This window comes from Capra hircus, chromosome 5 (genome assembly GCF_001704415.2).
Source record: "Capra hircus breed San Clemente chromosome 5, ASM170441v1, whole genome shotgun sequence".
NCBI lineage: Eukaryota > Metazoa > Chordata > Mammalia > Artiodactyla > Bovidae > Capra > Capra hircus.
In genome coordinates this window covers 108,756,825-109,036,271 of record NC_030812.1, presented here as the reverse complement: position 1 = coordinate 109,036,271, position 279,447 = coordinate 108,756,825, and the positions used below count along the sequence as shown (strand labels likewise).

Genomic DNA, 279,447 nt, shown 5'->3' with positions numbered 1-279,447 from the left:
AGGCCCTCTCTGGGCACCCCGCCCCCTCCCCACCCAGCTGGCTGGTCGCTCGAGGCCCTTAGAGCCAGCTGTTTGGCCCCTGGATAGTGTTGGGTTTGGGTGCAGAAGTGGGACCCCAAGGAGCAGGATAAGGGCCGTCCCTCCCTGTGGTCCCTCTGGGCCCATAGGCCCAGCCCAGATTGACAATGGAGTTTGTATCTATATATTTTTAATAAAGTATATGGTCCACTAGGGGTGGGCTGGTTGAAGATGGAGGGTTGGGAAGAAGAGCCAGAGAGAAAGAGGGACAGAGAGAGACCAGCATGATGTGTGTCTGTGTGGTATGTCTGTGCGTATGGGGTGCTTGCATGTGTGTGTCATGTGTCTTTGTGTGTGAAGTGCATGTAAGTGTGTGCTGTATGTGTTATGTGTGCGTGTATGTATGTGTGCATGGTGCGTGTATATTTGTGGTATGTATGATGTGTGTGTATGTGTGTGTGGTGTGTATGTGTATGCTGTATATGTGTGGTATGTATGTGTGTGGTGTGTATGTGTGTGTTGTATGTATGTGTGTATTGTGTATGTGTGATATGTATTTGTGTATGGTGTGTATGTATCTGTGTATTGTATGTGTGTGGCATGTGTGTGTGTTGTGTATGTGTGTGTGTTGCGTATGTGTGAGATGTATTTGTGTATGGTATGTATGTATCTGTGTATTATATGTGTGTATGGTGTGTATGTATGTGTGTGTTGTATCCGTGTGTGTGTGTGTGTGTGTGTGGTGTGTATGTATGTGTGTGGGGTATGTATGTGTGTATTGTATGGTTGTATATGTGTGTGCCCTTTTCTGAGAGACTGACCCTTGGAGAGAACTTTATCACCTGCTGGTCTCCTTTCTGGGAGCCAGTGGAAAGGATCCTAAATGGGCATAGAAGGTCTGAGTGGGTTTGAGTCGGACCTTTGCTATTAACAAGCTGTGTGGCTGTCAGCAAGTTGCCCAGCAACTCCTGGCCTCAGTTTCACTCTCCGCAGAATGGAATGAACCATACTTCCTTTCAAGGGACGAGGGACATCCTGTGTGGATGTCAGCCAGCCCTTTGTAACTCAGGGAAAATTGGCAAGGGCCCACTTGGTTTACATCCTCGCAAATACACACACACACGGGGCTGGGCTGATGAGCTTGACTTCAGGACACTGCGGTGGGAAGGGCTCTCAGGGAGACGCGGTCATAGTTGGACTTGGTCTCTCCTCACTGTGGGGCCTTGGATGGGTCTCTTCCCTTCTTCAGGCTTCGGTTAGCTTGTCTGTGTAACAGGCCGCCCTAGACGTAGACAACACTGGTTTACTCTTTCTGAGGTGTGTGGGTGGGCTGGCGGGAGCTCCGCGCCCGTTTCTGTGGGCCACTCCAGCAGCCTTGCTTAGCGCGGAGGTCAGCCAGGCCATAAGGTCCTCACTCACTCGCATGTTGGGCAGTAGGTCTCGCTGCCGGCCTGGGGGCCTCGTTTCTCCTCCATTGGCCTCTCCTCCTCCAACAGGCTACACCAGATCACTCCACGGAGTCTTGGGGCAGCAGTCGAACAGGGTGAAGGCAGCAGCTGCAAGGTCTCTTGAGTCTAACCTTGAACTTGTATAACGTCACTTCCATGGCATTTTATTCGCTAATCCAGGTCGCGATTCAAAGGGCAGGAAGTTGACTCCGTCCTCTGGGAACGTGGTTAAGTCCCTTGGCAAAAGGCATACACACCAGGTGGCCCTGTGGCCGTCCTTGCTAGTCTGTCCCAGAACCTTGGAGTTGGGGGTTCTTTCCAGCTCTAAGTCTATAGTATGTGCCAACTGTGTACCCAGCATTCGGGGTACAAGGAAGCGGAGGGCACCCTCCTTGGATCCGCTACACAGATGGGAACCTGGAGGCGGCTCAGCTGCTGCCCAGTGCCGTTGGCTGCTTCGTGAAGCCCCGCACTCCATGTTGGCCATTTGGGTAAATCATGCTGCATTCCGTGTGCTTTCCCAGTTTAAGAGAATAACCTGAGGCCTCTTTCCTATCAAAGGGGGCCAAGCGCCCAAGAACTCATCACAATGTCTTTTTTTATTTGCATAAGACCTTTCAAGGCAGGTGGGACAAGGATTTGGTCTCAGAGAGGAAATGGAGGCCCAGAGAACTAAGGGGCTGGTCTGAACCAAGGTGGGAACTGTCAGAGCCCCAGGGGCCAGCTTCCCCTTCACTCCCATTCTTCCTGAGGTCGGGGCTAAGAGAGGGTGGAAGGGGCTTCCTCTCTTCCTCCTCTGTCCCTATCCAGATTTCCCAGAGTGCACCCGTGACCTTTGGGGGCCTTGAAGGGGCCACTCAGCCAGACACAAGTGCGGCTGCTCGCCTGCCCATGTTCTCAGAAGGGTCCTAGGTGGCCGCACCCCAGGGTCTTGCTCTCCAACCCCAGTGACATCCCTCCCTCCAGCCCTGCAGGCCCGTGGGAGGACTCACTGACCTCATCCCCTCCTGCCTGCTTCATTTCAGTGATGCTCTGGCACTGAGGGCAGCCGGCAGTAGCTAAAGAGGACCTCAGACTCAGGTACCTTCCACCTGGAACACAGGTAGAGGTTGTCTTGCCCTCCACCCATAAGGACAGGGGGACAGAGTGTGCAGTCCACACTAAGTGGGCCTCCCATCCAGAGCGATACAGGGGCCCTTCAAGATCCCTCCTAAACACCTTCCTTGTCACTGGTTGGCCACTTCGCTCAGACACTCGTGACAGCGGCTCCTTAAGAAAGGCCCCTGTCACTGTGAGATGTGCATGTGATACAGGGTAGGCAAGTTTTGACAAGCGCCAGCAGCAAGGACTCTCTGGGGTATCAAAGTGGAGGACACTGGGGCGGGGAGCCCAGGGACTCGGGGGGCAGAGCGCGCAGCACAGCCAGCCCAGAGCGCAGAGGCGAGCCCACCACTGCAGGGAGGCTCCAAGGCTGCAAGCCTGCTGCTCCATCAGTGCTGACTCACCTTGGCTCTCCCACCTGCTCCCTTCACAGCCCTCCCACCTGCTTTCCCTTCCCCTGCTCCCCGGCAGGCAGCTCCTCTGATCTCTCGCTTCGCTCCTTCACTCCCGGCTCCTGGCGGCTCTGAAATGGGGGTGGGGGGAGATCACTGAATCTGGGGGTGTAAGAACATTAGCTATCACGAGCTTGTAGTCACAGAAGGGGCCTTGGAGGCGCCGTCAAGCCCTTCCTCAGCTCCTGCCCCTCTCTCTCTCCTGCGGGGCCAGGGAGTGGGGACCCTGCCTCTCCCCTGTCTAGCCTCCTTCAGTCACAGCCCTGGCGGGACATCGAGTGGGAGAAAGGGGGACCAAGGTGGGGGCCAAGGCGTAAGAGGGTGCCACTCACGCAGCTGCCAGCCGCCTGCATCCCAAATAAAAGCCCCACCACTGGGGCCTAATTCTTGTAGGTTCATCTTTGCTTCCTTCCTTCCTGCCAGCTTCCAAAAAAAAAAAAAAAAACCAACTCATTTTCCTTATGAACTCACACTGCTTAAAGAGAAATAAAAAAGAATCTAGAAGGCATTCAACTCAGCTGTTTCACCCCGTCACATCTTCCCCCTTATCTGTGTCAGGCTTTAGTTAGCTCCCGTGGCTGTGACCCTGGCCCCTTCTTCATGGATCTGGCTTTTCTCACTGTAGCTTTTTCTGGTTTTTATTGGTATTGAAGGATTCTACACATTTTCCTTCTTCTTCTTCTTTTTTTTTTTTTTAAATACAGAGTCCCTGTGGCCCAGCCCTGCTGAGAAAACCCCTAGCAGGGGTGAGGAGGTAGCTGGTGATACTGATGGTTTTATTTCTTTATCTATTTATTTATTATTTTGACTGAGATGCACAGTCTACAGGATCTTGGTTCCCTGACCAGGGATTGAACATTGTGTCTCAGCAGCAAAAGTGCAGAATCCTAACCACAGGTTATTGTTGTTGTTCAGTAGCTCAGTCATGTCTGACTCTTGGTGACCCCATGGACTGTAGCACGCCAGGCCTCCCTGTCCATCACCAGTTCCTGGAGCTTGCTCAAACTCATGTCCATCGATCGGTGATGCCATCCAACCATCTCATCCTCTGTCATCCCCGCCTTCTGTCTTCAATCTTTCCCAGCATCAGGGTCTTTTCCAATGAGTCAGTTCTTCGCATCAGGTGGCCAAAGTGTTGGAGTTTCAGCTTCAGCATCAGTCCTTCCAATGTATATACAGGGTTGATTTCCTTTAAGATTGACTGGTGTGATCTCCTTGCTGTCCAAGGGACCCTCAAGAATCTTCTCCAACACTGCAGTTCAAAAGCATCAATTCTTTGGTGCTCAGCCTTCTTTATGGTCCAACCCTCACATTCATACCTGACTACCGGAAAAACCAGCTTTAACTATATGGACCTTTGTTGGCAAAGTGATGTCTCTGCTTTTTAATACTCTGTCTAGGTTTGTCACAGCTTTTCTTCCAAGGCTCCCTTTCCCTCCTGTACGTGGATGAATTCCAGTATTTCTCCAAGATACACAATGCTGTGATCAACATCTTTGTGCCTTTTTTTGTTTGTTTTTTAACTTTTTTTTCCTTCTGTGGCTGTCTGGTCTGTGTTTGCCAGACTTTCTAAAAATGCAAACCCCCAGCACATGAATCTTTTCACAAGGACAGTGTAGGGCTGGGGCTCCCAGGATTGGAAAGGGGAGAAGTTTCAAAACCAAGCCCCACCTCCGCAAGCTCCTCAAGGGGCTCCCTGTGGACAGGGTGAGAGTAGGTGCGGGAGACTGGCAATGCACACAGTGCCGGCATGGGGGCATGGAGCCGAGAGCAACGGCATTTATGTCAATATTTGTGAAGACTGTGCGTATGAGACCTAGGGGGTCCTAGCTTTGAATTCTGTCTCTCCCAGTTACCAGCTGTGTGACTTTGGGCAAGTCGATTTATGGCTCTGAACCTGTTCCCTCATCTGTTAAAAAGGGCCACTCGTATCTATGTCACATGCTTTGCTATTTGGATTAAATGAGATCTCATATGTGACCAGGCCCGGCGTGGTCTTGGGCATATTTTTGGATCCAGATCATGTGAACTACTTTCCAGACAGGATTTTGATGGGCTGACCACACGAGACACAGTTTGCAAAACTGACCTCTGAGCTTCCTGGCAGCCGTGACGAAAGGGAAGCCTGATAGCTCACTTAGCTCTCAGTACATGAGGACTGGGAGGCTAGAGAAGGAGTTTGGGTTCGGACTTACCATGTGATCCTGGCTAATCTCTTCCATTTTCTGAAACTCACTCCTCTCATCTTCACAGTTAAGACGCTGGACTTAATGACCTCCAGGGCCCTGACACGTCTGACAACCTAGGGCTCTGTTCCAACATCCTTCAGGACAACTGAAGGTCTTGGGAACATGGTGGGGAAGGACAGAACCGACACCTGGCAGAACTGGGAGGATGCCCAAGTCTAGTTTGGCTCCCTCCTCCAATTATGGGTAACCTCCAATGCCCCCCGTGCCCCCTACTCCACTCACTGTCTCAAATCTGTTATAAGATCCCTACAGAGGCCCTTTGGGATCCCAACCAGAGGCGCTTGCCCAGGTCCTGGCCTCAGCCCCACCCTCTGCAGATGTCAGAGGGCTTCTGTGTCATCCGTCTGTTTCTTCCTGGAACAAATATTTGTTGAGCGCCTGAGCGAGCAAGGAAGAGCCGGCCCTAGGAGAAAGGATTTAGCACTGAACCAAACAGGAACGATGGAGCTGGGGCCCGGGCCCGCTGCCATTCAGCCTTGGGCTGTGGCGCCGGAAGAGAGCTCCAGGCTGGGAGTCCTGAGGCCTCTGGCCTTGGCCCTGCCACCAATGCCAAATGGGACCGTGGGCAATTCCTGACACTCCATGCTCAAGCTTGGGACACCGGCCAGGGATCCTTGGTTACAGTCGCCGTAGCTGTCCATTGCGCTGCAAGTACCATAGCAACAGGGCAGGTAGGCCAGAGCCCCTGCTGGCTGAGGGCTGGCTTCAGCTCTAACAGTGTCTGCAGAGGGAAGGAAGCCAAGAGGGACCCCTGGTCCCCATGGACGGGGGAAGACAGGCCCAGGGAGGGGGGTTGAGATGTCATACAGAGAGGCAGGTGCAGAGCCCCAAATTCAGAATCAGACCCCTGACCCCCCACCTGTCACTAGGATTACCTCTTCCTGGGATGCGGCCTCCCTGGAATGAGGGTCCGGAGGCCAGCACCTGTGCCTCGTGCTTCCGGGACCTTCCTTGCCTGGAAGAGCAGAGATTCAGCTGGCTGTCTCCCCTCCTCAACTCTTTCCAGGCTGTCTAAGCCTCTCCTTCCTCTCCTCCTCCTGGACCTCCCTGCCAACACCTGGGCCAAGGGACTAAAGGAGGGATCAGGAACGTGGGAGAGGGTTCAGGGAGTGCGGACAGTTTGGAAGGCATATTATACAGCGATGCAGGAGCGGCCGTGACAGCAGTGGGGGAGGTGGAGAGACACAGACAGTCAGTGACGGAATCAGAGACGGAGAAACACGGGGATGGTGGGTGAGGGAGGTGGCCTGCGGGAGAACGGAGGTTCTAAGCAAGCCAGAGGGAGGCAGGGGGCAACTCAGACAGCCAAGCGGAGAGCTGCCCAGAGCAAAGGAGGCAGGGAGGCACCAGCTAGGCAGGGAGACCCTCACTCAGCCAGAGTGGAGGGCAGGGATGTGTTGGGGGTGCAGATGGTGGCCTCCCCGACACCTGAGGCCTGGTGGGTCTACGGGGAAGGAGCTGGATGCTCTGGGGCCCCAAAATGGACAAACCCCAGGCCTGCATCCAGCGAGGCAGAGAGGCCAGCGGAGACCCCCTCCCCAAGGGGCATTCTCAAGAAGAAGCCTCGGAGGGGCAGCTCCGTGGAAAAGGCCGAGGCAGCCTGACCCAACAGAGCAGCTGATGAAGAGCCCTGTGCACCAGTGAGGGGGCAGTTTGGGGTCCCCTGTATGGCTGGACTCCCTGCTGAAGCCCTACAGGGGCTGGACTATGAGGCCACTAAAACTCAAGCTGGTAACGAGAAGAAGGCCAGAGGGGACAAAGAAACCCACTCCCAGCTTCTGTGCTGGGGACAGTCCTGGTGCCAACCCTCACTTAGCAGCTGTGAGGCCCCAGCCCCTTCCCTGACCATCAAGACAGGGAACACGGATGCTGGTCCCTGAAGCCTGTGGGTGGGATCGTGGCAACTCTGTTCCAGCCCCCGCCATGAATCTGCCCCTCACGCCCAGTGCACACATCCCCTTTACAACTTGAAATTAATCTCAACAACCCCTCACAATGAAATGCCTGTGCTTTACAGGTTACAGAGCCTTTTAACCTCTGATTTCTCATTTGACCGACAGCCCCCCATCAGCCCTGGAAGGGCAATGCTGTTATTATGAGGAGGCTCAGGGACGCCCCGTGTCTTACCCACGGTCACGCAGCAGCTTGGGGCTCCACCTCAGGCTTTCTGGCCTCGGGATTGATGGTGTTTCAGGCCCTGAGCCACACACAGTGGACACCAGCCGAGAGGAGAGCGAGGTGGGGCGGGGGCATGGTGCGGGGGGGAGTCAGCTACTTCGAGCAGGGGGGGTGGCTGCGCCAGGAGAGGAGGAGAGTTTGCCAGATGAAGGGGTCTCTCCCTGCAGGTTGTGGGGAGACCTGGGTGGTCTAGCAGAAGAGGAGTGAGAGACGGGAGAGGCCTTTGGAGGCTGAACGTGGCCGCCAGTCGGCCCGGGTGGGAAGTGGGCAGGGAGAGGGCACCGCAGACCTGGGCGGGCAGGGCGGCAGCCCTGAGGGGGCCCGGCCTTGGTGCAGCCTGTGAGCTGCTGCTTGGGCCTCCAAAGGAAGCTGGCCGGGGCAATAGGACCCGATGGGGCAGCTTTCTGGGCTCAGCAACGAGATGGGCAGGAACTCCGGGCGGTGCTGGAGGAGCCTCAGCAAGGGATGGGGGTGGGGGTGGCAGGACAGGTGACTGACGGGGAAATGGGAGACATGGCGTGCGTGGCCTCTCATCTGTCGGGGAGAGGACATGCACAGCTGAGCACGGCAAGTGGCCCAGGTGGGAACCCGTGGTGAGGATGGACAGGGCTATTTCTGGCCGGGTCTCTGCAGGGGAGATGGGGGTGAGGAGGGGCCTGCAATGGCCTTGCTGCCACCTGCCTCCCTGGCAACCAAGAACCCTGGCTGGGGGCAGGTGGGGGCACAGCCTTTGGCTCAGGAAGGCCCTGGCTCTCAGTGGCATCAGGAAAGAGCAGCAGAGAGGGCAGGGATGGGAGCCGGCAGGGTTGGGGAGGGGCCAGCGGCGCCCCTTCCTCTCTGGGTTGTCCTGGACCATCTGCTTGCCCTCCCTGGGCTTCATCTGTAAAAGTGAACTGATAATAACCATTCCGCGCATTCACCTGAAGTGCCGGAAATGGGTTTACAGAAAGTGGCAGAGGCTAGCAGAGGCTAGGCTTGGAAAAGCCCCTCCAGCCCCCCGCCCTGCTCCCTGTCAGCCTCCCTGGGAGACACAGTCCTTGAGCCGTCTCTTCAAATGAACAGCTGGGGAGACAGGCCAGGAGAGAAGGGACTTGCCCGTGTTGTGTTGCGTTGCGCATTCAGGGCCCAGCTGTGGCCGGGGCAGCCCAGGCCTGACCCTGCTCCTCAGGTCTACCTGTGAAATGGGGGGTCACAGGGGCTTCTGTCCCAGGGGGTAGCTCAGGGGGTCACCGAGCTAGCGTGGGAGAGGGGTTGACTTGCAGTCGGTGCTCAGGACACGGCTTCGCCTTCTGCGTGTTGAGGTCATGCTCGGGTACACCACTGAGGTTAGCACACAGCCTCAGGCATCATCCGGGCCCCTGGCACTGCCGCTGAGCGGCCTGGCACAAGATACTTGGCTTCTCTGAACCTCAGTCTGTTCTTCAGAGAAATGGGGAGCACCCCAGCTCCCTCTCCCAGGGCAACTGGGAGGACAGAGAGAGAAAATGAATGCCTCAGGCCCTGGAACAGCACTGTCTTCCTCTCTTCTCAGCCTGAGCCCCCCACCACCACCACCTCACACCCTACTGTCAAGGCCCACACCTCACCACTCCTGCTGGGCAGAGAGCCTGGCCTCGGAGAGACTGCGGCAACCTCTCCCGTCTGGCAGGGAAGTGATTCCAGCTCGCCTCGGGCCCCCAAAATAGAGTCCTATTTTAGCTTCCAGCTCCTCCGTGGAGAGGCCCAGAGCGCCATGCAAGGGTGTTTGGCTGCCGAGGGCATGCACCAACCTCCCTCCCCGCCCCCCATCCTGCCAAGCACGGCCAAGCTGTGCCCTTGGGCCCCTCCTGCCTCCTGCTAACTTCTTCCACTGTGGCTGGGATGCCTGCTCCTCCTGGCTCAGCTCCAATTATTCCAGTTCTAATGGAGGGTCTCGGTGCCGCCTGGATGCCATTTCTTCCAGAGGTACATCATGAGAATCAGGGCCTCCCCGTTCTTCATTGTGTTTTTCAAATGAGGCCTCCCGGGGCCTTCAGGCCGGTCCTTGTGTCCACAGTCCTATCTTAGGGGGAGCAGAAGCTCTCACAGGGGCACATGAGGGAGACAGACGCTGGGTGAGCAGTGCAGACACAGCTTACTCACTCAGCCCCGCAGACCCTGTGGGCCTCTGCAGCTGCCTGTTTCAGGGCCTCTGCATCTGTGGTTCCCCTGACCAGAGAGCCCTTCTCCTTCATCACCAGGTGCGACTGGGTGACAGATGGCCCATGCTCAGAGGCCACACGTTTAGCCCCACTATGGTCACGCTGGAAGGAGATCTAAGCAGAGGGATGGCAGGAGCAAAGCATGGTCTCATGAAAGAGGGGACTGTGGTCAATGGGCAGGGTATTTAGGATTTCTGGAGGTATGAGGGAATTTCACTGTTTCCCTTGTTTTGCAGACAACAGGCACAAAGAAGTTAAATAATTTGCTCAAGATCACTTTTGAGTGAGGAAGCTGGAATCTGAGCCTGGGGTGGAGGAGTGTGTCTGTGGGTCTGTCTCCAGTGCCACACTCTGAACCCTCTTAACTACCCTCTGGGCAGAGGCTCAAGAGGTTTGCTAGATGGGAAGAGAATGAAAGCCTTGATGGGATTCCAGCCATTGGGCCCACTCACTGCTCACCAGCTACGCATCTTCGCATATCTTGCTCAGCACACCTGCCTTGCCTGTCAGTGTGGCGCTGGGAACTTTCCCTGTGGAGGTAGGGGGATGGGGGACCCACACCTCAGATCCCAGGTCTGGTGAGTTGGTGGTGGGGAGGCGGTGGAGATAGGTGGGAGGTGGGGGCAGGGCGGGGCGGGCAGAAGGCTGCAGATGGTTCAGCTGCATCCCAGTACACAAGCCCACAGGTCAGTCGGCTCCTCTGGGTTGAAGTAACATCAGAGGCTCAAGCAACCTTTCCAGAAGCCCAGGCTCACAACTGCCCAGCAGGCAAAGCAGAGTCCCTCTTCCAATACTTCCAGCCCTCCCAGAATCCAGCCTCAGTGGCCAGGCTTGAGACACACGCCCACCTCTGAGCCCACCACTGCGGCCAGGGGCATGGACCCCTCTGACTGGTGGACATGAGTTGTGGGCACAGAGAGGCTCCTTGTTTTAGTCACCAGACTGGCACCCTGGGGCGGGGGAGGGGGAAGGCTAGGCCAGAGAGGCTGAGAAGGGAGGAAGGAAGCCAGGAACCAGAGATGAAGGACAACAGCTGGGCAGGAAGAGGTCCCCCCTCTCCAGCCTCAGCTAATGTCTGGTCAGATGTGGGCACAGAACCCGGGAGTCAAGAGACAGGCCCTGCTGGCTGTGTAACCCCAGACAAGCCACACCACGACTCTGAGACTCAGCTTTCTCATCTGTAACATGGGTGCTATAGTAGTACCGACCTCATGGGCTATCATGAGAAAGGAGAGGAGATTAAGCACTTAGCTCGTTGCAGTTCTTTTTAAGCTCAGCCTTTGAAGTTCACCTTTTAATCCCTGTGCAGGTGTTGACCCTGGATCCCTACCAGATAGATGGCAAAGCCCCTTTCTAGCCATCACCTGCAGTGGCCCTGCTTCTCCGCCGGGAGGTACCAGCATCACACCTGTACTGTCTTACAGGTGTTAAAACAGCCCTGGCAGCTTAAACAGCCTGCGATTCAAGGTTCCTGGACGGGTCAGAGCCGGGACGTCACCAATACTCTCAAGCCGGAGTTCTTTCCATCACAGCAGCGGCTGGTTGACTTTCAAAAGGTGAGGGAAGGAACTGGTCCTCGCCTCAGTTTCCCCTCCTGCTGCAGAGGGAACCAGAACGATCCCATCCTGCCCTCCCCGGGGAAGTGATTACTAATACCTAGTTCTCGCCTCCTCTTCGCTGGCCCCATGCCAGCCCCAGGGGTCCCTGTGCCATCCCAGGGTCCCTGTCCCACAGCGCCGCCCCGTGGTGGCCTCAGGGACTGCAGTCTGAGTGCACCCGGCGAACTTGAACCCTCACTCCAGTCCCCACGGTGGGGGAGTCCCCGCCCATCGCTCCCCGGGTCTCTCCCTGGAGTCCTGCTCCGCCCTCTCTCCATCTCCAAACCTGTCCACATCCTTGACGCCTCCTTTTCACCAACACTGAGAGGGCGCCGCACACCGGCTCATTACACCCTCCTCCACCATCGCGAGGAAGGACTATTTGCCCATTCTAGGCTCAGAGGTTTACGCCCTGGAGGTGAAGCTTCCACTGTCAAGGTCAAGCAGCGAGGAAGGGGCGAAAGCCTGGAGGCGGGATCTGAGCTCAGGTGTCTTTGTGCGCATACTTTGGGGCACAAGAATCTGCTAAGTGCTCTTCGCAGTTGTTATCCAGTCCAGCGTCGCTCCCCCTGTGGCCCCGGGCATCCAGCCTAGGTCACGACTGCGCTGTCCCATGTAGTCGCCACGACCCACAGTGTCCTTGACACTTCTCAACTCAGTTGGACAGGACTGAGCAACGGATACTTTCACTTATTTCCACAGGACAGCACTTGACGAAACGTGCCCATTCCAGTGTCCACATTAGAGCCCCGACACCCTGTCTTGGATGGGACCCGGGGACCTGCATGTTAACAAAGTCTCTTCAGGGGTTCTGCAGACCACCAAAGCTTTAGTTTAAGCTCCAGGCTTAGCTTCTGGCTTGTTCGTAGTTATATTTCTCAGAATCTGGCATAGGGCATGACACAGAGTTCAATTCAGTTCAGTCACTCAGTCGTGTCCCACTCTTTGCGACCCCATGGACTGCAGCACACCAGGCCTCCCTGTCCATCACCAACTCCCAGAACTTATTCAAACTCATGTCCTTTGAGTCGGTGATGCCATCCAACCATCTCATCCTCTGTCGTCTCCTTCTCCTCCTGCCTTCAATCTTTCCCAACATCAGGGTCTTTTCCAATGAGCCAGTTATTTGGATCAGGTGGCCAAAAGTATTGAAGTTTCAGCTTCAGCATCAGTCCTTCCAATGAATATTCAGGACTGACTCCCTTTAGGATGGACTGGTTGGATCTCCTTGCAGTCCAAGGGACTCTCAAGAGTCTTCTCCAACACCACAGTTCTAAAGCATCAGTTCTTCAGCGCTCAGCCTTCTTCACAGTCCAACTCTCACACTGACACATGACTACTGGAAAAACCATAGCTTTGATTAGATGGACCTTTGTTGGCAAGTAACCTCTCTCATTTTAACATGCTGTCTAGGTTGGTCATAGCTTTTCTTCCAAGGAGCAAGTGTCTTTTAATTTCACGGCTGTAGTCACCATTTGCAGTGATTTTGGAGCCCGAAAATAAAGTTTGTCACTGTTTCCATTGTTTTCCCATCTATTTGCCATGAACTGACGGGACCAGATGCCATGATCTTAGTTTTCTGAATGTTGAGCCAACTTTTTCACTCTCCTCTTTCACTTTCATCAAGAGGCTCTTCACTTCTTCACTTTCTTCCATAAGGGTGGTGTCATCTGCATATCTAAGGTTATTGATATTTCTCCTGGCAATCTTGATTCCAGCTTCTGCTTCATCCAGCCCGGTATTTCTCGTGATGTGCTCTGCATGTAAGTTAAATAAGTATGGTGACAATATACAGCCTTGATGTACTCCTTTCCCGATTTGGAACCAGTCTGTTGTTCCACGTTCACTTCTCACTGTTGCTTCCTGACCTGCATACAGGTTTCTCAGGAGGCAGGTCAGGAGGTCTGGTGTTCCCATGCAGTAGGTGCTCATAAAATGTCTGTCCTGTGCATTATCTCATCCAGTACATACAGTAGGTAAGTAGAGGAGATAAGACATTTTCAAAAAACAGTAACTATGGAGTTTTGAACATCAGTTAAAAACCCAAAATTGACTTACATGTTCTGAGAAAAAATATGTCCAATATATATTGCTAAAGAACATTACCTATATAACCCCATCAAACAAAATATTTTTATATAAAGGATAAGTGGCCTGATTTCTTCAACAAACAAGTTGCAAGAAAAATAAAAGACAGTGGGAACCTATAAATTGAATGAGAGTTAGGAGACATTGACCAATGACAGGCTTTCACAGTCCTTATTTGGGTCTTGACTCAAACAAACTAAAAAATTATATTTGATGATGTTAGGAAATCATTGTTACAGGATGATAATGGGACTTGGGTTTTTTTAAGTCCTTTTAAAGATATATATACAAATATTTAAGCATTAATTTATATGACATATGAGACTTGCCTTAAAATAATATGGGATGGCAGAGCTGGTGGGGATAAATATTTATGTTGATTTGGTACATGTCTAAACTGATTGATGGTTACATGACAGATCATTTTATAAATTCTGTACTTTGGTATATGTCAAAAATTTTCCATAATACGAGTATTTTCAAAATAAGAAGTCAAATCACCTCTCACTAAGAAGAGAGAGGTAGTTTGGAAGTGATCTGGCCCAGATAAGAAGAAAAAGGGAAGTGAATAGTCCTTCTTTACCTGTAAAAAGACCAAAATCAAAAGATTTATTATTATTTAGACAGTTAAGATGAAAGCATTATTAGAAACAAGGAATATTTAACTCCAGGAAGATGTAACAATTCTACATTCTTATGTACCTGATAACACAACCTCAAAACGTATAAAACAAGGCAAAGAGAATTAAACAAATCCATTATCAAAATTAGACATTTTTATCACAACTCTTTCAATGGCTGATATATCAAGAAGATAAAAGAGACACTAAGGATATGGAAGACATCTAAGAAGGTATTAAATATCATTAGCAAACAGGGGCATTAAATTAAAGCCAATAACAAGTTGGAATTTTACTCCCACTAGCTTGGCAAAAGTTACAAAGTTGAACAGTTCCACATTTGGCAAGGATATGGCTCAGTGGGGACTCTCTTTCCCTTTGGGTGGGAGTAAAAATTGGTTTAGTCTCCTCAGAAAATAGTTGAGCCTTGCCTGATAAAGTTGAACGTGTTACACACACAATAGTTGAACAGTTATAATTTTGTTATGTAAGAGCACATGTATATGTGACCAACCTGTAAGGAAAGTCAGAAGAGGAAGGCGTGTGCACCTTCCAAGGGGCACAAAGGTGCGTTTCTAAGGTGCCGGCAATGTTTATGGGTGGTGAGTACACAGGTGTCTGGGCTTCCCTCATAGCTCAGTTGGTAAAGAATCCGCCTGCAATACAAAAGACCCCGGTTCAATTCCTGGGTTGAGAAGATCCACTGGAGAAGGGATAGGCTACCCACTCCAGTATTCTTGGGCTTCCCTTGTGGCTCAGCTGGTAAATAATCCGCCTGCAATGTGGGAGACCTGGGTTGGATCCCTGGGTTGGGAAGATTCCCTGGAGAAGGGAAAGGCTACCCACTGCAGTATTCTGGCCTGGAGTATTCCATGGACTATACAGTCCATGGGATCTCAAAGAGACGGACACGACTGAGCGACTTTCACTTTCACATGGGTGCCTGCATTGTTTTTCTTTAATTGTTTATCTTTCGCAAGTATATGTTACAATAAAAATGCTATCCCTATATATTTGCCTATATCACATCTGTATGTAAACACACGAAAGTTGGAAGGGGATTCCAGATCGTTCACAGCAGCTCAGTGTCGTGCTGAGGTGGGGGTGGGGGCGGATTCATATTTTATTCAAATATTTCTTGGTTGTTTGCATGGTTTTACAGTGTGTATGACCCAGCTGATATCAAAGACCCAATGAAAAGCAACAGAAACAAGACAATACCCAAATACAATTAACACGCATGCTTAGTCGCTCAGTTGTGTCCGCCTCTTTGCAACCCCATGGATTGTAGCCCCCCAGGCTCCTTTTTCCATGGGGTTTCTCCAGGCTAGACTACTGGAGTGGGTTGCCATGCCATGAGAAGAGTGAGTACACCACAAGGGCATTTCAGGAGGCAGGTCCGTGGAATGGGAGGAGCGGTCGCTTTCTTGTGAGTCATTCGATTTCCCTAAGGCTCAGTTTCCTCATCTGTAAGACGGGCCTCAAGGGGTCTGGTCTCACAGGATCTCAGGAGGACTGGGTGGGGATGAGACGGGTGAAGGGCCTGACCCAGGCCTGGGCCCACCATGAATGGTCGGTACGCAGAAACGCACGTAAGAGAGGGAACGAGTATTCTGGATTTCAGAGGAGGGAGATAGTGGGGGACTGGAAACAGACTCAGCTGGGGATGGAAGGCTTCTGGGGAGTGTGTGTGCACCAGGCCTTGGGGGACGGGGAGAATGTGGGGATGGGGCAAAAGAATGACATATTTGACTGGTGAACAGGGGATGAGGAGGACGGTGCCTGCCCAGGCTGGCCAGGTCTGAGGATGGGAGCAGCGAAGGGGGAACGAGGTGGGGAGGGAAGAGGCTTCCCTCAGAGTGAGGGCTGACTCGGGTTTCATTTGGAACCAGAGACGTCATGCAAATATACGCAAAAGACCATGCAAGCTAGCCCGGCTGGTGGCCAGTGGAAGAGGGCCGGGCTGGTGATTTTGTTCCCGTAGTGTGGCCCAGGGCCACCTGTAACAGAATCACCTGGGGAACTTATCCGAGTCCCCCGCCACCTAGACCCACAGCTTGCATCCTTTGGAGTTGCAGCCCAAGCATCTAACGTGTCTAAGGGGCTCCCCTGGTGACTATTTACTTCTGAACTTGGGTATTCAACATGTGCGTAGTACATTATAATCATAACACATTGTAATATACACACATTATAAGAGCGAAGATAAGCATTCAAACAGAAAAGTAAACCTCCTTCTCTCCTCACGCTCCACCCCCATACCCAGAGGTAAGCACCAGTAGCAGTTCCTCTGTGTCCTTCTGGAAGCTAGTCCACACAGTCTCAGGTGATTCCCTCTGACCTTTCAGATCCACAGCATCTTGGGAGTCATATGGTGATGTCTCTGGGTCATTCACAGACCAAACTGTCACTCAGTCGCGTCTCTGTTCACTCACTCAAACTCCACTAAGAGCCTGCAGGGCCCATGCCAGGCACCGCCCGGCCCCTAGGAGCTCAAACAAGATGGGGAGCCATTTGCCAAGGCAGCATTGCCAAATGGTTAGCTCCCACCTCAGTAGTCAAGATGCCTGTTTCAACAAGACCCTCCCTCCCTGAGCCTCCACATCCCCAACTGTATCAGACAGTAACAGTACCTGGTGCTCAGGGCAGTGATGCTGTGTGTCAAGAGTAATGAGGGGAGGGACTTGGTGGTCCAGTCGTTAAGACCCCATGCTTCCAATGCAGGGGGTGCGGGTTTGATCCCTGGTTGGGGAAATAGGATTCCATGTGCCATGTGGGGTGGACCAAAAGATTAAAAAAAAGGGGGGGGGAACAGTAATGATGGGGACAGAGCAGCCTCTTTAATAAATGCTCGTTTCCTTCCAGAAGACAAGTCCTTGCCAGGAGCAGACACAACGGGAACAGGGAGACTTTTCCAGCATAGACAGGCTGGGCGCCGGGCCAATAGGAAGGAATTGAGGGTGGGAAGGGGGCTTTGTTATCTCTCTTCTGTCTCAGGCAGAGATCTCTCCAGGCTGGGGTTCGGGGGCCTCTGGGGCCTGAGAGAGCAGCTGTAAGTACAGCATCTTTTGGTCCAGTGCTCAGGGACCCTGGTGGTAGGGGAGTCAAACGGCTCACTCTGGATCTCTCTGAATCTGTCCTTACCTTCAAGGCAAGCCTCCTCCAGGCTGTTCCAATCAGAAGGGGAAAGGGAGCGGTGCTCATTTCCTGCCAGGCTTACAAGCCAGCTGCCGCTTGCTCTGGCACCGTCACACCTCTTAAAATCTAAGTCTTCCCAACCCTTCTAAAGGAAGCTATTTCACATCATTTCACAGGTGAGCAGCTGAGACGGGCTTCCCAGGTGGCGCTAGTGGTAAAGAAGTGAAAGTTGCTCAGTCGTGTCCGACTCTTTGCAACCCCACAGACTATACAGTCCATGGAATTCTGCAGGCCAGAATACTGGAGTGGGTAGCCTTTCCCTTCTCCAGGGGATCTTCCCAACCCAGGGATCGAACGCAGGTCTCCCACATTACAGGCGGATTCTTTACCAGCTGAGCCACAAGGGAAGCCCAAGAATACTGGAGTGGGTAGCCTATCCCTTCTCCAGTGGATCTTCTTGACCAAGAAATCAAACCAGGATCTCCTGCATTGCAGGCGGATTCTTTACCAACTGAGCTATGAGGGAAGCCCTACCCATCTGCAAAAGCAGGAGAAGTATGAGACACAGGCTTGATCCCTGTTTGGGGAAGATTCCCTGGAGGAGGGCATGGCAACTCACTCCAGTATTCTTACCTGGAGAGTCCCACGGACAGAGAAGCCCGGCAGGCCACAGTCCACAGGGTTGCACAGAGTCGGGCACAACTGAGTGACTGGGTACACACAGAGCTGGGACTTGGGGAGGTGAAGAGATGTACTCAAGGCTACACAGGGAATCAGCGGCCGACTATGTGTCTCCACAGGGGCTCTGAGCCTCCCCTGTCCTCTCCTTGGGACTCTTCCCCAAGATCCTGGATCTCCCGAAGGTAAAGATCCAGGGCCATGGCGGGGCTGGGATAGCTGAGTTCCTGTAGCTCAGACACTCAGCACCCAGCAATCCTGGCTGATCTGACCTCTCTCCTCCTCGCTCTAGGCCTCAATGATCTCATCTGTCAAATGGGTAGATTACCTTACCTGTCACAGGAAGGACGTCTGTGATTACAGTCCATCCTGGGCTCCTCCCCCTGGCTTCCCCAACTCCTCCAGCTCAGAAGCCCCCAACAGCTCAGTACCCCCATCTGGCCTTCTCTCAGGCACCCAGTCCCACAACCCCCATCTCCTGGACCAAAGTCCTGAGCTGCCCCTGGACGTTGCCCCTTCCTTGCCCTCGAACACAGTCACGAAGTTCCGTAGCTTCTCCCAGCAAAGAGCTCAGGTGGCTTCCTCTCTCACAAAGTTGCAAGCTCTTCAAGAGTGCGCCCCAGCCAGAGCCACTGTGAGCCAGTGTGAGCCACTGAGTCCTGGGAACCCTCTCTGGTTGCAAAGCCTCATGATTTTCAGGCCAGCACACCAATCAGGCAGATTCCTGATGGACCCCTCCAAGGCAGAGAGATGGGTCACCGGCCCTCAGGGCCACTGGTTCAAATGACATCGCCTCCCAGAAGCATCCCTAGTTTCCCAGTTGTACGTGAACGTGTTCAGGGCCCTTCTCGGGGTCGCAGTCTCAGTCCCGGGAGTTTCGGGGCGGTCAGGGCCTATTTTCTCTCTGCCCGTGGCCCTCGCGTCGCCCTATGCTTGGCCCCAACGAGCACCCGCTCTCCGCCTGACCCAGACCGAGCAGCACCACCGCGACCCGCCTGCAGCGCCCAAGGCGGCCACTTGGGGGCAGCAGGTGAGCGCCCTCTGTGCCGCGCTCCTGCCCGCCGCCCGAGTTCTAGCGCGGGGAGGCAGCCTGAGATGAGGCTAGAGGGAAAGCTTCCGGGGGTGGGCGAGGGGAAAGGCGGGTCGTGGGGTGGAGGGGGCTTGGACTTGGGTCTGGCCTGGCCCTGACTCCCCCCGCGGATCCAGGCGATCTACGGAGCCTCACTTTTCCCATCAAGCAAATGGACTATGCCATCTGCAAGGGCCTTTAAAAAAAAAAAAGACTCTATATTGTCTATTTATTTACTTATTTGACTACCCTGGGTCTTAGTTGTGGCATGAAGGCTGCTTATTTGCTTCTCATTCAGGATCTAGTTCCCCGACCAGGGACCGGACCCAGACCCCCTGTTTTGGGAGCCGAGTCTTACCCATTGTGCCACAAGGAAACCCCTGCAAGGGCGTTTTTGACCCTGGTAATCCCTGAGCTCGGGGCTTCCCTGGTGGCTTAGAGGTTAAAGTATCTGCCCACAATGCGGGGGACCTGGGTTTGATCCTTGGGTCAGGAAGATCCCCTGGAGAAGGAAATGGCAACCCACTCCAGTATTCTTGCCTGGAGAATCCCATGGATGGAGGAGCCTGGTGGGCTACAGTCCACGAGGTTGCAAAGAGTCAGACAGGACTGAGCGACTTCACTTTCACTTTCACTTTCATCCCTGAGCTCAGGGCTTCCCTGGTAGCTCAGCTGGTAAAGAATCTGCCCGTGATGAGGTCGACTTGTGTTGGATCAACGTGGTAGACATGGGTTGGATCCCTGGGTTGGGAAGATCCCCTGGAGAAGGGAAAGGCTACCCACTCCAGTATTCTGGCCTGCAGAATTCCATGGACTGCATAGTCCACGGGGTCGCAGAGTCAGACTGGATTGAGCAACTTTCAGTTTCAATCCCTGAGCGAGATTCAGTGACAAATGGAGAGCTCCTTTTATGCCTGGCATCCCTGCTCAGAGCAGAGTCTTGTCTTCGTCTGAACGAAACCTGTCAGGCCCAGGTGGGGAAAAGGAGCCAGGAGAGGGAGGCGAGGGCCCCAAGGTCACTCCTGCCTCCAAGCGCAGCGCCCCGCCTTTGGAGATCCCTGTGTGCAGCCGGTCCCCAGAGAGAAGGGGATCTGTCTGCTGTGTTGCCAGGACAGGGCAGCTGAGCCTCCCTCTCTGCCCAGCGCTCTCTGCACTGACCCCCTGGAGGTTTAAGAACCTAGCGGCCCCACTCCTACCCCTCACCTTGACTTGAAAAAAATTAAACAGAACAAGAATTGGCAGCTCACTGTGTGTACAGCCAGAGAAAGGGGAGGCTGCACAGGTACCGCGGAAGTTCCTGGACTCAGCGAACAGCCCCCATTCACTGCCTTCTGAGGGTCTGCACCAGGAGCCTGACCCGGCTGCCAGGACTTGTTTCCACTTGACCCTCTTCGAAATGTCACTTCGGGGCCAACCTAACCCAGGGCCTTCCATCTCCCTCAAGAGGGAGGAGGAAGCCAGGGGTGGCCTCCGCAGCCCCTGAGCATGGCCCTTCTCAAGAGCACAGATAGCAGCCCGGGCAGGCTGAAGAAGATACTGATGTTCAGAGTGGGTCAGAGGTGCGGCCAGGACTTGAACCTCCCTCTCTCCAGGCTGGCTATACCTCTGAGCTGCCCCCTACCCGCCTCAGAACAGGAGAGGAGGGCAGAGGGGATATCTGCTGAGACTCTGCCTGGAGCCTGGCCCAGATCTCGCCTCACTGGATGTTTCAGCTGCTCTGAGAAGCGGTGCCATACCAGGTAGACATGAGCCCTGAGCCCTGGCCACCAGGAGGGAGCACAGACTGGGGTTTGAAGCCAGGTCAGCTTGGCTCCCACCCCTTGCAAGGAAGCTAGGGTCTGACCTGTCTCCTACAGGGACCCTGCAAGCTGCTTCCCCATGTGACCCCAGAAATCAGCAAGGGGAACAGCTTTGTTTTTTTCTTTCAATTTTCATTTTGAAAAAAAAATGTGTAACTGAATTCAGGGAATCCTAGCATTTTATGGACCTCCCACCTCAGCTATCACACACAGCTATGCCCTCTGAGAAGACCCTCAGGTCGGTCTTCTAAAAACCTCCTGGGACCCCCACAGTCTGCAAGATACTATCCAGAAGCTTTGGTCTGGCACTCAAGGCTTCCGGCCCCAGGAGACCTCTGCCATCACTCCTCTGGGGGTTGCACCAGACCCTGTACCCAGCGCCCACCTCCCGGAGTGGCCCCATAGGAGCCTCTGGTTCTGGAAGTCCTGCTCCGGCCCTCATCCCATGCCCTCGCACTCCTCCCCCTGGAGCACCCTCCCCTGTCCTCCAGGGGTGACCTGGCTTCCTCTTCTGAGTGCCTCCTGTCTGGCTCACTGGGGAACCTTCCCTGGAGACCCACAGGGCAGGGCTGAGTCTCCACCAACTCCAGGCCCTTCCTGGTGCCAGTGCACAGAAGGGGCTCGGGTGGAATGTGCTGAGGGATTGGTTTAAAGCAGCTCTCCTGTCCACCCTATTAACTCAGTGGGAGCAAGTGACTGGTAGAGAGTTAAGTGTCAGGAGCCCTGAGTTTCTGCCCTGAGATTTGCTTTGTGACCTCCAGGCAAGTGTCTCTCCTCTATGGACTCTGGTTACAGCCTTCTAGGAAATGTGGCCTCCTGGGAAGTCAGTTCCATGGAACTTGCTCCATCTCAGAGCCTTAAGGGCGGGGCAGGCAGAATCATCAAGGGCCATGACCTTATTGACAGGGCCAAGGCCATCATCCCCATGGTGGAGTTTTCTAGGTGCTCACACACTGCCCCCTCCCCCACACCCCAAGCTATGCCCAGCAGTTAGCTGAACCCGCCCTGGGCTGTTAGAATGCCAGGGAGGGGCCAGAGCTCCACCCCTGCCGCCATCATGCTCTTCATCACTACCATCATCTTCATTACCACCATCATCCCCGTCATCACCAAGAAGTTGAAAGAATTTCCTTCTCTGGAGGGCCCATCTCTGGCTGGAGACAAGCTTGCTTTCTGTACACACAGTGGGCTGGACAAGAAGACCTTTTTAGACCCCTGGGAGGGGGTGGAGGGAAGCCCCTGTGAGTCTTTGTCCCCGACCTCCTCAGGGGTGCGAGGGACGGAGGGGACCCCACTTTACTGAGGATCCGGTGTGTGCTCGGCACAGGGCTCTAGCCCCTTAAGCTTCAGGGCAGAATTCTTTCCCCATCTGAAGCGGCGGCTCAGAGAGGTCAAGGCTGCACAGGTGTGAGTGCACAGGGGTGGGGGTGCTCAAGCTCTAGTCTTCTCACCTACAGTTTGCTCATCCCCCAGTGAGCCCACGTGCTGCGAGGCCATGCAGTGTTAGGAACCAGGCTCAGGCGCCTTCCTGCCTGGGTTCAAAGCCAGCTCTGGCTCTTTCCAACCATGTGCCCTTGAGCAAATCATGGCCCTCAACATGAGTCCTCCAGTCATTAACTGGGGATGCTAATAGCACCCGCTCCTAGGTTGGCATGAGGGCCGGGGCAGCCTATGGAAAGCACGTAGATCAGAGCCCGAGCCGGGCACATGGCCAGGCACCGATAAGCCTTGGCCAGCAGGATTAACATTTCCCTGCCAGGCAAACTCCTCTCCCTCTTCCTCGCCGACTACCCACCCAGGCCAAGCTGCCCTCTCCCTCCTTGGGAGCTTTTCTCATCCTCCAGGGTGAGGGACACTTATCCCCCTGCACCTCGTCATGGCAGCCCGTGCCCCTCCTGAGACTGGCAGGTGGCAGTGTCCTGCCAGGCCCCTGCCCGCCTCCCAGGCCCAGCCCAGGGCTAGCCCTGGCAGGCCTACTGATGATAGAACGGGTGAGTCCACATCCATTTCTTCCTCCCACGACTGCCAGTCACCGCCTCACCTCCCAGGACTTTGTGGAATCTTCCCTGACCTTCTACTGCCTCATCTCACAGCTCAAGCCTTGGTCTCCGCAGACCTCCCCAGCCCTCCTCCCTCTACCCTTCAAACTGTCTCTACAGTCTCTCCTCTGCCCTGCACACCTCCTGACCTCAGCCCTGCCCTCCAGGAGCCTGGAGTCCTGACATCCCCTACCCGCTGGCTGTGTGATTTTAGGCAAGGCCCTGCCCCTCTCTGAGCCCCAGGATGTCAGGTCTAAAGGGAGAAGAACCCACATCTCAATGCATTCCTCTGAGGTTGAAAAGAGGGGGTGGGGAGCTCTTTGTAAACTGGAGAGGGTGGCGCACTTTAGAGATCTGTGTTAGTGGACATTAGATGCTGGCTGGAATGAGGTTGGAGCAGTGAGCGGCTTTCGGATATAACCCCATCGTAGGTTGGGTTAGAAAGCCCCCCCTCTTCTCTCAGAAGACCTAAGTCAGAGGGAGACTTGTGTCCTGTGGCCTTAGAGTCAGAACACCTGGGGTCCCTTCTGTTGAATCATCTATTCCTGATTGGCCTGAGGCACCAAGACTGGTGCCAAGTACTGGGACCAGGTGAATCCACAGACTCTGTCCCCAAAGAGCTGAGAGCCTGATGGACTAACAGTTCTGGAAACCCTTCCCATCACCAGTGTGAACCAGGGAGCCAAACAAGGAGGCGTGACTGCTGTCAAATGGGAGGGGGATGTCGGGGGGGGGGGAGTCCCAGAGGGGGTCCCAGAGTAAGCAGCGCTGCCCAGAGTGAACCTGCAGTGGTCAGAGTCTCCATCTCCCCCAGAACTCCCTGGTAAGGTCTCAAAAAGCCTCAGAGAGGAAGCAAATCAAGTCTTGAAAGAAACTGCCATAATTCAATCAGAAAAAGAATCCCATTAATTGAGTCAGAGAACCACTTAATTGAATTTCTTTCCAAATGCAGGCCTATTCAAAAAGTCAGTGAATCCAAATGCTGCTAAATTTAAAGTAAACTCTCAAATAATTTAATAAACAGGCCAGTCCAGTCAAATCCCTGATAAATCTAGCCCAGAGTCATTCCAGTCCTATGACTGCTCATGCAAACAGCTTATCCTTTTCTTTCCTTCTTTCTTTTTTTTAAATAAAGTGTAATTCAGGCGAACAATAGGCCACTTTGGTCAAACAACCAGAAAGTTCGGGATGAAGATGGCCGGCACCAGTTAAATGAGAAATTCGTCACGCCTACTGGCCAGCTGGGGTGACATGGTGTTGGGACGGTCAGTGGAAGGGCAGGAGCCATAGATATGAGCAGGATGTTGGCTGCCCCATGCACCCCAGCCTTGTGCCCTCAGGGAGTCTTTCTCCAGCTCTAAGCCTCAGTATTCACATCTGAAAAATGGGGAGGTAGCTGTGAAGATTAAAACAGGAAACCAAGGCGAGAGCACCCTTTTCCCCTTATTCCCTTCTTCACCGGGGACATTGTAGGAGAGGAACATGCAAACTCTGTTGACCCATGGAGTTTCCCTTTCTGTAAAATGGATTCTTAAATTTTTAATTTAATGTAGTTTTTGGAATGGAAAATATTTTCACATGAATCAAAATTCCAAAGTTGCCAAGGAGGATATAGACAAAGCCTCCCTCCCATGCCTTTTCCCACAGCCACCATTTCTTCTCCTGGAGAAGCCCCCAACAGCATCAGCCTCAAATATTGCCGGCCAGAGATACTCATATAATATACATAAAGGGACTTCCCTGACGGTCCAGTGGTTAAGACCCTGTGCTCCCACTGCAAGGGGGCATGGGTTCGATTCCTGGTCAAGGAACTAAGACCCCACACATCTCAAATCATGGCTAAAAAAAGATGATGGATAGATAGATAGAAAAAGACAAATGCGCATTCTTTCTCCTTGCTGTCTTTTTACACAATAACAAACTACATACTCTTCTCGGAAATTTGTTTTGTTTTTTTCCTACTGAACAATACTTCATGTATTAATAGATCTTTCCCCATTTATGCATAAAAATACTTCCTCATTCATTTATATGACCTCATTATGGTCCATTGGATGAATGTTCTATGATCTATTTTGTTGTTAGAGTTGCTAAGTCATGACCGACTCTGTTGTGACCCCATGGACTGCAGCCTGCCAGGCTCAGCTCCTTATTGATGGACATAAATTTCCAACACACACACACATTCACAGATATAAACAACCCCCTCTTTTTTTTTTTTCACATAGACCATTTTTAAAGTCTTTATTGAATTTTTTGGAAGGACTGATGCAAAGTTGAAGCTCCAATACTTTGGCCACTTGATGCAAAGAACCGACTCATTGGAAAAGATCCTGTTGCTGGGAAAGATTGAAGGCAAAAGCAGAAGGAGGTGGCAGAGGATCAGATGGTTGGATAGCATCACTGACTCAAGGGACATGAATCTGAGTACACTCTGGGAGATAGTGAAGGACAGGGGAGCCTGTGTACCGCAGTTTAAGGGGTCACAAAGAGCGAGGTTCGACTTAGCAACTGAACAACAATAACTGAATTTGTTACAATATTGCTTCTGTTTTCCGTTTTGATTTTTTTGGCCTCCAAGCATGTAGGATCTTAGCTCTCCAATCAGGGATGGAACCCACACCTCCTGCGCTGGAAGATGAAGTTTTAACCATTGGACCATCAGGAAAGTCCTCTAACACACCGTTTCATAAGCTAATTCCCTCCTGCGTGACAATAGTAAGGTAAATACCTGGATTTGGAATTCTGAGGGCACAGGAAATGTGCAGTCATCATTTTGATGAGAGTCATCATTGCTCTCCTCCAGGACTGTACTTGTTTACTCTCCTAGGGATGAAGCGGTCTGTTTCCCCAGAGCCTTGTCATTAGTGTGTTAACAAAATTCTGTATCTTTCCCAACCTGATGGGAATCTCTGTGTAGCTTTAATTTCCATTTTCTTAGTTTGAATGAGGCTGCCATCTTTTCTAAGTTTCTGAAATCTTTGCATTTTCTTTTCTGTGAACAGTCTTTCTGTATTCTTAGTCATTTTTATGTTATATTGTTTGGGTTTTTTTTCTTACCGATTTCTAGGTGTTCTTCGTATATTAAAGAAAGGGTGATCCGTAAACATTTTTCTTCTGGAAACTTCCAGAGATAGTCTACGCACATAGAAGCAAAGACATATATATTACAATGAACACTTTGACCTAGAATTTGCTGGAGGTTCTTTTCACTCAGTGGCCCAGGGGTCTGAGCTGGGGGCGGGGGGCGGGGGGGCGTTGGTGGGATCCCTCCAGTCAGAACCTTGGAGCTGGAGCTGAGGCTGAGGTTAGACTTTCTCCTTTCTGGGATAGAAGCTAATGACCCCCAGGTCAAGTTTCAGCAGGCTTCCTTAGGCCTTTGAGGGCAGGGGACACTACCTGGGAACAGCAGTCAGGCTTCATGGTCCACTGAACACTCATCATCAGACTCCTGGTCCAGGGCTCTTGGCACTGCTCACCGTGTAATAACGTCTGCATACTCTCAGTACATGACGGGCCAAGCCACACCCTCCCTCTATTCCCTCTTGCCCAGGGCAGACATTTGTGATCATACGTCCACAGTGAGGAATGGAGTCATAGGCCACAGCCCAAATCACACCTCAGGCCTTATTCACAGTGGTGGGCTCATTCCTCGGCCTTTACTCTCCACAACAAACTCCTACACATGCTTGAAGGCCCAGCTTAGTGATGCTTCCTCTGGGGAGACTCCATGACTCTATGGTTCTTTTTGTTTTGTTCTGCTGCGACTGCACAGCTTGTGGGATCTCAGGTCCCTGAACCAGAATCGAACCTTGGCCTGCAGCAGTGAAAGCATCCAGTCTTAACCAGTGGACCGCCAGAGAAGTCCCATCTTTTGTTCTCTTTTTTCTTTCTTTAAAATTGAAAAAAAATTTTTTTCTCTATAGTTCTGATCACTTTGTCTATGCCTATATTTACCAGAGCAAGAAAAAACAGTGCTTAAAAAAAACAAACACACGTATATATTTATTTATGTTGAAATTTTTTGAGGGGGAGCATGTGCCATATGGCATATGGGATCTTAGTTCCCAGAGCAGAGATCAAACCCATGTTCCCTGAAGTGGAAGCACGGAGTCCTAACCACTGGACCATCAGGGAAGTCCAACACTGTTTTTTTCCCACTTCTCTGTCTTTTAGTATCTCCTGAGATGAAGTACCGAATTTTACCAAGGGCACAGTTTTGGGCCTTAGTTTCCTGATTTGAAAAGGAAGATCAGAATATAAAGCCAACAAAGGATTGCTGAGAGGATTAAATGGGTCAGTTCATGTAAAATGCTCAGCACAGTGCCAGGCATACGGTAAGGGTCCAATATGTGCGAGCTATTGGTTGTCACTAGCCCTGTGATCTGGGCATAACACTTCTCCCAGCCTAGTTTCTTTGTCTCTAAACTGTAGCATGAACTAGCAGACTGAATTCATGGTCATCAACGGATGCTAAAATCACTGGGTAAAAGTTTGATGGAGAACTCTAAAACAGAAGGATGAGATTAATGACTCCTAAAGCCACTGATCAACCTTAGCGTTGCTAAATGGTGGGACACCCCAGCCTGTGGCTCCTTCTCTGATGCACTGGGAGGGATACAACATAATCCATGAAACATTCTTGAGAAGATCATTGAATCCAAATCAAATCAAGCCTCCAGGGACTTCCTAGGGCTTCCCTGGTGGCTCAGAGGTTAAAGCGTCTGCCTCCAATGCGGGAGACTGGGATTTGATCCCTGGGTAGGGAAGATCCCCTGGAGAAGGAAATGGCAACCCACTGCAGTATTCTTGCCTGGAGAATCCCACGGACTGAGGAGCCTGGTGGGCTTCAGTCCACAGGGTCACAAAGAGTCGGACACGACTGAGTGACTTTACTTGCTAGGGACTTCCTTGGTGGTTCAGTGGTTAAGACTCTGCCTTTGATGCAGGGGGCCTGGGTTCAGTCCCTGGTTGGGGAATTAAGATCCCACATGCTACATGGCCAAAAACAAATAAATAAATAAAAATTAATTAATGAAAAGAAATAAGCCTTCAGTTTTTAGAATCTACATCTAATTACCAGTTTATGAGAAACATAGAGGATAGTGGAGCATGTTGAAAGACACCACAGGGATGCAGTCAACCAATTCTAGATGGTGGAAAACTTGGTCTGGACTATTATTTCGCCATGAAAAGGATTGATACATGTGGCCACATGGTGGAAACTTGAAAGCATGATGCCAAGTGAAGCCAGACACAAAAGGTCGCATATCATGTGATCCCATTTATGTAAAATAACCAAAGTAGGCAAAAGACAAAAGTGGCTGAGTGGTCACCAGGGGCTGGAGGAGCACAGAAATGGGGAGTGACCACTGGTGGGTATGGGGTTTCTTTTTCTAGGATGATAAAAGTTTTAGGGGCTTAGACAGGGATAAAGTAGTAGTTGCCAAGCCCTGTGAACCTACGGAAAGCCATCAAATTGTACACCTTCTAAATGGTGAATTTTATGATATGTGAATTACATCTCAATGAAAGAAAGAGATTTAAAAGATTTATCCATCATATATAATATGTGGGTCTTGTGTGGATCCTGATTCAAGCAAACCAACTATAAAAAGATACTTTGAAGATTAGGGAAATTTGGACATGGACTGCATGTTAAATGATCTAACAAAATAAATGGTATTATTTTCGACAGATGTTATAATAGTTGTGTGTGGGCCTATGTTCTGTCTTTTAACAAAGTCCTTATCTGTTAGAGAGAATTATCAAAGTATTTATAGGTGAAATATGATCTCTGTATTTTTCTTTTAAAAAATGCGTGTGCGGTTGGGATTGACACATACGTATTACTATATATAAAATAAGTAACTAATCAGTCCCTACTGTATAGTACAGGGAACTCTACTCAGTACTCTGTAATGGCATGTATGGGAAAATAATTTTTTAAAAGAGTGGATATGTCTATATACACATAACTGATTCACTTTGCTGTACACCTAAAACTAACACAACATTGTAAATCAACTCTATGCCAATAATTTTTTTAATGTGGGGGGGTAGATAAAACAAGAATAAAAAATGTTGGCATTTGTTGAAAATTAGTATTGGGTATACAGATTGATGATACTATATCCCCTCTACTTTTTAGTATTATTTAAAATTTCCATAATAAATGATAAGGCGGTGAAAGGATTGACTTTTCTTCTCTACATTTTGCTTACTCTCAATTTTCTATAAAACATAGATGTTGCTTTTATAATCAGAAGAATACATTAATGCTATAAAATTAACTGAGGAGGCTGAAATATCTGAGCTGTCAACCTCAGAGCTTGGTCTCCCAGAAGCTGTGTCTGTGCCCCCACCTCTCACCCCACCCCCAGGGTCCTACCAGTGTCTCCCTAGCCTCGGGGCTTCCTGGTGGGAGGGAGAGGCTACTAATTGCTTCTTCAGGACTCTTGCAAGGATTGCTTGAAAGGGGCTCATTCTCAATTATAGGAAGTGCTCAATTAATGGGAACTATTTAAGAGATAGAGGGACTTTATAAAAGTGAAATGATTCTATTAGCTGGAAATACAGGAAACAAGGATAAAAAAACAAGCTTCGTAGTGCTCCTACCCAGAAATAACCACAGGGAACTTTTTCTTTAAAGGTTCTTTCCCATGCAGGAAATTGTGCTTGGCTTTAAAGTACAACTAAGCCTGCTGTCACCACTCACTTACAGCCTGCTTTTATTCTCTTACTATTTTAACATATTTCCTTGTCTGCTTAGCTGTTTGTAAACATAACTCTTTGATGGTTGCATAATATTTGATTGTGTGTTTGTGCTCTTCACCTGACCCGGGTGTTGGACACCTGGGCTGGTTCCAAGTTCACCACAATAAAGAACACCACAGGGGAGATGTATGCCCGAATGACTTCCTCAAGATAGATTTTCAGAATGAAATCGCGGAGCCCAAGGGCCAGCACATTTTCAAAAGGCTTGGAGAAGTGAACCCGGTGGTGCTCTTGATTTTTGCCACCGTTTTGCTAGAATTTTCAACCCTGAACTTTGCCAAATATAAACAGGCTCTGATACGAAGAAGATGGAAAAAGTTCCTGACTATGGATGTCAGATGGCAGGTAATTTCCCAATACCCAAGGGCTGGAATCACCGTTCTTGGCCGTTCACGCACACCCTTAGCAGGAGGTGGGGTCAGAGGGTAGTATAGAGAGGGGGGTAAGAAATGAAGAAAATACTCGGGGGGGGGGGGGAGAATCACAGGCTACCCCCGTCCCTCTGATCATTGCTTACTCCAGGTGATGTGAACCTGAAATCTGAGCACTCAGCAGCTCTGTGTAAGCAGGGATATGGGGGTGGTGGTGGGACCTCCCCTCTCAGTCAGCCCACCCCCGAGGGTCGCACTTTGGAGGCACCGCTGATAGATGGCTGGGGGCCCAGTCCGAATGAGGTGTGCGTGTCGGGGGAAGTGTCCCCAGCACCTCACCCCGCAAACACGAGAATCACGAATCCCCGCGGGCCTGGAAGCGGGGGAGTGGCCGGGAAGTCGGGGGCGGGACCGATATGGTGACGTCACGGCCCCGCCCCTGGCCGGCTCCCTCCTTCCTGCGCGCGGCGCCCTCGCGGAGTCCTCACCTGGAGGGACAGGTGTGCGCATCTCGCATCGGAGGCCAGCCCGCGAGTGTCAGGTGAGCGTCCGCAGGAGCTCCAACCGGAGGGGTGCTGAGAGGAGGGTCTGGGGTGGGAGTCCTCACTGGACGCAGAAAAGAGCCTGGTCCGGCGTATGAGGAGGTACTGGTTTCTCCCCAAACTGCTACCTATCTCTTGTTTATAGTCACGTTGTATTGAAAACGTAGACTTTGGAGGGATTTGAAGGAGGGGAAGCTGACGGGGAAACAGCAGATTTCCAAATATTTCAACCACAAATTATTATTTTTTACACGATATCTTTTCTTTGTTGTAAAAGTAACAGACGCTGATTGACTGGCAACTGGATAAAAGTAGGAAAGAGATCACCCATGGTACTAACACACAAGCAAAACAACTGTGGCTGTTTTGATGCATTTCCTTTCCATCCTTTTTCTAGAGGCAATCATTGTAATGTAACTTTATCATAGTGTATTTACAGTTTTTGTGTCTTCTCCTCTCAACATTGTGCCATATGCATTTTCTTGTGTTGTTATTAGTCATTCCAGTATGTATAATCATTATTTTTAATGGCTGCATAATGTTACATTTGAAGGATGGGCCGTAGTTGGGTACCATTCTGAACACTTGGAGGAAGGATTTGAAGGGGGGGACACAGATAGAAAGAACATGGGCTCTAGGTCAAGTAGGCCTTCAACAAGGGAATCTTGGGAAAGATCTTTGCTCTCTCTAAGCATCAGTTTCCACATCCGGGAAATGGCTACGTAAATCTGTTTCCCCAGGGTATTGTGAGGATTAAGTGAGCTAATGTATGTAGACAATCCCCATCTCCCACCCAGCTCCCATGGTTGTGACAGAAAAAGGGTCCACTTGTTTGTGAGTTTGGAGGAGGGATTTGGACGAGTGAAAACAGCTTAACGAGTGGAGTAGAGGAAAAGTTGGGGAGGGAGGATGGGTTCTTGGAAAAAACCCCAGAATGGAGAGGCCTCTGGGTCTGGGAAAGATGAGCATGGCCATCCACTGTGTTTGGGACAGGCACAGACAGGGCCCCTAAGGCCCTGCTGTCAACCTCCAGCCTCACAATGGATTCATAGGTTCAACTCCTTGGGTTCAACTTCTCAGCTTCTGGAAAGAGTTCAGAGTGAGCAGATTGGAAGAAAAGTAGAGTGGGCAGAGGTGGAGCTTAGTCATCAGCCCCTTGTACAGATAAGGAAACTGAGGCTCGAGCACCGGTGATTTGTTCAGGATCCACACAGGCAGCAGTAACAGAGTAGGTGTGGAGTCCCAGGCTCCTAATACCCTCAGGGGCCTCCACACCGGAGACTACTCAGTGTAGGAAGAGGAAGAGGTCAGGGCTGAGTCACCAGCTGCACTTATACCAGGCTAAGTTGTGCTTAGAAAAAACAGATGTCTCTGTTCTGCGAGCCTCCATTTTCTCATCTGTCAACTGGGGAGAATGACCCCTCACCTACCTACTCAGTACCCACTGCCAGGCCTGCCTATCCACAGCTAGCCAGGGCCTCCTTCTGCTTTCAGGGACATAGTCTATCTCTGGTCATACACCCTCACTCTGAGGCCCTCATCTTCTTGACCCCTAGCCATCTTCAGGGGGCTGGGGGCTGGGAACTTGTCAGCTGCACTAGGCTGTGGCCACACTTCAGTTAGAGTGGGAAATCAATCCATATTCTGCAAATCATGTTTCCTGACCTGGGATGTTCTGTTCTGTGTTTCTAATTTGGCCCTCCTGTAATGTGCCCTGACAGCCTGCTCCCACTGGAGGAGAAGGACTCTGAACCCTGGCAGGAACTCCTGAGGACTAAGAAAATCTTGTATGGAGGGTCTACAATCCTCTGAGGCTCTCTCTTTTCTTTATTCTGTTTTGGCCAAGCTGCGGAGCTTTCGAGATCTTAGTTCCCTGATCAGGAATCAAATCCCCCAGGGCCTGGCAGTAGAGACGCAGAGTCCTAGCCACTGGACCATTAGGGGAATTCCCTTGAGGCTGTCTGTTTCTGCCAGGCCTGTCACTCCAGGACAGTAACGAGGGTGTCAGGGATCTCTGATGTTCTGAAGCAGAATCAGGGAAGTCACCTTCCAATTCACAGATAAGAACTGATACTTGTTGAGAGCCTCTTTTGCCAGCCTCTTGTTCTAAGTGCTTTTGAGCCATACTATGAAATTGTCACCTTATTGTTCCCATTTTACAGATGGTGAAACTGAGGCACAAAAAGTTAAATAAATTACCCACATGGAGAATCCTGGCCATGCTAACTCAAGTGCTTGTTCCCGTTCCTGCTGCCTCTTTAGCCTACAATGGTGTCTGATTGATGCACACCTGTTGTCATCTTTTGCCTGGACCATCAGGGCTTTCTGGGATGTTGATATCCTGCTGATGTGCTGTTGATGTCCTTAACCCTGCTCACACTGATTTCTAATGACTCATTCTGGGCTCTGAGTCTCCTGCAACTGACACACTCCATCAGAGCAGGGCCCATCCCAAGGCCCAGACCAAGCCTGGCTCTGCTTCCTGTAACTGAGTTGGTAATAACTGCACATATCAATATGTGTCAGGCTCTGGCTACAGACTTTTGGTCCATCACCTCTTTTAATCCACTTGAGTGCTATTACCACACCAATCCCTGAGATGATGAAATGAAGCTTAGGAAGGTTCTACAAACTCACCCTGCCACATAGCCCAGAAGTAGCTGATGGAGGACTTGAATCCAACTAGTTGAAGCAGGGTCTCTACCATCACTGCCTATCAAGTGAGAACTCATTGCAGGGGTCCTAAACACGAATGCAGACTTTGGCTGCATACCCAGTCTGTACAGATAATTTTGAGCATGACTTTTGTATTTAAATGTATGTCTGATTGTTACAACTTAAGTGTGTGTGTATATATATATATTCTCTGTGTTAATGTGTGTGTGTGTGTGCTGTGCACACTGTTTCTTCAGTCGTGTCTGACTCTTTGTGACCCCATGGACTGTCGCCCACCAGGCTCCTTTGTCCATGGGATTCTCCAGGCAAGAATACTGGAGTGGGTTGCCCTCCTCCAGGGGATCTTCCTGACCCAGGGATCGAGCCCGTGTCTCCTGAAGCTCCTGATTTACAAGCAGATTCTTTACTGCTAAGCCACTGGGGAAGCCCCAATGTATGCATTATTAAAAAAACATTAAATTAGAATACTTAGGGGATTCCCTGGTGATCCAGTGGTTAAGACTCCACACTTTCATTGTCAAGGGCTTAGGTTCAATCGCTGGGTCAGAGAACTAAGATCCCACAAGCCACCCAGCATGGCCAAAAATAAATAAATAAAAATAAAATAGAATGTTTAGAAGGCTAAGGTGAATAAGAATACAAATTCCATTTTTTCTCTTCCCACACCCCAGTGGATCACTGCATGAACAAGTATCTACTTCGGACATAACCACCTTAGTGGGCCCCAGAATCCCCTGGATGCTTCCAGAGTGGGTGAGCAGACTCATTCAGTGGGAGCCTGAGATACATGGGCAGGTCCAAGTTGGCCCGAGGGAGACAAAGGCAGACTGGGGCCCAGTCCCCGAGGATAGGGTGAGGCTCCAGAGTGGACCTGAGAAGGTAAACTGAGCCTTTCATAGCCTTTATGAACATTAGGTCAGATTCTCCTGGACTCTCTCAGAGTTTTGAGCTGTGAAACAGGTGGGGCCATCTCCAGCTCCCAGGATTGTAGACTTCAACAAGGTTCAATCATGAGTGCCTAGGGCAGCCCCTGGCACGTTGTAAATCCAATAAATGTCAGTTTGCTAGTTCAACTCCTCCGTCTTCTTTTCACCCATGTGTAAAACTGGAAGCTGCTCTGAGCTAACAGTGGATAAATCCCCTATTTAGCTGTTTTGGTTTGGAGACCCTGCCTCCCCCCACCTTCCTTTCCAACCTTCTCCCCAGAGGGAGATTTGACGGGGTGCCATTTGACTGGTTGGCTCCCCAACCCCAAAATATCTGAGGTTCCTTCCATAGGGCATTCACCTGGGCTGTTCTTTTTTAGCTTCTGTCTCCTCGCCACCCTCAAATCCTACCCACTTTTAAGTCCCACCTCCCCCGACCCTCCCCAGTGGCAACTCTTGAGTCACTGAAAGGGCTGGGGCTCAGTGTGCTAAGCAGGGGACTCAGGGACTTGTCTGGATGCCGTATGTGTGCAGCACCTCACTTGAAGTTAAGAAAACCCAGGTTGTACATCTCATAGTACATCTCATAGAACGCCCCAGCGGAGGGCGAGGGGACGGCTGGCCGTCGTTTGGTACCTCTGCCGACCGCAGGCCACGTGGCTCTGTCTGCATTGTTAGTCTATCTTTTTCCTTTGATGTACCTAGACTCCCCCCAGCGGATTTTCAACCCCTGGCGAACAGGGTCCGGTGAGCATCTCTCAGGCCCAGAGAGAAGTTGGCATCAGGAAATGTTTCTGGACAGACATGTGACACGGTGAAGACATGATGAGTCGCAGCAACTATGCTGAGTTGAGAAGTGCTGTGGGAATTGGGATTATTAGCCATGGCAATCATCGTAATTCCCGTGGCCTGGCTAATGAGTGGTTGTGTATCCTGGGGACGGGATTCCTTGGATTCCCAGAGGATGGAAGGTGTGAGTTCTGGAGAGAGTCAACAGCAGTGTGAACAAGGGAGGTTATGCCTTGTTCAGAGGGGCGGCCAGGGGACAGGCTGAGTTGTTGGAAGGAAGTGGATGGGGGTGGGGGGTGGGGCTAGAGGCAGGGGGATGTGGTCCTTTGGTGATGCTGGGGTATTTTTAGTGCTCACTCTGCCTTTGGGACACGTGGGCAGACATTCCTAACTCCTCTGGGAGTTGATTTCCCTTAAGAAGACAGCAGCATAGGAAATGCTGAGAGAGGGTGTGCCCCTGCCGAAGGGCGGGCAAGAGCCCACCACAAGAAGGCAGGGAGAGGGTGAGGAGAGACCACAGGCCTGTCCCTGAGGGGAGGCTGTCAGGCCACATCTGGCCCAGGGATGGAAAGTGCCCGGCCCCGCCTCCACCCCCACGACCACACACCCGGGCAGAGTTCGCTCATTGCACAAGTATTTATGGACACCCAATACCAACTGAGGGCCCACGGGAGCAGCTACAGGAGGGGTCCTTTCTCTAGGAGATTATGTTCACGAGCATTAAAAATAAACAAGCTTGTGTGTTCGGCCTCCAGCAAGTTCCATAAAGACAATAAAGTCAGGGTGATCCAGCAAAGAGAGCTGGAGGACAAGGCAGCCTGCTTTAGATTGTGTGATCAAGGAAGGCCTCCATGAGGAGGTGACTTTTGAGTTGAGTGTTGAATCACGAGTAGGAGGCAGTCATCGAAGACCTGGGTGGGCGAGATCATTGTAGGCAGAAGGAGCGGAGGGTAAGGGGCCCTGAGGTGTGACAAAAAGGAAAGACAAGGAGGAGAGAGTTTCAGGGTGAGACCTGAAAGGCAAACTGGGGCCAGATCGTGGCAGACCTGGGAGAGAACATGGATTTCTGTGATATTTTTCAGTAGCAGAGGGACACAACTTCAGCATTAACAGCCCAGTGTAGGGTCCAAGTAATTCAAGCCAGGTTCAGAACACAGTTGGGAGGCAGAGCTGACAGGAAGTGCACGTGTTTTGAATATGGGGGTGGTGATGGGAAGAGAACCCTTTCCCACTAGGCCCAGATGTGTGTGACCTCAGGTATTTCTTAACAGAGTGGCTGGATGTGGAGTGTGTAGGCCATTCCCCATCCGGTCCAGCCTTGAGTTTACGGACAGGAGGACTGAAGAAAGAGCCTTACAGGTCTCCTTGTCCAGCCCTCTGGAGGGGGGCTGTGAATTCTCCAAGGTCCCACTGAAGTTCAGGCCTCCTGGCCCTGGTCCAGGCTTCTTGCTGCCCTGCCCTGCTGCCTCTTGGCTGAAGCTGGCAGAGGAGGGAGGAATCACTGCCGGAATGACCTGACTAGTCATGACGATGTGGTGAGGTCACCCAGAAGCAGCGTGGAAAAGCAGTGGAACCTGGAGAGGGCAGGCCAGGGCAGGGCAGCACTGTAGCAGCAGCCGGGGGGTGAGAGGAACATCTTGGAAGGGTCTGGGGCAAAGGGCCAGGGTGAATGGAATAAGGCAGCATTTTCAGGCTAGCATGCCTGAAGACAACCTCTGAGAGCAGAGCCTACATGGGCCACTGACCCTCGGGGATCTCAGGAAAGACACAAATAGGAAGACCCCAGATGAACTTCTCCTGGAACCAAGAACACAGGTGTAGACAGAGTGGGCAGGGCCAGTGGCTCACCTGGGCCCAGGTAGGCCTGCATCCTTCCAGCCCACTCACCCCAAAGGGACTGGTGGCGGCCCCTCTAGGGGGAGGTAAGGTAAGGAAAGAAGGAATCCAGGACAGGCCTGTTTGCTCCCTAACTGCTCCTCAGAGCAATCAGTAGCATCAGCATCTTCCTCTTATTTGGGACTTTTTCTGCACTAAGTTGTTTCTGTGCATGCCCATCTGTATTATCCCCACTTTACAAATGAGGCTCAGAGAGTGAAAGGAATCTTCCTAGGGTCACACAGTTCAAAAGTACCAAAGTCAGCTTTTTAACCACTGTGGGCTACTGTCTCAGACTCCCTCTGTGACCTTCAGCCAGATTCCCCGAGCCTCAGGCTCTCTGCCTGTGAAATGATGGAGGTGGAGTAAGTGAGCCCCATGAGGCCCCCTATCTCTCCACTGGGTCCCAGAATTGATTCTCCGGTAGAGGGGCTTAGTGGTCTGATGGAGGGGGCCCGGGTCCTGTCCCGGAGCTGTGTTCTTCACCAGCCTGGGCAAGGTGGTTAAGAGCATAGGCTCTGCCAGGCCACTGTTTCTGCGGAGGATACACGTGAAGATTGAATGCAGCTAACAGGGCTCAGGGAGGGCCTGGCACACAGTAGGTGCCCAGTAAGTGATAGCTCTCAGTGTATTCTCAGAGCTAGTGAAGGGCACCCTTCACAATCCAGCCATTCACTCCTTCAGCATGTATTTGTTAAATTCCTCCTGTGTGCCAGAAGGACATTAGTCTTGATCCTGGTGACCTAGTGATGCCCCCAGAGAGCTTTAACTCTCTGCCTTCTGATATTCCAGTGGGGGAGGCAGACCAAAAAAAAAAAAACCACATCAAATAAATACCATATAGAATAAGGTAGATAGTGATAAGGGCCAGGACTCGCTGGGAAAGACCCTGATCCTGGGAAAGATTGAGGGCAGGAGGAGAAGGGGGCGACAGAGGATGAGATGGCTAGATGGCATCAGCAACTCAATGGACATGAGTTTGAGCGAGCTCTGGGAGATGATGAAGGACAGGGAAGCCTGGTGTACTGCAGTCCATGGGATCGCAAAGAGTCAGATACAACTTAGTGACTGGACAACAAAGTGCCAGGAAACAAAACGAAGCAGAAAAGGAAACGGAGAGGGAGGCAGTGTCTGGAGGAGGGGTGGGGTTGAGGGGTGGATCTTACATCAGGACCGGAAGGCCTCCCTGTGCAAGAGACTTGAAGGTCCTGACCTGAGCAAGGGAGGCTGATCCCTGCAGGAAACATGTCCTTGGCAGCTGGAGAGCCAGGCCTGAGATCCTGAGGCTTTGGGACAGCCTTGTGGGACAGATTGTGTAGGGTCATTTTTTTTAATGGTTCTTTTTTTTTTTTTAATTCATTTTTTAAAAACAGTTTTATTTGTTTATTTGCTGTTGGATGTGCTGGGTCTTCCTTGCTGTGTGGGCCTTCCTCTAGTTGCAGAGAGGGAGGGTTAGTCTCTAGTTGCGGGGTGCGGGCTTCTCATTGCAGTGACTTCTCTGGTAGAGCGCGGGGACGCTGGGCTTCAGTAGCTGCGGCTTCCCGGCTCTAGAGCGCAGGCTCAGAAGTTGTGGTGCACAGGCTTGGTTGCTCTGCAGCATGTGGGATCTTCCCAGATCGGGGATCAAACTGTGTCTCCTTCATTGGCAGGTGTATTCTTTACCACTGAGCCACCAGGGAAGCCCCCATAATTCACTTTTTCAATATTTTCTCGGCCACACAGCACAGCATGTGGGGTTTCAGTTCCCTAACCAGGGATCAAACCCTCATCCCTTGCATTGCAAGCTCTTAAGTCTTAACCACTGGACCACCAGGAAGTCCTAGGTAGGGTCATTTTAAGGATCCTCCCTGCTGCGTGGTAAGTCTACCGTGACCTCCCCCTGCCCCAAGATTCAGGTTGCAGGTGCCTCGGGGGTCGTACTGAAATCTTTCTTCTCATCACTGGGCGCCACAGTCTTCCCAGCCCAGTGCTCTGGGTTACCAGAAAAATCAGCTCAAACTCTCAGGAATGGCTGCCCCTGACCCAGTAAAGAGGAGCTGAAACCCAGAGCTGGACTCAGTGATTAGCTCTTCACTGACACCTATTGTCCCAGGCCTGATTGCATCTTCTGGGTGGGTGGGTTGGTGAGGGGAAGGGAGGGAGGGGGGCTAGGGGAACTCCAGCCTGACACACCCTTGGGCTTTAAAGTTGGGAGTTAAATCCTGGGAAGAATCATTGAGAATCCAGTCTGGAACCCAGCCTCAGGCCCAAAGGCTGCTAGACAGAACTTCCTTCCCTTTGAATCACCTCCCCACCTTGGCTGGGTTTTTCATCCCCTCAGTTTTCCCCTGAGAGCTGAGAGGCAAAGTTCTTTAAAAGGACTCATGGGTGGTGTCAGAAGGGAGAAGGAGGGAGGAGAAGTTGAGCCCACTGAACAGCTAATTGGAAGGGGTTGTGGGGAGCATTCTTCCAAGGGAGAGACTCGGTGGGGAAGGAGGGAGAGGCTGGGGGCAGGCCTCGAGGCAAGGAGTGGGTCTGAAGACTGGTTACCAGGATAGGCAGTGGTGTGTGTGTGTGTGTGTGGAGGGAGGTCAGTTACAAGTTTTGGAATGGGAGGGGACATGTGACAAGACTGGGAGGGGAAGCTGGGACATCTGACTGTTAATGTGTGTGTGTGTGAGTTGTTCAGTCATGCCCAACTCTTGGCGACCCCGTGGACTGTAGCCCACCAGGCTCCTCTGTCCATGGGATTCTCAGGCAAGAATACTGGAATGGGTTGCCATTTACTTCTCCCGAGGATCTTCCTGACCCAGGGATCAAACCTGTGTCTCCTGCATTACAGGCGGATGCTTTACCATCTGAGCTACTAGGGAAACCCCTAGTTAATGTGTACCTGGAGGCAAAGGTGAGGAGCCTCAGATTTCTCTCTGAACCAGGGAAAAGACAGAGGAGGATTCCATCTCCTCTATTGAGGATTGAGAGGGTTAAATAAGATAGTATGTGCTGGTGGGGGTGGGGGATTATCAGTCCCTTCTTGGAGAAAGAGGGCTGGGAAACAGGGCCATGTAGGAAGCATGGGATGCTTGGCGGGGATGGAGAGGACAGTGGCGTAGCTACCCTGCTTAGTAGTGCCAGGGGAGGCCCTCTGCCTGGGGACCCAGGCCTGGCACCTTGTCTTACTCAGGAGAACCTGTAGTCACAGGCAGGGTTGGCCTCCCTGGGCTCTGGAAGCAGGATTCAGGGTTGATGAGAGTGGGTTGGAAAGAGATGACAACGGAAGGGCCTTAGTAGCCAAGCCTGGTGGCTGGCTGCTAGGACAGGTCACACTTGGGGGCCTCCAGGAGATGAGGGAGTCATCAAAATGGGCAAAACAAAGCTGACATTAGGAAACCAGGGCCCTTGAGCGGTGACCAAAGTGGGTGGCTGCCACCCAGGCCAGCTAAGTGTGGCCAGGGCCCAGGGTGAGTTTGGGCCCAGAGTGGCAGTTCTCCCGGTACTTCAACAGAAGTAGGGAATACAGACCTGTCATCTAAAATCTTTCCCTTTTTAAAAAATGTATTCACTTATTTAGCTGTGCCAGGTCTTGGTTGCCGTGTGTGGGAGCTTTCATTGCAGCATGTGGGATCTACCCAACCAGGGTAGATCCCCAACCAGGGATTGAACCTGTGCCCCCTGCATTGGGAGCATGGAGTCTTAACCACTGGACCACCAGGGAAGTCCCAAATCTTTCCATTTTAAAACTCTGAGAATCAGTTAACAAAGCAAGAGAAACAATAACAAAAAGCACCACACAGGCCAGGCAAAGCCTACCACTTTTGGCTGGTGACCCTCTCCTCTGGCAAAAGTGGCACTGAGGGCAGTCCCCAGTTGAATGCCCCAGACCTCTCCTGGAAGACTTGTCCTCACTCTCCTGCTCTTGGAAGCAAGATTGTGATAGACTCAGTTTCCCAGGGCCCTGTGGGAGAACAGAGACATCTTGGGCTGCGTGGCCCGGGGCCAACCCCTTCCCCTCTCTGGACTGCGGTTTCCTGGGCTCTGAAAGAACCCAGTCTGTGGGGCTCCGGCCAGTTTGGAGACTGTGTGACTAAGTCTTCAGGCTTGAAGGAAGATGCGCTTATTATTGACGTGACTCTTCCCACCAGCCATGCTTCTGGGACTGGATGCAGCGCACTCCAGCACTTTGTGTGTCCACAGCTAGAGTTGTGTGCATGAATGGTTGTGTGTCATAATTTGGAGCTTTGCATGGTATAGTGTAAATATCATTGTGATAATAACTCTGCCCTGGAACCTTTCATCCCTTGCTCTGGAAGCCAGTAGGAAGCCTTAATTAATTCTTGGTGGCCTTGGGAGGGGTGCAGGTGAGGAAACCTGAGCCCAGAGCTGGGAGGCAACTTGGCTAAATGTGCATCACTTGGGGGACCCTGACTCAAGTGTTGGTTCCAGGGCAGGGAAGGCAGGAACCAACCCGTGCCAGGCCGTTCCTGTGTGGGGTCCAGTCATTAAACGTGTGAAGACAGGATTGGGTTTGAGGTCAGCTCTGTGCTCACGGGTTTGAGCTGCTGGAAGAGGAAGAAAGCAGAAGAGAAAGGTTGTTTTTGATTTTTTTCTATGGAGGGGAGAAAGCAGCACAGCCTTGGCTGCCTCTCTGGGCCTTTTGTCAATGTCCCTCCATCTCTTGCTATCTTGTCAAATAGTTGGCCCCTGAGTCAACCTGGCATGCGTGCTCAGCAGCGAGCCCCAAGGCGGAGTAAGCCCTCAACTCTCTAAACAATCTCCTTTTGCAGTAACTCACATAAACACCGGCCTTCGGAGGGGCCCACTGCTAGGATATGAGAGGAGACAGAACCCGACAGAGGGCAGAGGACGGTCTGGGGCTAGAAGACCCCAGCTTTTCCTCCCCACCACCACCCAGGTTTTTCCACCTGTGCCCCCCACTGGATCAGTGGTGTGCGCTTCCTGGCCCCACACGGAAGACCCCGTTCCTGGAAGGCGCTCCTCGAGAGGCTGGTTGAGGGGACCGTGTTTCCCGGCTGCGGGCCCCCAGCGTCCCCGGGAGCAAGGGGGGCGCGGGCCCTTTAAATCCTCCGGGGCGGCGGCGGCGGGTCGGGGATGACATCAGCGGGCGGGCCCGGGGCTCAATGGGAGCCGGCGGGTGCGCGCCGGGCGGGAGCGCGCAAGCCGGCGGCGGGGGCGGTCGGGCAGGAGGGCCCGGAGGAGGGAGGCGGCGGCTGCGGCGGCGGCGGCGCTGAGAGCCAGATCCTGAACCCGGCCGGGGCGAGCGGAGCGGATCGCGGCGGCGCGGCGGCGGCGGCGGCGGCGGCGGCGGCGGCTGGGCCGGGAGAGGCTGGCGCGGCGGGCGGCTCTGCAAATCCTCCGGCATCCGCCCCGGCGGGGCGCCCCCGCCTGCGGCAGCCCCCCGAGCAGCGGCCCGGCACCGGTGCCTTCCCGGCGGGGTAAATATTGGGGGGCCGCGGGCTGGCGAAGGGGCGCAAACCTGGGGGGAAACGGGGCTCCCTCCGCCTCTTTGTTTTTGCGCGAGCGGGAGGGGGGAGAGGGCGGACACACACGCGTTCGCACTCGGGTATGGGGGTGCTGCCCGGGCGCCGCCCGCTCGGCCCGGCGAGGACAAAGGCGCGGCTGGGGACGAGGAGGAGAGGAGGGTGACTATTTTGCAGGCTTGCCCAGGGGAGCCCCCCCACCCCCAGTCCGGCTCGCCTCTCTCTCCCCAGCTGGACCCTTCAAGGCCCCGGCCGGCCGAGGCGGCCACCCCCGGCTGCGATTTGAGGACGCTGACGGAGGAGGAGGGGTCCGGGACTGGGGTGCCGGGGACACCCGATTCTGTTGATTCAGGATTCTCGGCCAAACCCTGGGCTTCGGTAGGCTTCACCAGCCCATCAGCAGCGCCCCCCACCCCTCCGCTCCGGGCTCGAGTGCTCCAGACCTGGGGGTCAGCAGGGCTGCTCCCGCGTGTTGGATGGGGGCGCTTGGGGGGCCCTGGGGTGATGGGGTGTGTGGTCACCCAGCCACCGACTCTTGTTTTCCTTTGTGGAGAGAAAGAAAGGGGTGGGGGTTATTTATCAGATCGGATTCTCCCATTTCTGCGTGTGAGAAATCCATGTTTTGCAAGTCCCCGTGGAAGAGAAAACTATGTTTGTGCCTGGGTGTCTTTAGAGAGTGGATTCCCAAGCTCTTCACACCCAAACTCAAAGTGGGGTGAGCCCCCTCCCCAACTTTTTCTCTTAGTTTTCTTGCATATATTCTTGGCTCAGCGTTCCTTGGGGAGAAGGATTTGGGGACACAGCCAGGGGATCCCCAGTGTCTTCAGTTGCACCCGTTCAATAAATGCCTGTGTCTTGGGGCTCCTTTGGCTGGCTGGTTGGGATGTCCCTCCAATTTTTATTTTAATGATCCAGGGAGGGAGGTGGGCAGGGAGTAAGAAAACTGCCCATGTGCCATTCAGCTTGGTAGTTTGCCTCATTTTTCTTAACCAGTTGAAACTCTGGAATCTTCACGTCTGCCTTTTTTATCCCTTTCATTTATTCCAGCGCCACCCCCCCTTCCTCCCCCCAAAAAGAAGCAGCAAAGAACTGGAAGGCCTCTCCCATTCCCGCCTCAAGTCTTTCTGCTCTCTGGGAGGCTTTTTGGGGACAGTGCTGGGACACTCTAGGCTCTCCTTGAGGCCCTGGCCCCTGGGGTGTAGGAGCAACACTGGCAGGTCTGGGTGGTGGCACAGAGCTGGGTGGGGGGTGGGGGTGGGTTGCCTGCAGGGCTACTGGTTTGCACCCTCTCTTCTCCCCTTCTCTGCCGACAGCCGGGTGAGTGGGGAGGGGCTGGGGGGGTCATGTGCAGTGTATTTATGTAAGACACCCAGACGGGAGGGCACGGGTATTTATATAACCCGGCGTGGGTATTTATGTAATATAGGATGCGGGTGTTTTTATGTTCCTTTCCGAACCTGCGGCTTTCCCGGCTGCCATGTGTGGTCTCTGAATTGGCGTTGGCGGAAAACGGAGTGGGGGGGTGGCGGTGTTTGTGTGTGTACACACCCGCGTTCCCCCCACCCCACCCCCCGCCCGGTGCCCTCCCCACAGCGGGGCTCCCGGTACATGTCTGCGTTTCTTTCTTCCTTTGAAGTGTCCACACAGGACAGTGTGTGTGAGGTGTGTGGCGAGTGAGTTTCCCGCAAATGTGGAGTGGGTTCTCCTGGCCGCCCTGGCACCTCCGCTGAGACTGGCCGGGGCGTGTGGGCAGAGGCCCTTGGTGGAGAGCCTGGAGTTTGGCCGGCGCGGGGTGGAGGCTCCTTCCTTGTGACCACTGCTGAAGGGCTAGCAGCGGCTCCCTGGGAACTGGCACTGGGGTGGACGTCTCTCTTGGGCAGGAGCTGTCAGCTCTTCGCCTCCACCCCGGGGGGCAGAGAGTGACCACGACCTCGTGGAAGAAAGCTCTCCTCCCACCTCCCCTCCCAGGTGGGTCTGGCTTTCTGGATAGTCCTTGATGTGGGGAAGGGGCCGAGACTCTGTGCCGTTTTTCCCCCTTCCTGTGCAGCCTCCTGGCCCTGGCATGAGCAGGTGGGTGGGAGGTCGCCAGGTAGGGCAGCAGGAGCCCTGTCTGGGCCTTAGGGGAGGAGACTTGCTGCCGGAGGGGAGGTGGGCAGGCTGCGTGACCTCCCTGCGCCTGGGTTCCCTGTCTGTAGAGAGCGGCCCGTCTTCCTAGCTGTCTACACTGGCTGTCTTGTAGACACTCTGTGATTTTAGGGGACCCCCACACAACCCTCTCCTTATTTCATAGGCACCCCCCCACCCCCCGCAAAGCAAGACCTCACCTCCCAGCCTTGGAGTTTCCTTCTCTGCTGGCCAGAACCTTGAGAGTGCCCAGACCTTTGCCCCAGGCCAGAGCAGAGGGGTCCCTCCCAGGGTGGTCCCTGCTGTTCAGAGAGCTTGGACACCCAGCGGGGGGCACAACAGGGAGGGAAGTGCTCAGATCGGCACTTTCCCCCCAGACCTCCTCCCACCCCACAGAAGCTGATGGGCTGCTCAAAACTTGGCTTTGGTCCCCTTGGTTGCTCTGCAGGGCTCTCTTAGGAGACCCTCCTCATCTTGGAGAAAGCCAGCCCCAAACTCTCTATCCATAGAAGGCCGTGCAGAGTCCTGTTGCGGTTCTTGGTGTTGCGAGGTTGAGAGAGGGAGAAGACCAGAAGCTGGATGTTCAGGGGGCCCCTTTCCGACCTTCCTCCTGAATTGGGGAGACCTCTCTTTGTGGGGCCCAGTGCAAACTTGCAGAGTCTACTTCTGGGAAGACCTGTCCAGGCTGTGGAGACCTGGCCTTCAGTTCTTGGTGCTGGAAACCTGGGGTGGGAATGGGGTCACCAGGACCCCATCATTTCCACATCCTAAGGGATCTGAGGAACTCCTTTGGGGACCCTCCATTCACTCTGTCCTCCTTTCCCTGGAGGTTGGAATTAGCTGGTGGTTGCCATGGCAGCAGCCCCAAGGTGATCAGCTTCTGCATCTGCCCTCCCCATCACCCGCTCTGTCCTTGATTTTCCTTTCAGGGTCTTTGCCCATTGTGACTAGCCTGCCCTGAGAGACTCCTATTGGAGGGTCCCCAAATGCATGTCCCCCAAGGAACTTGCTCTTTCTTCCTGCAACCTGTCTCCAACTCCCTTCTTCTGCCTAGCTACACTGACACCTGTTCTGATAGCCTCACCACCTGTGGAGGCTGTTGGGCTAGCTGACACGTGGTTGCCCTCAGGCAAAGTGAGGCCAAATCCCTCCCAGGCCAGCCTGGATGGAGATCGCAGTGTCCCGAGTTTTTTCTTGTGGCTTTGCCAGACCTTTTTGGTGGGGGAGGGGTGGGGTCTGGGGGCTCATCCCCTTCCCAGCTCCCCTCCTCTCTGACCCTGTGTTTCTCCTTCCCTCTGCAGGAGTGAACCATGGAGCTGCGTGTGGGGAATAAGTACCGTCTGGGCCGGAAGATTGGGAGCGGGTCCTTTGGAGACATCTACCTAGGTGAGTGTTTCTGGCTCCAGCTCAGTGGGTCTGGAGCCCCTGGGACAGCCCTGGGGACTCGGAGGAAAGATGCCAAGATTTTACGCTCTGAAGCTAGAACCTGACTCTGGTACCGTGTTTTGGTCGTTTTGTCCCAGAACCATCCCAGGTGGGGAGGGAAGCTGCAGCCTGCGGGTGAGGCAGGCCAAGGAAGGGACTCCTCCTCAGTCAGGGCAGGAGGGTGGGCGTCCGGGATGTCAGTGCTGCCATCCGGGCTGTGGGAGGTATTTTTAACTCCCGGTTTCTAGCTGCAGATCACCTGGGTTTCCAGCTGGGCGTGGGAAAGCCCAGGCTGGGTTAGCACCCCTGTCTTGTCTCCTGGGAAAAAGGATGCTGGTGGACAGAAGTGGCCTGGGCCACTGTTGCTTCCCCCGCTTGGCCCGCCTCGCCCTGTGGTCTGGCCGCCTGGAATTCAGCCCAGGAAGACTTTGGAATGATGCAGGCTCCCCAGTAACTGCGGGGGCGAGGGTGAGGCGGTGGTGGTCTTAACCTTTTAGAATCTCTCTCCCCGGATGTGCTTCCTGTTGAAAGGCTGAGCATGGTCTCGTGTTCTTGATTGAGTAAATCACTGACATCTCATTCCTGCCCTTGACCCCGGAGAATGCCACTTTCTCAGCGGCCCTGGATCGGGGCAGGGGGCGAAGTCAGGAGGCACGACCCTTCCTTGGCAGTTGTTGGTCCAGAGAGAGAGACTGTGTTGGTTGATCGGGAGTGGGAGTTGTTAGAGCGAGGTGGCAGCCCCTGGGGTTTCTCCCGGCTGCTGTCCCTGTGCTCTTGGCAGCATCTGTGCTTCAGTTTCCCTCCTGGAAAAAGAGTCGTCGGTCAGTTCTGTCCCGAGCGGAGGAAGCTGACAGGTCAGTGTGCCTGGCTTGTTGCTTCAGACCTCAGAGGGTTTCTCTTACCCAGTGGTCTGGGTCCCTGCCCTCTTGGGATATGAGATCTGCTTCTCAGTGAGCCACTGCTCCCCCATCAAGGTCAGGGGAGACATGTATGCCCACGTTCTTCCGGCAGTACTTGTGCTGGGAGCCCTGTGCGAACGTGGTCTCTGCTTACAGCGGCCTCTGGGGACAATGCCGAGCTGTTCCCGCTTTACAGATCGAGGCAGGGTGGAACGGTCAGGTTGGCCACCAAGACTTCTCTCCAAAACTAGAAAAGACAAGGCACTCTCCAGTGGTCCAGGGGTTAGGACTCCATGCTTCACTGTCACGGGTGCAGTTTTGGTCCCTGCTCAGGGCACTGAGGTCCCGTGGGCCAAGTGGTGTGGCCAGAAAAGAAAAGAAGAAACAACTAGAAAAGGCAGACTTTCTACCCACAGCTCTCCAAGGAGTGAGAGTGTAGAGGACAGAACGAGAGAGGGAGCCGCCAGAGCTGGCCTGGTGTGGTCGCGGAGGTTTGTGCGATGCTGCAGGTTTGTGTGATGCTGCCGCCTGGCTGTCCAGGGACTCCAGGAGGCACATGAGGAGAGCATCTTGTAGGCTGGCAAGTGCCAGCCGGATGTGCACGGCATGGTCAGGCACCTAGCAGACCACCCTCCTGTAAACACCACAGAGCCCAGGGCAGAGGGGGAAGGGACAGTGCAAGCGGGAGCTGATGGAAAGGTTTGGTCTGCCACTCCGAGCTCCTGTGGCGGTGGGGGAGGGGCACTGGCTCACGTCCATGCTTTTGCCCCAGGGCTCAGCACGTGGGGGTTCAGTGAAAGCCTCTGAAATGAAGGAATGAGGAAATGATGCTGTGACACGCAGAGGCCTGTGGAGTGGCCTCACTTGTGGCAGGGGAGAAGAAGGTTGGGATGTGGGGGGCAAGTTCAGGTCCCCGGTCTATTTCTCATGGGCTTTGTCACCTGGGATAAGTCATTTTCTCTCTCTGAGCCTCAGCATTCTCATCTGGGAAAGAGGGAGGTACCCCATCTCCTTCCTGTTTGTGAAATTGGGGTGGATATAGAGGATCCTCTTATCGTGGCAGCTTCGGGCTCAGGACTGAAGCCTGGAGCCGTTGGTTTAAGGCGACTTTTGGCAGATTCACACCTGCTTCTAGACAACGCTGGGTCCCAGGCCTTCTCTTTGCAGAAGGGAAACTGAGGCCCCGAGACGGAGGGCAACCCAAGGGCATTCAGAAAGCCAGTGTTCCTGGTCCTCCCTGGGACAGGACTTCTGTTTATCCAGTAATCATCTGTGTGACTCGCTTGGTTGTGTCTGACTCTCTGCGACCCCATAGACTGTAGCCCTCCAGGCCCCTCTGTCCATGGGATTTTCAGGCAAGAATACTAGAGTGGGTTGCCCTTTCCTTCTCTAGAGGATCTCCCCAACCCAGGGACCAAACCTGCGTCCCCCGCATTGGAGGCAGATTCCTCACCATGTGAGCCACCAAGGGAAGCCTTAATTCCCAGTATTCATCTAGCTCATTTTAAAGTTTAGGTCCGAGTTTACTCCTCCAGTTTACTTTGGAGTAAATTCTCCCGGGCTCTGGGCACTGGCCTTTCTTTTCCTCGCTGGGTGCCCTTGGACAAGATGGGGTCGTGGGGCCTCCAGGGGGGCAAGAAGCAGTGAGATCACGGCACACAGACCCTCTGCACGCACTCAGCCCAGCAGTGGTGCTTTCCTGTGGCGTCCCTCAGCCCTCAGTCTTGGTTAGAATTTGCTACCATCAGAGGAGCTGGGTCCTCTTGGGCCTGAGCGGGGGGGTAGGGGCAGGAGCCGGTTCTCCGCTGGCTGTCCAGCCTTCGCCGGTGCACAGGCCGCAGGGACCCTGGCCTGATGCAATGTCCTGCCAGCTCCTTCCTGGGCCCCTCTCGCTGGCGTGGGGGTGACAGGGATTGTAGGGTCTGCCCAGCTGGCCTCGCTGGCTCCCTTTGTTCAGAGCTCTGGCCACATTCTCATCGCTGGTGCTGGCGCCTGGGCCTGACTCCAGATGGCCTCTGCAGGTGGGGCTGGGCGCGGCCTCCGGGCCCTGCTTTCCAGGATTGACCGAGGGCAAGCACATTTGTGGATGTGGCTTCCCCGCCTGTAGTGGTCCTCTTCAGGTCCCTCCTCCCTCGCCCTTGGCATTGAAGGGGGCTGGCCAGCAGGGGTGGCCCGCTTTGCTAGGGCCTCACCTTGGCTGCATGGGGTCCGGAGGTGGCCAAGCTTGTGCCACCAACTCTACCAGCCGCTGACCGACTGCCCTCAGGAACTCTCTAGACCTCTTAGTCTCTGGGCCTCAGTTCTAAATGGGGAGGGGATGGCGTGCTGCAGTGGGTGATTGTGGGGGGTGCTTCATCCCCAACCTTCTGTCCAGCCAGGTCCCTGATTGTGCCAGTGTCTGAGGGAGCCCCCACGTGAGATTGGTCATCCTCTTCCCCACCTAGAACTTGCCAAGGTCCCAGACCCTCAAGGGCTAGCCAGGGCCAAGCCCTTCTCTGTGTCCAAATTTGTTTTCCCGAGTGTTTCATCCCTGCCCCACCTCCCTGCAGAACTGCTGTATCCAACCAAGGGGCCCCCTCTGCTGCCCCCGCCTGGCACTTTGTGCCTAGTCAAAGTTATCCATTGTCATTGCCACAGAAGGTGAGCTGAGCTCCAAGGCGGGGCCGGCTCAGGGCTCAGTGTGTGTCTGTTGAGTGATGAATGAGATGCTAGGGAATTGAAACCAAGAAAAAAGCAGCAGCTCCAGAGATGAAGTTTCAAATCCTGGCTCTGCCCCAGCCGGTTCTGTGTGACCTCAGGCCAGTTACTTAACCTATCTGAACCTCAGGTCCACAGCTGTGAGAAGGAAGGGAGGTCAGAGAGAGGACTTGAGACTTCCTGGTAAGAGTTTAGGGGCAGTGCGGGGATCTGGTGGGGGTGGTGGGATCCGGAGGCAGCTTGGCAGCAGTGGGAGTCAGACGCCTGTGCCTAACAGCTTAGGTCCCTGCTCAGGGATGCTGTGCAGCATTTGCTCATTGATTGACCTTTGGTGTCTCAGTTTCCACATGTGTCAAATAGAGATAAAAGCAGTAGTACTTGCAGGATGGTGTGTAAGAGCCCACAGGGCCCAAAGGCCCCTCCCCTTCACTCCACCCCCATCTCGGGGAGGGGCGTTCCCCCTGCACCTCTGCTCTCGGCACAATCTGCTGAATCATAAGTGCTGAAGGCCCTGCATCGCCCAGTCCCTGCCCCCTGCCTCAGCGGGGCCACCATCGTCTGGACAGTTGCAGCAGCCTCCGTGCAGATACCCCCCAGCTTCAAGTCCTCTCCTGTCCTTCCTGATACACCAGTGGTCCCAACAAGGGGTGGGACTGCCAGATTTTGTCACACAGGAGACGTTTGGCAAGGCCTGGAAGCAGTTTTGGTTGTTTTGGCTCAGGGTGGGGGGACTGCTGGCAGCTGGTGGGTAGAGTCAGGAATGCCGGAGAGCACTCTGCAGTGCGCAGGATGGCCCCACCACAGAATCACAGGACCCCGTAATAAGGCAGCCAGGCTTGGTCCCCAGAGGCTCAGGCTGATGCCTAGGATTGTGGCCCTTGAGACCCTTCCTATCTCCTCCCCGCTCACCTCTTCCACTGTCTGCTTCAGCCCCCTCGAGCACCAGCTAGCTGCACCAGAACCCCCCAGAGCTCACTGCACCCCACTCCCGTTGGGCCTTTGCACGTGCTGTGACCGCTCTGGCCCGGTCCTCACGCCGCAGGAGCCTTTGCAGCCTTTCCTGCCACTGCTAGGCCGGTAGACTGCAGTGAGCCCCAGCCCCTACTGCCGCATCCTTACTGTGCCCCAGAAACATGCGAGGCTTTCCCCAGAGATGAGTGTTGATGTTTCAGAAGCACCTTAGAGTTTGCAAAGTGCTTTGTCTCTTCCCATTGCGCACTGAATTTGGGGATTTGCTTTATTTTTTAAATTTTAACTTTGTATGATTCAGAAATGAAAATACACACAACCGAAGTCCAAAATACAAAATCATGCTAAGTGAAAGAAGCCAGTTACGAAAGATCACATATTGTATGATTCCATTTGTATGAAGTGGCAGGAGTAGGAATATCCATAGAGACGGAAAGTGCCTCCGTGGGTGCCTAGATTGGGGGAGTTGCTGGGGGAGGTGGGGAGTAACTACTAAGAGATACGGGTGTTTTGAGGATGGTGAAAGTATTCTAAAATTGATTGTGGCCTCGGTTGCATAACCTTGTGAATGTACCAAAAAAACCCCACTGAATTGTACACTTTATGTGAATTTTAACAAAGGTTTTGGAAAAAAAAAACAGGGCAACATATAACTTAGTATCAGAGAAATGTCCTTTCCCTCTCCTGCCCTGCTCCAGCCTTGTGGATTTCTCATGTTTCTTTTCAGTGTTTCTTTATGCAGATACAACCAAACACAGATACATATTGTGTCCTCGAGCATAGAACACATACTGTTCTATACTTCGCCTTTTCACTTCCTATATCTTTGAGATCTTTCCACTTCTGCACCCAGAGAGCTTCCTCATTCTTTCTCCATTGTGTTCCGCTTTATGGATGGGCCTTTCTTTATTTAACCAGGCCCCGCGCTGGACATTTGGGTTGTTTCCAAGCTTTCACTGTTGCAAACAGCCTACAGCCCACAGCCCCATCCAGGCCTGTTTTGCCCTGTGTATGCGTGTGTCGACTAATCTCCCCTAAGTGGAAGCTGGAGGGAGCCAGGCAGCCCTGCAGCCTGGCTTCCCCAGTTCATATGGGGCCTGCCTGCTGGGGAGGGGAGCCCCCTGCCCCTGCAGTGCAGGCCAGCTTACATGGACTTGGTCTTTCAGGATATTAACTTAGATTTTCTCTTACAGGAGGTTGGCTGTCTTCATGAGTAAGCCATTTTTATGCTAATAATTTCTTTTACTGTGAAGTGTGCGTTTGACTCCTTCAGCCTATTTTCTGTGAGTTGTTGGTCTCTTTCCTGCTGATTTGTAGGCGCTCAGTATAAGTGTGATGTTAGTTCTTTGCCATTGATAAAAGTTACGAGTATGTACTGTAAGTCTTTGGACTTTGTTTCTGGGGTTTTTGCCATGGGGAAGGGATTGCTCTTTTCGAGGGGAGGGAGACTTTTTTTTTTAATGGCTTCTGGATTTTAAGTCAGGGATAAAAAACCTTTCAGTTCAGTTCAGTTGCTCAGTTGTATCCCACTCTTTGCGACCCCATGGACTGCAGCACACCAGCCTTCCCTATCCATCACCAACCCCCAGAACGTACTCAAACTCATGTCCATCTAGTTGGTGATGTCATCCAACCATCTCATCCTTTTTCATCCCCTTCTCCTCCTGCCTTCAGTCTTTCCCAGCATCAGGGTCTTGTCAAAACCTTCAGTTCTTCACATCAGATGGCCGAAGTATTGGAGTTTCAGCTTCAGCATCAGTCCTTCCAGTGAATATTCAGGACTGATCTCCTTTAGGATGGACTGGTTGGATCTCCTTGCAGTCCAAGAGACTCTCCAGAGTCTTCTTCAACACCACAGGTCAAAAGTATCAATTCTTCGGCACTCAGCTTTATGGTCCAACTCTCACATCCATACATGACTACTGGAAAAACCATAGCTTTGACTAGACAGACCTTTGTTGGCAAAATAATCTCTCTGCTTTTTAATATGTTGTCAGGTTGGTCATAGCTTTTCTTCCAGGGAGCAACTGTCTTAATTTTCTGGCTCTAGCCACCATCCGCAGTGATTTTGGAGCCCAACCAATGTTTCCCCATCTATTTGCCATGAAGTGATGGGACCAGATGCCATGATCTTAGTTTTCTGAATGTTGAGTTTTAACCCAACTTTTCACTCTCCTCTTTCACTTTCATCAAGAGGCTCTTTAATTCTTCACTTTCTGCCATAAGGGTCATGTTATCTGCATATCTGAAGTTATTGATATTTCTCCCGGCAATCTTGATTCCTTCTTGTGCTTCTTCCAGCCCAGCGCTTCTCATGATGTACTCTGCATATAAGTTAAATAAGCAGGGTGACAGTATACAGCCTTCATGTACTCCTTTCCCGATTTGGAACCAGTCTGTTGTTCCATGTACACTTTTAACTGTTGCTTCTTGACCTGCATACAGATTTCTCAGGAGACAGGTCAGGTGGTCTGGAAATTCCCATCTCTGGAAGAATTTCCCACAGTTTGTTGAGATCCACACAGTCAAAGGCTTTGGCGTAGTCAATAACGCAGAAGTAGATGTTTTTCTGGAATTGTCTTGCTTTTTTGATGATCCAGCAGATGTTGGCTATTTGATCTCTGGTTTCTCTGCCTTTTCTAAATCCAGTTTGAACATCTGGAAGTTCTTGGTTCACATGCTGTTGAAGCCTGGCTTGGAGAATATTGAGCATTACTTTGCTAGTGTGTGAGATGAGTGCAGTTGTGCAGTAGTTTGAACATTCTTTGGCATTGCCTTTCTTTGGGAAACCTTGCCTATCCCTAAATTAAAAGCAATGCTCCCTTCCTGTAACATCTCATTGTTTTATTTTTTAAATTAAATGTATAAAACATGGGCATGGTTTAAGGCACTCTTCTCACCACTAAATGGAGGAAGACAGCTCTGTCACCCTGAAGACCCCTAGTACCCCACCCCATCGTGCCCTCTGCTTCCCCCCACACAGAGGTAACCACACCCCATCCTGCCCTTTGCTTCCACACAGAGGTAAGGACCATCTGAATCTTACATTTTAAGTTATTCCCTTTTGTTGAAGAGTTTAATTACGTTTATATCCCTAAACTATATATATTTCAGTGTGGAATGTTTTGAAATTGAAACAGTCAAGATTGTGCTTGCATCATTCTGTCTCTTCCTTCCTCTTTTTTTTTTTCCCCTGAAATTGAGGTGAAATTCAGATGATATACAATTAACCATTTTAAAAGTATACCATTTAGTGGCACCTAGTACAGTCTCAGGGGCTTCCCTGGTGGCTCAGATGGTAAAGCGTCTGCCTGCAGTGCAGGAGACCTGGGTTTGATCCCTGGGTCGGGAAGATCCCCTGGAGAAGGAAATGGCATCCCACTGTAGTACTCTTGCCTGGAAAATTCCGTGAATGGCGGCGCTTGGTAGGGTACAGTCCATGGGATCGCAGAGTCGGACACGACTGAGCAACTCCACTGACTCTAGTACAATCCCAGTGTGTGTGACCACCATCCCTGTCTAGTTCCAAAACATTTTCATCACCCAGAAGAAAACCCTGCACCTGTTAAGCAGGGTAGGGTGCCCTGTGGCCTGTCCTGCTTCCCCCTGTCCCCAGTCCCTGGCAGCCACCAGTCTAACCTTTGTCTCCGTGCGTTCCCCTGTTCTGGGCATTTCATATACTGGAGTCAGACAGTGTTTGCCTCTGGAGTGTGGCTGACCCACCGTGCACCGTGTTTACGAGGTTCGTCGGCGCCGCAGCCTGTGTCAGTGCCCTGCTCGTTTTTAGGGACAGGCAGAGTGGCGGTCCACGCCTGTGCTCACGGGCTCTCGGCTGCCTCCACCTTCTGGCCTTGTCAGCAGTACTGCTCCTTGCCCTCTGCTCAGGGAAGGTTCGGATGCAGAGAGCCACCCCCGCAGCCGTCGTGCTGGCTCCCCCTGTCTGTGGCGTCCCTGGGCGCCTGCCCCACCTCGTGGCTGATTTCTGGCGCTGGACGTTGTGGTCCTTTGCTGCTGTGCAAAGGTCCTTGCTTGGCCTCCCGGCGGTCGCGTTCCTGAAGGGTGTACCCTTGGGAGTGGCCTGGTTTGGCCGAGGGTCTGTGTGTGTTCAGCTTTACCAGACAGAGACCAACCTGGCCTCCAAAGTGGCTGAGCCAACTTGCAACTCCGATCTTTCTTCCCCCCTGTGTGATCTTCTGCTCTATCGGGACTTGTGGTGCGTGGCGTGAGCTGTGTTGTCTTTCCTCAGATTGCCAGCTGTTCCAGGCATGTTTGTTGTGGAGCCCCATCTCGGGCATCCCCAGTTTGAGGTCCTGGCTTTATCCTGCCCTCCCTTCTCCCAGTGGCTGTCTCCTCCTCCGGACGTTCTGTGTTGTCTCTGTGCTGAGACTGCACCGTTTAGTGATGGCAGCTCTAGTTCCCCTTGGCTCCCAGCAGGAGCCGGCCTCTCAGCTTAGCCCCCAGCCCTCCAGCCCAGCTTGCCCGTGCCTGCAGGTGGGGAAACTGAGGCCCGTTGCAGCTTGGGTTGGGATCTTTCTCGAGATGGCCCTGCGTCTCTGCCTGCTCTCCTCCTCGGCTCCATGCCCCACTGACGGCGCCTGTCTCCAGCTCAGGAGTCCTCAGTGGCTCCACTCTGCAGGACACAGCTCGCCTGACTGGTCTGGGAACGTTTGTTGGCCCCGCCCTGACCCCCTCACATCTGGTTGCCTGCTGCCCCAGCCTCCAGTTCTCTGCATGGTCCACAGCCCTTCCCTCCTTCCAGCAGCACATGCTGCAGTTCTGGTTCTCCCTTCGTGCCCAGGCTGGGTCAGGGAGCTGCTCTGTGCCCCTCGGTCCCTCTGCTTCCCCTGGATACAGCCTGGGGCCTCCGCCACCTTTCCAGCCTCTTCCTCTTCTCGGGATACTGAGCTGCTCAGGGGCAGACACGGAGTGGTCCTGGCCTGGGGCTGCCTGGCCAGCTGAGTGTGACCCGGGTCCCTCTGCCCCTGCAGGTGCCAATATCGCCTCTGGTGAAGAGGTCGCCATCAAGCTGGAGTGTGTGAAGACGAAGCACCCCCAGCTGCACATCGAGAGCAAATTCTACAAGATGATGCAGGGGGGAGGTGAGGGCCGGAGGGGCAGTGGGCATCGGGGTGGGAGCTCTGCGTCTGTGCCTTGCGCACTTGCATGGGGAGGGGCCCAAGTACTGGTGGGCTGGGGAGTGACGGCGCCTGACTGCCCCACCTCTGCACAGTGGGGATCCCATCCATCAAGTGGTGCGGGGCCGAGGGGGACTACAACGTGATGGTCATGGAGCTGCTGGGGCCCAGCCTCGAGGACCTCTTCAACTTCTGCTCCCGCAAGTTCAGCCTCAAGACCGTGCTGCTCCTGGCCGACCAGATGGTGAGTCCCCCAACTCCCCCCTCAGGCCGGGGGGCACTGGGTACCCAGCTGGAGGATGCTGGAGCAGAAAGCAGTGACAGCGATGTGGGACCGGGACCAGGGGACCTTGACCATCAGCCATGGCTGGGGGGTGGGTATTAAAACATAGACTGCCAGTTTCCACTCCAGACCTGCTCAGCTGGGCCTCCACGGAAGGCCTGGAACTCTTCCCTCGGGTGACTGTAAAGCCTGCGGTCACCCAAACCTCGGGCCTGTTCCCATGCAGTGGCCATAGGTGAGCTGCTGGGCCTTGTCTCCTCAGGAGGGGCTCCCATTTGTGGGGTCACCTGGGACACCCCCTGGCCCCAGTGCCCATGGACGAACATTTCTTGCGTCCTTAATCCTTATATAAATTCAAGGGAGAAAAATTAAAAAAAAAAAAAAAAAAGGTAAAGCACAGGATCCTGGCCCGGGGGACTTTCCTGGTGGTCTAGTGGTTAAGACTCTGCTTTCAATGCAGGAGGCACAGGTTCAATCCCGGGTCCGAGAACAAAGATCCCACAATACTGCGTGGCACAGCAAGAAAAAAAAGCCCCCAAATCCTGGCCCTGGACTGGAACACGGAGATCTTGTTCCCCAGGATCTGTGTCTGTGTCTGCCCTGCAGAAAGTCCGCAGACACCCTCCAATTTTAGGTTAAATGTGTGTGTGCAGAGAAGGTTGTCAGATTCTCCCAGGACGTGAGACTCAAAAAAGTCTAGGTTTTTTGAGTTTAGGAAATATTCAGAAGCTTGAGGCCCAGGGAGGGGGCCAACCTGCCGGAAGACAGATTGTGTATGTGTTTATTAACATGTGTTTCTAACACATTGTTGAAAGGAAAGGAAGGCCCTCTGTGTCTCCCTGACTTTGGTATCCTCCAGAAGCCAGGGGTTAAATCCTGCCTGTGTGCTCCATCTCTGTCACCCCTACCTACCAAGTTTAGGGTTCCATGTGCTCCTGTTCCCCCCAGTCTGGTTGGCAGAGCAACCTCTGAAATACCTCTCTGGTTCCTTGAGGGCCTCTTCCGTACCCTGAGGGTGTAGAGCCAGGCAGACGAGGCCTGAATGCCTTTCTGGGCTCCCTTCTAGATCTTGCCATTCGCTTTCCCGCCTTGCTTTCTTTCCTGTGTCACATCTAACCCAGGGAACCCCTCCATCAGAGTTTCTCTCTACTGTCACTTCCTCCAGGAAGCCTTCCCTGACCTGCGCCTTTGAAATCGTCGTACATGGTGGTTGCAGACTGACCTTGCTCCCCTGCCCGTGGCAGGGGTCCCCATCCATTGGCAGGGACCACGGCTGTGTTTTCCATTTGTAGGGCCCCAGCCCCCAGTCTAGGCCTGGCTCCGAGCATCTGGCGAGGCCTGCTCCCCCTGCCTCAGCACTTGCTGAGTGACTCGCTCTCCCCTCCCCCAGATCAGCCGCATTGAGTACATCCACTCCAAGAACTTCATCCACCGGGACGTCAAGCCTGACAACTTCCTCATGGGGCTGGGGAAGAAGGGCAACTTGGTGTACATCATTGACTTTGGCCTGGCCAAGAAGTACCGGGACGCCCGCACCCACCAGCACATCCCCTACCGGGAAAACAAGAACTTGACTGGCACTGCCCGCTACGCCTCCATCAATACCCACCTGGGCATCGGTGAGTACGCGAGGCCTGGGGGCAGAGGGTACCTATGGGCTGCCCCCCAGGACCTTGGCTTCCTTCTGCAGCCTGGGTTTATTCCTTGGCTGGTCACACAGGCAGGTCTTCTCCTTCGCAAGAAGCACTCTTTATCTCGTGCCTTAGTCATCCCCACAGCAGCCTTGGTGGGCGAGGACATGTCCCCATTTTTCCAGGTGGGAATTGCAGGCTCACCGTGTGACACAGGCACTTAGGGTCGTGCTGCTTAGCAAGCGTTAGAGTCAGGTCTGGCCCAGCCCTGTCTGATGCCAGTGCTTGTGCCTTATCCACAGGGTGGGCTGGGCAGGGAGGCCCCGCGGTGCCTACTGCATAGTGGCTAAATGAATGAGAGCCTGAGCTGGGGACACTAGGCCCAGGTTGAGTAAGCAGAGCCCAGCCTCAAGCCCCTGCTCTGTAGGAGGGGTAATAGTGTAGCAAGCCAGCCTGTGGTGGGGTGGGGTGGGCTCGTGCTGAGTGCACAGGGTGGGTTGTTCGCCCCAATCAAAGAGCAGGTCCTGGAGAAAGGGGTCCTGGCCCCATCAGCCAGGAGCCCAGGTGGACCCTGCCCCTCACCTTGTCCTTGACTCCGCAGAGCAAAGCCGTCGAGACGACCTGGAGAGTCTGGGCTACGTTCTCATGTACTTCAACCTGGGCTCCCTGCCCTGGCAGGGCCTCAAAGCGGCCACCAAGCGCCAGAAGTACGAGCGGATCAGCGAGAAGAAGATGTCGACGCCCATCGAGGTCCTCTGCAAAGGCTACCCCTGTGAGTAGCCCGCTGGGGCAACGTGCTTAGCCCGCGGTCCCCAAGGCCCCTTCTGAGGGCCCAGCGAGGCTGCGCAGAGCCTGTCCTGGGCCACCACTGCCCGGCGCCACAGCATCCGTCACTTGTGGCTCTCTTGTCGTTCAGGCTCAGCTCGTGTCCCCAGCCCACACTCCTGCCTCTCCTTGCAAGGGCTGAGTGTCGGGACCAACGCTGGACACTAGCTGGGTGTCCTCCGTTTTAACTCACTTCCGACACTACCTCCCTGGAGGAAGCGTCAGACCCTGCAGTTAAGGGCTCGATCCTATGAGGCTGTTCCTGTCACACTTCAGATGCCAGTCGTGAGTCCAGGTTGCTGCCTGTGCTCCTGATCAGCTGGCTATAAATCTGAGTTTTCCCTCTTTGGAGTCGGTTAGCTGGGCTCACCAAAGTCGAGGAAATACGTTTTAACCGGTTTGTGAAAGGGTGTGATAAAGGATGCCGATGAGCAGCCAGCTGAAGAGAGACGTGTAGAGTGAGGTCTGGGAGGGCCCCGAATGCAGGAGCTTCTTTCCTGAGTGGAGCTGGGGATGTGGTCACCAACCAGGAGGTCCTCCAGACCCCACGCTGTTGCAGTATTTATGGAGGCTTCATCCCATCGTCATGGCGACCATTAACTCTGTTCCCAACCCCGCTCCCTTCTCTAGGGAAGTGGGTAGGGGTGGGCCCCGGGCATTCCAAGCTTCTAATCATGGCTTGGTCTTTCTGCTGACCCGCTGCCATCCGGGAGCCACCTGGAGTCTCCTCCGTTGAGGTCTGGACAGGATGCTCCTCACGCTCTCACCACTTAGGAAATTACACGGGCCTTAGGAGCCCCGGGAGAGGAACGTGTGTGTGTGTGTGTGTGTGTGTGTGTGTGTGTGTGTGTGTGTGTGTGTGTGTGTGTGTGTGTGTGTGTGTGTGTGTGGTGTGTGTGTGTGTGTGTGTGTGTGTGTGTGTGTGTGTGTGTGTGTGTGTGTGTGTGTGTGTGTGTGTGTGTGTGTGTGTGTGTGTGTGTGTGTGTGTGTGTGTGTGTGTGTGTGTGTGTGTGGAACCTCTGTGTGTGTGTGTGTGTGCGTGCGTGCGTGCGTGCGCTCTATCGTCTCACAAGGGCCCTCCTCTCGCCTCTGATTTTCAGGGGAGGAAAGCCAGGCTTTCCTCTTGTGGCTTAGAATTTCCAGCGAGTTCTTGACTGTCTTTGGGGCTCACGGACCGTGGTAGGGAGGATGTCATCTTGACCCCTCTTGGGTCCAGAGCGTTTGTAGGGGCGGGGGCTGGGTAGGGCAGCGCCGTCTGGGGGCCCCCGGGAGCGCAGGCCTCACGACGGCACCTTCTGTCCCCCCGCCCCCCGCACCAGCCGAGTTCTCCACATACCTCAACTTCTGCCGTTCGCTGCGGTTCGACGACAAGCCCGACTACTCCTACCTGCGCCAGCTCTTCCGCAACCTCTTCCACCGGCAGGGCTTCTCCTACGACTACGTCTTCGACTGGAACATGCTCAAATTCGTGAGTCTCCTGCAGGCCGAGGCGGGCGTGGCGGCCTGGGCCGGGAGGGCCAGCGTGACCCTGTGGTGGGCGGGGCTCCCGGAAGCGGGGAGCTGCGAGCCGGACGGCGCACGTGACCCCCACTCCAGCCTCATCTGTGCAGACAGCCTGTGCCGCCGCGGTCAGCGGGGCCCAGGTGGGGCGCCGCCTCCCAGTGGACCCAGGAGGGCCCGCCTGGGCGTCCTGGACGCCTGGGTGAGCAGGGCCCGGATGGCATTGGTGGGCCCCCCCACTGTCTTGATCCTGGCCTGCAGCGTCTTGCTCTTGGTGCCCTGCGCATGCCAGCTGGCGGCCTTCGCTGAGTCCCCCTTGGCCAGCCTGGACCCCTTTGTTGTGGCTTCCTTCCCCCTGGTTGTGGCACACTGGGTCTTGCTAGGCACCTCTCTTCTCTCTCTCTCTTAAGAGTCGTGGGGGTGGGGTGGGGAGAAGTGTTCGTCCGCTGGGCCTGGGACTCCGGAATCTGTGACATCCTGTGTCTTGTTTCACGTCTCTTCTGGAGAAGGGGGCTTCCTCGAGCCAGGCTCAGCCCCGCGACAGCGAAGCTGTTGCACTGCCCAGCCCCCACCCCTGTCCCTGTGCCGGGCCGGCGAACCCACCCGTGTACTGGTAAGCGCCTCCAGGATCTGACTTCTCTGAGACTTACCGCTTGGCGGGGTGGGGGAGCCCAAGAGGCTGAGCCTCCGCTGTGCTCTCTCTGTCCCTTCCAGGTGCCCGGCGCCCCTGGGCACCCAGGGCCCTCCACATAGGCCCATGGAGGAGGTGGAGGAGCTGCCCCCCCAAAACTACTGGCCTGTGGTCTGGACTGCAGGGCCCCAGTTCTGACATCACCGGGTGTGCCCAAGCCCATCGGGGCCAGGCCCGAGGAGACATCCCTTGACGTGGTGGGGGTAGAGTGGAGAGGGCATGCGGAGGAGCCCCTGCTGTGAGATTCTTGGGGACGAATCAGCTGCCTGATGAACAGAGCTTGAAAGAGACACGATGTTCCTTGCCCTGGAGGGCCTGGTGGCAGTGGACCCCAGGAACAGCCTTGGCCAGACCCCGCCGGCAGCCTCTGTATTGAACCTGAACTCATTAAACGCCCCTACCTGGAGTGCGTGTCCTCCTGACTGCCTCTTTTCTTGGCGGGCACCCTTCTGCCGGATGCTCAGGACAAGGCCTTGTTCTCCAGGACCCTGGGATCGGCGGTTGGTCTCTGGTTGGCGCTCTCTCTGACTCTCAGACAGTGGCCTAAGGAGCAGGGCGGAGATTGGGCGGAGGATGAAAATGTCCCACAGGCTGGAGGGCCCCAGGGGTGGGAGATGGGCAGTGGCAGCCATCACTGCAGACCTTCTGGCTAGGAGCGCAGCTCTCACCCCAGAGCGCTGCTTAGGGCACTGTGCACACCCTCTCATCCTTGTACAGAGGTGTTCGTGAGTCTGGTTCGGGGTCAAGTTTGGCCCTTCCTCTTAGTACATCTCCGAGAATGGATTTTGCAAAGTCGGCCTGTGCCCCCCAATGTGGTAGCCACTGGCTACATGTGGTTAATTTTTCATTAAAGTTAATTAAAGCTGAAAACATACTTCCTCAGTTGCGTTTACTATATTTAAAGTTCTCAGGAGCCACAGGTGGCCAGCTCGTGGCTGCCACACCTGTCAAGGTGGCTGTGAACACATCTGTCATCGCAGAAAGTCCAGGGGCGCCGGCAGCTCCAGATGGCTCCTCAAAGAGCCTCTCATGAGCCCATCCAGCCTATAAGACCTCGCCTCAAGCCAGGCCAGGAGCACTCTCTGCACCCTTTGCTGGCACCCTGACCCTTTCCTGGAGTTCCCATCGAGGCAGGCTCTGGAGCCAAAAGCTGAGCAGAGATGCCAACCTCCCGCACCAATCTCTGACTTGAGGGCCATCAGACTGGATGACTGGGCACCTCTGACCCCGTCCCCACTATGGTGAGCTTGACCACCTCCAGCTGCCCTTGGCGGAAGGATCTGTGGACATGCCCTGGGGACCTTCCATGTTTTCACCTCAAGGCCAAGCTCCTTCCACATCACCCCTCCTGCCCTGCCTGCAATAAGCCTTCACCAGCACCTACCAGCAGACTGGACACCATGCTGGGCACCGAGGGCTGCAAACTCTTCCATGGGAAGGATCCTGTCCTTGACTGAGAACTTCCCTCCTTGGAGGGGCAACACCGTATTGTTCAGCGTCAGGGCCCTGGAGTCCCCGGATACCTGGAGCCTGGAAGCTGCACAGAACCACTGTATTCTGAAGTCTAATCAGCCGGCCAGGTGGAAACTTTGACACTGCCAAGGACAGGGGTCTGCACGACACAGGGGAAGGCTCGTGTGACTTGGACGTTGACTTTTTGTGTCTTCTCATGGGCAAATAAAAGCCAAGAGACCTCCCTGGCGTGCATTTCTTGAGGCGTCACTTGGGTTGGATGGAAAACGGGATGAGTGACTCAGCTCCTCCTGCTGCTGGGCCACTGTGGGCCTGAGCCTGTGGAGGGCGAGGGCTCCAGCCCTCTGCTCAGCCACAGCCCCTGGGCTGGGCACCTCTGGGGAGTCACTTGACTTCACTGAGCCTCAGTGTCCCCCCACCAGAGAGTGAGTTCGGACCTGCCTTGCAGGGTGGATGCGCCCGAGGGATGTTTAATGATTGGGCGTGGCAGCTCGTGTCACAGGTTTGGCCCTGCTGCTGGCTCAGTTGTTCTCTCTCCCCATCTGTTCACCGAGTGGGTGGGAGCCCGGGGTGAGGACCGGGGTCAGGCGGTGGCGCCCTGGTGCTTCCTGGCCTGCCTGGACAGGCTTGAGGGTGGGAGGACGGAGAACGTACATCTCTAGAATGTTCTGCCCGAGTCCTCTGGGAGCATGGGGAGCAGAACAAGACTGGGACATAACCCAGCTCTGCCCTGAGCTGTGCGGCCCCAGGCCTCCTGAGGCCTCTCTGGACCCTGGTTCTTCTGTAGGATCCAAGGATCCTCTCATCCCCCAGCCGCTAGCTCCTGGAGTTGCTCTGAAGTCCAGAGCCAGCCCCCACCCGATTTCTGAAGGACAGTCAGGCCTTCTTGGCCGGTTCTCTGGGAGAGACAGGGTTGTAGGAGCCTGTGGCCCATAAGCAGGCCGCCCCCGCCCCCCCAACTCAGCCTGCAGCTCTCTCCTCCACAGATGCGGCCCCCCTCATGCCAGCCCCCTGCCCTTCCCTGTGGACGACCCCAGGACCAACTAGGTAACGCGGCCGCTGCCGCCCCCATGCCGCGCTCCTCTCTCTGGGCCTTTCTCCTTTCCTCCTGCATTGGGGGTGGCAGTGGCCAGAGGGCAGAGCCCCCAACAGCGGCTCATGTACCTCTTCTGCCCCCGTCTGCCTGCTGGGCCTCTTTCTTCCACGGGGCATCTAGTCCATGCCTTCTCCAGCTCCCATCCCAAGCAAGGCAGCATCTGTGTGGGTCCCTTGGGCCTCTTAGTTGTGAAACCATTGCCAGGTCCAGGGGAGGAGCAGCCCTTTGAAAAGATCCCCCTAACGGCCCTGAGAGGCCTGGTTTGAGTCCTGGCCCTGCCTTCAGCTCGCCTTGTAACTCTTTCCTTGGCCTCTGAGCACCTGCCCTGCTGTGTTTGGAAGCAGCAGGGAGCCTTCTGTACATGGGGGCGGGGGGGAGCCTAGGTCGGTTGGCCATCCTGGGGCATCAGTCCTCCCAGCTGTGATTCCAGGCCCCACGAGACCAGGACAGAGCGACCTCCCTCTGCCCCCCAGGTCGAGCTTTCTCCTGGGCAGTTGTGTGGCTTTGTGTTTTCTCTGTGCAGTGTGATCAGGGGGCATCTCCGGGTCTCTCAGGCTGCCTGCTTTGTGGGGAGGCGGTGGGACCAGAGGGTTTCTAAGACATACACCCGCCCCAGCCTGCCTCCCCTGCTCTGACCCTGATGGAGTGCCGGATCCTGGAGCACCCCGATCCTGCAGGGTTGACCAGGGCTCTCGTATCATGCCCACAGGGTGCAGCCCGAAACCCCGAGGACGTGGACCGGGAGCGGCGAGAACACGAGCGAGAGGAGAGGATGGGGCAGCTCCGGGGGTCGGCGACCCGGGCCCTGCCCCCTGGCCCGCCCACGGGGGCTGCCGCCAACCGGCTCCGCAGTGCAGCCGAGCCTGTGGCTTCCACCCCTGCCTCCCGTATCCAGCAAGCTGGTGAGCGAGCACCTTGGGCAACAGGCGGGGGGGCTCCAGGGCGGGGGGTGCAGGGCAGCCAGGGGCCTGGTGCTGAGGGCAGCTTCCCTCTCCCTCCTCCCCCTTCCCCTCCCCCCCACCTTGCCTTCCAGGCAATACTTCTCCCAGAGCGATCTCACGGGTCGACAGAGAGAGGAAGGTGAGCATGAGGCTACACAGAGGTGCGCCCGCCAACGTCTCGTCCTCCGACCTCACTGGGCGGCAAGAGGTCTCCCGGATTTCAGCCTCACAGGTGAGCTGCCCTTGCCCCCAGCCCCTTCTGGGCCTCACCACTGCCTCAGCAAGGCAGTGGGAGTCAAGACCCAGCCCTCTGCCAGGGGCCCCAGCCTGGGTGGGTAGCAGGGAGCTCACAGCAGAGGGGCTCGTGGTCCCTGCTATCAGCACGCCCCTGCCATCCCCAGTCAGCACAGGATGGAGGGGTGGTCAGACCCCATCGGGTGGCCCCCACATAGGGGCTATGTGTGGACTAGGAAAGTGGGGAAGGGAGGATCCCCGGGGAAGGGGTCTGGCAGAGGTGGGCAGGAGAGCCGCTCTAGGCCTCCGGAGGTGGTGGTGGCACCCCAGCAGGACAGGTCGAGAGCTGGGAAGCCCACGGCCTTGAGCGGCTGCTAGGCCTCCCAGAGCAGCGTGCTTGTCTACAAGATGTGAACATCCGGGGTGCTTGAGATCACACACTCACTCTTTTTGCGTGAGGGGCCTGGCGGGGTAGAACTCCGCAGTGGGGAGAGACTTGCCGGTTATCCTGCCAGCAGCTCAGCCCCTCCCACCCTTCTGCCTCCCTTCCCCCCAGACAAGCGTGCCATTTGACCACCTCGGGAAATGAGGAGGAGCCCCCATCGGACCAGTATTTGCTTAGGTGAGTCGACGTCTGCTGCAGTCACAGCCCAGCCAGGTCTAGACCCCCACGGTCCCTGGAGGAACCCCTGGTTGTGCTCTGAGCAGGCCCGGGCCACACCAGCTAATTTCTGCCGGAAAGCCCTTTCTTTGTGTGGGGCCAGCCTTCCATCCCCATGCTGCCCTAACTGTTCTGGGGAGTTGGTAGTAGGGATGGAACACGAGGGCCCACCCTGTGACCTTCCCCAGGGCTTCAGCCCCGGTCTCAGCCTCTGGGCCATTACGCTTCATTCATGCAAACCACTCAGAGAGAGCCTTGGAGTCAGGAGTTTACCTCCTCTCCGAGAAGGCCCTTGGTGACCTCCGCAGCTCCGGGGCCAGGGGCCGGGGGCGCCCTCTGCTCAGTATGAGCCTTGATGGGACCTGCAGTTGCACGAGGCTTTGAGGCGGGGTGTTATAGCTCAGCTCACTGGGGCCCCATCTGGAAGGCAGATGGGGCAGGGACTAACTTGGGGGGGTGTGTGTGTGTCGGGGAGGGGTAGTCTGAGCTCCCTGGGGAGTGTACACGTGGCTGGCAGCAGCTCACATCTCACGGGCTTGACCTCACACCAGCTGCGTATGGCTTGCTTTGTGGACCTGCTTTGGACTCCGCAGGTCACTCTGGGCCAGCATTCGGGCTTTACCTTTGTCAGCCTCACGCCCAGGAACCAGCCCTGTTCATGGCAGGGTGGGGTGCTTGTATAGCTGGAGGGTGGCTGTTCACCAAAAGAGAGGAGAGAAAGTGATTCTGTGTCTTTTCTGTGAAAATGGAGCACCTACTGTGACTCAGACGGTAAAGAATCCGCCTGCAGTGCGGGAGACCTGGGGTTCAGTCCCTGGGTTGGGTAGACCCTCGAGGAGGGCATGGCCACCCACTCCAGTGTTCTTGCCCAGAGAATCCCCATGGATGGAGGAGCCTGGCGGGCTACAGTCCATGGCGTCACAAACAGTCGGACATGACTGAGCCACTGAGCACACTGTGCTATAGAGAGGGACTGACTCAGAGCCTTGGGGCCAGGGAGACCTGAGTGGAAGGTGGCTGGCGGGTGGGTGACCGGGGCAGATGCCCACCTGATCTGTCTTCTCTCTCCCCCTTTTTAGTGTCTTCACTGTATTTTCTTTAAAAAAAAAAAACAACAAAAAAACAAAAAGATGGGGAAAAGAAACCACTCAAAAGAACAAAAAGAAAAAAACCCAGCACAAAACCAACGATGGATTCTGTTTCGAATTTTTTTTTCTTTTTTTTAATTTGCCAATGGCAAGAAGATGGGATACCCTCAGCACAGAGAATCCTGTCCCTCACGTTCCCCGCTGCCCACAACCTCCAGGCTGCCAGAGGCTCCCAGATAGCAGACTACACTCAGCGGACGCCACGGCCCCACCTAGCCGCCGCCTGACTTGGCCGGGAGGGACATTACTGCACTGGAGCTGCAGCAGGTCCTCACAGGCTCTCAGGAGGTGGCCCGAGGCACTGGGAGGAATGGATCGGCTGGTCAGAGGCAGGTCCCGCTGGGTGTTCATGAGCCTGGGGACCTCAGGAGATCAGTGCAGTCCCCACCCCCCACCCCCGAGATGCAGGTCACCCACTTTCTGTGTTGGGCTTTCGCCAGTGAGGGTCCCTTCTCTGCCTCTCCGCAGAGACCTTGAGGAGTGGGGTGGTGAGGCGGTGGGGCTGAGAGTCCTCGTGGGTATGTTTGTATGTATCTGACCTCGGTCTCCCAGGACAGCAGGTGTCCCGCCCGCCTGCCAGGCCAACTTTTCTGTTCTTATGCCCCTGACAAGGACGTGTGAGTGGGCAGTGACCTCCATGTCCCTCAAGAAGGGCACAGATGGTCTTTGCCACCACCGATCCCTGAGACTGTCCTCGGCCTGTGGTCCCCCCTTTCTGGTGTTGGGACAGAATCCGTGGAGACTACTTCCAGAAAGCATCTGGCTCCTGGGTTATGAATTAATTCCCTGGTTCTGACACTCACCTGGGTTCCCCCTTGCCCAGTGTCCGTCTCTGTCAGGAGGATCCTGGGGTTCAGCGCTGGGCACTGGATTTATCCATCCCACCTAGTTAACCCTTTTTTACTTTATTTTTGTTTGTTTTTTTTCCGTGTGTGTATTTCCTAATTTATTTACCTCTGTTTCCCCTTTTATTCTTTCTTCTTTTTTTTAATTAAAGAGCAAAGCTTTTTATTACTTTGTAATTTAAAAAAACTGAAAAAAAATACTGAAGAACTTTGGGGGGAATTTTGTACTTTTTTCCTGTGTAAATATTGGACTTTTTTGAGCTTTATTGTGGTTGTTAATTTGAAGTAATAAAGTAGAAAAGGATAAAGTGACCTGGGAAGCCCTTGGTCCACCTCTTTGCTCTGGGAGCTTCTCCCCAGCAGACCTGGCAAACCGGGTATGGCTGGGGACACTCGAGCAGCACTTGGTACCTCCCTGGGGCTGTTTTCAACCCTTTGCTTCAAAAACTACACACAGGGACGTTCCTGGTGGTGCAGTGGTTAAGAATCTGCCTTGCATGGGCGTCCGTGGTGGCTCAGTGGTTGAGAATCAGCGTGTCAATGCAGGAAGCACAGGTTTGATCCCTGGTTCCAGGAAGATCTCACATACCGAGGAGCGACTGAAACCCGTGAGCCACAACTGTTGAGCCTGTGCCCTAGAGTCCAGGGGTCAACTTTGAAGCCTGAACACCTATAGAGCCCGTGCTCTGCAGCAAGAGAAGCGACTGCAGTGGGAAGCCTACACACCACAACTAGAGCAAAGCCCGAGCAGCGGTGCAAACCCAGCGCAGCCAGGAAGCAAATAGATAAAACCTGCCTTGCAGCGCAGGGGACCCGGGATCAATCCCCGGTTAGGGAGCTAAGATCCCCCATGCCACGGAGCCGAAAATACTGAAGCCCATGCGCTCTGGATCCTGTGTGCCACAGCTTGGGAGTCCATGCACTGCATGAAAGATCCTGCCTACTGCAACTAAGCCCCAACACAGCCGGTCAAGTCAGTTCAGTCAGTCGTATCCAACTCTTTGCGACCCCATGGACTGCAGCACACCAGCCTTCCCCGTCCATCACCAACTCCCGGAGCCTGCTCAAACTCATGTCATCATCGAGTCAGTGATGCCATCCAGCCATCTCATCCTTTATTGTCCCCTTCTCCTCGTGCCTTCAGTCTTTCCCAACATCAGGGTCTTTTCCAGAAAGTCAGTTCTTCACATCAGGTGGCCAAAGTATTGGAGCCTCAGCTTCAGCATCAGTCCTTCCAGTGAATATTCAGGACTGATCTCCTTTAGAATGGACTGGTTGGATCTCCTTGCAGTCGAAGGGACTCTCAAGGGTCTTCTCCAACACCACAGTTCAAAAACATCAATTCTTCAGCACAGCTTTCTTTATACTCCAACTCTCACATCCATACATGACCGCTGGAAAAACCATAGCTTTGACTACATGGACCTTTGTTGGCAAAGTAATGTCTCTGCTTTTTAATATGCTGTCTAGGTTGGTCATAGTTTTTCTTCCAAGGAGCAAGCATCGTTTGATATCATGGCTACAGTCACCATCTGCAGTGATTTTGGAGCCTCCCCAAAATAAAATCTGTCACCGTTTCCATTGTTTCCCCATCTATTTGACATGAAGTGATGGGACAGAATGCCATGATGTTAGTTTTCTGAATGTTCAGTTTTAAGCCAACTTTTTCACTCTCCTCTTTCATCAAGAGGCTCTTTAGTTCCTCTTCACTTTCTGCCATAAGGGTGGTGTCATCGGCATATCTGAGGTTATTGATATTTCTCCCAGCGATCTTGATTCCATCTTGTGCTTTATCCAGCCTGGCATTTCTCATGATGTACTCTGCATATAAGTTAAACAGGCAGGGTGACAATATACAGCCTTGATGTACTCCTTTCCCGATTTGGAACCAGTCTGTTCCATGTTCGGTTCTAACTGTTGCTTCTTGACCTGCATACAGATTTCTCAGGAGGCACATACGGTGGTCTGGTAATCCCATCTCTTGAAGAATTTTCCACAGTTTGTTGTGATCCACACAGTCAAAGGCTTTGGTATAGTCAATAAAGCAGAAGTAGATGTTTTTCTGAAACTCTTGCTTTTTTGATGATGCAGCGGATGTTGGCAATTTGATCTCTGGTTCCTCTGAGTTTTCTAAATCCAGCTTGAACATCTGGAAGTTCTTGGTTCGTGTACCATTAAAGCCTAGCTTGGAGAATTTTGAGCATTACTTTGCTAGCTTGTGAGATGAGTGCAATTGTGCAGTAGTTTGAACATTCTTTGGCATTCCCTTTCTTTGGGATTGGAATGAAAATTGTCCTTTTCCAACCCTGAGGCCACTGCTGAGTTTTCCAAATTTGCTGGCATATTGTGTGGCATCATCTGACACAGATGAATATTAAAAAAGAAAAAAACTACACACAAACCACCTGGGGAACTTGTTACAATGCAGCTTCTGACTCAGGAGGGCTGGAATGGGCCTGAGAGTCCACATCCTAACACGTTCCAGGTGATGCTGAGTAGGGAGAGTTCAAAGCACTCTTCACAGCATTATCTTATCCACAATTCTGAGTTATCCATTAATCCTGAGTTAGGTATTAACCTCTCTGCCTTCAGATGAAGGAACACCGTGAAGACAGTTGTGCCATAGATGACTCTGGGCAGTCTATTTAGCCAAGCCCAAGCTCTGATAAAGAAACAGCCCTCAGCCTTAGTGGCCTTTGTCTGACCAGCTTATCCAAGAATTGGCCTAGCAGTCCATATTTACCCAGCAGACATTACTGTCCCACTTATTCATTAACCCAAGAGCCTCTGTTACCATGATCTCTGCCCATAGGCAAGAACTCAACCTGGGGAGGGGATGGAGGGCTCTGAGAGGCCCCTTGTAAGTCTTGGGCATCGCTCAAAATCCTCATAATTAAGGTTTCTTCCAGTGCTGGCATTCCACAGTCTGGCTCAGCCCTAGTGAAGGGTCTCCTGCTGGACCTTCCTGTGAGACTGAGGGACAGGTGGGTCCTTAGTGCCTGTGTGTGTGTATTACTCAGTCATGTATTGACTCTCTGTGACCCCATAGACTGTAGCCTGCCAGGCTCCTCTGTCCATGGGATTTCCAGGCAAGAATACCAAGGAAATGGGTTGCTATTTCCTTCTCCAGGGGATTTTCTCAACACAGGGATCGAACCTGGGTCTCCTGCATTGCAGGCAGATTCCTTACCATCTGAGACACCAGGGAAGGCTTAATTCCTCAGTGGCCAGTTCAGTCGCTTAGTTTTGTTGGACTCTGCGACCCCAAGGACTGAGGCACACCAGGCTACCTTATCCATCACCAACTCCCAGAGCTTGCTCAAACTCATATCATCATTGAGTTGGTGATGCCATCCAACCATCTCATCCTCTGTCGTCTCCTCCTACTGCCTTCAATCTTTCCCAGCATCAAGGTCTTTTCTAATGAGTCAGTTCTTTGCATCAGGTGGCCAAAGTGTTAGAGCTTCAGCTTCAACATCAGTCCTTTCAATGAATATTCAGGACTAATTTCCTTTAGGATTGACTGGTTTGATTTCCTTTCAGTCCAAGGAACTCTCAAGAGTCTTCTCCAACACCAGAGTCCAAAAGCATCAATTCTTCAGTGCTCAGCTTTCTTTATAGTCCAACTCTCACATCCATGGTCTTCCCTTGTGGCTCAACTGGTAAGGAATCTGCCTGCAATGTGGGAGACCTGGGTTCCATCCCTGGGTTGGGATCCTCTGGAGAAGAGAAAGGCTACCCACTCCAGTATTCTGGCCTGGAGGATTCCATGGGCTATATACTCCATGGGGTCACAAAGAGCCTGATGTGACTGAGACACTTTCACTTTCTCACATCCATACGTGACTACTGGAAAAACCATAGCTTTGACCATACAAACCCACTAGGAAACGCCAGAGGGTCCTGCTTTGCAGGCAGTGAACCACATGGAGACCTGCCTTGGAGTAGGGTCACTCTCAGCCCCTCCCATATGACTTCAAACAGTAGGTGTGAAGTTAGCAACTGTGGTCCCTGTGGGGAAATACAAGGAGCTAATCTTTTTTTAAAAAAAAGAACTTTTAATTTATATATTTTTTTGCAGTGAAAGTTTCAGTTCCTGCTAATACTAATGTGCTTATTTGCTGTACCCAACAATATATGTAAGTTTTGGTTTCCCTGGTGGCTCAGGTGGTAAGGAATCTGCCAGCAATGTGGGAGACACGGGTTTGATCCCTGGGTTGGGACGATCCCCTGGAGAAGGAAATGGCAACCCTCTCCTTGCCATTTGTGTTACCAATATTCTTGCCTGGCAAATCCCGTGGACAGAGGAGCCTGGTGGGCTACAGTCTATGGGGTCGCGAAGAGTCAGACACAACTGAGCGAGTGACACATGCACACACTAAAAGTATACGGTGTGTTAGTTGTTAAGTCTGATTCTGTGACCCTGTGGACTGTAGCCCACCAGGCTCCTCTGTCCATGGGATACTCCAGGCAAGAATACTGGAGTGCCTTGCCATTTCTTTCTCCAGGGGCTCTTCCCCACCCAGAGATCGAACCTGAGTCTCCTGCATTAGCAGGCAGATTCTTTCCCTTTGAGCCACTCGTTCAGTTGCTCAGTCGTGTCCAACTCTTTGCAACCTCATGGACTGCAGCACACCAGGCCTCCCTGTCCATCACCAACTCCCAGAGCTTACTCAAACTCACCTCCATTGCATCAGTGATGTCATCCAACCATCTCATCCTCTGCCGTCCCCTTCTCCCGCCTTCAAGCTTTCCCAGCATCAGGGTCTTTTCCAGTGAGTCAATTCTTCACATCAGTTGGCCAAAGTATTGGTGTTTCAGCTTCAGCATCAGTCCTTCCATTGAATATTCAGGGCTGATTTGGGAAGCCCAATACCTATGGGGTAAAGAGTTTTTAACAGACTTTTTTTCTCCCTTAGAGTATATTCTGAGGAAGTGTGGTCAGAGCACAGTGCCTGGATGTAACTTGAAGTCATTCTTTTCTCTGTGTTATGTGTGGTAATTAATTTCAATAATGAGTTAGTGTCCCCCCTTTTGGTTTAATTTTTTTTTTTGAGCTATTACATATATGAACATCAAGCTGTATAAGTCAAGTTGCGGGACTTCCCCGTAGTCCAGTGGTTAAAACTCCACCTTCCAATGCAGAGGGTGTAGGTTCAATCTCTGGCCTGGGGGCTAAGGTCCCACATGCCATAGGGTGCAGCCAAAAATCAAAAATAAAGTCGAATTATAGAGTCATTACCATCCCTGCCCCCTCCACTGTGTTCCTACCCACGATCATCACTGGTGTCTGGTTTCTCTTTCCTGTGTTTCTTATTCAGGGAGCTAATGTATATGAGAGGGGGTGGTGGCTGACAGCCTCTGAGGAAGTGATATTTAAGCTGAGGCCAGGGAGTGACCAGGATGCGTCAAGCAGGCAAACAGTTTATTTTTATAAAGTACGCCAAACAATTGCTCGGAAATTTTGCCCAGATTGGAGGGGGCAACATGCCACTTGGTGAATCATTTTTGTTCATGCAACAAACACTGGGGCTTGTGGGTGCCGGTGCTGGGCTGAGGGGGAGTGGAGTGCAGGGGTGAGGGGTGGAGAGCACAGAGTGGAACCCAGAGGGCTGGCTTGGTCCCTCTGTGACCTGGGGTTTCCTCTCCTGTAAAGTGGAGGTGCTATTACCTGCTTCAGAAGTTGTAAGATTAAATAAAACCACAGATGCTCATAAGGGCTGAGGAGGCTCTTGGTGCCAGGCCCTGTTCCCACCCTGTCTGCTCACAAGCATCCTAGGAGGCTGGTGTACTCTGATGCTCGCTGAATGCATGAGGACACAGAGACACAGTGCCCCATGCTTCTAACCTTCACTCTAGCCCGGTGCTGCGTAAGTGCTCAGTAATGGTTACTGCACACTGCAAAGACGAGGTGTGACTTTGGCTTCCAAGGGCCCAAGTCAGAGGAAAGACTCAAGTTAACCAATGGCTTATCCCAATCCAAAATCCAGTGTGAGATACGCAGTGTGAACTAGGGACAAAGGAGGGAGGGGGTGTGTCAGGAAGGTGTTCAAAGATACCTGATCTGAGCCTTGAAATGTGAGTAATTTACTGGGTGGTGGTGGCCTGGGGGGTGGGGAGGAGGGATGAGGTGGGGACAGTCATTCCTACCAGAGGAAACAGCATGTACAAAGGCCCAGAGGTGTGAACGAGGTCGATATACACTCAGAGATCCAAGCACAAAGGGGGAGGGAGGAGATACACAGCCAACAAGGATGGAGGAGGCAGAGGCTAGAACCCACTGGCCTGAGACTTCCATCCACCAGCGTCTGCACCGTGGGGAACCAACGATTAGAGAAGAGCCACGACGGCTGTGAACTTGAGGGATATGAATTTGGCAACAGTGGGCAGGGAGATTGGAGGATGGAGAAAGGAGGCAGGGAGAGGAGTTAGGGAGCTATGGTTACAATCCAGGCAGCAGACATCCAGAAGGCAAGGATGACTGAACCCTTTTCAGAACCGGTCTATTCTTAGTCGACTGAAAGAGAGGGAGGAGTCGGAGGCTCTGAGGTGATCTACTTGGGAGCCTGGGAGCATCACAGGACCACTGACAGAAAGCAAGAACGCAGGCAGGGCAGACCTTCGGGGCTTGGAAACCTTGGCAGCTTGGAAACCAAGGAGGCGGGGCCAGGGAGAGAGGAGCCCGGCTGGGGCGGGGCTTCAGGGAAGAGGGTGGGCTCAGCGAGCTGAAAGCGAGCAGGGCAGAGGAAAGGGGGCTGGCAAAACGCAAGCTCCCCACTGACCGTTTCCCCCTAGATCTTCTTTTTCTTTTCTAAGAATTGAAGTATAACGTATGCACAGAAAAACGCACACATCTTAAGTGTACAGGGATCCATAGCTTTTTACCTGTTTCTATGTACCTGTGTAATCACTACCTGAAACAGATGTGGGCAACGTCGACCCGCCAACAAGTTCCCTCATGCCCCTTCCCAGCCCTGCAACTGCGCCCCTCATGCACACACAGGTAACCGCTCCAACAAAAGTCAACAGGTGACGGTTTATCTGAGGGGGTGTGGGGAAGAGTGGAGGGGAGGCGACTGGGGTTGAGGTGTGGAAGGAGATGGTTTTGAGGATCCAGGAGGCCTGCTCTTGTTTGGAGGCCAAAGATCGCTGGAGGAAGGGGACTGAAGACCGGATGGCAGAAGGTCTGGAGGAGGAAGGAGGGGAGGAGACCGAGGAGACCCCCGCAGAAAATGATCTGGTACAGAAGGAAGGATTTGGCTTCCTCTGAACTTGGTTCAGTCACTCCCTGCCGTAAAACACAAGCCGCTGGCGCCACGGGGCTGCCCCGTGGCAGCCTCTCTCCTTCTCCCCTTTCCCACCTACCTTCTGATGCCCCCCACACCCCCTGACACCCACCTCTGCCAAAAGCCAGGGCCTCCCATGGGGGAGTGGATCGGGCAGACCCCTGCCATCAGCTCCAGTAGGAGTCACTCCAGCCTGACTTTAGCCAAGGAGATAGCCTTCCCTTCCTGTATTCTCTCTCATTCCCTTGCCTCCCCCTCCCCCATCCCTGCTCTATTTCGGAAACGGAGATGGGAATAGTTACAGCTAAGAAGGCTGAGGCCTCCACGTCACATCCTTGTTCCCAAAGCCTGCAACACAGGCGCCCACAGGAACCCGTCTAATCGTTCAGAAGAGTAAACACATTCCAAGCTCCAGCCTCCAGCTGCCCAATCACTAGACATCTCCTCTCTCGCTCAAGCCACACTTGTCTGGGGCCAGCTTTCTGGGCTGTGCATGGCTGGGTGATGGAGAAGGGGTCTGATGAGCTGGGGACGTGTTGCCATGGTGACTGAGAGCCACCTTCCCCTCCTCCTCTTCCTCTGGCCTGCTCCCTTCATTCTTCCCTCCACCCTAGCCCTGAGACACCAACAGCATCTTCCTGTCTGTCCTCCCAACTGTTCCATGTGAGGCTGTGTCCTGTTGCCTATTGAGGTGCAGGAAGCTGCAGAGCTGGAACCTGGCTTCGCAGAGGCTGCACTGCCCGTGCAGGGGATGCTGATAGGATGGAAGAGCCGTCTAGCCAGCAGCTGCAGTGAAGGGAACAGAGAGCCCAGCCCTGGGGTGCTGCCCCTTTAAGAAGGCCCCACTGGGGACCCCCACAACATATCTCTGCAGATGGTGACTTGGGCTCCTGCAGGCCCCTGAGAGAATGGCATCTCCTGTAATTATGCCTCCCAAGGCCTTTCATCCCTGCATCTTCAAAGCACCTATGATTAAGGTGCCGCCCCTCTGAAGTCATCCCATTCAGGTTTACTGAGTCACAGCAGATCTGAGACTGGGCCACCAGGCCTACTCTGGACGCTTCCCTCTTATTAAAGTCTTTCCTGGGAAACCCTGAACCCAGCCTCCCCAGCTCCTGCATGTCCCTGACCTGTGGCAGAACCTCCCTTTCCCGATCGCAGTGCTCGGGATAGTTGGCAGCAACCTGGGATTTTGTAGAGAACCTGAAACAAGTTCCTAGTGATTCCAAGGAAACTGGCAGTAAATCCTTCTCTTTGTTTTCATTTGCTTGTTGGTTTTGGCTAGGTAAGCTTGAAGTGGGACTCATCTCACCTTTGTTGGAGGCCCAGATGTGTGAGTCTGTGTGTACACGTGTGACAGACAGGCAGAAAGAGGAAGCTCTTCTCTGTGTCTCCAACTCAGGCTCTTTTCACAGCAACCCATAAATCCATCACCAGCTGCATCTCTGATTCACACACACACACGCACACGTGCATGCACACACACACACAACTTGGATGGCAGGAATGGCCTTGTTCCGCTTGCTGATGGTCACTATCCCAACAGGAAAGTCTTGGTGAAGTCAGAAGCATTTTGTCTTGCCAGTTGATTTTTCCTAGTTCCCTGTGGGACTGGTGTGGGTCCCGGGTTCATTTAATAAACCTGGGACCACTAGATCTCCCTGTGTGCTGGGCGGCTCAGGTGTGACTTTGGCCAGGTAATGATGCGTCTCTATGCCTCAGTTTCCTCATTGGCCAAATGGCAGTCACCACTGCTGCTTATTGAGATAATGAAGAGCTTAGTACATTGCCTGCCACATAGCAACTGCTTAGCGCGTAGCAGTGGTGATGAATATGATGGCCTGGTGTGTCGGGTTCTAAGCAGATGACTAACACCCAGTCCTTGTTTGCCCTCTGTTCATGGGAGGGGCCATTCTTCTGCATTCCAGGAAATTACTATGCATTTTATTTATTTTTATTCATTTTATTTTTTTTTTAGCTACACTGCACAGCTTGACGGATCTTAGTTCCCCAGCCAGGGATTGAACCCACACCCTCTGCAGTGAAAGCTCCAGAGTCCCTAACCACTGGACCGCCAGGGCATTCCCTATTTTTTTTATGTACTTTTTAGAAAGCATTTATTTTTGGCTGTGCTGGGTCTTTGTGGTGTGTGTGGCATCTCTGTAGTTGTGGTGAGCGGGGGTTACTCTTCACTTGCAGTTGGCGGGCTTCTCACTGTGATGGCTTGTCTTGTTGGGGAGCTCGGTGTGTTGGCTTCAGTAGCTGCCATGTGCAGGCTCTCAGCTGGGCTGTAGAGCACAGCTTCAGTAACTACTATGCATTTTAAACCTCACACAAATAGATGTGCACACATACATTTGCATAAATGATATAGTTAGTGCTGTTCTGTATGATATTTTTTCTCTACTTAATGACATATCCAGGGGAACTGACGTTTTATCAGGGACCTGACGGAGGGGCAGAAATTAACTAGGGAAGGAAAAGGGTGTGAGAAGAAGTGTGGCCCAGGTGATGGGAACAATAAAAAGGCCCTGACGCCAGACACAAAGTGGTTGCTGTGGACAGAATCACTGATGCCAGAGTTTGAAGCAGGATCATCAAAATGGACCCAGTTGGGCCTGTTTATGTTTTCCGTTGCAAACAGGAATTTCAGGAAAGGACTTCTTGCTGGTTATATTTATAGATATTAAAAATAGCACTTTCGGGCTTCCTTTGTGGCTCAGCTGGTAAAGAATCTGCCTGCAATGCAGGAGACCTGGGTTCGAATCCTGGGTTGGGAAGATCCCCTGGAGAAGGGAAAGGCTATCCACTCCAGTATTCTGACCTAGAGAATTCCATGGACTATATAGTCCATGGGGTCGCAAAGAGTCAAATGTGACTTAAAACAAAACAAAACAAAAAAACACAGCACTTTCTTGAGGACTTCTCTGGCAGTCCAGAGGTTAAGACTCCTCATGGTCAATGCAGGGGCTAGGGTTCAATCCCTGGTCAGGGAACTAAGATCTCACTTGTCGGCTTAAGTGAAAAGTGAAAGTCGCTCAGTTGTGTCTGACTCTTTTCAACTCCATGGACTATATATAGTCCATGGAATTCTCCAGGCCAGAATACAGGAGTGGGGAGCCTTTTCCTTCTCCAGGGGATCTTCCCAACCCAGGGATCAAACCCAGGTCTCCCGCATTGCAGGCAGATTCTTTACCAGCTAGGCCACAAGCTTGGCATGCCCTAAAAATAGATAAGTAAATAAATACAATACTTCGTGAGTCCTTACAGCATGTCAGGCCTAGTGCTAATAGCCTTCCTTGTGTTATTTCATCTTCACATCAGCCCTGAAATGACGGTATGGTTGTTGTTGCTCAGTTGACAAATCATACCTGACTCTTTCACAATCCCATGGACTGCAACACACCAGGCTTCCCTGTCCTTCATCCTCTCCCAGAGTTTGCTCAAACTCGTGTCCATTGAGTTGGTGATGCCATTCAACCATCTTATCCTCTGTTGCTCCCTTCTCCTCTTGCCCTCAATCTTCCTTAACATCAGAGTATTTTCCAGTGAGTCAGCTATTCGCATCAGGTAGCCAAAGTGCTGGAGCTTCAGCTTCAGCATCAGTGCTTCCAATGAATATGCAGGGTTGATTTCCTTTAAGAATGACTGGCTTGATCTCCTTGCTTTCCAAGGGGCTCTCAAGAGTCTTCTCCAGCATCACAGTTCAAAAGCATCAATTCTTTGGCACTCAGCCTTCTTTATGATCCAACTCTCACATCTGTACATGACTACTGGAAGGACCATAGCCTTAACTATAGGGACTTTTGTCAGCAAAGTGATGTCTTTGCTTCTTAGCACACCGTCTAGGTTTGCCATAGCTTTCCTGCCAAGAAGTGATCGCCTTCTAATCTCATGGCTGCAGTCACCATCTGCAGTGACTTTAGAGCCTAAAAAGAGTAAATCTGTCCCTGCTTCCTCCTTGTCCCCATCTATTTGCCATGAAGTGATGGGACCAGATGCCATGATCTTAGTGTTCTTAATATTGAGTTTTAAGCCAACTTTTATACTCTCTTCCTTCACCCTTAACAAAAGGCTCTTTAGTTCCTCCTAGCTTTCTGCCATTAGAATGATATCATCTGCATATCTGAGGTTGTTGATATCTCACCTGGCAATCTTGATTCCAGCTTGGAACTCATCCAGCCCGGCATTTCATATGATGTGCTCTGCATAGAAGTTAAATAAACAGGGTGACAACAAACAGCCTTGTCGTATTCCTTTCTCAATTCTGAATCAGTCAGTTGTTCCACACAGGGTTTAAACTGTTGCTTAATCAATGAAAGAGTCCAAAATGCAGTACTTGGGTGCAACCTTAAAAATGACAGAATGATCTCAATTCGTTTCCAAGGCAAATTATTCAGTATCACAGTAATCCAAGTCTATGCACCAACCACTTATGTCAAAGAGGCTAAAGTTGATCATTTCCATGAAGACCTAGAAGACCTCCTAGAACTAACACCAAAAAATGATGTCCTGTTCATCATAGGGGTTTGGAATGCAAAAGTAGGAGTAACATGCAAGTTTGGCTTTGAAGTACAAAATAAAGCAGGGCAAAGGCTAACAGAATTCTGCCAAGAGAATGCATTGGTCATAGCAAATACCCTTTTTCAGTAACACAAGAGATGACTTTACACTTGGACATCACCAAACGGCCATTGACCTAGGATTGGCCAATTGGAGCGCTGCAGTTCCTGGCTCCAGTGACTGGCTCAGAGATGGGAAAGTGATCCAAGATGGGCCAATCAGAGGCAATTATGGAACAGAATTTTTGGAATTCTTGGGAAAGGTATTATGGTTTTTCCAGTAGTCATGTATGGACCTGAGAGCTGGACCATAAAGAAGGCTGAGGGCTGAAGAGGATGCTGTGGTGCTGGAAGAAGCCCCTTGAGACCCCCTGGACAGCACGCAGAACAAACCAGTCAGTCCTAGAGGAAATCAGCCCTGAATATTCATCGGAAGGATTGTTGCTGAAGCTGAAACTCCAATACTTTGGCCACCTGATGGGAAGAGCCGACTCATTAGAAAATACTCTGATGCTGGGAAAGATTGAGGGCAGGAGAAGAAGGGGACAACAGAGAATGAGATGGTTGGAAGGCATCACTGACTCAATGGACATGAGTTTGAGCAAGCTCTGGAAGATAGTAAAGGGCAGGGAAGCCTGGTATGCTGCAGTCCATGGGGTCACAAAGAGTCAGAAATGACTGAACGACTGAACAGCCACAAAAGGAAAGGTAGTCTGTTGGTTGTAGAGAGAAAAGACTACCTGGGAACAAGCCCCTCACACACACCACCCCCCCCCCCGAAAAGAATGAGAGAAATAGTGAGCTAATGAAGGTGTGTGAAGCCTCACATCCAGCTGTGCCTCACACTTTCTAATTAAGTGAGAACTTAAATTCTCTTTCTTTTTTTTTTTTTCTAAAGTTAGTTTGAATTGGCTTTTAATCCGCTGCAACCAAATGGATCCAATTCGGGTAATAAGTTACTTGGGGCTTCAGCAGCCCCATGCCATAGACTGTAGCATTCTTGTCAGCCATGTGCAAAATTCTGTGTCAACACTTTTGTATGATGGGGAAACTGAGCCTCAGAGAGGCAAGGCCACCTGCCTAAGACCATACCACTAGGAAGTAAGTGGAGCTGGCCCTGTGCTCTGCCTGCCACACCACACTGCCTCTCCAGGGCACTTGGCCAGAGCTCCCGCAGCATCCTTGGGGGCAAGCGGGAGATGCAGAGACTGCAGGTAAGTGTATCTGAAGTGCTCTGGGCTCTAGGCCACTCATCAGCTAGCACCACTGAGGCCCTGGCTCTTTCCTCTGTACTCTCCAGCAGATGCTAGGAGTGGATTTGGGATCAGAGGTAATCCAACCTGGTCCCCATTACCCATGAGAGGCCCTTAGTCTGGGGGTGGGGTGGGGTGGGGAGCCAGATGCATTCAGCTGAAATGATGCAAATAGAAGGGAGGGAACAACAAATCATTTCTTTAAACAACCTGTTGTCTTACTTTGAAAACATTGCACGCTTTTTGCAAACACGTTTTGGAAAATGCAAACAAAAATTAAACAAGTAAAAGAGAGAGAAGGAAGAGGGGAGAGAAGATAGTTAATATTCATAATCCTGCTACTTAGGAGAACCCACTACTAACGTTTTGTTTTATTTCCTTCAAATCTTTCTTCTAAGACTTATTATTTTTTTTTAACTACAGAGTTCAGATCAGGCTGCCATGCCAATTTATTACTTTTTATTACAAATTTATTACAAATTTATTAGGAAGATGAGTGGTCTTCCTAATCATTGTCCGCTTGTTATTTGTAATGTGTAGAGGCTGTTCTGATATCTACACAATATATATCATTGTGTGTGTACCTGCGTGCTAAGTTGCTTCAGCTGTCTCTGACTCCTTGTGACCCCATGGAATGTAGCCTACCAGGTCCCTCTGCCCTTCTGCTCATGGGATTCTCCAGGCAAGAATACTGGAGTGGGTTGCCATGTCCTTCTCCAGGGGATCTTCCCGACCCAGGGATCAAACTCCAGTCTTCTACATCTCCACTGGCAGGCGGGTTGTTGACCACTAGGGCCATGGATCTACCATAGTTACCTAACTATTCTGTGATGCGTTTCAAATCATTTGTGATTTTTTTTCTTGTTGGGGAGAAGCTAATTAAAACAGAATGGGGGAAGGGAGGGTGGGGGAGGTGGGGATCTAGAAAGAACCAAAAGATGACATCTGAATTGGCCTTTGAAGGAAGAGTAGCTGGTTGCTGGAGGTGGAAAAAGACTCCTCCTGTAGCCAGTGAGCAGGGATAAAGGTGTCTGGTGAGCTGGGGAACTGTTATTATTGTCCAGAACTAAGGGGGTCCCCTGGAGAAGGAAATGGCAACCTACCCAGTATTCTTGCCTGGAGAACTCCATGGACAGAGGAGCCTGGCAGACTACAGTCCATGGCGTCACAAAGAGTCAGACATGGTGAGCGACTAACACACACCAAGGGGACCTGAACTAGGACAGTGGCCCTGGGCGTGAAAGGGCGAGGGGACTGAGTGAGCGAAATCTTTGAGCCAGGGTGAATGAAAATTTGCAAGGAGTGAGGAGGTGACAGAGCAGGGAAGCATTTATCTTCTAAATTAGACAGCCTGGGGAGAGGATGAGGAAAGACAAGGAGAAAACAGTGAGGGCTCCCAGTGCCACCTGCTGCCAACCTGCCATGTCAGTCAGGCCAGGTGACTTTCTGTGTGTGAGCCCCTTTCTGAACAACCCAGACCTAAAAATACCCACCACGTGCCTCTGCTCCTGCCAGCCTGGGGCCTCTGTAAATTGAAACTCAAAGATTGCCCTTGGTGAACAGGGACTAAGAACTTGAATAAGGGTGTGGCTTGGTCTGACGCCAGATGTGTCTGTTTTCTGGGTTTCTGTGCTAAGCGTAAGATATGGTGATAACTGAGACAAGGACTTTGCCCTGGAGGGCTTCATGTGCAGGGAGAGAGAATCAGGAAGTCATGAGCAAGTGAAGATGATGCAACTGATGATAAATGTTGTTTGTGTGCTGGGAAAGCCCTGAGCAACTTCCTACCTGGGGGCTGGGAAGGAATTTGCCTAGAAGACTTTCTCTAGATGATCTCTGTTCCTGCTACAAATATTCTTAAATTATGTTGTCTATACCAGCCCTAGTACTAAGTACTGGGATTATATCAGGAAACAACAAGGACAAAATCTTTGTTCTTCTAGAATTTATGTTTTATGGGTTGAAGACAAACAGTAAAACAGGCAAACTATGTTATGATAGAAATTAAGTGATGTGGGGAAAACTAGAGCATGAAAAGGGGGAATCAGGACTTGCAGGTAAGGAGTTTGCCAATTTTACTAGGGTGGTCAAGGCAGGCTTCCTGAGTGGGGAATGTGTCAGTAAACCCTAGAAGGAAGTGAAGGAGGGGGCATTCAGGTATCTGTGTGTGTGTTCAGTCACTAAGTCGTGTACGACTCTTTTGCAACCCCATGGAATATATAGCCTGCCAGGCTCCTCTGTCCATGGGATTCTCCAGGCAAGAACACTGGAGTGGATTGCCGTTTCCTTCTCCAGGGCATCTTTCTGACCCAGGAATCGAACCTGGCACATCTTCTGCACTGCAGGCAGATTCTTTACTGTTGAGCCACTGGGGAACAGCAATAGGTATCTGAGGGAACAGCAGTCCCAGCAGTGGGGAAGAGCCCAGGGCAAAGGATTTGAGGCCAAGGGTTCATTTGTTCTAGAAACAGCAAGGGGTCAGCATAGAGGGAAAGAAACAGAGGAGATGAGGTCGGACATGACTGGGTGGGTGGAATGTTAGACAAAGCAAGGCAAAACTCAGCAGGGATCTGTAATGTCTTTGGGTTTTACTCAGAGTGAACTGGGCAGCCAGGGGAAGGCTTTGAGCAAACAAGTGCTATGTTCTGAGTTAGATTTTAAAAGAATCCCTCTGGGGACTTCCCTGGTGGTCCAGGGGTTAGGACTTCGCCTTCTAATGCAGGGAGGTAGGCTTGATCCCTGGTTGGGGAGCTTGTCTCCAACATGCCTCATGGCCATACAACAGAAACAATATTGTAACAAATTCAATAAAGACTTTAAAAAGGTCCACATAAAAAATAAAACAAAAAAACACAACAACCAAACCTTAAAGAATAAATCAAAGAATCCTTCTGGCTCCTGCACTGGGGCACCAGGAAAGCCTGGAAAAATGGAAACAGGTTAGGAAAATATCATAATCACCCTGGCCAGCTTCGGTTCAGTTCAGCTGCTCAGTCGTGTCTGACTCTTTGTGATCCCATGGACTGCAGCACGCCAGGCTTCCCTGTCCATTACCAACTCTCTGAGCTTGGTCAAACTCATGTCCATCAAGTGGGTGATGCCATCCAACCATCTCATCCTCTGTCGTTCCCTTTTCCTCCTGCCTTCAATCTTTCCCAGCATCAGGGTCTTTTCCAATCAGTCAGTTCTTCACATTAGGTGGCCAAAGTATTGGAGTTTCAGCTTCAGCATCAGTCCTTCCAATGAGTATTGAGGACTGATTTTCTTTAGGATGGACTGGTTGGATCTCCTAGCAGTCCAAGGGACTCTCAAGAGTCTTCTCAACACCACAGTTCAAAAGCATCAATTCTTCGGCACTCAGCTTTCTTTATGGTCCAACTCTCATATCCGTGTGCTTTCCTTGTGGCTCAACTGGTAAAGACTACTGGAAAAACCATACCTTTGACTAGATGGACATTTGTTGGCAAAGTAATGTCTCTGCTTTTTAATATGCTGTCTAGGTTGGTCATAGCTTTTCTTCTAAGGAACAAGTGTCTTTTAATTTCATGGCTGCAGTCACCATCTGCAGTGATTTTGGAGCCCCCCAAAATGAAGTCTGTCACTGTTTCCATTGTTTCCCCACCTATTTTCCATGAAGTGATTGGACTGGATGTCATGATCTTAGTATTCTGAATGTTGAGTTTTAAGCCAACTTTTTTACCTCTTTCACTTCCATCAAGAGGCTCTTTGGCTCTTTAGTTCCTCTTCATTTTCTGCCATAAGGGTGGTGTCATCTGTGTATCTGAGGTTATTGATATTTCTCCCAGCAAACTTGATTCCAGCTTGTGCTTCTTCCAGCTCAGCGTTTCACATGATATACTCTGCACAGAAGTTAAATAAGCAGGGTGACAATATGCAGCCTTGATGTACTCCTTTCCCGATTTGGGAACAAGTCCGTTGTTCCAAGTCCAGTTCTAACTGTTGCTTCTTAACCTGCAAACAGATTTCTCAGGAGGCAGGTCAGGTGGTCTGGTGTTCCCATCTCTTTAAGAATTTTCCACAGTTTGTTGTGATCCACACAGTCAAAGGCTTTGGCTCTGCATACAAATGGGTATATCTTTCCTTTTCTCCTTTGCTTTAAGCTTCTCTTCTTTTCTCAGCTATTTGTAAGGCCTCCTCAGACAACTGTTTTGCCTTTTTGCTTTTCATTTCTTAGGGATGGTCTTGATCACTGCATCCTGTACAACGTCACGAACCATAGTCATGTTCATAGCTCTTTAGGCACTCTGTCTATCAGATCTAATCCCTTAAATCTATTTGTCACTTCCATTGTATAATTGTAAGGGATTCGATTTAGGTCGTACCTGAATGGTCTAGTGGTTTTCCCTACTTTCTTCAATTTAAGTCTGAATTTGGCAATAAGTAGTTCATGATCTGAGCCACAGTCAGCTCCTGGTCTTATTTTTGCTTACTGTAGAGAGCTTCTCCATTCTTTGGCTGCAAAGAATATAATCAATCCGATTTCAGTGTTGACCATCTGGTGATGTCCATGTGTAGAGTCTTCTCTTGTGTTGTTGGAAGAGAGTGTTTGCTATGACTAGTGTGTTCTCTTGGCAAAACTCTGTTAGCCTTTGCCCTACTTCATTCTGTACTCCAAGGCCAAATTTGCCTTTTACTCCAGGTATCTCTTGACTTCCTACTTTTGCATTCCAGTCCCCTATAATGAAAAGGACATCTATTTTGGATGTTAGTTCTAGAAGGTCTTGTAGGTCTTCACAGAACCGTTCAACTGGTCAGCTTGGGCTGCTATAACAGATTATTGTAAACTGAGCGGCTTATCAACAAGAGACACTTACTCCTCATAGTTCTGGAGGCTAGAAATTCAAGATCAGGCTGCCTGCCAGCATGATAGGTTCTGCTGAGGGCCCTCTTTTGGGTTATAGTCTGCTAACTTCTTTCTGTATTCTCAGGAGGCAGAAAGCAGGCTACAGAGTTCTCTGGGGTCTCTTTCTAAAATCCTATATAAGTTTGCTCCAAAAGTTGCTCTGCTCCACCCAGATGAGCTAATCACCTTCCATCCCCAACTCCTAACACCATCACATTTGGGGGTTAGGATTTCAGCATGTGAATCTGGGGGGATACAAACATTTATTCCCTAACAAGAATATTGCAATAATTATGGACAGAAAATAAGCAAAGTGGTTGGTAGCAGTGGAGATGAAGTGGAAGAGGTCAGAGTCTAGGTGGTGCCAGTGGTAAAGAACTCGCCTGCCAATGCAGGAGACGTAAGCGACGCAGGTTCAGTACCTGAGTGGGGAAGATCCTCTAGAGGAGGGCATGGCAACCCATTCCAGTATTCTTGCCTGGAGATTCTCACGTACAGAGGAACCTGGTGGGCTAGAGTCCATGGGGTTGCAAATAGTCGACACGACTGAAGCCACTTAGCACGCAGCCAGCATAATTTCCTGGTCTAGTGGGTAAGCATTTGAGAAGAAGGATCCAAGGGTAACTCCAGGAGCTCTGGGCTGGTGTTGGAAGTGGGGAGCTGCTAACTGCTGTTGTGGGTAGGCTATGAGAGTGCAGGTCTCTGCAGTTTGAGAGGAGGTGGTTCTGTTGTGGGTCTGTTGACTTTGAGCTCCTATTGGACCTCAAGGATGAGGTGTTGAGTACAGAGTTCAGGGGAGGAGTCTGGGCTGAGGACAGAAATAAATGTGGGGATCTTGAACACACCAAAGCCAAACTTGATTGGATTTTCTGTTTTTCAGTTAAACTGCTGTTTGGTGTGGACCTGGCACTTAGAAATGAGGTGAGCGGTTTGAATGATATCTGAAGAATTTGCTAGTTACGCTACCTAGAGAGGTGGGGCAAGACAGAAGCGCTGCTAAGTGGAGTGGGAAGAAAAACCTCTTTCTCTCTTTTGCAATTTCATTTCGATTATTGCACACAGCACTTCAGTAGACATTCTTTCCACAAACGCCTGCATCCTTCACTCAATTAAAAAGCAGTTACTGTTTCATTTTCAAACAGGCCCAAATGGAGGGAATTAAGGTTAAAAGAAGTGAAGTTCCATACAGCCTGAGAGTGCCAGGACAGAGCTTGGAGCCCACGACTCTGTCCCTGCACCCCTAGAAGCTCAGTGATGGGCGGGGTTGGGGGGCTTCGGATGGAGGCGGGGGAGGCGACTCGACTGGTTTGCCGGCAGCTGGAGAGCCGAGATCGCTCCCACCACCAGGGGTTTGGGGGCGCGGTCCCTTTAAGGCCGGGCGAGTGATCTCAGCCTCGCGTTCGCCGCCCCGCCCTCCCCGGCGGCGCGCTCAGTGCGCAGGCGCGCCGCGGCGGCACTCGGCTGGGCCCGGGACGCGCCGGCCAGCGGCGAGACTTCGGGGCCGCGGTGCTGTCCGCCTGCCTCGCTCTCCCAGTCCAGCTGCCGCGCGTCGCCCGCACACGCCGCCGCCATGGGCTCCTGAGGTACTCTGCCCACCAGCGCTGCGCTGGAGGCCCCGAGGCAGGGGGAGGTAGCCGAGGGCTCTCGGGAGCGGAGGAGCTGCTCCGGTCTGGAGGGGCCCGCTCGGGGGGTCTTCCCCGCGGGTCGCCTTGGCCGCAAGTCCTCAGGCGGGAAAGGGGACGGAGGCGGCTGTCTTGGCAGCGGAGGGAGGGGGCGTCTGCGGCCCCGCCGGCCTAGCCCTGCGCCTTCTCCCCGCCCTGCGAGGTCGCGGGGCCGCCCGTGGGTGTGCCCTGGCCCCCTCCTCGCCAACGTGGCGGGGCCCGCGCCTGGAGTGTAATAGGACCTGCCCGTGGGGCTGGCTGGGGGAAGAGGGGAGGCGGGCTGGACAGGCCCTTTACAAGTGGGATTGTGTGCGCCTGGTGGGTGTGCTGGCGCCTGGCACGACGGAGTGAGTGGGGGAGCTCCTGTGCCGGGGTTGGGGAGGTTCGCGGGGGGGCGAGCTGTGATCTGGGATGGTGGCTGGCCTGGCAAGGCCTCCCGGGGATGCGTGCATGAAGGTGTACACGGCTTGCATAGAGGTCTGCAGTCTGGAGGGGCACCAGCAGGGACCTGGGGCTCCAAGGATGTTTTCGTGGGAAAGGACCCCCGAGACTGGTTTAGGGCGTGTGCATGCCTGCCCTAGGTTTCCTCCCTGGACTACCCTGCTGGGGTCTAGTGCTGATGGACTCCAGGCCAAGGCTGGAGGATAGGGTTGAGAGGTGGGCATGAATATCAGTTCTCAACTCATATATGCCCCCTGGAGTTGTGTAAGGCCAGGCATTACACACACACACACCCAGGGCACTTTGGGACTAAGCAGGTGTTTGCACGTCTGATACCTACGAGTGAGGCAAAGGCCATGTATTATTTATCTGACTGCCTGGTGCTTTATGTAAGGAAAGAAGCAGCAATCAGTGCCCTGGAGGCCCTTGTGCCGTGGAGGCAAACAAGCTCACACACCTGCCGAAGAGGCACAGGTCTCAGAGGTGTGACTCCTTCACAGGTTACATCTGCAGCATTCCTTCCTATCTCCCTTCCTTTTCAGTGTGGTGTGTGTGTGTGTGTGTGCCGTGTGTGTGTGTGTGTGTGTGTGTGTGTGTGTGTCAGAGCTTGGACTGTGGGTGGGAGGGGCCCTGCATTCAGGCCTTTGTGCCCATTTTATCAGGCTTTGAACGCGGAACACATGGTGCCTCTGGGATTCAGGACCTCTCCAGTCGGTGGGGGAATCCAACTTAAAACCAGGTAGTCACAATGATGTGAAAGATATAAAACAATAGAGGCAATGCAGAGTAGGTTCAGTGCTGGGGGAGGGGGCACATGGCCAGCAGAAAAGGCTCCAACATGAGGTGGGAAGGTACAGAGAGAGCTGAGCTGAAATGGAAGGGTAACTAGCATTCCTCTGATGCTATGGTGCTTTCCATGTGTGTTTCCCCAGTTAGTTCTCTCTGTGGCTGTGAGAATGCAGAACTGTTTGTTATCCCTCTTTACAAATGTGGAAAGTGAGACCCAGAGGGAGCACGTGACTCCTTGTCCATGTTTGTGGGAGGCCCGGATGGAGTGGTCCATGAACCAGCACCACTCTCTTGCTGCCAGGTTTTGCTGCCTTGTAACTTAACCTAGCGGGACTTCCTAGGTGGCTCAGGGGTAAAGAATCCGCTTGCTAATACAGGAGATGTGGGTTTGATCTCTGAGTCGGGAAGATCCCCTGGAATATGGAATGGCAACCCACTCCAGTATTCTTGCCTGGGAAAATCCCATGGATGGAGGAGCCTGGCGGGCTACAGTCCATAGGGTCACAAAGAGTCGGACAGGACTTAGCAACTGAGCACACACAGCTTACTGAGCATCTACTGCGTGCCAGGCACTATGCTAGGGGCACAGGGGTTTAAAGATGAATGGGACCTGGTGCCTGGCCTCTGAGGGCTTCTGGTCTGCTGGGAGATGGACGTAGATAGTGACCTCAGTCCAGACACGAGGCCCTGATAGCTAGTGTGCGTGGAGAAGGCACTGTTAGCTCCCTCCAGGAACCCCACGCGACCTGGTTCCTTTGTGCAGCCTAGGGGGGATGTGTTGTCGGTTGCTCCCACGTGGTAGTAGTGGGTTATACCAGGAACCCCATCTAAAGGTGGACAAGAGGGTGGGAAGAAGAGCTTCAAGGCAGAATGGGTGCAAGTGATCTTGTCCTAGTTCGCTGGGGTTGGCCGAGTTCTGCAGAGCTCGGGCTTCTGTCTGGAGGCTGTTTTCTCCTCTGCCTTTGAGGTTTTGCTCCTGGTTCCTGGCGGGCTGGCCGTGCTCTCTTCCCCGAGAGGGGCTCCGTGCTATTTCCAGTCCCTGCTGTGCTCATTTCTCCCTGTGAATTCCCTGGAGTGGAAGCAGCCTGGGAAGGCAGAGGACAGCCCTTCATTGTTTTGAAACCAAGTAACTGTGAATGCCCTTCTCACTCAGCTGGGCCTGGAGACTGGGGATTTGGTGAATTGTGGAAGCAGCTGGGCCCTGGAAAAGCTCTGGGGGGGCGGGGGTCTGCCGTTGGACCCTCATAGGTGGTGAGCACTTGCTGAAGACCTACTGTGTGCCCAGCACTGTGCTGAGTTGTGGGTTGTGTCTCTTGCGAGGCAGTGGTTGGCTGAGGCTGTCCACCGGGTAACAGATACATGCCAGACAGTGCTCTGCTTGTGGTGAAAACAGAGGGCCCTAGCGGAGCCAGAGGACAATGGGAACAACAGCTTGTTTATTAAGCACTTACTGTGTGCCAGGCACAGTTCAAAGCGCTTTCGTGAATTACTGTGTTTCATCCCCCACCTCCCAGTTAGGTGGGGACAGTTTTCTCCACGTTTTTCAGAGGAGGCAGCCTAGGAGGGTAAAGCTGCACTGTTCGGGGAGCTGACCCTGGAGCCCACGCTCTTCCCCTCTAACCCTGGGGTGTGCCAGGCCTGGAAGGACAGGGATACTCTGCCCAAGGAGAGGGAGAGGACCTTGCAGGCAGAGGGAGCCCCTGGGCAGAGGTGCAAAGGCCTGAAATACATCGCCTCCCAGACATGGCTGCAAGGGCCCGGGGCCTGAAAACCTTTGAAGGCCCTGCTAAAGAGTTCAGACTTGACCCCAGAGTAGCCAGCAGGGAGTCCTGAAGGTTTCAAAAAGGAAGCAACATCCTCAACTGCATATTCCAGGGCAGTATGTTGGTGCGTCTCCCCCTTCCTTCCTTCCTGCAGGTAACTCCAAGGACACTGGGCTTTTCTTCCTTTTGCTTTCCCTCAGGTCAGTGGCATCCTTTTAGTCTCTGTGGCCTTTCCCTTCTGTTCTTCCAGCAGCTTCTGGTCTTGACAGCCTGTGTGACGCAGGACGGGCCTCTGGAGCCCACTGCTGTCAGGGCGGTTCTGACCTGGCCGCTGTGGCTAGTGGTGGGGGTGGCTCTCTGAGCTGGAACTTCGGTCCTTCCTGGCTGTTCTGGGCCTGGCAGGTCCTCCCTGACTTCTCACCCTGAGGATCTGGACTAAGTGGGCGGCCCTCTTCTCCATCTTGCATCGTCCAGGCCCCCATGCTCATGAATGCTTTAAATGCAGGCAGTGGTGGGGCTAGGAGCAGAGTGGGAAGTGGGCGCAGAGAGCTGGGCTTAACCGCCCGATCCCACCCGTGGGTTCATGGAGGGCATGCCCTCCCTAGCCGCCTGCTTTGCTGGGTGTTGAGTAGCCAGCTGAGTGCCCCAGCCTGTCCCACCCTGCAGGGCTGAAAGACTAAGGGTCTTTGCACAGGACGTCCGGTTAAGCACGGCAGAGGGGGGTCCACGTCGGCTATGGGAACCCATGGGTGTAGGTTGCTGGGGGAGGAGTCAGGGATGACTTTTGAGTGGAGTGCCTTGGGAGAGGAGGCTGAGGATTCGGAAAGGGGACAGAAATGGTCACTGGGGACACAGGGCCAAGAAGCACCCCTTGGGGTCCCAGGGAGAGAGGGAGGTCAGCCGAGCCTTCTGGAGAGCGAATTGAGAGCTGAGGTTCAGTCTTCACTCTCATTAGCTGCGTGGCCTTGGACAAGTTGCGGACCGGGTTCTAATTCCCATTCTTTGAAAATAGGGGGAGGTGATGCAATTTCCTTCATCTGTGAAAGGGCAGTAGTAAGAGTGTAGCCGTCATATGCCGACGATGTTCTAATGTCTGCATGGAGTTCCCACAGCACTCAGCCCATAGTACGTGCTCAGTAAACAGTGGTTTTTATTATTACCTTCCAAACTGTTTAGTTTATTCAGGAAAGAGGTGTTGCACACCTGTGTGTCAGTGCAGGGAGCCGAGTATCCATCTGGGCAGAGAACCGCTCCAGGTGTCACGGGTACCCTGAGGGAACATCGGGACATTGCTGCCTGGGCAGGCAGCTCTCCGACCAGGTAACATATAAGCTGCCACCTGGTGTGTATGGAAGCAGGTTCCAGGCAGAGGGAACAGCATATGCAGAGCATATTTGGCATCAGGGCTCAGCACATAGTAAGCCCTCAGTTCATGTTAATTGAATGTGATCTTCTTGGCTCCAAGAGGACAGGAAGGGGAGGAAGTACAGTGTGAAGGGCCCGGGAGAGAAGATTTGGATGGTCCCCAGGTTTCAGGTTATCTCATGTTCCCTCCCTGTCTTATCTCTGTCTGCCAAGTGGCCTGCAGTTCAGGTACCTTAATTCAGTGCAGTTAAGCTGCTGGGTTGTCATCAGGGACTCAGGCTTGGCCCCCACTTTGCCCAAGTCCTGGGAGGGGCGGCACTGGAATTAGGCAGCACTTGTTCACGTTGCTGTTTGCTGCTGTTTTAGTGCATCTGAAACCCTATACCAGGGCAGAACTTAGAAGGGTGACACGGGCCTGCCTTTCTCTTGTTGGTTGTTTTTCCAGTTTGGGGTTAATGGTGGCTCAGTGTCTGGCATGATGCCTTGCACAGAGTAGGTGCTGAAATAGTTTTTGACCGAACAAGCCAACACGTGGATGGCTTAATATCATTGCCACTCAGGATAAAGCTAGAATTGTTCTTGAGAAGTGACAGGTCAGAACAACATTGTTTATTAGGACTGAGCTTGTATCAGGAACCGACAGGTACACTGAACAGCCTTGGGTCTGCCCAAGGGCAGGCTCTGTCTGATGGCCTGGAGGTCTCGGGCCTGGGCTGGGAGGCAGGAAGCCCCACAGTCACCTCCTTTTCCTTCTCTTCTGGGGCGGAAACCAGAGAGGGAAGATCCCACCCAGAAAGCCTTTGTGCCTAACCTGCGTCACTTCCAGCTTTACTGTGTTTTTAAAAAGTCACACACGACGAAATGAGCATTTCACGGAAAGCTTGTGATGTTTCAGCCTATGGGAAACAATAGGCACCTCTGCTTTTGAAAACAGTGCTTGTTGGTTATAGTGAATTCGGAGCACAGAAGAGAGTGGAGGGTAAGAATAAAAATCACCCCGGATTTCCAATAACCAAGAAATAGTCACTGTGGAAAAGTGGCATAATCCTGCGTTATCTCATTGTTCATATCACAGCGGGTCACAGGCCTTTACCCATGCTATGAAAAGGTAGCCATCGCTGTGACAGAATTGGAGAGGGGCTAAAGCAGAGCCTCCTAGGGCTTTGTGTCAAGGTTTCTGTGGGAAAGACGGGGTCCCTACCCTGTTTGCTGGATGGCCCTACGGTGTGAGGAGCAGGCGGAACACTGCCCAGAGTCAGAGAGCCTGGTGCTGACCTTGGTGCAGTCACTTGCCCTCCAGTGGGGCTGCTCGTCACCTGCTGGCTGCCACAGGGCCCAGAAGAGGTCCTAGGTTAGAAAACCCTGAACCTCCTCCCACCCCCCAGAGGAGGGGCCTGGTTTCTGTTTTGGAGGGAGAACCCGTCTTCATCGTCACGTGAAGATGGATGGAGAAGGGGTGTGTGTGTGCGCGCGCGTTTTCTTTTCCAACCTGAAGTGTGTTTGGCGATCTTCTGGAAGACTTCAGTCTTCTGGTTGGGAAGCCATGATCTGTGGGCCCTGTAGCTTCTGGCCAAGGGTGGTCCCAGGATGGCTGTCCTCCACCCTCACCTCCAGGCAGGGGGTGGCGTGAGACCTCTAGAAGTTACCGCATCTGTCACCCTGAAAGGGATTTTCAGATCTGACAGCCTCTGCATCCTGAGTGAAATGTGTGTGGAGGTTGGTACCTTTATTTTTCTCCTACTGCAGCCCCTGTGGGCAGCCTGCACCCAGGGAGGCCCTGTCCTTCTGGCAGGTGGCTGGGTACCTCCATCCTTCTGTTCACCAAAGCCCTCTGGGTCATCACTTACAGGAAAGCTCCAGGCGAAAATAACTAACCCCATGGCGGCGGCTGCTGTAGCTGCTGGCAGAGGCTCTTGGTCTCTATGTCTCTAGCAGTTGTGTATTTTATTTCCATCTAGAATGAACAGAGAACCTGAGTTCCACGAGCAGTTGTTTCGGGTGCCTGCAGGCACAATGATAGGTGTTGGTAAAGGGAGGTGTGTGAAGAAATGAGTATTAATCAATGTTCTTATATTAATTAGTACTAATATTCCTAATCCTCACTGGGATTGGTGTTAAGGCTTTGCGGTTTGTGAATGACTTTTCACAAATAACATTTCATTTAATCCTCCCAAAGGCCCTGGCATCTTGAAAATTTTGCTCCCATTTTGTAGATGGATAGACTGAGGTTCAGAAGGGTGAATTTGCCCAAGAAACTGTGGAAGGAAGCACCCAGGTTTTCAGTTTCAAATCCTGTGCCCTCGCTGCTCTGAGTGGCCCCTCCAGCACAGCCACTACCCCCAGAGAGCCTGCAGTCCCAATGGGAAGCCTGGCAGGTGGAATTGCTTCTTAGACTTGGAAAGCGTGTTAATAGAGAATCTGGTTGAAGCTGTGGGGGCCCCAGAAGGCAGCCCTCTGCTCTGCCTGCTGGTGGGCTGAGGAGCTGAGACTCCCCAGGAGGGCAGCTGAGCTGGGGCTCTGACGGACAGTGGCGGTGGGCAGGTGGAGGAGCCGAAGAAGGCTTTGCAGGTGGGGGGCCACCCCAAGCACAGGCCCAGGCTGGTGAGTGGAGGAACAGAGGGAGTGAGCTTGTCTGGAACAGTAGGTGTCAAGGCGTCCCTTCCAGGAAGAGAAGTGTGTCTCCCCATGAGTTGGTCGGTGGGTTTTAAACAAATAGTATGTATGAAAGTCTGGACTTGACAAGGCGGTACGTATTTGCTTTACAAAGAAGGCTGAGGCATGGGGCAGTGGTTAGAAAGGTGTTGACAGCCATAACCTCAGTGCATCTGAGGATGATTCGATTTACAGGAGGCCCTGGCCATCCAGTCTGCTGGAGCAGAGCACAGGCTGGGAACGGGGAGGGCTGGCGAGCCCTCTGGCCCTCGAATGCTGCCTTTGGTTTGCCAAGAGGTAGCTCCCACTCGACTGGGGCAGAAGACCACTTCTTCTATTTGCAGTTTGGGGTCGTTGAGCTGGATTTGTGGAGGTGGGAGAAAGCCCCACCCTGCCCGTTGCGTTTACCCAGCTGTCCTATCTCACAGGGAGGGCACGAGGCATCCAGAGGCCCGCCTCCATCCTCTGTTGGGTGGCTGTGGCTGTTACGTAACGGGTCTGCTGGACACAGCAGTGAATGGAATGTCATTCAGGTGTCCCTCCAGCTCGTGCAGGTGCGTGTCACTGGATCAGGATGGCCAGACTGAAAGCACCCCGCCTTCCCAGGCTCTGCACTCCCACCCCTCCCCACCAGGCCTTCTTCGTGGTCTCCCTGCCTCTCCCCTGGCACCTTTGCCCCGAGAGACCAATTAAAGCCGGGTGTCGTGGTGACTGCAGTCTTCGTCTGTACTCCCACTGGCCCTGGAACCAGAGCCTGTCTGTGCCAGGAAGGGCTGAGGGGTTGAGCAGGTCTGGCCCTTCACTCACAGGTGAGGAAATGCGAGTTCATGGACCAGGGCACTGGCGAGCCAGGGCTGCTCTGGGTCTAGAGCCATCTCCTGACCCATTGCTCTCTGTCTGCTGAAAATGGGGCTTTGCTCTACTCTCTCTTCATCTGGATGTCTGTGGACTACCTGTTGTCAGTATTTTCCTGAGTAATTTGGCTTCTTTCTTGGATGAGTGATTAAAATGTATCCTGCGTCTCCAGCAATGTTTTTTACAATTACAGATGCTTGAGGCTCTCACCCGGCAGTTGCACTTCTAGGAATTTACCCTACAGATGAAATTCCACATGTACAAAGTGACTGTGCAGTTAGCCACGGCTGCCTCTTTTTTAGTAGCACAAGGTTGGAAGCAACCTGAAAGTCCATCCGCAGAGGGCCAGGAACAAATTATGGTCCATCCATACCATGGACCACTGTGCAGCCCTGAAAAGTAAGATGGAGACTGCTTGCCATCCACAGATACAGAGCAATCACCAGATAGATTTCTGTGAACGAGGCAGGTGCAGGACGTGTGTGTCTGCTCTGCCTCCATCGGTATGAAAGTGAAGGGAAGTGGAAAGTGCATTCACTTCTGTGTGTGCTCAGGGTCTCTGGGGGTTCACACAAAGTCGGTGACTGGGGTGCCTGTGGGGTCGGGGTGGTGCCTGGGAGCTGTTCACTGGAGGCCCCTCATACCTTTTGAGTGCCGATTCATGTGACTATGTGACTTTTTCAAAAACTTAAGATGAATACAATTAAATAAACAAGAAGCACAGGAAATGTATCCTCACCTCTTGCCCATGCAGGAAGGCCAAGGCTACCCTGTCAAGGAGCAGCGTCCTCACTCAGGCCCCTGTTGTAGCTGTTATAGTCGTGTCCAACTCTTTGCAACCCCATGGGCTACAGCACACCAGGCTTCCTTGTCCTTCACTATCTCCCGGAGTTTGTTCAGACTCATGTCCATTGAGTCGATGATGCCATCCAACCATCTCATCCTCTGTCCCCGCCTTTTCCTCCTGCCCTTTTCCCCAGCATCAGGGTCTTTTCCAGTGAGTCGGCTCTTCACAACAGGTGGCAAAAGTATTGGAACTTCAGCTTCAGTATCGCCTTCCCAGTGAATATTCAGGGTTGATTTCCTTTAGGATTGACTGGTTTGTTCTCCTTGCTGTCCGAGGGACGCCCTGACCATCAGTTAATCAAGAATGCAAGCTTGGGTCTCACGAAGGGGACCAGATGTGGAAGTTTGGGTGTTTCTTGGGAAGTCTGGCCCCTAGCCCCAGCCCTGGAGAAATGGAGCCCCCTCCCTCTGGTCCCTCTGAAGCACTGCTGTTGTCTAGCTTGGTATTTAAATCCCTGTTCTGATATGCTTATTTTCTGACCTCTGAAATCTTCGGGGGTTCTCCCTCTGAAACATGAATGAAGTCCCTGCCCCAGGCCCTGCTTATTGGGCCCCTGATTGAGCCACACTTGACTGGGCGCCCTTTCTTCCACGTGCCTCCTCGCCTGCCCACCTCTGTGCTGCGGCTCACGCCGTTCCCTCTGCCTGCCTGCCTGCCTCTCCCTCCCAGGCGGTCTCCACGTGCCTCCTCTGAAGGCCCAGCTCAGCTTCCACCTCCCTCTGCCCTCTGACCTCCCTGTTTCTTTATCTCTTCCTCTTCGCTGCACCTAACCCTTTTACACTGTGTCCTAGGTGTCTGATTCCCCACTGGGCTGCAGGTTCCTTTAGGGCCAAGTCCACATCACAGCCCTTGTTTTGTTAGACGCTTGTACTTTTGTTAGAGTGGGTGAGTGGTGGCCGCCCTCTTCGTGGTGGGATCAAGAGGCAGGGGAGGGGGGCAGGGCCCGTTTCACATCTGTGAACTGTGGTGCCTGGCACAGGGCAGGCGCAGCCTCGCGGCAGGAATAACAAATCTCACGGCCCAGTGCTCTGTGCATTCTTTCCCTGGTCCTTGCAAGGACCCAGGAAATGCTGTGCTTTCCACTGTGGTTCCCCCGTAGGCTGAAGAAGCAGAGCAAACATCGGGTCCAAGTCACACAGTGAGAAGTAGGATCGGACACAGGTCTGGCTGCCTCCAAAACTCCTGCATTGGATCAGTTTTTTCTACCCCTTTCCCTGACTCAGCAGTGATGCCAGCAATCCCCTGGCCAACTCTCATCACCTGCCCCACTGGTCATGGGCAACCTTGCATTGTTATTTGAGTGTATTAATATTTTCTTCCCTACTGGACTGTGAGCTCTTAAGGGCTAGAGCCTTGCTTGAGATACCCTTTGGACTTAGCACACAGAAGGTGCTTGAAGATGTATGTTCATTAACCTGCTACAGTAAAGTACACAGGTAGGTGTACAGTGTGATGATTTTTACATTTGTAAATACCTATGTAAACCACTGTCCAGCTCAAGCTGCAGAACATTCCCAACCTCTCCTGGGGCTCCCTGGCGCCTTCTCCGGGTCAAAACCTCAGAGGCAACCACTCTCATACCTCACCGCTATTGACTGGATCTGGCCTGCTTGAAAATGGAGTCATGTCTTTAGAAGAGTCACCCAGGTTGTGTAGAGCAGTCCTTGCTCACTGAGGCATGGAAGACCACGCTGTTTCAATATACAGTTGGTCCTTGAACATGGCTTTGAACTATGTGGGTCCACTTATCCATGGATTTTTTTTCAATAAATGTGCTCACAGTGCTGCCTGATCCGTGGTTGGTTGAATCTACAGATGTGGATGCAAAGGGCTGACTGTAAGTTATGCCTGGATTTTCCACCCCCGAGGGCTGGAGCCCCTCACTCACTGTTCCTGGATCCACCATCCCTGCTTATTCACTCTGCGTCCAGGGTTTGGGTGTTTTAAACAGGGCTGCTATGAAATGTCTTGTTCTTATCTGTGGGACACACGTGGATTCCTGTGGGGTATGCACCCAGGGTGGAATGCTGGCTCAGCCCACTCAATACATACATGTTTTCATGAATGACATTCAGGCTGGGATTTCTCACTGGGTACCCACGGCTGAAGCTGGACTTCTTGCCAGAGGAGTCCCAGGGGTCGGGGCAGGTTCAGCTGTCTCAGCTTCCACAGGCTGTTCTTCCGGGCCAGTGGGACTATTGAGGTTCAGGGTTTCTCATCCAAAGGGGACCCATTTGCTTAGGGCTGGATTGGGTTTAGCTGGCTGAAAAGGTGGTTTCATTAGAGGGACACAGAGTCTAGTTAGAGAGGCTGAGCACTGGCCCATCTGTTCTGTTTGGGAGAAAACTGTAAGGGTCAAAATTTGGCCTGGTATGTATTGGAAAACAAAACAAAACTTAATTACAAGGCTGAATTAAGTAAGCTCTTGCTGAAGGATTTTGGATTACTTTGTTCTCTTTCATTTCGGCACCTACCCCCCGTCCCTACCAAGTGAAGGATAGATACACGATTGGATGGTTTTTCTTTCCTGTTGAGAGATTCGTGGGAACTTGGCCCCAGGAGAAGAGGGACAGATGCCGAGCCACTGGACTGGCCTTGGCTTGTCTGTGTTGATCCCAGGGGAGTGGGACCCAGGGACAGGACCCTGCCCCCTCGGGAGGGCATGTGATACTCTTTCCAGAGGCTAACCAGGCAGAACCGCCCAGCCCCTGGCTGCTCTTTCCCTGTAATCCCCTCTGGAGAAAGGCCAGGCTGAGGGCTGCTGACCTGCTCTGATGTGGGTCAGCCTCCCCCAAAAGGCAGCCACCCAGAAGTTCACAGAGCAGACAGACCCCGGAGACCAGAGGACCCGTCATCCCCCCGGTGGCCGAAGTGGGGGCAGCGGCCAGTTCAGATTAACCGTGCTCAGATCAAGTGGTGCCTAGTAAGCTCTGTGGAGGTGAAAGTTTCTCCATGGATCTTAAATAAAAGAACTGAAATCCCTCCCGGGCTGTATTAATATTCCAGAGATGTGCGGGTGAGTGTGTTGCCAGCCCAGCTTGGCTCATGGGTGTGTAGCAACCGTCCGAGCAAGCACTTCGTGGCTGCAGCTCAACAGGGTTAGGATCGGAACCTAATGAATGAAAATATGACCTTGGAAGGTTTGAAACAGAGCTGACCACTGGAGACAGGACTGGCCCGGGTCTCAGAGACTGTTGGGTGGGTGCCCTTCCGCCCTGGCCAAAGGAGGGAATGCCTGTGAAACGGGAGCGAGTTGTCACGGATAGCGCCATGCCCTCCTGACCCTGTCCTCGGTGCTGTGTAGTAACTTGTTTATTCCCTGCAGTTCTCTCGAACCTAAGGGTGCTGCAGCCCCATCTTACCACTGAGGAAGCTGCAGCAAGGAGAGGTTGTGTAACTTGCCCACAGACACAGAGTGAGTACGTGATGGGCCTGGAAGTCAAGTCCTGCTGTCTGACTCCAGAGCTCACGGCTCTTTAACAGCCCTTGGAAATCCGGGGCCTGATAGGACAGTGCGGGCAGCGTGAGGAGCCTTTTACCAGGATTCCGTGGGCAGATGGCCTTAGCCTTCCAGACCCCTGTTTTCCTCATCTGTAAACTAGGTGTATTAAGTTTCCACTGAGGCTCTCACAAACTGCCAGCAACTTAGTGACTTAAAAGATGAATTTGTTCTCTTCTGGTTTTGCAGTCAGAAGTCGGAAATGTATTCACGGCTCTGAAGTCAAGGCGTTGGGAGGGCCCCATTCCTTCTGAAGGCTCGATGAGGGAGAATCTATTTCCTTGCCTTTTCCAGCTTCTAGAGGCCACTTGCATTCTTTGGCTCAGGGCCCTTCCTTCAGCTTCAAAGCCTTTCTTTTCCCCTCTTGTAAGGACCCTTGTGATTCTGTCTGGCCTACTCAGATAATCTGGGATAATCTCTTCATCTCAAGAGCCTTAACCACACCTGCAAGGTTCCTGTGGCCATTTAAGGTAAAATATTTGCAAGTTCAGGTGAATATCTTTGGGATGCCATTATTCAGCCTTCCACACAGAAAATCTGTAGGGGACACGAAACAGTGAGGTATCGCCCAAGCATGAAGTGAAATGATAGAATAAAATCTGGGTGAGATGGTGAAATACCTAGTTTCAAGGCAGGTGGCTGAGTCTGGGGACTATACATAGCTCTGTAGCTTTTCTGGAAAAGGTGGGTGTCTTCAGAACGGGAGTCAGCCAGAAGATGTCTTTCCCAGAGAAGGACGGGGTGGGGCTGTATTAGCAGCCGTGAGCATTTGCGTCACTCCAAGTTGCTTGCTAAGCTGTGGCGTAGTTCACCAAACCTTGCCAGGGCCTGGTTGAGTTTTACTTGAGGGCCCCCCATCTCCCTGTACTCTGATCCTGTGATCTCAGGTGCCCTTCTAGGGGCTGATTGGAGGTGTGGAGGACATTCATAAACCAGCACTCCTCACTTGTGTGCTGGATTTGCCTGACCCTGTTCCCCCAGTCCCCTGAAGCCAGGCTTTCTGCACCTGCCAGGTGAGCTCTGTCCAGTCTTGAGGCTTGCTGCTCTCCGAGGCCCTTCCAGAAGACCCTGTTACCCTGCCAAGATGCTGCGACTCCAATAAAACCCACTCCCCACAGCTGTCAGGAGTGCTTTGTCAACTGCAGAGTGCCACAGGCCATGTGCCAGTCAGGACGCGACGCCCCTCACCTGACAGTGTCCTGCTCTGGGTGCACCCCGGCTGAGTGTGCTTGTCACCATGCCCCCACAGCAGTCATTCAGCAGGCACGTTTCATCGAGGCATAGTCCCTGCCCTCATGGAGCCCGACTCAGGATGTTAAGGGAACAGATTTAATGCCAATTGTGGTAGATAATAGGAAAGGCCAGGGAGGACATGCCACGTACAAACTAACGGTCCATAGAAGGGGTGACAGCTACAGAGGCAGGGAGGAGGGGGCGGTGGTAAAGATCCGGGGCCAGGTGGCACAGGAGGTGTTGTTCCTGGGGGTTGGTACAGGGCTGGTGGGAGGTGTCATAGGATGTTAGAAGGAGTTGCAGAGCCCGAACATTCATTTGGTTTCCCCCGCCCTTATCCAGCCGAAGCCTGTTGAATGCTGACCACATCCAGGCTCTGAGGTAGGTGCTAGAGATCAGAGCTGCACATGAGACATGACCTCTGACCTCCACAGGCTTGCAGGCTGACTGGGGAGAAGACAAGAAAGAGTAAACCACCCTCCAGAGGTTCCTCAACCACTGTCCCTGCACCAGGAGACCTCTAGCCCTGTTTGATTGGGAGCCTCCTTCTTCTGGAAGCAGCCGGAACATTTTGCTATCTTGTGCCAGTTGGTTCAAACATCCCTATCTTGGCAGGTTCTCACCTTTTTGTTGCTCACACCAGGTGGACTAAGTTCTGATGGAGCACTTGGGACAAATCCCTTTGCCCTCAGTGGCGTGGCCTCTCCGCATTGGAAGACGTGTGTGAGACAGCGTGACTCAGCCTCCATCCTTTGCCCTGGCCTATCCCTTCCTCCAGCCAAACATCGAGGGCCTTCAGCAGAACTCTGAATGGCGAGGAAGGGACCATGTGACGGAAAGCCGGCGGCCTGCATTATGTGGCTTAATGCCTGGCATTCGTCAGTCAGCTGATTGATCCTTCTCTTCCAGGTCCCTGCTGTGTATCTGGTGCTATGCCAGGCTGAGAGATAGATGACTCAGGTGTGGGGAGATGGGAACACTGTCAGAACAAACCTCATGGCGACAGCTGGGAGGGCGTGGGCCGGCCCTCACGGAGGCTGTGATGCTGAGGATGGCTTGTGAGTGAAAGTGGTCACTTGCCACAAGGACCAGGGCTGAGAGGAGGGTGTGTTGGGACAGGGGCCAGGCCACATGTGGAGGGACTCTGTGTTGCCAGCACTCAAGGAAGAGGCAGGGAGGGAGGCTGGGGCCTGGCTGCCAAGGGCTCTGGACCTCTGCATCCCACCATCAAAGCCTAATGTGTTCTCAGAGAATTTCAGATCAGGAGGAGGGATGTGAGCATGTTTGAAGATAAGTGAAAACAAACTGCACTTGATTCCTGCTTCCTGGAGCATCACTCCCCAAAACGTTGGAGGATGGTCCAGGGCCATGTCCCTTCTCCTTTCTGGAATCCAGAACGCTTGAAATCCCAAAGGTTTTTCCTAAGTCTGCAGCAAACTAATTTTGTGGCAAAAATCTGACCTGAATTGATGCGAGACTAATTATGGTCTTTAAAAATATCTCACCTTTCTCTGTGGAAATACTATGTGTTTGATTTGGGGGTGCCACCCAGACCTCTCTAGGGGTGTTACCACGTAAGCAGTATATACAGCACCATGCACGCGTGCTGAAGTCGCTCCAGTCGTGTCCGATGGGAGCCCAGAGGGTCGCAAAGTGTCGGACACGACTGGAGCGGCTTCACTTTCACTTTTCACTTTCGTGCATTGGAGAAGGAAATGGCAACCCACTCCAATGGGCTGCTGTCTGTGGGGTCGCACAGGGTCAGACACAACTGAGCTGAAACGACTTAGTGGCCAGCTGTAGCCCACCAGGCTCCTCTGTCCATGGGATTCTCCAGGCAAGAATACTGAAGTGGACTGCCCTTTCCTCCTCCAGGGGATATTCCCAACCCAAGGACTGAACCCAAGTCTATTCTGTCTACTCCACTGGCAGATGGGTTCTTTACCGTTAGTGCCACCTAGGAAGCTCATAGAAAGAAAAAGAAAGTGAAGTCTGACTCTTTGTGACCCCATGGACTGTAGCCTACCAGGCTCCTCTGTCCATGGAATTTTCCAGGCAAGAGTACTGAAGTGGGTTGCCATTTCCTTCTCCAGGGGATCTTCCCAACCCAGGGGCCTAACCTGGCTCTCCCGCATTGCAGGCAGACGCTTTACCCTCTGAGCCACCAGGGAGCCCATACAGCACCACAGTTCCGTTCGGTTCAGTCGCTCAGTCGTGTCCGACTCTTTGCGACCCCGTGAACCGCAGCACGCCAGGCCTCCCTGTCCATCACCGACTCCCGGAGTCCACCCAAACCCATGTCCATCGAGTTGGTGATGCCATCCAACCAATACAGCACCACAATCCTTCCTTAAATCTGAACAGCTCTTGAGTTGGTAAACTCCTTTGGCCCAAGGGTCCTGCTTACAGCATGGTGCACCCAGAAAACCAATTCGGTCACCTGCCCAGCCACTGCTGGGTAGCGGCACCGAGGTTCCAGCCCGGCTTCCCTGACTCAGACCCTACAACCGAGTGCAGCAGGGGCAGGTGAATAAGGCCCACGTCTGGAGCCGCCTTGCTGGTAGGTAGGCTGCTGGAAGAGAGAGGCAGGACCAGACCTTGACGGTGCTTTCATTCTGGTTCAGCCTGGGGCTGAGGGAGGCGGGGAGACAGAAGCAGAGGGACTGAAGAGAAAGTTAGGAGCCATGTCAGTGACTGGCTTTTCCCACTGCTTACAGCATCACTCCAGACTTTCTTTACTCACACGTCCCTATCAGTAGAAGAACTCTGGGGGCATGTGCCCCCATTATTGGAGAAGGAAATGGCAACCCACTCCAGTGTTCTTGCCTGGAGAATCCCAGGGACGGGGGAGCCTGGTGGGCTGCCGTTTCTGGGGTCGCACAGAGTCGGACACGACTGAAGCGACGTAGCAGTAGCAGCCCCCATCATATGGGTACTGTTGTAGTTATTATATACTTGTATTTTCTTATTGTTACATTGCGAACTTTGGAGAAGGAAATGGCAACCGACTCTAGTATTCTTACCTGGAGAATTCCATGGACAGAGGAGCCTGGTGGGCTAAAATCCACGGAGTCTCAAAGAGTCAGACACGACTGAGCGACTAACACACGCACACACATTATGCGCTTAGTCACGCAGTTGAGTGCCATTTCCTCTTGCAGGGGATCTTCCCAAGCCAGGAACTGAACCCAGGTCTCTTGCATCTCCTGTGTTGGCAGGCAGATTCTTTACCGCTGAGCCACTGGGGAAGCGAGTGTTTACACAAAACCTGTAAAGATACACTGTTACAATACATGTATCATAAAACCTACACTAAAACTGGAAATCGGAAGATGACTTAAAGATGTAATGATTTTGAAAAATTGAAAATTGTTAGTAGTTCAAAAACCTTCCGACTTCATGTACTTATTTTTGGAAACTGTGCTCTGATGCTGTGGGAGAGACCAGTTTGTTTAGACACTTCGCTTTAATGGCTGCCCTCCCTGAAAAAGATCCCTGCCTGGGGCACGTAGCTGCACACAGAGGAAACGCATCACTGGCTTGTTTTCTAAATCGGGTTACTCATTTTTCCATCCCATGCACGAGTATGCAGAGGATTTGTTGAAATTTGGCTAGTACATTTCCATCCTCCCCGAGGCCAATCAGATGTTCCTGTAAACTAGATGGGAGGTATTTTAAAGTTCTTAACGCATGAGTCCAAAACCCACTCAGATGCTTTGGAAATTTTTAAACAGATTAGAAAATTCTGTTACGTAGGCTTTTAGGAGCTCAGTTATGAGCATTTTTTTTTTAAGTTTCAGCATATTGTTTTGGGTGACATACTCTTATAACAAGAGAAGTGTTTTATGTATACTTTTATGGAAACCTCTGCCCTAACTGAGGTTTCTTTTAAAGAGCAGTTCCTTTCTCATTGACTGTGATAACAAGCCGTTGCTGTGAGGGACATGTTAAACATGCTTAAAGATGTTATTAGGCTTCCCTCCTAACGCAATGGTAAAGAACCCGCCTGCTAATGCAGGAGATGCGGGTTTGATCCCTGGGTCAAGAAGATCCCCAGGAGAAGGAAATGGCAACTCACTCCAGTATTCTTGCCTGGGAAATCTCATGGACAGAGGAGCCAGGCAAGCTGCAGTCCATGGGTTCACAAGAGTCGGACATGACTTAGCCACTAAAATAGCACCAAAAGATGTTTTTGAAACATCCTTGGGAAGCATATCTCTGACAGCCAATGGTCACAGGGAAAAATGGGCAAGTAGAACTTTTTTTTTTTTTGGTTAAAGAAAGATGTGTTGAGGTCAGTGATTAGGTTTGACAAATCTTTTTGATTGTGTTTCTACAAGATAACCAACTGGTAAATCTCTGATAGAGATGCTTTCCTGAGTCAGTGCCCATCTCATTACAAATTGGTGGGAAATTTTCCTGTTCTGTGGTTGAAAACTTTATTATGCAAAGTGTCTAACACAGGGAAGTAGAGCACCTAGAAGACTATGTTTCTACCTGCCAGTCACTCAGCTGCAACAGTTGGTGACATCTGGCAGTCTTGTTGGCCTCTGTCTCTCTCCCCCTTTCCAAAGAGCAAAATCCCAGCTGTCATGTTCTTTTTCATCCTGAAGTAGTTCAGTATGCATCTCTACTTGATAAGGACCTTTTAAATTTTGAAATAATTATAAGCTCGTAGGAAGTTGCAAAAATAGTACATAAAACCCCATGTACCCTTCCTCCGCCAAGGCTAACATCTCAAAATTGCTGTAGGCCAATATCAAAACTAGGATGTGGACATTAGTATAGTACTGTTTTTTTTAAAATATTTATTTATTTGGCTGTGCTGGGTCTTAGTTGCAGCATGTGAGATCTTTAGTTGAGCCTTGAAAACTCTTAGTTGCTTCCTGTGGGATCTAGTGCCCTGACCAGAGATTGGAACCCGGGGCTGGTGCCTTGGGAGCATGGAGTCTTAGCCACTGCACCGCCAGGGAAGTCCCTATGGTACTGTTAACTAGGCAACAGTTGTTCAGGTGCTAAATCGTGTCTGACTCTACAGTCCATGGACTGTAGCCCACCAGGTTCCTCCGTCCATGGGATTTTCCAGGCAAGAATACTGGAGTGGGTTGCCATTTCCTTCTCCAGGGGATCTTCCCGACCCAGGGATCAAACCTGCATCTCCTGCATTGCAGGCGGGTTCTTTACTGCTGAGCCACCAGGGAAGCCCAACGAGGCAACAGACGACAGACCTTCCTCAGTTCCCACTGTTTTCCTGTGTGTGTCCTTTTCGGTAGTTTTCACCTGTAGTCTCGTGTAGCCCCACCACTTCAAGATAAAAAGTATCTCTCCGCCTGGAGGGAACTCCTGTGTTTCCCTCCCTGTATCTGTGTGCTGGCTTTCCTTGCTCCCTCGGTCAACCACTGATCTGTTCTCCATCTTTATAGATTTGTTGTCTTGAGGATGTTACATAAAAGGAACCAGGCAGTATGTGGTATTTTGAGACTGACTGTTTTCACTAAACAATCCCTCGAGATCCGTTTAGACTGCTGCCTGTATCAATAGTTTGTCCTCTTTGTTGCTGAGTGGTGTTCCATGGTCTGGATGTACCGAATGTTTAACCTTTCACCTGTAGGACATTTGCATTGTTTCCATGTTTCCCTGACAGTTACAAAGGCAGCTGCTGTGAAGATTTCGTGTATAGGTTTTTGTGTGAATGTACGTTTTCATTTCTCTAGGATAAATGTCGAAGAGTGACACTGAGTTGTGTGGTAAGTGCGTCTTAGTTTTATAAGAAACTGCCAGACTCTTGCAGCGCGGCTCTACCTTCTCATACTGCCTCCAGGAATGTATGTGTGAGCCAGTTTCTTTGCATCCTCACCTACGTTTCATGTCACTATTTCGTATTTATATGTGGGGACAGGGAGGCCTGGTGTGCTGCAAATCATGGGCTTGCAAAGAGTCGGACACGACTGAGCGACTGAATTGAACTGAACTGAACTGAGTGATACTTCATTGTGGTTTTAGTTTGCGTTTTCCTAATTGCTAATGTTGAACAGCCATTTACGTGTTGGCCGTGCTTCTTCTGTGTGAAGTGTCTGTTTGTATCTTTTGTGAATTTTCTGACTGAATTGTTTGGGTTTTATTTTTTATTTTCTTTTACTGTTGAGCTTTGAGCACTCTTAAGGTGTCATCACTCAGTCGTGTCCCACTCTGTGCGACCCCGTGGACTGCAGCCCACCAGGCTCCTCCGTCCATGGGGTTTTCCAGGCGAGAATACTGGAGTGGGGTGCCATTTCCTTCTCCAGGGGATCTTCCCGACCCAAGGATCGAACCCAGGTCTCCTGCATTGCAAGCAGATGCTTTACCCTGTAAGCCACCAGGGAAGCCCTGCTATATTTTATATTCCAGATGCTGGTTATTTGTTGGATTTGTGGCTCAAAGATATTTTCTTCTGCTCTGTGGCTTGTCTGTTCATGCTGTTCACATAATCACAGCATGAAAGTTTTTACTTTTGGTGATGTCCAGTCAGTTTTTCCTTTTAGAGAGTCATGCTTTTGGTGTTAAGTCTAAGAAGGCTGCACCTAGCCCTGTGTTTCAAAGATTTCCTCCTATGTCTTCTAAAAGGTTTGTAGTCTTGACTGCGCTGAATTTTTGTTGCTTCTTAGGTGGGCTTTCTGTAGTCAAGGTGAGTGGGGGCTAGTATTTGTTGAGGTGCCCAGGCTTCTCCTTGTGGTGGTTTTTCTTGCTGTGGAGCATGAGCTCCAGGGTGTACACACTTCGGTGGTTGCAGCTCTTGGTTTCTAGAGTAAGGCTAGTTGTAGCGCGTGGGCTTAGTTGCTCTGTGGCATATGGGATCTTCCTGGACAAGGGATCCCATGCCCCCTCCATTGGCAGGCGGATTCCTATCCACTGAGACACCGGGGAAGTCCCTACATTTTGCATTTAAATCCGTGATCTATTTTAAATTAATTTTTGTGTATGGTGTAAGGTTTAGGTTAAGGTTCTTTCTTTTTTTTTTTTTTTTGGTCTCTGGATATCCAGTTGTTCTAGCTAGTACTGTTTATTGACATGATTATTCTTCCTCCATTGATAAACACTTTTATTTTTGCAAAGCTACCATGCACCTGAAGTGGGCTTCCAAAGTGGCTCAGCAGTGAGGAACCCCTCTGCCGGCACAGAAGATGCAGGTTTGATCCCTGGGAGGGAAGATCCCCTGGAGGAGGAAATGGCAGTCCACACCCTCATTCTTGCCTGGAGAGTCCCATGGACAGTGGTCCCTAGGGTCACAAAGAGTTGGACTTAGCACATGCACCTAACAAAATTGGCAGGGATTCTTGTGTGCCATCTGTTTCAAAGATGTCTTCTTCTATTTTTAATTTATTTTTTATTTTCTTTGACTTCTTATTTTGTATGGAGTATAACCAGTTAACAATGTTGTGATAGTTTCAGGTGGACATCAAAGGGACTCAGTCATACATGTACACATATCCATAAAGATATCTTTTCAAATCACTGGTTTATTAACAGAGACTCAACAAAGTCCACACGTTGCGTTTAGTTGTAATGTCTCCTTGGCCTCTTCTGTTACTGCCCCCCAGCCACCTTTGCTTATAAGCCATCGATTCCTGGGAGAAACCAGGTCCTTTGTCCTGTAGATGGTCCCATGGTCTGGCTTTGCTGTTGCTTCCTCATGGTATCATTTCATCTGTTGTGCTACCCTCTGTATCTCCTGGATACTGGTGGTTAGTTCTAGGGACTTGCTTTGATTCCAGTTCACTTTTGGGGTGAGGGTCCTTCCTAGATGGTGCCGTGTGTGTCCTGTGTACCCCATGCCCCTCTTCAGTGATGTTGACCTTGACTGTGGCTTGTTCCATCCCTTATCAGATTCCTCAGTAGGCTCACCCAGTGGTACTGCTGATGATAAAATAATGATGTGATGATCCATATCTATGTCCATTGTTTGTATTAGGAGTTGCAAAATATTCATTTTTTGGTTGCATTCTGTCACTTTACTAATGGGATTTGTGTAAAGTGGAAACTTTACACAAGTCCGACAATGATGTCATTACCCTTAAATATTATAGATGAAGCAACTGAAGCTCTGAGACATGAAGTCAGGCTTGCAGGTGGTGGAATCCAGTAGGAACTCGGCTTGGCGACCTCACAGCTGGAGCTTGGGTATGCTCCTTGAAGCTCTGCCCAAAGCCCCTGCCACTTTGAAGCCTTTCCTGACCCCTCTCCCCAACCTTCGCCAAGGTGGTTGGCACTTCCTCAGGGCTCCCTGGGTAGTGGGCACTCCCTTGTGCAGTGTGGTGGGGGCAAGGCCTCCAGGTTCCCCAGTCACATAGAGCAGGCGTGTAGAGGAGCCATGCGTCCTTGAACCTGGTCTTCCACGCCCAGCACAGTGTCCAGAGGCCTCAGGTCGTGTTTGCTGGAAAGATGACTCCATTGTCTCCCCTCAGGCTCTCTACCACGACCTTGGCAGTTTAATTTCAGTCGATTAAGAACATACAGGGAGAAGGCAATGGCACCCCACTCCGGTACTCTTGCCTGGAAAATCCCATGGGTGGAGGAGCCTGGTAGGCTGCAGTCCATGGGGTCGCTAAGAGTCGGATACAACTGAGCGACTTCACTTTCACTTTTTACTTTCATGCATTGGAGAAGGAAATGGCAACCCACTCCAGTGTTCTTGCCTGGAGAATCCCAGGGACGGAGGAGCCTGGTGGCCTGCGGTCTGTGGGATCGCACAGAGTCGGACACGACTTAAGTGACTTAGCAGCAAGAACATACAGGGCACCTGCCAGAGCTGAGGTTCTGAGCTCCATCTGTGTGTCTGCCCCCCTCGGGTATGTGTGGGCTGCATGGAGAAAAGGCAGCTATCGGGGTCCTTTCCCCTGGGGAGCAAAACCCCCACTTCTCCCAGGTCTGAGATGTCACCAGGCCAGCATCCTGCTCATTTGTGGGACCCAGGCAGGCAGAGGTCCTTTCCAGGAAGGCCCCTGTCCCATGTGTGAAAGGGTGGGACTCAGTGCCCACCTCTGCTGCCAGCGCCCAAGTTTGCGGGGTTTAGTGCCATGAAGCAGGGCGACCCTTGAGAGCTGCCTTCGCTTGCCTCTCTCGATGCCGGGGACCCTGCACCTGTAAGTCAGAACACTGCCTAAAGTATTTGGGGGTTATTATGAGAATCCTAGAGTTATTTGTCGGTACCCCCGGAAGTATTTTGGGGGTTATCATGAAAGCCCTTGGGAAAAGGCAATGGCACCCCACCCCAGTACTCTTGCCTGGACAATCCCATGGACAGAGGGTCCATGGGGTCGCTGAGAGTCGGACATGGGGTCGCTGAGAGTTGGACATGACTGAGCGACTTCACTTTCACTTTTCACTTTCATGCATCGGAGAAGGAAATGGCACCCCACTCCAGTGTTCTTGCCTGGAGAATCCCAGGGACGGGAGGAGCCTGGTGGGCTGCTGTCTCTGGGGTCGCACAGAGTCGGACACGACTGAAGCGACCTAACAGCAGCAGCAGCAGAATGAAAGCCCTTGAGTCATTTGGTGGTGCCCTCGGAAGCTGTAAAAACCCAGTTTCACATTGTTCTCTGCATCTCTAAGATGCAGACAGTCCTCACTTCAGAGTTGCTGTGAGAAAAGGCATGAGATCATGTGGGGGGAAATGCTTTGTAAACAGCGAGGGCTGCCTGAGAACGAAGTCAGTGGTCTGTAAATCACGGGGCCCCAGCATGAGACACGGTCAGAAACGTGGCCAGGGTAGGTCAGGCTGCAGAAGCGCCCGCCGAGGCCGCGGCTTCCCCTCCTGGGAAGTACCTCCCTCCCCTTCCTGCTAGGAGTCGGGCCCTGGTGAGATGGCCATGACCCCCATCCTGAAAGGGGGCTCTGGAGCCCGCGGGGGCGGCTTATCCATGGGCCCCCGTTGGGAGACAGTAGGCACCTGGAACATATTCTATTGAAGTCCTGGGTCTGATTTGAGGGCAAGTCACTCGCCCTCTGAGTGGACTTCTTGGGAACTAGATGACCTACATAAGGAGAGCACTCGAGGGAGAGGAAGCAAAGCCCAGCAGGAAACCGGCCACACTGAATAGATGCCCTAGCGGGTCACCCCTTAGCGGGGCCAGAGCTCAGCGGTTGCGCCGTCTCGGGAAGTCTATACACAGTCCCGTCAGCACCGCCGTTAGCTGAGGACAAAACAGCCTTTGACACACCCAGCCCTTGCTCAGAAGGGGAAGATGGAAGCGTGTGTGCACTTCCTGAAACAACCCCCCCCCCCAATTTCCTTGTGTTTATTCATTTAATTTGGGATGACAGACAAAGATGAAGATTTACAACCCAAATCTTCTCTTTTAGGAAATATTTCTGGCACTGGTTTTCAATGTTGCAACCATACTTATAGGAGCTATTCTTAGACTTGTCACCGTGTCTCTTTTTCAAAGCGCCACCAGTCTTTATATAGACACCTTCTCCAATTTTGAGTTTCTTTATATAGATGCCTTCTCCAGTTGTGAGTTGTTAATCGAGATTCTTCTCTCGGTCGGGCGTTAGAGATCATTTATTTTTACAGGAAAATAGAAACATAGGGGGCTCTTCCAGGGTAAAAACATATAGCTAAGAGCAGACGTGACTTAGACGGGGGCCGAGGGGTGGGGAGATGTGGGCAAGAATCCTCTTCATCTCGGGGTCAGGATCCACCCCAGGAAGGCCCCAGGAAGCCTCAGATGGGGAGGGCACTGGGAGAGGTCATCTGGGCTGACCGCAGGGTTCAGACTGAGATGGTTGGGTGTGGGGGATTGGCCGTTTTCTGGGTCAGGCAGTGGAGACCCTCTGGGATCCACTGAGCCTGTGCAGACACACAGCTGGTCGTGGTGGAGCTAAGATGTGAGCCTCAGCCAGGGCTCTTTCTGCTCTCACCTTCCTGTCTGTTTGCATCAGTGGTTGGACGGTCACCTGGTCCGTGGTGGGTTGGTCAGGGGCCTTTGCTGCATGGAGGCTCCGTGACCCAGGATGGCGTTGTCCAACCTGTCAACAGATGGCAGCACTGAAAGGGACTCCATCAGGGCCGTGGGTCTCGGCAAGTCTGTAGAGGGGCGTGGCTGGTCCTCCTAGAGCTTTCCAGGTGCTTCTGATGGAATGGCTTCACTCTTTGAGAGTGGTGCCAGCCCCCAGCCTGGCATTGGTCCTTGTTTGTAAACTTGCCAGGAGAACCATAACAACAGTTCCTCCTGTAATAGATGGTTTCCTTCCAGCGTGAAACTATTAATTTGTTACCCCAGGTACTGAGGCTGCTACCAGGAAGTGTGGGGCCGACATGGCAGCCCACGCGGGGTAACTGCCCAGGACGCTGGAGTGAGTGCCATCCTGTGGCCCAGCCACCCCGTCTTTATTTTCCCCACCCAGAATCTTCTTTTATGTCAGCTGCCTCAACCCTACTCTTTGCTTCTCTCTGACGCACCTCAAATTCCTTTTGAAATAAGGAGTGAAAATTGACAGATGATAAAATAAACATTATAAGTGGTCTTGGTGCTAAGCTTGCTGCTGGGGATTCCAAGATGGAAAAGTGGTCTTGCCTTGAAGAGTGGGTGGATTTAGGAGGATAAATGCAAGCAAATGACAGCCATGCACGTCATGTAGGACCGCAGAGATGGGTGAAATGCATGGAAGTACCTAAATGGGGAAAGGGATCAGGGCAGGCTTTTAGGAAGAGCCGTCTGTGAGCTAAATTACAAGGTGAGCAGTTTGAAGGTGGGGAAGGGCCACAAAATGTCCAGCACAGCACAGCTGGTTGGTGAGGACCAAGTGTCAGCCGTTAGGGAAACTGGGGAGAAATGGCGGAGGAAATACACCTGCCAGTAGAGGGGGTGCCTCAGGGCTAGAGTGACCCTGCTAGACCCCAAGTGTAAAGATGGGCGGAGCCCGCAGACAGTCACCGGACACCGCTGCTCCAAGGGCCGGAGATCCAGTCCTGAGCAGAGCAGGGCCCCTGCCCTCGGGGAGCTAGTGTCTGGTGTGGGAGACAGACAGTCAATGAACACGTGTGTGATGTACAGTTTTGTCAGCTGGAGCCAGGTGGTAATGCGTGCTCTGGAGAGAAATAAAGCAAAGAGGTCAGAAGTGCCTTGGGTGAGGGTGGTCATGTTTGGATGGGTGGTCAGGACAGAGACCTAAAGGGTGTGTGGGAGATGCTGGGTGGCGGGGCAGAGGCTGTGCAAGGGCCCTGTGGCAGGAGCAGGCGTGGCATGTTGGAGCCACAGGAGGCTAGTGTGGCTGGAGTGGAGGGTCATGATGGGAATGGACAGGAGGTCAGAGAGTGCGGAGGGCCCATCAGGCAGCCCGTGGGCCTCTGTCAGGACAACAGCTTGTGGTCTGATGGAGGCAGGAGCCATTGGAGGGTTTTGAGCAGAGGAAGGGCTCAATCTGACCGATGTCTTAGAAGGTTCACTCGCTGCTCTATGTGGATGGTGGGGCCAAGGAAGAAGCAGAGAGGTTGGTCAGGAGCCTGTTCCATTAATCCAGGGGCTGGAGTGAGGCATGGTCAGGGTCTGGTCACATTTTGAACGGAGATGTACAGCCTAGAAGGTTTTTTCCAGTGCTGCTGCTGACACTGGAAGGAGGCTAACATTGTGGTTCCCTGTTTCTAGGCCAGCTCGTCATTTATTCTGAGGCTTTCTCTCAGGAAGTCCCCTGCTGCCGGGCACCATGACCGTGAGGGGGGCCGCGCTGGCCCCGGATCCAGCATCGCCCACGACGGCAGCAGCCTCGCCCAGCGTCTCCGTGATGCCTGAGGGCAGCCCCACGGCCATGGAGCAGCCCGTGTTCCTGATGACAACCGCTGCTCAGGCCATCTCTGGCTTCTTCGTTTGGACAGCCCTGCTCATCACCTGCCACCAGGTACCCAGGCCAGGCGAGCCAGCAAGCCCCAGCCCTCCGGGGCAGGTGGGCGGTGGTCCCGAGAGGTTTCTCATCCAACATAGTGTTAGTTAGGCTAGGCCAGGCTACACTGCAGTAACAGATAAGCCCGGAATCTCAGAGGCTTCCCCGGGGGAGTAGGGTTCTTGCTCAGCCAGCCCAGTGTCAGTCAGCTTCCATTCTGTGGCTCCAGCATCTTATAGTTGCAAGACACCATCTGTCTGACAACTGCAGGGAGGAGTGTGTGTAGAAGGTGCTCTGAATATTTAACCTTCTCAACCAGAAAAGGCCCACCTTCCATAGGCCAGAACTGGTCACGTGTCCAGCCCAAGCTATAGGGGAGCCTGGGAACTGTGTACAGAGTGGCAGTAACCCCTTTGCAGATGAGAAAATTGGGACCCAGAGAGGAAAGAGGGAGGGGACGCTAGCCTAGTCACATACAAGTTGGTGGCAGAGCTGGGATGGAAGTCAAGGTCCCCATCCCCCGGGCTTGCCATCCCAGGGGAGGCTGCCGTGGGTGGGGACGTGCCTTGGCTGCCCAAGGAAGAAGGTTTGAAGGCTGCTCCATGAAGAGGGAGGCTGAGCCTGTTCCGGTCCCAGGGTTCCCCGTCCCTCCTAGAACTCGATTGCTTCCCAGGCGGCTGGCTCACAACAGATGGGAAACGCTTCGTCTTCCTCCTCCCGAGCACAGGGCTTGGCTGGGCCAAGCATGAAGTCATGGGAGCTGGGACGAGGGAGACTCTGGCTGCTGGGACTGTGGCATCGTGGTTAGAGCCGTTCTTGGCATTTGTGTGCAGCTTTTATTTTTTCCCCTGCTTTCTAAAAACTGCATTGCATTCTCCCAACTTGCCAGCGAGGCAGGCAGCCCTGCCCCTGTTCAACAGATGGGAAAGTGAAACCCAGAATGAAGCTGTCGCTGCAGCCACTCAGCCAGAAAAGACTTCCACCTTCTGTGGAAGGGAAGGTCCCGTCTGTCCCGCCCTCTGCACCATAAGTTAGTTAAGCAACAGGGCAGGGTGGGCCACCACCTGAACACCTGTGTGTTAGCTCCTCACCCCAGGGGCAGGTGTTTAGAAAGTCCTGGAGGTGGACGGACAGTACATGCATGTCAGTCGACTCCAGCATCAGGCACCTGGTTCCCAAACCCAGATATGCACATATCCCGGTCCCCAGGGAGCATGTCATCACTGTGGATCCCAGCTCATCCCTGACTGATCTGCATAATCTTGGGGGTGACCTCGTGGCTCTGGGTCTGCAAGGCAGCCTGGGCACCACAGCACGCAGCCTGCGGGCTTCATGCACCCCTTAGTCGGATGCTTACAATAGCCTCACCCGGGAAGTGTGTGTCATCACAGTGGAGAGGGAAGGACGCAGAGGCTCAGGGCTGAGTTACGTGGTGGTCCGTGTGCTAGTTGAGGGCGGAGCCGGACTCGGGTGGGCTCCTCTCCCGTGGAGCGGGCGGGCCGTGGGCTCCGGGGCTCCGGCTGACCGGCCCCCTCCGCCCCCAGATCTACATGCACCTGCGCTGCTACAGCTGCCCCAACGAGCAGCGCTACATCGTCCGCATCCTCTTCATCGTGCCCATCTACGCCTTCGACTCCTGGCTCAGCCTCCTTTTCTTCACCAACGACCAGTACTACGTGTACTTCGGCACCGTGCGCGACTGCTACGAGGGTGAGGACGGCTCGGGCGGCAGCCAGAGGGTTGTGGGGGGGCTGGGAGCTGTGCACCCCCACTTTGTCTGGGGGCTGGAAGACCCTCTTCCCGGCTTCCTTCTGGAGGGGCCACCTGTCCCTTCTTGAACCCCTTCAGGGTTTTCCATCCCTAGGTTTTCAGGTCCCAGCACACGTGTAACCAGTTGTCACCTGCTGAGACGCTTCACAACGGCCCCCAAACCCCTGCACAGACACCCAGGATCAGGGCTCCTTTCTCAGTGCTGGCATCTCTGGTGGGGATGGGGGCAGCAAATAAGTGGCTCACTGGTAGAAAGGGCTGCCCTTCTGTGGAAGGGAGGGTCCTGTCTGTCCTGCCCTCTGCACCATAAGTTAGTTAAGGGACAGGGCGGCGTGGGCCACCTGTGTTTTAGCTCCACAGCCCAGGGACAGGTGTTTAGAAAGTCTTGGAGGTGGAGGGACAGTTCATGCATGTTAATCGACTCCTGCATCAGGCACCTGGTCCCCAAACCCAGTCATGCACACCGGTCCCCAGGGAGTGTGTCATCTCTCTGGATCCCAGCTCATCCCTGACTGATTTGCATAATCTTGGAGGTGACCTCGTGGCCCCGGGTCTGCGAGGCAGCCTGGGCACCACCACACACAGCCTTCATGCACCCCTGTACCGTGAGGCACAGGTGGGTAAGGGGCTTGTTCGGGGTGTATGGTAAGGTAGTGTAGTGGCAGGGCTGGGCCCCTCTCCCTGTGTGTCTTAATCCTGAGGGCTTTGTCCCAGGAGGAGCTCGCTGCCTTTCAGGGGGCAGTCCTCATGTGTGGTGTGGACGCGTCACTTGCTCCTGTGCCCAGCTCCAAGCACCCAGCCAGGCCCCATGCTGGGCTCTGGGCAAGACAGCCCTCAGCCCGCCTGCCGTCCAGGAATCTGTGCAGCCTAAACAGTCAGCGCAAGGAGACAGGGGTGCTCTCTCCCAGTGGCCCTGGCTGGGGTTGGGGCAGCGGTGGGGCAGGAATCAGGGTCTTAGAGATGAGTCAGCATCTGCCAGGCAGTGGCATGGATGAGTATTCATTCTGGGCAGAGAGGAATCTCCATGTGCCAGTTTTGGGGTGCTGGGAGCTGTGGGGGGAGTGGGGGCCCAGCCATGGCCAGAGGAGAGGCCAGTGGCTGGAGGAGATGGACCTGGGAGGCAGGGAAGAGGGCATGCACAGCCTTGGGGGCATAGACGGAAACAGACGCTTTCTTTTTTGCTGATGATTCACAAGAATATGACATGACTGGAAACTGCAGTTTAGAAAATCTCCAGGTGCTGAGTGGGTGAGGGAAGGGGAGGCCAGAGACCCCAGGACAGGTCGCAGGCCAGCGATGCTTCGGCCTGTCCCCAGGCAGGCCAGCAGGGAGAGGAAGGACGACCCTTGAACTCAAGACCCCTGCCCTGACGCCCACCCTTCTCAGTGGTTCTATGCTTTCCTGGCTCCTCCCCGTACCTGCGCCGATGGTTTTGGGTGGAATGACCAAACATGGTTTTCCTTATGCCGAGGCTCTGACCACGGCTGGTTACCTGCTTCCCAGACCCCGGGGCAGGGGGGCCGCTTTGCCCTGGCCCTTGGAGTGCAGCATGCTTGGCCCCAAAGAAGCTAGAGCCTCTCCTCTCATCTCGCTTTGAACCTGTGTATCCCTGAAGACTCTCAGGGCACAGGAAGTGGCCTTTGAACGTGAGGAGAGAATACAGGCACCAGTGGGCCCCCCCGGCCCTGCAGCACCACCGGCCTCCTTTCCCGCCCAGCCCAGCACATCCGTTTTTCCAGTGCCAGCGGAGCTCTTTCATCCTGACTCCAGCATCCCCTCAGAAAGGCCTTCCCGTGGCTCTGGCTCCCAGCCCCTGTTTGCGGTTAAGCATGGACAGTGTGTGAGCCTGGACTGTCAGCTCCACGAGAGCAGACACGGGCCGAGAGCCCGGGTGACAGAGCCCGCAGGTGAGAGGTGCTCACGCCATCTGTATTTTTTGAACGAATAAGGGAAGACTGTGCTTCACTGCAGGGGGTGCAGGTTCGATCCCTGGGTGGGGAACTAATAAGAACGTGTGTGCGGCTTGGCACAACCAACACAAGAAAAGACTTTCTTAAACACCTGCTACACGCCTTGCAGTCCCTCACATGACTGCCTCGCTGAGTCCCCAGGCTGGAGGCCCTGCCCGGCTCTGTCAGGTGAGAATGTGGCAGCTGGGCGGGGACTCTAGAGCCGGATGTTCCCGGAAGCGGTGGAGTCCCCAGGGAAACCACTGGGCACCCAAGCAGTGGTAAAGCCTGGGGATGGCGACAGTGGGCTCCCTTTTCTGTTCAGCTGCCAGCTTCGCTACGGTGCCCAGGAGCAGCCTCTGCCCACTGGTTTCTTTGGAAGCAAAAAGCACTTCCCTACTGGGGGCCTGGGGTGGGGCTATCCTGTGTGATGTGGGGCCAAGTATAGGCTCCCTTCTCTCCGGGGCCCTGAAGACTGGGGCTCACGGCAGAAGTGGGGACCACCCGGGGCCTCCAGCCCATCTCACTCTGGGCCCCAGAGGCAGCAGCAGATGGTCGGCGGCTACTCCATCCCGGAACCCTTTTGTTCAGGTCCAGCCCGTCCCATCCTTCCAGCCACACGAAGGTCCTCACAGGAAGCCGGCCGCCCTGCGAAGCACGTCTCCTAGCAACACTATTATCCGCTTGGCCTCTCCGAAGGAGTTTACAAACAGCACCGCAGCTGCCATGGAGTTCAGGCTGCCCCCACGTCCACCAGCTCTCAGTGTCTGAGTCGGTGGGCCGGGCCCTGGCCTGGCCTTTTCCACACCTCCCTCTTGGTCCTCTTATCTGCAGCTGCCCACAGGAGCCGCCCCCACAGAGTTGATGATGGGGTGTGTGGCGTGCTGCAATTCTTGGGGTCGCAGAGAGTCGGACACAACTGAGCGACTGAACTGAACTGTGTCTCTTAAAATTCAAAAAGAACCGAGCCCACTTCACCTTCATTCTCCCTCCCACCCTTCTTCCTCAGTGTCCCAAAACTCGGGAAGGGACACGAATCGACTGGGCTGGGGGCCTCTTATTTCAGATGGAACCTGCCCATTGTGTAGGCCGGCTCAGAGCCAGACTCTCTGTCTGGCCTCTTAAAGACGTCTGCTTTTTTTTTTTTTGAACAAAATTAAAATAACTGAAATTTTACTTTTATTGAAGTAATATATGCCCTTGGTTGAAACAAAACTGCCCCAACTCCTCCTCACTCTCAAGGTCATCCTACTTTCAACTCTTTAAACTGGTTTCATTTGCTCGAGTGACCTAAAAATAGGTTATTTCTTAGCTTTCCAGTCTTATGTAGGGTTACATAGTGACTTCCTGCTGCGGAAGGCTTTTTGTTTTGGTTTTGGGTTTTGGTTTTGGTCACGCCATGCAGCATGTGGGATCTTAGTTCCCCCACCAGGGATTGAACCCATTCCCCCTGCGGTGGAAATGCAGAGTCTTAACCACTGGACTGCCAGGGACGTCCAGGGAAGGCTTTGAGTGAGGTATCCTATCTCCAGCTGCAGCACACACACACACACACGTTTTCTTTCCTTCCTCCTTTTAATATGATCGTATCCTCATTTTTCTTCGTCTGCGTGCAGTGTGTGGATATACACCTGTAACTGTTCAGGGCTCAGCCTTACAAAGACCCAAGACGACGTTTCCTTGTTCAGCTTTGTTTTCCCTCTGGTTGCTACTTGTCTGCCTCTTTGGCTTGTTTTCTGTTTCTTATCATTAATTTATCCCCCCAGCGCTTCAGTTGAATAAAACAAGAAGCCCTCCTGGCAGTCTCCTAGCTCCGGGTGTTCCAGGTGGCGATCCTCCTGGAGCCCCGCCCTCCTTACTCCCATCTGGACTGGTTGTCCTCGACGCCTCTTGCTTTTCAGCTGTTGTCCTGGGTCTTTCCTTCACCGTCAGTCCAGGAATCCTGCCGTCTTTCCTGTGAACCGCCTGTTCCCTGGGTGCCGTCTTTTCCGTGTCTGAGGTTTGCCCTTTTTGGTGAGCACACATCTTCCAGGGGCTTCCTGAGAAGACAGGTTGCATGGGAGTTCTGTTTTATGAAATCTGAACATTATCTGCAAATATCTTTATTATAATGTTTAAGTTCATTGGTGTTCAGTGGGAATATGATTTCTGAATTGAAAATCATCCTCCCTCTGAATTTTGAAGGTGTGTTTTTAACCATCTCTTAGCTCCCAGTGTTGTTTTTGGAAAGTCTGCTGGGTCCTTAATGCTTGTATGTAACTCTTTTTTTTTTCTCCTAGCTCTTTAGTATCTTGCCTTTATCCTCGGAAATCTCACAAGAGATGGGGTGTTCATTGTACAGGGCATCTGGTGGGCTCTTTCAGTGTGGATACAACTCATGTCCTAAGGTTCTGGGAAATTTTCCTGAATGTTTCTTTGATAATTCCTTCCCCTCCACTTTATCATCCCTTTCTGGAGTAAGTTAAGTAGGACGTTGCACTTTTGGATTGAGCCTCAAATTTCCTTTACAGCTTCTTGGCATTTTCCATCTCTTTCTTTGTTCCGCTTTCCAGGAATTTTTCTGGTTGTGTTTTAAATCTTTACCTTTGAGCTTTCTGTTGAAGGTTTTGTTTCCTGTATCATGTTGTAAAATGCCAGGAGCTTTCCCCTGCTCTTTCTTCCTTGTTCCTGGTTTTGTTCTTCTCTCTCCGGGGATGCTAAGTACATTTTTCTTCTGTTCCCTACATTATCTCTGTCTCTTGAGTTTCTTACATTTGTTTGCTTACTTTGCTCTTTGACCTTTGAATAAGAAGCTTTCCTCAAATGTCTGGTGTTCTTGGCTATTTTTTTTTTTTTAATATATTTGAGAATGGGGCTTGGGCTTTTCAGGTGGCGCAGTGGTACAGAATCTGCCTCCCAGTGTGGGAGATGCAAGAGACACGGGTTTGAACCCTGAGTCAGGAAGATCCCCTGGAGGAGGAAATGGCAACCCACTCCAGTATTCTTTCTTGGGAAATCCCAGGGGCAGAGGAGCCTGGCAGGCTACACTCTGTGGGGTTGCAAAGAGTCGGACATGACTGAGCACACACATAAATAAAGGAAATACCAAGTACACGTGGGAGCCCAAAGTAAGAAATCTAAAACAGTGGAAAAGAAGAATGGGTCTTAAAACTGCTGGGCCTTGTCCCAGTTGGGTGGAGGACGTGGATAGGACGTGGGACATTTCCTCTGCCTTTTATTTACTTTTTTTTTTTTTAACTGCAGCATATGGGATCTTATTTCCCTGACCAGTGATTGAATCTGCACCTCCAATAGTGGCAGTGGGGCATCTTAACCACTGGACCACCAGGGAGGTTGCTCCTCTGCTGTCTGCATGCAGTGATGGGGTAGACAGCACATGAAGGCTCTTTGATTCTGGGCCTGTTTCCCCAGGGAATAATGTTCTCATCGCCTTCTAGGAGGAGGAAGCTGAGGGGCTGAGCTATAGCTGGGAAAGGGCCCTGGACATCTTCCCTTCGTGTTCAGACATCCTGTCTGTATTTTCTGCAAGTCTCTTCATTGCTGCCCTTACCTGGGCCAAGTTCTGTGAGGGCAGAACCATCTCAACTGTCTCGAAAGGAAAAAGCCAAGAGCACCACCTGGAGATTTGTAGCTGGTGTTCGCATCTGTACCCACAGCCATCAGAGCTGCCTGGTGCGCCTGGTTACACAGGTTCCTGGGGTTCTTACTGGCTCCCTCCTGTCCCCAAGTCAGTGGCCACGCCACACCTTCCAGAGCCTTTGTGACATCCCCCTGCCTCATGGCACCTGCTGCCTCTGGGACCATGTCCTTGCCTTTGAAGGTTTATACCTTTCCCCCCAATTCCTTCTCATTTCAGCACCATTTCAGGGGAGAATGGAGGTAAACGCTGTGAACTGGAGCTAGTGATTCCATTATCTAGGGAGAAATGGTTGCTTGCCCAGTGCCCCTAATGGAAGCGTTAGTTGCTCAGTTGTGTTCGATTCTCTGTGACTCCATAGACTGTAGTCCACCAGGCTCCTGTGTCCATAGAATTTTCCAGGCAAGAACACTGGAGTGGGTTGCCATTCCCTTTTCCAAGGGATCTTCCCGACCCAGGGATTGAAACTGGGTCTCCTGCATTGCAGGCAGATTCTTTACCTCTGAGCGTCTACCACCTGGTAAAGGCCAGAATTCACAGAGCTGGGAGCTGAGCACCAGGGTGCACAGGGCAGGCAGATGGTGCAGCGGTGGGATCCAGCCCCCTTGCCTGCATTTAGTGCTTGATTGGGGTAGGGGTCGCCCCTAAAGATGACTCTGAGATACCCTGGGGAGTTCGGTGGCTGGAGAGGCGCGGGTGGCTGAAGCTCAGATGGGGAAACGCGTCCACAGCTGCTCTGGGTGGGTCTTGTTAATAGGGTTTGGGCGGCACTTCACAGTTCACCACATGGTTTTTCATTACTGTTAGCTCATTCTTTCATCTCAGTTACCTGGTAGAGTATCTGTTATCATCCCCATGTTTCACATGTGAAAAAAAAATTCACATAGGCTAAGAAATTTGCCCCAAGTTGTTACCTAGAAAGTAAATGCCAAAGGCCAGACTCTGGTCTGGGTCTCTGAGGTCCAGGAATTGCTCTGCGGCCAAGCTTGGGGAAGGAATACAGGACCAGGTTCTTCCCTGCAAAAGCGTGAACTCTTGTTCAGGGAAGAGGTTTACATGCACGAGAGAAGCAAAGAATGGCGCTTCTTCCACCCAGTTTCCAATTTGGGACGAACCTGGATTCCTGGATTCGGGTCCAAAGTGAAACTTCTTCCCAGGTGGGGACAGTGCAATTGAGGGCCACCAGCTTGAGGACCGCCAAAGACTCAACGACCGGTGTGCTGCCAGCAGGACTCACGGGGCTGGTCGTGGCCCTTGCTGGCCACGGCTCTGAGAGAGCCAGGAATCAGAAGAGCTCAACCCATCAGGATAAAGACAGGCAACGAGAAGAAACCAAAGAAGACGGACCGGAGTCAGCTTTTTGGACGGCAAGGAGCAGCAGTGAGCAGGAACAGCAAAGGGCAGAGAAGCCAGAGGGAGGAGGAGCAAGGGCCAGCGCACGGCTCAGAGTCTGGGGTTGGCACTGAGGGAGGACCCCACCTGCCTGGCTGTAGCACGTGCATCTGTTATTGTCCGTGATGATCAGCAGCCACTGGAAAAGCGGGAAAGAATGTTCGGGTGCCCCCTGTTTGCTAAGCAGTTGGATCTGATCTTTTGCCTCTGATTGTGTGCCTTTGTCTCTAGTTCATTTAAGATTTGGTGTCTAGAATGGAGATGGAAGTTCCAGGTAGCTGACTGTCCAGGGTTAGCGAGAAAGAGAGCGAGCCTGTTCTTTCTCTGATGCTGGATGCTCCCTGTGGGCCCCTGTGGTCACTTGTGTGTCTGGGGTCTCTCCAGGGAACCAGAATGGGAGCTGTGGTCAGAAGCGTGGTCAGGTGAGAACCCCCACGGTTAATCGTTTTTGCTCTTGTGACGTTCAGGGCCAGCTTATCTCTGTGTTTGTCCCCTGGCTGTGTGTTCAGCTGTCCATTTTAAACACACATGCTGGAGTGTGGGGGTGGTATTTTGCATGGCTCTGTCATTTCCTAGGAAGGGCATTGATTTGTCCAGATGGTCAGTGGGTCTTGGTGTGGGCTGGTTGAGTCATCTCCAGGAGATTCTGTCTTGTTTCCCTTCTCCAAGATGCATTATCTATTCACTAATGATTCTTTTAACAGAAACCATCAGCAGATCAGATTTTACAGACTGTCTGGCCCCAGAGCACTGATCAAAGGTCAAAAATCCTGAATTGGGAGAGATGGATGAAGTTTGGTGATCTCACCAGTTGAATGCAGAGCTGCGTGTGGACAGAGAGCTGGACCAGACCATGTAATTCAGGAGCAGGCAGACGTATGTTGCGACACAGGAAAGGATGTGAGCTCAGGCACCAAGCTCTTCCCAGAAGTGGATTGCAAGATAGCCTAGTTTGGTGATTCTGGACAGAGGGGCAGAGGAACCTTGGGCCCTGTGGCCTCTCCCTTGGACTTTGGTGACTGGAAGTCCAGTTACCTTGGGGAAGGTGCAGCTTCCCAGCCCGCGTGAGAGGTTGAGCACCTTGAGCGCAGGACTGAGTGAGGGCCGCACCCACAGCCCTCCTCTCTGAGCCTCACCTGGAGCTGTGGCCTGTGTCCACCCATTCGTTTCTTCCTTGTTGATTGAGTGTGGAAGTGCCAAGCCCTTTGATCGCTGTGGGGGTGGGCCTCGGGTCCTGCCTGCAAGGTGTTTACAGAAGACAGTGGGTAACACTGCGCAGTATTCACTGTGAGCCCAGCCTCGAGATAAGGCACCACACTCTCAGCCCTGAGCCCCGTCCTCACCGCAGCCCCACCTGGGAGCAGCTGTTATCCCCGGCTTAGAGATGAGGAAACCAAGGCCCAGAGCTCTGAAGAGATTGGCCACACAGCTCCTAAGTGGTGGAGCCTAAGCGGTGGGACACGCAGGCAGTCTGGCTCCAGGGTCCCTGGCTTGCTGCCCGCTTTACGCTGCCTCTTGTACTTGAAGGAGCAGGCGGATCCACAGAGATTGTGGGGTGTGATATGAACATGGCGATGAGACAGGGGACCAGCCAAGGACAAGGTGGCGTCGCAGCTGGGTCTGCCTCTGGGATTTAGCAGAGCGACCTGAATGTACCCCCAAGGGGAGGCCTGAGAGATCATGGCATGATGTGGGGACTCCAGAAGAGGTTTTATGTGCATTCCGCTCCCTTGGCTGTATACACAACTACCCCAAAACAGGCTCATGTGAAACAGCCGTTTATTTTGTCCATGAATACTGCAGGTCAGGAATTTGGACAGAGCACACTGGGGACAGTTTGGCCCTGCTCCGTGGTACCTGGGCCTGAGCTGGAGAACCTGAAGGCTCGGGGATGGATCACCTGATGTCTGGTTTACTCACGTTGCTGGCAGTTGATGCTGGTATCAGCTGGGGGCCTGGGTTCCTGCCACATGAGCCTCTTCATGTGGACTCTTCACATAGACCAGTGTGGGCTTCCTCTTGGCATGATGGCCGGGTCTAAGGGCCAGCATCTCAAGAGAGGATAAACCAGAAGAAGGAGGCCTTTTCTGGGCTTCCCTGGTGGCTCGGTGGTAAAGATCTGTCTGCCAGTGCAGGGGACGTGGCTTTGATCCCTGATCTGGGGATCTCCCACATGCCTTGGAGCACCTGAGCCCTGCACCACAGCCGTTGAGCCTGTGCTCTGGAGCCTGTGTGCTGCAGCAGCCGGGGCGCATGCGCCCTAGAGCCGGTGCTCCCCAGCAAGAGAAGCCACCGCAATGAGCAGCCCACGTGCCGCAACCAGAGAGGAGCCCCCATGCTCGTCGCAACTGGAGAAAAGCGTGCACAGCAGTGGAGACCCAGTACGGCCAATAAATAAGTTCTTTAAAAAGTTGTAAAGAAAGAAGCCTTTTCTAACCAGAACATCAGATGTCAAAACGCTTTGCTTCCGCTATGGTCTCCCTGGTTCACCCAGATTTGAGAAGAGGGAAGAAAACCCTCATCTCTCAGCAGAGGAGTGTCAGCGTCTGGGGATGTGTCTGCCTTTGGAAAAATGCCATTGACTACAGTATAGCTGGACCGTTTGGAAGAGACACGTCCACTCCTCTTGGCCTTATATGGTTTTGGATAAAACCATATTAGTAGGCTGACATCAGATTTGGCTTGATGCTCCTCATCTCCTGCCTTCAGATGCCTTCAGTGGAAGGTGATCCGGAGGCCAGTCAGTGGAGATTCCCACCACATACAGGGCGCTCAGCCTTGTCAGGGGACAGCAGGCCCCCAGGGAAGGCGGGCAGATAAACAGCCGTGACCGCCAATGCGGAGGGTGCCAGCCACTCTCCTGAGCACCTTGCGTACTCACAGAAACCCCACCACCTCCTAACTTGATAGGCGCTCTTTTGGGCCCTGTTTAACAGATGAGAAAACTGAGCCACAGGGAGGCACCCAGCAGAGCCACATTGGGAACCCTCCGCTGTGTGTCTCTAGGGGGATCGTCACAGCATAGGTGGCCGGTGCTATGGGTCCTGTTTATACAGGGTGCCACCTGGGCCCCTGTTTCGCAGCCCCAGACATGAACCCTTAGTAGGTTAGACCAACTGAGGGGTGTACAGCCCTTTCCAAGTTGCTAAAGGCCGACTTTTACCTGCAGACGTATGGCCAGGGTCTGCTGTACTCCAATTCCAGGCAGTCAAGCTTCTGTTAGTATATGGCAAGGGCTGGGCCCATGCTAATCCCAGTCGGCGATCACACTCCACGGGGGAAGGGCTGCCTGGTGTCTGCAAATCAGCAGGTTCTGTGGATGTGGGATGCACAGGTCCCCATGGTGATGGCCAGGGACTTCTCAGGAAGGGTGACGTCTGACGGGTTGATGGTTCCAGGAGTGCAGAGGACAGGGCACAGGCAGTGGGACCCCCGAGGGCAGAAGCATGAAGGGCATAAGACCCTGCCAAGGGGAGCGGGGCACCTTGTGTTGCTGGGAAGGAAATGTGAGGGGTGTGCAGGAACCAGGCTACCTGTTGAAAGACCTTGAGCTGAGCCAGGGGCCTGCTCTGGGAGCCTCGAAGGCCTTTCTGCTGCACGCAGATGGCGGGTCAGATGAGAAGGGGCCTGCTGGCTGCAGGGCTGCTGGTGCGTCTCCCTAGATCTTATCCCCTGACCCTGCCTTGATCCTCCCCTTGGCCTCACTCCTTTGCTGGACGCCTGTCCTGTCCCTGCCCCGTCCCCTGGTCTGCCTCCTGCACCTTTCCTCCATGCGTCCTCCTCCTCTCTGTGCCCTGGCTTCCGGCACATCCTGGTACTTCTAGCACCCTGCAGGCCGCAGCCTTCATTTGCTGACCCCTCAGAAGTCCTCTGACCAGGAGACCTATTACAACGTGGTGCTGTATTTATAGCACTCACAGCATACTTCTACTGAGCCCCCGTTGGTGGCTGTTGCAGATTTTGTATCTTTGTGGGCGATGTCAAGCTGTGTCCTGATTCAGAACGCGCTGGCCCAGCTTCCCGAAACATTTGCATTGTATTTTGGGCACCTCTCATACGTTTTGTTGTAGCTTATCGTGCTATAGGCTGAGATGCTGCTACACGCTGATGAATGCATAAGGGTTCTTTCTGTCTCATTCTTGCTGAGAATTTCTCCTGAGATCCTTCTGGAGAATGTTTAATTGTTGCTTGGTCATAAAACTGTGATCTGTAACACAGAAACAGAGAAGTATATAAAACTAGTAAACAATTATAAGGCTAAAACCCAGAATGTGCACCCTGCCAGCTCTTCAAGCCCCCAGCCTGCCTGTCCAGCTCGCGCCTCACAATCCTGCATTTGGTGGTAATCACGTTCTTGCCTTTCTTTATGGTGAGACCGGCAGCGTCTGTGAGCACCATGGTTTAGCTGGGCCGGAGTTTGATTATACAAGTGGAATATCCACTGTGGGTTCTTACATTCCTGAGGTCCGCCCCCCACCCCCGCCACTTCCAGTCCTCCCCACCTCCAGTCTCTGCCTGTGACTGTGGTTCATTCACTTTCATTGCTGTTTAGAATTCCACCATCTGTTTATCCGTTCTGTTGATCTGAGTGGTTTTCTCTGGACTTTGTTTTCACAGCCTTGGTCATCTATAATTTCCTGAGCCTGTGCTATGAATACCTCGGAGGGGAAAGTTCCATCATGTCAGAGATCAGAGGGAAGCCCATCGAGTGAGTATGAAGTCCCCGGGAGCCCTCCCCACCACCCTGTTTCCTGGGCCTGACGTTCTCTGAGCCGTCCTGGCATCAGCCGGTCACACAGACCATCTCTGCCTGTGACCTTGACCTACTCTGCCTCTCTTGCACCTCCTGAGCGAGGTCATTCACTGGGACTCTGGGGAGGGCCTGCCTGGCTCTTTCTCTTCCTTTCTCTTCCTGTCCTTTCTTGTTTGCCTATGTTTTCCCTCTTGCAGCTTTCACATTCAGTGCCTTTCGGGTTGATTTGTTATCCCAAGGGTTCCTGCCACATATGCTGTGTCTCTCCCAGTGCTTGCCCTCAGGCTCAAAGACTGCCCAGGATCCGAGCTTGATCCCCACCCTGCCCTGCTCCACCCCGGCTTGTGAAGGAGAGTGAGGGTGGCCTGCCGCCACCCTGCTTTCCTGAGTCCCAGCTCTCTCTTTGCTCACCCGCCCTTCTCCACTCGCCTCTTCCAGGTCCAGCTGTATGTATGGCACCTGCTGCCTCTGGGGAAAGACTTACTCCATCGGGTTCCTACGGTTCTGCAAGCAGGTGGGTAGCTCCTACAACTGCGCTGGTCACAGGTTGCAGGCCGGGGACCAGGAGCCTGGGTCTGTGCCCTGGAGCGGCAGCTGCAGGGACTAGGCTACCCCTGGTTGACAGAGCAGCAGAGGCAGGCGTCAGGCCAGGAGGACCCTGCTCCCGGCCCACCAGCGGGGTCCCCATTTCCTGCGAGGCGCCCTCTCCTCGTGCTGTTAGGGATGCATGAGCACTAGTGGGGTGTCCTCAGAGGAGCATTGGCAGGCACCCCAGGCAGGAAGTGCCCCCAGATGCTTGCTCATTTCATCCAAATCTTGATGTGTGTGTGCGAGTCAGAGGAAGTACATGGCGATTCTAGAATCTCAGTGTGAAAACTTACCTTCTGTGGCTAGAGCCAGGAGGGTTTTTGCGTTGAGGAACACGATGGAACAAACCTGCGCAGCCTCTGGTTCTTTCCCCATTTCCCACTTGGCAGGCAGCCCAGCAGCTCCCAGTTTCCAGATCCGCCCTCCCAGTGGTCCTGAGTGGCCTGGGAGGAGGCAGCATGGTGTTGTGCTCAAGTGCCTGGGTCTGGGTCTCTGACCGTCTGAATTTGAATTCTGGCCTCTCCTCTTGATTGTGTGACTTTGGCTAAATTACAAAACCTCTCTGAGCTTTGGTTTCCTCTTCTCTGAAATGAGCATAATGATACTTAACCTCAAGGGATGGTTTGAGGAGCAGATGAAGGAAAGCCCTTACCACAGCCCTGGCTCTGAGCCTGCCATCCCTTGCTCAGGAGGGCCTCAGGCACCATGCCCCGCTGGCAGGACCCTGGCTTCATCTCCACAGGGCCCATCAGCCCATCCAGCATTGAGCAGCATCATCTTGGGAAATGAAACTCACACCCCATCCCCAGACCTGCTGGAGGCTGGCCTCTGCTCTTTCCTGGGCAGGGCCATGCCCTGTGCACAGCCCCACCCACAAAGCCCTGCTTGGACAGCCAGTCTCCAGTTCTTCCAGATCTTCCTTCCCTCGGGTGTTTCTAAATTCAAAACCTCCCCATGGGACCTGCAGGGAAAGAGTTCACACTGTCCCGGCTTCAGGGTGGGGCCTCTCAGAGCCTTTGTTTACTAGTGCTGGCCCAGCTGTGACTCTCTGAGCTTCTTCTTGGAGCATCAGATTGTGTACGAAGTGTTGATGCCAGATCACTAGCTTGGTTGCCTTGTTGGAAATTACTCCCCAGCCTTGTGGGCCCAGATGTTCCGCTGCTGGTCCTGGAGGTGGCGGGGACAGGTAGTCAAAGGCGAGAACTAAAGAAACCTCTCACCCTTTCCCCTTGGAGAGAGGACACCGCGGCTTTGTCATCAGGGCCACTGTCTGGGTCTGAATCTTCTGTCGCTTCAGCCAACCCCCACCATGCTGAGCCAGGGTAGCACCAGCACTTATTTGGGACACGCTGTTTACCCTCCCCAAAGGTGCTGATCCCGCTTCCTTGAGGGGGTGGGGAGCAGCGGGATTTGTGGGCATCACCCATCTAACCCCATCATGCGCGCCTCTCGTCTTGGCAGCCCTGCAGCTCAACTTGCCCTGGGCTCCCCTGCAAACCTCACTCAAGCCCCTCTCGGATCAGAAACTTAGGGTTCCACAGGTTACTTTCTCTGCTCTGAGGTCCTTGCCCCATTTGGAACCACACCAGCTTAGCCTTTGAAAGCTAATCCCATCTCCCCAAGCAGGACCTTGTGGCAGACATTTATTGGGTTTCTAGAGAGTGGTAAAGTGAAAGTCGCTCGGTCATGTCCAACCCTTTGCAACCCCTTGGACTATACAGTCCATGGAATTCTCCAGCCAGAATACTGGAGTGGGTAGCCTTTCCCTTCTGCAAGGGATCGTCCCAACCCAGGGTCGAACCAGGTCTCCTGCATTGCAGGCGGATTCTTTACCAACTGAGCCACCAGGGAAGCCCAAGAATACTGGAGTGGGTAGCCTATCCCTTCTCCAGGGGACCTTCCTGACCCAGAAGTCGAACCCAGGTCTCCCGCATTGCAGGCGGATTCTTTACCAACTGAGGTACCAGGGAAGCCCCTAGCGAGTGGTGCTTCTCATGATTACATGGGCCCTGCAGTTCCCCTTGGCATTTACTGGGGCCTCTGGAGGGACTTGTGGAAACTCGACTGAGGGCTTCTTTCAGTGGCAGAGGCCTCTGCTGAGTGCTCAGAAGTGGGAGACCTCCAAGGGCAGCCTGTGTGGTCTTGTGCTTCAGTCCCTGCACAGCGACCCTGCTGCAGGGGGCTGGTTACAACCATCCTTCACGCACAGCCACTCAGAGGCTGAGTGACTGCCCCCTCGAGCTTCCGCAGCGGGTAGTTGATGAGGCCAGAATTCAGACTCATGTCGGGACTCCAGGCCTTTCTTGGGCTTTGGGCTACTTCCTATTTTGGGGTCATCCCCATCGTCAGTAAAACCCCAGCTCAACATAAATCCTAGACCCAGGCCCAGAGCATGGGGCAGAGGGCCAGACCTGGGGTGGACGAGGAGGCCCTCACCCACCCAGAGTGGGAGGCCTGCTCCCCGCTGCCGCCCGCACACCAGCACTTAACCCCTCGCCCTTGTCTGCTGTCTGCCCCTGGGCTGAGCTCGTGCCCCTGGCTGCCCCCTCTGCCAGTCCTCCCGTCTCTAGCATGTCCGGTGGTCTCTCCTGTGGGATCTCCGTCTCTGTGTCTCCTCCATTCTTCCTTCACACCCTCCTGTCTTCGCACGCAGCCACATCGCCCTATTACTGTCTCATGTCTTCTGCAGATAGCAGTTCCCCCGGGGGCAGGACACTGGGCCTCTCCCATCCCCTGGCTTCTGGCACCAGCCCAGCTGGCCAGAGGTGGTGCTGCCTCCGTGGTCCGTGTGCTCAGCCTTGCCTCTTGCCTTCTCCCCAACAGGCCACCCTGCAGTTCTGCGTGGTGAAGCCACTCATGGCCGTCAGCACCGTGGTCCTCCAGGCGTTCGGCAAGTACCGGGATGGTGACTTTGAGTAAGTGGCGGGTCCGCTCCTCCAAGGTGCATGTGGGGAGGAGTGGGCAGCTCTGCCCAGAGGCTCAGGCTCTGGCTAGGGGAAGCAGTGGCCGCACACTGGCCCCACGCCTGTGTCTGTCGTCCGAGTGGAGGGCAAGCCTGACCCCATCTGTCCTCACGCCTCTCTGCACCCCTGAGTTGCCAGGGCCGGAGCCTGGCAGTGGTGCCATCACACTTGGCCCTGCCTCTGACAGAGGAGCATCTGTCACCTTCAGGCGACAGAGTGGGGCCCCTGGGGGGAGGGGGGCAAGAAGGGACAGTGACCATTCCCAGGGAGGGGACGAGAGAACCAGATCCCTGAGGTCCCCAGCTCGAGTCTCTTCTGCGTGGATTGACACACACACCCCACTTGAGGGTTTAGTGAACATGACTGTGTGTCTAGGCCCTGAGCTTGCACACACAGCCCCTGTAACCCTGCACGACAGTCCCCGGGGGTTGGTGAGCAAACAGAGGCTCCGAGGGAATGTAATGTGGCTCAAGTGAAAAGAGCCAAGCCAGGTTCTGTCCCTTGGACCATCAGGCTGAGGCCCTGCCCCCGAGGCCGCCTGGAGTCCTCTGCCAGGAGCGTGGGCAACGGAGCTACAGGTGGCAAGGCTCACCGGTGCCCTGCCCACTTCTATCAGTGGCTTGGGGAGCACTGCTCAGAGAGCCTTCTGAGAGCCATGTGAAGGGGCATGCGGGCAGGGCAAAGGGGGAAGGAGACCCCTTGTCACTCAGAAGGGTCTGTTCAAGCCTGAGAATGTCCCCGGTTCCCGCAGCGTCACCAGCGGCTACCTCTACGTGACCATCGTCTACAACATCTCCGTCAGCCTGGCCCTCTACGCCCTCTTCCTCTTCTACTTTGCCACCCGGGAGCTGCTCAGCCCTTACAGCCCTGTCCTCAAGTTCTTCATGGTCAAGTCTGTCATCTTTCTTTCCTTCTGGCAAGGTGAGCCTCCTCCCAGCGCCTCCGAGGCCAGCCCGTGCCTCCCTGTCCCCTCAACCTCGTCCTCTGCCTCCTGCTCACCATCCCCAGTGCCCCGAGGGCCTGGGCCTCGGGGTTGCCATGGGCGATCCTGGCTGGAGCTCAAAGGGACCTCTGTCCACTGAGCACCTGTGGGGCATGAAGTCTGGGCCCCCAGAGCCTTTCACTGGAGCCAGGAGCTTTGGTGGGATTGCTTCCTGGACAGGGGGATCTCAGGGTTGGTGTCCAGCCAGGACCTGGGGGGTACTTTCCTCAAGGCTCCAGCTTGTGTCAGCACTCCCACCCAATAGGAGAAGCCGTGCACCCTGCTTTCACCCTCCCGGGGGAGTGTGGCACTGGGGCGCTATGTGGAGGGAAAAGGAGAAGGGGATCCAGTCTTGCGCTCGACAGCCATGGAGCCCCTTCCATACCGCCCCTTCCAGGCATGCTCCTGGCCATCCTGGAGAAGTGCGGGGCCATCCCCAAGATCCACTCGGCCCGCGTGTCGGTGGGCGAGGGCACCGTGGCTGCTGGCTACCAGGACTTCATCATCTGCGTGGAGATGTTCTTTGCAGCTCTGGCTCTGCGGCATGCCTTCACCTACAAGGTCTATGCCGACAAGAGGCTGGACGCACAAGGTATGAGCCAGAGTCCTAGAGTTGACCCCCGACCCCCCACCAGCCGGAAGAGTGCTTCCCGGCCCTGCCCCTCGGCCCCTCCTGCCTCCCAGGGTCCTTCTGGTATTGATGGATCAGGAGGTCAGGAGGGGACCCTCGGTGTAGGAAAGGGGCCACAGAGGTCCAAGCACCCCTGCCCCCAGTTACAAGGTGTCGATGGGGATGAGGACTGGTCCTGGAAGTCAGTGGGGGTGAGGACTGGTCCGCAGCAGGTCGAGTATGGAGACCCTGAGATGATAAAGCACAATATCTCCATGGGAAGGCCAGGACAGAGACCCTAGGATAAACAGATTCCTAAGGTTCCTGATAGCGAACAGCATTATCCATTTTGTCCTATAATTTCCTTGTCTCTAAAGCTTTTTTTTTTTTAACCTGATTACTTCTAAGAAACAGACTCAGATGGTAATAGCTTTTAACAGCTTTCTTTTTACACCTGCTAATCTTTGCTTTGTGAGAACAGCGGTTGGCAACCCCAGTTGTATATTAAGATGCCCTGGAGACACTTGCCCTCAGAGATTCCGCAGTAGTTGCCCTTGGGTTGGGCCCGGCAGGATGTGCCAACAGCTCCCCAGGCAATTCTGACATGCTCTCAGGAAAAGCAGGGGCTGAGGGCTGCCTCTGGCTGCTGCTGGGCAGAGTGGTAAGGCTCGGGACAAGGTAGAAGAGGCTGGCAATGCCTGAACCAGCTTGCCCCTCGAGGAGGCAGGAGGGTCTGGGGAGGAGGAAGTCTCCTGGTCTAACACATCTATCCATGGGGTCGGTTGCTGCCAGCTCCTTGCGTGTGTGGCTGAAGGCCCAAGGCCCACTTGCCTAGGCCCACCACCTGTGCCCACCATGGGCTCACTGGGCATGCTGAGCTGAGTGTAGAAACACTGGCCTGGCCTTTGCAGGGCTCCTCAGGGGGCCCCCTCCCACCTTACTTGTCTTGTGCTTTCCCCGGTTGAGCAGGGGCCTTAAAAACCTGCGGTTGCTATAGGTGTGTGGACTGAATCACCTCCAGGCCTCTCAACTCCAGCACACCTGACCACGTTCACCCAACACACTTGCCGCCTGGGCATTCTCCATCTTTTTTCTGGTTTGGATTCTGCACTTAGTGCCAGAGGGGCTGTGCTGGCCAGGACTCACTGCTGCTAGCTGGCATCCCACCCACTTCCCACCAGTTGGAAGAGATGTGGCCAGCACCCTCCCAGTGTCGAGGGCAAGGTCCCTGGGACCTGGTCACCCTGGTGCCTTGAGCCTGAGGCCGTGGCTGAGAACGCTTTCTAGACCATTAAGGTCTAACATGGTTTAAGGCCCTGCTTCTGTGGCCCTCCCCACAGAGGCTCTCCACGGTCACCTGGGCTGTCTTCTCGCCCACTGCCCCGAGACACATCCACCCCCAGCCAGAGACAGCGTGGCCAGGCATCCAGCTCTAGCAAGGACCCCAGCCCAGCCTGGGGAAGCTGCTGCACGCCCTCGCCCACCACTGTGCGGGTCCTAGGCCAGTTGTTCACCTGTTAACCACAGTGCCTGGCCTCTCTCAGCCCCCATCAGAGTTGAGTGCAAAGCCAGCTCTGTGGTGTGGTTTCTACCTGTCAAGCGCCCTCTCCTCCACGCCCCATCTATGAAGTGTTGCAAGGTTGGCAACGCACGTAACACAGGCTTAGGATTTCTAGCCAAGCGTGAAGAGAAGTGGGGTGTGAGGGATCCCTCCTCAGGTGCAGAGGTTGAACTCCGACCAGCATTCTGGGTGTCCACTCTTGGTCCCCCAGCAGAAGAAGGCCTGAACCCTGAAGGAGCAGTCTCCTAGATGGACAGAACTGCCCCGGCCCAGGCCTGGAGGGGCAGTGGGGCCACCTGAATGCCAGCTGGGTGGGGGCGGGACCTGGGGTGGGGCGGGCAGCGTACGTGTGAGGTGCCCACCTCGGTGATGGGCATGAAGTGTTCACTCAGCTGTCTCTTGTCTTCTGTTTCTCTGGCTCCCCTCCCTCTCCCCCTGCCCTGCTTTTGCCCTGGGTTTGGCCTCGGGCAGTGCCGACATACGGCCCTTACGGTAGGTTCCACTCAGTCTGTACGTCTGTCCTGCACGCCACTCCTGTCACCAGCATGAGTCTCTCCCTAGCTCCTTCTCTGTGTCCCCGTCTCCTCCCGCACAAGCACCCCTGGGGCGCGGAGAGCTCCTGCCAGGGGCTGCCCTCCGTAGAGCTTGCCTGCTTCATCCTCTCTCTCATTGTTCTGAAACATGCCCTGTGCATTCTGAGGGCACAGTGCTCGTTGATGGGGAATTGGGGCATTTGGTTCTGTTCTGTGGCAAAGAACGCCAAGGGGGAAAGGGCACGCGGATTTGGGTCTGAAGACTGAGGCCAGAGTGGGGCTCGCCCCGTACGTCTCAGTTGGGGGCCTGGGCCATCTCTGCCCCCTCTCCCTCCCTGAGCCCTTGAGGACAGTATGTTAGGGAATTAGGAGGAAGAAATAAAGAACCCGCCTGCCAGTGCAGGAGAAATAAGAGCTGCAGATTCGATCCCTGGGTCAGGCAGATCCCCTGGTGAAGGAAATGGCCACCCACTCCAGTAATCTTGCCTGGGAAATCCCATGGACAGAGGAGCTTGGCGGGCTGCAGTCCGTGGGGTCTCCAAGAGTCGGGCATGACTGAGCAATCAAGCACCTCAAGGCAGGGCCCCCCCCCCGCCAGAGCCAGGATGTCTGCTCTGCTGTGGGTCCAGGCCCCCGTCGGCCTGTTTGGGTGGAGCGGGCCCTTGGTCTCCTCTCCAGAGTGAAGGGGAGCATCCCACAGGCCTGGACCCTCTCCCGCAACTCCCTGGGGTCCTTGGCCTCATGCCTGCAGCACCCCAGTCTCCACCCCAGCTCCCTTCCCCACTCCCAGGCTACCCCCCCCAACCCCTGTCTCCCTTAGAGGTGCACTGCAGCCAAAGGAGCCATTCCTTTGCGTGTCCCTTCTCGTGCCCAGGACCCTGTTCTCTGTCCCAAGAGGGGTTGGTTAGATGACACACACTTGGGACCAGGGGCGGGGGCCCAGCTGCCTTACCCTGCTGCCCAGACCCCTCACCCCACCTCCCGCCTCCCACTGCAGGCCGCTGTGCCCCCATGAAGAGCATCTCCAGCAGCCTCAAGGAGACCATGAACCCCCACGACATTGTGCAGGATGCCATCCACAACTTCTCGCCTGCCTACCAGCAGTACACGCAGCAGTCCACCCTGGAGCCCGGGCCCACCTGGCGCGGGGGCGCCCACGGCCTCTCTCGTTCCCACAGCCTCAGCGGCACCCGCGACAACGAGAAGACGCTCCTGCTCAGCTCCGACGATGAGTTCTAGGGGTGGCTGCTACTGGCGGGGGAAGGACTGGCCCCTTGGCCCAGGGCAGGGTGTGCCCTGCCTCCGGCCTCACCTCCAGGCGGGGAGACCAGGTGGCACAGCCTTGGCATCACCCTTTAATTTATTGGACCAGAAACACTCACATATCGCTTCAAGAGGAACAACCCGACGCCGCCGTCTGCCCAGGGTACGGCCCAGGCTCACCCAGGAGCCTTCAGGAATATTTATACAAGGCCACGGCTCTACCGCCTGGACCATGGGGAGAGGATGGTGGGAGCAACTCCCCGTGCCCCTGCAGCTCGTCCTGTGAGGACCAGCCGTGCCCAGGCCCCGATGCTTGTGTTGTGGACCAGCGGCTGCCACCTTCTCAGCCCCTCACCCTCCTCCCCCAGACGTAAACCCCTCCCCTAAAGACCGTGCAATACTCTCTTCCCGGGGCTCCTGCCTGCTCCCAACCCTGCACCCCTGGTCCCATGCTAGATTAGCCTCACCTGGGCAGGAGGAGGGGGCACAGATGCTCTCTGCAGACCCTCCTCCCGACCCAGGCCTGCCTGGCATGCTGCAGGGATCAGAGCCAGACACCAAGAGCCATGGGTACCCCCCTCGGAGGGCGCCTGGGTGTCCTCCAGGGCCACCCCGTCTGCCTGCCTCATGCCCCTTCCCCTGGGCCTGCTGAGGATCCAGCAGTCCACACTGCCCTCCCACGAGGGGTCCTTCTTGAGAGCATCTTGAGCAGAGCCCTTGCATCCAAGCTACTCAAAGGGTCAGGGGCTCCCAGCCCTCCTTCCTCTGCTGGATCCTCGTCTCTCCCTGGGGCTCCTGGCTCCTGTTTCACAGGGAGGGCCTGGTCTCTGCATTGCAGACCAGCTTCCGGAGGAGGAGCAGTGCAGGCGGGAGGGGTGGGGCATGCGGCAGGGAGCCCAGAGTTGGGGGACTCCTCTCTTTGGCCCCATATCCACACAGGACCTGGTGTCCTGCCTCATCTGGCCCCACAGCCCATCTCTTCTGTGCCTTAGTCACATATGAAAGCCCCCCACCCCCACTGCCCCTGCCCCCGGCCGTCAGTCTGGCCCAGACACTCCCTGGGGGGCTCCCTGTTAAGCTGCTGGCACTCAGTGGATCCTGTAGTGCAGGGCCAAGTACCCTTGGACAGGCTTCAGGGGTGGCCAGGACCACCAGTCCCCCTCCCTTCACCCACCTCCACGCCCACGTGCATGGAGCCTCCCAGGGCCGGAGCCCCCAGGCAGGCCGGGCTTCCACTGGCCACTGTCTTTGGAGGAGCCTCATGATAATGGGACACAATGCATGTTCATTCAGGCAGGAGTTCCTGTCACATGATACCCAGAGAGCACGCGGGTGTGGGCTGCACCAGCCTGGAGGAGGGGAAGGGGAAGGGGGCCCAGCCCTGAGGGACCTTGGCATCTCTTTACCTTTTGGCCACTCCTGGACTGAACCATGCCAAGGTCGGGCAGGGGGTTCCATCCCAGGAGTCTTCCCCGGCCTCTTTTGATGACCAAGCCAGCACTGGCGTTGAGGGGCACAGAGGCCAGCTTGTGGGCCCCTGTTGGATGGGCCTGGCCAGCTGGTACCAAGCTGTGCAGGAAGGCAGCGGGTAGGTGCGGGCTGTCCATGGAGAACCTCTGGGCTGCCCCTGTCATTTGCTTTCATAAATTTGATTCTCCTTCCAGGCCAAAGTGGGCTGTTGACTCCCTGTCCCCTACCCCCGTCTTTGCCTGCTCTGGCCCCTGGCCACTTGCAAGGTGGACGGGAGGTGCCCCATGGCAGGGAGCTAGCAGCCCTCGGGGAGATGGGGGCGGGGAACGCGTGCCCAACCACTCCACCCCTCCTTCCTAGGATGTGTAACCTACCTTGTCTTTTTATTTTTTATTTTTATTTTTTTTTCCCGATAGAGTAGCTCTTTGTACATAAAAAATACTTGAAAAATTAATTGTATGATGTATGAGAAGACAGAGTCCCCTAGTTTTGTATCTCGTGTATGACTGCCATGAGTTCCACCAGAAAGCCGCTCTATTTTGGTCTCTGTGACATTTTAAATGCGTGACAGAAGTGAGCAAATACAGTGAGAAAGAAATATATATATGAGATAATATAGCTTGTATTGAAATCTTCTCTGCTGGTGGGTGAGATTTTTTTTCCCCCAGCTCCCGTGTATGTGTGTTTGGGGATGCGTTTAGTGGTTGTGGGTTCAAAGGTGTCCTAGAAAACCCTCTTCTGTCCGAGTTGTAGGTATAAGTGATGGGGGGGTCACATTGCCAGACTGAAATTGGGGTCCAGTTCCCCAGAGTGTCTCCCCCTCTTCTGGCCAGTGGGACATTGGTCACTAGGTCCACCCACCTCGACACCCAGCAGCGGGTTGGTGCCTTGTGCTGGCTTCAGTCAACCAGCTAAACAGGGTGCACCCTCCAGCAGCCCCATTCCTGCAGGTGTCTCCCTGGGGTTTGAAGAATTTCCTGTGATCCTCATGCCTCCTAGTCCATCGTCATGCCTCCTAGTCCATCGTCATGCCTCCACCCTGGGACCTGGGGCAGGAGGCCTGGAGCACGGTCTGCCCAGCAGTGGGCATGTGCCGGACACCTGGCACCTCCCTGCCGCCTCTGCATGCCCTCTGTGGCCTGGCCCGGCTGACGGGGCGCTCAGGAATGTGGCGTGGGTGGGGAAATTCCCAGCCGCCACCCTCCACTCGGTCCCCGCATGCCTTCCTGCTGTCCCTTCCATGGGCTTGGGCTCTCTGTCTCGGCATCAGGATCCTGGACCCCAGCCTGAGAGGGCAGAAGGGCCTGGGCCTGTTTCCCAGCTTTCAGGTCCTCTCCAGAAGCATCCTTCTAGCCCGGCCATCCCTCCATACCCAGCCTCATGGAACTCCTCCTCCTGGCCATCAGGTGCTCTGGGGTAAGCGTTCACTCTGCCTGTGGAAGCTTGCAGCCCCTGGCATCCCCACGTACTACCTTACACTTCTTGAGTTGTACAGATGGGTAAACAGGCTGCAAGCGGTGACATAAGCCATCGAAGGTCATACAGCTAGAGAAAAACACACCCCAATTTCCCTGACCCCTGAACCACAGAACACTCCTTCCCAGGGTGCCCCAGAAGCGCTGGCAGGTCAGATTAAATTAACAAAGAAGTCTGGCATGCTGAAGTCCATGGGGTCGCAAAACGTCGGCACTACTCAGTGACTGGACGGCAACAACAGCAGGGAGTTTGGGGCTTAGGATGAGACCCAGGGTTGCATTCTAGGCCTGCAGGCTGGGGCGGAGGAAGTCACTTCTCTCTCTGCCTCCCTGTGCCTTTCCGGAACATGAGGAAAATATTTTTTACTTGGCTGTAGAAAGTCAGACCTCAATGTGAAAGTGCAATTCCTCTTAAATCGGGGAATTTTCCTCTCTGGGTGGGACTGTTTATTTGCTGACGGGATGCCCAGGGAATTTAACCCTACATTTCATTGTTCGCCTGGCTTTGCCTTCCCCAGGGAGGCTCCCTGGTTCCAGGCACCGAGATGGAAGGACAAAACCCTGTCTGGTTCCCACCTCTACCCTACATCCCCCTTCACCCCCACCAACCCACCCTACCCCAGTGCAAGCCCAGGTGCTAGATTTAGTGATGGGTCACAGTTTCTTCATCTGCAAATTGGAGGAAACCCTCCCACCCAGCAGAGGGTTCTGCATGGGACTGAAAGCAGAATTCATATTGGGGCCCTCATTCAGAACCCACCCCCGCAAAAAAAAAAAAAAAACAAAAACAAACCACATAAACCAGGACACGTACTTCTAAACTGTGGAAAAAGAGAACTTGACTTTATTCAGGAAGTCTACAAAATACAGAAGGCGGATAACTCGCTTACTGTAAGTCAGAAAAATAAATAAATTCTGGGGGCCGGGCACTTTTCTTTTAAAACACATTTTTTGGTTGTTTTGCTATCCGGCTTTCCCTAAATATAAGATAAAATGTGTTTTATTTGCAGATATAAAATATAAAGTACAGCTCAGGACTGCACGCCACATTTCCCAGGCAGTGGGCGCTAGGCCTCTGGCTGGGGAGAATAACTTAGATTCGTGCAATAAATAAACAGCGGGAAGGGGCAGCTGTCTAATAGGGAAAGGGGAGGGGCTGGGGCCAGACTTCCCAGGAGAATAGCAGTCAATGGCAGTGACCCGCCCCCACCCAATAGGATGGACAGGTAGGACCCTTCCCTTTTTAACGACCCCTATCCCAAGGTTCAGAACTGTAGGATCTGTCTTCTCATCTCCCCACCTGCCTCTGTGGTCACTTCCTTTGTCCCCTTTCTCTTTGGCCAGCTCCCTGGGTCCAGGGAGAGCCCAGGACAGAGTCAGGCCAGCTCCTTCCCTCTCCCCCATCTGTATCACCTTCTCTTTCCCTCTACTTCTCTTCACCTGACTCACAGAGAGCTACCTCTCAGACCACGGAGGCCCTTGCATCACCTTTTCAGGCCACGACCACTGTCCCCCTGACCACCACGGCTGGACTCTCAGGGCAGCAGTGGAAAGACATGGTTCCAGCTTAACCGCTAAGCATATGTGGCCTTGGGCATTGTCGGGTCCGCTGGAGGCCTGTTTTCCCATCTGTGAAATGGGCTTCACTAGGAGATTTCTAATGAATCTTCCAGCTCTGGAGGGCCAGGCATCCAGGCCCAAAGCAGAGGCGGGAACATCAACTTCCCAGCTGGACAATCCTACCAGAGGCATGCGGGGTCAAGTCTAGTCTTGTATCCTGGAGGGTGGGGACGGGCCGATGGCACGATCTGAGCAAACAGTTACAAAATGAGGGGTGGCCATCTTCCCCTCGATGGCCCTTCTCTAATCAGCTTTGTATCCCATCCTCCCAAACTAAGAAGGCTGAAGTTTTTAGGAAACGCCAGACCTCGACCTCACCCGACTTCCTATCTCACCAAAGTTGCCCCTCCCCGGGGCCGTTAGGTCCCAGTTTCAGAGACCGCACGAGGAAGACAGGATCTGGGGAGGGAACGTGTGTTCACCATGGAGGGAGCTGGTGGCTGCAGAGAAATGGCACTTGGAGACAGAGGCGGCGCTTAGGCACTTCGGGATGGCAGCTGGGGTCGGAGGGGCGTGGTTTGGGGAATGGGCGTGGGTGGAACCGGCGGGTCTCGGCGAGCACTAGGAGCAGGCGGCGGGGGCGGGGCCGGGAGCGGGGCCCGGCCCAGGGGCGGGGCCCGGGCCGGGGCTCGGGGCGGACTTGACGATGGTGATGACGCTGGCCGGCGCCACCAGCGCCGCGGGCCCGCGGGCGGCGGCCACCGAGCGCGCGAAGCCCTGCAGCGCCTCGCACTTGCCGCGCAGCGCGTCGAGCTCCAAGCGCATGGCGGCGTTCTCGCGCGCCAGCTTGTCCACCTCGCGCTCCAGCTCCGACTTCTGCTTCTGCAGCTCCTCCTTCTGGCACACGCGCTTCACGCGGCAGCTGGCCGCGTAGCCGCGGTTCTTGAGTGTGCGGCGGCGCTGCTTGAGCCGCGTCACCTCCTCGGCCGAGAGCCCTCGCAGGTGCCGGTTCAGCTCGCGCACAGACAGCCCCATCAGCGCTTCGTCCGACAGGTGCGGCGTGTTTTCGCTCAGCTCACGCTTGATCTGCGGGCATGGGCGCGTGGGGAAACTGAGGCTCAGGGTCACACTCTACCCTGCGGGCCCTGAGCTCTGGACCCGGCGCGCAGCAGGTGCTGGGGTCGGCTTCCCCTCCACCGCTAGTGTTCCCCATTCCACGCCAGGGACACTGAGCTGGTGGCTGGACTTGCTCCAAGACTCCGAAGGGGAGCAGGAATCCCCAAAGGGGAAACCGGGTGAGACCGGGATCTGGATACAAAAGGAGCCACCCTAGAGCTCAGTCCGGATTCTAACCCAGTGACTCGGCGGGGACTCAGCCAGAAAAACCCAAGAAAGCACCTTTAAAGTCCAACCGTTCCGTGGACATTGTCTTCATGGGGAAGTAGGTCTAGAGAGGGAAGTGACCTGCCCTGGGGCACACAGCCTATGGCCAGATCCCAGGCCTGCTGGTTCCCAGCCAGGCGGGGCCTGGAAAGGCCCATGAATGGCTTCATGAATGCCTGATGTCTGCTGAGCCCCTCTTGGGGATTCTAGGAACTGAAGGGGAAGCTGGGATGGGAGCTCAGCCTGGGCAGGGAGGGAGGGGAGGACAGGAGACAATAAGGGCTGCCTTCTCACCTTCAGCGCTTTGCTGGATAAGGGATCCACAGACATGTTTGCAGAAGTTACCCTCTGGGCTAAGACCTAGGGGAGAGAGGAGACCAAGGTCAGTTTTTCTCCCACTTGGAATAAAATCCAAACACTACTATCTTCGCATTCAAGGGCCCTGCTATCTTAGAATTCATCTCATACCACTTCCCTTGGCCCCAGTGGTCCAGCTACAGTGGCCCCACTGAATGGTTCATTCCAGCCTCAGGGCCTTTGCACTTGTTGTTCTCTTTACTTTTCTCTTCCTTTTATCTCCCCAAAGACTTATCATTTAGATCTTTGCTCAGTGCTACCTCTTCAGAGAGGCTGCTGCTAAGTCGCTTCAGTTGTGTCCGACTCTATGCGACCCCATAGACGGCAGCCCATTAGGCTCCCCCGTCCCTGGGATTCTCCAGGCAAGAACACTGGAGCGGGTTGCCATTTCCTTCTCCAATGCATGAAAGTGAAAAGTGAAAGTGAAGTCGCTCAGTCATGCCTGACTCTTAGCAACCCCATGGACTGCAGCCTACCAGGCTCCTCTGTCCATGGGATTTTCCAGGCCAGAGTATTGGAGTGGGGTGCCATTGCCTTCTCCTCAGAGAGGCTAAAACTGGCTAAAACATCCCTTGTACCATATCATATAACCCCGTTTACTAACCCCCAGGCTCCTTTCACACTACTGCCTGCCTCGATTCTGCCCTCCAGCCACAAGGAATTTCTTTCACTTCCTCTCACCCCATGCTTTCTTGCCTTTGCGTCACGCCAAACCTTGTGACACTTCTCCTCCCACTCCCACTTTATTTGGCAGACTCCTGCTATTCAGCCTTCTGCCCTGAGCATGGACATCCCCTCCTCCAGGAAGGCCTCCCAGGCTCCTAGGACTTTTTCAGCACCGCCCACCCCAGCAGTTCTACCCTATGTTGTAATGGTCTGTTTCCTTGACTCCCCACCAGACAGGGACCTCCACAGCCAAGAACCAGGCGCAGACAGCTCTGGGTGTGAGGCTGCCAGCACAGGGGCTGGCAGGGAGCAGGCACTGGTGAGGTGTGGATTGGTGGCCTATGACAATTTCACCCAGCTTGTCAAGGTCTGAACCTCGTGCCAAGCCCAAATCTGCTGAAGACCGTCAAGAGAAAAACCTCTTGGCCCTGCCTCCAATTCTTCCTCCTTTCTATCTGCTTCTGCATGGCAGGGATGGCACACAGATACCAGGAGGATGGGAGGGAGACAAAGGGATTCTGTCTTCATAACTGGCTCCCAGGGAGGGTATAGGAAACAAGGAAAGGAACAGTGGATTAAGGGTCAAGCCTGGTTTGAGTCCCATCTCTGTTTTCTCCAGGCTGTGTGACTGTGGGCAAGCCACTCCTCCCCTCTGGGTCTCCACTTTCCCATCTGTAGGTTGGGAACAATACCTATCTCATAGGGTTTTGATGGAACCAAATGTTGCAAACAAAGACGTCAGTGTGCACCTGGGGGGTTATTAGAATTACTGAGTCTGTCCAGGAGGGGTTGGGCCTGTAGCAATTCCTGGGACATCGCTTTGACTTGGTGTCTCCTGGCTGACCAGGGTCACACAGGAAAGTCTCTTACAGACTGTCTGGCCCCTGCCTCCTCACTTCACCCAAGGGGAGGTGGAGACCAGAGAGGGGCCCCTCTTGCCTGAAGTCACACAGCAGGTGAATGGCTGCCTTCTCCTAAGTCAGGAGGAATTCTGAACACCTGTAAAGGTCCCAGGACTGAATCCTGATTGCCTTCACACCATCAGCACGCCAGTTCTCCCAACAACCCTGTGAGGTAATGGCCAGAAAAGTCAATAGAGTAGCCCAGAGTCACACAGCTAACGGCGGATAAAGCCTGGGTCTGAGGCCACATGGAACCACATGTCTCCTCGCAGTGAGGTCCTCACAGGGCACCCTCTCTGGGCCCTGTTTCCCCACCCCTGTAAACAGAAGGGCTTGCCTGGCTCCAAGGCTACCCAGCTCTGATGTGCCAGGATCTATGTTGGGCCTGCAAGTGTCACCCAGATATCCAGGCCTCCTGGCTGGCTGTTTAGGGGGCTGGGGTGTTACATGGTGCCCAGGCAGTCTGGGCTACACAGAGAGCCTGATGGGAGAGGTGATCTAAGAGCCTGCTGGGTGCTGAGCAATATGTGGTGGCTGACCGATGCAGAACTCTGGAGGCATGGCCCATAGGACAAGCCATTTTTCCTCTCTGGATCTTGGTTTCCTCTCAAAGTGGGGACAATCATCATAGTGTTTGTGTGTAAAAACAAGAGGCTTAGAAAGATCAGAAGTGGCAAATGGTTGGTTTATCTCCCCACATTCCTCCCTCTACTCCTAACACGGACATCAATAATCAATTACCTCACTTGCTCTCACTGAGGCTGGACACAGTTCCTGAATCTTTCTCAACACAGCGCTGTTTTCCACTGAGCTTGGACATAACCTCAGAATCCTCCTCAACACAGCCCTCCAGAGTAGGCCGAAGAGGAAACTGCTGGCCATCCCCTATACTAGATAATGGCTGAAGGTCCCATCCTCTCTGCAATTCTAGGTACTTTGGGACCCCAGGGAGGCTTTGAACCTGTTCTTGTCTCCTTTCCTCTTTCTCCTCCTGTCTTAGCCTCAGCCCCTCAAGCACATGCTACATGTCAGCTGAGGCACCCATGTTTGCCCAGGAACATCCTAGCTCAGCAGAGCCAGGCAGTCACAGAGGGAAAGTCACAAGAAGGTCACACCTCAGACTTTCAGCACTCCAACTTCAGACCAGGGGCTGCTGGGCTGTCAACCAAGGGGCCGGGGTCCTCCACCAGGCAGCCTTGGCCAGTCTGGTAGACCTTGGACTTGAGACAGCAGCTGATGCAACCTCATTGTTCTGTAACTGAAGCAACCAAGCAGCTGTTTGGTGGCAATGGTGGACTGGAACCCTGGAGTCCCCAGCTCAGGGCTCTTTCTTCAAAGCCAGCCACTATACTCCTCTCTGAAGGATAAGAGTTGGACACGACTAAGCGACTGAACCGAACTGAACTGAATACTCCTCATCCCCCTATCCCTGCTTCTTCCCTTCCTGAGGCCAGCAGCACTGACCTCCAGGGTCTGCAGGTTCCTAACATTCCCTGGAGGTGTGGCTTAGGGGATTGACAGCTGCATTGCCCAGTCAACAGCCACGCCCCTGGCCCCCCTAGTACACTCAGAGGCATCCTGGAGACGGCCCACCCGCTGGCATGGGCTCCTCTGGCTGCTGAGCCATTTTGCTTCCTCTGTGAGGACAGAAGGAAAAAATGTGTTTTCCTGGGCCTTGGCAGCCAGCACTGGTGGAGCCTCCTCCCTGTTGGAAGGGGAGCAGAGCTGGGAGAACCCAGCACCACAGGGAAGTATGAGCCTGGGGGTCTGCCACCCACTAACACTTGCTGTGTGATTTCAGGTACACCACTCCCTCTCTCTGGGCCCAACACGCCAAACCACCAAGCCTAAGGTACGTCCTAGCACTGACAATGTCAAAGTTTAGAGAGTCAGATTCTGGCCTGGAATGGAACTCCAAGACCACCAGCAGAGTAGAGGCCCTGGAGCAAGGTAAGGGAAATCAGGGAAGACTTCCTGGGGGCAGGGGCCTAAGGGAAATCAGGGAAGACTTCCTGGGGGCAGGGGCCTAAGAACACAAACTCAGAGACTATCAGCCTTGACTCTCCCTCTGCTCCATGCCTAACCCTTAAGCATTTCCTCTTTCAGCTGCACCGAGACCAAAACCACCTGCTCTCTGGAGTCCAGTCTGCCTCCACCTCTGACCCCACCAGCTCTCCTCCCTGTCAGAGGGATCATTACTGACACAAACCTACCAACCTGACCATGTTCGGCCATTTCATAACCCTATGATGCCAGCCTCCCCTCTAGCCCACGTGGTAGGCCCTTCTGGCCACCACCATGTTCTCTCCCCACGCTCTTCCAGGATCCCCATGCTGACAACAAATGAATGAGCAGACAACAAACTCTTACCATCCCCACACATTCCCCAAAGGGACACACGGGGTGCATGTGTGTAAGAGAAGATGTCACTTGAGCCCTGCAGGATCTGCTTGTTTTGCAGAAACTGCTTCAAGAATCTTACAGCCCGTGCCCAGGAGTTCTTGTTTGCCTGGGGTTCCCAGGCCTTTTTCTCTAGGTGTTGTGGAGTTTTACCAGGACACTGACCCAGGGCTCATTCATTCATTCAATCAGCAAAGACCCAAGAAGCACCTACCCTGTAGGTCCCAGGCGTGGTCCTGCACCCTGAAGGACCAAAGCTGAATCAAAGCCCCTGCCCTTGAGGTCTTCACAGATGATTATCACTTGATCTGACATTCTGGCTGACTGTCACCTCCCCAGGGAAGCCTTCCTTGATTACCCTGGCTCAGTCAGAACTGTGTTATGTACTTTGTAATCACAGTGACTTCCTCCTCGTACCACCTATCTCAGCTGTGGTTTTGCATTGAGTTTAGTGGCTCTTTCCTCAACTTTGTCTTCCTTCCTTGACTGTAAGCTCCCAGAGGGCAGCTCTGGATCTGATTTGTTCACTATCTTATCCCCAGCATCTAGTCATTGGTGGGCTCCATGGCAACGCAGGCTAAAAGTATTAGGACTGAGGGAGGCACAGGGGCCAAGGGAGCCCTCACTGGGTCCTGGGCCCTACTGAAGGTCCAGGGGTGATTCGGTGGGAGGTTAAACCTTTCGGTACTAGCTTTCCATCTATGACTGAGTCAGTCAGCCACTTCCTCCTGTTCCCTGCTCCCTAGCCCTGCTCAGGGATGTTTCCTGCCTGATTCCTGTGCTCCTGGTGGCTACCTCCCTTACATATTCCACATATTCCTGGACAACCCTGGCCTCCGCCTGGGGCTCTTGGCTCTGTTTTCTCTTGCATGGTTCCCCTGGAAACTAGGCTGTATGTGGAGGCTGTCACACCTCCGCCAGCCCACTGCCCTTCGACCACCTTGAATGTTGCCTAGCTGCTGCTACAGATGGGGACCCAGAAGTTACCAGCTGTGGTAGCAGCTCAGAGATCCAAAGTTAAAAGATTATCTGGTCCAGCTCAATGCCCTCCCCCCACACACCCCATGATCCTGTAGCCCTGTGGGTGGGAGGAAGAGAGGGCAGAATAGGACCAAGGAAGCCCTAAGCCCCAGCCCAGCCCTCAACATCCCTCAGCAGGGCATTGATGGAGGAGCAGGGCAGGGTGAGGCGCCTTCTCACAGTAACCCCTCCTGCACCAAGACAAGTAGTCCCACTGCCTGTTAACCAAGTCTGGCCCAAGTCTTCAACTAGCTCCTCAAGTCCAGTCATCGATAGCTCTGTCTGATTAGCCCCACTTGTGAACTGAAACCACCAGAAGGGCAGAAACCAGCTCCACCCCAACCTTGGGTTCTCACCCTTCCTGATCCAGCAGGTACAGCCTCTAGAACCCAGACCAGCCAGAGGAGTAGCCACCAGAGAGAGGAAGCCTGATATCCCTTCCTACCTCCAACCTTTGCCGTTTTCCCGGCCCTCCACACTCCCCCCACCCCCGCCCTTCCTGTTTCTTCTGAGACTGAGGGGCTGGGTAGCCCCCGGGATGAAGGAAAGTCCGAGGGGAGGGTCTGTCTTCCCCAGGCAGCCAGAAAACCTGGGGACAAGGACCTGGACACCAGCCTACTTTGTTGCCAGACCCACCGGGGTGATGGAGCCAGGGGTGGCCCCTTCACCTTGTTCCCCAGGGAAGCCCGGTGGGATCTTTGATATTTTGCCCCACCCCGTGGCTGAAGGCGCCGGCTCTGGGTGGGGGACAAACACCGCAGTCACGTGGCTGCGGTCCTGGGAAACTCCGGGGAGAGCGAAGGCCTGGAGGCCACCGGCTGGTGGGAAAGGGACAACCCGGGAGAGATTTCCCAGACCCTTGTGACTATGGACTGGGCCATTTCTCTCGCTTCTTCTTTTATTCTTGTGGTCACACTCTTTCGGAGGTACGGTCCGCTGGTTATACAGGCCCCGCCTGGGAGCGTTCACACACACACACACACATACACACACACACACTCACACACACACACACACACACACTCACATTCCCCAAGGTACTCGGCGCAAGCACGCACCGGGCAGGATACCCAGGACGCTGGCCAGGGAACACACACGCACGCCCGCCCTCGGACGTAAACAAACCGCGCACGCTCGGCCTGCGGGCATCGGTCCAGGGACTGTTCTCACCGAGTCACGTACTTGCACACACCGCCCCCGGCCCCGCCTGGGCGGACGCTGACGCTCGCCAGCCCGCGCTGCCCCTTCCTGCCTGACTTCACCGCCTCTCGGCCCGCGCCCCCAAAAGGGGCCCATTAACCCCGCACCCCGCCAAGTTCGTTTCGGCCGCGTCTCGGTCTCACAGGACCTCCGCCCCCGCCCCCCCACCTCGACACCCTCCCAAGCCAGCAGTCCAGGCGAGGGATCCACGGTAGCACCGACCGAGTCGGGCCCGGGGCCCCGCCCCAGGCACGTTCCAGGAGCGCGGAGACCCTGCCGCCCCCTGGCCCTGCGCACTCGTCCCGCGACCCTCACCCGCCTCTCGTCCTGCTTCGCCTGGCGTCCCTGGCACGCACGGGGTCCCGCTGCCGTCTGAGCTGCTCTCCTCGGCCCGCGCCTCGGTCAGCCTCCCCCTCCGGTCCCGACCGCGGGTCGCTCAGAGCCGGGATCGCCTGAGCGACGCGCCGAGTTTTGTTGTGGGGCGGGCAGCGCTGGGGGCCGCGCCGAGTTGTAAGGCGAGCTTCCCGGAATTACTCACTCACAGGATTCCTTTCATTCATAAAAACCCAGTCATACGGTGACGTCACCGCCCCGGCCGCCCCCCGGCCCCAGAGCAGCCTCCCGACTCCCCAGCCCCGCCCCCGACCGGCTCCGCCCCGGATAGGCCCCGCCCCGCCCCAGGCCCCGCCCCTCAGGATTCTCAATCCTGGTTAGAGCGCTGACTGCGGGCTTTCACGTGACATCTCACCGGAGCCGCGCGGGTGAAGATGTCATTTGCCTCATTTTACAGTCCACAGTCGTGGGCCTCTTCTCCTTTCGACCTACACCCTCTGCCTCGATGATCTCATCTAGTCTCGTAGTTTTAAATGCCATCTGTAGGCTCAGGAGCTCCAGATTTTGTATTTCCAGAGGGAACGGCTTCTTTTTGAGTTCCAGACTGTATCCAACTGCCCACTCAGCGCCTCCGCGTGGGTACCAGATGGGGCCCCCATGCCCTGCACGGCCAAGATCCCACTCCTGAGCATCAATCCTAGCTCAGCAACATACACACCCAGTATCTCCATCTCAGCTGTTCAAACCCCAGACCTCGGAGCTTTGCTCCGTACCTTTCCTTTCTCCTCACTTCATGAGTCACTGGCTCCACCTCCAACACCACCCTGCATCTGACCACTTCTGGCCACCTTCATTTCTGCTACCTGGTCCAGGGACCATTAACTCAGCTGGACCACGGCCAGTCTCCTGATAATGTCCTCACTTTATCCCTAAAAGCTTTTTTCACACACCAGACTATATTCTGCTTGTAACAAAGATCAGCTTGTTTAACACTCTTCCACCCTTTGGCTTAACACTCTCAAAGATTTTTCCTTCGAATTTATAATATAAACTATACTCCTCCCTTTGGTCTACAGGGCCCTAAGCCATCGGGTCTCTGCCCAGCCTCACCTCTGTCACTCTCGTCTCACCCTGCTCCTCTTCAGTCACACTGCCCTTTTTACTGTTCATTTAACACACCAAGCTCATTCCTGCCACAAGTCCTTTGCACTTGCTGTTTCCTCTTCTGTTCACTGCCTGGCTCTTTCTCATCTTTCAGGTCAGCTCAAATGTCATGGCCTTAGAGAGGTCTTTCCTGACAGCCCTGGCTAAAGGAGCCACCATCTCTGAAATTTGTTTTGTATATTAGCTCAATATCTCCATGTTAATATTAGCTTAATATATGCTGACAAGGGCCCATCTAGTCAAAGCTATGGTTTTTCCAGTAGTTATGTATGGATGTGAGAGTCGGACCATAAAGAAGGCTGAGTACCAAAAAATTGATGCTTTTGAACTGTGGTGTTGGAAAAGACTCTTGAAAGCCCCTTGGAGGGCAAGGAGATCAAACCAGTCAGTCCTAAAGGAAATCAACCCTGTATTCATTGGCAGGACTGATGCTGAAGCTTCAGTACTTTGGCCACTTGATGCAAAGAGTCGACTCATTAGAAAAGACCCTGATGCTGAGGAAGTTTGAGGGCAGGAGGGGAAGGGGACAACAGAGGATGAGATGGTTGAATGGCACTATCGACTTAATGGATTTGAGTCTGAGCAAACTCAGGGTGATAGTGAAGGACAGGGAAGCCTGACGTGATGCAGTTCATGGGTTCACTAAGAGTTAGACATGACCTAGCGACTGAACAACAAATATCTCCATAGGTTATTATCTTGCTTATATATTTGCTTATTATAACCAGACTGTAAGTTTCATGAAGGTAGAAACTTGTCTATCTTCCTGACTACTGCAGATCTTTTGCCTAGAGCAGTGCTCGGCACATAAGCAAGCCCTCAGTAAATACTTGTTGAGGAAATAAATGAGTGAAGGCTCAGAGAGGACAAGTGACTTTCTAAAGGCACCCAGCCAGGAAGTACAAGAACAGGAGTTTGAATCTAGACCTAATTCTTGGTCTAGACATTTGGGATTCTGCCCAGCTGGGTGAGGCCCAGTATAAATGTAGGGGATGTGTTCAGGGCCTGTATTCAGGGATGAATACATTCAGGGATCTATTCAACCACTCCAAAAGAGGTGGCTTTGGGGGCAAAATAGAGGGGTGTCCCAGTTCCTTCTTTTCCTTTGCTCATGGTGTTTCCATTGCCTGAAGTGCCTGCTGCTGCTCCAGGAGCCATCAGTTCTGTGAAACGGACATCACAGCACCTACATTATTTTACAAGAAGGACCAAGGACCTTCCCAACTAGGAGGTCTTTCTGTGGCCACCAGCAAGGCTCCCCCTTCCCTTGATCTCAGAGCTCTTGCTTTGCTTCCTCACCTATGAGCGTTGGTCCACCTGGGATTGTGACAGCTATCCCTTACCTCCCAAAGGCCTGGGTTTCATATGCAAGTTGGCCCACTAACTTCCCAAGTGACCAAATGTTGCAGCAACTATGTCTGGCAAAGTATTCCCCTCAAAAATTGTCCCTAGCCTTATATCTACATAGCTAAGAGAGCCATTCACATTACCTCTTGGAGTACCAAAGTTCTCAGTTTTAGAAACAGCACAATTGTGATTGTCTTTTTTCTCTACCCTCCATTTTCAATGAGTTTTCAAAAGCTGAGGCCATAGTAGGTGTTTGGCTAATGAATGAACCCCCTGTGGATCTGCACAACACTCCTAGACACCATGAAGCCTAAATTCTCCCATCTCCTGCCTGCCTGCACTAGGGGGCCAAAGCTTCAGGAGCTACCCAGCAGGGACTGCTCCCTGCAGATGTGGCTCCCTCTCTGGTCAAGGTCAAGGGACATGGTACAATGTCATATTTAAAAGTGGGAGCTCTCTGGCTTGAAGCGGTCCCTAACAGCCAAATTTGGGAGAATTTGAGCATCAGAAGAAATAACAGTAAACATGGGTTAAGACTTGCTGAATAAGAGAAGAATCCATGAGTCCATATAATATGAATAAATAAATAAAGAGAAGAGAAAGCTCCATCTTCAAGGAAAAAGCAAGATAGGGACTTCCCTGGTGGTCCAGTGGCTAAGACTCCACACTCTTGATGCTGGAGCCCATGTTTGATCCCTGGTCAGGGAACTAGAGCCTACATACATGCTGCAACTAAGAGCTCACATGCCACAACTCAGAAAAATCCCATATGCTTCAACTCAAACCTGGCGTAGCCAAACAAATACATAAACAAAATATTAAAAAACAAGACACTGACGTGTTCAGAGGTAAGGGGCATCTGTCTGCAATTTACTCTCAAATGGAGTGGGAGGGTGGATTATAGATAAAATGTGATAAAATATTAACAACTGAGGAATCTGGGTGAAGAGCATATAGAAATTAGATATTGTTCCTGCAATGTTTGTTTTAATTTAAAAAGTAGGATTTTGTTTCTTTGCTTGTTCTAACTAGGGGCTCTCAAGTCAGCCTGTGGGCTCAAATCCCAGCCTCACCCCCGCCCCCCCCCCTGACCAACTAAGTGACTTAACCACTCTCTGCCTCCTTTATAAACTGGGTTCACTGTTGATAATAGTGCCTGCTCTGTGGCTTATGAAACAATTTATTGGGTTCACACTGAGAAGCACTGGGCGCAGTGCCTAGTACTCAGTAAGAGATCAGTAAATAAATACTGGGTTAGAGAGAGATGAGTCCTCTGGAGTCCCCTAGGACACTCCCTCTGAGAAACTGCTTCTCCCTCAGGTGAGTGACGCAAAGCCAGTGGGCACCTCACCCTGCCCGGAGACCCCTCCTCCTGTCAACAGGAAGGAGCCTTGTGGCCTGTGCCTAGAGAGGGAGCCGCCCTTTGCCAGCAAGGCCCAGCAGACCTCCAACCGGCCCAGCTGGTCTCTGCTCACCTGCCTGGTCCAAACCACCAAACAGCACTGCAGCAGGTCCCGGCGGGGCCCCGGCCCACAGTGGGTGCTGTGCCTAACAGCAGAAGCTCAGAAACCAAGCTCGACCCAAGCCAGGGGCTGTAGCTCGGAACCACCCCTGGCTACCCCAGAGTGGGGTATTCCTTCCTCCCAGCCTGTCTTTCCCACTTGCAGAGTGAGAGTGTAGAATCAGGTCAGTGGTTTCTCAACAACCTCAAACCACAGTGAACTTTCTTCAGATGAAACTTAACTCTGCAGTGTGTCCTGCCTTATAAACCATCAGAAGCCAGGCTGCCACGGAGGAGACCCGGGCTGGCTTTAAGTTTTCCCTTCTTGGGTGTTTTTCTGGAGACCCTTCTTGCCCTGAGGTTTGATTTCCAGGCCCCCATAAGCTCCTGACCCTGGACCCTCGGGCCTTCCCTTCCTTGATTTGCAGGGTGGCTCCATCAGTTGGGCCAGGTCCCACATTTCCCACGGATCCCTCTACCTGGTGGGAGTGATCAGCAGAGGCATCCCTTCCAGCTCCTTCAGGTACCTATCTTGTCCCGGCTCCTCCACCCATCACATACTCCATATGTACGTTGTGTGTATGCTCACTCACTCAGTCACATCCAACTCTTTGTGACTGAATGGACTGTAGCCCACCAGGCTCCTCTGTCCATGGAATTATCCCGGCAAGAATACTGGAGTGGATTGCCATTTCTTCCTCCAGAGGGTCTTGCTGACCTAGGGATCAAACCCAAATCTCCTGCATCTCCTTCACTGGCAGGCGGATTTCTTACCACTGAGCCACCTGGGCAGCCCCTCAGATGCCTTGTACCAGTTTCTTACTGCTGCTTATCACTTCTTTTTCTTCTTCTATTTTAAATATTTATTTATTTGGCTGTGCTGGGTCTTAGTTGTGGCATTTGGGATCTAGTTCGGAACTGGGAACTGGTTCCCTGAACAGGGATCGAACCCCGGGCCCCCTGCATTGAGAGTGTGCAGTCTAAGCCGCTGGACCACCAGGGAAGTCCCACTGCTTATTACTTCTGACTCTACTATGTCTATTATGCTTATGAGATGCCTCCTTTGAGCCAGACACTGCGCTAAATGCCTAAGACCTATTTACATGATGTCTATTTTCCCATAGCATATCTCTTCTTCTACTGCTAAACAAACCAATCATCAAAAAAAGTATCTGTACTTTTATCACATTTTAGTGTCTTCATAATTTCAATGTCTCCTTCCTACAGTATCCTTCTCCAATGAGGTGGCATGTGGTACAGAAATGGTCAACCCCATCAGGTTTATGGGTTCACCAAATGCTTTGGGAGTCCCCCCATTGCCGGGTGTGGTGTGCCTGATCCCCTTAACCCCCTCTCCCCATCTTAGAAGTTAGGTATTATCATCACTATGTTGCAGGTGAGGAAATTGAAACCCAGAGAGGTGAGGAATCTTGCCCATTATCACACAGCTAGTCCCTGGCAAGAGAAGAACTTGAACTCAGGTTGATCTGACTCAGGGGCCACGCTCTCTACCGCTGCCCCTGTCAGGAAAAGCCTTGGGCTTTGCCGGAGAGAGATGAGCTGTTTCACATGGGCCACTCCTCCTGTGGGAGGAATCCTCCCCCTCTTTTTTCCTCCTACTTTTAAATCATAAGAAAACTGGGCGGGGTGGGGGCAGGCCTGACAGATGGTGTCCCTACACTGGGCTGCTGTCTGCAGGGGTCCTGGGTCTGGGCAACAGATTGTCTGTGTGTGCTTAGTTGCTCAGTCATGTCCGACTCTTTGTGACCCCATGGACCCCCACCAGGCTGCTCTGTCCATGGAGATTCTCCAGGCAAGAATACTGAAGTGGGTTGCCACGCTCTCCTCCACGGGATCTTCCCAACTCAGGGATCGAACCTAGGTCTCCCACACTGCAGATTCTTTATTCTCTGAGACACCGAGAAAGCCAACAAAGAGAAAAATGACTTTGAACAAATCCAGATAATCATAATAGCTGTTGTTGTCCTGTTTATGAGACATTTCCTCTGTGGATCTTTTATCTCACAAATGCTATGAGGTGTCTTTCTTGTCCCCACTGTGCAGATGAGGAAACTGAGGCTTAGAGAGGCAATGCCACTTGCTCAGAACGTGCCAGTGAATAGACTCTCACCACCTCTGTGAATATGAGCGTTTCAATGCCACTTCACCAGTACAGGGGGTTTTCATTTTTTAAGTTCTCCTAGATACTCTGGAGTATCTAGAGGGCCTCAGGAAGCATCACTATGAACAAAGCTAGTGGAGGTGATGGAATTCCTGTTGAGCTATTTCAAATCCCAGAAGATGATGCTGTTAAAGTGCTGCACTCAATATGCCAGCAAATTTGGAAAACTCAGCAGTGGCCACAGGACTGGAAAAGGTCAGTTTTCATTCCAATCCCAAAGAAAGGCAATGCCAAAGAATGTTCAAACTACCACACAATGGCACTCATCTCACACACTAGCAAAGTAATGCTCAGAATTCTTTAAGCAAAGCTGCAACAGTTTGTGAACTGAGAACTTCCATATATTCAAGCTAGATTTAGAAAAGGCAGAGGAACCAGAGATCAAATTGCTGACATCCTTGGATCATCGTAAAAGCAAGAGTTCCAGAAAAACATCTACTGCTTTATTGACTACGCTAAAGCCTCTGACTCTGTGGATCACAACAAACTGTGGAAAATTCTTCAAGAGATGGGAATACCAGACCACCTGATCTGCCTCCTGAGAAATCTGTATGCAGGTCAAGAAGCAACAGTTAGAACCGGACATGGAACAACAGACTAGTTCCAAATTGGGAAAGGAGTACGTCAAGGCTGCATATTGTCACACTGCTTATTTAACTTATATGCAGAGTATATCATTCGAAATGCTGGGCTGGATGAAGCACAGGCTGGAATCAAGATTGTAGAGAGAAATATCAGTAACCTCAGATATGCAGATAACACCACTCTTAAGGCAGAGAGCAAAGAGGAAATAAAGAGCCTGTTGATGAAAGTGAAAGAGGAGAATAAAAAAGTTGGCTTAAAACTCAACATTCAAAAGCTGAAGATCATGTCATCCGGTCCCATAACTTCACGGCAGATAGATGGGGAAACAACGGAAACAGTGACAGACTATTTTCTTGGGCTCCAAAATCACTGCAGATGGTGACTGCAGCCATGAAATTAAAAGACGTTCTCTCCTTGGAAGAAAAGCTATGACCAACCTAGACAGCATATTAAAAAGTAGAGACATTACTTTGCCAACAAAAGTCTGTCTAGTCAAAGCTATGGTTTTTCCAGTAGTCATGTATGAATGTGAGAGTTGGACCATAAAGAAAGCTGAGCACCGAAGAATTGATGCTTTTGAACTGCGGTGTTGGAGAAGACTCTTGAGAGTCCCTTGGACAGCAAGGAGATCCTAAAGGAAATCAGTCCTGAATATTCACTGGAAGGACTGATGCCGAAGCTGAAGCTCCAATACTTTGGCCACCTGATGGGAAGAACTGACTCACTGATGCTGGGAAAGATTGAAGGAGGGAGGAGAAGGGGACAACAGAGGATGAGATGGTTGGATGGCATCAGTGACTTGATGGACATGAGTTTGAGCAAGCTCCCTGAGTTGGTGATGGACAGGGAAACCTGGCATGCTGCAGTCCAAAGAGTTGGACACGACTGAGTGACTGAACTGAATTTTCTAGGCAAATGACATTATCTTATTTAAATATACATTTCTCTGAATATGAGAGATCCCACTTTCTTCATCGGGCTTCCAGAATAACCCCCAGGCGGACTCAGGTTCCTGTCCTCACAATGGGGATGGCTGCCCGCACCTCACTCTGTGATGGCTCTTTTCCCTCCAAGTTGCTGTTCTGTGTTTTTTTGGGGGGGAGGGGCTACACCTTGTAGAATGTGGGAAACTTCTGCCTCAAGTCCTTTGCTCTTGCTGCTCCCTCCATCTAGAACATTCTCTCCTGGGTTATTACAGGGCTTGCTCCCTCATCTCATTCAGGTTTTTGTTTTACACATTCATTTATTTGGCATTATTTACTTGGACATGAGTTTAAGCAAGCTCCGGGAGTTTGTGATGGACAGGGAAGCCTGGCATGCTGCAGTCCATGGGGTTGCAAAGAGTAAGACATGACTGAGCGACTGAACTGAATTATTTGGCTGCACTCAGGTCTTAGTTGAGACATGCAGGATCTAGTTCCCTGACCAGGGATCAAACCCAGGTCCCTTGCATTGGGAGCACTGAGTCTTAATCACTGGGCCACCACAGAAATCCCTCCCTCAGGCTTTCATTTAAATGTTTCCTTTCTCAATCAGGCCTTCCCTGGCCACTCTTCTAAAACTCTAATCCTCTCTGTCTCCCCTCCTTGCTTTTACCCCATAGCATTTGTCACCCTCTAACACACTGTATTTTTTCCCAACTCTTTAATTATAAAAATGTTCTAACACACAGAAAATGGAAGGAAAAGTACAAAGGCACTCATGTACAAACCCCAGATTCAACGCACTAGGTTTTCGGAAAGATGCTAATATCATGACATTTCACCCAAAGATTTTGGCAAAACACACTCTTATGCCTGACTTCTGTCGCTTGATCATTGTCTGTCTTTCCCTGCAATTGTGCTCACTGTGAGAGCAGGGATTTTAGTCTACTGTTTTCGCTATGATTTCCTCAGCACCAAGAACACTGCCTGACACACAGTGGGTCCTCCTACAGTTTAGGGAAAGAAAAGTCAAGACAGGTCTTGATTCTAGATCTGTTTCTTATGCACATGCGACTCTGTCAATCATCTCCCCGCACAGAATCTTGGTTTCTCCGTCTATTAGAGATAATAGGATTATTTCTCAGGATTGTTGTGAGGATCAAACAAATTAAAAGTGTAAAACTGCACTGTGAGCATGCTAGTTAATTTCAACCTGAGGGAGGGTACTCGGTTGACCCCTTGGGTTCTGGGGTGATTTTAGCTGCAGGGCCTAGTCAGCCCCTCAGAGAAGCTCTTTGGCTTGAACTGCTCCAATGCAAAATCCAGCGGAAACCCAAAGGGTTCCATATTACTAGCCCCTCCCTTTCCATTGCTTGCTCACTCAATGCTACCTACTAACTCCTTATTCTTCATCTCTTGCTAAATCCACTCATTTAACAGTTTTCACCAAAATACCTTATGGGAGGGGCACTCAATTTCATCAGGCGTTGAACATATTCTATCATTTTTTTCTATTTATTACTTTCTTTCGACTCTATTTTATTAATTTCTTTAGTGGATCTTAGAGTGTTTCTGAAGATTGATCTGGATGACTGATCTCTCTCTTTGCCTTTTCTGCATTTCAGATTCAGCTGTGTGTCTGTGTTGCCAAACCTGCCTTGTAGACTCACCTTGAGTACAGGAGCGTATTTGCTGAAGAATGGGACCCATCCTGTTGAACCTATGAGGTTTCTCAGGTCAGATTGCTCAGCAGTAGGTGGAACACCCAACCTTTTGCAAACTCCCTGATAACCATCATTTTAACGTCAATTGTTTGGGGTGTGGAGGGCAAGATATTTTTATTGAGAATTCTGAGTCTTCTTCCCATTCTCTCAACTCAAAGCTAACACTTCTGAACAAAATTTTAATCCTAGTTTAAGAGACCAGTTTCTTCACCTCTGAAATAGGAACAAGAGTAACTATATCCTCCAGATGATGGATATGAAGTCACGTTACTTTGTAACTGGTAAAGCTCTGTACAAATAGTAGTTACTGTCCTTAGTCTTATTAACTTGTCTGGATTCTTAACCAAATATTGTCCCCGTTGCATTTGCAGCCCCCAGTCCAGGAACTAATATCTTGGGACAGACAGGCAGAAATATTTTTCTATTCACAGGGAATACCAAACAGCAATCACTTTTCCCATGCCAACAGAGAGCAGGTTGGAGAATTCATCTCGATCTAGAGTTGATCTAGGGAAGAAAACTTGTCCAACTATGCCTGGCAGGCTGGAGAGTAGACATGATCTATTTAGTCAGAAGCAGAACTGTGACTAAACTCCAGTCTCCTCCCTTCTTTTTAAAGCATTATCAGCATTACTAATCATAACAACTGTCATTTATTGAAATCCCAGTACTGTGCAGGCACCAGGTCTTACTTATTTCTAGTCATCATTATAACCCTGTGCTCACTTCTCAGATGAGGAGTTCGCAGAGACCAAGTCATCTGCCCAGCTCAGTTCAGTCGCTCAGTCATGTTCAACTCTTTGCATCCCCATGGTTCCAATGCCAGGCTTCCCTGTCCATCACCAACTCAGGGAGCTTGCTCAAACTCATGTCCATTCGAGTTGCTGACGCCATCCAACCATTTTATCCTCTGTTGTCCCCGTCTCCTTCAGGCTTCAATCTTTCCCAGCATCAGGGTCTTTTCTCAGTGAGTCAGTTCTTCCCATCAGGTGGCCAAAGTATTGGAGCTTCAGCTTTGGCATCAGTCCTTCCATGAATATTCAGGACTGATTTCCTTTAGGATCTCCTTGCGGTCCAAGGGACTCTCAAGAGTCTTCTCCAACACCACAGTTCAAAAGCATCAATTCTTCGGTGCTCAGGTTTCTTTATGGTCCAACTCTCACATTCATACATGACTACTGGAAAAAACATAGCTTTGACTAGACAAACCTTTGGTGGCAAAGTAATGTCTCTGCTTTCTAATATGCTGTCTGGGTTTATTATAGCTTTCATTTGCCCAAGTTTCTACTAAAAGCGCTGAGATATTTCCTCAGATTGTCTTGGGGCAGCGCTGCCAGGAACAACCAAGGAACAATTTTTTAAGCATAACTACACCTAGCATTGTTTTGCTTATACACCCAAATTTAATCCATTTGCTAAATTTGGCAATCTTAGCTTGGAGGAACATGGCAAGATCAAAGCAGTATCCTGCTTGTTATGCCCTGCACACCTTTGCTGGTTTTATTTTTATCTTTACGAGCCGTAGTTTAAGTCACGTTCAGCCTTCAGGCCTCGGATCGTTTCAGGAGGCGTAGGGTGGAGAACACTGAGCCTCTCGCCCAACATTAACATGTCTGCGCCGGAGCCGTCACGCGGACCTTCCTCCTCTCACAGACGTGGCCACGTCCCGCCGCCGAGGATTGGCTCCAGCTCAAAGCCCGGCCTCCCTCGGCGATGGGAGCCCCTTCCATTGGGCAGTTATAAAACATGGCGGAGACCCGCCCCCCGCCTTGCTCTCGCGAAGCACAGGCTTCGGTGATTGGCGGAGAGCAGTGGCCGGGTTGTCACGTGGCCTGGGCCCGTCTGTTTGCGGAAGTGGAAGGAAGCCGAAGTGCTGAGTCAGCCGAGGTGAGTGACGGCGCTGGGAAGGCGGGGCCAGGGAGGGGGGGCCCTTTCCCAAACCTCCTCTACGCCCCAGACTCCTTGGGCTCCATCGGGACAGTCCTTAGAGCCCCCCGCTTTGTTCACCGATTCTGAGGCCTGTCCTCCATTAACCATGATTGTCCCCTTAGTGCCTCCAGCTTCCATCCTTTGATGCCCGACCGTCCCCAACTCCCATCCTGTGACCGCTTTCGTCTCGTCTCTTAACCTGTGTGTTCCCTCAGGAACGCAGGCCCGACCCTGGGTACCCCCTCTCAGTGCGTCTTCCCTGTGCGTCTCTCCTCTGTCCTTCACTTCCTGCCTGAATCAACCCCTTCCCTTCATCCCTCGACTCTCAGTGTCTCTTAGTGCTCCCAGTTTTCAGCTTGGTTCCCATTCATTGTCCCCAGTTTCCTTCCTGTGCCTTTCTAAGTGCTCTGATCTGTCCGCCTCTGTGTTCCTACCCGATTCCCCACTTCACCTCTCTTCTGTATCTGTCTCTCCCTGTGCTCCATCATGCAGCCCCCTTTCTGACCTCCTGCTGTTCCCTGCTTATTGTCTCGTGTGTGCCTCCAGACTTCATCCCTGCCTGCTTTCCCCGCATGCTCCCTCCTTTCCCCTAGCCTGTTACCCCAGAGTTCTCCCTATCCCCCAAACCTGTGCCCACCGGTGACTTGGAAGCTGGTGACGGAAAGTGTGTGACCTTTGTGACCATGCGACTGCAACAGGCAGGCCAGTGGGTGTGGAACAGGGATCTGTGCCCTTTTTTTTTTTTTTAATGGACTACTCACATGACCCCGAAAACAAATACCTTCCCTTCCTCTAAACTTCTGAGTCTTTCCCTCACCTGCCCTGTTACCCACCCAACAGGATGTCAGGCAGGTTTGGTTTGGCAACACAGATGCTCCACCCTGGGGCCCGAATGCAGTGTTTTTGTTATTGTCCCTGCCTTAAAAATTTCCTGAAGCTTGTAGGCTGTTTCCTGTCTGAGTCTCAGTTGCCTCATCTGTGACAGGGAATTGTATTTCTTGCCCTCCTAAACCTGCCATGAGGTTCAAAATTTGAGAAAATGTAGAAAGCAAAGCTTTGTAAACAACATGGCCCTGTACAAATGCATGGGTTTGCTGTTGTGTCATCAGCAGAAAAGGGGAAGGGATGGAATGAAAAATCAAGGAGGGAAAGACAAGTCTTTCATTTAGCATTTGGCAGGTTTATTGACCATCTGCCATGAGTCAGGCTCTTTCACCGTTTATTCATTCATTCCTCACTTATTTGACAAATATTAGTGGACTGTGTACTATGTTCTAGGCTACCTTCTAGCCAATGTTATTCCCATTTAACATAATAAGGAAGATTGGGCAGTTGAGCTGCCTGATTCACACTGATTGATGTGGTTGGAGCTGAAGTCTGAATATAGTACTTTATATAACACCAGAGTCAGGGTGATTGCTCTGCTCTGAAAGGGTCCCTACTGTTGTCTCAGTGCCCAGGGCACTTTTTCTCCCTTCTGTGGGCTGCTTTCTTGTTAAATGACAGTAACCTCCAAAGGGAATTTCCTTCTCAGCAGAATGACATCACCAAGAGATAGAGGAAAGGGGAATTTAAATGCTGTGTGTGTGTTTACGTATATCTACTGGGCGTGTATAGGGAGAAAGGGGGAGCTGTGGTGAAGGGGAGACATTGTGTTATGAGCTTCACTTTTTTTTTTTTAATTTGTATTGGAGTAGAGTTGATGTTTGGGCTTCCCAGATGGCACTAGTGGTAAAGAACCCGCCTGCCAATGCAGGAGACATAAGAAACGTGGGTTTGATCCCTGGTCAAGAAGATCCCTTGGGGGAGGACATGGCAACCCACTCCAGTATTTCTTCCTGGAGAATCCCATGGCCAAAGGAGCCTGGTGGACTGCAGTCCCTAGGGTCACAAAGAGTCTGACACGACTGAAGTGACTTAGCATGCATGCATGCGTAGTTGATTAAAATGTTGTGTTAGTTTCAAGTGTAAAGCAGAGTGAATCAGTTATAAATATATATATATATCTCCAGTCTTTTTTAAGAGTATTGAATAGAGTTCCCTCTGCTATGCAGTAGGTCCTTATCAGTTGTCTATTTTATATATAGTAGTGTGTATATGTCAGTCTCAATCTCCCAGTTTATCCCTCCCCTCCCCTTAACAGTGGTAACTGTAAGTTTGTTTTCTACATCTGTGATTCTACCTCTGTCTTGTAAATAAGTTTCTTTGTACCACCCTTTTTAAACAATTGCACGTATAAATGATATCATATGAGATTTGTCTTTCTCTGCCTAACTTACTTAGTATACAGTCTCTAGGTCCATCCGTCTTGCTGCAAATGGCTTTACTTTGTTCTTTTTTATGGTGGAGTAATACTATTCCATTGTATATATATGTACCATATCATCTTTTTCCATTCCTTTGTTGATGGACATTTAGGTTGCTCCCATGACCTGGCTATTGTAAATAGTGCTGCAATGAACACTGGGATGCGTGTATCTTTTTGAATTATGTAGCTGTCTCCAGTTATGTGTCTAGGAGTGGGATTGCTGATCATATTAGTTCTGTTTTTAGTTTTTTAAGGGAACACCATACTGTTCTCCATAGTGGCTGCACCAGTTTACACTCCAGTCAACAATGTGAGACTTTTCTACATACATTTATTGTTTGTAGATTTTTTTTGATGGTAGCCATTCTGAATGGTGTGAGATGGTACCTCATTGTTGTTTTGATTTGCATCTAGTGATGTTGAGATGAGCTTCACTTTGGAGAGTGTGACTTCTGGGAGAGCATTTTAATTGTTCTATGCCTTAAATGTTCTCTTCCCTGTTTTTGTCCATTCTCATTTTTTTTGCTGATCTCATTCAGTGACATAGCTTTAAGTACTGTTTCTACTCTGACTCCAACTCCCAATTTATATCTCTAGCCCAGTACAGACATTTCCTGTAAATGATTGACACATACATAGTTGCTCTGTCAGCGTCTTAAACTTAGGCCTTTCAGGTAATTAGTATTAAGCTTCAGCTATCCATCCCCTCCCTGGTAGCTCAGTCGGTAAAGAATCTGCCTGCAGTTCAATCCCCGGGTTCACTCCCCAGGTCGGGAAGATCCCCTGGAGAAGGAAATGGTAACCCACTCCAGTATTCTTACCTGGAAAATCCCATTGACAGAGGAGCCTGGCAGGCTGGGGTGGTCGCAATAGTCAGATATGACTTAGCAACTAAACCACCACCACCATCCATTCCCTTCGGGCTTTCCTGGTGGGACTCCATGGTAAATAATCTACCTGCCAATGCAGGAGACAAAGGTTTGATCCCTGGGTCAGGAAGATCTGGAGAAGGAATGGCAACTCTTTCCAGTATTTTTGCCTGGGAAATCCCATGGACAGAGGAGCCTGGCGGGCTACAGTCCATAAGGTTGCAAGAGTGACATGACTGAGCGACTAAACGACAACAATCCATACCTTTCATCCCGTCCCTCACCCTCCACCAAAATCTGTCCCTCTCATGCACTTTCCCATCTTTGGGAAATGGCAGTATTCTTTCAGTTGCTCTGCCTAAACCTGTAAGATTATCCTTGATGCCTCTCTGCCCCCCACATCCAGCCAGAGTTAATGTCACTCCTTAGCTCCAAGCCCTGTAACAGCTTCTCCTTTCACTGTACCTGCCTGGCCATCTGTCACCTCTTTGACCTTACTGGCCTCCTTGCTATTCCTGGAACTCACCAGGCATAGTCCAGCCCCAGGGCCTTTGCACATGCTCTTCCCTCTGTCTGGAACACTCTTCACCTATATATCCATGTGACTTTTGCTCCCATTTCTTTTAAGTCTTTATTCACAGTCAAGTTCTTGGTGAGGATTGGTTCACCCTATCTAAAGTTTTAACCCCCACCTGGATGCGTCCTATCTTCCTTCGCGCATTTATTTTTCTTCTTGACATCTAATCAGTATTCTGAATTCAGTATGTCTCTATTTTGCCTGTTTATCTTCTTCATTATGTTGTTGTTCAGTTGCTAAGTCATGTCTGACTCTTTGCGACGCCTGCAGAGGACTGCAGCACACCAGGCCTCCCTGTCCATCACAGTCTCTTGGAGTTTGCTCAAACTTACGTCAGTGATGCCATCCAACCGTCTCATCCTCTGTCGTCCCCCTCTCCTCTCTAAACAGAAGTTCTCGGAAGGCAGGGATTGTGTCTGTTTTGTTCGCTAGTGTGTTCTCGGCAGTTGTAACAATGCCTGCCACAGAATAGGTCCTCAGTAAATATAGGCAGAGTGAATCGTAAGAGGGGTCACCCTGTACCATGCCACCAGCCCAAAGACCTCCTGAGGTCCTGGGGGTTTCTGGTGCTGGGAGCTCCAGTAGCAGCTCTGGGCAGTTTGCTTCTAGCTGTTTGCTGTCCAGCTAAACAGATTGGATGAAAAAGATACCTTTTCCATTCTGGAAAGGCCGTTTTGCTTTGGGTCTTATGAATGGTAGCGCACTGTTCCATGAGGACCTCAGCTTTTGGCGCACAGGGCTCTGTGCATCAAACCTCGCTCAGCCGCGTTCCATTCAGGCTTTCTCCTGAAGGCAGCTCTAGGACTACGAGCTGGGGCTGTGGATTCCAAAGAATTTGGTTCAGATTTTGGAAAATTACATCACCTCCTTGCCTCAGCTTGCTGTGTGTGACCTGGGGAGAAGCATACCTTCTCTTATGAGTGTTTTGAGGAATGCTCGTTATCTCGAAACTTGGTGAGGTGTCTGGTACTCAGCACTGGATGAAAGCGTGGGTGCTGGGTGCAAGGTGAGGGGAGCCAGCCCTCCGCTATTCCTTGATGGCTTATGGAAGAGTCTGGAGTGAGCTGGAGTCAGGGGGAACATTTGGAGGGAGTTTTTTAAAATATATATTTATTTATTTGATTGCGTCAGGTCTTAGTTGCAGCAGAATCTTTCTTTGCAGTGCCTGGGCTCTCTAGGGTGGTGCTCTGAGGCATGTGGGATCTTAAATTAGTCCCTGACCAGGGTTTGAACCCACATCCCTTCTGTTGGAAGGTGGATTCTTCACACTGGACTGCCTGGGATGTCCTTGGAGGGACGTTTTGTTTGGAGGCGGCCTTGGAGGTCCAGAGGCTCTGGTGGGAGGTGGCAATGACATTTGATCTGATGCCTATCTTCATCCCATCTTTCCTCGTGCACTAGCTGAGTGCTTGTGCACTGCGTGGGGGCCCTGAGTCCGAGGAAGAAGGCATGAGTCCAGCCACCAGGCAGCACCTCCCATTTCCTTTCCCTGGGCCTTGTTACCCAGTATGGCCAGACAGGGATCCTGATGGCGCTACCCCTGTCTCATGGGTGTTTGTGAGCTCCGAGGCAGCTAATAGACGTGAAAAGCCCCTGCCAGCCATAAAGTGAGGTGATCCCATGAGAGTACATGCCGTGGGCTGGCGTGCGGTGGTGCACTCGTGCGCTGGGAGGCGCAGATGGTGAGCGCTGCAGGAAGGAAGTCCATGGGGGTCAGGACAGGCGGGGTGCTCTGATCCGACCCTGCGTTCTCCTACCATCCAGCCAGAGCAGGGCATGGGGGTGACATCAGCCACACAGGAGGCTGTCCTGTGCCAGTTGTCCCAATCACGGGACATCCTGTCATAAGCAGCCAGGGCTCGCAGAGCCCGATTTCCAACTCGAGCAGTTCCACGTGTGCTTCCGGAAGCCCCCATGTGGCCAGTCCCGTGAGGTCAGCTTCCTGGCCGGGGCGCCTCGGGGCTCCTGGCACGCACCTCCCAGACCGCTGCCCTGCTTCTCTGGTCCAGCAGCAAGCTTGACGCATTTCCTTGCTTGGAGTATGAATGAGTTCAGCTTCAAACACCGAATTTTCCAGATGCAAGCCCAGCAGATGCCCCGTCAAGGTTCCCCTGGTGCCAGGGTGAGCTTCTGAAGGTTTCTATTGTGGTCAGAATGGGTGAGGGGTGGGGTGTGTGGTCTTTTACCACTGCGCAGGAAGAAGAGAGGATGGAGGGGTGCCACAGAGGGACTGGGCCCCCCACCCCACCCCCAACCTCTAGGTGGTTCATTCATTTCTTCTCATTCATCCACCAAACATTCATGAAATGCTGACTGTGAGGCAGGAACAGTATGCTAGGTGCTTGGATAAACCAATTTAAAGGGGGAGATGGCCCCCCAGCCCGCAGATTCTCTATCACCATCCCAGGAGAAGTGGTCACTGGGCATGCACTGGGTGGGGTAGGGCGCGGGGGAAGGTACCCAGGGCTGGAAGGAAGGTACCCGGGGCTGGGAGGAAGGGAGGTGCCAGGTGTGTTTCTTAGAGGAGGTGGCAGGTAAAGTGAGTCTTAAAGGTCAAGAAGGGATTTATTTACTTGTCTGACAGCCCTGTCAGACAAGCAGGCTCTGGGGCAGGTGAAGATGGTGGGGAGGGCAGTCCAGGTGGGGGTTGGGGATGTGGGTGGTAGGTTGAGATGAGGGGGTGCACATGGGTCCCCCACACACAGACTGGCAGCTGCTCCCCAGCCCAGTGTCCGTCCCTGCAGCCGTACCGGAAGGAACCAGGGCTCTGGGGTCAGAGGTGGTGGGGACGGGAAGAAAGAGACAGAAATGAGGCCGGCCTGTTGCGATCGGGCCAGGATGTGGCCCCGGGTGTTCCATTTCCTCTCTTCCACCTCGTGATGACAGTGGCCACTGTTTGTGTGCCCACGGTGGCCGGCGTCCCACTTTCCCTCCGCTGTGTCATTTCATCCTCACGCCTACCCTGGAAGACTGGAGGAGGGCCAAGTCTGTCCTTTGTGGGGCCAGGCTGCTGTCTATGTGTGTAGGGGGACACCCTTGCCACCGACCCTGGGACCCTGAGGACGGGGGCTCTCCTTGGGGGTGGGGCATCTTCCCTCCATTCAGCTTGACCTCCACGGTGACTCTCCTCCTTAACCCAGGTGGGCCATGGCTGCTGGGTGTTCCTGACTCCCCCACTCCCTTCTCACCAGAAGTGAGCCCCACTCCTGGAGCTCGGCCTGCCTTCTGGGAAGCTATGCAGCTGCTCTAAACCAGGCCTGACCCCCACATTCCCTCCATCTCCCCAGATGCAGGCCCCAGGGGCTCAGCCTATACTCCTACTTTCTTTAAAAAATAGACTCATTTTTTTTTTTTTACCATTTGGAAAAAAGGGGAGGGGGGGGAGATTGCCCATAAGCCTAATACTCTCATTTGCCCTTAGTATTTGGTATGTTTTCTATCAATTTTGTTTGTTTGTTCTGCGTAATTTTTACTCAGTTAAGTTGTATCTTAACACACTTTCTCTGGGCTGAGTCTTGTGTTACGGTTGACTTGTCTAGAAGTGAAAAGATCCGGTACTTGCCCTTAAGAAACTCAGTCTCCAGAGCCTGCCCAACTGGGCTTCCCTCCTCCACCTACTGGCTGTGTGACCTTGGGCCGTTACTTTACCTCGCTGTCTCTTGCTTGTCTCATGTGTAGAATGAGGATAACAATGGTAGCAATTTCACAGGGGCTGGTGCAGATGAAAATGATTAATATATGCAGAGGTCCTGGAACGGGGCCAGAGGACAGAAAGAGGCACACACGTGCTTGATGTGGTTTGTGTTATGAAGTGTTCCAGCTAGAAACAGAGACAAAAGATATCCTAGATAGACGAAGCAATGCAGACAGGCGAGATGGTGTGAAACATTGTTTTCTGGAATCATGTGCAGTTTGGAGCTGACAGCGGGGACTGACAGGGACAGGCTGCAGGGGGAGGCAGGGGCTTCGCAGGCCGAGCTTGCAGCCCTGAAGAGCACAGTGGGGTGGACTGAGCCTATGACGACACCACGTGCTTTTTCTGAGTTGTTATGACCTTCACAGTAGCAGCTTTTACTGACCACATGGTGTCTCTAGGGTAAATGTGTCATAATTTACAGTTCCCCTAATGCTGGATACTGAAGTTGCTTCCATTTTGTGTCAAAACAAAACTTGTTATAATGCACTTTGATGCGTGTGCTGTGTGCTACGTTTTGGGGGTTCTTTTTTTGGAATCCAGTCCCCTTGGCTGTCCTTAGTGTCCTGCTCTGCTCCCCGGGTTGTAGGTGCCCCAGCTCCTCTGTCCTTTCAACTCCCAAGTGTGGAAGAAAGAAGGATCCTGACATAGGATAGGTCTAAGCATTCTCACAAGGTGCTCACTTAATCCTTACAACATAGGAGAGGGGAGTGTTGTCCCTGGGTTAAAGGAGAAGAAACTGACTCACAGTCTGCTCACACATCTTAAAAGGAAAGACATTACAAAACTTTACAGTCTTTTCAAAGCTCTTTAATCATGTTCTGTAAGCCTCAGTTTCCTTATCTGTAAAAGAAGGGTAATGGAACTAAAGAGGGCTAGTGCTGAATATTTACTACCTGCCAGGTTCTATTATTTAAGACCGGGAGCTGTGACTCAGATCATGAACTCCTTATTGCCAAATTCAGACTTAAGTTGAAGAAAGTAGGGAAAACCACTAGACCATTCAGGTATGACCTAAATCAAATCCCTTATGATTATGCAGTGGAAGTGACAAATAGATTCAAAAGATTGGATCTGACAGACATAGTGCCTGAAGAACTATGGACGAAGGTTTGTAACGTTGTACAGGAGACAGTGATCAGAACCAACCCCAAGAAAAAGGCAAAATGGCTGTCTGGGGAGCCCTTACAAATAGCTGAGAAAAGAAGAGAAGCAAAAGGCAAAGGAGAAAAGGAAAGATATATCCCTCTGAATTCAGAGTTCCAAACAAAAACAAGGAGAGATAAGAAAGCCTTCCTAAGTGATCAGTGCAAAGAGATAAAAGAAAACAATAGAATGGAAAAGACTAGAGATCTCTTCAAGAAAATTAGAGATACCAAGGGAACATTTCATGCAAAGATGGGCTCGATAAAGGACTGAAATAGTAAGGACCTAACAGAAGTTGAAGATATTAAGAAGAGGTGGCAAGAATATGTAGAAGAACTATACAAAAAAGAGTTTAATGACCTAGAAAACCATGATGATGTGGTCACTCACCTAGAGCCAGACATCCTGGAGTGCGAAGTCAAGTGGGTCTAAGAAAGCATCACTATAAACAAAGCTAGAAAAGGGGATGGAATTCCAGCTGAGCTATTTCAAATCCTAAAAGATGATGCTGTGAAAGTGCTGCCCTTAATATGCTAGCAAATTTGAAAAACTCAGCAGTGGCCACAGGACTGGAAAAGGTCAGTTTTCATTCCAATTCCAAAGAAAGTCAATGCCAAAGAATGTTCAAAGTACCGCACAATTGCACTCATCTTACATGCTAGCAAAGTAATGCTCACAATTCTTCAAGTGAGGCTTCAATGGTACGTGAACTGAGAATTGAGATGTTCAAGCTGGTTTTAGAAAAGGCAGAGGAACCAGAGATCAAATTGTCAACATCTGTTGGGTCATCAAAAAGCAAGAGAGTTCCAGAAAAACATCTATTTCTGCTTCATTGACTATGCTAAAGCCTCTGACTGTGTGGATTACAACAAACTGGAAAATTCTCAAGGAGATGGGAATACCAGACCACCTGACCTGCATCCTGAGAAGTCTGTATACAGGTCAAGAAGAGACAGTTAAAATCTGACATGAAACAAAGGACAGGTTCCAAATTGGGAAAGGAGTACATCTAGGCTGTATATTGTCACCCTACTTATTTAACTTATATGCAGAGTACATCATGAGAAATGCTGGGCTGGATGAAGCACAAGCTGGAATCTAGAGTGCAGAGAGAAATATCAATAACCTCAGATATGCAGGTGACACCACCCTATGGCAGAAAGTGAAGAGGAACTAAAGAGCCTCTTGATGAAAGTGAAAGAGGAGAATGAAAAAGCTGGCTTAAAACTCAACATTCAAAATATGAAGATCATGGCATCTGGTCCTATCAGTTCAGTTCAGTTGCTCAGTTGTGTCCGACTCTTTGCGACCCCATGAATTGCAGCACGCCAGGCCTCCCTGTCCATCACCAAGCAAATAGATGGGGAAACAATAGAAATTGTGACAGACTTTATTTTCTTGGGCTCCAAAATCTCTGCAGATGGTGACTGCAGCCATGAAATTAAAAGACGCTTACTTCTTGGAAGAAAAGTTATGACAAACCTAGACAGCATATTAAAAAGTAGAGACATTTCTCTGCCAACAAAGGTCTATGTAGTCAAAGCTATGGTTTCTCCAGTAGTCATATATGGATGTGAGAGTTAGATCATAAAGAAGGCTGAGTGTCGAAGAACTGATTCTTTTGACCTGTGGTGTTGGAGAAGACTCTTGAGAGTCCCTTGGACTGCAAGGAGATCTAATCAGTCAATCCTAAAGGAAATCAGTCCTGAATATTCATTGGAAGGACTGATGCTGAAGCTGAAGCTCCAGTACTTTGGCCACCTGATGTGAAGAACTGACTCACTGGAAAAGACCCTGATGCTGAGAAAGATTGGAGGTGGGAGGAGAAGGGGATGGCAGAGGATGAGATGTTGGATGGCATCAGTGACTCAATGGACATGAGTTTGAGCAAGCTCTGGGAGTTGGTGATGGACAGGGAAGCCTGGTGTGCTGCAGTCCATGGGGTCCCAAAGAGTTGGACACAACTGAGCAACTGAACTGAGGTTCTATTATTAGGCACTGTTGTGATTCACATGTTGTGGTTGAGGAAACTGACTTAGAGAGGGTGAGTAATGTACCCAGGGTCGGTGGTGAGGACAGGATTTGAATGCAGCTTTGCTCCAGAGTTGCACTCTGTGCCTGGGCCATCTGCCTCATATAGTTTGTGAGAATTAAATGAGACCACTAAGTGCTTACTTAGCTCAGGGCCTACTACCTCGTCAGTGCTTAGTGTCTCCTGATGTGGTGATTATTATTGACCCAGCCTCCCTTTTTTGATGATTCTTTGTAGGCCTCTTACTCTTCCTTTCATGCCTGTGGTTGGTCCTCCATCTGCACGTAGACCAGAGTGTCCACTCTCCTCCAAGACTCCCACACTATGTCCTACATCTCACCACCCTTTTGCTAGGTGACATCCTAGCACAGAGGCAGAGGGCGGCCTCCAGCCAGTTGCCACCGATTTGGTGGCACTGCCTGAGGAAGGTAGGGTGTTTTCTGGGAACCTAAAATCTAATTCTGTCATCCAAACTGAGACCAATTTCCATGCCAGACAGTTGGGACCCTATGAGTATGAAACGAAATTTCCATCCAAACCTGTGTTACTGTTTCTGCGTCTTATGGTCACACGCATTTCTGAGGAGCATGCTTTGGTGTTCTCTCAGAACTCCAAGGGAAGCCTGAGATAGCAGACACGGAAGGTTTTATTTCTTATTTTATTTTCTGGCTGCACCTCGTGGCATGTGGGATCTTAACTACCCTGACCAGGGATCAAACCTGTGTCCCCTGAAGCGGAAGTGCTTGGTCTTAATCACCAGATTGGCAGGGAAGTCCCCACCGAAGATCTGAGATATATGGCCCTGATGGATTGTGAGGTGACTCTGGTCCCCTTGTGGCATCCAGTAGAGAGGTGACACTGGTTTTGTTTGTGGACTCGAAATGAGCCATGCCGAGCTCTTTGAGTTCCCAAAAGTCGATTCCATACTTTGCAGAGTGAGAACCGCCCCGCCCCCCTTTGCACAGGGAAGTGTTGCTTGTCATGTGTGTTCATGTCTGCCGCCTTCTCTGATCGTGGCCGCCCCGCACCGCAGATGAGGAAACTGAGTCTCTGTTGGGGAAACTGGGTCGGGGGCAGGACAGCGCTGTTCGCTTGTGCACAGTGGCAGCTCTGGAACTTTCCATCAGCCTCCCTTCCGTCCCACTCAGTGCTGTTTCTCTTTCTTTTCCCCACCTTCTTTCCAGGTCCCTCCAGGCCCAGATCCAGGGGACAGCGCTGGTGGGGAGCCAGCGGGGTGCCCATGCAGGAAGCTGCCAGGCGTGGTGAGGTGGGCATGGGAGACCGCGCCCGGCTGACCCAAGACTCCGTTTTCTTCCAGACTGAGGGGGAAGGTGGTGGGGCCACCCCACCGGCCCCCCAGAGGATGCAGTTCTTCGGCCGCCTGGTCAACACCCTCAGCAGCGTCACCAACTTGTTCGTGAACCCGTTCCGGGTGAAGGAGGTGGCCGTTGAGGACTACCACTCGCGCCGCCGGGTCCGAGAGGAAGGGCAGCTGATTCTGTTCCAGAACTCTTCCAACCGCACGTGGGACTGCATCCTGGTCAACCCCAGGAACCCCCAGAGCGGATTCCGGTGGGTAATGGTCAGTCGCCCCCTCCCTCACCCCCACTTTGCTCCCTTAACTCCTCCCAGGTCTCAGCCTGGAGGTCCCCTGACCCACAGCAGCTTCTTCCAGTCAACATCTGAGGGGTCTGTGATGGGTGGGGTGGCCGCTCTTAGAAAGGAGGGAGGGACTTCCTGGCCTGGATAACTTCCGGCCCATCAGGGTCCTGGCAGCAGGGACTGGAGCTGGACAACTGTTTTCCTGCCCTGAGGCTTGACCCACGTGGATGGAGGGAGGGAGGAAGGATGAGGAAGTGGAGAAAGTCACATCGGGAAAGGTCCAGGGATCGCCGGTAGTCCTGGGTCGTTAAGGCATGACTGTCCTTGGAGGGGCTGGTTGGCCGAGGTTTGTTGGGGGCAGCCTGGAAGGGGTGGACACCTGTGCTTCTCAGGGCATGCTGGGCCCCCTCCGTGGGCTAGAGGAAAGGGTAGGAAGCCAGGACAGGGCTGAGGGAACCGAGCAGATGCAGAGCCGGTTGAGAAAAGGGGACAGAAGAGGCCAGTGACCCAGAAGGCAAGGAGCTTGGGGGAGCTCGGCAGACTAGCATTGAGTTGGGCTGGTGCTGATGGCCCTTCTTCATTGGTTTCACCTGGCAAGTTGTCTTGTGATCCAGGGAGTGAGCTGGGAGGTGGGAAGTGGAGGTTAGAGGGTGGAATGCTGGAGCTGGGATCCCGAAGAGCTGCGGAAATGGGGATGCCAAGGCCTGGGAGTGACCGGGAGTGAGGGCTGCAGCGAGGGCCTGCTGTGCCTGACCCTAGGCTTCTCACTGGGGGTCGTCATTGCGTGGCGGTGGGGGTCTACCCCACTGCTCTGAACACCCTGCACTTTGTGGAGAGCAGGCTCGGGGTACTGGACTTCCTCTTCAGGGGGTCAGGGTTCTGTCTTTTAAGTCTCCTCCTTTCCTTGCTGGAGGGCTTTCAGTGATGGCCAAAGTACTTAAATGTGTGGGATGGGGCTGTCAAGGCCCTGCTTCCAGGTGGAGGTGCTCCTATTCTATAGCTGCAGAGCTCCGGGATGGGACAGGGGGTTGGGGTCTTCTACATGAATCCTCAGGTTTTATTTCCAAAGGCCTGGGAGTCCTGCAGCATCCCTATGGACGGAGAGCTGGATGCTGGCTGGTATAGATGCAGCTCTGATAGCTTTGCATTATATTAGTGTGTGTGAGGCACTGGTCTGACTCTCAGCTCCCTTCATCTTCATGGCCGTCCCCCGAGGCAGGGCTGTCACTGACCCCTCCTTACAGAGGAGGAAACACAGCTCGGAGAATTTAAGTAACTTGCTGAAGTCACAAAGCCGCTGGATAGCAGAGCCGGGCTTCAGACCCAGTCGTTCTAGCTCGAGGACCCACCTCTTCCTTTTCATCCAGGCAGGGCCCTTTTCAGTGGGATGAGCTGCGGGGGTCAGTGTCCAGCTCCCCCCGGGCCCATCCTGGGCCCCCAGCCTGGCATATGGGCCAGGCGTCTGGCTCTTCTGGGGTAAGCCCCGCGGCGGTCACCTGTAGCACTGCTGTGTACATTGTGATAACGTCCATACTTCTCTTCCTGGTGTGAGTTAATCATTCGCTGCTGACATTGACTTGTGACATATGGTCCTTGATGAGCCCCGCCAGCCTCCCACTGGTATCTCAGCAGAAGCAGGGCTGTACGTCCCTGGAATCCTGGGAGGAATGAGCAAAGCACATGTGACACGTGACCTTCTCTTCTCAAAAGGGGACTGAGTTTTTTTCTTTCTAATTATTTATTTGGCTGCGTGTCTTAGTTGCGGCATGTGAACTCTTGATTGCTACATGTAGGATCTAGTTCCCTGACCAGGGATCGAACCCAGAGTCCCTGAACTGGGAGCATGACGTCTTAGCCACCGGACCACTAGGGAAGGGGGTTGACTTCCCCCTAGGGGTTGGCCCCTAGGGGGTTGACTTTTGAGGCCCTTTGTGCTGGGACTCTGCCTGGACACACACCCTGGGGTTTACCCATTCACTGTTCAGCCCATACCCTGTCTCCAGCAAGGGCAGGTCAGTAGCCAGGAAAGGTGGAGTAGGACCTGCATTCAGTGGACTGAGTGCCCTAACAGGCTCATGTGAGACTCGTTCCCTGCACAGACCTCACCTCTCTACTTTCTCTTTGCCCTGGTGCTCTCCCCATACTCCTTGGCCCATGACTCTCGGGCACCTGCTGTGTGAGCCTGTGCTTACCCTTCTCTTCTCCCTCACCATTGCCTGAATTTCTGTCCACCCCTCTTGTTTTAGATTGCCCATCTGTCTCCCCCACCAGCCCACAGACTCCGGAAGGACAGGGCCTGGGTCTGAGTCATTTCTGTTAGCGCTCAGCTAGTATCCAGTACTTGGCAGGTGTTTAAACCTTGGGGCTCTGTCCTCGGAGGTCCGCTGAACTACAGCCATCCGTATGAAACTTTGCAGTCTGTCTCTGAATGAAGGTTACAATAAGAACAACATTTAACACTGTTACCATCTCAGAAGAGGTGATGCAAAGTGTGTGTGGCTTCAGTGTACCTACCATCTACCTTTCCTTGGTTTCTGTATATACGCCTTGAAGAAAGAAATGGCAACCTACTCCAGGATTCTTGCCTGGAGAATCCCATGGCCAGAGGAGCCTGGCGGGCTACAGTCCGTGGGGTTGCAAGGAGTTGAACATGACTGAACACCTACACAGCAGTCAACTTTGGTTGGATGGATGGACCAGCCCATGACCACCGAAGGTCAAAGTGTACATGCAGGAGAGATGGGAAAGGCTTCTCTGGGGTGCTTGGGTTAGAGCTGGCCCATGCTGGTGAGGAAGATTTCAACAGAAGGCCTAAGAGTGCATCAGAGCAAAGTCACCAAGGGAGGAAGAAGGGAGAGAGTTAGAAACCCTCTAACCCAATGGTTCTTGGCCATTTTTCAGTCCAGGACCCCCTTGAGAATCTCAGGGTTCCCTGTTCCCCTGCTAAATGCATATCCATGCATTTGCCTGCCATTTCCTGAATCCCAGGCCCTCTGGATAAGGGGCCCCCTTATCCACAGGCCGCTTCCACCAAAGCAGAGGCTTCCCCATGCTGATGCCAGGGTGCTTTAGTCTGCAGGCTCAGTTCTAGAAGAGAGAAAAGACACTGCCCCGTGGGTGTGCCAGATCCTCCCCTTTTCTCCAGATCTTTCTTTCACCTCCTTGTTCTAACCTGGACCTGACTCCACCCGAGGGCAGTGCTTCTCTGCAGGCCTCCCAAGAGTTTTCCCTCCCAGGTTCCCTCCCACTGGGTCTGGAGGTGGGGTCGCTTGCTCTTTGCCCCTCAGTCATGAAGTGCATCGCATCCTAGGCTAACATCCACTCTCTCCCCTGGCGGCAGGCATCTCCCCCAGATCCTCGAAGACGTGAGCCCGTGGCTCGGACCTGCCTCGTGCCATCACTGCTCCTGGCTTGACTCTTGGTGACTGTTTCATTCATAGGGTGCCACGCCTAACACCCAGGGCTCGTGATGCCTGACCGCACAGCCGTTGCCTGAGCCCAGTCATCACCAGTAACAGCAGCTCTCCCATAGATACAAACGCCAAACATCCCACTTTCCGACCTCTGCCTCCTACTTATCTGCTCCTTCCCTCTGGTATTCTGAATGCCTGGTGTCCCCTTGCAGATGAGGCAATGACCCTGCCGCCTTTTTACCATCCCCACGCCTATTGTGAATTTCACTCCTTCATTTCAGTTCAGTTCAGTCGCTCAGTCGTGTCTGACTCTTTGCAACCCCATGGACTGCAGCACACCAGGCCTCCCTGTCCCATCCCCAACTCCTCGAGTTTACTCAAACTCATGTCCATTGAGTCAGTGATGCCATCCAACCTGTCATCCTTTGTCATGCCATCCTCTGTCATCCCTGTCTCCTCCTGCCCTCAATCTTTTCCAGCATCAGGATCTTTTCAAATGGAGTCAGTTCTTCACATCAACTGGCCAAAGTATTGGAGTTTCAGCTTCAACATCAGTCCTTCCAATGAACACTGTTGCTTCCTGACCTGCATACAGGTTTCTCAAGAGGCAGGTCAGGTGGTCTGGTAGTCCCATCACTTTCAGAATTTTCCAGAGTTTGTTGTGGTCCACAGAGTTAAAGGCTTTGGTATAGTCAATAAAGCAGAAGTAGATCTTTTTTCTGGAACTCAGGACTGATTTCCTTTAGGATGAAGTGGTTGGATCTCCCTGCAGTCCAAGGGACTCTCAAGAGTCTTCTCCAGCACCACAGTTCAAAAGCATAAATTCTTCGGCGCTCAGCTTTCTTTATGGTCCAACTCTCACATCCATACATGACTACTGGAAAAACCATAGCCTTGACTAGATGGACCTTTGTTGGCAAAGTAATGTCTCTGCTTTTTAATATGCCATCTAGGTTTGTCATAACTTTTCTTCCAAGGAGCAAGCATCTTTTAATTTCATGGCTGAAGTCACTATCTGCAGTGATTTTGGAGCCCCCCAAAATAAAGTCTGTCACTGTTTCCCCTTCCATTTGCCATGAAACGGTGGGACCGGATGCCATGATCCTAGTTTTCTGAATGTTGAATTTTAAGCCAACTTTTTCACTCTCCTCTTTCACTTTCATCAAGAGGCTGTTTAGTTCTTCTTTGCTTTCTGCTATAAGGTTCATGTCATATGCATATCTGAAGTTATTGATATTTCTTCTGGCAATCTTGACTCCAGTTTGTGTTTCATGCAGCCCAGCGTTTCTCATGACGTACTCTGAATATAAGTTAAATAAGCAGGGTGACAATATACAGCCTTGACGTACTCTTTTCCCAAGTTGGAACTAGTCTGTTGTTCCATGTCTAGTTCGAACTGTTGCTTCCTGACCTGCATACAGGTTTCTCAAGAGGCAGGTCAGGTGGTCTGGTAGTCCCATCACTTTCAGAATTTTCCAGAGTTTGTTGTGGTCCACAGAGTTAAAGGCTTTGGTATAGTCAATAAAGCAGAAGTAATCTTTTTCTGGAACTTTCTTGCTTTTTCGATGATCCAGTGGATGTTGGCAATTGGATCTCTGGTTCCTCTGCCTTTTCTAAAACCAGCTTGAACATCTGGAAGTTCATGGTTCCCGTACTGTTGAAGCCTGGCTTGGAGAATTTTGAGCATTACTTTACTAGTGTGTGAGATGAGTGCAACTGTGCGGTAGTTTGAGCATTCTTTGGCATTGCCTTTCTTTGGGATTGGAATGAAAACTGACCTTTTCCAGTCCTGTGGCCACTGCTGAGTTTTCCAAATTTCACTCCTTACCTAGAGTAAGCCCCGCAGCACATTGTCTTCACGCACTTGCATACACTCTGCTTTCCTGTTGTCCTCTCCGTTCATCACGTTTACTTGGCAAAACCCCAACACAAGTTAATTCCAGTTCTCCACCGTGGCTGGTGGAGCACCCCTCCACACTGACCGCTCTCACTTTGAGCTCTCAGGGTGGATGGGCTGGATGTGAGCCTATGCGTTTGGCAAGCCTACATGTAGGGACTTTCCTAGTGGTCCAGTGGTTAAGAATCTGCCTTGCAATGCAGAGGACACCGGTTCCATCCCTGGTCGGGATGCCATGAGATAACCAAGCCCCCATGCCACGACTAAGACCTAGTGCCTCCAAATTAACAAAGAAACTCTCTGGTTCTCTTGGAAGGCGCATCTGGTCCTCCCTCCTCCACCTCCAGTCCCTCCTCTCCGTGGTCTGATGACCTGGCTTCTGTCTCACTGAGAAAGCAGAAACCAGGGGAAGAGAAAAAGAGCTCCCTCCACCCCATTGACTCCAACCTGTACCCGCATCCGGACCCTTCCCCGTCGTGACTCTAGACTCACCAGCCGTGCGTCTGACTGAGCCCCTTCCCGCCTCCAGGTCATCCCCTCTCCGCGTCAGGACATCAGTTCACCAGTTCTTTCCTCTCTCTCCCACATAATTCCCCCCTCTTTACTAGATATTTCCTATCGCTGTACAAATAAGCTTAAAAAAAAAAAATCTCCTAAACTCCACGTTCCCCCTCAGGCACGGCCCGCATTCAGGCAGTTTTCCTCTGACATATTTCACCATCATTTCCTCTCCTCCTGTTTGTTCTCTTTGTTTTGTATGTTCTGGTTTTTTTTTTTTTTTTAAAGTCTAGTTGATTTACAGTTTCAGGTTTATGACATAGTGGTTCAGTATATTTATAGACTATAATCCATTTAAAGTTATTATAAAACCATGACTTAATTTCCCTGTGCTGTATAATATATCCTTGTTGCCATCTATTTTATACATAATTATTTTTTTAATATTTATTTATTTAGCCACACTAGGTCTTAGTTCTGGCATGGGGGCTTAGTTGCCCCATGGCATGTGGGATCTTAGTTCCCCGACCAGGGATGAAGCCTGTGTCCACTGCAATGCAAGAGAAATTCTTAACCACTGGACCACGGTGGAGGTCCCTAAATGTAGTTTTCTGTATCCCTTAATCCCCTTCCCCTATTGTGCCCCTCCTCTCTGCATGCTCCCCAGTGGTAACCAATAGTTTGTTCTCTGCATCCGTAAATCTGTTTCTGTTTTGATACATACATTCGTTTGTTTTATGTCTTAGATTCCTTAGATAAGTGATGGCGTCTTATGTTTGTCTTTCTCTGACTTATGTCACTAAGCATAATACTTTATAGCTCCACCCTTGTTGCCAAGGGCAGAATTTCATTCTTTTCTATGGCTGAGTCGTATTCCATTGTCCATCTGTCGGTGCGCATGTAGGTTTCTTCCATAACTTGGCAATTGTAAATAATGCTGCCACGAGCCTTGGTGCACATGTATCTTTTTGAATTAGTGCTTCCATTTTCTTTGGATATATACCCAGGAGTGATGGTTACTGAGGTATTTGTGACAAGTCACACCACCCTTGTCAAGAAAGAGAACATTGCAGCACCCTGAAAGCCCCTCTTCCCCACCCTCCCAAGATAATCATTAATCTGACTTCTAGAACTGCTTTTGTGTTTGGCTCCTTTGACCAGCATTTGCCTGGAGGTCTGCGTTTTGCACATTGCTGTGTCAGTCCTTCTCAGTGCTGTGGAATCCCATTGTGTAGCTACAGCCTAACTTTATGCATTTGCTGGTATTAGCAGATATTTGGGTTGTCTCTGGTTTTGGTGCATACATGCCTGTATTTCTGCTGGGCATCTATCCAGGACTGGAATCGCTGGGTCGACGCAGTACATATTCTTAACGTCCACGAGTAATGCTCATCTCATGTTCTACCAGCAGCAAGTGAGATTTCCTGTTATGTCACGTCCTCTGATCCATTGGATCTGTAGTAGTACGTAATTGTGGTTTTAATTTGCCTTTTCTTGATGCGTATGCAGTTGAGCCCCTTCGATATGTTGATTGACCATTTGGCAGTCCTCTTTGGGCAACTGTCTGCTCAGTTGTCTTGAGCATTTGAAACATAAAGTTCTTTTCCTTACAGCGTTTTGGCAGGGGTATTTTGTATGTCTGTATTTCAAGACTGTGTGGATTCTTTACCACTTGTGTGGAGTAAGTGGTGAAGTACCCGCCTACCAATGCAGAACACACAGGAGATGTGAGTTCGATTCTTGGATCAGGAAGATTCCCTGAAGAAGGAAATGGCCACCCACTCCAGTATTCTTGTCTGGGAAATCCCATGGACAGAGGAGCCTGGTGGGCTACAGTCCACGGGGTTGTAAGAGTCAGATGTGTCTTAGTGACTGAGCAAGAGGATGAACATGATTCCAGATACACACCCTAGAAAAATTACTAGAGCTAATCTATGAATTTAGTAAAGTTGCAGGATTCAAAAGTAATACCCAGATACACACCTTTGTAGGTTCCGTGTGTTGTTCTGTTGCATTGTGAATGTTCCTTTTTATTCCCACTTTCTGAGAGCTTTCATTTTAATCATACAGCCTGTAGTCTTGTGAATCTGCCTTTTTTCACTTAGCGTAGTGGTTTTGCAATTCATGATTGAATGTTTTCTTCTTCTTATTCCATTTTACCCATCTCTATTAGCTTGGAAATCTATACTCTATTATTATCTTTTAATGATATCTTTAGGGAGGTAGTTCTCCATGGGCCTTTTGTGTTTCTGTACATCTTACAAGCAGAGCCTCTGACTCCCTTTGTTCCACACTTTCTTCACAAGGATGTTTGTCTTGTGAACAGCCGTGGAAGATAGAGGCAGGGTCTTTTTCTAGAGCAAAGTGTAGGCTTGCTTACTCTACTGTGTAATCAAGATAATATTTTCCTCCAGAGCAAAGCTTAGACAGATGTTCTCATTGATGATTTTTAACAGATTCAAGTTCCCTGCACTCAAGGTTTCTTCTCTCTTCTAAGGCAACATGAGCAGGTGTCACCTGACCTTCTTCATGTCACCCTCTGGGAAATGGATCCCAGAGAATTGGCACAAATGCTGATCCTCTGGCACAAATGCTATTGCTGTGAATAATAAGTTGTCCTTTGTCTTTGATCCAGGAATCTTGAGCCTTCTGCCAGCATCCATGAAACTGTGTTAGACTCACTTGTTAGTTTGCAACTAGGGTAAAATCTGAAACCCTTCACAAATCTTGATAGAACCCTATAGATTGTAACATACATCCTGGACCTTCAGTTCAGTTCACTTCAGTTGCTCAGTCGTATCCGACTCTTTGCGACCCCACGGACTGCAGCATGCCAGGCCTCCCTGTCCATCACCAACTCCCGGAGTTTACTCAGACTCATGTCCTTTGAGTTGGTGATGCCATCCAACCATCCCATCCTTTGTCATCCCCTTCTCCTCTCACCTTCAACCTTTCCCAGCATCAGTGTCTTTTGAAATGAGTCAGCTCTTCGCATCAGATGGCCAAAGTATTGGAGCTTCAGCTTTAACATCAGTCCTTCCAAAGAACATTCAGGACTGATTTCCTTTAGGATGGACTGGTTGGATCTCCTTGTAGTCTGAGGGACTCTCAAGAGTCTTCTCTAGCACCACAGTTCAAAAGCATCAATTCTCCTGCACTCAGCTTTCTTTATAGCCCAACTCTCACAGCCATACATGACTACTGGAAAAACCATAGCCTTGACTAGATGGACCTTTGTTGGCAAAGTAATGTCTCTGTTTTTTAATATGCTATCTAGGTTGGTCAAAACTTTTCTTCCAAGGAGTAAGCGTCTTTTGATTTCATGGCTGCAGTCACCATCTGCAGTGATTTTGGAGCCCCCAAAAATAAAGTCTGCCCCTGTTTCCACTGTTTCCCCATCTATTTGCCATGAAGTAATGGAACAGGATGCCATAATCTTAGTTTTCTGAATGTTGAGCTTTAAGCCAACCTTTTCACTCTCCTCTTTCACTTTCATCAAGAGGCTCTTTAGTTCTTCAATTTCTGCCATAAGGGTAGTGTCATCTGTATATCTGAGATTACTGATATTTCTCCCAGCAGTCTTGATTCCAGGTTGTGCTTTATCCAGCCCAGCATTTCTCATGATATACTCTGCATATACGTTAAATAAGCAGAGTGACAATATACAGCCTTGATGTATTCCTTTTCCTATTTGGCAGTCTGTTGTTCCATGTCCAGTTCTAACTGTTGCTTCCTAACCTGCATACAGATTTCTCAAGAGGCAGGTCAGGTGGTCTGGTATTCCCATCTGTTTCATAATTTTCCACAGTTTATTGTGATCCACATAGCCAAAGGCTTTGGCATAGTCAATAAAGCAGAAATAGATGTGTTTTTGGAACTCTCTTACTTTTTCGATGATCCTTGACCTTACAGAACTATAATTGGTACTTTGACATCTTCCAGAACAATAAAGGGGTCTTCAGTTCAGTTCAGTCCAGTTCAGTCGCTCAGTCGTGTCTGACTCTTTACGGCCCCATGGACTGCAGCCTACCAGGCTCCTCCGCCCATGGGATTTTCCAGGCAAGAGTACTGGAGTGGGGTGCCATTGTTATTTAGCCCGCAAATCTGTGAGTTGAGCACACCTTAGTGGGAAAGTCTCAGTTTGATTCTATTGGGTTGGCCAAAAAGTACGTTTGAACCCAAATGAACTTTTTGGCCAACTCAATACATGGTATTATATGGGGTGACTTGACTGCATGATCCAGTTCTAAGATGAGTGACAACTGGCAAGTTGGTGCTGGCTGTTGACTGGAAGTTCATTCAGGGTTAAGGTTCCGGGGCTGAGTCATCCCCATAGGTGCTTCAGCTTCCCTGCAGTGTGATGATTGAGTACCAAGAAAAAAGAGATAGAGGCTTCTAGTCTCTGAAAGCCTTGGTCTAGAAACTAGGATAGCATAACTTCCATCATACTGTCTTTGTAAAGCAGTTACGGAGCCAATTTAAATGGTAAAAAGTGAAAGAAAGTTGCTCAGTTGTGTCTGACTTTTTGCAGTCCCATGGGCTGTAGCGCACCAGGCTCCTCTGTCCATGGAATTCTCCAGGCAAGAATACTGGTGTGGGTAGCCAGCCATTCCCTTCTCCAGGGTATCTTCCTGACCCAGGGATCAAAATTGGGTCTCCTACATTGCTGGCAGAGCCTTTACCATCTGAGCCACCAGGGAAGATTAAAGAATAAAGACACTGCTCAGTGGCTCAGGGTGGAGTGTGAGTGTGGATTTGGTGAAGGGGGTAGATTAGTAATTTAGGATATAGGATATTTTATATCCTATATATATATAGGATATTTTAAATTGATGGAATAATGCTTTCCATCAGTCTTGGAAAGTTCATAGCCATTACCTCTTCAAGTGTGGTTTCTGTACAGTTCTCTTTCTTTTTTGAAAAGTTGGTTGACTAGTTTTGGTTTTGGTTGCACTGGGTCTCTCTCATTGCAGAGGGCGGCTGCCACTGTCTGGTTGTGGCGAGTGGGCTTCTCACTGTGGCGGCTTCTCTTGTGAGGCACAGTTTCTAGTGCATGGGCTCCAGAAGTCGCGGCACAGAGGCTCAGCAGTTGCAGCTCACAGGCTCCAGAGCGCAGGCTTGGTAATTGTGGCACATAGGCTTAGGTGCTCCGCAGCATGAAGAATCCTCTCCGACCAGGGACTGGGCCCATGTCCCCTGCATTGACAGGCAGATTCTTATCCACCGTACCACCAGAAAGGTCTTATGTAATTCTCTTTCTATCCCATTTTTGTGGCTCCACCCATCTGTGTGCTAGACCTTTTCATTATCTATCCTCTGTGCTCAGTCACTCAGTCATGTCTGACTTTGTGACCCCACAGACTGTAGCCTGCCGGGCTCCTCTGGCCATGGGGTTTCTATGTCTTTTATCTATTTTCCTGTATTTTCCAAGATTTATCTCTCCATGCTTTATTCTGTTTACTCTCTTCTGACCTATCTTCCTTTTCACTAACTCTCTATTCAGCGTTGTCCAATCTGCTCTTCTACCTAGCCACTGGGCTCTTAATTTTGGCTGTTGTATTTGTCAGTTCTTCAATTTCCACTTGGTTGGTTCTTGTTTTTGATAGTTTAAGGTGATTTGCCGAAATTGTCTGTTTTGCCCTCTTGAATATTGTCACAGGTATTTTGTCTGTGTCAGATAGCTTTAGGGTTTGCAGCCCCGCCCCACCCCTATTTACAGATCTGTTTCTGTTGTCTATTGTTGCTGTTGGTTTTCTTTCATATTTTCTTATCTCCTCACGTGCCTGGTGAGTTTTGATTACATGCTGGGCCATGGATATGCAGCAGTGCTTGTGGAAATATATGTGATGTTATTTTTTAAAAAAAGAAAGAAAAGACAGGAAATCTTTTCAGATAAAAAAGAAGCACCACCTCCATGTAAGGGTGTGTGTGGGAGGAAGGAGAGTCCAGCTGGAGCAGGTCAGTCCACACCTGGAAGCAGGCAGGGGCCTGTTGGAGGGGACGCAAGTCCTCGGATTCCACCAAGGGCATGGGCTGAGGGCCTCTCCTGGCTCATTTTCACGTCTTCCTCCTCTGCCCTGGCTCCTCAGACTCTTCCAGCTGGAGATAGAGGCTGACGCCCTGGTGAACTTCCAGCAGTATTCTTCCCAGCTGCCACCCTTCTATGAGAGCTCCACCCACATCCTGCAAGCTGAGGTCCTGCAGCAGCTGACCGACCTCATCCGCAGCCACCCCAGCTGGTCGGTGGCCCACCTGGCCGTGGAGTTGGGCATCCGAGAGTGCTTCCATCACAGCCGCATCATCAGGTGGGCGGGGGACCTGACCAGGTGGGGCGGGAAGGCAGGACCCTGGAGACACTGGGAGTGGGGATGGGGAGTTCTGAGTCCTGCCTCAGTTCCCCTCCATAGCATCAGAGGTGACCCAGAACGTTTGACTTAAAAGGGGGGCAGCACTGCCTCTGGGTTGGAGCGGAGGAATGCTGACTGAAGTCAGAGAGAGCACTGTAATGTTTCTGGAGTGGCTACCAGGTGCCAGGTCCCTGGTTGCTGTTTTCGACACCCCATGAACTTGAATCCTCTCGACATGCCCATGAGGTAGTGTCACTTCAGTGAGAGGTTATGTGTCTTGTAAGGTCACTCAGCTGACGAGGCTCCAGTTCCTTGGTGTCTCCTTCCAGAGGCCTGGTTGCCCTTCTAAAGCTGCAACACTTTCATTCATACCTCCATTCGGCCAACACGTGTCAGTGGGTAGCCCTGGTGAGGGCCCCGTGCCGGCCAGCGGACTCCAGCTCGCCATCCTGCCCTGAGGTGGCCATGCCTCCAGTTTTCCGCCTCAGACAGCTTGCTTCCGCTCCCAGCCCCAAAGCTCAAAACCCTTCACTGTCCTTTACAGCTTAACCAGCCTGTTCCCGGACATCATGGTGTTTCATCTCACAATAGTTCTATCCACTTCCTACGGCAGACCTGGCAGGTTTTATTTTTTATAGTTTTGTAGATAAGGTTTTTGATGCCTAGAAAAAGCTTAAGTGAATTGCCCAAGGTTGGTGAGATTTCTGCCTTCTGTGATTCTTTCTACGCCACCCCACCGCTCACTTCAGGCTGAGGTGGCCTTCGGGCACATCCCTCATACAGGTGTGCACACGGAACTAAAAATGGAGGAGAAAATGACATCTGATACAATAACTCAGTGACTCAGCCCTGGGTTTGAACCAGACAGCTCGAGCAGGACATGCACGCTCTTGGACTCCTCGCCCACCTCCTTTGAGTGTGCCCTTGGCTTCCTCAGCACCCCACCCACTTGGCGCCACACCCCTCATGCCGCAGCCCTCCCTCCCCTGCAGCTGCGCAAATAACAAGGAGAATGAGGAGGGCTGCACGCCCCTGCACCTGGCCTGCCGCAAGGGCGACACCGAGGTCCTGGCGGAGCTTGTGCAGCACTGCCGCGCCAACATGGACGCCACCGACAACAGCGGAGAGACCGCGTTCCACTACGCGGTCCAGAGTGACAATTCCCAAGTGCTGCAGGTGAGCAGGCGTGGGGACAGGGCGACTGGCGCTGGCCACCTTACAGGGCCCACGGCTGTCTTTGGGACCCTGGGCTCCGGTGTCACTGCTCCCACCTTGATCATTGAGGCCTGAGCTGCTCTGTGGTGGGTCTACCCCACACCCTACCTTTCCTCTACAAGCTTGTCACGGAGACACATTCTTGACCCCTTTGGTCCAATGACCCAGGGAAAGTCCTCCAGCCCAGCAAACTGATCTCGAAGTCCAGACCCGCCCATCAGTTTATCCCAAACACCCGCCATAGGCCTGACCCCTGGGCTGGGTGAATGCATTTCAGCTCCTGCCTCAAGGTGCCTATGCTCCAGCAGGACCTGGGGCTTAGCTTTTTACAGGAACTCAAGCAAATAAAACTCCTTCAGGCTGCTGTAGGCATTTGTGCCAGAGAGACTCCTTCTGTTAAAGTTTTGATTAGCTGGGCAGAAAAATAAAAAATAAAAGTTGTGGGCGAGTAAATCAAGTGACGAAAAAGCTACCTTCTATATCAGAGAGAAGAGACAGAATACTGGGCAGTGTTTTATTGCCTAGAATTAGAAGATTCTTCCAAAGTTGTATCCTTCTCTCTGCCCTTGGCATTAGAATGGAACCACATTCCAATGTGGATTCCTGTCTTATGATTAGTGCTCAGTGGGAAGGGAATTCTGCACCCACTGTTGAACTTCACCCTTAGAGACCCCACTGTGGGCCCAGCACAGTGCCACATGGAGCCGGGCTCCAAGCAGAGGGTGGGACACACTCTTATCAGAACCCGTCCTTCATCGCTGGCCTTGTATCTGGCCCTGTACTCAGTGTTATATGTGTTCTAGTTAATTCTCTGTGGATGGGGGCTCTTGTCCTCTCCTCACCAAGGAGACCGAGGTTCAGTGAAGTTAAGAAATGTGCCCAGGGAGGACCACAGAGCTGTGAGCGGCAGAACTGCCCTTGAGTCAGGCCTGGATGCCAGCACCTCAGCTTCCCTGCTGGGTCCCCAGCCTGTTCTCAGACCCAGCCAATCACAAGGGTCCACAGGGGTCATAATTAACCTCAGGCAGACAGCTTTCAGCCACAACCAAGGAAATAAAAGCCTTGCAAGTTGTCTTACGAATACTGCTATCTTGTTTTGTTTTCTTTTAAAGAAATCATACCTGCACAGAGCAAAACGATATTCAGGCAGGATAGAGGGATATGCAGTGAAAAGCAAGTCTTTCACTCCCACCCAGACCCCCAGTGCCCATCCAGATACAACCTGCTTTTAAGTTTCCCGATTGAGAAAACTTTCATGCACGCCACAGTCGGGCCAGACCAGCGCCTCAGCCAACACCGGCACAGCCAGCTTCTGCCTGCCCCTGGAGCCTCCTTTCTCTGTTGCTTCTCTTAAAGTTCTTGGCTGGGTTCTCACCGAGTCTCACAGGGTTCTTCCCTTCCCCTGAAGGCCCAGAGAGGGACGGCCACGGTGGTGGGTGTTAGGGGAGGGACGGGTTGGGGGCCTCGCTGTGTTTGACTTTCCTGCCCACCCCATGGTCTTGCTGTCAGCTCCTAGGGAAGAATGCGTCTGGTGGCCTGAACCAGGTGAACAACCAGGGGCTGACCCCGCTGCACCTGGCCTGCCAGCTGGGGAAGCAGGAGATGGTCCGTGTGCTGCTGTTGTGCAACGCTCGCTGCAACATCATGGGACCCGGCGGCTACCCTATCCACACGGCCATGAAGTTCTCCCAAAAAGGGTAAGACCCTGCCCTGCCCTGCATGGTCCACTGGGCCTCTTGTCTGCACGGCCAGTTCTCCCACCCAGGCGAGCAGCGGCCCCCTCTCCTTAGATGTGTGTCAGAGCCGTGTGCCAAGGGCTGCCCTGGCACAAAGAAAGTATGACTATCTGATAAATGGGGAGTGGTGGGGGTGTGTGAATCTCAGTCCACCAGCTCCACCATGCAGGAATAGGAATTCCACAGTTGTTCAGTGATGCACCTGAATTTCTGAACAGGTACCTCCCTCTACCAAACTGGAGAAAAACAATCTTAAACTTTTCAGGGGGTTCTCCTTTCCTGCTCTCCAGGTGATGCCCCAGTGCAGGAGGCCCCCCTCCCCTGAAGGAGGGTGGATGGATCCTCTTCCATCCAAGCCCTTCAGTCTGATCTGAACAGCGCCTTCACGGCTACAGGGCTCTACGGCTTCTGCTCCCAGCTGGAAGCCTAGGAACATTTGGCATAGTGGCCCCAGATCTCGTCCGCCTCATGCGTCCTTCCTTCCTGGCTGGTCGCATGGCTGAGATGCAGGTGCCAGGCCCTTGTCTTGGGTAGCTCTGGACCACTCTTTTTTTTTTTTTTTTTAAAGAATTTAGCTGTTTTATTTATTTATGATTGTGCTGTGTGGCTTGTAGGACCTTAGTTCCCCGACCAGGGATTGAACCTGCACCCCTTGCACTGGACGCATGGAGTCTTAGCTGCCGGCGGAATCCCTAGACCATTCATTCATTCCTTTCTCCCCAGCCCTAGAGAGCCCCGTCTCAAGAGAATTCTCCATGGTTGGGGTGTGTGTGTGTGTGTGTGTGTGTGTGTGTGTGTGGTGCATGTTGGGGGGTGGGGTGGGGTAAAAGAGATGACTGTTTCAAAATCTTACCAAGAAGGTACAGTATCTGGAATGAACGAACGAGTGAATGAGTCAGTCCCAGGCACTGTGCTAAGCACTGGCCTTACAGAGATGGATGAGAGAAAGTCCAAGACAGGGGGACACAGGAGTCACACAGTACCTTCCAGTACCTTCCATCTACCTCAGCGCTAGATAAGCGTTGAGAAAGAACGGGGAGAGGCCCCCCTCGGGTGGAAGGCAGGCACTCTCATTCTCCTTCAGAGTCTTCCTTCCTCTGGGGTTTGCACCCACCTTGCTGGCCTCTGAAGGGCCTTGCTGTCCCCTCGAAGGTCTGGTCCAAGCTCAGCAAACCCTCGTTTCCTTGATTCTCAACTTGCACAGCCAAGACAAACTAGTACTTTCAGAAAGACCTGACCAGATGGTTGGAGACAACCCTAACACCCTCCCCTTAGTCACCAGGTTACCAAGTTGCTGATCCAAATGGGCACATGTGATGGGTGCTGCTCTCCCATACCCAAGGGCTGGCATGGCAGCCCCGCTCCAGCTTGACTTTAGCCACCCTACTGGCCCCAGGAACCTGCTTGTTCTAGGTTACTTCCAAGATACTGTCCAGGTTGCTTCCTCCTCCGACACCCACAGCTACATCCCAAGCCTCCCGCGTGGACCGTTGCACATAAGACAACCAGTTGTCTCATCCCTCAGTGTGCCTTGCACGCAGCCACACGCCTCTAGGACCCCCAGGAGGCACATCCCTCTGCCACCACATGGCAGCCCCAGCAGTTGCACTCTGAGAATCACAAGTGTTAGGGTTACTGGGACTGATTCCATCCCAACCCTAATCTGGAGGCCCCTCTGCTGTTGGCGTCAACTCAGCTGAGCTTCGTAGAGAGCTGGGTCTGTGAAGCTCCAGTTTCACTTTGCCTAACGTTTTCAAGCTTCATTAGTGTCATCGCAGGTATCAAAACGCCCCTCCTTTTTCAGGCAGAGTAGTCCTCCGTAGTATTAATCTATCCCACATTCTGCTTAGCCATTCATCTGTCCATGGGGACTTGGGCTGTTTCCACCTTTTGGCCATTGGGAATAGTGCTGCGGTCAGCAGTGGCATGTGTCTCCTGAAGCCCCTGTTTTCGGTTCTTCTGCCGATGAGTCTAGGAGTGGAAAGCTGTACTCTTAACCACCCTGCCTACCGCCTCCTACAGGGTGCAGTCCCTGCTTGAAACACCAGGGAGGCGGGGGGAGGATGGAGAGCGGCCGTGTGCCAGGCCCAGGCCCAGGTGCTGGAATATCTTTTACCCTTTTATCCTCCTTTATTCCTCATCCCATCCAGTTAGGACCGTTCCCATGTTGCAGACAGGCTGGGCCACTTTCCAGAGGTCACCAGCAGGAAGCTGGGGCTTAACCTCAAACCTGTCTAACACTGCAGCCAGCACCAATGAGAGAGATCATTGCTGACTGAAGTCATCAAGGAAGGCTTCCTGGAGGAGGGGGCCTGAGATGTGCCTTGAGGGACTCAGGATACCATTGAAATGCCATGACATGCATGCTGGTTGGTTTTGTTGCAACTCTGTTTGCAGGAGCTTTCCCTCACCAGTTGATGAAGTCATGACCTCTTTCAACATCAGGTTGCCCCCGCCAGCCTTCTTATTCCCACATGGCTTCTCTCTCCCCAGGTGTGCTGAAATGATTGTCAGCATGGACAGCAGCCAGATTCACAGCAAAGACCCCCGCTATGGAGCCAGCCCCCTCCACTGGGCCAAGAATGCAGAGGTAAGCAGGGTCTAAGGATGAGCTGGGTGGGCAGGGTTGAGGGTCCTGGAGCCCTTGGTTCCTTGGCTGCCAACAGGAAGGGGTTCCTGAGAGGCCTCTGAGGATGACACTCGGGATTGATCTTGCAGTGGGCCCGCCAGGCGGGTAAGCCTAAGGAGAGGTGACATCCTGGCCTTGCATGGTGGCAGTACCCCTCCGTGGTCTCCTCATGTGTGAACTGGGGGTCCGTGGCCTGCCTTGGGAGGTGTCATGAAGTCAGCAAAGCAGTGCCTGAGAAGATTTCTTCATAAATTGTCAAGTACCTTGCAAATCAAAGATGGTGGATGGTGGCGGTGATGGCGGTGCCTCTAACTTCTTCAGAGAGCATGGCCGAGCATCTCCTCTGAGGCCTGTCCCTGAGCCAGACTCTGACCCCCTGAGAGGATGGAGGCCTCTGATCTCTCATCTCCAGGAAGCACAGCCCAGCAGTGCACTGGGTGCCCTCAAAGGTCATGGCCTGCTTGCAAACGCGACGGGCCAGGAGGGAGGAGCCTGCCAGCCACTGTGGGCACCTTCGTGCCGGGAGCTAGACACCAAGTCAGGCCCTCCTGTAGGGCTTTTGTTCACTCTATGAGGTGGGAACTCGCACCCCCATTTTCACAGCAGAGGAAGCTGAGGTGCAGAGGGGTGCAGTGGCCTTTCCCAGCTCAGACAGTGGGGATGAAGGAAGAAGGCTGAGCTCTGGGCTCAGGTCTGTCAGGTTCCAGAGCGCAGGCCTCACAGAACCGTCGGTGAGCAGGGGTGCGTGTTGCAAAGGCACAGAGGGAGGGAGTCACACCTCTGCAGGGTCCCGGGCAGGGTCATAGTGAGCGGGGCAGCCCTGGGGCAGGGCGCAGAGGAACTGTTGCAGGGAAGGATGGGGTCCTGTGAGCTCCAGGAAAGGACCCAGAAGCCCCTTTCAAGTCACCATGTCTTCAGTCTTTGGTCCCCTAGTTCCCGAGGGGTGTAGAAGGCAAGGTCTGGGGCTACCTGCCACCTGGGCTCTTCCTGCTGCTGGAGCTTTCCAGAGGCCCGAGGATGTGGCTGTGCCCAGGTGCCATCAGGTGCCACAGGCCACAGCCGCTCCGGCCGCCCAGCTGACCGGGGCTGGGACTCTTGTCTCCATAGATGGCCCGCCTGCTGCTGAAACGGGGTTGCGACGTGAACGGCACCAGCTCCGCAGGGAACACAGCCCTGCACGTGGCCGTCATGCGCAACCGCTTCGACTGTGTCATGGTGCTGCTGACCCACGGGGCCAACGCTGACGCCCGAGGCGAGCATGGCAACACCCCGCTGCACTTGGCCATGTCGGTGAGCCCCAGGTTGGCTGCCCATGAGGCAGAGGTCAGGTGACCACCCGGGCCAGGGCAGGTCCCCCTCTGAGTCCAGAATAAAAACTGCTTCCTCTGCGCTCCAGCACCTCTCATTCCCATGCCTCCATGTGACATCTGGACACAGTGAGAGGGGAAAATACAGCTCCGGCTACTGACAGTGCCCTGGGCAACTCACATCACCCCTGCCAGACTTGACTTCCTCATCTGGAGGATGGAGATGTCAGTACCCGCCTGGCAGAGGTGTTGAGTGGATTCAGTGGTAGACACCCTGTGACTCTATGAGAGATGTCTAAGCAGCGCATGTAAGACCTGTCACAGAGTGAGCATGCCCAGGATGTTCGTCCTTATCCCGGCATCATCAGGGCAAACTTCATGTGCATGTTACTCTTATTTCCCTGGAAGGCTCCAAGCTTCTGGAGGGCAGGCCTGCTTACACATCTTGGTGGCCCATGGCAGGCACTGTCACCTTTGTTGGTTTATCATAGAGCACAGTTTCTGCCCTTAAAGCGCCTGCAGTGAGGTTAGAAAACTACAGCGTGAACATATTAAATGCAGGGGAGGGAGTGTTATTTGTTACAGATGTGTGTGTGTGCGTGTGTGTGTGTGTGTGATTGTACCCATAATTCATAAACCATAGGTACCCATAATTCTGTTCAGCTTGTCTTAGAGTCATAAACTAGGAAATCTCTCTGGGACTCTAAAAGAAGTAGATTTAGGACAAATTCAAAGACATCCTGTTTTATACCAAAGGTCATAATTGTAGAGGGGATGTTGCCCAAAAGACTGAAACTGTAAATAGAACTGTGAACATTTTTAGCACTGAATGGGCCCTTTGAATTATGTAGTTGAACAGTTCTCAAACTTTCTGGTCTGTCTTTTATACTCTTAAAAACTATTGAGAATCTCATAGACTTTGTTTATTTGAATTTGATCTATCCATATTGACCATATTAAAAATTACAAATGAGGGATTTTCAAGGTACTGATGAATTCATTTAAAAATAACGATGATTAGGACTTCCCTGGCTGTCCAGTAGCTGAGACTGTGCTGTCAAAGCAGGACCCTTGGTCAAGGAACTAGATCCCACATGCCACAACTAAAGATTCTGTATGCTGTAACAAGGATCAAAGGTCCCGCATGCCGCAGCTAAGACCTGGTACAGCCAAAGAAGAAAAGAAAGAAAAATAATTTTTTAAATTAAAAAAAAAAACAACAACAAGAATGATTTACCAAGCCCATGCTATTGTAAGTAACATATTTATGGAAAATCAACTTTATTTTCCAAAACAGAGAATAATAGAAAACAGTTGGTATTGTTTTATATTTTTGTTAATCTTTTTAATGCCTGGCTTCAGAGAAGGCATGGATTTTCCTGTCTTCTGCTCCATTTACTCTGTTGCAGTATGTTGTTGAATGTGTTAAAAATATGAAGAAAATCTGGCCTCACATAGATGTGTTTATAGTTGGAAAATATAGGTTAACTGTACCTTTTCAGATAATTGTGGATATTCTTTGTTGTTGTTCAACCGCTAAGTTGTGTCTGACTCTTTGAGACCCCATGGACTGCAGCACACCAGGCTTCCCTGTCCTTCACTATCTCCCAGTTTGCTCAGATTCACGGTCTGCACCAAAACTTGACAAGGGGTAGTTTCTGACAAGTTGAGTGCAGTGGACACTCTGAAGCCATCTCCTTAGACTTTTCACACTTTGTGACAGTCAAATCTATTGGCATCTCTTGCACTTTGCGTGGATCTTTTAACCTGTGCACAGTTCCGTGTCATCTTTGGAAAATACTAGTTCTCTGAGTATGCCCAGCTTCCAAATGTTGACTCGATTCATCATACAGTCAACACCCCCCCACATTTGTAAATATCACTAAGGTTTCATCAGAACAGTTTCTAAATTTGGGGAAACCACTGGAGCCCATCATGGTGTATACCAGTTTTCTAGAATTCCAGTTTTTGTTTGAAAGCTTGAGTTTTATCACTGGCACAAAATACTGCCAGCTGTTTTTCTTGAAGTGACAGCACACTGCATTCATTTTTGAGAAAATGTCTCCTAGATACCCCGAGCTGAACAATCATAGTTTGCCTGCCAGTCGTTTCTCAAGTGAAAACAGTGTTTCATGAAGAACAAGCAGCTTGTGCCGCTCACGACTCGGTCAGTCACATGGGAGTTTTCCCGAGACAACCATCATACTTGGTTATGCCACAGACACGCCGTGTGCACACTCTCCATTTTATGACACTGAAAACACCAGTGTAGGAAGGTAGTAAGAGTAACATTTCTTAGTGCTTCATCAAGGGACTGGCTTTTTTTTTTTTTTTTAATTTTTGGCCATACCTAGCAGCATGTGGGATCTTAGTTCCCTAACCAGGGATTGAACCTGTGTCCCCTGAATTGGGAGTTCAGAGTCTTAACCACTGGACCACCAAGGGAGTCCCCCGAAGCTGGCTTTCTAATGAATGAATCCACTTTTCACTTGAGCACGTGGCAGAGAAGAAAACCATGACAACAGTTAGTCTGTGGGCACTGCTTTGCTTCGTGCTTTAGGCACCAGGAGTTTTATCCCTAGATGTTTCTACACCATTGGTACAAAAGTCAGCCGTGGGACTTCCCTGGTGGTCCAGTGGCTAAGATGCCTGAGTTCCCAGTACAGGGGGCCCGGGGCTTGATCCCTGGCCAAGGAACTAGATCCCACATGATGCGAATAACAGTCTGCATGCTGCTCTTGTTGTTTAGTGGCTAAATCGTGTCTGACTCTTTTGTGACCCCATGGACTGTAGCCCACCGGGCTCCTTTGTCCTTGGGATTTCCCAGGGGAGAATACTTAGTGGATTGCCTTTTCCTTCTCCGGGGGATCTTCCCAGTCTAGGGATTGAACTCACGTCTCTTGCATTAGCAGATGGATTCTTAGCTGAGCCACCTGGGAAGCCTAAGAGTGTGCTCGTCACCACTGAAAGATCCCCCATGCCACAGCTAAGCCAAAAAGAAAACAAACAACTATATAAAAATCAGCCACTGCATAAAGTCAAACAGCATCTTGATATTTCTATGAAATAGTTCTAAGCTCTGGAACCCTCTAAAGGGTCTCCATGTTCATGGGGGTCCACAGTTCCTACCTTGAGAAGTGCTGACCTAGGCCGCTGCTTCCATACTTGCATCACCTGCATTCCGTCTGTGCAGCTTCTGGCAGATCCATGAACCGCTTTTACAATTATGTGCTTAATCATTGCTTGAAGTTGCCTTGCTTTTGCTGCTGCTGCTTAGTCACTTTGAAAGAAAGTGAAGTCCCTCAGTCGTGTCCAACTCTTTGCGATCCCATGGACTGTAGCCTACCAGGCTCCTCGGTCTATGGGATTTTCCAGGCAAGAATACTGGTTGCCGTTTCCTTCTCCAGGGGATCTTCCCGACCCAGGAATCGAACCCGGGTCTCCCACGTTGTAGGCAGACACTTTACCACTGAGCTACCAGAGAAGCCCTGGCTTGCTTTCAAACTTACTTAAACCTATACTTATTGGAGAAGGAAATGGCAACCCACTCCAGTATTCTTGCCTGGAGAATCCCAGGGATGGAGGAGCCTGGTGGGCTGCTGTCTATAGAGTCTCACAGAGTCGGACACGACGGAAGCGACTTAGCAGCAGCAGCAAACCGATAGTGGTAAACCAGGGCCACGAATAAAAGGCAACCAAAGAAGGAATACATAACTAATAGTTGAAACACACGTTTACCTGTGCCCATATACCTCCTAATGGGGTGTGAACAGCCATTTGGAAAACAGCATTCTAGACACATCTCTCCATGCTTTAGGCAAGGGAATCCACCCCAAGAGAGAGACGTAAGCCCAGAGCTCAGGTCTCCTGGCAGCCAGCCTGTTGGTGTGTCCTGGGAACTGTGCCCAGCTAGCCCCTCTGCCCCACCTCCAGACATTCACTGCATGTGCTCTGGGGAGGGGGCTGCCATCAGGGAAGACTTGTACTCAGTTTCTTCCTGACTCAACCCACCCCCCTGGACTCAATGGGGGGCCTTTCCTTGATCATGCTTTCCTGCTATTCCTGCAAGCGATCAGCAGCTGACCCTTCAGTGTCCCCATGTCTCTGGGGTCAGGGGTCATAGACGCATTGCTTCCTTTGAGAAGGAGCTGGCAGGCTGGGGGAGGGGGATATCATTCCAGTTTCTACCTGGGTTCTTAGATTCTCACCTACGGGGATACTCATAAGCCTATTTGTCAGGGCACTGGCCTTCCAACTGTAGACTTTGCAATATGGGATTGACTGTGGGTGGTCAGAAGGGTTTCAGTGTCTCTTCCCATCCTGGTGAGAGGCCCCCCGAGGTGATGGGTTGTGGGGTGAAGAGGCCGAGGTCCTTTCTCTCCACGAGTCCCTGGGCTGTTGCCGATTTCACCCCCCCACCCCACCCCGTCCCCAACAGAAAGACAACATAGAGATGATCAAGGCCCTCATCGTGTTTGGTGCAGAGGTGGACACCCCGAACGACTTTGGAGAAACCCCTGCGTTCATAGCCTCCAAGATCAGCAAACGTATGTGCTCTGCACTCTGGGACCAGAGTTGGGGGATGGGGGAGTGTGCAGGGAGGAGGGAGGTCCTAGCCATCAGGTGCCTGCATCCTGTCCACCCGCACCCCCAACTGTTCCCTGCAGGGAGCACCTAGGAGCACCTGGGAGGCCCCGAGGGGAAGCTTCCGGTTCTCAAGGACAGGGGCCCTGACTGAGGCCCCCGGGGGCTTGCCGAACCAGTGTCCTCTTCCCTGTGACTCCCCCACCACCTCAGGGTGCCGAGACTTGGGGTGGGGTGGGGAAGGCAGTGGGAGCCTACTCTTCCCCACTCTTGGAGAATTCACTGATGGGATCACTTGTAAGAACAGCCTCAGGCTGGTGCACTGCTATATGGCACGTTTGCCCCCCACCCCTGCTTGTGCACAGGCATGTGCATGACATGTGTGCCCCCTTGCACCCTGGCATGTGCTGCATGACACGTGTGCCCCCCTTGCACACTGGCACGGTGTTTGCACTGCGTGCATACTTGGCGAGCCTTGGCTGCTGGGCTGGAAAGAGCAGATCCTCCTTACCAGCCGCCTGGAGCCCTCTGGAAGGTTCTGGGGAGCTGTGGAGGTTGCTGTGGGTGATACCTCATAGTGGGCGCCAGCAAGCGTGCATGCGTACGCATGTGCGTTTTCAGTGATCCCGTCCGGTAGGTGGGAGTAGATACCCACTGGCTGGTTCATCCCTGTTGAGCCCAAAAAGCCTTGAGAATTGCTCAGCATGGAGGTGGGAGTCCTGCTTTCTTGACTGGCATAGAAGGGAAAGAGGGGGTTCCTCAAACACCAACCTTCTCATCCATGTTCCAAGTTCGAGACCCCAGAAGCTGTTTTGAGTATAACAGATTAGAGTCCACACGCTGTGTCAGGGTGGGGTGGGCTCTTGGGCACCCCCGACCCCCCAGGTGGCCTGGGATAGGGGAGCAGGTGCAGAACGGACCTCTCATTTGCGTCTGGTCAGTTTCTGATCCTGTGCCATCTCCCCCTCCCCACACATGACAAGTCGTCACCAGGAAGGCGCTCCTCACTCTGCTGAGAACTGTGGGGGCCGACTACCGCTTCCCACTCACGCAAGGGTTCTCGACGGAGCAGTGCTCCGCGGCAGCTCCCTCCTTCTCCATGGAAAGATCTCATCCCCCACCGATCAGCTTAAACAACCTAGGTAGGCCTGGCCCCTCCCATGCCCCCTCCTCTCCACCTGGTTCCCAGGTCCCTGGGTCAGGCAGTCCTGAAAGAAAGAAAGAAACCCTGGGGCCCAGGGAAGAGGTTATTAAAGGAAGCAAGGGGCAATGGGCAGCATTTGTCAGCCTTGGGGGACAGCCAGCAACACATAGAGTCCGGAGACGGGTGGGGTCCCTGGCTAATGGCCTGTGGTCCGTTTCCTTGACAGGGTTCCTTGGACACCTATAAGGTGGGCGCTTTGTTGACCTCTCTCTGCCCTGGGAGCTCAGGCGGGCAGCGAGGAGTGCTCTTGGGGGCTCAGAGCTGTTGGGGGTTCTCTGGCTTCTACCAGGAGCCTTTCTACCATGCTGCTGCGTCTCCATCAGGCCCGGGGCCTCCGTGCTCCTCTTCCAGCCCCTTCAGTGACCTACTGGCCAGGCAATTAGTATCTGCCCCTGTGCATCCTCGGTATCCATGGAGACGGCCCCCAAGGAGGCAGAGACCTTCTCTGGGCTTCCTGTGGGTGAACCCTGGATTGTTTAGGAGTGGGGGTTCCCTGAACAAGGCAGCCAGGGACCAATCCTTCACAAGCCAGCACTATTCTTAAACTCTTGGGGAATCAGACACCAGCATCTTTAGACAGGATAGCCTGGCCAACCCTGAACTCAGGACAGGGCAGAGCGGGCAACCACAGTTAGTCCCTCTGGCTCTGCCTCTCTCCCCCACGGCCCCTCCTCCCTGCCCACCCCCCGCATCATTCTCTCTCAATTTTACAGGCAATCAGTCACCCAAGCCAGGCCGGATGGTAGGCCTGGGGCGCAGCATCAGATGGGTAATGCCCTGGGCCTAGAGGAGCCGCAGGGCCCGCTGTGCCCTGAGTTAGATGCAGCTCTAGTCCCCTCTTCTCCTTTGTCTCAGCCGCACAACCCGCTCCCTGGCGCTCTGTCCACCACCTCTCTTGGCTAGGCTTGTGCTTATCTCGTCCACTCTGGCCCCTTGCCCTGGTGAGGGGGAGACACATTGCCTGGAAGCCTGCTGTCCTGCTTCGCTGCTTCTAAGACTCCATGCACAGTGGTGGGACAGCCTGTCAGAATCCGGATGATGAGGCCTTGCAGGGCCAGGCTGCTTGTCAGAAGAGCAGCTAATGCATTCGTTGGGCATGGGGTGGGCCTTGGACCCAGGCAAAACATGCATGCGGTGGGTGAGGGCACCGCTCTGAGGCCTCTGAGGAAGTTTCCAGACCTGGGATCAGAACAAGAGGTGTCTGGGAAGCAGTCGGGCTATCTCTCTTCCTTCAGGGAGTCAAACCCCGGGAAATGTCCCGACTCAGCCCTTTTGGCTAAACGAGCCTCATCCGTAAATCGGGGATAAGGATTCTGGAGAAGGTGGTTGTCCGCAGCACCGGCTGGCATGCATGAAGAAACGCTCTGTGAAGTGGACACACAGCACACAGGGCAGGGGTGCTTGTGCTTCAGGGCTCTGGGGGGAAAATACAGGAAAATCGAGAGCTTGCCAGGCAGGATGGGGGGCCATGCCCAGAGCAGTGGGCTCCCCTCCGCGTTCCAAGCCCACTGCTCCCCAAGGGGCCAGTTGTATTCTGCGATGAAGAGCCCTTGCAGGGAGTGGGAGGCAGATGTTCCCTCCAGGGACAGAGGGGTGAGGGCACAGCTCCAGGTTTGCCCACAAAAGGGGAGGGGGGGTGGGGGACCAGCACCTGCTTGGGCCCTGCCCACCCTGCCCTGTGCCCCGCAGAACTGCAGGACATCACGCAGATCTCCCGGGCCCGGAAGCCAGCCTTCATCCTGAGCTCCATGAGGGACGAGAAGCGAACGTGAGTGTTGGGGACAGGGCGGGGCGTGGGGGACGGTGCGCACATGCGAGGCCTCTGGTGGACCGCCCAGCGGGCTTGGGACTGTTGTCTAGTCTGCATCTGGCTCTGTGAGGTGGCTTGCGCCCTCTGCAGTTCACAGCAAAGAGACTGAGTCTTCAGAGAGCCTGGGTCTACTTCATCAATCGCCCTGCAGGCTGCCGGTAACTCGATGGAGCTGGTTGCGGCCCTGTCCCTTCTCTCCCTGCCCCTGTCCCGGGTCGTCGGGGGAGCTGGCCCAGATCTCCTCTGGAGAGAGCCCTTAGCGGCATCAGTGCTGAGCCTGCTTCCTTCTGATTCCACCTGCTCCCTACCCTCCCTCCCTCCAACAGCCAGTAGGAGTACAGCTGGCATCCCAAGCCCCTGCTGTCCACCCAGGCCCATGCTAGGAGGCAGGCCGGGGTGATGGGTGCTAAGAGAGGCCCAGACCCTGTCCCCGCGGACAGTCCCTGGTGACCACGGTTGTCAGAACCCATGCCCACCAGCTCGGCGAGTTCCCAGGACAAACATGCCTCCTTTCGGCTGTGCTCTCTCCACCCTTCCCTTTAATAACAGAGGTGGTTTATCTGTTCTCTGTTTTTGTTTTTATTTTTTTTACTATCCTGTGTTCCTAACTGCCTTCCTCGGGAGGCACTCATTAGTAACCTTGCTTGGCAGATGCAGAATGTGAGGGGAAGTCACTTGCTCAAGGTCACACAGTCGGTGTCAGAGCAGCCGGGGCTTCCGCAGTCCGTGCCCTTTCTGCTCCCCGCGGGCTCTCTCCTAGCTGCACCCCTGTGCCTGCCCCTGCAGGGAAGGCCCTTCCCTCCTGGAAGCAGAGACAGCCCCAGCTCCCGGAACCGGGCGGCCATATTGGTGGTTCTGCCTCACTTCTGAAGGGTCGGCTTCCCCTCAGAAGCTGTAGCCCACTCGTTTCCTCAGCCACCCTGGAGCGTGCACCCTGGGAGTGTGCCTGCTCTAGCAGCCTTCTCACGCTTCCCTCCTTGCACCCCTACACACACACACCCCCACCAGTGCAGGGGCCGAGGGGGTACCCCAGGGAAGACCAACAGGTCCCTTCCAGTGAGAGGAGGGAGGGTGCAGATGCTCCAGCAGGGCCAGGGGAGTCTGCACAGCCCTGAGAGCCTCCCCTTCCCCCAGAGGAGGAGTGAGGAGAGAGTCGGGACAGGCCTGTGGGGCCCTCCCCGCGAAGGTCTGAGAGCTGCACAGCTTAGCCCTGTTTCCTCCCGGTTGATCCCTCTGTTGCCAGCCCTACATCTTCAGAAGGGTCTCTTGCCCTTTTTCTCCAGCCTCCCTGGTCAAGGACCCCACAGGCCTCCAGCGACAGCACAGCCTGTTCTGCCACTTTTCGGGCTTGCTGCAAAGCTGGGCAGCTTGTCCAGGAAAAGATGAGGCAGCCCGGAGGCAGGGGTCACAGGCTCCCACATTTACCAGCTGTGGGGGAGACAGACCCAGGTGTCTGCTGAGGTGGTACCTGGCCAGAAGGGCTTACACCACCTGCCCCCCCACCCTTACCTGCCCTTACCTGCCTGGATCCTCTTCTTTGTTGCGCCTCTGGTCTCCTGAAGTCCCGTGTTTGTCCCTGGACTGACTGTGCTGCCCACCCCTGGCCCCCACCCCCAAGCCCCAGTAGCACATGAGCTCCAGGGCTTGGTCTCCAGGGCTCAAGGTGCTGCCACCGGGCAGATGCTCAGGGACACGGCCTGCAAAGCGCTGGCTGTAATGGGACCCTCTTCTCTCCCACTGCTGTTCCCACCACAGCCACGACCACCTGCTCTGCCTGGATGGAGGGGGCGTGAAAGGCCTCGTCATCATCCAGCTGCTCATTGCAATCGAGAAGGCCTCGGGCATCGCCACCAAGGACCTCTTCGACTGGGTGGCGGGGACCAGCACGGGAGGCATCCTGGCCCTGGCCATCCTGCACAGTGAGGGCCGCCCCTGGGCCGTGGGGCAGGATGGGGTGGGGCTGAGACCGGCCCTTGGATTTGGCTGAATTTGTTTTCAGAGCTTTGCAGAGTTCATGGAGGTGGGGAGGACCCGAAAGCCCTCTTTCAGGTTGGGGGGTTGCACAGAGGGTGTTGGGGTCTGAGGCTGGAAGGAGACCCGCCTAGCCCAGATGATAGAGCTGGTTCTCCTCTCTTTCAGTGTTAGGAGCCACCTTGAGTCACGAATACCAGCGCCCTGGTCTGCACACTTCACTTTACCCCAGGGACATGGAGGCGCTGGGAGAGGGGTGGCCCTAAGTCACGCGGCCCACTCCAGGGGTTGCTGGCCTAGGAGTCCCTAGGGCTCCCAGTCCAGCACATCCCAAGGCCGCAGGCCGTCTGCTCTCCCCGCAGCTTCACTGAGGTCACGGGGGCACTTTGCTTGCTGGACAGACCTCAGGGTCGGCCTTGTCTCAACTCACACGATGTCTCCTTCATGGAGCTGCTGTCTGGCTGCGCGATGCTGCCTATAGGGGGCCCTCTCGGAGCCAGCTACCACCCCGCGGGAATTATCTCAGCATCCCTGCCCGGGTTGGGTTCCAGGACCTCCAACTCGTCCTCCAGACCTGAAGGCACCAGGAGAGGACCCTCCCCTGCTTGACATCGGCCAGGCCTGTGCTTGGTGCCAGGGGTCAGGACGGAGCACACCCCACCTCAGGGAGCCCCCGGGCATTAGGCGTTCACTGTGAGAGGAGGCTGTGGCCCGGCTGTCCAGGGTGTTGGGGGACAGGGGACACGGCCAGCCCAGGAGGTGGCCTAGAGCAGCGTCCATGGAGCTCCAGGAAGAGGAGGGTTGTCAGGCAGCGGCTGCTGGGACCTCTCTTCCTGACCTCTGGGGCCCCAGGTCCCTTCTCTGGTTTTCCCTGAGATAAGGGCCAGTTCAGGGCTGACCTCTGCCTGGGGCAGGAGGGTCATGAGGTCTGGGGGTGGGGCAGAGGGCACAGGTCCTTGCTTCTCCTCCAGAGAGGGTCACGTCCTTCTTCAGGGGATGTTTATCCCCTATCCAGGGTCTTCAAGCTACCAGGGGCTATGGGAGGTATCTGGGAAGTCGCCTAGTTCATTCTCTCCAGTGGGCAGAAGCCCCCACCTCCGTAGCCCCCTGCTTGCACACCCCTGGCCTAACTGAGGGGTGCTTAGCGGTTTCCTTGTCCCATGAGGTGCAGCCTGCCCCGGGACACTGTCTGTTCTCACGGGACAGGGCCGGTCCTTCTATTCTGTGGCAAATGGGGTGGATCTAGATTTATAAGCTTTTACGCTTTCAGGCCCATCATTAAAGAAAAAAACACGAATTACGAATATAAAATTAAGCACCGAGCTGTGGGGCCGCTGAAGGGGATTTCTGCCTGTGTGGGAAGTTGCAGAGGAGGGTCCCAGGAGCCTCGGCTCAGTCGGTGCCCCTCCCCCCCCCCCCCCCCCCAGTTCCTGTGCCCAGGCCCTCTGTCAGGGCAGCCCTTGCATCTTCTCCCCACCTCCGCCCTCCTCGTTCCTAGGCAAGTCCATGGCCTACATGCGTGGTGTGTACTTTCGCATGAAGGATGAGGTTTTCCGGGGCTCTCGGCCCTACGAGTCAGGGCCCCTGGAGGAGTTCCTGAAGCGGGAGTTTGGAGAGCACACCAAGATGACGGACGTCAAGAAGCCCAAGTAAGCCTCCTGGGTGGGACGTGGGCGGCTTTGGTGCCAGCCATGCACCCCTTTTGGCCCTTCCTGAGGCAGAAGGCTCCCTGCCCTGGTCTGATTAAAGCTGAGCAGGGAGGGGTGGGGGGATCCTGGAGAACACAGGTAGGGAACACCTTCCGCCCATGTCTGATGTTTTTCCATCCACACAGCACATCCCTGCGTCAGAGCCGGTTGATTCTCATCCATCACACACATACTTGCTGAGCATGGCTCTGTGTGCGTGCGTGTGTGTGTGCATGCGTGCGTGTGTGCGTGCATGTGTGTGTGTGTGTGTGTGTGTGTGTGTGTGTGTGTGTGTGTGAGATGCGGTGATGCAGCCATCAGGTGGGAAGGCTTATGATCTGATTGGGAGATAACTGACCTAAAAAAAAGGCAACCACCCAAAGCACCATGTGCTTAAGAGGTTCCAGAAGAACCTTCAGTACCACCACTTCTTTGTAGTATTTATTTCCATCCTGGAATTACTTGAGTTTCTGCCTCATGCCACGTTTGCCTGCCAGACTGTGAGCTCCCTGAAGCAGGAATGTGACTGTCTTGTTTTTCCGTAGTCCCAGCATCTAGCACAATGCCTGCCCCAGAGCAGACCCCTGAAAAGTGTTCGGCAACTGAGTCTCTGTGGGACCAAGAAGGGGAGAAAAGACTGTGGACAAAGTGGTCAGGGAGGGCTTCCTGGAGGAAGTGAGGTGTGAGCAAGCTCTGGAGGGTTAGGAGGATTTCTTTTCATAATAAAGCTTTTTTTTTTTCCCATTTAAGAATAATGCATAGTCTTTTAAGAAAATTTGGAAGATACAGAAAGTAAAAAGAAGAGGAAATATATCATCCATGATTTATTAACTGAAAGATAATGTTTTGAAAAATGTTTTTTGTATATTTTATCCTAGACTTTTTTTTTCTGTTTTATGGTGAAATAGAACATTTAGAAAAGTACATTAAACAGTTCCGTGAATAAATCTAAAGCAGACACCCATGTATGACCACCAGCCAAGTCCAAAATGTGTGCCCTGCCCCATCACAGCTGCTTGTCCCCACCCCCCACGAGGGTAACTGCTATCTTGACTGGCGTGAGCTGGATTTACCGGATTTTCTCCCCAGTTCCGGCACCTGAGTGCAGCCCCCAGCATGGTTCGGTCCTGCCTGTCTGGGTTCAGATGGAATCGTTTTGCGTTTTATCCTTCCTTTCCGCAGTGCCGCAGTGGTCAGCCTGGTGCCTGCTGATGGGGGAAGCTCTATGCTTCACTCATTCTTGCTGCTCATGTGACGACACCCCCACGGTTTATTTCTCCAGGCACCTTTGATGGGCCCTTGGGTTCTTTCCTGTTAGGACCTCTTGAGTCTTCAGTGGACATTTTGGGTCTTGCTTTCTGACCCTGTGGGGCACATGCCTAGGAGTAGAGCTGCCAAGTCTTGGAGGAGGCATGGCCTCAACCCTTTGATTCTGCTCCATGGTTTTTCAGTGTTGGTTTCTGTTTCCACTCCCCTTAGGCATGTTTGAGAGTTCCTGGTGCTCTGCATGGGCTTGCCAGGTGGCGCTACTGGTAAAGAACCTGCTTGCCGATGCAGGAGACGTAAGAGACTTGGGTTCGAAATTCTGGGTTGGGAAGATCCCCTGGAGGAGGGCATGGCAGCCCACTCCAGTATTCTTGTCTGGAGAATACCATGGACAGAGGAGCCTGGTGGGCTACTCCATAGTGTCACGAAGAGTCAGACATGACTGAAGCGACTTAGCATGCGCGCATGGTGCTCTGCATTCTTGCTAACAATGATGATTGTCAAAGCAATTTATCTTTGTTAATGTTTATATCTTTATAAACTGGGGGGAGGGGTATGAGGTGCTGTCTCTGTTGGTTTGAATTTTCATTTTTCTGATTAGTGATGTTGAACACCTTTTCATATGTTTAAAGGCCATCTGGATTTCTTCTTTTGTAAAGTTCCTGTTCAAGTGTTTTACTCATTTTTGGCACAGTTGAGTTGGGTGATTTGGGGGATGTGAGACTTCCTAATTATCTTTTTTATATTTTGAAACCTATTCCTTTGATGGACACATGGATTTGGAATCTCCCATTCTAGGCTTGTCTTTTCACTCTCCTTACAATGTTTTGTTGATCAACAGATGTTCTTAATGCAGTAGAATTTATAAATATTTTACTTTTTATGGATTGTGCTTTTCCTATCCATTCAATAACCCTATTTAACTGAAAGCAGGAAGTTTGTCTCATGGGTCGAGTCGCAAAGCTCCCTCATTCTGCCTTTTATCAATCAAAGTCTTTTATTAACTTAGGTCTTTTAGCAACCTGGAATTGATTTTTATATCAGGAGAGATCCAATTTCTTGTTTTCCACATGAACAAACAGTTTACCCAGCCTCATTGGTGAAAAGTCTGTCTTTCCCTCCATACTGAAGGCCTTGCTTCTGAACCAAGGGTCTAGGATCCTTCTTGGGTCTGTCTTTGACCATGGAGTCCTAATTCTACAGCAAGTTTATAGCAGTGCTTCCCACCTTGTCCTTCTTCAGGGCTCTTCTTGGAGGCCCTTTAGAGAAGTGGTTAAGAGCATGGACTCTGATGTTTCCTTTTCTCAAAAATGGGAATAATATACTACCTGCTTCCCGGGGCTTTCATGGCAAGTAAAAACGTCATGTTTATAAGAAAAGCACCTAGCACATAGGAGTGCTGTGTAGGATACAGGTTACTTGTTGCTGTTTGCACGTCCACAGAAACTGTTATCAGTGGAATCAGACTGTCAAATTCTACAGAAAAGCAAATCCTGTTGGGATTTTTCTTGTGCTTTCACTGAGTCTGTGTGATTACATTTTTACTGAGGTATAGTTGGGGCTTCTCTCAGATGGTAAAGAATCTGCCTGCAATGCGGGAGATCCAGGTTCAATCCCTGGGCCGGGAAGGTCGCCTGGAGAAGGGAACGGCAGCCCACTCCAGTATTCTTGCCCGGAGAATCGTTCGGACAGAGAAGCCTGGCGGGCTACAGTCCGTGGGGCTGCACAGAGTCAGGACTGAAAGACTACACTGCTACTGCACTAAGCTTGCTTTACAATGTCTCGTTAGTTTCTGACATACGGCAAAGTGATTCAGCCGTACACGCCCACCCACACACATTCTTTTCCATTATGGTTTATTTCAGGATATTGAATATAGTTCCCTGCGCTATACAGTGGGATCCTGTTGCTTATTTTAGATATAATAATTTGTTGTAAACTTATTTAGGGGAGAATTGACACATTAAAACACTGAGTCTTCCAATTAGAGAATATAGGAAAACATTCCATTTATTTTTAGTTTCTTAGTACAGTTTTAAAATTTTATCTATAGCGATCTCGGCACATGTGTTATTCTTAGGCACCTGCATATATTTTGTGCTACTGTAAATTATGCATTTTTAAACATTTCATTTTCTAATTGTGACTGGTATTTAGAAATACCATTTGTTTATTTTTTAAATTTTAATTGTGGCGAGATACATATAACATAAAATTAACTCTTAATCATTTTTCCCCTGTAACCACTTTTCAGCTCAGTAGTGATAAGTATATTCACATTGTCCTGCAGCTAATCTCCTGAACTCTTTCTTTTTGTAAAACTGAAACTCTGTACCCATTAAAGAGCAGCTCCCCATTCCTCCCCTTTCCCAGCCCTGGTCATCTACCATTCTATTTTCTGTCTGTATAAGTTGACTCCTCTAAGTACATCATGTAAGTGGGACCATTCAGCGTCTGTCTTTTTAAAACGGGCTTATTTCACTTAGCATAATATCCTCAAGGTTCATACATACTACAGCATACTACTTCCTTTTCCTTAAAGACTGAATAATATTTTGTTGCATTTATAGACCACATTTTGTTTATCCATTCATCTTTTGATGGACGTCTGGTTCGTTTCCATCTATTAGCTACTGTGAATAATGCTGCTGTGCACCTGGATGGGTGGGTGGGTGGGTGGGGGTGTGTGTGTGAAAGTCGCTCAGTCATAACCATATCCATCTCTGCTTTCACTTCCTGGTACCTTTTACAGAGAGGATTCTTATGGGCTCAAATCACTCAAATATGCTAACTTTTTTTGGGAACGCATGTAAGAATTAAAGATTTTAAAATTTAAAAAATAAAAAAATAAAAAATTTTTTTAAAAAAGTGAAAAAAATAAAAAAAAATAAAATGCAAGTATGCACACATAAAAAAATAAAATAAAAAGTATATATATAATATTTATTTATTTATTTGGCTGCGCTGGATCTTAGTTGTGGCACATAGGATCTTTCTTTTTAGTTATGGCGTGGGAATTCTTAGTTGCGACATGTGGGATCTAACTCCCTGACCTGGGATCAAACCCGGGCCCCCTGCATTGGGAAAGCCTTAGCCACTGGACCTCCAGGGAAGTGTCCCTATGTTCATATTTTGTTAGGATTTTTGTATCCGTGTTCCTGAGTAAGGTTGACCTGTTTATTCCCATTTTTAGATTGCAGGGTTTTGATTTCAAGGGAGTATCTCTCTCTCTCTCTCTTTTTTTTTTTTCTGTTTTCCAGAAAAGTTCATATAATAGTAAGTTATTTCTTCCTTGAATACTTGGTAGAAGGAGTTTGGTTGGTAGGAAAATTTTTAATGGTGGAATCAATTTCTTTAATGTTTATAAGACTATTCAGGGTTTCCAAATGTCTTTTTGAGTTAGTTTTGGTTAAGTTACATTTTTCTAGGAATATGTTCATTTCATATACATCTTCAAATTCGTTGGCATAGAGTTGTCCAAAAATTCTCTTATTATCTTTAACGTCTGCAGCATGTTGTTACGGCCCTCTTCATTCCTGATGATTTACACCTCCATTTTTCCTGTTATCAGTCTTGCTACTACAAGCTTTTTAATTGGATTAGTATTTCAAAAAAGTAACTTTGGGCTATTTATTGGTTCTCTATTATATATACATTTTCTGTTTCATTAATTTCTGTACATATATTTATTCCTTCTTGTACTTTTTTAAAGTTTATTTGGCTGTTGTTTTTTTTTTAACTTCTTGAAATAAGTGTCTTGCTCATTGATTTTTTGGCCTTTTTTTCTCTTGTACTATATAAGTATGCATATTATACGTGTGTGTGTTTGTAAATCTAAACATTTTCCTCCATAGAATTCCCTGGCGATCCAGTGGTTAGGGCTATACACTTCCACTGCAGGGGGCATGGGTTCGATCCCCAGTTGGGGAACTAAGATCCCATAAGCTGTGCTGCACAGCCAAAAACCAAAAAAGAGAAATAAACATTTTCCTTCTTTAATTATATCCCATAGGCACATTTAGAATATGATTATTCAGTTCAAAATATTTTCTAATTTTTACTATCGTTCTTTAAGCATTGTGATTATGATTAATAAATGGCATTTCTCAGTTTCTAAACTTAGGAAGTTACAAGTTATCTCTTTATTAGTCATTGCTTTGTAGTCAGAGGACATGCTCTGTTTGATTTTGGCCCTTTAAAATTATTGAGACTTGATTCGTGGCCTTCTACATTCAGCTTTTATAGCTGTCCCATGAATAATTTAAAAGAATATGGATTCTTCATTTGTTGAGTGCCAGTATCTATCTGTGTGGATTAAGTCATGCTGGCTAGCAACATTCATTTAAAAGTTTCACATCTTCTGTATCTGTACTAAAGTTTCTGTCCACTTCTTCTGTCAGTTACTGAGAAAGATAAAATCTTCCAGTCTTGGAATTTGTCTTTTGACTTTTCTGTCAACTTTTACATTAATATTTTGAGACTGTGTGATTCAGTTCAGTTCAGTTCAGTCGCTCAGTCGTGTCCGACTCTTTGCGACCCCATGAATCGCAGCATGCCAGGCCTCCCTGTCCATCACCAACTCCCGGAGTTCACTCAGACTCACGTTCCTCGAGTCCATGATGCCATCCAGCCATCTCATCCTCGGTCGTCCCCTTCTCCTCCTGCCCGCAATCCCTCCCAGCATCAGAGTCTTTTCCAATGAGTCAACTCTTCGCATGAGGTGGCCAAAGTACTGGAGTTTCAGCTTTAGCATCAGTCCTTCTAAAGAAATCCCAGGGTTGATCTTCAGAATGGACTGGTTGGATCTCCTTGCACTCCAAGGGACTCTCAAGAGTCTTCTCCAACACCACAGATCAAAAGCATCAATTCTTCAGTGCTCAGCCTTCTTCACAGTCCAACTCTCACATCCATACATGACTACTGGAAAAACCATAGCCTTGACTAGGCGGACCTTAGTCAGCAAAGTAATGTCTCTGCTTTTGAATATGCTATCTAGGTTGGTCATAACTTTTCTTCCAATGAGTAAGCGTCTTTTAATTTCATGGCTGCAGTCACCATCTGCAGTGATTTTGGAGCCCCCAAAAATAAAGTCTGACACTGTTTCCACTGTTTCCCCATCTATTTCCCATGAAGTGATGGGACCAGATGGGACCAGATGGGACCAGATCTTCGTTTTCTGAATGTTGAGCTTTAAGCCAACTTTTTCACTCTCCTCTTTCACTTTCACCAAGAGGCTTTTTAGCTCCTCTTCACTTTCTGCCATAAGGGTGGTGTCATCTGCATATCTGAGGTTATTGATATTTCTCCCGGCAATCTTGATTCCAGCTTGTGCTTCTTCCAGCCCAGCGTTTCTCATGATGTACTCTGCATATAAGTTAAATAAGCAGGGTGACAATATACAGCCTTGACGTACTCCTTTTCCTATTTGGAACCAGTCTGTTGTTCCATGTCCAGTTCTAACTGTTGCTTCCTGACCTGCATACACATTTCTCAAGAGGCAGGCCAGGTGGTCTGGTATGCCCATCTCTTTCAGAATTTTCCACAGTTTATTGTGATCCACACAGTCAAAGGCTTTGGCATAGTCAATAAAGCAGAAATAGATGTTTTTCTGGAACTCTCTTGCTTTTTCCATGATCCAGCAGATGTTGGCAATTTGATCACTGGTTCCTCTGCCTTTTCTAAAACCAGCTTGAACTAAGAAGACTGTGTGATTAAGTACATATAAATTTAAAATTTTATGACTCTTTCTGGTGATTGGAAGTAGCTTTCTTTATCTCTGAGACTGCTTTTTGCCTTAAAGTTTATTTTGCCTATTAGTTATACTTTCATGGTTGTATTTGCATGGTGTATCTGTGCTCATGCTTTAATTCAACCTTCTTGATCCTTAGGTTTTAGATGTCTTTCTTGCAAGTAGCCTATATAGTTGGATTTGTTCTTTATCTTATCTGTGCGTTGTCTATTTATAGATTTTATTGCATAGTAATATATTTAAGGTATCTAATTAGTTGTCTGATTTAGCTGTTTGGTTTGACTATCAGAACCTTCATATAGCTAATCTAATAGTTTATATGGTTGATCCATTTATATTGTCATAATTACTCATATTTTGGGGATGACATATGCCATCCTATTTTGTTCTACGTTTCTTGCCTTCTTTTGGATTTACTGAATAGTTTTAATCATTACACTGTACTCCAACCTCAATAGTTTGAAATTTATGCACTCATTTCTGGTTGCTTTTTTTTTTTCAGTGTGTAGTATAAAAGTCTAAATTTAATTGATACCATTACCCACACCCTCAGATAATGAAGGATTTTTAAATGTTTAATTCTATTTTCTTTCCCCTATCTTATTTATAATGACTTTTCTGTATTTTAAATCTATCTTTTTAAAAAAATTTCACAAGATACTGTTTTTTGAAGTTGATGTTTATTTATATTAATCTAGTGGTGCACTCCCCACTCCAATACTCTTGCCTGGAAAATCCCACGGGCGGAGGAGCCTGGTGGGCTGCAGTCCATGGAGTCGCGAAGAGTCGGACACGACCGAGCGACTTCACTTTCCCTTTTCACGTTCATGCATTGGAGAAGGAAATGGCAACCCACTCCAGTGTTCTTGCCTGGAGAATCCCAGGGGCGGGGGATCCTGGTGGGCTGCAGTCCATGGGGTCACGAAGAGTTGGACACGACTGAGCGACTTCCCTTTCACTTTTCACTTTCATGCACTGGAGAAGGAAATGGCAACCCACTCCAGTGTTCTTGCCTGGAGAACCCCAGGGACGGGGGAGCCTAATGGGCTGCTGTCTCTGGGGTCGCAGAGAGTCGGACACGACTGAAGCGGCTTAGCAGCAGCAGCAGCAGCGGTGGTACACTGGTAAACTCGATCTCTTAGCAGGGGAAAGCCCTCGTTTGTATTGTTTGCCAATTCCCATGGTGAAGGTGCTCCCACTGTGGCTGATTTCAGGCTACCAACAGTTTGACAACCAGCCCATGAGATTTAGCAATAGGTCTCACAAGCTGGTATGAGCTGGCTTTAGCACACGCTGGGTATGTATGTGTGTCTGTATATGAGTGTGCATATCTGTGTGCATATATGTGTATCACATCTTTGCTTTACAGTCTTTCCTGCAACCACCTTCCTTCTGCCTAAAGTACTTTCTTTTGGTTTTCCCACAGAGATGGTCCGCTGGTAGTGAATTCTCCACTAGCAGAGTTGTTTGAAAATGGGTGTTTTTCATCCTCATCATTTAAAACTGATTTTATTTCACCCTCATCAATTGAACATTCTTTCCTTTCTCTCTTATTCTTGTTGAGTATAGCATTCTAGGCTGGTGATTTTCTTGAAGAACATGCAAGATAGCATTCTATATCTTTTAGCACCCATTGTTGCACTTGTGAAGTCAATTTCAGTTTAACTCTCACTCCTTTGAAAGTAAGTAGTCTTTTTCCTTTGGGTGCTTTTATTTATGTGTTTATTTGGTTTTGGTGCTCTACAGTTGTACTATGCTGTATCTAGATATGAATTCCTTCTAATTTATCCTGCATTGGATTTCTTGGCCTTCTTGAATCTTTGGATTGCTGGCTTTCCCCAGTTCTGTTCAACCTTGCCTCTGCCTGAATTTCTCTCGCCTCTCCTTCTGGAACTCCAATGAAACATGTTAGAGCTTTTCTCTCTTTCATGTCTTTTAACTGCTTCTGTATATTCTTTCATTTTATCTGTGTTGGATTCTGGTTAATTTCTTCTTACCTATTTTCCAGTTCAGTAATTCTCTCTTTAACATTATCTGATTTTCCATTTAATAATTCAAGTGTTTATTTAATTTCTAGAAGTACTGTTTGGTTTATCTTCAAATCTTGTAAAGTCATTACTTGTAGTTTTCTGTTCTCTGAAAAATATTATCAAGCTTGTCTTTGATGTCTTTCAACATTATAAGCATAGCTGATTTATAATCTTTGTCTCAGGATTCAAATAACTGCTGTCTATATGGGTATGTTTTGCTGTCTGTGTTAGTTTATGCTTATTCTCATCCATGGTGTTTTATTTCATGATGTTCCCCCTCTTCATCATTTTTGAAACTGTGTGGTATTCCTTAGTGTTGAGATATAATATGTGCAGATTCTACGGAGCTTAGAATGAGGTATCTTCTCTCTTATGTGGTATCTTCCAGGTACCCATGTATAGTACCATCTAGGGCCACTGTAACTAAATCCTTGGCATGAAGGTTTTGGAACTGCCCCCTCCCCCAGGTGGTGTGAATTTAGTCTACAGATCTGCAGGAGGATTCATTTGTGGTTACACATTTTCAGGGATTTTTTTTTTCTCCTTCCTTTGTTCAATGCCAGGCAACTTTACTCACAGCTTCCAGGAGTGGGAAGGAGGCAGGTTTATTTCTGGTTTACCCTCATCCAGGTGGGTAGTCCTTTGGGGTTGCAATCTAATGTGGGGAGGGTCTTCCATTAGATCCCTAACCTTTGGTGAACCCTGGATTTTGACTTCTGTCCATCTGGCCGAGTGAGACCATCAGCAGTTTAATTGAAGTTCAGATTGACAGTTTGGTGTCTGCCTTCAGGTCAAAGCTGGGTTTCTGCTCCTTTCACCTCTCTGGGTTTTTGCTTATCCTTAGTTTATCCTGGTCTTTCCTTTCTGTCTTGTCAGATCTTCTATGCTTTTAAGATTTAATTAAAAAAAAATTTTTCCAACATTATTTTTTTGTTCAGTGGGAGAAATGTTCAAATAACCTTTCTACAAGATTCTTCAAAGTGTAAAACGAATCTTATTTTCCTATGCAGAGAGGTTTTTTGTTCCCTTTTCTTTATATTTTTCAATGTAACAAATACATTTCGGTGTTAGACTGAACTCCTTGGTAGCCATTTGAAATGGCTTCAAAACATTCCATTGTTTAGACACTCCCTCCTATTCTTTCCATGTAGACTGTTCATTTTTCACTGTAATAAATTACACTGCCTGAATAGCCTTAAACAAAGAGCTTTCATGGTAACTAAGATTATTCTTTTAGGCTAAATTTTCCAGAATGGAATTCCCAAATCAAAGAGCCAGGACATTTGTAAAGGTCTGAATACATACTAGTTTCCAGGGGGTTGTATCAGTCTGCTCTCCCCTCAGTACTTAAGAATGTCTGTCTCTTGAGACAGATAGGAGTCTTCTTTAATAGACTGGAGACTTGCATGGTAGAACATTGATGAAGTATCAGAGATGGCACTCTGAAAATTCTCCCCTGACTCCAGTCTGGGAGTTGCAGCCCCCAAGCAGTCCCGTGCCCCAGAGGCAGCTCACTGTTACACGGGTCCTTCCAGAGTTACTGTCTGACCCTCTAGAGGTGGGAAGGGAGCAAATAGGTACATGGGGTCTTTTGGGGTTTGTTTTTAAACAAGTAGTGGCATATTACATGTGGCCTTCACAGGTGGTGCTAGTTGTAAAGAACCTGCCTGCCAATGCAGGAGACACGGGTTTGATCCCTGGGTTGGGAAGGTCCCCTGGAGGAGGGCATGGCAACCCACTCCAGTATTCTTGCCTGGAGAATCCCAGGGACAGAGGAGCCTGGCGGACTAGTCCACGGGGATACAGAGTTGGACACAACTGAAGCCATTGCACAAACACACACACACTGTCCTGAACCTTGCTTTTCCACTTAAACACAAATCTTGGTGCTGATCACCCATTAGTACATGCAGCACTACCTCAGCCGCTCTCTAGCAACACAGACCCACTGAACCTCGGTGTATTGAACCCTTCTGCTGATGGACATTGGGTTGTTTCCAGCTATTTGCTTTAAGGTCATAAATGGCCTAGTGTGTGCCCATCTCCCACGTGTCTGGGAGCATCTTAGGATGCGTTCCCAGAAGTTGAAACACTGGGTTTAAGGATTAGTGCATGGGCAGTTTGGATAAGGATTGCCAAGGGTGGATTGTCAAGGATGGGTGGGTCGGTGGCTTCAGCGTCCTGCTCCTTGTTTCTCCAGGGTGATGCTCACAGGGACGCTGTCTGACCGGCAGCCGGCTGAACTCCATCTCTTCCGGAATTACGAGGCTCCAGAGTGTGTTCGGGAGCCTCGATTCAGCCAGAACATTAACCTCAAGCCTCCAACGCATCCTTCAGGTGAAAACCATGTTTGATGCATCTGTGGGAAGTGATTGGCCTGAGAGGCTGCAGGGTGGTGGGTGGGAGACGCAGCCTGGCTGCCAGGCACCCCCAGCCCACCACCATCCTGCCCATTGCCCTGGTTTGCCCTCCTGAGTGTATCAGCTGAGGGCAGGCAGAGCTGGGGAGCCATCAGGCTTCAGGTGGGCTGCACCCCACCTTCCACCAAGCATGGCCTGTCCATCCTGTTTCTGAAGCGTCCCCAGCCTCTCCTCTTCACACAGCATCACGTGTACACACACACACATACACACACACACACACACCCTGAGATTTGAAATGCAGCATCTCTTGTGCCACTGAACCCCCTCCTCCCCTACCCCCAGAGCAGCTGGTGTGGCGGGCAGCCCGAAGCAGTGGGGCAGCCCCCACCTACTTCCGGCCCAACGGGCGCTTCCTGGATGGTGGGCTGCTGGCCAACAACCCCACGCTGGACGCCATGACTGAGATCCATGAGTACAACCAGGACTTGATCCGCAAGGTGAGAGCCACCATAGGTTGGGGGAGCTGGACGTGACTGCCCATGGCACTTTGTTTCTGCAAATCTTACTAAGGACTGACTCCTGGGAGAGCAAATGTCTTTTATTCATGTGATCATTCATCTGTGCCCTTGACAGCAATTCTATCTCACTCTTGAACCTGCTTGGTGTCTGCCCAAAGCACTGTGCTAAGAGGGATTCTGAGGTGTAGTCCAGACCAGGTGGTGAAGGGTGTTAATGATCAGTTAACAGCATCTGCTGTTTGTGGGGAGGACCGGTCCATGCCAGTCACAGGCCTAGCCACACTGCCCGGCCTGGCGACACACACTTGCCCTTGGGGTGCTCACATTTAGGGAAGACAGTCCCTAAACAAGCAAACATCCATCTAAGTGTTTCAAATGCTTATGACAGAGAATGGTGCAGGGCCCAGGAGCATCCCCCGCCCCCAGAGGCCTGGGGGCTCAGAAAGGGCTCACGGAGAAAGGAAGCCCATTCCAAGGCCTTTGGGGAGGGGACAGTGCAGATTCAGTGATCCGGAGGAAAAGAAGCGGCCCTGAGCCCAAGGAGTTTAGTGCAGAGGCAGGCAAGGCCCACACATGTTAGGAGAGGCAGTGTGGGGCCTGGCTCTGCCCATGCTTCACTTCAGCCACTGCCTGGGACTGCTGATAGAACCTGCCTGGGACTGTTGTGAGGCTTCCACGGGCTCTTATCTGCAAAGGGTTTAGCACAGTGCTTGACGGTGAGTGTCCTATATCCCTACTGGCTGTGGTTGTCACTGCGGTCAGCACCAAGCCCCAGAGGCAGCCCCACGCTGCAGAGAGACGAGTGCCCTCTAGAGGCCAGATGAAGAAGGGCAGGGAGAGAGAGGGAATCGCTGAGAGACTGTGAGATGAAGAGTCCTCACACATCACCTGTCTTGGTGGATGAGGAGCTTGGGTAGGTGGGTCACCAAGGTCGCCCAGAAGATTGGCAGCCGAACTTGTTCCGAAGCAAAGGAGAGGAGGAGCAAAGGAGAAGCAAAGCAAAGGAGAAGCTGTGCTTCTGCCATCGGAGTTCTGTCCCCCATCCCCTACCCCTGGGTGTCCCCATCCGTGGAAAGGTCCACCAAGGGGAAGGCCCTCTCTGACCTGTCCTGCTCCCACAGGGTCAGGACAACAAGGTGAAGAAGCTGTCCGTTGTCGTCTCCTTGGGGACAGGGAGGTCCCCGCAGGTGCCTGTGACCTGTGTGGATGTCTTCCGACCCAGCAACCCCTGGGAACTGGCCAAGACTGTGTTTGGGGCCAAGGAACTGGGCAGGATGGTGGTGGACTGTGTGAGTATGGCCCCTCCCCAGCCCACTCCCCTCGGAGTCTCAGCCCCAGGATGAGGCTTCCTGTGGGAACCCTGGGTGTCAGGGAGATGACAGGGCTCTGTGGACCCTCCTTAGCCAGCTCAGAGGAGGGGGGATCCCCAGTACAGAGTCTCAGAGCTGGCAGGACCCTCGGTGACCACCTGCAGCGGGGTTTTCAGTTATTGTTTAGCTGAGGATTCTTTCCTTCACGCATGGCCCATGTGGAAGCCCAAAATGTCAGATGGACAAAAGCTACCAGGGCCAGGAGATGGAGGTCTGTCCACTCAGCCCCTCCACGCTCACCGACCCCAGACCCTGCCAAGCCCCTGTCCCGCCACAGCCTGTGCCACTCTGATTGCGTAGCTGGAACAGGCACTGCAAGACAGAGCAGTGGGATTTGTCTAGAGTCACCCTGCTGATTGGCAGCTAAGCTGCCCTGGGACCTGGGAGCCCGGGCAGGGGCTGTGGGTGCCGCATGGGCTGAACACTCACAGGGGCCTCTTCTCACCAGTGCACAGATCCGGACGGGCGGGCCGTGGACCGGGCCCGGGCCTGGTGCGAGATGGTTGGCATCCAGTACTTCAGGTGAGGGCTCGGCTGGCCCCAGCCCCCAGCCCCCAGGCTGGACTGTCCCTTTCCCTGAGAGGCCACTCTGTGTCCCAAGCCCACCCCAGTCCTAGCTCTCGTCCCCCGACCCGGGCCGAGTGTCCTGGAGTCCTGACCCCTCCTCCTTGCCATGGACAGATTGAACCCCCAGCTGGGGACGGACATCATGCTAGACGAGGTCAATGACACAGTGCTGGTCAACGCCCTCTGGGAGACTGAGGTCTATATCTATGAGCATCGGGAGCAGTTCCAGAAGCTCGTCCAGCTGCTGCTCTCGCCATGAGGCTGCCAGGCCCCCAAACCCCCCCTCCAGCTCCCCCACCACCACCACACCGCCACTGGGCAGAGCCGGGCCCAGGCAGCTCTGGGTCCACAGACCTGGCCCAGGGGTGCCGGGCTTCCAGCCTGAGGCTGGTCCTCAGGCCCCTCTCCCCTCGGTCCTTACCCCCTGGCGCTTTGTGTCACTCCAGGCTTAGAAAGCCTTGAGCCTCCCTCCGGCCACTCCCTGACTGCCAAGGACGGCCCTCGGGCCCCTTGCCCTGGCGGGTCAAACACTAAGGGTGCCGGGGCCTGTGCCCAACCCTGGCCTCCCCGAGGGCCTCAGGCTCCTCCTGGTCCCTGGGGCTGCACGACCCCTTCCACCCTCGGCCCTCTCCCCTGGGGTGGGGCTGGAGAAATGGGCCGTCACCGCCCCTTCAGGAGGGAACCCTGGAGTGGGGTGTCCCAGTCAACTTTGCCCCTCCGCACACCCCAGCCGTCCTCCTGCTCAGATCCACCCCACCCACGAGCTCTCCGTGGCTCTCAAAGGTCGCTCCTGTCACTTCAGTTACTCCTCCCACCAGGAAGTGGTTTATGTGTAGAGCGGGCTCCAGGGGACAGCCCCTAACTGTGAAATAAACGGTTTGATTCCCGTTGGCCTGTGTTGTGTGTGTGAGTGGTGTGAGGGTCCCCCGCCCACCAGCCCCCCTCGGCCTTGACCATTGTCCGCCTGGGTCCACGCCAGAAGGACAGAGGCTCTGTTTCCCAGGCTCTCCAGGGCGGGGACACCTCTTCCCTTTAAGTCTCCCCAAAACCGGCCTGGAGGGTGTTCAGAGGCGGCAGCCAGGCCCGCCTGGCCCACAGTGGAAGGCAAGGGAGAGCCCCACTTGCTAGAAGAGGGGCTGAGACCCAGAGAGGGCAAGGTGCTCGGGCATCATCACACAGCGAGGGAGCAGCTGTGCCCTCAGGCCCATGTGACTCCGAGGTCTGTGCTGGCCTGTCTCCAGCATGTGGAGGAAGGGGGTACAGACGGCAGCCGAGGTGGGAGCCTCGGCCCTTGGGGACTCGGGGAAGAGAAGGGGCTGAGAACAGTGAAGAGATGTGGGTGTGTTCCACCCGCAGGGAGGGGCTGTCAGGGAGGGTCCAGGGTGGTCACTGCACAGCTCGAGCCCAGTAGGGTGAGCCCTGCCCAGGGTAGACGGGTGGGAGGGCGGGGGGCCCCCCGTGAGCACGGGTCCCTGCTGGCCCGGGCAAGGCTCTTCCTGGAGGCGGTGGCCTGAGAGAGTGACCATCCACGTGTGCCCACTGGTCCACGGCTCAGGGGTAAATTATTGAAGGGCAGGTCACATGAACCCGCCTGCGTCACAGGATGCCTTCCCCGCCGGGTCTGGTTACACCCCAGATCGCATTCTGACATCCCTGGCTGGTGAATAATTAAGCTGCCACCTCCTCCTCGGCCGGCCCTCCCTCGCTGGGTCCCACTCTGCTGCCTCCTTCGCTGCCCGCCAAGCAGTGGCCATCGGAGGGTACCGACCCCCAGCACTCCCAGCCCTGCCAACGCCTCCTGCTCAGTTCCCGGGCACGCCTGCTCCATGGCCCCCGAGATGGACCAGTTCTACAGGTCCACCATGGCCATCTACAAGGTGAGTGCGTGCCCGGTCCAGGCCCCCTCCCAGGGCTCAAAGTTCAGCCGGCTCTGGAAGACGGGTGAGCGGGGCAGCAGCTCGTTCTGGGAAAGAAGGCCCAGAACCAGGCTGGGCTGAGCTGTGGGTCTGGGGGTGGGGACCCCTGGGGGCAGTTGGCCACTCCAGCCCCAACCTGAGCCTCTCAGAACGGGTTCATCCCATGAGTGACAGGCCTGCTGAGATAGCACTCAACTGGAGCCCCAATTCCCAAACACTGGACGCAGCAGGACAGGACCCAGGGTGGCCTAAGCTGGGAGCAGGGGACCCAAAGAGCCACCTGGACCCCCAGGGTGGAGGAGTCTCTCTCTTTGTCTCTTTCTGTCTAGGTCTCCCTGTCTCTGCCTCTGTCTCTCTCTGGTTTCTGAGCCTCACACTCAAACTTCCTACCCCTCTCCACAGAGGTTGCTGCAGTCTCCATAGACATTTATTGAGCACCTCTTGCGTATGGGACCCTTGCAATGTGTAAACCTCACAACACACCACCAGTGGAGTAGAAAATAATCACTCTATTTGACAGATAAGAAAAATGAGGCCAGAGAGGTGAAACACCTTGCTCAAAGTCATCAAGGGAGGAAGAGGGCCTGCTGGGATTGGAATCAAGACCCAAGTCTTAAATTCATCACTCAGGGTGCTCTCCACTGGCCGTGTGGTGGCCCACGTGGCCCAGCTGTATCCTGGCCCCCGAGGGGCTCTACTCTGAGCAGGGCGAGCTCTGCCTCTGCCCCAGAGGCAGCTGTCAGCGGCCCACAGGCCCTGGACTCAGGGCAGCTTGAGCCATGCCCAGCTGCGTGCGGTGACAGACCGTAGGCTTCAGCCCAGTGGGAGGAGAACCTTCTAGACGCAAGTGCCCACTGGGCAGGTGGTGAGCGGGAGATGACCAAGGGGACATTGGCCTGGATCCTGGCCTCTGAGGCCCTTGCAGCCGAGAGCCAGGATTCTGGGTGACTTCAGGGTTCTAAGCGGGCTCCCCCAAGTCAGGCTTCTCACTGGGGCTAAGGGGCTCCCGATCCTGAGGCCCATCCTTCATTCCATCTTCTGCTCCCCTCCTCTACCCTCCCTCCCCCTGCCCTCGGACTCCAGAGCATCCTGGAGCAGTTCAACCCCGCCCTGGAGAACCTGGTGTACCTGGGGAACAACTACCTCCGGGCCTTCCACGGTGAGTGCCCGGCCCCACCCACGTGATCTCACCCTCCACTGTAACCTTCGCACCCCTCGATCGTCGTCTCTACACACTCCCATGCGTCACGGTCACCCTCATGCCCTGCGGCCGGAGACCCCTCCCGCACATTCATGTGCCCCCTAGATGCTCCCAGAGATGCAGTGCCCAGTCCTGCGGGCTCACAGAACCCCAACCACACACACTTTAGCTGTTGAGCCCACTGCCATACTCAGACCACCTTGGCACCCCCAGTCTGACACCCTGACCAGCCCCCCATCCACTCACCTACAGCCAAACCTTGCCCCTCACTCAGCGCCTGTCCAAAGAGCTCCCATCCCCACCATTTCCCGACATCCCCGCCCCCACCCCCAGTGCTAATCAGCAGAGGGTTTTGAGCTCTGGAGCAGATGGACAAGCCGGGGACACACCCAGGGCTGAGGGTCACCCAACCCCTCCCTGCTTTTTAAGACTTCAAAGTCCTTGCACCAGCGACCCGAACCCATGCCACCTCACCACTTTGAGCCTCTACGCCTGAGCCTCCCAACACCCCTGCCCACACCCGCCTTCTGACACACACAGATGCCTGCACCCCCACCCACGACAGACGGGCTCAGGTCCTGCCCCCTAGGGAGAGGCCCCCCTCCCCCCCAGCCCCGCTGCTTCTCTGGCCAACGCTACTTCTCCACACACACACACACACACACACACACACACACACACATGGCCCAGGCACCCCTTCCGTCTTCCACCCACCCCCCGCCCAGAGCCCCCCCTCAACTCTCCTGACCAAAGGAGAGCCCTCCAGAATGGGGAGTGGGAGCTCACAGAGCAGGGCTGCGGCTGGACGCCGCCCCATCTCCGTGCAGCTCTGTCTGAGGCGGCCGAGGTGTACTTCAACGCCATCCAGAAGATTGGGGAGCAGGCCCTGCAGAGCTCCACCTCGCAGATTCTGGGTGAGGCACGCCCCTTCCCCTATGCTCTGCTGACCTCTGGGGCCTGGGGGACACGCCTCACTGCCCACCTCCTCCTGTTGCCCAGGCTCTGCCTCCTGGGCGCCTCCCCTCAGGCCGAGGGCCTGCCTTGCCCCCTAGTCTCAGGTCCCAGAGAGGGTTCCTTTTACAGCCTGGCTCTTCCAGGAAGTCCTCCCCAAAGACACAGGCCTTGCAGCCCAAGGGCCCAGCTCCCAGACTGTCCTCTGGAACCCATGCCCCCCCTCACCCCTCCCTGCAGGAGTTCTCCAGGGTAGGACAGGTGCTGCCAGAGTCCCAGAGTCGTGTGGGAAATCCCTGGACTTTGGTCCCAAACCCAGCTTGGGTAGGCCCTTCTGGTGGGAAGCAGGGTGATGAGACAAGCCCTCAACTGAGGCCGCTGCCCTCCATGCCTCCAGGTGAGATCTTGGTGCAGATGTCCGACACCCAGCGGCACTTGAACTCTGACCTGGAGGTGGTGGTGAGTCTCAGACTCCGCGGCCCAGAGGGGTCACTCGGGAGAGTGGGCGGCGTTCCGTGGAGGACAAGGGCCCAACCTCCACGCTGTTTCTCAGAGAGGACTCTGGTAACATGACAACTGCAGCTGCCCTTGGGCGCACCTGCCAGGGCGAGGCTCTGCTGGGCACGTTCACCTGCACATCAGTGACCTAGGAGGCGGGTGCATTTCCATCTCCATTTCACAGAGGAGGAAACTCAGTCAGAGATCTAGTCATTCACCCAAGATTCCAGAGTGAGTGGAGGAGCCAGGAAGAGAGAGGCCCGTCACCCAGGTGCATCAGGCCCAGGGCCCTGCCCCTACCGGCCTCCCCAACCCCTCCCTCCACTGTCCCAGGGAGCAGCCAGTGATCTGACCTTATCACTCCCAGGAGAAAACGTTTCCGCACCCCTGCCACCGGCAGAACTAAACTCAGCCACTTGGTAAGGGATTCCTGGCCCTGCTGATCCGGCAGCCTCCCTGGTGGCCCAGTCACAGCCCAGACCCTCTGAAGAGCTGCCCTCTTGCAGACACGGCCTGGTGTTCCTACCGCAGGCTGCTGTGACACTATCCTCCAGCTGAGGACCCACTCACCCCTACCCTTGCCAGCCAGCACCGTCGTCCCCTCCTCCAGGAAGTCTTTCCTGATACCCAGGCAAGTTCAGTCTCTCCTCCTCTGACTCCAACAGATGCTTCTATCTGTTCTTACGCTTCCCTGATGGCTCAAGTAGTAAAGAATCCGCCTTCAAGGCAGGAGACGCAGGTTCCATCCCTGAGTCAGGAAGATCCCCTGGTGGAGGAAATGGCAACCCACTCCAGTATTCTTGCCCAGGAAATCCCATGGACAGAGGAGCCTGGCGGGCTACAGTCCTTGGGGTTGCAAACAGTTAGACATGACTGAGCGAGAACACACACACGTCCGTTCTTAGCAAGTGGTGGTGAAGAAAACCAGCTCTGCGCCAGAGCACCTGGGTTCAAAGCCCAGCTCCGCTAGCTGCTGGCTTTGAGACCTTGGACAAGCTACTTAACCTCAGTGCCTCAGTTTATCTGTCTGTGAAATGGAGATAATCGAAACTGCCTCATAGCATTCTTATGAGGATTAAGTATAAATTACTGACCCTGGCCCCTGTAGCCCTCTATGTACCTTAGCTATGATTTGAAGCACAACTGATGCCCTACCCCTGCCAAGACTGGGAGTTGTGCCAGAGCTGGGATGTGGTCTTCTCTGTGGCTCCAAGGCCTGGGACGGGGGCCTGGCACGGGGGCCCGGCACTGAGCAGGGCTTCGCTGCCTGGGAAGGAGAGAACAAGCTCTGAAAAGGGAGCAGAGCTGGGCCAGAGGGAGAGGAGAAGAGGGCCTTCCGGGGCCACTGTGGGCCGAGCATGCACAGAGCGTGGCATCGGCAGAAGACAGCTGGGGACGGGTGTGAAGGGCCTTGGGAAGCTCAGAAGGAAATTTCAACTAACGGTGACTGCATGGCTCCCAAACGTGTGCGTGGGAAAATGCTGGGTGTCCGGGTGCAATTTGGGGACACCATAAAATACTCACCAGTTTGATAGCCATGGCGAAATGGGGAAGAGTTTCATCAGCAGAAAACAAGCATCCACCTCCACTCGATAAAACCATATCCCTGGCCCATTTCCGGGACACCTTGAGGCTTAGTGCTAAGCCTGTGTCATCTCCCAGGGCTTGGGTGGGGAGTTACAGAGCACAGACCACCCTGGCAGCCTGTGACTTCCTCTCCTTGTGTCTGATGGCTTGTCATGACACTCGTGGCACACCAGGGCTGGATAGAGACAAGTGTCACCCAGGCCCACTCTATAAAGATAGCTGCCCTCTTTGGGTACCGGTGTCTTGGCTGTGACAACAGGGCAGGGCCCCTGGCCAGAGCCACATTGGCCCAGCACAGCAGAGGCCGTCTCCCCCTCGGGCTCATTCATTTGACAGCAATTCATCGCCCTATGCCTGGCACTGCAATGGGCACTGCGGAGGGGATACAGCAGATAAAACCCCCTGCTCTCCCCAAGGGGGAACCAGACAAAACCCAGGACAAATAAGTGAGCATATGTGTGATGGGTTAGATGCAAAATGCGCCATGGGGGACAAGAGAACCTCCATAGGGAGTAGAAAGTGTTGGAGGGATGTGATTTTTAACAGATATTCAAGACAACAGCACTAGAGAGCTGACGTTGTGAAGAGACCTGAAGGAGGCAGGGAGTGAGCAGGGAGACAACTGCGGAAGTGCTCTGGGCAGAGGGGTCAGCACGCAGGAAGGCTTGACAAGCCGCATGGCTGGAGTGGAGGCATCAAGGGCCAGGGCCGAGATGAGCCCTGGCTAACAGGGGCCAGGCCCTGTGGACCTTGTCGGACCTCTGGCCATGCCTCTGAGTGTGCTGAGCAAAGGAATGACAGGACTGTTTTTTGTTTTGTTTTTTTTAAACCAAACCTTTTTTCTATTGTAAACTAAACTGCAGGCACAGGACTTCCCTGGTGGTCCAGGGGTAAGACTCTGCTTCCAATGCTTGGGGGCACGGGCTTGATCCCTGATCAGGGAACTAAGATCCCACTTGGCTTGTGGCCAGAAAATAAAATAAAATAAAATAAAATACCGGCACAAAAAATGTCACGGAACAAATTCGAGCTCAGTGAATCATTATCAAGCGGGCCGCCTTTGAAACTCCCGTCCTGGTCGGGAACTTTGTCAGCCGCCCTGAAGCCCCTCCATGGGCCCCCATCAAATCGCAGACCCTCTCTTCCTCCAAAAATGACCGCTGGTCTGACACTGCCTTGGGTTTCTTCATAACCGATCATCCAGTCCTATGTCCCCAGACACGAGAACTTGTCTTGCTCTCTCTCTCTTTTAAAATACGTTCTTGAGTCTCTTTTAATCCAGTGTTTCCTCCACCATCCCTTTCTTTTCCTTCCAGTTTATCCACTGGGGCCTTTTGACTTGGTTTTCTGGGCATTCCTGGTGCAGCTCAGCTGTTGCTTTGTCCTCTGGATCCAGAGGATGGCTCAGACTCGGGTTCCATCCGTTTGGCCTGCCTGGAGGGGATGTGTTTTACTCCTTTGCAATCATTATTTCGTTGAAGTTGACAGTGTCCCCTTTTGGACCAGCAGAAGCCTCTTCAGTCTGGCACGTGAATTCTTTGGCACAACCCTCACGGTTCTGACGGTTTCCTCGCTGCCTAGCCTGACAAGATAGTTCTCGTCTGGTACTTCTGCTGCTCTACAAATGGAATCAGTCATCTCTCCATGAAGCCCCTTTAAAATTTTTTCTGCTTTTAGTGGAAAGTGATATTCAAGACCATTATCTGCTCACTAGGGGTACCCATTGCTACTGGGTTCATCACTGTTCCTAGACTTTTTCAGTGGCCAATGCTATATATAAAAACATATGTGTATATAATAGATAAGATACATATGCCTAGATACATACACAGATGCATGCATACATAGATACATATATACATTTGTACAAACCACATATATATACACACGTATATATATAAAGATAGAAATCTTCATAATTAATACTGATACTTCCAATGCAGATTTAGCACCGGGTTTTAGTTAACCTCTTCTCTATTCCACTGGTATCTCTTTTGTTCCACATCAAGAGTCCTGATACTCAGGAATTCTCTCGCAATCCGTTGGTTAGCACTCCATGCTTTCATTGCTGAGGGTGTAGATTCAATCCCTGGTCAGAGAACTAAGATCCTGCAGGCTGACAGTGTGCCCTCCCTCCAAAAGTCCTGATTCCCAAGCACACAGAAAAAGAAAGAAGAAGAATATCCCACAGTTACCGTTTGCTATACCACATGCTACATAGACACAACAGTCGCTGAATAACGAAACTAATTCTACCACCACCAATATGATTTCTGAAAACAGTTAAAGTCTGTTTTACATTTGCTCTCTGCAGCCTCCCCCGCCCCCTACTTTCAAAGGCATGCTCTGGCGACATTGTGGGTTCTGTTCCAGACCACTGCAAAAAAGCAAATGCCACAATAAAGTGAGTCACAATTTTTGGTTTCCCAGTGCATATAAAAATTATGTTTGCACAACACTGTAGTCTATTAAGTGTGCAATAGTATTATGTAAAAAAAAAAACCCAATGTACATACCTTAATTTAAAAGTACTTTGTTGCTAAAAATGTTAGCCATCATCTGAGCCTTCAGCAAGTCACAATTTTTTGTGAGAGTAACCTCAAAGATCACTGATCATAGATCACCTTAACAGATTGTGACAATAATAAAAAAAAGTTTGAACTATTGAGAGAATTACTGACGTGTGACACAGAGATGTGCAGTGAGTGGATGCTGTTGGAAAGATGGCGCCAGTAGACTTGCTCGACATAAAGTTGCCATAAATCTTCAACGTGTGAAAAGCGCCATATCTGCAGCCGTGCTCTGTCCACGCTGTCGGGACCCAGAGCCGCTGCACCATGCCTGCTCCCCTTTCACCCTCCCTGACCCTTGTTTACACATAGCTATACTTTTAATATTCACCTCCAACCCCATGTCCATGGTTTGACTGGTGTTTTGGTCTTGCTCTCTGACTGTCCCCATGGGGAGGACTCATGTGAACAATGTTCTGGGTTGTGACACCAAGATAACAGCTGCTCTCCTTGTCCTGGGGGAAGTCAGTTTCGCTGGATATAAAGTCCTTGCCTCATATTCCTACGTTCTTTCCTCTTTCGCTCACTCTCTTCCTCCTCCCCTTTCTTACTTTCTCCTTCTTTCTTTATCTTGCATCTTGAATGTTGCCATTGAGAAGTCTAATAATCTATATACTCTATTGCAAATCATTTGCTTTTTTCACCTTTGTTGTTGTTGTTCAGTCGCTAAATTGTGTCTGACTCTTTGCAAACCCACGAACTGCAGCCCACCAGGCTTCCCTGTCTTATCCTATCTCCCGTAGTTTGCTCAAACTCGTGTCCACTGAGTCATGAGTCATGAGTGATGCCATCCAACCATCTTTTTTGCCTTCAGTTCAGTTCAGTTCAGTTCATTTCAGTCGCTCAGTCGTGTCCGACTCTTTGCGACCCCATGAATCGCAGCACGCCAGGCCTCCCTGTTCATCACCAACTCCCAGAGTTCACTCAGACTCACGTCCATCGAGTCCGTGATGCCATCCGGCCATCTCATCCTTGGTCGTCCCCTTCTCCTCCTGCCCCCAATCCCTCCCAGCATCAGAGTCTTTTCCAATGAGTCAACTCTTTGCATGAGGTGGCCAAAGTACTGGAGTTTCAGCTTTAGCGTCATTCCTTCCAAAGAACACCCAGGACTGATCTTTAGAATGGACTGGTTGATCTCCTTGTAGTCCAAGGGACTCACAAGAGTCTTCTCCAGCACCACAGTTCAAAAGCATCAATTCTTCGGCGCTCAGCTTTCTTCACAGTCCAACTCTCACATCAATACATGACCACTGGAAAAACCATAGCCTTGACTAGGCGGACCTTTGCTGGCAAAGTAATGTCTCTGCTTTTCAACATGCTGTCTAGGTTGGTCATAACTTTCCTTCCAAAGAGTAAGCGTCTTTTAATTTCATGGCTGCAATCACCATCTGCAGTGATTTTGGAGCCCCCCAAAATAAAGTCTGACACTGTTTCCACTGTTTCCCCATCTATTTCCCATGAAGTGATGGGACCAGATTCCATAATCTTAGTTTTCTGAATGTTGAGCTTTAAGCCAACTTTTTCACTCTCCTTTTTCACTTTAATCAAGAGGCTCTTTAGTTCCTCTTCACTTTCTTCCATAAGGGTGGTGTCAAATGCATATCTGAGGTTATTGATATTTCTCCCGGCAATCTTGATTCCAGCTTGTGTTTCTTCCAGCCCAGAGTTTCTCATGATGTACTTTGCATATAAGTTAAATAAGCAGGGTGACCCCAATTTTTTTTCTTTTTCTTCAAGTCTAGTTATTTTTCCAGAATATATCTTGATATTGGTCAGTCTGGGACAATATTCTTTGTTATGTGTACTCTTTCAATATGTAGTTTGATATCTTTTTTCTTCAATTACAGGTTTTTGGAAAATTTTTTGCTCTTTCTTTGCATTTCTTTCTCAGGGACTCTTATTATCTGTATGTTATGCGACTTAGCAGCAGCAGCATGTTAATACCTTTGTAGCTTATCTTCAGTATTGGTCTCTTCCTCTTGGCTGAATGGAGCCCAGATAACATACAGATGAGACTGGAATTTTGGGGAAGGTCTGGGCAGGGATATATGTCTGGGAGTCGGCAGCCTGGGGACCGTATGAGGTCACCATGTAGACAGGGAAGGGAAGAGACCCACGGCCTGAGCCCCAGGGCAACTCAACCTTCGGGGAACAGAGAGATGAGGGGGAATCAGAAAAAGATGGAGAAGAGCAGTCAGGGGGCAATGCAAGGGAAACAAGGACGGGGGGAGGACTGCAAGCTGAGGGAGGAAGGTGTCTCAGGAAGAGGGAGTGGTCAGCCGTGTCTGATGATGACGACAGGAGAAGTTGGATGAGTCCTGAAAATTGATCATGGGACTTAGTGATGCAGATGGAATCCTGGTGATTTTGACAGCACTCTTGTGGGTGTAGTTGGTGGGGCTGTAACCTGATGGAGGGTGTTCAAGAGAAAATGGGAGGAGGAAAGTTGTGGTCAGCCCACAGAGACAGTTCTTTGAAAGGGGTTTTTCCTGTATTGATGGATTCAGTTGCTGGACTGCCTCGACACGTGGAACTTACAGGGCACTTTCATGACAGCGGGTCTGCTCTCATCTTCTGTACGGAGGAGCTCACAGGACCTGCTAATGGAGCGTGTCCCATGGGGAGGGGAGCAGGGACCGCAGTCTCTGTTAGATTTGCTGGGAATTCTCAGCACGTGCTGGAGTAGGCAACTTCCTTGTTTCAGAAGGCACCTGCTTAATTATAGGCAGCCCTCTGGTTCCCCAAGAGCAAGAGCTCAAAGGTGTCTTCAAGGATCAAACTTCTTATTAGATCCATTTCTTTAGGAGCTTGATGATAACTTTCCATTAACCCAGTGGTGCCGGTGCCCTGTCTGACTGAGGCATCCTGGGTCTGTGTCCTCTACACGCTCGGTGATCACAGCCAAGCCCTGGTAATGGGAAGAATTGCAATCTACCTGTCCTGCCCTAATACTCATTTCTGTGGTGTGACTCAGTTCCTACCTGACTGGAAGCAGAAGGAGCTGTATCCTATGACATGGGAGTGGCTTATTCAGAAGTGATGTCTCCTAAGCATTGAGGAAGGGAACAGCGCTAACAGAAATAAGAAGGGGAAAGCCCCCAACTTGTCACTGCAGTGACAGCAAGAGCCCTTTAAGCTGTATTTTAAGAACATTTTAAAAGAGCTCCTGAACCCAGGCCTCCCTGGGGAGAGCAGGAGCTCCGAGCCTCCTGGGGCTCTGAGCTGGGAGCCGATGTCACCACCCCCCGCGCTCACTGCGGTGGCAGCCCCACCGCCTCCTGTGTTGCCTCGGCATGCCAGCTCTGCAGTAATTAAGGTGTTGCCGTGTGTCCTTTCTGTTGGTTTCACCCATTTTTAATCTCTTCCATGGCCTTTGGTATGGTTCAAGTTCATCCCCCCAGTACCATTCGCTGTCTCTATTAGTGCTCTGGTTGCCAGGGTTTCGAGGGGCTGCCCCAACCCTGCATCTTCCATAAGCCCTGTTTATGTATTGGGTGATTTTGCCAGATGTGGGAATTTTCAGGAACATACATCTTGTGTTTGAGCAGAAACCTTGACCTGGGACGTCCCACAGGTACAAATCGGAAATCTCCCTTCCTTATTGCCTGGATCCAGCAAAAAAGGGCCCCTCTGGGGCAGAAACAGGGACTCAGAGCAGCTTGAAATACTCCCACCCCCAGCACACACTCTGACAGCCACAATCAGGGATGTAAGGCCTGGTCAGACCCAAGGAGGTCACACCCAAGCTCCCTTAAAGACTGGTTAACAAGACTTCAGAAACAATTGTGGAAGAAACACTGATAACTTTTATAATTTGCTGGCCTTTCTGATTACCAGCATTCCTGAGGAACAGAGCTCCTACAGTATAGCCTGTGGACTCCTGGGGCAGGAGGCAGGATCCACCGAGGGTTCCTGAGCAGGGGTTCCCCAGGGAAAGGCCGGGAAGACAGAGAAGGCTGAGCAGAGGTGGAAGGGTCCCCCGAGGTGGCAGTGGTCAGTCTGAACCTGAGAGCAAAGGGGGCAGCTGGGAAGATTTAGGTGCAATGTCCCAACAACACCGAGTGACCCAGGGAGCGCTGATAGGGACAAAGGGGAACATGCCAGCTGATCACCAAGGCTCACAGAATTCAAGTTCATTGGGTTCTAGAGCTGGACCCTAGCGAGCATCTGGCCAAAATTTCCCATTACAGGTGGGGAAACAGAGGCCCAGAGAGGGACAGCAGCTCATCCAAAGTTACAGAGCAAATTGGAGGAAGAACTAAAACTTCTAGAATGAAGCTCTTCTGAGCCTGAGCCCAATAACCCTCCTGGTCCTCCTGGTCACCCGCCATGGGAAGCTGCCACTCCTGTGAACAGTTGTGAGCACTTTTGCTGGGCCATGCTCACCCCACAGTGCCAGGAATACAGAAAAGGGACATACCTGATTCCTGCTGCTCCCACAAATGGGGCTGTGACCAGGGGCCCAGCAACAAATTCCATCCTACAGCTGGAGGAATGAAATTTGGTCATTACCAAAGAAGTTGTACAGATTTTAGAAACAAAATGCAAGAGTAGTGGATTCTGCCTAAGGAGTCAGGAGGGCCTCCCAGCAGAGGTGGTAGGGAAGCTGGTATTTGAAAATTGGTAGGTGTAATCAAGGCACGGAGAAACGGAAGGTATCATACATTTATGGAGGGTGTGTTTCAAGCCAGGTACTGCATTAAATATCTTATATGTCTAATTGTTTAATCCTGCATCCAACCAGGTTTCTTGTTATACCCATTTCTCTGATGGTTCGTCAGGAGCCTGGTGTGTCAGGAGCAGAGTGGTCAGCGGAATACCGGGGCCGGGGGATGATTGGGTCGCCCTGATCAACCCCACCCTGCACTCCACACAGGTGCAGACATTCCATGGAGACCTCCTGCAGCACATAGAGAAGAACACCAAGCTGGACATGCAGTTCATCAGAGTGAGTCTGGCACCCACCCGGGCCCCCCCGGCCCATCGCCAGCAGGCCTGCCTCTCCCCACTTGACAGATGGGCACACTGAGCCAGTGCTGGGCACTGACTGGCCCCAGGTTGTACACGTCCCCAGCTGAGCGCCCTGCCCCTGTCCAGTGCTCTGGCCCACAGGCCAGGTGCCTTGAGCCCTTTGACATGGGGGTCTCCCTCCTCTCTCCACCCCATCCAAGGACAGCCGCCAGCACTACGAGATGGAGTACCGCCACCGAGCTGCCAGCCTGGAGAAGAGCATGTCCCAGCTGTGGCGAATGGAGCGCAAGAGGGACAAGAACGCTCGGGAGATGAAGGTGCAGGGGCTAGGGACGACCCCGGGCTTCTCGGGGATCCACGACACCCATCCGAGCTCCCCCACCAGCACTGGCCCTACTCCACGAGTGTGGTTTGCCCCACCCCGAGTGGTGAGCATAGCTGGAGGGGCCAGCCGGCCCCTGGCGGGCATCCCTGGTCCCAGGGACACCGTCAGCACCGCTCCTTGCCTAGTCACTGTGTGGCCCTCCTCGCATTCCTTCGGCTTCCCCGCCTTCTCCTAGTTCACTGGGAAAACCTGAGGTCCTCAGTCACGCCGCCCTTAATCACGGTGCAAAGGCGTGACCTGCCAGCAGCCCCGTCACTCTCCCCCGCACACGCACCTCCTGCCCCCAGCTAAGCCCAGCCCCTCCTCCCTAGGTCAGGGCCCCATGCCTGGCCTCCATCTCCAAGACCTTAGCTCCTCTCCTGCCTCCTCTCCTGGCTCCTTTACTAAGCTCATCTCTCTCCTCTTTGGAATCTTTCCTCCCAAGCAGGGGGTTATTAATCCATTAATTTGCATTTTCATTAAACCAACTTTCCTAGGCCTCACTTCTGGGCTCAGCCCTGTGCTCGGTTCTGGGGACAGAGGGGTGGCTCAGACACCAGCCCGACCTGGGAGAAGTGCCCTTGGGCTGGAGGGCAGGCAGAGCCCAGACTCACAGGAGAGGGCAGGCTCCGAAGTGAGAGTGGGGGCTGGGTGCTCATGGAAGGCCTCCAGGAGGAGGTGGCTGGTTCACGAAGGAGAGGGAGGCCTCAGACAGCTGGCACTCGGGGCTGGATGAGGGACCCATCCCTGAATTCCCTTTCCCCCAGGAGAGTGTGAACCGGCTGCACGCGCAGATGCAGGCCTTCGTGTCTGAGAGTCAGCGGGCCGCTGAACTGGAGGAGAAGCGGCGCTACCGCTTCCTGGCCGAGAAGCACCTGCTGCTTTCCAACACCTTCCTGCAGTTTTTTGGCCGGGTGAGCTGGGGCTGGGGAAGCACTAGTGGAACCTTCTAGGGGCTGTGCTTTCTGTGGGACGGCTGTGCACAGGAATTCCCCTCCCTCTCTCCCCGTCCCCTTCTTTCCTTCCACTATGTAGATATTAGATATTTATTTCATCTATTTATTCTTTTTCTTTATTTGTATCATCAGATGGTCATTCGTTTATTGTCTTTTTGTTTGTTTGCCGCACTGCATGGTATGCAGAATCTTAGTTCCCCGACCAGGGATTGAACCTGTGCCCCCTGCATTGGAAGCTCAGAGTCTTAGCCACTAGGGCATCAGGGAAGTCCCGATTTCTCTGTGGCCTTGTTTAATTTCTCTTTCCATTTCCCTGTATTCTTCTTTAGTCTCCCAAATACTGCACCCTGGCTGCCAATTCAGGCAAGTGATTTCAGACCTGAGTCTTATTTTCTTATCTGGAAAAGAAGGGAAATAATTGCCCCTGCAGAAGGTTGGCACAAGGATGGAGCTTGGCATAGGCAGGAGCCCAGTTGGATTAGGGCCTGCTGCCCCTGCTCTCTTCCGTCCAAAGATGAAAACAAAGGCTACCATTCAGGAGACCCGACTCCTTGTGGTCAGCTGCCCCCAGCAGCCACCTCCCGCCTCTCCACCTCAGCGTCCTCACCTTACCAGGCCCTCTCTGAGTCTCTGGTTCTGAGCCCAGGGGCCCTCTGGCACTGAGCGGAGGTAGGAGGCGTGAATGGATTCAGTGACTAATTCCCGCCCTGGCTGACATTCTCAGTTGTCACCACCACACCCAGCCCTTGACTCAGGGCTGGGCCTTCTCCCATATCCCTCCTCTCATTGAGTGATCCTCTGGGGATGAGCTGCTGCTTCCTCCTCTTTTAAAAATATTTGTTTATGTATTTATTTGGCTGCTCCGGGTCTTAGTTGGGGCCTGCGGAATCTTTAGTTGTGGCGTGTGACCTCTTAGTTGCAGCATGTGAGATCTATTAATAGTTCCCTGATCAAGGATTGCTTCCTTCGCCAGTGCATCCATCACGGATGACTGGAGATGGAAGCAAGATCTGAAGCTGTAAAGAGTAATATTGCACAGGAACCTGGAATGTTAGGTCCATGAATAAAGGCAAATTGGAAGTGGTCAAACAGGAGATGGCAAGAGTGAACGTCAACATTCTAGGAATCAGTGAACTAAAATGGACTGGAATGGGTGAATTTAACTCAGATGACCATTGTATCTATTACTGTGGGCAGGAATCCCTTAGAAGAAATGGAGTAGCCATCATGGTCAACAAAAGAGTCCGAAATGCAGTACTTGGATACAGTCTCAAAAACGATAGAATGATCTCTGTTCGTTTCCAAGGCAAACTATTCAATATCATGGTAACCCAAGTCTATGCCCCAATCAGTAATGCTGAAGAGCTGAAGTTGAACAGTTCTATGAAGACCTAAAAGACCTTCTAGAACTAACACCCAAAAAAGATGTCCTTTTCATTACAGAGGACTGGAATGCAAAAGTAGGAAATCAAGAAATACCTGGAGTAACAGACAAATTTGGCCTTGGAGTACAGAATGAAGCAGGGCAAAGGCTAACAGTGTTTTGCCAAGAGAACACACTGGTCATAGCAAACACCCTCTTCCAACAACACAAGAGAAAACTCTACACATGGATATCACCAGATGGTCAACACTGAAATTAGATTGATTATATTCTTTGCAGCCAAAAGATGGAGAAGATCTATACAGTCAGCAAAAACAAGACCAGGAGCTGACTGTGGCTCAGATCATGAACTCCTTATTGCCAAATTCAGACTTAAATTGAAGAAAGTAGGGAAAACCACTAGACCATTCAGGCATGACCTAAATCAAATCCCTTATGATTATACAGTGGAAGTGACAAATAGATTTAAGGGACTAGATCTGATAGGCAGAGTGTCTGATGAACTATGGATGGAGGTTCTTGACACTGTACAGGAGGCAGGGATCAAGACCATCCCCAAGAAAAAGAAATGCAAAAAAGCAAAATGGCTGTCTGAGGAGGCCTTACAAATAGCTGTGAAAAGAAGAGAAGCAAAAAGCAAATGAGAAAAGGAAAGATATACTCATTTGAATGCGGAGTTCCAAAGAATAGCAAGGAGAGATAAGAAAGACTTCCTGAGTGATCAATGCAAAGAAATAGAGGAAAACAACAGAATGGGAAAGACTCGAAATCTCTTCAAGAAAATTAGAGACACCAAGGGAACATTTCATGCAAAGATGGGCTCCGATAAAGGACAGAAATGGTATGGACCTAGCAGAAGCAGAAGATATTAAGAAGAGGTGGCAAGAATACACAGAAGAACTGTACAAAAAAGATCTTCATGACCTAGATAATCACAATGGCGTGATCACTAATCTAAAGCCAGACATCCTGGAATGTGAAGTCAAGTGGGCCTTAGAAAGCATCACTACGAACAAAGCTAGTGGAGGTGATGGTATTCCAGCTGAGCTGTTTCAAATCCTGAAAGATGATGCTGTGAAAGTGCTGCACTCAATATGCCAGCAAATTTGGAAAACTCAGCAGTGGCCACAGGACTGGAAAAGGTCAGTTTTCATTCTAATCCAATAGAAAGGCAATGCCAAAGAATGTCAAACTACCACACAATTGCACTCATCTCACATGCTAGTAAAGTAATGCTCAAAATTCTCCAAACCAGGCTTCAGCAATACGTGAACCGTGAACTACCAGATGTTCAAGCTGGTTTTAGAAAAGGCAGAGGAACCAGAGATCAAATTGCCAACATCCGCTGGATCATGGAAAAAGCAAGAGAGTTCCAGGAAAACATCTATTTCTGCTTTATTGACTATGCCAAAGCCTTTGACTGTGTGGATCACAAGAAACTGTGAAAACTTCTGAAAGAGATGGGAATACCAGATCACCTGATCTGCCTCTTGAGAAACCTGTATGCAGGTCAAGAAGCAACAGTTAGAACTGGACATGGAACAACAGACTAGTTCCAAATAGGAAAAGGAGTATGTCAAGGCTGTATATTGTCACCCTGCTTATTTAATGTATATGAAGAGTACATCATGAGAAACGCTGGGCTGGAAGAAACACAAGCTAGAATCAAGATTGCTGGGAGAAATATCAATAACCTCAGATATGCAGATGACACCACCCTTATGGCAGAAAGTAAAGAACTAAAGCGCCTCTTGATGAAAGTGAAAGAGGAGAGTGGAAAAGTTGGCTTAAAGTTCAACATTCAGAAAATGAAGATTATGGCATCTGGCCCCATCACTTCATGGCAAATAGATGATAAAACAGTTGAAATAGTGGCAGACTTTGTTTTTTAGGCTCCAAAATCACTGCAGATGGTGACTGCAGCCATGAAATTAAAAGACCCTTGCTCTTTGGAGGGAAAGTTATGACCAACTAGACAGCATATTAAAAGGAAGAGACATTACTCTGCCAACAAAGGTCTGTCTAGTCAAGGCTATGGTTTTTCCAGTAGTCACATATGGATATGAGAGTTGGACTATAAAGAAAGCTGGGTGCAGAAGAATTGATGCTTTTGAACTGTGTTGTTAGAGAAGACTGTTGAGAGTCCCTTGGACTGCAAGGAGATCCAACCAGTCCATCCTAAAGGAAGTCAGTCCTGAATTTTCATTGGAAGGACTGATGCTAAAGCTGAAGCTCCAACACTTTGGCCACCTGACGGGAAGAGCTGACTCATTTGAAAAGACCATGATGCTGAGAAAGATTGAAAGCGGGAGGAGAAGGGGATGACAGAGGATGAGGTGGTTAGATGGCATCACCAACTCAATGGACATGAGTTTGAGTAAACTCTGGGAGCTGGCAATGGACAGGGAGGCCTGGCATGCTGCAGTCCATGGGGTTGCAAAGAGTTGGACACAACTGAGTGACTGAACTGAACTAATCAAGGATTGAACCTGGGCCCCCTACGCTGGGATTGCAGAGTCTTAGCTGCTGAACCACCAAGAAGTCCCTTCTTCCTTTCAACAGTTTTATTGAGATATAATTCACACACCATGCATGTCACCCATATAGTTCAATGGTGTAGTATATTCACAGAGTTGTGCATCCATGCCACAAGGGTTTTTGGTTTCATATTTATTTATTTGGCTGCATCGGGTCATGCTTGTGGCATGTGGTATCTTTGGGAGTGCAGAGTCTTAGCCACTTGGGGTCACCAGGGAAGTCCCATCACATTCAAGTTCAGAGCATTTAATTACCCCTTAAAGAACCCCGGTACCCCTTCCTGGTCATTTCTCAATCCTGCCATTTCCCCTTGCCTTAAGCAACCATCAGTCTACCTTCTGTCTCCATAGATTTACCTCTTCTGGCCATTTCGTGCTTTCCTGGCAGCTCAGCTGCTAAAGAATCTGCCTGCAATGCTGGAGACCTGGGTTTGACTCCTGGGTTGGGAAGATCATATGAAAGGAATCATGCGATATCTGGCCCTCTGTAGCTGGCTTCCGTCACTAAGCATCATGTTTTCAAGTCCATCGGTGTTGGAGCCTGTATCCATACACCAGTCCATTTTACTGCCAAGTAGGATCCCATCATCTGCATATACCACATTTATTTATCCATCCATCAGTTGATGGACAGCTGGCTTGTTTCTGCCGTTTGGTTATTATGAATGATGCTGCTATGGGTATCCAGGTAAAAGTTTTTCTGTGGATGTGTGTTTTTCATTTCTCATGGGTATATAGGAGTGGAATTTCTGGGTCATATGGTAACTCTATTTAAGGAACTCTATTTAACTGTTTGAGGAACTTCCAGATTCTTTTACCATTTTACATTCCTACCAGCAGTTTATGAGGTTTCCAATTTGTCCACATCCTTGTGAACACTTGTTGGCACTTTTTTAAAAAAGATTTATTTATTTATTTAGGACCATTCTGGGTCTTCGCTGCTGCAAGCTGGCTTTCTCTAGTAACATTGAGTGGGGGCTACTCCTCACCACAGCACACGGGCTTCTCTTTGGGTGGTTTATCTTGTTGCGGAGCATGGACGCTATGGCGTGTGGGATCTTCCCAGATCAGGGATCAAACCTGTGTCCTACTGCATTGGCAGGCAGATTCTTAACCACTGGGCCACCAGGGAAGCCCCTGGGGCTTTTTGATTATAGCCATCCTAGTAAGTGTGGAGTGGTATCTCATTGTGGTTTTGATCTGCACTTCCCTGATGGCTGATGATGCAGAGTATCTTTCACGTACTTGTTCAGTTCAGTCGCTCAGTCGTGTCTGACTCTTTGTGATCCCATGGACTGCAGCCTGCCAGGTTTCCCTGTCTGTCACCAACTCCCAGAGCTTGCTCAAACTCATGTCCATCAAGCTGGTGATGCCGTCCAACCATCGCATCCTCTGTAGTCCCCTTCTCCTCCTGCCTTCGGGGTCTTTTCCAAGGAGTCAGTTCTTTGCATAAGCTAGCCAAAGTATTGGAGTTTCAGCTTCAGCATCAGTCCCTTCCAATGAAAATTCAGGACTGATTTCCTTTAGGATGGACTGGTTGGATCTCCTTGCAGTCCGAGGGACTCTCAAGAGTCTTCTCCAACACCACAGTTCAAAAGCATAAATTCTTCAGCACTCAGCTTTCTTTATATTCCAACTCTCACATCCATACATGGCTGCTGGAAAAACCATAGATTTGACTAGATGGACCTTTGTTGGCAAAGTAATGTATCTGCTTTTGAACATGTTGTCTAGGCTGGTCATAGCTTTTCTTCCAAAGAGCAAGTGTCTTTTAGTTTCGTGGCTGCAGTCACCATAAGAAGTGATTTTGGAGCCCCCTCCCCCCCCACCAAAAATAAAGTCTGTCACTGTTTCTATTGCTTCCTCATCTATCTGCCATGAAGTGTTGGGACCAGATGCCATGATCTTCATTTTTTGGGTGTTGAGTTTTAACCCAGCTTTTTCACTCTCCTCTTTCACTTCATCAAGAGGCTCTTTAGTTCTTCTTTGCTTTCTGCCATAAGGGTGGTGTCATCTGCGTATCTGAGGTTATTGATATTTCTCCCAGCAATCTTGATTCCAGCTTGTGCTTCATCCAGCCCCGCATTTCTCATGATGTACTCTGAATATAGGTTAAATAAGCAGGGTGACAATATACAGCCTTGACATACTCCTTTCCCAATTTGGAACCAGTCTGTTGTTCCATGTCCTGTTCTAACTGTTGCTTCTTGGCCTGCATACAGGTTTCTCAGGAGGCAGGTAAGGTGGTCTGGTTTTCCCATCTCTTGAAGAACTTTCCAGTTTGTTATGATCTACGCAGTCAAAAGCTTTGGCGTAATCAATGAAGCAGATGTTTTTCTGTAAGTCTCTTGCTTTTTCGATGATCCAACCTACTTGTTGGCCATGTATATATCTTCTTTGGAAGGAAACTCCTCTTTCTGCCTGTATTCTGAACAGTTAACTCCAGCATTAAGAGGAGAGCTGACCTCTCCATTGGCTGCTTCCTGCTGAGTGATCACTTCTCAGGAGGAAGCAGTTGATTGAATGAACCAGACTTCCCATAGGTATCGGGGAATACGTAGCATATTTTCTGAGCCAGCTGGGCTTTAGGACATACAAGATCTAACTCCTAAGACAGTTAAATATAAATATGTACCTGCTAACTAGTTCTATATGCAGAATGCACAAGACTTGAAAGAACTCTAGGTGTCAAAGCTCAATAAGGGGTCTTTCTCCTGTCTCCAGTGATCAGCCCTTGCTTAGCCCAAGTCTAATCAATAACACGCCTTTATATCCTGGGTTTATCGCAGCTGTGCAAGTAGATCTCTAGGATAAGTACCTAGAAACGGGATTAGTGTGTCCAGGAATGGGAACATTGGCTGTACCAATTTATATTTCCACCAGCAAGGGCAGAGAGTCCCCATTTCCTTGACAACAGTGATCTTCACTAATCAGAAAGGTTAAAATGGTATCTCGGTGTAGTTTTACATTACACTTGTCTTATAAGTGAGATTGACATCTTTTCATGTTTCAGAGCCATTTGATTTCCTTTGCTGTGACAGGTCAGTATCTTCTCTTCCATTTTTCTCATGAATTTATAGGAACTCTTGATATGTTACTGAAAGTAGCCTTTTCTTGGTGACATTTTCCCAATTTGTCATTGATCACTTGATTTTGCTTATTGTGAGTTTTGCCATGTTAAAAAAATATTTTTAGTTCGATTTACCCGTCTTCTATGTTTAGGGGAGTTGTCTCATACTTAGAATGGCTTTCGCTCTCTGTTATGATTTTTTTAATTCTCCCATGGTCTCCTCTATGTTTCTTCCCAACCACTGACTAAACTGTCTAAATGCAGGGCTGAGGGGAGCCGGTCAAGTTGAGTCTTGTCCAGGCCAAGATTCTGAGACTCCCCTAGTACCCTGGCAGGTGCTCTCAGATTGGACAAAAACCCTTCCTTATGGTAAGCAAAATTGTATGCTCTTGCTTTGCTTACTGCCTCCGAAACAAGTGTACAAAGGCCCTTGGCATTTTGTCTTTCTGTTGTTTTGCTAATTAATTATGCAAGACAAAGAGGGGGTGGACACCTAGTGACCAACTGAACTAGTTGTGCCTGTGACGGGAGCTCTGTTTTGCTGCCTGAGATCAGATTTTCAGCAACTGGGCCAGACTGAAGGGAACAATCATTGAAAAGTACAGTCACAGGGAGCTTCCTCGGGATAGACAAGTAAGTACAAGCCACTCCATTGCTTACTGGATGTGAGACCTTGAGACAGTCATTAACTGCTCTGACCCTCAGCATCTTCTTTTATAATAAAGACACCTACCCCTCAGGCCATTGGGAGAATCTAGTAAGATAATGGACAGTGAAAGTGAAGTCGCTCAGTCGTGTCTGACTCTTTGCCACTCCATGGACTGTAGCCTACCAGGCTCCTCTATCTATGGGATTTTCCAGGCAATAGTACTGGAGTGGATTGCCATTTCCTTCTCCAGGGGATCTTCCTGACCCAGGGATCGAACCTGGGTCTCCTGCATTGTAGACAGACGCTTTACCACCTGAGCCACCAGGGAAGTCCTCAGATAATGGAAAGTGAAGTGAAAGTGAAGTCACTCAGTCGTGTCCGACTCTTTGCGACCCCTTGGACCGTAGCCCACCAGGCTCCTCCGTCCCTGGGATTCTCCAGGCAAGAATGCTGGAGTGGGTTGCCATTCGGTAAAGCCTTTAACCCTGAGCCTGGCACAGAGTTGATGCTCAACAAAGGGAAGCTTGTTTTTTATTTTTTAAAATTTGGCCATTCCAGGTCTTAGTTGTGGCACGTGGGATCTTTAGTTTTGGCATGCGAACTCTCGGTTTGTGGTGTGCATGCTAAATCGCTTCACTCGTTTCCGACTCTGCAACCCTATGGACTATAAGCCCACCAGGCTTCTCAGTCCATGGGATTCTCCAGACAAGAATACTGGAGTGTGTTGCCGTGCCCTCTTCCAGGGGTTTTTCCAGACCTAGGGATCAAACCCAAGTCTCTTACATCTCCTGCATTGGCAAGTGAGTTCTTTACCACTAGTGCCACCGGGAAAGCCCTTGGTTGCTACTGGTGGGATCTAGTTCCCTGACCAAAGTTGAACTCTGGCCCCTTGCATTGGAAGCACAGAGTCTTAGCCACTGGACCACCAGGGAGGTCCCCAAAGAGAAGCTTTTATTTTTCTTAAGGCGACAGTCCTGAACTTGGCCTTGTGGGAGCGAATGTTTGGAGAGACATTTATAACTGGAGAGCAGGGGGTTCTGATTGTACCTAGGATGACCTGAGTGACCACACAGAGAGATCCGTGCCAATGAGAGAAGTTTTATTACATATCACACTTCCCAAGAGAAAGGGCCATGCCACGACATGCAGGGCCAAGTTGGGGTAGCACCAGGGTTGGGTCAAGAGGCAGAAGGAGCCAAGGGAAAGCATGGCTCAGAACCTTGATTAAGGTTTCTGTGAGAAGGGATGGGCAAAGCAGGGTCAGCAGGTTTAGGACTAGATGATTTGAATGATTTCAGTGAGCTCTGGGCTATAGGAGTTGTCTCTAGTTGTCCAGTACCTGGCTTGGATGATTTAGGGCAGGGGAAATACTGGCTTGGTGTGTGTTCAGTTCAGTTCAGTCGCTCAGTCATGTCCGACTCTTTGCGACCCCATGAATCGCAGCACGCCAGGCCTCCCTGTCCATCACCAACTCCCAGAGTTCACTCAGACTCACGTCCATCGAGTCAGTGATGCCATCCGGCCATCTCATCCTCTGTTGTCCCCTTCTCCTCCTGCCCCCAATCCCTCCCAGCATCAGAGTCTTTTCCAATGAGTCAACTCTTCACACGAGGTGGCCAAAGTACTGGAGTTTCAGCTTTAGCATCATTCCTTCCAAAGAACACCCAGGGCTGATCCTCCTTTAGAATGGACTGGTTGGATCTCCTTGCAGTCCAAGGGACTCTCAAGAGTCTTCTCCAACACCACAGTTCAAAAGCATCCATTCTTCGGCGCTCAGCCTTCTTCACAGTCCAACTCTCACATCCATACATGACCACAGGAAAAACCATAACCTTGACCAGACGGACCTTTGTTGGCAAAGTAATGTCTCTGCTTTTGAATATGCTCTCTAGGTTGTTGTGTGTTAGGAGATAATTGAGGACGCAGGCTTTTTCATTTCTTTGGTTTGTTTTTTTCTGCACCACCCAGCACATGAGATTTTAGCTCCCCGCACCAGGGATGTAACCGGTGCCCCTGCAGTGGAAGTGTGGCATCTTAACCACAGCGAAGTCCCAGGATATGGGGTTTTGATAGGTTGATGAAAAGAGTCCTCAAATTGTTTACTATCTCTAGGAATTATCTAGCCCTGTGAGGTGCAGTCTTTTCAGAATTAGCAAGGCCCAGGATGTCAAAGCATTGTCTGGCAACTCGTTCCAGTATTCCTGACTGGAAAATTCCATGGACAGAGAGCCTAGCGCACTACAGTCCATGCGGTGGCAAAGATTCGGACATGACTGGGTGACTGAGCACACACACACACACACAGAGGATGTCAAAACATAAAATACAGAAAGTTTAAAACATGGTTAATAAGCACAGCAGGTCTAACATTTAAAGCCCTCCCCTATCCCACGTTTTTATGGACTATGTGGTCAGCTGCTGAGTTTCTTGTCCTTGAAGGTATTCAAACAGAGTTAGATGCCCATGCATTGGGGATACTAGAAAAGGGATGCTTACTGGAAGAACTGTTTGAAAGGCTTCTTCTAGACAACTACTCAAGCTGGCTTACACAAAAGTGTTTATTAGTCACTGGGAAGTTCAAGCCTTTCAGGTATAGTTGGATCCAGGAGTACACAAGCTGTCATCAGAAATTTGCCCCTCTCTGTTGCTTAGCTGAAATTTCCTCTGCCTTCACCCTCTCTTGATACATAGCAAACTCCATCAGGTGAGAGAATAAAATTTTCCAGATTATTCCAGGGCAAGTCCTGGGACTGGTTGTTCGGGCACAGTTTTTGGGTAGGTGCCCATCCCTGACTCCATCTCTGTAGCCAGGAGGATGAAGTGAAAGTGAAGTCGCTCAGTTGTGTCCGACTGTTTGCGACCCCGTGGACTGTAGCCTACCAGGCTCCTCTGGTCCATGGGATTTTCCAGACAAGAATACTGGAGTGGGGTGCCATATTCTCCAGGAGATCTTCCCAACCCAGGGATGGAACCTGGGTCTTCCGCATTGTAGGCAGACACTTTACCGTCTGAGCCACCAGGGAAGTCTTGGTGCAACCCAAGTGGTCAAACCTGTATTGTACCCCTACCCCGGTATCAGATCGAGGCGGAGCCCCACTCAAAGCGCACAGACTGAGAGAGGGGCCAGGGGAGGCTCCTCCAGGAAAACTGAAGAGCCTTCGACAAAGGACCGGGAGGCCTGGACGGTGTGTGACCCCAAAGTGACCATGGCGATCTCTGGTTCCTTCCAGCTAGAAATTCCGGCCACCCTCAGCTTGCAGGGCCCGAGTTTCCAGGTCGAGGGTGCCACTTTTCGGTCCCCTGGGCAGTCTGGGGGCTGGCTGCTCAGACCTCGCTGACCCTCGCGTCCCCCCTTGGCCAGGCCCGGGGGATGCTCCAGAACCGCGTGCTGCTGTGGAAGGAGCAGTCGGAGGCCAGCCGCAGCCCGTCGCGCGCCCACTCCCCGGGCCTGCTGGGCCCCGTGCTGGGGCCGCCCTACCCCTCGGGCCGCCTGACGCCCACCCGCCTGGACATGGTGAGGCCCTGGGCGCCCCCGCCGCCGCCGTTCGCGCCCCCGCCGCCCCCGGCACCCTCCGCGGGACCCTGGGGCCTGGGGCCCGCCGCCTGGAGCCTCCTCCCGCCCCCGAGGGGGCCGGTCTACGCAGCGCCCCTCCGCCGCCCCTTCCGCCCCGGCGCGGCCTCCGCGCCCCCGTGGTGGCTCGGCCGGCGGCCCGACAACCCCTACGCCGACGCCTGGGACTGGGGGTGGGGGCTGGACTAGGGCGCCGCGGCCCCGCCCCTCCCCGCCCCACCCTCCCCTGCCGTCTCCCCTCGCAGCCCCAGAGGGCCCTGGGAGAGTTCGGCTCCCCCCGCAGCCGGCACGGCTCCGGCTCCTACGGCCCCGAGCCCGCCGAGGCGAGGTCCGCGTCCCAGCTGGAGCCAGACCACCGCCGGTCCCTGCCCCGGACGCCGTCCGCCTGTGAGTAGCCCCCGGAGCGCAGAGGGAGGGCCGGGGTCCCGGGCTGGAGACCTGGGGCCGGGAAGAGGAACTGAGGTTGCGCTGCAGCAGGAGGGATCGAGGGTAGACGCCAGGGAGGACTTCCCACCCACGTGGCGCGGCGCTCTCCCGCCCCTCCGGCAGCCTCGCTCTACAGCAGCAGCACCCAGCGCTCGCGCTCCAACTCCTTCGGCGAGCGCCCGGGCGGTGGGGGCGGTGGGGGCGGCGGCGGCGGCGGCGCCCGGAGAGTCCGCGCCCTGGTCTCGCACTCGGAGGGCGCCAACCACACGCTGCTGCGCTTCTCGGCCGGAGACGTCGTGGAGGTGCTGGTGCCTGAAGCCCAGAACGGCTGGCTCTATGGCAAGCTGGAGGGCTCATCCTCGTGAGTGGGAGCCCCGGGGCGCAGGGTGGGTTGGAAGGAGGACTGGATGGCCTGGGTTCCAGCTCCGAGTCTTCCAGGATAGGGGCTGTCCCTGAGGCCTCGGACAGCTCTCCCCTTTTCCCATCCCTCTCCTCGTCCCACCCTATTTTCCTCATCCCTTCTGGCAGGGAAGGAAGAACCTCTTTACCAAGTTCAGGGTGGTGGCCCTTGAGAGGATGGTAGAGGATGGGGAAGGGGAAGGTTCTCTCACAAATGGGAACACTACGAAACCTTACTGCTTGAGCACCTACCGTGCACCTCAAAGTGAGCCAAGGTCTGAGAAGAGATTGGACGGGGAGGTGGGCCAGGTGCAGGGGAGATGCTGGGACCTTGCAAGCTGAGTGTGCTCACCCCCTCGCAGTCAGGCAGGGGGGAAATCCCTAGAGAACATAAACGGGGGCTGCTTTTGGCACCAGGCAGTCGAGGCGGGGGAGTGCACTGCAGTCGCTGCAAGCCTGGGGGAGAGCAGGGACCACTCTTTCTGCCAGAGAAAAGAGGGAAGGTGGGAGCTGGCTGCAGCCATGCAGTGCCCCCCCAACAGGGTGTTATGGGCGAGACTGTGTGGTGCCCAGGCCCACTCATGCTAAGGAGAGAGGAATGAGTGAGGATAAGAAGAGGGGATGAATGAATGGAACATCCACAGAGGAGTCAGCAGGTGCCTGTGAGGGCGCTCACCACATGGGTTAGTAGATGGTTACTGGATGAGGGTGTTGTGGGCAGGTGGATGCTTGTTCCTATGAGCAGATGGGCAGATGCAAGGGGGCACGGGAAGATGAACAGATGGGGGGTACACGTCTAGACTAACTGGAGAGGTGTGTGAGTGGACTGACAGAGAGGTGGGCAGTGGGCAAGTGCTGATGGATGGGTTAGTGGATTGGCGGTCCTGGGCTGGTTGCCCTCATGGATGAGTGATGCTTGGACAGCATGATTGTGTGGATAGATGGGTGGATGGCAGATGACTGCATGGATAAGGAACAGAAGGAGGAGCCAATGGGTAGAGACGTGACCAAGAACACAGGTGGTGGAAAAGACACCTGCTTTGCAGACCCACGTCAGAGGGCAGTAGGGTGCCGCCCTGAAAGTTCCCTAAACAGGCATGTAGCCAACCTCCTGGAAAGACCTGATTATAAAACCACCTAGAACAGTATATTAACGCATATATATGGAATTGAGAAAGATGGTAACGATGACCCTATATGTGAGACAACAAAAGAGACACAGATAAAAAGAACAGGCTTTGGGACTCTGTGGGATGGGATGATTTGAGAGAATAGCATTGAAACATGTGTATTACCGTATGTGAAACAGATCACCAGTCCGAGTTCTATGTGTGAAACAGGGCACTCAAAGCCGGGGCACGGGGACAACCCTGAGGGATGGGATGGGGAGGGGGGTTCAGGATGGGGGACACATGTACACCCATGGCTGGTTCATGTCGATGTATGGCAAAAACCACTGCAATATTGTGAAGTAATTAGTCTCCAATTAAAATTAATTAATTAAAAAATCAGAGGTCTGATTTTTAGATCAGAGGCCTCAAATCACAGTCCTGGGACATCATTATTCTTTCTGTGATTCAGGTTAGGGAAAACGATGGCAAGTTTCACCAGTAGGCATATTATGGTGAAAAGAGAACTAGAACGTTCTGAAAATGGTGTTATTCTGTCAGTTTGAGTTGAAATAGCTTCCAGTTACCTTTAGGTGAGAATGTTGTTGATCAGGTTTGAGGTGGGGCTTCTACGGTGGCTCTTTGGAGAACACTTGCCCAGGTGTTCTGCAAAAATCTGATGGATTCCGTGGAATCTGAAAAGGCCAGGGAACATCGATCATAGTGTCTCTCCTTTGACCCTGGCTGCTCTGAAGGTGCAGTAATGAGCTTCCAATCAGACGAAGACTCCACGGGCAGGGTGCCTGGAGTCACCGGAACCAGGGGGCCCAGGGTGGAGGGTTACCAGTCAGGCACCCCTGGCTCCGGTGCTCCTTCCTCTGGGTTCCCACAGCTGCCTGGTCCCCACCCGAGCCCACCCTCTCCCCTGGGCATCACCCTCGTAATCATCTGTTTGTGGATCTGTCTCCTGCCGGGCTGGGAGCCCCAGGGGAGCACGGACTGCGTCTGGCTCTCCGTGGGCCCTCGTGTAGTGGGTGCTCAGTGAGTAGGGAATGAAACTGTCACTCTATGTCTTCAGATACAATGCTTTCCTTCTCAGATCTCCAGTTCCCCCTCTCTAAGGCACCCCAGCCCCTGGTAGGACCCATGAGTCTGGACGGGTGGCTTTGAGTGACGGCAAAGACTTCCTTCAAAGAATGAAATGAGTTACTCTGAGCCAAGCCTGGCACACAGCAGTGCCCAGTAACCGTCGACCCTTCTTAGAAGTGATATTTTGATCACTGCTCTTGGGCCTTTTGCTTCCACCCCACAGAAGCGGCTGGTTCCCTGAGGCCTATGTGAAGCCTTTGGAAGAGCTGCCCATGAATCCCATGAACCCCAGGAGCCCTGTGAATGAGCTGCCTTCCAGGTACCGCTGGTCAGAGGTGGGGCAGGGGCTTCAGTGGGTGGCAGGGGCAGTGGCCCCACCCACCAGGGAGGGCATCTCTGAGCTGCGGTCCTGAGTGGGCCCAGCCTCCTTTGGCCCCTGGAGAAAGGGCGACCCCATCTCGCTACAGGTTGGAGCTCATTGTCCGTCCCTCTGGCTCCTCTCAGGACTGCCTCCAAGCCGACAGTCTCCTTTCACCCAGGGGCAGGGGAAGAGGATGTAGGGTGTTCAGGGGCCCAGCAGATGGGGTTGGATGCAGCAGGGCCTGAACCCTTGACCACCTTCTCTTCCCTCCTTTCTCTGGACTCAGGTCCTACCCGCTCCGGGGTAGCCACAGTCTTGATGACCTCCTGGACCGGCCGGGCAACTCCACAGCATCTTCGGACTACTGGGATGGCCAGTCCCGCTCCCGAACCCCAAGCCGCGTCCCGAGTCGCACCCCCAGCCCTGCGCCTACACCCTCGTCCAGCAGCCGCCGGAGTAGTGTGGGCAGCATGGGGGTGGCCAGTGACGCCAAGGTGGGCCCCTCTCGCAGCCTGCGCTCAACCCGGCAGTGGGCCAGTGGGCAGGGAGACCAGGCAACCCTCCCTGCCACCCCTTGGCTGGCTGGAGGGGGCCCTCCCAGCCCAGCCTCAGCCTGCCCATCTGTGCAGGGAAGGACAGAATGGGCTTCTTGAGTCTGGGGTGGAGGGTGGCAGGGAAAGATTCATCTAGCAGAGGGGAGCCCCAGGGTCCAGATGGGAGCACTGGAGAAGCTCCCCACTCTCGGGCAGTGTTAGTCCTGGGAGATGGCACTTGGCCCAGAGGCTGCTTGAGTCTAACACCCACAGCATTTTGTGTTTTCAAATGCTTGACCTCATCTCGCAGGAGCTTGGCACTGGAGGGGCCTCTGGGCCAGTCCTCTGCCCTGCTGGAGTGGGGAGCTGGGTGGGGGGCTCGCTTGCTCCTTCCCCACCAAACCCGATCCTCCCTCCCCCTCACTGCAGAAACTTGCGTCCTGGGAGCAGCAACCCCCAGAGCTCTTCCCTCGGTGAGTCCCCGAGCGAGTGTCAGAGGGGGCTGGGCTCGGCAGAGGGCTGTGGGGGAGACACGGTGGGCCTGAGTGGAGGTGACCCCATGGGCACAGGAGGTAGGGGCGGACGCCTGGCTCAGATGCCCAGAAGCCTCCCCTGGATCCCCAGCCAGTTGGGCACCTGGCCCTTCTCACTCCCTCCTCTCCCCCCACCCCCCGTTAGGGGTACGAACCCCTTTGCTACTGTAAAACTGCGTCCTACCGTCACCAATGACCGCTCGGCGCCCCTCATCCGCTGAGGCGCCTTCCTCCACCTGGAGTCTGAGGTCGTCCCCGCCACCCACACCTGCCCAGCTTGCCTGGAGCTGGCGGCAGCGGAAGCAGCAGGAGTGGATCCAAGGAGCCGGGGTCCTGGTACCGGAGGGTGCCCCTCCCCAAACCACACCCCAGCCTGAGCAGTTCCAGGGGCACTGGCCTAGGATCTAGGCCCTTCAAACGGAAGCAGGCGGAATTAGGGAGCAGAACCATTTCTTCCCCCCTAGGGACTCTGGACTCTCCCCAGGGGCCTACCTTGTGCCCCCTCAAACTCTTCCCCCCTCTCTGTCCCAGTGGGGCGAAGCCCCTTGCATACCCCCTCTCCCACCCCACATAGCTCCCTGTTTAACTTTTGTAAATGGTGAGAAATAAAGCAAGTACAACACATCAGCTGGCCTGGCAGAGTCTGATTTAGGGGACAGGGTGGGGCAGGTTGACCATGACCAACCTAGACAGCATATCAAAAAGCTGAGACATTACTTTGCCAACAAAGGTCCATCTAGTCAAAGCTACAGTTTTTCCTGTGGTCATGTATGGATGTGAGAGTTGGACCATAAAGAAAGCTGAGCACCAAAGAATTGATGCTTTTGAACTGTGGTGTTGGAGAACACACTTGAGAGTCCCTCGGACTGCAAGGAGATCCAACCAGTCCATCCTAAAGGAAATCAGTCCTGGGTGTTCACTGGAAGGACTGATGCTGAAGCTGAAGCTCCAGTACTTTGGCCATCTGATGTGAAGAGCTGACTCCTTGAAAAGACCCTGATGCTAGAAAAGATTGAACGCTGGAGGAGAAGGGGATGACAGAGGATGGGATGGTTGGATGGCACCATCGACTTGATGGACATTAGTCTGAGCAAGCTGCGGGAGATGGTGATGGACAGGGAAGCCTGGCGTGCTGTGGTACGTGGGGTCACAAACAGTCAGACACGACTGAGTGACTGAAGCGCACAGGGGCAGGTTGGGATGGAGACCTCGCACTGGGAAGTCCAGAAGGTCCTAACGGTGGGGAGCCCTCGATCACTCCCAGCCCCTCACATCCCTCCTTTTAAGCAAGACTTGTGCTCATGCTCAGTTGCTCAGTCCTGTCCGACTCCAACCCCGTGACCTGTAGCCCTCCTGGCTCCTCTGTCTATGGGATTTCCCAGGCAAGAATATTGGAGTGGGTTGCCATTTCCTCCTCCAGGGGATCTTCCCGAAACAGGGATCGAATCTTTCTCCTCCTTTGGCAGGCAGATTCTTTACCGCTGAGCCACCAGGGAAGCCCAAGCAAGTCTTTAGTTCTGCCCTAACTCGTACAGGCTATATCGCCCATCTCTGCCCAGGCTCATTTCTGCTGTGAGTTCCCCAGAGAGGGAGGGGTGGCAGTCACTGAGGCCTGGGACCACCAGCAAGTCACCTTCTGGCACCCTGGGACACAGCACCCTTTGTTCTGGCCCCACCCCCCACCCCCTCACATCCCAGGCTATCCAGCCTGGATTAGTCTTATCCAGGGGAAAGCCACAGAGGCCCCTCCTGGAATGTGGCCTGCGGGTGGGGGGCAGGCAAGGAGTTGAGGTGATTAGGGCTGGTGGGGCCTCTCCAGGGCAGGGCTGTGCCCCTTGTACCACAAGGACCCCACAGGGCAGGGCCCTGTGTGTCTTCTGCCCAAGGCTCCAGGAGATGAGGGGACCCACCTATCTCTAGCTCTCCCTGGATGGGCCTGGGACAGGGAGCCCCACCGTGGAGGGCAGCCTGGCCTTGTACGTCGGCTGCTGCCCTGTCCCTTCTCCCCTCCCAGCTCCCAGCAGAAAGCCTCTTAGAGGGGATGGGGGTGGGGGAGCACTAAGCCCCAGGCTTGGGGGAGTGAGCTGCCAGAGTCCAGCCAGTGCTGATCTGCAGGAAGCCTGGGAGGCAGCCCCCACCTGGCTAGGCTTTCACAGGGGAGCCGGTGGGCTGGCCCCTTCCTGCAGGCCTCAGAAGATGTGAGGCTGGATACCCAAACCCAAGGGACAGCTCAGGTAAGAGTAGGGGGAGGGCTGCCTGGGACCACCTCTTGTCTTGGTGCTCAAGTGGCTGCACCTGTGGTGAGGAGCTGACACAGGAAAAGCCAGAACTTGGTCCTGGGTGGGGAGCAGAGTCCTGGACACCTTGGCATTACCCAAGGTCAGGAAGGAGATCCCAACACAGAGGGGTTGCAGAAGGGAGGGAGGCTTCTGCCCCCAGCTTGGGCTGGGCCATCCAGAGCCCCCTTCTGGTCTGTTACAGAGGCACCTGGGGCTGCTGTGTGAATCCTTGGGTGGAGCTCGGGGATTGTGGAGGGGATGGGGGGCTGCTAAGGGTTTGGAGGGATAGGGTCTCTCTTCCAGTGCCTCCTCAAAGGTTCCCATCTGTCCAGTGGAGCCAGAGATCTGACCACCTCCCCGACCAAGATCCCTGGCTGACCTGGGATGATCAGTCACCCATCTTACAGGTGGGAAAACTGAGGCCTCAGTCAAGGGGAGGGGACTGGCCCAAATCACAGAGCAAATCCCTGGCTAAGCTGGGATGAATTGGAACTCCGCTCCCTTGGCTTCTGAGACAAGGCTGATGTTGTTACCGCGTGTTTTGATTTTTCCTCCATAATGTTCTAAACGACAGTAGACATTCAGATCACTGAGAGGAATTAAGAACATACCCCCTGGCCAAGGAGGAAAGTGAGCTCCACCCATCTTGCCGCTGGCACTAGTCTCCCGCTCCACCGTGTCTGTTCCTTTGTCCTGAGACCCTCACATGTGCACACTGGGGACATCTTCGGTCCCCACACATGCCTCCAGTCACACACAGGTGGTCGCCCTCTCCCACTCACCCGAACCCCCTTTTTCTGACATTGCTAGGTCCTGAGGGACAAGGAGTGCCCTCCAGAGGGAGTTTTCCTGAGGTCAAGACTCAGGTGGGAACGACTCTATTACCCTCCCCTCATTCTTCACGTCCCTTGAAGGAGGGGAGGCTTGGGATGAGGTTCTACCTCGGTTTCCGCTCCTGGCTCCATTCTCTGAGCAGGGCTCACCTGTTCCTCCCGTACCTCAGTTTCCCCACCCTGGGTCTCCATCCCCCTTTCTTGTCTGGGCTACAGACCCTCGCCACACCCTCTTGTCCCCTCTCTTCCGCCAGAGACGGCAGCGATGGGCGCTAGCGGTCCCCGGCGGGGCCCCGGCCCCCCAGACGGGGGCTGGGGCTGGGCCGTGCTGGGCGCCTGCTTCGTGATCACGGGTTTCGCCTATGGCTTCCCCAAGGCCGTGAGCGTCTTCTTCCGCGCGCTTATGCGCGACTTCGGCGCGGGCTACAGCGACACGGCCTGGGTGTCCTCCATTATGCTCGCCATGCTCTATGGCACAGGTGCGCGCCCCCTTTCGGACACCGCCCCTCTCCCCCAAGCCCAGTACTGAGGATCCGGATCAGGGACCAGGAGACATCTGACCCCTTGAGCATCCCCCAGACCTCTCGGGGAGGGCATGGAAACCCCTGCCTTCCTGTGGAAGCGTTAGCGCCAGAGAGGGGAGGAGGTGGGCTCCAGGTGGCTGATCTGGCAAGCTTGGCCAGCTGGAAGGGCCCCTCCATTTCTGTCAAAAGACCCAAACCCGCCTATGTTACAGGTGGGGAAACTGAGATCTAAATAAGATTCCCACCCCAAAGCCCTAAACCACCTGGGTGGGGATGGGGGCGATGCTGGAGTTATCCTAGCAAAGCCGTGTGGATGATGGAGGTGAGGGGTTGGGGAAGCCTGGGGAGGAAGGGAGCTCATAGGGAATGAAGCCCCTTCTGCTATTTACCTTCCATGTTCTCAGGAGGGCAGGGGACCCGTATAGGCTCCACCCCTTGTGTTCCCCCATAGGGATCTCTTTGGTGTGTCCCAGCCAAGCTATGTGACTTTGGCCAAGCCCCTGCACTCTCTGAACTGGGGGCGAGTGACCTCATCCCTTCAAGTCATCTCTTAAGGCTGGGAGGTACAAAGCCTGGAGTGTCTACCAGAGAGGGGTCCAGCCCGATTGGTGACCCTGCTTTGCCCATAGGCCCGGTGTCCAGCATCCTTGTGACCCGCTTTGGATGTCGGCCGGTGATGCTGGTGGGTGGGCTGTTGGCCTCGGCCGGCATGATCCTAGCATCCTTCGCCACGCGCCTCCTGGAGCTATACCTGACAGCTGGGGTGCTCACAGGTGAGGGTGCCCACTGCTCCCCTCCTTGGGGATGGGGTTGCGCGTGGGATCAGGAGGCCTTGCCACCAGACCTCCTTGTCCTCAGTTTCCGCGTGAGGAGCGGTCCTCGTCCCTCGGCTCAGTTCACCCCATCCCTTGGTCTGTCCGCCCTGGGGCAGGGGTGTGTGTCTGGGGGGTGTTCGCGCCTGCTTCCCACTGGGGGCTGGGCTGGGAGCGCCCTCGGAAAGACCGGCACAGCACTGCCTCGCCCGCAGGCTTGGGCCTGGCCCTCAACTTCCAGCCATCGCTCATCATGCTGGGGCTGTACTTCGAGCGGCGGCGGCCTCTGGCCAACGGGCTGGCGGCGGCCGGCAGCCCGGTGTTCCTGTCGGCGCTGTCGCCGCTCGGCCAGCAGCTGCTCGAGCACTTCGGCTGGCGCGGCGGCTTCCTGCTGCTGGGCGGCCTCCTGCTGAACTGCTGCGCGTGCGGCGCCGTCATGCGGCCGCCCCCGGGGCCCGGCCCGCGGCCGCGCAGGGACAGCGCAGGAGACGCGCCGGACGAGGCGGAGGCGCACCGCGCGGGGCCGCGCGTGCGCGAGGCGCCCTCTGGCGGTCGGACCCGCCGGCGCCTGCTGGACGTGACCGTGTGCGCCGACCGCGCCTTCGCGGTGTACGCCGTCACCAAGTTCCTGATGGCGCTCGGGCTCTTCGTGCCCGCCATCCTGTTGGTGAACTACGCCAAGGACGCGGGCGTGCCCGACTCCGAAGCTGCCTTCCTGCTCTCCATCGTGGGCTTCGTCGACATCGTGGCGCGGCCGGCGTGCGGCGCCCTAGCCGGCCTGGCGCGCCTGCGGCCACACGTCGCCTACCTCTTCAGCCTGGCCCTCATGGCCAACGGGCTCACGGACCTGAGCAGCGCGCGGGCGCGCAGCTACGGCGCCCTTGTCGCCTTCTGCATCGCCTTCGGCCTCTCCTACGGCATGGTGGGCGCCCTGCAGTTCGAGGTGCTCATGGCGGCTGTGGGCGCGCCCCGATTCCCCAGTGCCCTGGGCCTGGTCCTCCTCCTCGAGGCTGTGGCTGTGCTCATCGGACCGCCCTCTGCCGGTGCGCCCCGTCGGAGGAGAGGGTGGCCTAGTGCCCCGGGGTCCGAGGGAAGCCCCCCTCCCCGCCCTTATCCTGGATGGAATATCCTGGGACGAGGCAGGGGAAGGGACCCTTCTGGAGAGACAGCCCGGTTACACTCCCCTTCCCATGGCCAACTAGTCTCCCCTCCAAGCTGCACCACCCGCTCAGGGTAGGGCCGGAAAAGCCAGGAAATGTGCCAGGAAGAACCCAATGTGAGTGGTCTCCAGCAGATGGCACAAAGGCCTTGTGAAGTGCAGGTGCTTATTCTCCTGCAGAGAGGCACAGAGGCCAAGTTCAAGTTGCCAGTCCCAGAATCAGATCTGAGCCTGCCCAGTGCTTAACGCCCACACCTCTGAAATACTACATCTGAGTGTTTAGTCTCCCCAGCCTCTGGGGGTGACTGGAATAGGGAGTGTCCTTGGGGGACCAGGAGCAGAGTTCACAGCGGGCAGGGCGCTGGGGTCTTCCACTGTGCACACTGCCTGCTGGGTGCTCTATACTCACATAGGAAGTCATCCTGATGAGGTGGTAGGGTAAGGCTTCCTGCAGGGTGGGCATGAGCGTGGCCTTTCAGGACAGGGCAGGACCCCACAGGAGAGGACACAGGGTGTGTCTGGGGGACACTGTCCCTATTCAAGTAAGGCAGGAACTAGGATCAGAAGGGTAGAGGGGGGAGTTCCTAGGGTCTTCCTGGTTGGTCAGGTTATCCCTGAAATGTCAGGAAGCCTGCCCGTGAGCAGGAGAGAGCTGAGGTCACAGGCTCCAGGATGAAGCCACGACAGGGGCCACCTTTGCTGGGACCCAGGCTGCAGCTGAGATGGCCCAGGCTAGCTAAGCGCCTTCATCAGATTTTGCCAATTCACTTGACCCAGTGGGAACCACAAAGCTCCTGAAGCCATGTGAACAGCCCCCAAGCCCACCACCAAAAGTTATAAAACCAGCCAGAGGCTCAGAGACTCATCTTTCATTTTCTTGTGTGACGCTGGGGTGGACCTAATAGGTAGAGAAGGTATTTGGGGTGAGAAGAAGGTGAGGACTGCGTGTGGGGTGGGACTGGCTGCTGGGCTAGGGTCAGGAAGGCAAGTTTAGGGTACTGCTCAGAGGGGTACAGGGTGGGCAGCTGGCTTGAGGACCGCCAGGGAACCTCCTGAGGCCACTGAGATGCATACGGAGAGGGTCACAACCTGCTGTGGACTGCCACAAGGAGGCCCCTGAGAGAGCGAGGCATCTGAAGAGCCACACTTTAGGGGAAATACTTGGAATTTAAAGATTTTCCTGAGGGAATTCCTTGGCAGTCTGGTGGTTAGGACTCTGCACTTTCACTGTGGGGAATCTGGGTTCGAACCCTGGTCAGGGAACTAGCATGCTGCAAGCCATGCAGCGTGTCTGGGGGGATAAAAAAGATTTTGCCAAGTATGAAAGTAACATGTACCTGTGATAGCTTGGAAAATACAGAGAATAGGAGTAATCTCTCCACAAACCCTGCCTCCAGTCCCATGCTGATGATAGCTCAGTCTGAGTTACATGGGGCCCCCTGGGAGGGGGGGGTGGCCTGGGAGGTTGGGAGAGAGCTGAACCTGGCCCCTGAAGACCAAGGCAGTTAGGTGGGAAAAGCAATAGTTGGGGCCCCCAGGCTGAGCCCTGTACTCTCCCAACTCCTAGGTCAAATATCCCCAGCTGGGCCAGTTCCAGGGCACATGTGGAGTTTGGATCTGGGGAACAGGAGGGCCCTTATCAAGTGCTGCCTCACCTCAAGCCCCATGTGCTCTGTCACTTCAGTCATGTCTGACTCTTTCGCGATCCCATGCACTGTAGCCCACCAGGCTCCTCTGTCCATGGGATTCTCCAGGCAACAGTACTGGAGTGGGTTGCCATTTCCTTCTCCAGGGGATCTTCCTGACCCAGGGCTTGAACCCTGCATTGCAGGCAGATTCTTTACCCCTGAGCCACTGGAGAATCCCCGTATCACTTAAGACATTGAGATCCAGGGAGGTGAAGTGACAGTTTTAAGGTCTCGAATGGCAGAACCCTCATGGATTTCTGCCATCTGAAACAAAGACTGGGGCGTGTGTGTCACCCGTGAGCCCCAAGACCACTGCGTGTGTGCGCGCCTGTGTGTGAAGGGTGGGCTCCCCTGCCTGCCCTCACCTGCCTTCCACCCTCCCCGCAGGCCGCCTGGTGGACGCGCTCAAGAACTACGAGATCATCTTCTACCTGGCAGGCTCCGAGGTGGCCCTGGCGGGGATCTTCATGGCTGTGGCCACCTACTGTTGCCTGCGCCGCCCCAGGGACGGCCCACCCAGCCCAGGCACCGAGGGCGGGGCCGGCGACGAGGAGGAGGCTGAGGCCGAAGTGGACTCTGACCTCCCGCCCGCCGGCACCGAGGAGCCCGATGGCCTCGAGGCCGTGGAGGTGCCGAGCCCAGGCACTGGGCCTTTGCAACCCGAGAAGACGGAACCAGGGCTGGACTCTTGAGTCTGTGTAGCGCCGGGTGGCAGGGACTTCGGAAGTGGGGCTTCCCCTCTCGTGGGGGGCTGCTCCTGGGGGTCACCTCTGGGGGTCCATGAGGGGAGCTGCCACCCTCAGCTGCCCTGGGTGGCCCTGGTCCTGCCAGTGAGGCCGCTGTTGCACGGCCTGTGTGAATCTGAAGTTCATAAAACTGAGCTGACAAGGAGTTCTGTTTCTGCATCTCTGGCTGCTCCCTGGGGGTGGGGGGCCGGGGGCCAGGAGGGAGTCCGAGAGGTTCTCCCCCGGGGGCCTCTGATGGGAGCTGGCGGGCGCTGGGGATGGAGTGGCAGAGGTGGAGGACGGCAGGGGAAGGTGTCCTCGATCCCGGCCCCGCGCACTGAAGCCTGGCCAGCAAGTGCCACTGGAGGGGCCCAAGGCAGAGAACGGGCACACGTCCCAGAGCAGTGGGGCGGGGCTCGATCCGGGCTCCCCTGTGTGTAGGCAAGCTTATGTGACTCCGTAACTCCATCTTGTGGCAGCTGGGAGAGCTGGGGCTGAGGGTTGAGGGATGGCACCTACCTTGCCCCCTCACCTTTCTAAAAGGGACCCTCTCTCTAGAGACCCGGCCTCCTCTCTCTAGGGGATAAACTCGGGTTTCCTGGGGCCTTTGCTCTGGACACGTGTCCCTGTGGACACATGGCTGCTGGCCTCCCTTCCCCAGCTTCCCGGGAGTCCTAGAGAGAGCTCCTCAATGGCACTCCTTTTTTCAACTTGACTGCGGTTGGGTCTTAGTTGTCGGAGGTGGGGGTCTTCCTTGCATCGTGCCAGATCTTTGCTGGTTGTGGCGCACCAGCTCTCCAGTGGTGCTGCAGGGGTTCAGCAGCTGCGGGCTTGTGGGGTTAGTTGTTCCACAGCACAGTGGGATCTTAGTTCCCTGACCAGGGATTGAACCCCGGCCGTCTGCATTGCAAGGTGGATTCTTAACCACTGAACCACTAGGGAAGTCCCCCCCATCCGCCCGGTCAGTGGTATAGGGAGTCCAGTGCAGGGAGCTCCAGGTCTCACCCTGACTGGGACAGTTTAGGGATGTATTTTCCCTTACATGTTCACCCTCTTCCCACAAATGGGACACCCCTTTTCTTGCTTCCCTCCCTCCAAATCAGGTGACCAGGGCCCATGACTCCATTCATCCACACTCCGTAGGAGAACCCATCCCCCTGGTGAGCCCTCCCCACTGGTCTCATTTTCCATCCATGCCCCGGGAAAACCCCAGCACGTACCCGGCCGACTGACACTGTGTCTGCAGTTTCCCCGAGTCACTAGAGCAGTGACTACATCTTATTTAACGAATATAGCACTGACTATGCCAGGCACCATGCTATGCTCTTCACAAAGGTTAACTCATCCTCCTAAGGACCCAAGGAGGAAGGTACCCCCACTAGCCACACTCACAGGTAGGGAAACTGAGGCCCAGGAGGTTAGGAGGTAGCTCAGGGTCACAGGAGCTGTGCCTCGAACCTAGGCTGCCAGCTCGTCTGTGCCCTTGGCCTCCCTGCTGGCTGCCCCTTCAGAGAGGTGATGCAGTCTGATGGCTCGAAGGGAGCACACGCAGTGACAGCTGGTCCCTCTCTCCAAGCTCCCAATCCTGCCTGAGGATCCCACAGGCATCTCTGCCCGAGACCCACACATGCAAACCTAATAAGCAGGAAACCACCCCCTCCTTGGCCACCGTGGGCTCTACCCACCTCTCACAGCCTCTTGCACCCCTCCTGTTCTCCAGATGAGCACAAATTTCATTTTCCAAACAGGGACACTGATGGTGACAAGGGTCACTATTAATCCCACTAGGATCATAGGTGTGGGCCAGAGTTGTCCAAGAGAAGCAAAGACATGGAGTACTAGCGTGGCACCACCCACTGGGTCCCTCCCCTTTGGCCCTGGCAGAACAGGTGGCCTGGAATGGCCAGGGCATCCTTAACTCTCTCCTCATTTGGGGCCTTGGATCTGCCTGACCCAGTATCTGTCCCGTCTTTTCCCAAATAAAGGTTTAGTTCAAGGGTCACAGAGGAGAGAGGATATAAAAGGCTCCACAGAGCAGAAAGCCTGGGAGGCAGTGGGGAAAGTGGAGTCTTCTGAACTTGACAGATCTGAGTCCAAATCTCACTTCTTCCCCATACACCAAGGGGCCTTGAGCAAGCCTCTTCTCAGCCTCAGTTTCCCATCTGTACATGGGGACAGCAGTGTTCATCCAAAGAACTGCTGTGAGGAGTCAGTGCCATAACGGCAATGTTGGTGAGCCGTGTTGCCCCTCTCCGTGATCAGGGCAGCAGAAGAGGGGACATCGAGGGGAGAGAGGGTCTGAGGCCACTGCAAAGAGCCTGGCTCCATCTGGGTTTGTGTTTATTCAATACAGGCCCAGTGCCCAGGCCTCCCCAGGGAAGTGGCTGAGCCAGGGGAAAAAAATAAATAAAGGCTGCCGAGGTGAGTGTGGACGGGGGTGGGGCCAGCCTAAAGAGAGGCGAGGGTGCAACGCTGGCCCCAGCTCGGCTGGCCACCCGCGGGCCCCCCGACTCCTGGCAGGCTCGGGGTGGGGCCGGCAGAGGTGCCCACGAGCAACGAATCCTGGAATCCTGCCACCTCTGACCCCTCTTCCTTTCTGCCCTCTCTCTCCTTCCTAAGGCAGGTCAGGAGACTAAGCTCTCTGGCTGGCTGGGGAGCTGGGGGTGGAGTGAGGGGTGGAGAGGGAGGGGGCCAGGGCCGAGGGCCCAGGCCACGGCCCCAGAGCTCATCCTGGCGGGCAACCCGGGTTCGCCGTGCAGGACAGAGGAGCAGGGAGGCACGCGCCCCAAGCCAGCAGGCCTTTATGCGCTGCGCACCCTGTCGTGCGGCGGCCCCGCCCCGCTCCCGAGCCGCGTCCTCCCGCTCACCCTGCCCCCCGGACCCACACCCCGAGGGGGCACTCAGGAGTTACACCAGCTCCCGCCCTTGTCCAGGGGCCCGGCAGCCCCTCGCGAATCCCTGGGCGGCTCCCCGGCTGCTGTGTCCTCCTCGTCTTCGTCCTCCTCGTCCTCGCCGTCCGTGAACTCGTCCTGGCTGAGGCCGTAGGCCAGCGTGGTGTGAGCCAGGTCCACCTCGATGGGGAAGACGTCGGCACCACGCAGCACCGAGTAGCAGTCGTTGTAGTACTTGGACATGGTGGACACGAAGCGCTGCAGCTGGAACACGATGTCCTGGACTGGGGCGCAAGGGGCGGCAAACGGCGCCGGTGGGCCAGGCTGCCTGCACGCAGGGCCCCACCGACTCCGCCACCCTTGGGCTTCCCTTTCATGCACCTCACTGCCCCCTGGCACCCTCGGAGGGGGCCAGGCCAGCCAGGGCTGCCCAGCCCTGCACAGTACCCAGGCCTCCCCACTCCCAGTTCAGGGAGTGGAAGAGAACTGCCGGGGTGGGGTAGGGCTTGGGGATGGTGGGACTACACCCCAAGGAGTCCACGGGACACGGCCAGTCCCACCCTGGCCAGGCTCTGGGAAGCTCCCATCTCGGGTCTGACTCAGAGCCAGTCTGCCACAGGCTGTCCCTGGGAGCTCGGGTGAGTGCTGGACCTCTCTGAAATGGGGAGGAGGATGGTGTCGGGGGGCCTCGCAGCCCCTCACCATGCTTCTGGTCGAGCAGCTCCATCTTTTCCAACACGTCTTTGCGCATCTGCGAGAAGCGGGCGCGGGCCTCCTGACGGCAGCGCAGGATCAGGCGGTACTCGTAGTTGCCTGTGCTCACGCGGTACAGGGGTTCCCCGAGGGCCTGGGCCCGGGGGAAGCACGTCAGGGACCCTGGGCAGGCGGCAGGGGTCGAGGGGTGGCGGCAGGGAGGCTGCAGAGAACCCGCCAGTTCGCAACCCCCCCACCACACGGCACTTTTCAAAGCTGCCACCGTTCCCCTTTCAAAGCTGCCACCGTTCCCCGTTTCTGAGATGTCTGCAGTTGCTAGAAGTGCTTAGGGATAGCTTTGTGAAAACAAAAACAAAACCCCAGACTCTTGCCACATTAAATGAGTGTTGAGTCACAGATGGACCCTGCTATCAAAAATATTACAAAGTAGCAAGAGAAAAAAACCCGGCTCTCAGGAGTGAGAGGAAGGGCATTTTTTTTTTTTTTTCCTGCAGGAGCCTCACCAAGTCTAGAGGGCAGCTGGTCTGGGAGCAGGCAGTGGGGATGGTTCCACGGCAAAAATGGCCAGCACTTGGGAGGCCTGCAGAGGCCACAGGGAGGGACGGAAGGACAGCCCCCAGATCTGCACAAACAGGGGCCTGGCCAAGTCCCCAGGCCGCTCCTGGGCAGGCCCGCCCCACCCCGTGTCCCTGGCAGGCCCAGGACGCTCTTGGGGCTCTGTGAGGCGGGCAGGGAGAGGCGTGTGCACCCCGAGCCACTCCAGGACCAGGGCTGTGCTCCCCCACCCCACTCACAATGCAGCTGTACTCCTCGTCGTCCATCTCCTTGACCTTCAGGCAGTAGGACTGTGGGGCGGGTGAGGCCAGGCTGTCAGGGGGGCTGCACCACCTGGGTGCGCACCCTGATGGCCCCAGTTCCTCCCATGCCCCCCTAGAGCCCTCGGCCACCCAGAGGAGCAGCCGTGCCAGGCCTTGTGGGCCCTGCACACCCTGAGCTGGAAAGAGCTGAGACGTGTGGGGAGAGGCTGACCCTTGCCCTGGAGGCTCAGGGTGGTGAGGGCACTCATCAGGGACGATGGAAAGGGCCCGAGAGCCCAGCATTTACACCCAAGTCCCAACAGATGCTCTGGGCTAAAGGATTCAGGATCCAAAGAACTTGAGGAAGCCCCTGAAGACCCAGGTTACACATGGGTCTATCGAAGGCTCTGACAAGTCCTGAAGCAAAGGACCTGGGCCTGCTCAGTGGAGTATTTTTCCTCAACTCCTTTGACCGCAGAATTACCATTTGATCATAAGACTCATGAAAATCCACGTTACAACCAGTGAGCTAGACTGATCCACTGTTAAAGGGTGACTGAAGAAAATTCCCATGGGGTCAGAGTGGGTCCCGAGCAAAGGCGCCACCCACCCCAGAGCTCCTCTGAAGAGTCAAGGCAGGGCCTAGGCTGCTGCCTGAGCCCCGAACACCTCCCTAGGGCCCTGGCGCCACGTCCCCAGTCAGGTGTCACCAAGGTCCCGGCCCTGACCCGCTGGCCGTCAAGCGGCCGACTGAAGAGGAACAAACCTCCAGGTGGGCTCTGACCCCAGCAGGCCGGGCCCACACCACTGCCCCCCCAGGAGGCCGGGGCCCACTTACCAGGTACTCGAACTTCACGTCCAGGTACTTCTTGATGGTGAGGCGAGTGTCCGGGATGGCTTTGTTGAGGTACGTGTTCAGGTCTGCCAGCATCTGGAAGGGGAGGTGGGGTGGACGCTCAGGCCCCCTGGGCAAGGGCGGGTGAAGGCTGGAGAGGGCGACAAGGAATGGCACTGGTGCGTCCACCCTTCTAGTGGACTCAGGTGTCAGAGCCGAAGGGAGATCCCCGACTGCCCTGTCCATTCCGAGGAGGAGACAGCCCAGGCCAAGGGCAAGTTGTAACTCTGGTGGGGCCAGGGCCGGAAACCAGCCTGGAGGTCAGTGCTGAGGTCGTGGAGGAAGAAGGACTCAGCCACGGTCAGCTGTAGCAGCCCACCCCCAAACCAGCCCCTAGGTGCTCCGCCTCCAGAATAAGACACTCTCCACTGGCCACACTGCTCCTCCCCGCTCACATACGGACCCACGCACGCTCCACGTGACCTACCGGCTTGATGGTCTTCAGGAGCCGGATGCCAAACTTCTCGATGCTGCGGTGGGCATCAGCGAACTTCACAAAAGCCTCACTCGCAGCGGGCTGGGGCTCCCGCACCCCGATCACAGAGAACACGTCCCCAAAGGCTGCGTGACAAGTTTGTTCTGAAGGCCGCCCCTACTTGACCCCTTAACGGAGAAGCCAGGGATTTGTTGGGGAGAAGCATGGTGGGGGGCGTGTGGCGGGTCGGAGGTTGAGGTCTGCTGGTGGTCTACATCCCAGGGAGGTGGGTCTAAACCTCAAGAAAGGTGGATCTACACCCCTAAGAGCTGGACCTGTACCCCCAAGGAAGGTGGGTCTACATCCAAGGAGCTGACCTGGTTCCTGAAGTGACCAGACCATGCGAGGAAGACAGGGTCAAAGTGGAGTAGGTGAAACTGTCTGGGAGCAGAGTACTGGTCTAGGAATCTGGTCCTAAGGCCAACCCTGCACCTAAGGAGCTGGGTTACTGCTTCTTCTACCTGGGCTTTGTCTTCCCAGCTGTAAAATGGGATTAACTGAAGCTAACGTGTAGGAAACACAATCGGGAATAAGAAAAGGCCTTGTACATTGTAAGCAGCAGTATAGACAGGACAGAGCCCGCATGGAGAACTTCTGCACCCCACAGAAGCTTAGCTGGTCGAGAGGCTCCCCGCTGGCCCCATCACCATCACACCCCCAGATCTGACATGAGGTCAGATGCTGCAGGGTCTGCTTGAGCTTGGGCAGCAGAAAGGCCCCAGAGAGAAGTTCGCCCTCACCCTCCCTGTGGGGTGTAGGGAGGTGCTGAGCTCAGAGTGCAGGGTTTTTTCCAGGGTCATGCAGCAGGTTCAGGGCGTCCTTACCCCGGTGTGTCTGTGACAGCTCGTAAAAGGCCCGGAGGAGGTTCTTGGTGTGTTCTGTCATCCCTATGGGAAAGACCCAAAATGAGAGGGACAGGACCACACGGTGGGGATGCCATTGGTCCAGGACACGGCCTCCAAACCCCCACCCCACCCGAGGCCCACACTGTCCTTGAGGTTCAGACTTTTCTCGCTCGGTTTACGTGGGCCGTTCTTTTTTATGGGCACATGTTACTTTTATAATCAGAAAAAGCAGGTCTTTAGATTTTCTTAAGAATTTTTAATGACTACGGTCCTAGAATTGTGTGGCTGGCACCCTGCCCCTCACTGCCATCACGTTTAGAGCAGGGCTCCAGAGCTCCACCTGGGGGAGAACCCGGACCGGGCACTTCTGGTGCAGTACCCCACCCACCCAGGGCTGCTGGCGGGAGGGTGTGCCTGCCCACCTTTATACAGCTCGGCAGTCCGCTCCAGCTCCTCCAGCCTCTTGACGAGCCCATCTGTGGGGATCAGAGAGCCAGGGGTGAGGGGAGAGACCCAGGGATCACTGGAGCCAGGCTTGGGAGAGGCGAGGTGGCCCCCAAAGAACCAGGAACAGCACAGGACAGGGTCCCAGGGATGGGGACTGGGCACCTCAGGGCGGCTGGGCTCGCAGGTGTTTTGTGACGAGCCCAGTACATCCAGACAAGGCGGGACAGCAGGGTGACCCTCAGGAGGCTGTGATAAGCACCACCCCAGGAGGCTGGGACATGGTGACAAGGATGCAGGTGCTTCCAGAAGTGAGGAGTAAAAACCGGATTGGGCCCTCCCCAAGGCCATGCCCAAGGGTAGCTGCCCAAGGCCGGTGGAAGGCAAGCCCCTGCCTAGCAGTCAAGGACCTGGCCAGAACTTCCAACACACGCCCTGCCGACGGCCAGGAAGCAAGGCAGTCAGAGACAAGTGGGAGAGATGGGATGCATGACAGTAACTCTTAAGGTAGGCTCAAGGCAGCCCGCCACCACCTGGCAGCTCAGAAGGGACAGCAATCTGGGAGGGGAGAGAAAGGCAGGAAGGGCTTTGAGGAAGAGCTTGCACTGGAGTGGGCCTTGGCGATCGTCTTCACTGACTTCACAGGTGTTTATCCTGCACCCACTATGTGCCAGACCCCGTGTTGGGCCAGGAAATGACCTTGGTGAATGAAATCTGAGTGGTGCTTTCCAGGCCCCTGGTCTAGCGGTGACAGTGGCCAGGCCACGGCTGGCAGGGGCAGTAAGGGCTGCCAGGTGAGGGAAGGGGGCAGCTGCCTCACCTCCAGGGCTCAAGATAGGGACAAGTGGATGACCAGGGCCGGGGCTGCATTCCAGATCAGGGTGGGGCGGGGCTCCGGCCAGCAGTGATCACCACCCTCCTCCACTCTGATAAGGGTGAGGCCCACACCCACCTCCCCACCAGGAGCACGGGCAGCAAGTGCGGGGCAGGGTCCATGGTGGTGGCTGCCTGGCCCAGGGCCTCCTAAGACAGAGCCTGGCCTCACTGGAGCCCTCCACCCAGCTCAGTCCTTTCTCCACATGAGCTTTTTGGGGCAGATTACTTCCCCCATCTTATAGGGAAAACCAAGGTTCAGACAGGTAAAGCAACTTGCCTAAAGGTGTGCAGCGAGGGCTGTGCAGGCCAGAGTGCCCTCTGCCCCCTCAGTTTCCTGTGCTGACCTGGGCCAGGGTTTTCTGAGTGGGAGGAAAGGAAGGGTTGTAGAAGCCAGGTCTGGATTCTTAAATCTGGGCAGAGAATGCAGTGTGTGTCAGGCTGTCAGGGAGGAGGGTTTGGGTTCAAGGGGTTGGTGGGGCGCTCCTTAGAGGTCTTCAGAGGCTTCAGCCACTGGGCTGGCCTCCAGGCCCCAGCGCCCCAGCACCCTGGCGCCCAGCCAGCCTGGCAGTGAAGGAGCCACGTAAGCGCCGTGCTGTTGTTTTTAGCTGGGTCATGGGACATCATGACAGCTTCAATTTTAGAAACCCTATTTAAGGCTGGGGAAATTGCAAGGTTTGGGGGGGAAAAAACACAACAACCAGTTCTAATTTCATCTCGACGCATGGTAACTACAGTAACAGGGATTTATAGGCACCAAGAAGCTGAAAATAGCAGCCGCCACTTTTGTACACCCTCTGGAACAAGCTCAGACCCCACCCCCGATGTCCCAGCCAATAAAGCCCAGTGCGCCCAGCTGAGCCTACAATTTATATTGGTATTTATATCTGTCCCCACACATACACAGCAGAGCTGCTGCTATTTATAAACTCGGGCTGGTGACGGCGGGAGCGGGACCGAGTGTTTCACCGGTTCCCCCCCCACCCCCCGGGGAGAGCGCGTGTGCACACGCATGGGTGGGTGTGAGCATGTGGGGAGAGAGTTGTGTGTGCACAGGCATGTGTGGGTGTGAATGTGCATGTACTCAGTTTTCCCGCTGCGGGAGGCGAGCGCAGCCACCTCCAGGTCTGAGCAGGAATTGCTGGGCAGCAGCACCACCTCCTGGAGAGAGGCGGGGGGCCGGGTAAGCAGCCCGGGAGCAGCCGGGACGTGCTGGGGTGACGAGAGGGCACAGGGTAGAACTGGGGCTGGGGTAGGGGAGGCCTGGCTGTGTGAGAGCAGCTGGGGGGCAGTGGCGAAGGCACCAGCTTGGGGAGCTTGGCAGGAGGCACCTCCCCACCAGGAGTCTCTCATCTGTGACTTGGGCCTGTCTGTGAACCCTTGCTGGAAAGCGGGGGGGAAACGGGCTGTAAGAGGCCTTCACTGTGCACTGTGGGTGATCTGTGGGAGCTTGGAGAGGCCTCCAGGGAGGCAGAGAGATGGTGAGTTATTGGCCCCACCAGCAGAGGCCTGGCCCAGGCCAGCGGGACACATACAGGTCTGGTGGGCAGCCGTGGCACCCGACCCCCGGAGGCCTGGGCCTGAGTCCCCTGGGACCAGTGGTGGGGCTGGGAGAAGGGGGCTCACCATTGCACAGGATGGCCCGGCTCAGACCCAGAGCATCTGCCGTCCCCGAGCTCATGTTCTCGACCAGCCGATGCTTCACCTTCTTCAGCACTGGGACCAGGTGAGAAAAGGACTCATGAGGTGGAGTCTGGGCCCCCGGGGCCAATCCTGCTCCATCACAACTCACTGGGAGCAACAGCAGGGCCAGAACTGGGGTTTGGGGTGGGGGTGACTATGAAGTAGGGAGGGTCCTGGTGGGGGGTTATGGGCTTTCTGGGCTCCCTGACCTTTTCACTCTCTACTTGAGAGAGGTGTTGGGAGCCTGGAAACAATAAGTATGTAAGGCACTTAATTGAGGGTCTGGCATTCAAAGTGGCTATCGACTCCCACTGAAGTCCAGAGCTGCCTAGGCCTGACACTGGCGTCTTTTCTTAAAAACCAGAAGGCAACTGTGGCCCAAGGGTGGAGGAAAAGGGTGCTGGGCCCCAGAGCCAAGAGATCTGGGTGGGCTTTCACCTGGGGGCACAGCGCCTCCCTGGGTCCCGGGCTCTGGTGTGCAATGAGGTGGCTGGTCCAGAGGACCACGAAGCTACCATCTGGCTCCTGAGCCTGGAAGCATCTACAGAGCCAAGGCCCAGCCCCCGAGCAGGAGGTAATATGTCCCAGGGCATGCTGTGGGCAGCAGGACTGGCCTCTGCCCCAAACCTGAGGGCCTGTCCAGACCCTAAGGCTTTCTGGCAGCAGGTGGGCAGAAGAGGCCAGGGTTGAGTGGGGTGTGCAGGTGGGCAGGCGGTACCAGGCAGGGCTGGGCTGCCCTCCCCTTTCAGAGTGGTGAGGGACTGGGCCTAGTGAGCTGGAAGGCTGCCCTACGACATGAAGGCACCAGAGCAGGCGGTCGGGGGAGGTAGGGGAGTGAACCATCAGGCAGGGAGAAACCAGAGACGGGTTCCGGGGAGCAGCCCTGGGTCCTCCCAGCTGCTTTGGATTGGCTTGGTCGGAGGGTCAGAGGGCACAGCCACGTGACCACTGATGCACTGTCACAAGGAGACAGAACGGGGGCTTGCGGAGCCCCTGGACGCCACTGCCCCGGCACTGCTTACCAATGTCCAGGGACATGCCCTGCTTGGGGTCCGCCTGCAGCTTGTTGTAGTGGATGGTCACCTCCCCCTGGAAGAGGACAGCAGAGCTGTGACGGAGCCCCTGGGCCCCAGCCCCTTCTCTGAGTAGGCCTGTTTGCCCTGGTATCTATGGTCATCAAAGAATCCTGAGCACTGGGAAAGGGCTCCTCCTCCTCTCTCCACCCACCAGGCCCCAGAAAATCGGCAGGGACAGGGCAGACAGGCTCCCTGGGGTCACAGAGCTCACAGCCGGGCGGTCTGTGACACTGTGTGCCCTGCCCTCCCCCACGCCACGGCCACAGTACAGACCTCTGCCAGGCCACTTTCCTGTCCTCTGAGAGGGTCTTCTAAACCAGCCCCCTTCTCAGGAGTCCTGCCATTCGCCCCACAAACACGTCCGAGCACTTTCTCTGTGTCAGGTGCTGGGGGTGCCGGGGAGCAGGTACGAGGGTGGCCGCAGCCCCCCAGAGCCAGAGGCCAGCAGGAGAGGCCGATGCAATTCGCGGAATTACACCAATCGCAGTCCAGTGACTGGACGAGAAATAGCCGGCCTCCCTCGAGAAGGCTGCCCTGACCACGTGAGGCCACCACGGTCAGTCTCATGCTTGAAATCCTAAGACCCTTGAGCTGGGGGCTGAATTCATTCAGATACAAAACAGGATTTCAAAGCTGCATCCTGAAGGGAAACCAGAGTGAACTGAGGCCATGAGTCGGAGGGATGGGGGGCGTGCAGAAGGCTGCCTTGCAGGGTGCTCAGGGCCGCCACGGAGCACAGCTGTAGGGGAGGAAGGAGCACCAAGGTGGGACCAGATCTGGGCTCTGCTCCAGCTGTGCGACCACAAGCAGCTCCTTCCCTCCTGCAGGGCACTGGTGAGATGGGTGCCCAGATGTCTGCCAAACGTGGCGGCTGGGGAGTCCCCAGGCAATGGCAAGGCCACGCGCACCTGCCAAGAGCTATTCTCATGGGTAATGTGAGAGGCTGGCGTGAGACAGGCTCGGGAGGACAAGGAGGGTTCTGGTGGGTAGGGACGGGGGAAATGAGAAAAGGGATCCAGAGGAGGGGTTACACGCACCCCAGTTCCGTATCAGAATGAAACATGGCCCACCACCTCCCATGATGCGCTCCTCTGCCCAACAGGAAATGGCAGGGTAGTAAACTCCACACCAGGAGGAGCAGAAGAGAACAAAGGGGAGAGGGTGGAAGCCGTGGGTCCAGGGCTAAGGTAAGAAGACGGACTGTCAGGGATGCTGGTACCAGGCCTTTAAGACACAGAGGACAGGAGGGAAGTGAGGAGAGGTCTGGCTGGATGGGGTGAGAGAGCCCAAACACTCGACCGAGCTCAGCGGGCAGCTGGATGCTTGACTCTCAGAGCGTTAAATCATCCTGCGGCTTTGTGCCTTCTTCACTGTTTTGGTTTCGCAAGAGCTACCAGCAGCAAAAATCTCCAAAAACATGGCAGAAGGGCTGCATGCTTTTGGGCATGGCGGGAGAGAGGGGCTCTGTAGGGAGAGGCCTTGGCATAGAGCAGGGTGGGAGAGGCAGGAAACAGGCAGTGCAGTCTGGCCTGCTGAACAGGACGCCAGCAGCTGGACACGGAGCTGCCCTGGTGCCCAGAGGGGTCCCCGGGGTGATGTGCGAGCCCAGGAGAACCCACAGGACTGCAAGTTCCTACAGGGAACGGTAGGTGGGGTGCCTTTTTCCCTCTTACACCCTCTTGGGCCCAGCATGGCTCAGAGGACATTTCCTGGGTATCTACTGATCCAGGTAGGTGCACCATGGACTTCTAGCTTCAGCTCCAGCCCTGACTGGGGACACGCTGGCTCACCCCGAGGTGTGGTTCTGAGTCTGACAGCTCCCCTGGGAGCTCGAGGGCAGGACCTTTGAGTCGTGGTGCCCACTCTCTCACCAGGGCCCAGCACAAGTCCTGGAGGTAATCAGCATCTCCCAAATGGACCTGGGGGAAACTGAAGGGGCTGGGATGTGATAGACCCCGAGGCACAGAGGAGGGAGCTGGGTGAGGGCCAGGCCCCCTGCAGGCCCACTGAGGCCTCGGGCAGGCTGGAGGTCTGAAAAGGGCCAGCGTCCCCATTGCCGCCGCAGCCTTACCTTCACTTCCTGAATCATCTTGGCCACCTCCACCTTAGTTTTTCCTTTGATTGACCTGCCATTGACCCCTGTGATCTCATCGCCAGCTGCCACAGTGCCATCCAGTGCGGCGGGTGTGTTGTCAAACACCTGTGGGTGTGGAAGGGGATGGGCGGGAGGAAAGGAAAGCTGGGAAGAAAACTGGCGCAGGCGGGCATTCCCTCCACCCCAACCAGCACCAGCCCTGTCCTGGTCTCTACTCTGTCCCTTGCGTGGTGAGGAGAAGGGCAAGGCGAGAGAACACCCCAACAGCCAGATATGAATGACCCACCTTCTTGGGGGAAAGGGAAGGAGGACAGGAAGTAAATGTGACTGAGAAGATGTCCCTTTTCTGATATCAACTGCACCCAACCTTACACACCCACTGGAGGCTTTGTTCCTCCAAAGTCATTTGTTTAGATTTTCCAACAATGCTGCTCGGAGCTGACTGGGTGCCAGAGCACCACTGATCAATTCCTGCAACCTCACTGCAGTCCCCAAGGAGCAAGGGCCCCCCCCGACACGAGCCCCTTCTCCCCAAGTGACCCCATCCAGGGGGTTCTGTGCTCACTGGCTCAATGCGGCTGAATGTGTCTGTTAAAAGGACAGAAACAGGGGGAGACACTCAGGATGAGCAGGCGACAAAAGTGTGTGCTGAGTCCCACAGCCCCATAGTCCCTGTGGGGCCCCAAAACGCCGGCAGCCAGGCTTACCTGGAGCCTCAGGAGCCTGGTGGGGGGGCCCCACCCCACCCAACAGCTCCGCAGGAAAGGCCTCTCTCTGTGGGCGCTGGGAGACTGGCTGACGCCCCACAGCGGAACCCACCAGCTGACTCTGCCACCACACAGAACTGTGAGACCCGTCGTGACTGTGAGGGCTCGCTCTTAGATACAAAGACGGGCGGGGAGTACTGGGCCCTTGAAAAAGTGTCCCATGTGAAAAACACCGAAACATTTAAAAAAGAACCACAGGAAACAGGAACAAAACAGGGGCAACAATATGAAAGATTATGAAAATAAATGGAATAATATGAAATATTCTAATATTTATATAACATGAAATATTTATATAATATAAATATATTTCAGGTATATTCATCTCATATAATATGAAAATAAAAAGAAAACTGCAATTAACATCTTCACAGAGACCTGAAAAACAAGAACAGGATGATGTAAAAGGATCATTTCGAAAACAGGAAAACACAAAACATAATTGAAATGGAAAATGCCAAAGGAACTTTGGAAACCAAGCAGTGGGAAGCAAAAAAGAGATGGTCAGAAATCAAGAAAAGGAATATTAAAAGATCAATGGAGGAAGCCCAGAGTTTAACCAATAGGAAGCCCAGAGTCTAACCAATAGGAAGCCCAGAGTTTAACCAACAGGAAGCCCAGAGTTTAACCAATAGGAAGCTCAGAGTTTAACCAACAGGAGTCCAAAAGCGAGAACAGAGAGCAGGACAGCATCAGGGATAATATGTGAGATGCAGAAGAGAAAGACATGGGGTTTCCAATGAACCTGCCCCTTGAGGTTCCAGCTCGACAGACAGAGAAAGGATCACGCCAAGAGCTGTCGTCACGATGCTTCAGAATGCCAGGGACGAAGAGAAGTGCCCAGGAGTTCTGATGGGCCAACAGTAAAACACGTTACTGCAAATAAAGGCTCACAAGTAAGACTGGCATCACCAGACAGGACAACTATGCTGATGGCAAAAAGACAATGAAATGACACCAGCCAGTTTCTAAGTGAAAATTATTTTCAACCTTGATGTTCGTTCTTGAATTTGACCCACTCACGTGTCAACTGAAATGAATATGAGAATAACAACTACAAAAAACAGAACGAGACCCTTACAGAGACACAAGTTCTCAAAAAATTGACCGCCCTAGCAGCCTTTCTCGGAAAGCTACAGGAAACATGCTCCACCAACGTGGGGAAGTAAGCCAAGAAAGAGGGATCCTGGAGATGAGGGGATCCAGCCCACTAGAGGAGAGGGAAGGGGTGGTTCAAAGAGGAAAGACCAGCGGTGGAGGACAGAAAGCTGATGGGAAACGTTTGCGGTAAATGTACTGAAAACACAAGGAGAATGCAAATGGAAAAAAAAAGAAGAAAAAAAAGAAATTACTTGTTTTAAAAAAAGAAGATTGAGTTAAGAAAAGAATCACAGGCTTTCTCAAAAAATTAAACACAGAGTTAGCATATGACCCAGAAATTCCGCTCCAGATTTATACCCAAAAGAAATGGAAACATATGTCCACACAGAAACTGGACATGAATGTTTATAGCAGTGTTATTCGCAACATCCAAAAGGTACAAACAACACAAATGTCCATGAACAGAGGAATGGGTAAACAAATGGTGGTCTATCCATCCAGTGGGATGCTGTTCAGCCATGAAAAGAAGGAAGTGCTGAAATGGGCTGCAACGTGAATGGATGTCAATGTGACATGATCACTCAAGGGCACGGGTGGTTGTCAGGGTGATGAGACAGTTCTGAAACCAGAGATGGTAGCTGTAATCCATGAGCGCACTAAAATAGCACTGAGTGGTTATACTTTAAAACCACTATTGTATGCTACGTGAATTTCACCATAATAAAAATATTTTTTGAAAAAGTACAAACACAGAAGACCATTAAGCTCAGTACCTAGAACAGCACCTTACTGTGCTCTGAGCTCTCTGGGTGGGGTGGAGAGGAGGGCCTCTGTTTTCTTGCTTTAACTCTAGTGTCTGCAAAATACCCTGGCCAGGCCCTGAGGAAATATTCCCCAAACATGATACCTATTGCACTGCCACAGACTGGACCAAAACTGACAAGGTCACCGTGCTAGGAAGATGGAGTGGGAGGAAGCAGTGGTTTGGGAAGAAAGTTAAATTCTTGTCTCCTTGGCTGAGAGAAGCTGATAGATGTTTACAAGGGACAGATCAAGAAGTAACGGGATAAGCATCTTACTGAGAAAAAATGGGACCTCCGACCTGAATCTACAGCTAAAAGGGTGGGAAGCAGTGTTGCTTCTGGGATTGGGTGGAGGCAGGCCTGGGGAGGGGGAAGGGCGCCAAGATGGGGTAGAGCAGGGAATTGCTTATTTGACATTGGCCTTTTAGTACTCTTGACTTGTTAAAAGCAAGTCAGAGAGTCTTTGATTAAAAATAAAACTGAATTTTGAAAAAAATCAATTCTACTATTTATAATCACAGTTCACACTAAGGACAAACCTGGCCCTCAGCAGGGGGCAGGGATGGAGGGGGAGGTGGCACAGGAGGCCGAACAGGCAGATTTCGAGGAGGTCAGGCCTGGGGGAGGCCTCCCCAACACCTCCTGGGTCAGAGGAGGCCAAAGGGCTTGTAAAGGCCACATTCTGAGTGGGCAAGACCAGATCCAGGGAATCTCCATCTTCAAGGCCTTAGAAGTGACTCTTTTGCAAGATCCTCAGAGAGACTGATGTTTCTCGTCTGCCACCAATGGCTACTTAGCTGAGAAGGTTAGAATAGAGCAGAGTCCAGGTCAAATTGATGTCTAGGGGAGCAAAGCTTCCTTCCAAGACTAGAGAGATCACTGACTCTGACCAGCCTCACAGTAAAGGAGGCCAGTCCCCACTTGCGAGTCACAGATGACAGAACATCACCAGGGCAGCTCCTGTGCGATAAGGACCACAAACTTGTAAAGTGCCGCTGGCAGATCATCTGGGAGAGTGAACTGTCATAAAAATAGTAACAGCTGCCATTGAGGGAGTGCTGCTTAAGGGCCAGAAACTGTGGGATGTCATTGTTGAGTTCATTCTTCACAGCAACCCAAAGATCCTCAGACCTACGCATTTTACATCCCCAGTTTCCAGGTAACAAAACTGAGGCCCAGAAAGGTAAACAAGTTAATAAGCAGGGAAGCTTGCATTTAAACTCAGGCCATTCATAGTCTTTTTAGGCTTTCTACTAGGCTTCACACTTGTGTTAGTACCAAAGGTTGATGGTTTTGTTGATTCATTGGCAACACTGTTACTGAAGGTCCACTATTTGCCAGGCATTGTAGGAGATGCTGACTGCAGTGAACAAGCAAACTGGGATCCTGCCCTCATAGTGCAGAGAGTCTGGAAAAGTGGCTAGATACAGAATTAGTGAGCAAATCCATGACAGTACAGATGGTGGTAAGTGCTGAGAAGGAAAAAAACCAGATTGAAATGACAGAAAAACAAGGGTGGATCTACTGAGAGGGGGTATTCAGGGAAGCCCCTCTGAAGAGAATAAAGAGCCAGCTTTACAGAGTGGAGGAATGAACCTTTGTCATGTCCAAGTAGGGAGGTGGCTCGCCCCCTCCAGCACCTCCCTCCTGCCTCCAAAGCACTCAATACCTGAACAATATACAGACAGGGACAGTACTGGGCTCCTCCTCCAATGCTGATCCCGATCAGGTTCTGAGCATCCTTCTGCAGGGTCACCTTCCCAGGCACAGTAGGGATTCCGCTGGAAAGAGAAGCACGTGCAGTTGAGTGTCCTGGACAAAGAATGACTGGAGGAGATGGGGATGGAGACAGGCCCTCCAAAACCCCCAAGAGCCTCCCAGTGCTGCACGTGCTACAGAGGGAAGCTCTTTCTCATTTGGCCAAAAAGACAGCATTTTGTCATTTTGTGCTGGAACACCGCAGAGCTCTAGGATCCATGCTAATGGAGGATCAAACCCCAACTTGGCCATTTATTAGCTGCGTGTCTCAAATAAGCAAGTCACCCTCTCTGCATCTCAGTTTCCTCATTCATAAAATCATTTGATTAAAAAAAAATGGCCATTTTAAAAGTACATGGAAGCCACTTAACACCAACTCAGCCAAGAGTAAGTACTCAAAACAATAGGTCCCTATCCCTGTTCTTCATTCTCCCTCTAAGAGTTGAGTCAGACTATTCTTGTCACCTTCTCAGCTACATAAATCACAGGCGACCACCTCCAGGAAGCCTTCTGCTGTTAACCTATGCATCACCCATCTCTCAATTGTTATATTCAATTACCTCTCCATTTTCACTATACATTAGCACTTATTTATGTTTTATGGCAAATACTCTCATTTATTCTCTTCTTCACTCGACAAACATTTGCTAACAACCTGCTGATGCTGAGCACCGTCAGTGCTGAGGACACAGAAAGGCACTGCATTCAGACCTTGCTTTGAGGGAGGATACATTCTAATAAGGAGACTAACTTAATTTTTGAAAATCTCTCCCACTAATCATTTATGTTGGGAAGGAAGGTATGTTTATGATATTCCTATTCATCCTTCAAAACCTAGCTCAATTCTGTGACTTATTCATCCTTCAAAACCTAGCTCAATTCTGTGACAGAAAGAAAGAAAGTGAAGTTGCTCAGTCGTGTCCGACTCTTTGCGACCCCATGGACTGTAGCCTTGCCAGGCTCCTCTGTCTATGGGATTCTCCAGGCAAGAATACTGGAGTGGGCTGCCATTTCCTTCTCCAATTCTAACAAGAAAACTAACTTAATTTTAAAAAATCTGCCCCACTAATCATTTATGCTGGGAAGGAAGGTGTATTTATGAAATTCTTATTCATCCTTCAAAACCTGGCTCAATTGCCACCTCTTCTGTGACGCCTTCCCTGAATACCCCAGCAGAGGCACTGCTCAGCTGGCTGGGTTCTCCTTGTAGCCATGTCATTCTCCATCAGGGCCCTTGTGGCCCTGAATTGCAATTATACTTCAATATGTCCACAGCCTCCTACAGATGGTGAGCTCCTAGAAGGGCAGGATTCACTGCAGCTTCTAAGCTTTTGCTGAGAAGCAAGGGTCTGTGGAACTCCAAAGTCCAGAGATTTAGGGGGATCTGGGGTTCCTGCACTCGTGGGACTTGGGGTAACAACATACTCACAGTTTATCCTCCTCGATGTCATAATCCAAGTCTGCAAACATGGTTCCGAGAGTTTCAGTGGGCTGGCTAACTGCCCAGCTCGGCAGGGGAATGGGGAACTGGATCGGGATGAGAAAAGAGGGCAGGGCTTAGGAAACCAAAGTGCCTAAATACCAACCCCAACCCCGGCTATCAGCGAGAGCCAGGCCCTCCTCCTCCCCTCCGAACGATGGGGGATTGTCCCGAGGTGGGGGGTGGGTAGGTGATTCTTACTAGGTACAGAGGGGGACTCCAGGCCAGGGCTGGGGGCTCAGATCCCAGAGCCCGCCCCACGGGTCTCCAGGCCCTCAGGAGCTGCCTCTGTAGCTCACCGGAAGCGTCAGTCCCACAGACGGGTCCGGGCCAGGCTGGCACCTGAACGCACCTGCCGTTCCACCTGTCCGCGGCCGCGACTGTCGCGTCACTTCCGACGGGACGCGGAAGTCCCGCCTTCCTGCCCTGGGTATTTGCCCCGATCCCTGCAAGCAACCCTTCCCTCCCAGCCTCCCAGGGCTCCCAGAACCAGGAAAGAGAATAAGTATTGACGGAAGCTCCTCCTTAGCACGAAAAAGCGGAAACAGAGTAAAGGTCTGGAGAGGCCGACGGCGCTCAACCCCGCCCCTTGCCCTATGGCCGCCGCCATCTTGGTAAGGGCAGGGTTCTTCCCAGCTTCCTTAGCGGGACGCAGGGGACCAAGACGCCTGGCTGGTTGCTGTGGCAACGGCCGCATCCTCAGGCGGGGAGACCTCCAGCGAAATTCAGTGGACTACAAACCTCGACAGGTTCCCTTTGACATTTTCAGCACCCCGTGTTAGGGTGCTGTGACTCCTCAACTAGAATGACTGTCCTGGCTGGAAGGATCCTTCGAGATGCCTATCTAATCTGAGTTTTGCAGGCCAGGAAACTAAGTGCCGGTAAGGGGAAGAGATTTTGTCCAGAGCCTTCCACAGTTGCAATAAGATCCAGATCTCAACCCTGAGACGCCTGCCACCTAGTCCAGCGCCTTCTAACACCTGCACACCTCTGGTCAGTGGCTCTGCTACGGACAGATTGGATTCCCTTCCTTTTCCTTTACAAACCTCCTTTCTCCAAATGCAAACTAAGAGCACCGGGGCAGATGCTTTCTATGATATTTAGTAAAAGACGCCTCACACTCCCTCTCCTTCCTTAGTCCTGAGGAGCTGCCCCCTTGGGGTCACACTGAAGGTCACAGCCCTTGTGTACCTGAGGTTCTGAAAATGCCATCAGTGCTTCGCAGCCGACAAGTCCAAATCTCCTCTCCCCACCAACCTCTGCTGCAGTATTGTGTATAGTAAGTTCCCTGGAGGGGTTGGGACTCCCAGGGCCCCAGCCCTAGCATCTGCCTCATCCAGGAAGCATGGGACCAGGCCGGTCCAGATTCCTCCAGGGGCAGTGGAGGAAGGAGAGATGCAGAAAGGATTATCCACATATCCTATGGCCTGATGGGAGCCCCACCCTCTCCTTCAGGAGCTATGAGTGTTGGCAGTTGTGCAGAGTACCACAATAGCAACAACTTTTCCATGTACCCTTGGCTCCACCATTAAGATCACTTTCACAGGATTTCAAAGTTCACCTTGATCCTATGAGAGAAGAACAAGTACTGTCAGCCACATTGTGCAGGTAAGGAAACTGAGGCTCAGAGAGACACTGCCCCTTGTCTCCCAGGTGGTTGGTAGCAGAGCTAGGGCTGGTATTTCCAAGTCCTATTTGCAGGCCAGAATTTCTATTCTAAAAATCAGCAGTCTCCAAAGCCAGATTATTTAATGTAGATTGTGGCTCTTCCACCTCACAGTAGCCCTAGCTCATTCCCAGATGCTGCCATCTTGAAGCTGGGGGATCTTGGGCAAGTCACTGCCTGACTCTGAGTTCAGATATCTGTAGACTGGGGACAGTGGTTCTCCCAAAAGTGCTTGTAAGGTCAAGATAAAAAGGAGAAACAGGGAATACCCTGGTGGTCCAGTGGCTAAGACTCTGCACTCCCAATACAGGGGGCCTGAGTTCAATCCCTGGTCAGGGAACTAGATCCCATGTGCCACAACTAAGACCCTATGCAGCCAAATAGAGAAAAATAAATATTTTTTTAAAGGAGAAACCGATGTGAGTGCTTTGGAAACAATTCGCATGACACAGATGTCACTCAAGTCTCTTGACCCCCCCACCCCGCCCCTGGCCAGCCCACTCCAGTCCCTCTTCCCAAGGGAGGACAAAATGCCCAGCCTCCTCTCTTTTCTTCCTCGACTTCCCTGTCTCCCAGGTCCAGCTCTAATCCACCTGTCGCAGACAGCCTTACCAGACAGTCCTGGCTCACAGATCTTGTCTCTTTTTCTGAGCCCCTGAAACAGTTGTTATTTGGATCATTCACTTGGCAATTAACTGTGTGTCATCTTGTGAAATCCCTTCATGGCTTCCCTGAGTCAATTCTGTGTTGATTCACTTATCACATGTTGAATTTTGCCTGGGGAGTTCTATTCTCCTTTAAAATTGGGGCTTAGGGTTCCTGTCTTGACAAACCATAAACTTTTTCTCCCTATGTCTCTTCTTCCTGAGTTCCTGTTCTGTCCTGACTTTATTGTCCCTGGCACATCCCCCCTTCCATAGGATGCCAAGAAGCCATCAACAGGTGTCACTGTGACAAACTTGAAAAAGAAAATCAGGGTGATTTGTAATACATGTTCGTGTGAAAATACGATTCACTTTTTATTTATCAGTGGATGGCTCTCCCGGGTCTAACCATACAGCATGGGAACCTGTTCCAGTCAATCCATGGGGTCAGGGTGGGACCACGAATTCATTTGAATGGGAAGAAAGTGTGAGTACCTTGTTCCATCGCCATAGTAAGCACTTCTTGTCTTTCCAGCTGGACAGGAAGTCCCTGGGGGCAGATCTTGTCCTTCTCTGTATCTCCCGCAGAGCCTGGCACAGCACTTGGCTGCAGACGACGTGCCATAATCGTAGCTGTGGTTTTTCCTATGAGATGGGGTGTTCTTTGGGCCCTGTAGGAGAAGGCTGGGATGGGCAGAGAGCGAGAGCGATGAGAAGGGCCTGAACCTGGATGGTGGCAGTGGCCAAGCTTCCTCCACAGGGCTGGAATCACCAGACCGAGTCTAGGTCCTACATTTGAAATGTGTGTTTTTAACAAGCAGCAGCATCCACACACAGAAGCTTTACCACAGACCACAGCTCTCCCAGCCCAAGATGGTCCCAACTCAGATCCGAGTCTGTGGTTTCAGAGCTTGGAGTTCTCAGGCACACCAACCTTTGGCTCTGAGATGATGCCTGGGGAATGGGGGTGATGACCCCCCCACACCCGAGATAGAAGCGATGAAGATGAAAAAGCAGGAAATGAGCTTGAAAATGCCTTAAGAGTGATTCACTTGGCACAGACATCAGAGGTTTTTTTTGTTTTTCCTCATGATCATTTTGCCCAACTCCTTCAGAAGGTTGCTCAGACCCCTGCATCAGACTCGCCTGGGAAATATGTCATATACAGGCTCCCAGGCTCTGTCCTCAGGGAAGAGGGGACCCTGACGGCTGCATTTTCACAAAGCTCTGTGGGTGGGTTCAGTGCCTCCTGCAGTTTGAGGACCACCATGTCACAGGCTCAGAATGGACTGTCTGTGCATCCTTAGGGTGGGTCTATTCAGCTACACCACCGATCCCTACCCTGCGGGCCTCGCCATCTAGAGGGGCTTCTGCCCTGGCCAAAGGCCAGTGAAGGGTTCCTGGAGGAACTGACAGCTGAGTGCTGAAGGAGATGCTGGCGGGACCCAGGTGCAGAAAAGCGGGAGAGTGACCCAGGCAGAGGACATAGCTGGCGCAGGCAGCAGGGGGTACAAGGCACAGTCCCCCACTCTCAGAGAATCACAGTGTGGCAGGGGAGACAGGCAAGTGAGCGCAGTGACAGGCGTGATGAGACCACCGCCAAGTCCTGCCCAGAGGACGGGAACTCCCCGTCCCTCTCCTGCTATTCCAGAGATCATCCAGGTAGGTGGGTGACCCCTGGCTCAGCCCGGCCACTGAAAGCGGTGTGACTCAAGGCAAGTCCTCTCTGGGCCTAGATCTCCTCCATGATTCTGTTTTTCAAGTTCTGAGCCTCAGATTCAATCAGGGAAAAGCCTACCCCCAACAACCCCATTGGAGGAGGAGAAAGGGACAACAGAGGAGGAAATGGTTGGATGGCATCACCAACTCGATGGACAAGAGTTTGAACAAGCTCTGGGAGTTGGTGATGGACAGGGAGGCCTGGCGTACTGCAGTCCGTGGAGTCTCAGAGTGGGACACGATTGAGCAGCTGAACTGAACTGAACCACCTCACATTCCTGGGGAAGTGCTGTCACCCAGTGGCCATTTGGAGAAAAACCTCCTGGGGAACCAGAACCCCCATTCTGCCACCCGTCAGTATCACTGCCCCGCCTCACTCAGGGCTGGCTGGGCAGTCGTTGTAGTCTGTGGGGGATGGGTGCTAACTGTGCCCGATGTGCCCACTCCTCAGTGTTGCCATGGCCCCAGCTCCAAGGCCTGACTCCTCACTGACTCACCGCTGGCATCACGGGCCCGTGGAAAGGTCAAGGAACCAGGGGTGGGTGGAATTGGATTCCGTTCATCAGCAGCATAGAGATTTAGAGGATGGGTTTTAAAAGCAAACAGATGATCGCAGTATTACTAATAGCCAACATATCCACATCAGGGGACAAGAACAGCAAGGTCCTGCCCTGCCAGAGCTCACATGGGTGGGAGAGGCAGGCATTGGCCCCAGTGACATCACCTACTTCAGAGCACGGAATGGGTCCCCAAAATAAAAGGGGAGCCCAGTAGGAAGGGCTTGACTGCAGACTCGTGGGAGCTGATGAGTGGGCAGGACAGAGCATTGGCTCCATGGCAGCTGTGTAACCCTGGAAATGTCCCTTGACCTCTCTGAGCCTTAAAAAGGGTAAAATGTGTACCATAAGAGCCCAAGTGTTGGGCTTGTGTTCTGGAACGTGCTGGAATGTTTCCACCTCAGGGCCTTTACTCCTGTAGCTCCCTCTGTCTGGAACATTCTTCCCCCAGGTATGCTCACTCCCTCATTTCATCCGTATCTCTATGTTCCTGTTAGTTTCTCCAGGAAGCCCTCCAGGGGCGCCAACTAAGCCACAGCCCTCTGCTCGTCTCTTTCAGAACACCAGCTCGTTTCCCGCCTGGACCCATAGCACAGTTTAGTTTACCCATGTGTTTGCTTGTCAACTGGCTTCTTGTCTTTTTTTCCCAAGCTGCAAGTTCCTGGAGGGCAGGAACCTGGCCTGTTTAGGCCACGCCTCTATCATCAGCACCCAGCATGTAGTACATTCAGTGAAGACCCGGTGAAGGAATGAATCGCTGTGTCACCCAGAGCAGGAACCCAGAGACCAGGCAGTGGTCAGAGATCATAGAGGCCTCCAATTTTAGAGTCAGGACCCCAGACCCTATCAGCCTGGCACTGGGGGGCCACGGGAACCTAGCTGAGGAGGGACAGAGCAGTTAGATCTGTGTGCTGGAAGGCATGGGCTGCCAGCTGCGGCAGATTGAGGGAACCAGGGAGTCCTGGCATTGGTGGGGAGATGGGAGGGGTGGCATTGCCTTCCCCTCCTTGAGTCTGAAGCACGTGGGGGCGGGGAACAGGGAGCAGGGGCTGCTTTACTGAGAAGCCGTCTGGTGGGGGCCAGATCCCCCCAGGGACAGGAAACCCTCTCCCCTCAGGGCAGCCATGGGTGAGGAGGGAGTCGGCCTGCTCCAGGCATTTGCATCCTTCCAGAAGACTTTCTCCAGCTTTGATGGCGCCGTGGCCTCCATTCCTTGGGCACCTCTCTCCTCTCTTCTCAGCTGCCTCCTCCAGTTGGCCACCCCTGGCTAGCGGTAGGATGTGGGCTGCCACGGGGCCCTGAGTTCTCCCAGCAAAGCAGCTCTCTTCCTGGCTCTTCTTGGCATGTAATGGGCCGACCCCTGACCTCCCTGCTGTCTCCCCCCACCTAGTGCTCTGCCTCCCGGGTTAGGTCAGTGATGAAAGCTGGTGGGAGCCTCGAGGGGGCGGTGGGGGGGAGGCAGACAGTGCCTGATTGTTCTCCACTCCTGGTAGCTCGGCACGCTGGCTGCCAAGGGACTGACTTTTACTCTCTCTCTCTCTTTCACCAGGCCAGGGGTTCTCAGACTCAACAAGTGGGAAGTTAATTCCCATGCAGATCCAAAAACACCTCTAGAGGTGATATAGATTACCAGTTCCTGCATGGGGGCGCAGGGTTCAGATACAGGGCTGGGAGGCCAGGTAGGACCCCGCTTTGGGAAGAGCCTGGGACCTTAGGCATCCCTGGCCCTCATGGAGATCCACCAGGTGTGAAATGGCATCTCAGGATGCTAAGAGCAAAGCCAGCGCCACGGGAAGGTGTGGGGATGGCACGTGACTCAGCTGTGACTGTCTTCTCCCTGCTTGCCCCTCTGACCTGCCCTCCCCCCACCCCGCCCTCCATATCCATACATGTCAGGTCTGTGTCAGGCTCTCTGTTCTCTCCCATCAGTCTAGCTGTCTGTCTTGCACCAATAAATACCACACTGGCCAAATTGCTAGAGCTTTTCTAATAACCCTGGCTAGTCAGCAAGCCGGAGAAGGCAGTGGCAACCCACTCCAGTACTCTTGCCTGGCAAATCCCATGGACAGAGGAGCCTGGTAGGCTGCAGTCCTTGGGGTCACTAGGAGTCAGACACGACTGAGCGACTTCACTTTCATGCATTGGAGAAGGAAATGGCAACCCACTCCAGTGTTCTTGCCTGGAGAATCCCAGGGACGGGGGAGCCTGGTGGGCTGCCGTCTCTGGGGTCGCACAGAGTCGGACACGACTGAAGCGACTTAGCAGCAGCAGCAGCGGTCAGCAAGCACCCCTACCTTATTCTTCAGGAGTATCTCAGCTATTCTTAGTGCTTTGCCCTTTCTTACTGCTTTCATTTTTTTTTTT

The 279,447-nt window shown here is 52.7% G+C and overlaps 8 protein-coding genes across 22 annotated transcripts in view; 6 read left to right on the top strand and 2 right to left on the bottom strand.

Moving 5' to 3' along the window:
* KCNJ4 (potassium voltage-gated channel subfamily J member 4) overlaps positions 1–231 on the top strand; it is a 25,138-nt gene extending 24,907 nt beyond the window's left edge. The window contains exon 2 of the mRNA XM_018048764.1: positions 1–231. This exon is cut by the window's left edge and continues 1,874 nt beyond it. The gene's annotated coding sequence lies outside the window, so the exon portion shown is untranslated.
* On the top strand, positions 30,274–66,977 carry LOC102180576 (casein kinase I). 7 transcript variants are annotated; one of them, XM_018048761.1, is made up of 12 exons: positions 41,935–42,043; positions 45,514–45,598; positions 55,191–55,301; positions 55,433–55,581; positions 57,011–57,239; positions 57,853–58,023; positions 59,396–59,544; positions 62,727–62,787; positions 63,546–63,738; positions 63,870–64,009; positions 64,568–64,633; positions 65,752–66,977. In XM_018048761.1, exons 2-11 carry the CDS (start codon positions 45,523–45,525, stop codon positions 64,582–64,584), a joined length of 1,296 nt encoding a protein of 431 aa, XP_017904250.1. In that variant the 5' UTR covers positions 41,935–42,043; positions 45,514–45,522; the 3' UTR covers positions 64,585–64,633; positions 65,752–66,977. The 7 variants fall into 7 exon arrangements, 6 of the variants coding, with proteins under 6 accessions (XP_017904247.1, XP_017904250.1, XP_017904246.1 ...); XM_018048762.1 differs by lacking the exon at positions 62,727–62,787 and having other exon boundaries at positions 41,936–42,043; XM_018048763.1 differs by lacking the exons at positions 62,727–62,787; positions 63,546–63,738; positions 63,870–64,009; positions 64,568–64,633; positions 65,752–66,977 and adding exons at positions 60,086–60,189; positions 60,291–61,964 and having other exon boundaries at positions 41,936–42,043.
* On the top strand, positions 85,533–136,700 carry TMEM184B (transmembrane protein 184B). 3 transcript variants are annotated; one of them, XM_013964340.2, is made up of 10 exons: positions 85,533–85,551; positions 112,362–112,611; positions 114,138–114,303; positions 125,959–126,049; positions 126,533–126,608; positions 129,506–129,597; positions 130,397–130,566; positions 131,025–131,219; positions 133,270–133,290; positions 134,329–136,700. In XM_013964340.2, exons 2-10 carry the CDS (start codon positions 112,420–112,422, stop codon positions 134,568–134,570), a joined length of 1,245 nt encoding a protein of 414 aa, XP_013819794.1. In that variant the 5' UTR covers positions 85,533–85,551; positions 112,362–112,419; the 3' UTR covers positions 134,571–136,700. The 3 variants fall into 3 exon arrangements, with proteins under 3 accessions (XP_013819794.1, XP_017904245.1, XP_017904244.1); XM_018048755.1 differs by lacking the exon at positions 85,533–85,551 and adding an exon at positions 86,078–86,213; XM_018048756.1 differs by lacking the exons at positions 85,533–85,551; positions 133,270–133,290 and adding an exon at positions 86,062–86,213.
* On the bottom strand, positions 138,357–147,654 carry MAFF (MAF bZIP transcription factor F). Its single transcript, XM_018048754.1, has 3 exons — positions 147,343–147,654; positions 140,777–140,842; positions 138,357–140,185 (listed from the first exon to the last, which is right to left on the bottom strand). The coding sequence occupies exons 2-3, from the start codon at positions 140,810–140,812 to the stop codon at positions 139,721–139,723; spliced, it is 501 nt and encodes a 166-aa protein (XP_017904243.1). The 5' UTR covers positions 140,813–140,842; positions 147,343–147,654; the 3' UTR covers positions 138,357–139,720.
* PLA2G6 (phospholipase A2 group VI) lies at positions 158,545–215,997 on the top strand. Of its 5 annotated transcripts, none has more exons than XR_001918124.1 (17): positions 158,545–158,673; positions 170,526–170,913; positions 182,841–183,056; positions 184,091–184,274; positions 185,823–186,010; positions 188,543–188,639; positions 189,786–189,968; positions 194,424–194,532; positions 195,553–195,711; positions 197,463–197,541; positions 199,339–199,502; positions 201,053–201,203; positions 212,488–212,624; positions 212,998–213,147; positions 214,290–214,457; positions 214,987–215,060; positions 215,220–215,289. XR_001918124.1 is itself a non-coding variant. In XM_018048750.1 (17 exons), the coding sequence occupies exons 2-17, from the start codon at positions 170,582–170,584 to the stop codon at positions 215,362–215,364; spliced, it is 2,541 nt and encodes an 846-aa protein (XP_017904239.1). In that variant the 5' UTR covers positions 158,549–158,673; positions 170,526–170,581; the 3' UTR covers positions 215,365–215,997. The 5 variants fall into 5 exon arrangements, 4 of the variants coding, with proteins under 4 accessions (XP_017904239.1, XP_017904240.1, XP_017904241.1 ...); XM_018048750.1 differs by having other exon boundaries at positions 158,549–158,673; positions 212,993–213,147; positions 215,220–215,997; XM_018048751.1 differs by having other exon boundaries at positions 158,549–158,673; positions 170,660–170,913; positions 212,993–213,147; positions 215,220–215,457.
* BAIAP2L2 (BAI1 associated protein 2 like 2) lies at positions 216,771–246,407 on the top strand. Its single transcript, XM_018048749.1, has 14 exons — positions 216,771–216,982; positions 218,105–218,180; positions 219,050–219,136; positions 219,571–219,632; positions 228,705–228,776; positions 229,000–229,116; positions 229,931–230,077; positions 241,121–241,273; positions 241,576–241,717; positions 241,880–242,117; positions 244,577–244,672; positions 245,001–245,208; positions 245,677–245,720; positions 245,926–246,407. The coding sequence occupies exons 1-14, from the start codon at positions 216,932–216,934 to the stop codon at positions 245,999–246,001; spliced, it is 1,569 nt and encodes a 522-aa protein (XP_017904238.1). The 5' UTR covers positions 216,771–216,931; the 3' UTR covers positions 246,002–246,407.
* Positions 249,157–253,767, top strand: SLC16A8 (solute carrier family 16 member 8). The gene is made up of 4 exons (XM_018049070.1): positions 249,157–249,371; positions 250,046–250,189; positions 250,444–251,271; positions 253,463–253,767. Exons 1-4 carry the CDS (start codon positions 249,158–249,160, stop codon positions 253,765–253,767), a joined length of 1,491 nt encoding a protein of 496 aa, XP_017904559.1. The 5' UTR covers position 249,157.
* PICK1 (protein interacting with PRKCA 1) lies at positions 256,119–273,013 on the bottom strand. Of its 3 annotated transcripts, none has more exons than XM_018048745.1 (13): positions 272,699–273,013; positions 272,447–272,544; positions 270,929–271,040; positions 266,565–266,693; positions 264,440–264,506; positions 263,361–263,450; positions 260,840–260,893; positions 260,397–260,459; positions 259,525–259,658; positions 259,041–259,133; positions 258,200–258,250; positions 257,394–257,538; positions 256,119–256,975 (listed from the first exon to the last, which is right to left on the bottom strand). In XM_018048745.1, exons 2-13 carry the CDS (start codon positions 272,485–272,487, stop codon positions 256,701–256,703), a joined length of 1,254 nt encoding a protein of 417 aa, XP_017904234.1. In that variant the 5' UTR covers positions 272,488–272,544; positions 272,699–273,013; the 3' UTR covers positions 256,119–256,700. The 3 variants fall into 3 exon arrangements, with proteins under 3 accessions (XP_017904234.1, XP_017904235.1, XP_017904236.1); XM_018048746.1 differs by having other exon boundaries at positions 272,797–273,013; XM_018048747.1 differs by having other exon boundaries at positions 272,850–273,013.

Coding starts and splice junctions, on each gene's coding strand:
- LOC102180576 (XM_018048758.1), top strand. CDS start 45,523: ATGGAGCTGCGTGTGGGGAATAAGTACCGTCTGGGCCGGAAGATTGGG. Junction 45,599..55,190: donor CTTTGGAGACATCTACCTAG/GTGAGTGTTTCT, acceptor CTGCCCCTGCAG/GTGCCAATATCGCCTCTGGT. Junction 58,024..59,395: donor CCTCTGCAAAGGCTACCCCT/GTGAGTAGCCCG, acceptor CCCCCGCACCAG/CCGAGTTCTCCACATACCTC.
- MAFF (XM_018048754.1), bottom strand. CDS start 140,812: ATGTCTGTGGATCCCTTATCCAGCAAAGCGCTGAAG. Junction 140,186..140,776: donor TATCCAGCAAAGCGCTGAAG/GTGAGAAGGCAG, acceptor CCATGCCCGCAG/ATCAAGCGTGAGCTGAGCGA.
- PLA2G6 (XM_018048750.1), top strand. CDS start 170,582: ATGCAGGAAGCTGCCAGGCGTGGTGAGGTGGGCATGGGAGACCGCGCC. Junction 188,640..189,785: donor ACTGGGCCAAGAATGCAGAG/GTAAGCAGGGTC, acceptor TTGTCTCCATAG/ATGGCCCGCCTGCTGCTGAA. Junction 189,969..194,423: donor CGCTGCACTTGGCCATGTCG/GTGAGCCCCAGG, acceptor CGTCCCCAACAG/AAAGACAACATAGAGATGAT.
- BAIAP2L2 (XM_018048749.1), top strand. CDS start 216,932: ATGGCCCCCGAGATGGACCAGTTCTACAGGTCCACCATGGCCATCTAC. Junction 216,983..218,104: donor CCACCATGGCCATCTACAAG/GTGAGTGCGTGC, acceptor CTCGGACTCCAG/AGCATCCTGGAGCAGTTCAA. Junction 219,633..228,704: donor ACTCTGACCTGGAGGTGGTG/GTGAGTCTCAGA, acceptor CACTCCACACAG/GTGCAGACATTCCATGGAGA.
- TMEM184B (XM_013964340.2), top strand. CDS start 112,420: ATGACCGTGAGGGGGGCCGCGCTGGCCCCGGATCCAGCATCGCCCACG. Junction 112,612..114,137: donor TGCTCATCACCTGCCACCAG/GTACCCAGGCCA, acceptor CTCCGCCCCCAG/ATCTACATGCACCTGCGCTG. Junction 130,567..131,024: donor CTTTCTTTCCTTCTGGCAAG/GTGAGCCTCCTC, acceptor CGCCCCTTCCAG/GCATGCTCCTGGCCATCCTG.
- PICK1 (XM_018048745.1), bottom strand. CDS start 272,487: ATGTTTGCAGACTTGGATTATGACATCGAGGAGGATAAACT. Junction 259,659..260,396: donor GCTGTCACAGACACACCGGG/GTAAGGACGCCC, acceptor CTTGTCACGCAG/CCTTTGGGGACGTGTTCTCT. Junction 256,976..257,393: donor GCTGCTCGACCAGAAGCATG/GTGAGGGGCTGC, acceptor CTTGCGCCCCAG/TCCAGGACATCGTGTTCCAG.
- SLC16A8 (XM_018049070.1), top strand. CDS start 249,158: ATGGGCGCTAGCGGTCCCCGGCGGGGCCCCGGCCCCCCAGACGGGGGC. Junction 249,372..250,045: donor CGCCATGCTCTATGGCACAG/GTGCGCGCCCCC, acceptor CTTTGCCCATAG/GCCCGGTGTCCAGCATCCTT. Junction 251,272..253,462: donor CATCGGACCGCCCTCTGCCG/GTGCGCCCCGTC, acceptor CCCTCCCCGCAG/GCCGCCTGGTGGACGCGCTC.